Source organism: Pleuronectes platessa, chromosome 5 (assembly GCF_947347685.1).
Source record: "Pleuronectes platessa chromosome 5, fPlePla1.1, whole genome shotgun sequence".
Classification (NCBI taxonomy): Eukaryota; Metazoa; Chordata; class Actinopteri; order Pleuronectiformes; family Pleuronectidae; genus Pleuronectes; species Pleuronectes platessa.
Genome location: NC_070630.1, coordinates 12,151,570 through 12,386,814, shown reverse-complemented (window position 1 = coordinate 12,386,814; position 235,245 = coordinate 12,151,570). Strand labels below are relative to the sequence as shown.

At 42.4% G+C, this 235,245-nt stretch overlaps 5 protein-coding genes across 5 annotated transcripts; 2 read left to right on the top strand and 3 right to left on the bottom strand.

Moving 5' to 3' along the window:
- Nucleotides 1-4,162: 4,162 nt before the first annotated feature.
- On the bottom strand, nucleotides 4,163-15,264 carry ppp2r1bb (protein phosphatase 2, regulatory subunit A, beta b). Its single transcript, XM_053422363.1, has 15 exons — nucleotides 15,107-15,264; nucleotides 14,377-14,467; nucleotides 14,076-14,176; nucleotides 13,434-13,666; nucleotides 13,109-13,256; nucleotides 12,839-12,994; nucleotides 11,604-11,718; nucleotides 11,395-11,465; nucleotides 9,843-9,977; nucleotides 8,370-8,543; nucleotides 8,131-8,191; nucleotides 6,704-6,858; nucleotides 6,382-6,524; nucleotides 5,785-5,876; nucleotides 4,163-5,697 (listed from the first exon to the last, which is right to left on the bottom strand). The coding sequence occupies exons 1-15, from the start codon at nucleotides 15,182-15,184 to the stop codon at nucleotides 5,681-5,683; spliced, it is 1,770 nt and encodes a 589-aa protein (XP_053278338.1). The 5' UTR covers nucleotides 15,185-15,264; the 3' UTR covers nucleotides 4,163-5,680.
- A 1,515-nt stretch (nucleotides 15,265-16,779) lies between these two features.
- On the top strand, nucleotides 16,780-20,061 carry med29 (mediator complex subunit 29). Its single transcript, XM_053422362.1, has 4 exons — nucleotides 16,780-16,981; nucleotides 17,131-17,189; nucleotides 18,624-18,708; nucleotides 19,366-20,061. Exons 1-4 carry the CDS (start codon nucleotides 16,814-16,816, stop codon nucleotides 19,591-19,593), a joined length of 540 nt encoding a protein of 179 aa, XP_053278337.1. The 5' UTR covers nucleotides 16,780-16,813; the 3' UTR covers nucleotides 19,594-20,061.
- Nucleotides 20,062-20,673: 612 nt separating this feature from the next.
- mlf1 (myeloid leukemia factor 1) lies at nucleotides 20,674-29,016 on the bottom strand. Its single transcript, XM_053422360.1, has 7 exons — nucleotides 28,857-29,016; nucleotides 27,887-28,049; nucleotides 23,592-23,675; nucleotides 23,344-23,472; nucleotides 22,941-23,100; nucleotides 22,317-22,455; nucleotides 20,674-22,153 (listed from the first exon to the last, which is right to left on the bottom strand). The coding sequence occupies exons 1-7, from the start codon at nucleotides 28,901-28,903 to the stop codon at nucleotides 22,087-22,089; spliced, it is 789 nt and encodes a 262-aa protein (XP_053278335.1). The 5' UTR covers nucleotides 28,904-29,016; the 3' UTR covers nucleotides 20,674-22,086.
- A 2,895-nt stretch (nucleotides 29,017-31,911) lies between these two features.
- rsrc1 (arginine/serine-rich coiled-coil 1) lies at nucleotides 31,912-148,607 on the bottom strand. Its single transcript, XM_053423605.1, has 10 exons — nucleotides 148,523-148,607; nucleotides 147,833-148,024; nucleotides 144,231-144,353; nucleotides 127,781-128,005; nucleotides 107,277-107,313; nucleotides 94,210-94,261; nucleotides 53,265-53,336; nucleotides 37,544-37,650; nucleotides 34,475-34,582; nucleotides 31,912-32,583 (listed from the first exon to the last, which is right to left on the bottom strand). The coding sequence occupies exons 2-10, from the start codon at nucleotides 148,018-148,020 to the stop codon at nucleotides 32,491-32,493; spliced, it is 1,005 nt and encodes a 334-aa protein (XP_053279580.1). The 5' UTR covers nucleotides 148,021-148,024; nucleotides 148,523-148,607; the 3' UTR covers nucleotides 31,912-32,490.
- Nucleotides 148,608-151,244: 2,637 nt separating this feature from the next.
- shox2 (short stature homeobox 2) lies at nucleotides 151,245-157,505 on the top strand. Its single transcript, XM_053423392.1, has 5 exons — nucleotides 151,245-151,591; nucleotides 153,194-153,402; nucleotides 155,943-156,000; nucleotides 156,316-156,404; nucleotides 157,212-157,505. Exons 1-5 carry the CDS (start codon nucleotides 151,336-151,338, stop codon nucleotides 157,503-157,505), a joined length of 906 nt encoding a protein of 301 aa, XP_053279367.1. The 5' UTR covers nucleotides 151,245-151,335.
- Nucleotides 157,506-235,245: the final 77,740 nt, after the last annotated feature.

The window sequence follows — 235,245 nt, the reverse complement described above, 5'->3', positions numbered from 1 at the left end:
GGGGAGAGAGACAAGAGATAAGAAAGCTGATAGGAGGACAGCCAGACGTAATCTTCTCCTCTCTTTGTCAGCTTTTCTTTTTTTTTCTCAGTAAAATATCACAATATCAGAGGCCCATTCTCTCATCAGGCCAAAGTATACTGTAATGACATCAATGGTTTCCATGGCAACGGAGGGAGGGTAGATGACAACATCCTACTGCGTCTTTTCGAGCAGGAGATCACAGCGCTGCTCCGGATGAGAGACGCACACACACACACTCACACACTCACACACGCACACTCACACACGCACACTCACACACGCTCACACACGGACACACCTATAAAAGACAAACTTTTATGACAAGATGCACCTTTTCTGTGATATTTATTGTGTCTCACACACACACACGCACACACACACACACCCACACAAAAAGAAGTCCAGCAGTACAGGCTTTGAAGCAAGTGAGTCTGACGTAAATACTGACGTGTGTCTGTGCTGCAAGTGTTTTTTTTTGAACACACACACACACACACATTATTCAGCTCTGGCCCCTCGTCTCTAAATCACACGCTGGCCAGCAGATGGACAGAATCAGAAATCCAAGTTGACCCAATAGTGACTGGAAAAAGAACCAGCTCCTGCAGGCTCAGGGCTGGATGATAGAGCCAGGAGGTCATACACACACACGCACGCGCACACGCACGCACACGCACACACACACACACACACACACAAACACACACATACACACACACAACCATCTTGAGGAATCTTAACATCAGCTCATCTTGCAGTTTATAAACCATCACTGAGGAGGGGGGGGGGGGGGGGGGGGGCTGAGGGTGAAATAAAGAAAGCGAGTGGGCCTCCTTCTCTTCTCCATCACTGATGATTGTCATTCGTCACCCTGAGAGCGACTGACCTCACGTGTGTCTGTGTGCGTGCGTGCGTTCGCGCGTGTGTGCGTGCCATGCTGTGCGTGTGTGTGTGGGGGGGGGGGGGGGGGGGGGCTTTGCTTGACTCCTTTCATTATAAATGACACAGTCCTGGGAGGCAGCTGCATTGACGTCATGGCTCTCAGCATCGTCAAGGGCTCTGGCTGCTGAACGAGCCCCCCCACCCGCCACCCAAATAACAGGATCTTAATAGAAAGAAATAAGCTTGGTGCCGTTTTCTCACTGCCTCGTGAACTCGAGCGGATTTAGGAAGTGATCCCGTTTAAATAAGGTTTTCTTGGTTGTAGGAACGTTGGAGTTTCTGTTTAGATCTCCTGCTTTTAAAATATGGCTCTTTTTTTATCATCTTTAACCGACTGCGGTCAAGCCAGCCGACCCCCGCGTCTCTGTTGTCAAATCAGCCGACACAGAAATCATACTGCGCGCATATATTGACATTTATGGTAAACGCATCCCAAGCGTTTTTTCAAAATAAACTGTTGACATTGAGCATATACAAAATGCATAATGAAAAGGGAATGGATTGGATTATATTCACAAGAAGTATATATCGTCTCACGTGTCATTTTTATGAATAGCATTTTGACTGTATCAATTTAGAGATTTTACATAATAAAAGACACCTTTTTTGTTTCAAGTAGCTAATTTCTGGAAATTTCAAACTACTGTAAAAATACTTCAATAAATAAATTCAGAGTGAGACTGATATGCCTGTGTTCAGGACCTCTCTGACTACCTACATAGTATACTGAATATCAAACATAGTTACCGTATAGATCAAGAGATTCTTCAAAGTAAAGTCCAACATGTGTACAATCAATTCAGTGTGTAGACAGTCAGAGAGGTCATGAACACAGGCATATCAGTTTCTCTCTGAACTTATTGAGCAAAGTGTTTTTATAGAACTTTTAAGTATCCTAAAATGATCTACTAATGTTGGACTTTACTTTGAAAAATCTCCAAATCTATACAGTAAATATGTTTGATATTCATGTATGTAGGTAGTCAGAGAGGTCCTGAACATAGACATATTAGTCTCTCTCTGAACTTATTGAGCAAAGTGTTTTTAAAGTTTTTTTTTTACCATAAGTGTCAGTATATGAGTGCAGTAGAATTTCTGTGTCGGCTAGTTTGACCGCAGTTTTATTCGACACGTGAGGAAAAGTCCAAACTGTGGGTTCTGGTCCCGAAGGTTCCACCTCCTCCTGCTTCACACCCTGCCTCGGAGCAGGGTGTGAAGCTCAAATAGCTCTGCTGAGGTCCCTCAGCGGCAGAATCTGCTGACACGCAGCAGCTACATCTTCCCGTGCATCCCAGTAGAAGTGCATAATGTGCTCGAAGCCGCGAGCTGCCCAGTTCAAAGGGCTGGTCGGAGGATTGGGAGAGGGCCTCTGCCCAGAGGAGGGCTGATGGGAGATTTGAGGAGATTAAAAAGAGGAAGGTTGAGATTCTCATAAAGAACTCTGCCATGTGATTTACGGCCCCTAATCCTCGCTTCTAAATTACTCATTTGGGAATTAACAAAAAACTAGAGTGCTTAAAAGACCGGCTGCTTGGTGCTAAAAACAACAACTAAGTATAGCAGTGTTGAGTTGATACTGTGACCTTGGGAACTTGGGTCAAGGTGATAAAGTTGTAAACATGTTTCTCATGCATTCCAGCACAAATATCCGTCCTGGACCGAGCCCTCCTCCTGCAGCGCTCCTCTGTTCCCCGCAGCAGTAGCAGTCAGGGTGCGGGGCAGGTGTCAGCTGCGGGTCCTGCCCCCGCGCCGCATGCTTCCCCCGCGGCCAAAACAACCCGCAGCACCCGCACTTTCATCTCGGCAGCCGCTTCCTACCAGATCAGAGCTGACCAAACATGACTCCAGGAACATGTGGGATTCATTCCGAGCCCTACTTTGTGTACTTGAGCATATTGTTACAAAGCTCACAAAGAGAACTAGGGCTACGTTGCATAGGCATTTTGAAAGGGGAATAATAATAATAGTAAAAATCCCTACAATTTCAATAGGGCCTCCCACTACTCGGTGCCCAGACCCTGATAGGTTTCACATCGCTCAGTCCCAGAGGACGTTGTTTAGGCCTTTTTTTTTATTATACTGAATAACTTCACAATACTCAGGGGTCCAAAGAAGCAGAGTTCTAGCTCTTCTTGCATTTGCGTAAACACACTGTCTTCTGAAGACACACCGTCCCCGTGGTGAAGCTCAGAGTGCCATCGTCCTGCTTTGGGAGCTCCTCGCTGCAGCAGGTCCTGGAAGCCCTGAGGAGACCGAGGAGAACAGAGAACCCCTCCTGGAGCACACGACTGTGACCGGGTACATTTGTTTTCCAGCAACAAACATGAAGAGAAGGGTTCACAGGAAAGATTCAAAGATGGGTCAAGTCCAGACATCAAGACGGATCTTTGACAGAATCTCACAGTGCAGCTCGGCCCACATGGAGCAGCTTCTACAAATCTTTCTGGTTTTATTTTTCATCTGTTATTGATCACACTTCAACTTGTTTTGGCTCAACCATAGGAACCTTCAATTTATTTACTTGTCACCCTTCAGTGAACATATGGGAAATTCAATTTCAGTTACTAGCTGTATTTTGACTTGTTTCAGTATTTAAATATTTTTGAGTTATTTCTACTACAAAATGTTCAACAGCAGGTACCTCAGATAATTTACCCTTAAGTTGTATGTTTGCATGTAGTTTTTATACATTTTTCAGCATAACCATATCTTTAGGTGTTCGTTGACTATACAGTATGACTGCATCGTCCCCTATAGATTCAACTAAACATCAAGACCCGAATACAAATAAGTGTACTTAAAAATGCCTAATTCTTTTCGGCAAGATCCATCTTATTCTTAGAAATAGGTGACAATGTAAAAAAAAAGTTTGTAACTTCTTTGAGCCAAGTTTCTTCCTTTCACAGTGGACGTCAGACACACGGTCTCCTTAAGGAAGATAACGATCTGTAAATTATCCTGTAACAATGTGATTCAATTTCACTTTGATATTATAGTAATTGTTTCTGTCAAAAACTGTGATTATCAAATTTAGTGTAAAGTGTATTTCAATGGCAATTCACTATGATTCATTATGGATTCTAATAAAGTGGCTGTTTAATGGGATTGTTTCCTGTTGTAGAAAATTGGCCATTACAGTAACAAGAGGCCTTCATGTGCTTAAGCAGTAACTCATTATAAAAGCAGGCAGCACTCGGTCTGTTGAGTTACTTTATTCAGATCAAGATACAGTAGTACAGCAGCCCAACTGTGGAGAGAATTCAAAATAAAAGCAGTTTTTGCAATACAGGACAATCAACGATCAAAGTTTATTCAATAACAAAATGTAGAGGGGAGCAGCGGGAGGAGTTCAGGGAAAAGACAAAGTTTATTTTGTCAACCCAGGCGATAGATTTATCCAACCCACCCATAACCAGCCCAGGACCCATCCCATATTAAAACATAACGCAGCCTTACGTACACATGCTCCATGTCCCCGATCCCCCTTTCAAAGCATAAACTCATTCTCCACCGTGTAGAGATTTGTAAGCTACGTCCTTTGTGTTCTCTGATCTGATGATTTAAAATCTCATGTACAGGAGGACTTGGCCTGGACTGCAGGGAGGCTCCAGGACACAGTGCCTCGCCTTCTTAATCCAGCTCCCCCTGATAGCTGTGGTCAATTGACGTTTTACCATTCCATTAACGTCAGAGGGATTAATTGTCCCTCACAGAAAACAACGTAGTCTTCTTTACAGGACAAGTGAAAACTGTTTCCCCACGCATACTAAAAGAGGACACCACTGCTTTTTAAAGTAATTGACACAAAGATTTAAGAACCTATCGCAGAAAAAGCACGACTATGACTTTCCACCCGTGCACATCAACGAAATCACTGAGGAGGAAGAGGAGGGATAATTATAAGCGACACTTTCTGACCGAGCTGGTCCCTGTTACACTGGGCCGAGGTAAGTCACGTGTCTCACCGATTCAATCTGTGTTGCTGTAGAGAACAAACAGTGCAGAGGGGCAGACAGACTTGGGCGAGGACACTATTTCAGATTGATTAGTACATGAAATCATTGAGAGTTCATCAGATTACATGCAGTAATTGATGCTCCCATCATTTTCCCCCAAGCTTTGTACATAACAATCTTGCGTGGCATTTAGGAGACAACAGGTTTTAGTCAGGTGGTAGAAAAACCCACTAGTCCTGCAGAGAGCGTTCAGTCAGGACTGTGGGAGAATCTGACAGCTGATTTCTAAACAGGCAGTTTGTTTCTCAATCTCTTTTTTTTGTATTAGTTAGCATCTAGCACAGGGAGGAAAGCGCAGCAGCAAGGTGCTGGCCGGCGAACATGGACATGTGGTGCGCTGCAGTGACTGTGGCTTAAGGACAACAGTGGCAGAAGATGGAAAAGGGTAGGAATGTGAGAGGGGTTGTGGTTAGCGCTGCCTAGCTAGTACAGTAGCACATTGGTCAGCATGCACCACTCGTTTTCATCATCAGTGCCTTGTTAAAGCCCATGTACAGCTAAGAAGGTTAAAGAAGAAGCCTGTGCTACACCTGGACATGGACGACCATTTGACAGTTAAAACAAAAGAGGAAAGGAGAAATAATTGTTAACAGCTTTTCTATACATTTATCAGTTGTTCCTGAACATCAATAAATATCTTGTAAAAGTGTTTGCGTTGTTGTTTCGGGTGGTTGTCTGGTGTCGCCACGTTGGGTTGGTTATGCTAGGACCAGAACTGCGGGAAAAGAAGAATATGTTGTCATGTCAGATATGAGTCATGGTATTTACGGTTTGTAAACAATGATGGAAGAAGAATACTTACCACTGATAGCCTCCTGGGCAAAGTACTTGACATCCATGTCTGTGTCTGTGGCCAGCTTCTCCAGCACTGGCTTCACCTCCGTCTGAAGGGCACTTGGGGACAAAGATGGAGGAAGAGAAAAATTGAACAAAATGTCCTCTTTACTGTCAACAACTCCGATCAATATTGAGATCAATTATTCATTCAGTCCAGGGACCAAACATTTGATATTGTTTGTTATTTAAATTTACAGATGGTAATGATGCAAAAGCTAGCAAGTGCAGCAGGCACTTTAAAAAAATTAAAAAGGGTTGGATGTATAGGTTGCATATTTTTTAAACAAGAACAGGTCTACTTGAACTAACATGATGGCTCTGCAGAAGTGGAGCCAAAACATCTCTACCGCCCCCTGCTGGCTGGCTGTGAGTGTATAAATCGCTTCACGTCATTTGCCATGTTGCCTTTGATGAGTATACATTTTAATCGTCAATGCCAGAGCCCATCATGTTCATTTAACTGTGGGAAGCCAAAGTCTTGATCAAGCTAATTATTCAATAAATGTTAAAGTCCTTGTGTGAGGTCAGAAAACATGATGCTGAAATTACAAAAACAACATACTTGCTGTCAAGGACTGGCCCGATCTTCTGAAGGGACTTTGCCACATTGAAGCGAACGTTGGCAACCTGGTCGTTGGACATCTTGAGCACCACTGGCAACATCTGCTTAGTGGTGATGTCCTGGCCACAAGCCTCTGACAGAGCCTGAAACACCACACAGGCAGGTTAGTGAACGACAGTTAACTTCTTTTACAAAAGGGAACTGATGTAGTTTCAGACAAAGTATATTTAGAAAACGTCTCATCCTATCGGAACATTAAACCCTTAAAAATAACTTTGAGGAACCAACTGTGAGAGCGAGCTGATGACGCAGTTTGACTCACGTTGATGCAGAACAGAGTGGTCATCCTGTGGAGGTAATTGGGGTCGTTGGCCATGCCCAGCACTTTGGGTACGATGGTGTTCTTAGCCCATTCAGCTCCAAACTTCTCCACCAGCTTCATGAGATTACAGGTGGCCGCCTCACGGATGGCATACACTGGAAAATCACAGTGACAACATTCAACATCTAAAATTGGCAAAGCGGGGAGATACCTGCGGTTTATTAATACATCTAAGCATTACAAATAAATCTATTAAACTTATGGCGTATGACATTAACGATGGTGGACAAAGAGGCTGAGGGGGAAAGATTTGGGGTTAATTTCTTTAGTTTAGTCTCTTTGAATTGCTTATGTAAGGGTGGCACAGCCTTAACCCCAGCAACACACTCAGCAACACTCACAGAAACACACACACACTGACAGAAACTCGCACCAGCAGCATTCCAATGATGTAACCCAGCTGGTCCTTTGTCCTCAATGGCGAGTGCATTTCTCTAATTGGAAAACATTGTGATGAGAACACTACACACAATGGGTGCAAACTGGATGTTAAAGACAATGTTGAAGATGACAAATGGAGCAGGGTGTGTTTTGTAGCTCGATAGCTCTTCGAGGATTTGAAAATGGATTTGGAGTCTTGTCTCACAAAACAGTTGTGGGTGGACAGAAGACCATAAATCGACAAATGAACAGAATAACTTGCAGGGTGTTGCCTTCAAGAATCGAGTTAAACTTGGTGAAGTAATGATGTGAAGGAAGTATGACATAAATTGAACAGAGCAGTTTAACTATCACGATGTGACACTAATCCAGACTGGTGACGAATTCTGACGAGAACTTGTCAAATCATTGTACTACAGGAATAGTCGTATTTCACATGAATCTGGCTCCACTCACAGCACTGTGTACTAAGACCTGTTCACGTCCTTCTAGCATGTATGGGACAGCAGCGATCTGCAGATTGCCACATCTCAGCCTCAGCCCCCTATTTTCTCACTCCCACCGCCTCTGCCGATCAATCTCTTCCCTTCTACGTCTGCTTCTCTTTGTTCTGGTAATAACACAGTATCAGAGTGGGGATAGAAGACCCCCCTGTTAACTGGCTGAGCTGCGATGTTCTAATACGACCTTCCTTAAGTGTGTAATGGAAAATGAGGAGACGTAACAGGAGTTGAATGTGAGATCCTTCCAGAAAAGGCTTGTGCATCATTAAGGTGTAAGAAGCTGCTGCAGGGCACCAAGAGCCAAAGTAAATAAAAACAGAGGACAAGTGGGACGTAGGGAATAGTATGGTTGCCGAGGGAGTTGTTCTGGGCATTTATTGGTTTGTGGGGCATGAAAAGAGCATAAATGAAGCTCTAAAATAAGGATAATATTTCAACTGAACTAACACTTTGGGAAACTTGACAATATAAATAGTTCCTTACCATGATCAATGAGCCAGGCCATGCAAAGGGTGTTGAGCTTCTCATCAAAGAACTCCACTCCCTGAGGAAACAAGCACACTGTGATTGGAGCGATTTCCTGGAAGTCTACAGAACTGATAAACCTCCGTTAGTCTGCATGCGAGCAATAATTCCAGGGTGTTTGCATGGCCCTTATTAGAAGGCCCTTTAAAACACATTTTATAAGAGTTTCGGCTGTCTTCCTCTACTCCATGACTCACCAGTTGTCCTGCCAACAGGGGCATGTACTCGATGATGGCGAGGCGGACCCTCCACTTGGCATCCTCGGCCAGCTCCACTATGGCCGGCAGCAGTGACTGGGAGAGCTGACGGATTCCAATCACTTCGTTCACACAGTCGAGATTAGAGATGATGTTGAGACGCACCTCGGGGCACTGCGACAAAAGAAAGAAGAGGAAAAAGTTAACATTACGACTCAATCAAAACTAAGAAAAACATTTCTCATAAAACTTTAATCTAAAATTAAAATAAACTTTTTCATGCTTTATATGAAATAAAATTTTTACTGTGTGCAAATTTTAACTACGCAATTTTTTCTAGAAAAATAAAGCCTTGGTTTGTATCCAGATGCCTTACATGGAGATCAGCTTTAGCTTGAATTAAGACAGGATATTAACTGGAATAGCTAAACAAGCCTTTTAATCCACATAATCCAAAAAAACAGAGGAAGCAGCCCTAAACTACAAAATGATTAAAAGTCAGGTTTATAAACCAGGTGGGAGGAGAGCAGCAGCCAGAACCAGGCAGTGTGACAATGTGACATCTTTAGCCTCTTGTATAAATGACATGCCTGCGAGCTTCAGAGAACACTGTCCTCTGACAGATTAACCTTGAATTACTGATATTTGCAAGTCAAACTGAAGTGTCGGTTTGGACTGTAATCTCATTAGACTCTCCTGGTCTAGTATGTGTGTTGTGAGGAATTGGGTCAGTTTTTAATAGGACGAAGAAGCAAATGACAGCCTGAAGCCTTCAAAAACATTGATATACCTTTGTGTGTAACCTGCCAATCTCATGTGAAGGGAATCAATTTCACGGAAAACGTAGTCATTGGACAGGAAGTGACAGAGCCACTGTTTTACTAGATAAAAAATTAAGTCAGGTGCTCAGCCCATTGTGATACAGTGAAAAGTCATTAAAACACATTGGTTAACAGGAATAAATCATTTCATAAGTATGTCTAATACTGACAGTCACGGAAATAACTGAAATGCAATGCAGACAGACTGATGACAGGATGAATCTAATTTTATTACGAGACCATTCTTTGTGCAACGGGACCAGCTGAAACCGCAGCCTTGCTAAACCCAATATAACCAGTAAATACCTTCAATTACCTCTGTGCATACAAATCAATGAGGCAAGTAATCACTAATATAGTTTTGCAGCGTCCAGCTGTCAGTTATGATTCCCTCTCGACTCAGCTTTTCACTTCTAATTCTATGGGCTCCGTCTGGTTGCCAACAGTGTGCATCATACTGCTATGCAAAGGGGCTTTACCTAGGGGAAGATATGATGATCACTAAAGACGATGGTCAAAGTCAGATGCTTCACAGGAAGCTTTTTCTGTGAATGTTACCAAACCAAATAGTGTCCAGAGTTTTTAAAGCCAGATGTGTAAAATATAAAAAGAGAAAACAGGGTCCATGAAGTCAAGTGTGCATTTCCTTTACCTCGTCCTTGAGCTGAGCCAGGAAGAGAGGCAGTAAGTGCTCTATTGTGTTGTCCTTGCCCAGAATGGTTGAAAGGCCCATAATGACTGAGGCCAAGGCTGACTTCACATGCTGGTTGGTGTCTGACACAAGCTCCTGGTAAGAGAAGGGACATACAGGAGACAGAGATCAGCACAAACAAAAGTTAAGACTGAAGGTACGTAAACAAACATGAGGAACACTGCTATACCTCCTATTCACAACACAGTACAGAGAGAGAGGCTATAATTGACTAGTGTTTAAATACACAGCAAAGTGGACTTAATACTAGTGCAGACAAATAGTCATTGCAGTTAACTACTGTATGTGGAATAACTTCAGATATGATGCAGATAGAAACAGAGATATGGCATCGTGTAAATAAAGGACAGACATTTCTCAATACTCTGTAATGTTCAAACATAACTGATCACAACAATATGACACAGAAGATTTAGTCACATTGGGTAGAAACTCTGTAAATATTAATTCATAGTAGCAATGTAGAAGCTGTTATGAGTCACATATATTCTTACATGTTACTAGTGATCATTTTATTGTTTTCTATGGTTGTGTGACAGTTGTGTTTCTGCTTGTACAGTGTGGACATTATAAGCTAAACGACTGACATTGATTTGAACCTTTTTAACAAAAAAATATTCTCTAGATTCAGTAATGTGTTCTGACACTACCATGATTTTTTTTAACTGGAAATGATGTCAGAATTTTAAAATCAGAAGCTTCTCAAATAAACTTATTGTTAAACAAAATACAGCAGTGCCACCTGCTGTTCAGCATCTGAACAACATAGTCACAGTATCAACCACGGTCTTTTGCACACACGCCACAAATTAAGCCCCCTGAATAGCCATTGTTCAGGGGGCATAATTTGTATTATGCCCCCTGAACACTGTTTGTATCTAAATAACTTTTATGAAGTTGAAAGAGAAAAAAACCTTTAAAGCTTTTAATATATTCAACTTTACATGTGCTCCCTGGTTAAATGTTGACCTATACTGTCATGAACAGACCTGCATCTTACTTTTAGAAAAAAAAACTCTTTTTTTTTTTTTTTTACCAATGGCTGTGCAACAAAAAAAAGACAAGCTAAACTTTATTTCAACCAGCCATTAAACTTTATAAGTCAGTGTTTCCTGTAGAACAATAGACATAGGATAGGAATTTAAGGAATACTAAATGATTCAAGAAAAATTATTTAAATTACTTTTGTATTAGAAGTATAATCAAAGCCTGAATTTTAGAATTTTGAGCCAAATACGGTCCCAACAAAACTTTCATTGCTACAAATATGCTCTGTTTTAATGACCAGCAATAAAAAAAACACACAAGGTTGTTAAAAGAAAAATAAACTGCCTTCATTTAAGTGGATGTCACAACGTCACATATCTACATCAATGCATTGATGTAAATTATATAAAGATTAGCCTGTGGTTCTTTTCCATGTTTAGTAACTCAAACAAAAATCTAAGAGATACACCAGAGAGAACTTAGGCTGTTAGAAAAAATGTTGTACCTTGACACAGGGCAGAATGTGAGTCATGATGATTTGCTCACGGTTGTCCTCTGGGAGGTTTTCGCAGAATTCTAACCAAAAGTAAAAAGAGTACAGTCAATAAAACACAAAACACATTGGACAAGAAGCTGAAACAGCTCACTGAATTTAGATAATGAATATTAATCTCCTTCAGACATTAGGGCTCTGGTTAATTTAAGTGTACTGACCTTTGACTTTGTTGGCTGCAGCAGCGCGAACCTCAGCTTCACAGTCCTTCAGGAGATTCTGGAAGGCCGGGACCAGATCGTTCTTGGTGATCTCCGGTCCCACTGCTTTCTGGAGCTAAGTTCACAAATCAAAATATCAAATTAAATCATGTGTGGAAAACAACAGTAGAAGACCTTTTGGGAGTTATAGCTCTGAATTGACAATAAAAGGTGGCAATGAAAGACAAAATAGGAGACATAACTTTGAGGATTGAAACAATGTCTGAATTAATTGAAGTACTGAAAGTTCTTAATGGGGTTGTGGTCACCGTGTAAAGTTGTAAAGCTTTGATGCCGTAAAACTTGCAATTATCCAACTTCCAACGCTAGACATGAATGCACTGCAACAGCTTACTTATTATTGGTCAGATTCACAAACCCTATTCAAACACCATAACCCGGTCAGTACTTGTGTCAGCACAGTCGACAAAAAATTGTTTTGTCACCATGAAAGCTAAACACAGATGACACGCTCACTACCCCTGCAGGGACTGTAAACAGGGCAGCTTATCACACACTGCAGCAAGTCGAAACTCAAAGAATACATGTTGTTAAACACTGTCAAACTGATCAAATGTGATACTGTGGTCCCTTTAGTAACAGTTTACCATGTAACACTATGCTGAGCACAGCATCATTTAACTGCGTCATCCTCCTCAGAGTTAAGCGGCACTTTTTGAAAAATTTATATCCATTGTCTGATGAGTTTCATTGACTATTTCACTTCAGATAGAGACTGAGACATGTCTGCCAGTGAAATTAGTAAGCCTAACTATCAAATGTTAAAACAACTGCAGGTAGATGCTGCAGCTTGACACTGACGTCGTCATTATCCTAGTGTATACCTAATTGCTATAAAGCGTATATTCAAAATAAGTCTTAGTAGATAAAAATATACCTTGTGATTAATTTTGATCTCAGGACACACACCTCATTCACGAATCGTATTGAAGCACATGTTCATGAACCAGTATGGTATTGTACTTTGCCCTCATCATCCTGGTTAGCAGTACATGCCCACACATTAAAACATAATGACCTCTGAATCCTGCCATTAAACTCTGTTTTCAATTCGCAGGGGGGAAAGTTGGTAGCTAAGTGAAAGAGAAAAACTGGGAGGGGCAGTTAAATAGGACTTGCTGCTCCACTCTAACAGCAAGAAAGTAAGGCAAAAATGAAATAAGTCAGCTACTTACTTCAGAGAACTTGTCAGCCACCATGTAGCGAACCCTCCAGGACTTATCCTCCGCAGCCTGGCGCAGAGTTGGCATCACCAACGTCTCCAGGTCCTCTTGGGGCAGCAGCGTGGCGATGCTCACACATGCTTCCACTGCAAGCAGGCGCACTGAGTCCTAATGGAAAAAAGAAATGGGATCAGTTTGGTCACATCTGATTTAAAAAAGGGACAGTAAAGCCCATAGTGCAACAACAGTTAAGAATCTATGGTGGAAATAAAGGGTTCATACCTGCTCGTCAGATGCCAGAGCAGTGAAGAGGGAAATAATGTCGCTTTTTACATAATCAAGCTCGAGGACTTTGGCAAACTCCCCCAGTTTAGATGCTGCAGCACGACGCACCATAGGAGTGTCATCTGAACACAAGGTGCGGAAATGCCTAGAGAGAAAAAAACGAATTTGATCAGAGAAATTCTTTGGAGGAAACAAATCTTACTGCAGAAACAAACCAGGTTAGAGATAAATATAATATGCAATAATTTATTTAGGCAATTATGAAGCATACAGAATATAAAATATATCTTAAAATGTGTTATTTAGTTAGGAAGCCACTTACTGACGAATCTCAGCCTTGACAGTGCTGGAGACACGAGGATAACACACACTAAAGAGGCCACACGCAGATGTACGAGAAGTGAACCAGTCACCACTGGCCAGACGCTTCACCAAAGGCTCAAAGTGGACCTCCAGGTCACCTGGAGAGTGCTCCTGAGAGATCTTTCGCAGTGACTCTACAGCTTTGTCTCTTACTACCGTTTCTTCCACTGTAGCTAGACTCTCCAGAGGAGGCTGAAAGAGAATGAACGATGGTATTAGGTTACATAGGGACACAATTCTTTAAGTACTCACACATACATGATAATATGGCCATGTCTATATAGCTATGAACCCTTAATATTTATCTCGAGTTGGTTGAGTTACAGTATTTATGTATAATAATTAATTAAAACCCCCACAAAAAAGTGTTACTGTGGACCTCACACGTTATCAAAAGAAACAATCAGCTAAAAACGTTTTCAAAAGCTGTGTCCTTGCCATAAATAAATTCAATGGAATAAAACTTGGCACTGTGCTGCGTTGGCAACATGAACTTCTCAAAGGATTAAAATGTGATGTTTCTGCCTAAAAGCAGGTGGAAATATGTTCCCATTAAGCATATATTGACAAACTCCAGTGCGGTAGATGCCACTTAACTTACCAGGAGACAGTGGACATACTCTGGCCCTCCCACCAACATAGTGAAATTGCCAAGCTGCTCAGCCAAGGCCAGCAGAACTTCATCTTCATCATAGATGGTATCTGAGGGATGACAGAGCGTAGATTCAATTAGAAAATGCAACACCATGGCTACCTGCCATTGCAACACCTTGGACTGCTGTAAAATATATTGTTGTAAAATGTACACCCCCCCCCCCTCTCTCGTTATGACAATTACACTCAGGTCCCAGTTGGATGTGACACTCATCAATGTTTATGGGTAAGATGATTGACTTTATTACCTGTGAGGAAGGGAAGGAGTTCAGTGCGAGTCCTCTCGACTCCAAGCGCCAGAGCAATAGTGGACAGCTTCTTGATGCTGTTCAGTCGTAACTGTAAACAAAGCATGAATTACGTTAACTTCGGTTTAGCACATTTGGCAGCAGGAGTGAGGGAATCAATGCGGCTCATCGCACTCTGCCGACCCGGTAAGAAATCACTGGAAGGCACTTCTGTTGCCATCTTGGCTGCGATCCACATATACGCCAAAAGTAGCTAGCTAACATCAAACAACGTTTCAAATGGAGATTAATTGTTGGAGCTTATGCAGAATACAACATTTGAATCAGGTGACAATGATCAAACAGGCGTAGAACAGTGAAATCGACCCGCTGCGGCCTTGAACGTATTGTTATTGTGATTGCTAACTTTAGCGCTCAGCTGGCGTAAACGCTAGCGGCTAAACCAATGACCCGGTTGTCTTAGCTAACTCAATTCATTAGATTTCACTTCATTAAGACACCAAAAGAATAAAACATATATAAACGATACTATGGATTAACGACGCACATCGTGAATCAGCTACACTTGTGAACCAGGGTGCGCCCCGGCCGAACATTTCTGCAAGGCCTTGGCGGTTCAGGGTAGCTAGCTTATTAACTAGCAAGATGCCAGACTTGGGAAATACGTCAAAATGGCTTCATTTCGCCGTCAAACATAAACAGCGACCTCCGCAGTAACCAGTGTTCCTACCTGAACATCCTCGTTCCGCAGTTCATCGATGAGAACGGCGATGGGGTACAGGGAGTCGTCTCCATCAGCTCCTGCCATTTTGGATTCTGCTGCAGTTTCCGAATGGCGCTGCTGTGCTGGGCTACGGGGTTTCTGCCAGAGAACCGCGGCTGCAGGGCCCTCCCTCCTCCGCTGCTGCCTTCACGGACCCTCCGACATCCGCCACTTATCAGACCACGACACATTTAGGCATGAAACTAAATACATACTGTCCGATAACAAACTCACTCAGACAGTTCGGTGATATGAGAACATCTGAAAGGTGTAAATCGATCTGTGACAAACATTTTTATTATAATTATTATTGTTGTTTTTATTGGTATTATACCTGTGCTGTAGTTGATGGGACCAAAATTAATTTTATGTTATCACCATTTACATATAAACTGGAATATTTTTGATTGATGATCAGTATCTTATCACATAATATTTGACAACAATTCGCCTTCAGGATAAAGACAATTGTTTATGCTTTGAGAGTAGTGTGCGGAAACCCATTTTGACTTTCGGGAACTTCATTTATATAAGAACAAAGGATCTTAAAATTATTTCTGTGTTTCACTTATATATTATGTCTAACATATTTTGACTTTTTCTTCTTTGCTTCTTTACTTTATTCAGTGACTTTGTGTATATATACACTGTACTTGCATAGGAGTGGCCCTCAGGTGGCCATGTGCTGAGTCACAAGCTCTGACTTATATAACTGAATTTCTGTTCTACTTGTGGACAAAACAACTCAGATTCTATTTTAAGGATTAACATTTATGATCAAGCTGAGGGTTGGCACAGTAACAGCAACACTTTTTCTCCAGACAGTGGAGCCAGCTCTTATTGACCTGCTAAGGACATGGATCATTATGGGGCATCGGTGACTCAGTGTTATTGTTATTCTACAAAATATAGAAAATGTAATAGAGTAAAAATATTAATTATAGCTAGAGGTAAAATAAAAATAAAAGTAAAACAAGGTAGAATTGGCCTGAAGAAAAAAGCTGCATTGCATTCACAAAGGAAATTCACACAAAAGTAAAATCACATATTATATTAATATTTATAACAACAATAGTAAAAATTAGATGTGGAAGTGCGCAGTCCGCTTCTGCGCAGTTGACCTCTGTGCAGGATTAATTTTATTTAATTTTTTGTATATATTTATTTTATTTATCTAGTTTTTGTTTTTAAATTGACATAGTGTAAGATAGTGTGCATTGAATAGGTGACTGAAGTCCTGGCTACATTTTCCGACAGAAAGTTGCTGCCGTGACCCGGATTCGAAACTGGGATTGCTGGGGCCACATCATAGAACACTAACCACTTCACAAACATGGTTGACCACTTGGGATGAAGCTCGTCACTCACACAAATATAAGTCTCTGTCCCCCTCGCCATTCACTCCCTGGAAGTTATTTTCTTCAGACTTCTGTCTTCATGCTTTTTGGAGTTGTAAGTGGGAAAAACACAATCAATGTGTATGTGAAAGCCCTCAAAAAGCCAATTCATTTGCCTGAATAATAATAGCCCTTACAATTTCACTGTCTGTCATTGCCTGGCAGCGCTCAAGCTCTAATAAACGCCGTGTCGTTGAAGGAATACTTTTATTTTGAAAAACTACGCACCGGGTGTTTTCTTCTTCTTCTTCCGGCGCTTGACTGGGTCTCAGTCAAGATGGCGTCCCAGCAGCAGCAGCAGCCCGGAGGACCGATGTCTCAGGCCGGGCTTCAACAACAAGCCGCTCTGCAACAACAACAGCAGCAACAACAAAGTCAACAGCAGGACTTCGACCCGGTCCACAGGTTCAAGATGCTCATTCCACAGCTGAAGGAGAGTCTGCAGGTAACTGAGCCACACACACACACACTCACAATGAGATGTGTGGACACTGTAGTTCCAGTCGCTCTGTCAACGACATCACTGTAGTTTCACAACTACATAAAAGAAAAATCAGCATTTTCAATATATTGACACGTTGCTTTCATTTCCAGAATTTGATGAAGATCGCGTCCCTGAATCTGGCTCATAACACATCGATAGACAACGGCATGTGAGTAACTTTACACAGTTTACACAGTGTCCTGCTTCAGGGTTCACTGGGAAGTTGAGTGAGTTAATCCTGAGATAAGGGAAGCTGTGGATTTCATGATCGATCGGTGATCAATGTCAGGACGGAGACATCTTCATCCTCAACTCAGATTCAAATCTATCCTCTTTAGAACACCGGAACTGTGTGAGCATGGAAACAGCTGACAGGTCGTCATCAAGTCCCCCTGCTCTGAAACATCTACTCTACATTCCCAGCAGTGAAAGAAAACACAATCAATGCAACACTTTCGCCACATAACACCGATCTATGGATAATCACTTCTAATGGTGTGATGGTTGTTTCAGCTACATGTTGAAATATACTCTTAACATGTGAAACTAAACACATATCAGCTGTAAATCACCCGAATCGTGAGTCTGTGTCAGGGTCAGACTTCATAGTTACAATCAGATCTATAAACGTATCTAGGCTATTATCCTTTTGATGATTTTATCATTATCTGCTGCTGCCAGCATCACTCACTCCCCACCAGGTCACATCTGATTCCAACTTATATACACATCTATCTATCCTCCATGAAGGAAAGTCCGTTAAATAATGTGGACATCACTGGGTAAAACCTCATGGTGTTAGTAGCTCAGTGAGACGCAGCTTAATGTGCATTGACCATAGATTTTATATAAAGATGAACGACATGTCTTCACTTCCTCCCATAATACAAAAAAGAAGCCAAAATATCCCGGATTCAGACGTCGCCATCTTGTGCTTTGGAATCTTTAGGAACCAGAGTCTGTTCTGTTTTAATCGGGTGAGGAGCCGCAGTATTGAGGTCTTGCCATCACATGCACCGGCCAATAGCGAGTCAGTCTCAGCCCGTCAATCGTGATGTTTCACCCTGATTCCACATCAACCAACTAGTTAAAACCAAACTCACCGGGAAAATGACCAGTTGGACAAACATGGTTGTGATAAGAACTACCTGAAAGGACAGAAACCAACTTTGAGAAAAAAAATTCTAGCGTGTACTCTGATTATTTCAATCTGGTCCATGTCCCATCCTTTAACAGAGAAGGTGGGATTTATCACCTATACTGCAGACGGCCACCAGGTGGAGATCAAGACACTTACTGTAGGCTTTCTCCTCTTTCTTACTCCTCTGGGTTATAATGGAAGCTCTGCTCTTTATATACTGGTTGCCATGGTAAATCGTAGTACCACAGATCTTTTGACGATGGCTTTTTTCCCCTTTCACCACACATGTGCTTTACGATGGAACTGACTCTGATCAGCTGTTCTAGTTTGACCATTTTAGGTTTCATCTACTCAGAATTCAGTGTTAGACTTTGAGTTTCCTAAACCTGCTTCCTGAAACAGATTTCTGAAGAAAAGATGTTTCCGATTTCTTAACAAGTCTATTGTTTCTTTATGTTTCAGTAAAACCAGCGACACCTCTGTTCAGCGCTTTGACAAAAGCCTCGAGGAGTTTTATGCCCTCTGCGATCAACTGGAGCTGTGTTTGGTGAGACTTTAGACAGACAGAGGACTTAATGATCCCAGTGGAAATCAGCCACTTCACATTAATCACAAAAACAGCAGAAAGGATTAAAAAACCACAAACACAATCTGAGACTGAATTAAGTACAATAACATAATAATAATAATAATAATTAAAAAGAAAAAAATACCAAACATAACTAGTGTGCAATATGTGCTACATACACACTGTACAATGATAGTAACAGACTGTATTAGACTTTATGACATTAGTTTAAGTTGAAACACTTGTTCTGGAAGTAGGATATAAAGTTGACATAAAGGACTTTTCCTAATTCATTTGCTTATTGAATTTTGTATTCATTCAGTTATATTTATTTTCTGTACACAATTAAAACCTTTCTTGCTGTATGTTTAACCTGATGTGTTTTACAAAGTCTAAGACTTTAAAATTAACAAACGATGAATGTTAATGAATGTAGTGAAGTCAATGAACATATAACACATCAAGCATAAAGACGAGGCTTAGAAAGAGGGAAGCATTCATTTTATAGAATCTAACATTCCCACGTTCAACAAACAAACGTTTTCAGACACATGTTGCTCAGATCTGTGCAGCACACCTACCACCCACTGCTCCTACAGCTCCAATAAAAACTCAGATCTTGTCTCCTCTGTGCAGCGGCTGGCTTACGAGTGCCTTTCCCAGAGCATCGACAGCGCCAAACATTCACCCAACCTGGTCCCAACAGCCACCAAGCCGGACACGGTGCAGACGGAGTCCATGTCCTACGCCCAGTACCTCGGCATGATCAAGTCTCAGATCTCCTGCGCCAAAGATATCCACAACGCTCTGCTGGAGTGCTCCAAGAAGATCGCAGGGAAGGGACCTGCTCAGGGAATCATGTGAACTCGGACTGACAGTTCCCACTCGTTCTGCAGCAGCTGACCTTTTGTTTGTTTTTTTGAGAAGGACAATGGATTTCGTATTCTGGGCTGTTTCAAACACAGATCTCATCGTTGAAGACGCTGTTTAATTTCCCCCCAATTTCTTCTGTCTAAAAATAACTTATGTTTTTCTGTCAACTCTGTGTAAATATTCCTGTTGAAGTCACGTCCTGAGATGACCAGCAGGTGGTGGCAGAGGCGTACCTTTATGGACTTTTGTAGATGATTTGTACTGAACATTAAAAACTTTCTAGAGATGCTGATAATTTTTTCTCACTATCTACGAAAGGAAGAATTGTCTATAAATGAAACATAAACCCATGAAGAAGGTGTAATGTTAAATATCCAAAAGTGCAAGTATAGTATAAGTTACTTTAAGTAAATTGAAAACCAAGTTATTACTTTTACTCTAATAAAAAAATAAAATCAATGTCTCTACTTTGATGTACTTAGAGATTGAAAAGTAAAAGTATTTGCAGAGTGTAGCCTATTCTCTACTGCAACAGTATACTACATAATTACAGCTGAGTAGTTAGACCACAGTTTACCACCCTGAGACGTTTATTCTAATCTTATCTTCAATGTTACATAAACGTACCAAAGAGGCAGGAAACACAACACTAATCACCCCTTGTCCCTTGGGCTTTGTGTTCCTGGACTGAATTAAGACGCAGTTCAAACACGATGCCATGTTCAGCCATATATTTGTCAGAGGCTCCTCGATTCCCTCTGATCATATGTTGAAGCCGAGGGATTAATGAAGTCCGATACAGGAGCACGTGAGAGGGGAACATGTTGGGCTCGCAGCTGTGTAACATCTCAGACCAATCTGAGCTACTGACAAGTGCTTAGAGCCCAAAATACTACCCTGGGTTACTGACAGGCAGCACAGCGCGGGCTCACACTCTCATGAACCTCGAGACCTACAGTAACATACAGAGTTGAAGAGCAGTTATTATGTTTTTTTGCTTCCTTATCAGTGAATCTCAACCTGAACCAAGAACCAGGTTCGGTGCTGATTAAAAACAAAACACCAGATTAATCTCAGTGTTTTCACATGTTTTAATATCAGACGATAGTCTGTGTTGACACAGGACTTTGGTTTGAAAACCTTGAAAACAAATATACAAGAACAAAGCTTGAATTATTGAAAATAATCCAGATGTTGCTACGCTGCACAGTTCATCAGATGAAAAAGTAGAGAAACCAAAGTAACAATATATAAAAAGGGACGATTATTATTTTTCTTTTTACAAAGATTACAGCAGATAAAATACATCTATCGAGAACATCAGGTACTAGACAATATAATTACAAAAAGACAATTGAGATATTGTCTAAGTGCTTTAGTGAATTTCAAAAACTTGATATTACTTAATTTATGTCTTGTTTCAGTATGAAAATGACAATGTGAGAAACAGATGACCTCATACGATTATCTCACCTACAGCAAGTTATATTCATCTGATCCACAATGATAATTATACATTGCTGTTTGACTGTTTATGTCTAATGGTATACACAGGGCCCATGGCCTCACATTTATGATCTTATGAGTCTATTAAAATGTGTTTCAAAATCACTAGAACCTCAGAAATACTAATGAGCCTTTAACTTGTTGCCAACATACTATGTCACATATATTTCAAGTTAGTATTGTCCAAAGCCTTTCATAGGACTTTAGATAATTTTAGTACCTTACCAAACTCCTTAAGCTATTTCTATGAATTAAAGAAATTTTAAGTGTGAAAGGTGCTAAGGCTCGAAATATTAAAGGAGACATATTCAGGTTCATCTTTTTTCTCTGGATTATTACTTATAGAAAGTTTACAGGCTGTTTAGAATGTTCAGCTCCCACATCACCTTCCTCGTACTTTCCATTGCGGCAGCTTCTCTTTTCAGCAAACGCCTGGTAAAGCCCAGTTTGCTCTGATTGGCCAGCTCGGTCACTCTATTGTGATAAGTCAACTGCTTCCAGCACATGCAGGAAAAGTCGGCCCCTACTCTCGCTCTACCTGGCTTTGTTAGGGGGGGCGTGCTACACAAGCCGCTAGCCATGCATTATGTCAGGAAGGTATTGGTAGGGCAAAACGGACAAAGCATCATATGTCTCCTTTAACAGTGAGAGAGGAGAAATGTGATCCCTGAAAGATCTGAATTAATGTCCAGTGTAAGGGGGCAGCCATCTACAGCAGGTCTTAATCAGCAGCAGGAGGATTTTCATATTGTGCATGAGGATTCGGAAAAATGAGCAGCAGCAATACACAATGTACAGTCAGTTAAATATTTCAGATTCTAGGTCAGTGCCTTCTGATCCTGTTTACCTTGTTGATGAACCTGTGTGTGTGTGTGTGTGTGTCTGAGTGTGTGTGTGTGTGTGTGTGTGTGTACACAGAGCACCAGTGTGTACTGCATGATGCCTGAAAGACTTTAATGAGCACAGAAACAGATGGTTTCACTGCTTTGTCGAGCCCGAGCCTTTCATGTTGCGTCTACCCTCAGCTTTGCCCTTTGACTGGTCTCTGAGGAAGATGAAAACAATCGCAGTTCATTAACAGCAGTATCATAACACGAGAACACTATACTCAGCAAAATGTACTGCATATGTTTGCTATTAGTCGCTTGCCAATGGTTTGTCATGTGATCCTGATCTGCAGATTCCTGACCTGTCGTCAGCACACTGACCTGTGGGCGTCCTCGGGACCTGTGAGGGCGGCCGGGTGAACCACACGGGGCCGAGCTTCTTCCAGACGAGACACGGGGACAGACGGCTTGAACTTGGTCAACTCCTCCTGCCACTCATCGTCAAAAGACTGTGCTTCAGCTGCGGGTGGAGAAACAGGATCAAATGACACAGTAGATGTTTTTATAATGGGACAGTGCTGGGTTCAAGGGCTGGATTATTGGACTGTATATATAGATCGATGACATGACAGCTCCTCAAAAGAGAAGCCAAGTCATCTTGATAGCCCCCTGGTGGCTTGCTGCAGTATAGGTTATAAACCCCACCTCCTCTGGGTTAGTGGACGGAACATGGACCAAACTAACTAAGTACATGTTAAATTAATTTTTTCCCAAAAATCGTTTCTCTCAATTATGTAGTTCCTATCACTCGGTTTATTGTTTCTGGTAGGTTTGATTTTTATACCGAAGTTGTACCCGTGTCCTGGATACTTTCGCTTAATTTTTGTACAAAGGCAGGAAGTGTAGAAGCATCTTTCATCTATGTATAGATGTATGTGCTGGACCCTCTACAATTATAAATCAACCGTGCCTAGCAACTGCAACAACTCTACCACGTCAACGTACATTCATCCAAGTTCTGAAAGTCCTGGTTGAGTTCCTTCTCTCCTGTTTTCTTGTTGTATTTCTTTTCAACAACATGGCCCCTGTCTTGGATGTGGTGGCCGATGGACATCTTCTCCAGACCGCTCTCAGAGTCTTTAACCGCTTGCCGGGTCTCCTTGATCTGGTGATTGAAACATTAACAAACCAATCAGAGACCTCAGTGGATCCAAGAAGAATCTCTAAAATGATTTATAGTACACTTTGATGGAACAGGGGGAACTGATCACCACGAGCACTCAAGAGGGATACAGAGAGATAAGTGAGCCTTCAACATATTTACTTCTCCAAGCTCAGTGTATTGACCTGTGCTCTAATGGACAATGATACTGGAGTAATACTGAAACATATCTGATGGAGGACTCACCCCTCCAGGGGCACGGCGTGTCGACGAGGTTGCCTGAAAGACTTTGGGCGGCTCATTTCCAACCTTGGAGTATGTCATGACTGACGAGGAGCTGAACGAGTGAGTGTTTGAACCTTTGGACATGTTCTCCTGAAACACGCACAAACACACAGATAAACACATTGTTAAGAAACTACAGTTCATGTGTCACAACAGGCTGGGAAAGCAACAAAAACGAGAGTAGGAACAAATCCTAAGAATAAACTGACAGAGTTTAGCTGAGTGTCCTGCATCCTGTTCCTCATGTTGGTCCTCACGTTGTCGAACACGCTAAAAGGGTTCCTCATCATGTCCTGCACCAACACAAAAGAAGAAGTTTGGTCAAATGCCGGTAGAATTTAATGCCTGTGTCACCGGGGACCCGTTTCAGAAGAGGATTTAGTGAGTTAACATATAGCAGGACCTCGATACCACGGCTCCACCCCTTTATCCCCCAGAATCTGTCCCAAAATGTCAACATCAGAGCAGTAATAAAAAGTAATCATGTTAATAACGTATTGACCTTTTTCCTGCTGCAGCTGTTGCAATTTTTAAAACACGAATGCGACACATTCATCTCTGTAGCTCCACTGGGTTAAAAGCTCTGCTCTTTACGGGCTGCCACGGTGAATCACCATTTCAGAGCTCCATTGATGATGCCTTTTTTTCCGTTCAACAATCACATGCTTGGAGGTGATTGGAGTGACTGTGATCAGCTGTTCTGGTTTACCATCTGAGGTTGCAGTGTTAGCCTCAGAGTTTGTTAAACCCGTGTTTGAAGCAGGCCCTGGGCCATCGGGCATTATCAGCTCGTGAACCACTCTCTCATGTGTATAAACACACGGTGCATGCAGAGGGCAGCATGCTAAATGTGTCTTACATGTGTGCTGTCTGGGACATTGTAACGACATTCACATTTTATCACTTCATACATATGTGACCCAGTGACGTGTATCACCAGAAAGTAGAGACCAAGTGCGGCACACAAATACACACAGTGTTAATGGAGCTGCAGCAAGCCTTCATAGAGAATTCAAAGATGGCTGTTTTATTCTTTAGAAACCTGACCGTGTTGTCAATGATAAACCTTGTTTTAAAAGTATTTTGTTATGTGAATGAAATTGACAACGATGTGTATTAGATTGTGCAAATCTCAGAAAACAAGCGACTGGTTATTCCACACTCTGGTCACCGTGTGGGAGCCGTGTGAGTAGCTTGTTCAGGGTGTATTGACAGGTTACAGGCAAACTACATGTCACTCTCATAGCAAGTTTTATATTTAAATGTGATGCGTCTATATGGATCAGATGTCCTGGACCCTGGACAACACTAACATTGAACCACAAATATATCTTAACCTGCCTTGAGGTCACACATATTAACACGTCCGACTTGTTTCCAGTGAAATCACCAGAGATAAAATGAGAAATAACAGAATATTGTGTACATATTGTCCTGATAGTGTAGGTTTGGAGTAAATGTAGAGGAAACCCTGTGTCACCACATCACAGGCTGAGTCATTATTATAGTTATTGAATTAGAGCGTGCACATGGTCAGTACATTTGTAAATGAGAAACTCATGACAGCTGACTCTACTGACCGTGCTGTCAGTACTGCCAAACGGCATCAATGACCGGCTCATGTCCTGAGGAATCAAACCATATCAGTTTAGCAACACGACACAGCATTGTGTTTGTACAGCATGGATCTCTCTCTCTCTCTCTCTCTCTCTCTCTCTCTCTCTCTCTCTCTCTCTCTCTCATCTCTCTCTCTCTCTCTCTCTCTCTCTCTCTCTCTCTCTCTCTCTCTCTCTCTCTCTCTCTCTCTCTCTCTCTCTCTCTCTCTCTCTCTCTCTCTCAAGCATACTTTTGTTAAGGTTGTTGCCAATAAGTTGTTAGGTTGTCTTACATCGGCCACTAAGCCCTCCACATGACCTTAAGCGAAACCCTTCAAGGCCATGAACCCCACCGCCACTGAGGAGTGACAGGCCGGTGAGGGGGGGGAGCAGCCTGCAGCCTTTAGTCACACTCCGTATTCTCTGAGCCAAAAGCTGCAGGTGTTTATGACCCTGCGGCCCTGGATAAGCATCCCAGCAGCCGACGCCGTGTGTGTTTTGTGGGGGCGTGATTAGTAAGGGGTATTGTGCATAATCAGTGGGGTGTTGAATGACTTGTGTTCCATGCGTAATTGGGTCGCATTGCCAGAGATTAGCGCGGGTTTAACACTGAAACTGAGCTTCATTCTAGGAAGGCTGTGGTGGGCTGGGCGGACCTGACGGGGGGTCGAGGAGTCCAAAGCTGCTCTCTCAGCTCCTTTCAAAGGTCAAACTGATGTAAAACGCTCCTGACCAGCATGTATGAAGCCGCGCAGCCTATTTTATCTCAGAGTGGCATCTATGAACTAATAAATGTCAGTTACATATCTGCTGGCATATATTTAGACTGGGTCTGTGCAGAGGAGCGTTTGAGGCTGCAAAATACATTATTTGAGTCTGTCTGGATTACTGCAGGTCTCTCTCCCAGTCTGATACTGACCCTGCCACTGTGCTGTCTGAAGCAGGCTGCTCCTGCTCCTTAGGGAGCTGTGGGTTAGGGCACATGTACTTTAGACATGATTCATACTTGAAAAGGAAAAGTGAGGTCGTGCTTCAAATGCACAGATCCTGGAAAGTGATGCATCAACAAGGAGTTAGCGTGAATTTAGGTTTCAGAATTTCAAGCTGCATCCAGAGCAGCAGGAAACGCTGACATAAATATACAACAAAATCTGATATCACCTCCACCTAGAGCCACCAGTCCTGCTCATTTGAACAGAATCAACGAAAATATATGTAACTCATAATGATTGGCATTTGACAGCTCTTAAATAAACAAGGGCCCAGATGAATGAGTGCACTGGAAGGTGATATGAACCCGATAGTGGGTATTGGCAAGAGACTGGGAAATGTGAGCACTCACAACAGGCTTGGGATGTAAGAAGGGGCTTATTTTCCACTGGGAACTGAATGCTAATGGCTGCCAGCATTATATGGCCAATGTGTGTGTGTCAGTGTGCATGTACCCGCATGCCAGCGTGTGTGTAATTGTTCTTGCAAGTATACTGAATGTGTGTGTACGTGGTTTTTTATTTGTGTGTAACATCTGTGCCTGTGATATAGGAGAGCAGTCTGATGAGCCCGGGCTGTCTGTCATGTAGCTGCTAATGCACCGGCACTGCCAAGGCACATTCTGCCAGACAGATGGACCGAGAGAGCAACAATGAGAAAACAAGAGTGTCCATGACATCCGCACACACGTCTTTACAACGCAAACACAGCTCCAGAGCCTCACCCCCCCCCCCCCCCCGAGCACTGCTGGGCACCACAAGACTGATCCTGTTAAATGTGCCTGATTTCTGTGATACAAACTGTAAACACACAACTAAAACGTCTCCTGATATTAGATGAAACAACTTGTTTAGATGGAAGTTTTACAGTGTCGCTCCATTTCACCGACTGTCAATGAGGTCATTAGTCAAACCACTCGGAGCCCCTCCTCAGCCGGTATTAGCAAGATAGCGGCATGATGCTAATAAAGAGAAAGCGGGCTATTGGCAGTCAAGGGCAGGCTTCTGATGTAAGTCATAATTAAGGATAAATATACAGGCTCCCATGAGGTAGAGGGATCACAGCAGGTGACAGGGACAAAGTTTGACTTAGCAGGGATAAATAAGAAGTGGAGGGGGGGGGGGGGGATCTGCGAAAGGTTAACGGGTGCACTCCGGGAGAAAAGAGCTACCTGACTTAACCTCACATCGGTAAACAACCTCTCCAGAGGAACTTTCTAACCATGAGATCTATATCCAAAATAGCAAGTCGAGCCTTTAGGCCTTTAGAGTCGTATTCTTATACCGTTTAACATCATTCAAAGACTCAGGGGGGAGCAGCTATATTTAAACTATCTTTTTAAACGACTTGGGCCAGCAAGAATAATATTAAAGTAAACAGTTATTTTCAGCAGCAGCTCCTCTCAGCTGAGCCGAGCACAATTCTCCGGGGTCCTATTGGTGCGGGTGTTGAAGAAGTCTGCATGTGTACGCGCAAGAAAGCAGTGTGTCAGTGGAACAATGCACTATATATAGGGCTCCTCTGGGCCAGATATAACTGTCCAGAGAGGCCAAGGGGGTTGCCCTTCTACTAAACTAGAAAATCACATGATCCCCATACCTCAGTGAGTGGTGCTCCAGTTACGCGGCCAGTGGCCAGAATCCACTATAACCTCAGTAAACTTAGCGCTTCCTCTAAACACTAATCATCGGTGGTTAAAAGCCCACGAGCAGAGGACAGAGAGGGACCTAAGATGTAGAGGTGAACTGTTGACGCATGGGCTTCATCCTTTATCCCAGATAGACCCGAATGATAAGCATGTCGATTTGTCAGTCGTGGATACACACACACATGTATCCTGTCACACACTCCGTGTAGAGCGTTAATGGTCATCACTTGAGTCCACAAGTACACAAACAAGTCAAATGAGTGTTTCTCACCCTGTGATCATCCCTCAGTGCCAGGGACGAGCCAGCATGCTCCGCCATGTCGTGACCCCGACTCCTCCCATCAGTCAGGCTGGGCATTAAGGACCCGCCGAACGGCTCAGAGAAGCTCCGCATCATGTGCCTCATGTGTTCCCGGTGAGCCCGGAACGGATCCCTATTGGAGAAGAGGAGGAAGTACAGTCTTTATTATGGGATACCAGTTTTTACTCATGAAGAAGATGTTGCGAGATGTGTAAATCATGAAAACGTCTGAACACTGAGCACTAAGTTTTTGTATTTGAGAAAAGCTCCTGACTTCTACAGCAGCTCTTCATTGAGAACAACACACTGAAATAAGAAGCAAGCCCAAAATAATATCAGCCAGCCTCACACAGGCCTGGGGTCAGGTGGCCCATCAGCAGGAGTTCACTCATGCAGCAAGTTCAGTACAGTCAGTACAGTTATTCAGAAAGATCAATTACAAATAACTCTCTATTTTATTGATACTGCATTTTTTTAACTTATTTTCTAAAATGTAAAAATAAAAACACGAATCAAGCGTTTAGTACAAACACATGCATGAACATGAAGTTACACAGGTTAATTCAACTTTTAAGCTTAGTATTGAATATATGACAAAAACCAGTGTATGAATGATAATAAAACCACGAAGGCTAATTCAATGTGGTGGAAACAGATGATCAATGTGATGGGATCTCTACTTCAATGTAGGTGGAAGTGTATGTTATCATTACTTCACAAGTTACAGCAGTTGGTGCCAAAGAAAACACAACAAACTGGGATTTACACGAAACTTTCTGGTTTATCTTCAAACTAAAATTTATAAATTGATTTTTTCAGCTTCAACATTATTATAACTTTTCTTTGGACTGTTTGGCTAATTATGGCTCTGTGGCTCCGCACTGAGTCAAACTGACGCTCTGTGCAAACCAGACGTTAATAAACCAGTTCAGACACTCACGAGAAGAACGGGTCATCGTCAAAGTCCCGGAAGTTACTGTTGAACATCTCCACCTGATCTGAGGCTGTGAACTAAAAGACGGGTTTCAAAAGTTTTAAAAGGTTTTTAAAAGAAATAGTCCGTGAGCGCCACAGGTGCTGCGGCTCCGCTGCTCCGTGCCGTTACTATGGAGGAGGAGGAGGAGGAGAGGAGGAGGAGCTCGTCTACTGCCTCTCCGACGGACACCACGTGGTTAAGAATGCGGGTCTCCGATTGGCTGGTTATTCGCAGCTTCGAACAGGATCTGTCCGCGCGCTGTATGTTGTGGATGGCTGCCACGGCAACGACAGTGTAGAAGTGTGCATGCAGTGAGAAGCAGAGAAGAAACATCTTTAAAAAGATGAGCTCACTGAGGTAATGAGAGAACAAGAGCCCAGTCCGACTCATTAGGGTCCAACTCATGTTGAGCTGCCACTGGTTTGACCCATAGACTGGTTTGACCATGTTAAGTCCCTTTGTGGAACATTTTAAAAGCGCTAAACAAAACAAATGTATTATTATTAAATGTATCATTGTCCTTCTTCCATAGAAACACAAAGAGAGATTTGTATTCTACTAAAAGACTGTATCCTCCATCATTTACACTGACAGTACTTTAAAAGGAAAGGTCACCCAAGAATGAAAATTCACTCATTCACCACTATGCCAATGGAGCCCCTAGGGTGAAGTGGAACACTTTTTGAGTTTCAGGGGTAAACAGCGTTGAGGCCAAATCCAAGCCAGTTGAAGTAAATGATGACCACTTGCCAATGCCTCTATACTGCTCGTGTGCTGTCATCCAAATGTCCGTAAAGCCCAACATTCAAATTCGACTAGACCCGAGATGTTGTCACGAGGCTCGAGCTTCACGAACGTGAGGACATTTAGGCTTCAAATACAATGTAAATGACCTCGTTTGAGTAGAATTTGAATGTCGGGGCTTACTGACATTTGGATGACACCACAGGAGCAGTAAGCATACATTTTCTGTTTTTTTTTCTGTTGTTTTTGTCTTAATAAGTGGTCGTCATCTACTTCAATTGTATTGGATTTGGCTGCAAAGCTGTTTACCGATGAAACTCCATAGGTGTTTTGAGGACTCAATCCCACCCCTCCAGCGGCATAGTGGTGAGTAGATAATTAGTGAATTTTCAATTTTGGGTGAACTATCCCTTTAAGAGATCTTCTAATAGCAATAGGACAATGATTTCATATCAGTTGTCAATAGGACAATGATTTCATATCAGATTTCATATTAGACAAAGCAAATCAGAGAAAACTGTCCACCTATAAAACATGACTTAAAACCTACCTCTTCACAACGGTTTGTAATATGTGATTAAAGGTTTCTATCTTGCAACTTTTACTCATATGCTTTTATTTGCTTTCTGTGTTTTTCAACCTATGTAATGTAACTTGTAGCGTTGGTAAACGCGCTATATAAATAAAAACACAGCTGCACCCTCTGTGAGGCAGCACGCATGTGTGGACTTCCTTATGAAACATGGACATAGCTGTGACAGGATCACTTCTCAGAATGTCTCACTTTGCTGACCATGTCGAGACCTTCGAAACTGACATGTGTTAGAGTAATGGCCTTAGTGGCACACAAAACAAGGCTGAAAATAAACAGGATATTGACATGCTGTCAGATCTCTTAACTATTATAGCTATAGTATTATTCTTTAATTACTTATATCAAACTATAAAAACTAAGACATGAATAAGTGAAAGTACGTCTTTTATACATCATTGATTTTTTTTAAATAGTATTTTTCTCTTCTCTTTTTTTCTTTTAATATGTGTTCTGATCACTATATCATTTGTTAAATCGACAAAAAGAGACGTCTGACTTACAGCTGAAAAAAGAAAACATACATATGTGTTTTAAAAAAGTGCTAAACAGACAAATTGAGGACGAATGAACCTGGACTCCAGAGTGATTTGAGGTTAAAAGTGTGGGTTAATGTCTAATGGGACATTTAGTTTAATTTTCTCTTAATTTATTTTTTCTTTCTCATCCAAGTATTTCAAAGAATGTTACACTCTGTGTGTCCCTGAACACATCGCGCTTGGGCCCCAAACATGTAAAATCAGATCTATGCCTTTGTGATTCCTTACATTCCTTTAAAGTTTTCTTTTAGCGCGTTATTTTTCATTTCTTTTTACGTGACATTAGGTTTGAAGGCTTCACCTCACGGACAGAAAGAACATGATCACAACAATTAACATCATCAATCACAAATAATAGAGAGAAAAACTAATTAAAGTCTGAGTGTGAGAGTCTGGGCTCAGGGTCAGACTGGAGGCTGATCTGGATCATACTGGTTTCACTTGGGCAGAGCTCTGAGGATGGTGTTGACTTCCTCTGTGAGTGAGAAACAGTGACTCTGAACACAAACTGGTTGAAGTTAGAAAGGAAACAAGGTTCAGAGACAGATGAGTTTCCTCAGTTTTCAGATATTTAGCAAAGTCAAATGCTGCATATGCCTGCAACCTAGTGGACTAATGTGGTACTACAATAGAATGCATATATGCATGTGTACTAGATTGTGTATGTATCTGCATATGCTCCTAAAAAATCTAAATGGAACTCTTGTACTTGTCTTTATTTCATGTTATGGATGAAAAATTAAGGCATCTGTGGTCTAGCTGCAGTGCACGATGATGGGGGCAAGGCCGTCCTTAAATTGTGCAAAAAACCCTCTTGAAATGGGTTGATATACATCACCTGTATGTTAACATTTTCTTTGCTTTCACTTATAGTTATAGATAAAGATACAGATAGATGGTAGGTATATGGTGGTCGAAAGATGTTGCCCATGAAGGGAGCTGTTGAGTCGGCTTTTCCTTGGACTGGTGTATGAGTCTTAGACTGGTTTTAGACATTTTTACCAACATAGGTAAATGACAAGTTAACCTAATGTAAGCTATTTATTTTTTTGAAATACAAATCACCTAATACATTTAACAACAAAACATTGTACTTTTTACTTTTATCTGACTACTATGTAATTAAAGCCTGAATGGATCAAACCACAACTTGTAGTTATTTATTAAAGCCTCAATACATTTAAGAATGGACTTATAGAGCAGGTGAGAAGATATTTAACTCCAATCAGAGTCTGTCCAGAGAGATATGGTCAGACTAGTGACTCATTTATCTGTATCTAAAGATAAAATTGAAATCTTACTTTATCTCCACAATTCTCCTCATAAAGCACAAGACATTTTCCATTCAAAAATCTAAGCAAGCTTTATTCACTGAGTTGATTACAAAAGACAAAAATGTACCAAATGCTACATCTACACAGTAAAACATCATTTCATCTGACCGTAGCAACAAAATGAAGCCAAATGAAGAACTTTCACTAAATTACATTAACATTAATAAAATAAAAAACACATCAGGACCAAAGGTTTTTCTTAACTTCTTAAAAAGGTGAGAGAAATTAGTGGAAGGGTGAAAAAATAAGTTTTTAATGTCCTTATAAAATGTATTAAGAAATAGTCAGTGGTTGAGCTATGATGGAAGCCAACTCGACTGAGCGAATGTAGATGTGGATTGAACGTTTCCAGGAAGTGGGAAGGTTTCTTCTGGATTGTCTCGTGTCTTTCAGGTCACAGGACTTCCCATGAGCCTCTCCTGTCGCAATGAGACCAGTCGGTTGAGCCACAGCTCCTCTGCCTTCTCTTTGTCCATGAATAACTACAGGAGAGCGTAGAGAAGATTAATTAGTGTCTGTCAGACAGAGGTACAGAAAAACCCAGGGACTACAGGACACCTTCACCATTGATGTGTGTGTGTGTGTGTGAACATCAGCTCGGAAACAAACAATGGCTCGGGCCCATTATTCAACTCTGTGAAGTTTTATTTGATAAGAATTTAATGGAAAAGTATATGACAAAAAACAGTTGTGGATATATATATAAATGTGTGTAGGACAAACCAAAAATATATTAATAACTTCTAGATTTCGTTCTTTAAACTTAAAAAATTATGAAAAACCTAAAGGTTGATTCAAAAGCAGCTATATCACATTGTCACATACATGAGACAACGTGGAATCAAACAATAGCTGGTGATTTTACTTGAAAAATGACCTAAGCTATTAGAAAGATAGATGGAGAGACTTTATTGATCCCAAACTGGGAAATGATTGTGCGACCGCATGTCGACTAATCACCGATCGAATTAATACAGCAAACTATTTTAACAGTCTCTTACAAACTTGAATGAGCCATGTTTCCCCCCGAGTCCATGAACCTGACACAGGGCTGTGAGTGCATTGACCCTCACATGACTTCAGTGTGGAGTCACACATCGGACACAGTGAAGTCCGTCGTGTCCTCCATGTCATCCTGGTATTTTCTTATCTTCTCACAAACTCACTGAACTGAAAACCCTTCAGTTCAAACCTATGGAGCCTTGGAGTGCGTCAGCGTGGTGAGCGCTCAGCTCTGCACGTGACTGGTGTTCACATCAGTACATCAGCAGCAGTGATGATATTGATTGTAAGAGGGCTATAAAACTGCTGCAGCAAGTGTTTCTGATGAATGAAGGCATCTGTTTATTGGGAAGTAACATAATGACTATGAGAGTGAGAAGCAAGGCTCCGAGAAATATGGGGGAAATTGGAAGATCGTTGCTGTATTCACTGTGTGTGCGTTTGTGTGAGGCTGAGAGATAATGTTGACATGCTGGCTGTGTGTATACACTGTACATCTATGCGACGAAATGTGTATTACTATGCAGATTGCAGAGCCGCGTCAATCCCTCATTCCTAACCTATGCTGCTTACAGCGGCACCGCATGTTATCTGTGTGTTAGATTCTACACCAGTGAGTTTTTGTCTGTCGGCCGTGCGCTGGTGTCACGGTGCTAATGAGGCTGTGTGTGGGATGACAGTATCTGGGCTGGGCTAATGGGACTCATCTGTTCTAATTGGAAGTGGAGCTGGAGCTGGAGCCGGTGGCGGGGCCCGCCTGGGGCATATTGCTGCCATACATCAGCCTGTCTGAGGATGTGTAAGTGTGTGTGGATGCGAGAGTGTGTGTGTGTATATGTAAGAGTGTGGGTGTGTGTGAGTGTGTGTGAGGAGGTTATCTGCATACGTCAGGACATAACTTAGTTTCCCAGTGGAGACAGATGACTGGGAAGCCCCAGGGAGCGTTATTAGAGTTTAAAGTTTTCCTTCTCGTTTTTCATCATTGGTCTGCGGGCACGGGAGGTGGTGATGTTAGGAGGCTATAATCTGCCACACTGCAGTATCCTTTACGATACGACGCACAGTATCAGAATGTGAAGGAGTGGGGTATACAGTGGTGGTGTCGGTAGATGCAGCGGCATCTTTAAACAGAAAAAGTTTAGAAAGTTTATTCACCGATCAATAAAAGCAAGCGCCATGCTCTGAAGAAAGAGAAAATGACGAGAAGCGAGATAAACTTTCAGCTGCACCTGAGGCTTGGAGGGTTCTGATTGGCTCCGAGAGTTTTAGAGCTTGTGTGTCATGGAGCTTCAGGACAGCCTGGTGGGATGTCGAAGTAAACAGAGAAATCTAAAGCTCACAATAAAAGAGTTGACGGGCGGGAGAACTTACACTGGGATGGGCGAGTGCGTCACTGTCGTCATATACTATGGACATGGGAAGAGTGATGTCCCTGGGATCTGCACTCAGTGACTCCTGCTTCACCTCAACTGGCTCCGTCTGCACTCACAAAACACAGAACACTCAATCATTAAAATGAGCACATTCGAGTTAATGTTCAAGTCTTTAAATAGGTTTTAAAAAAAGGAATCGGACCTGGGGGTTGCACATCAGAGACTCAGCCGACCTGCCTACTTTCTAATCCCTACTCAGAACTCACCTATTCAGAACTGCTTTCAGTGTATGATAATGTTTTAGTGTCTTTCTGCTAAATTCTATGTAGTGTCTGAGTTCCTTGAAAAAGGTTATACAAATAAAATGTATTATTATTATTATTATTGTAAAAAAAAGAAAGAAACATGATTAAAATGAGCATTTAAATGGTTAAAAAAAGAACAAAAAAGTTGTTAGTCTTTTAGCAGAAGCAACAATAGTTTTAATATGGAGAAATGATCACATAACTTATATGTGCAGAGGAAGATGATATAACTTCTAGAATGACACTCAGTAGATCTGGATTTGTATTTTGATCCTCAACAAATTACTCACACTCATAAACTTGAGTCCCTGAATTATTCACTATGAAAATGTTGAAAAACTTTTTTATAATATCAAACCTAAGAGGAAATTCCTGGATAAGCCCCCTCATCTGGATCCACTCGTAAATTAAATGGGTTTAATGGGTTGGTCCTTGGGGTTTTGAGTAGTTTTTGTGTAAACCTACTTAATAAAAGACGCAGATCAAAACATAAGCGCATAGTCAGAGGTAATAAAGCTCAGTTTTTTCAGTATGTAGCATGTCCATGTTAAAAAAATAATAAGACGATTACAGTAAAGACCCAAAATAGTGAACAGCTATTGAAAGATGTTAGTGTACAAAAGTAGCTTAGTAAAATATTTTGCTTCCCCAATCTGCAGCTTTATTGCAATTACCGAAAGAAACACATATTTGTACAAATAGTATGAGTATCAAATGGGACACGGGAAGAATGCAATATGACATTTGTCCAGGAGATGGCAGTGAAAGAATAAAACTTGAGAAAGTTGGGACTTGCTGTATGTCATGCACCTTATAATTTGTGCAAGTGAGTCGACTTTGGCAAAAGCAGCACCTGCGGTATGACAGGCCTGGCTCCAGATGAGTTAAAGTGTATTGGGTCTTCTTCATGTTGGTAATTTCTGAAGCTGTAACGTGTAACTATTCAAATATTCAAACCCTTGGCAGAATCCACTTTGTGACAGGTTAGCTCAGGTGGGCAGCGACGTTCTCCACATTATTTTGTTACAGTTGCAGCCAGGGAGATTCTTCTGAAAAGGACTCTAAGTAAAGATGAAGGCTGCCTGCCCCCCCCATTTCACCATCTGTAGAGTCGACGCTAACGCTGGGGAACATGAGAACGGTTCCTCCTCCATCCCTGGGGGTATGACTTAAAGCTATATTTGGAAGGATGGCCTGTTCTCCTTGTTGTACTTGATGAAGAAGAAGTAACTAAATTAATACTTTGCCAAGTCCATTCATGTTTCAAACACTACCAATACCAGCCCCAGAGCAAATGTTTACTCGGTTGGAAAGATCTATTTAAAATTCATTTGGCAGCAGCAGAAAGTGAGCGCGATATAAAACACACTGGCTAATTAAGTATGGGGATGTGCCAAGTATCAGACAGCATAAGTGGTCATTGCAATTCTTGGGAATGATATGCTGAGTATACATTTCTAATGAATTCAACTCGCTTGAAATATAAACAAATCTTAGAAGAAGCACTGAGGCGGATTTTAACAGTTTTACTGATTTCTCCTCATTAAAAGCTGCTTAAAATTCATTCAGTCATCAACTCATACCTGAATGGCTATTAACGCTAAAACCAAACAAACTTTATAATCATATATTGTCAAACAATAACATCTTAAAATTTGCAAAATACAGTATATTCTGTTATTGGGGCTGATATATTCGATTAAACCAAGTCAGTAACAGATTACATGAAGTCATTAGAGTATGTTATGTTTCTTTTTAGCTATTCAGCTTCAGATGTGATTTAACACTAAATCCTCCTAAAAGAACCCATCCTATGGATTTCTTAAGAAATCTGCGACTATGATACAGATGAAAAACCACAGCTTCCTTAAAAAACGTAGTAAAGTTGAAATGATGAACAATTGAAGCAATTTTGTTTAAAGAAACTGATTAGAATAAAGCACAACTCTTCCTTTTTTGAACTTCACATTATAATTTATTTTGATTTCAAGGGATAATTAAATTTTTCTCTTTATCTCTGCTATGTTTTATTGGGTTATTTTACAGTATAAATCTTACTTTATACACATGTGAGAACACACTTGACATTTTCCAATACAGGAGATCTGCTCTAGGTGAGAACAATGAAAGCTACAACCCGACTACATGATTGAATCTAGTAAAGTTTGGGGATCAATGCGGCTTCACACTCGGAGGCCCAGTAAACTGCCTGTGTGCAATCTGTACAGTGAGTCCAGGACAGGACAGATTGACTTTGTCCCGTCCAAGCCGCAGCCACTCGGGTGCTGACCTTTGTCAGACTCTCCCACGGCGTGTCCCAGCGGTCTGCAGGTTTGCTGTCACATGTTGTCACCTATCTTTTCAAAACAGCCATGAGCCGCAGCAAATCTAATTCCTGCTCCTTCAGAGACAGCAGCAACATTTCAATAACGACTTCTGTGTTTTGTCTGCATCTGCACAACCAGAGGGGGGGGGGACACACACACACACAGAGAGACTGAGTGAGAGAAAGAAAGAGAGAGATGGCTGTTGCCTGCTGTGGCTTTTGTGTGGGTGCTGCCGCTTTGGAGGCGGCGAACAGTGGAGCGTCTGATGAAACCGTCTCAGGTTGGAACAAACGGCGCTGAATGGGAATGTTTGATTTGGTCTGGGCGGTCTCTGGACAGACGGCAGAGTATTGCAGAGGGGGAAATCCAATAAGAGACGGAGTGAAAAGATGGAGAGAGTGAGGGGCACGCGGAGAAAGGAGAGACAGAACGCACCTTTATATCATCCCTGGATGATTTGAAAGCCTGAGGAACAAAGGAATCACTCTCGATGGCCTCGATGTCCTTTATCCTTCGCACTTGCTCCTCCAGCGAAGTTCCCCCTGAAACACATGTCACACAGACGGGGAGCCGTGAACAAAAGCACGCACACACACATGAACACAGGATGCACAGAGGGTCAGCTGCCCCTCGTCCTGTCCTGAAAAGCAGCAGATTTCATTTGGACAGGGCTGAGCCGATTGTACCCTCTCCCTCTTTATAATGCTCTTTGACACTTACAACATGAAATATCGGATATTCCCCTATTTTAATCTTGGTCTCCATGAAAAGGACTCTTGTTTAGCCAAGGGCATAGAGTTAGTACTAAAGGTAAGTGGAAAAAATACTAACAAGATAATAGCCAGACAGTGAATTACACTCAGATAATGCATTCTAAGATAATCAAAATATGAACTGCAATGGAATTTCATTACAGAGACGAAATGTGATTAGGTTTCATACAGTTTTCATGTATCAGAAAGTATTTTGCTCTGGCTCGGCCACTCAAACAAAAAGACAGAAAGGGTTTCCAGTAAATTACTCTCGGATATAAACACATCAGGATTCTGCATATCAGATAATAACTCATTTCAAGAATTCAAGAGCAGTCTTCGTAGCGTAGGAGGGCAAAAATAGGTGTGCCAGGAAAGTTAGCAACAAGAAGAAAGAAAAAAAAAGACAGAGTCTGAATGCTTCCATTATTCTCCGGCTGTCAATCTTTCCACTGATCAGTCAATATTCATCCCTCTCTCCCCCATCCAACCGTCCTCTCCTGCACTCTCCCATCTCTCTATCTGTCAATCTAGCAGACATCCATGTTTCTCTGCTCCGCCGATGTAGGCTGTGTCATGAAAACAAGTACACAAATGGGCATGCATGCACGCACACACACGCACACACGCGCACACACACAAGCGCGCACACACACACACATATATACACAAAGAACAGTGGTGTACAAGTACTCCCACATGTACATGTGTTTTCAAACTTACATACTTAACACTCACACTGATGGCTCCCATAAATCTGTATATGCAGATAGTTTACTTTGGAATGCATGTGTGCACGCACACAGACATATATACATGTGCACACACACACAAACCTGCTTGCGACTGGTGCTAATAGCAGGAATTAATTCAATCCATTAGCAGCTACAGAAAGGGTGTCATAACAGATCTTCATGGCCTTGGTGTTTAATGAATAAATGAATATTTGTTCCGGCTTTTACAACAAAGCATCACGTGCACGCGCACATATGCGTGCATGTACACACACACAAACCCTATTATAGCTCATAATAGCACTCAAACAAACTCGCCTTTGATTTAAATGCACTGCAGAATTGGACAACTGAGTGACAAGTGGAATTAAGCCTTCCTATATGACAGACTCTCAGCTTGTCATCCTGTGCAGGCGGGAAGATGTGAGGAGAGCAGAGCGGAGACTCAGACGTTGCTGAGCGGCTCCAAAAATAGTCATTACCTTCACTGGGCTGGTAGATGAAGTCTGAACACTGGCCTAATATCCTCCTGGAGACTGTGGCCTGTCCTTCACACACACATGCACACACACACACACACTATCACCTCCACCCGCTGCACAGCTGCACGCAAGTGTTTGAGTGAAAACTAACGCAGGCTGTGACTGGCGGACAATTAATTCAGCACAATTAATTCACTTTTTCAATTACCCCTTCTCTGCTGTCCTTTAAGCGTGAATGCCCCGCATTAAAAACTACCACACAAACTGCACCACCGAAACATGTACACACACATACACACACACACAGAGGGAGAGGAAGAGAGAGAGAGAGAGAGAGAGAGAGACTATCTTCTAGCATCTCCCGGGCAGGCCCGTTTGTTACTGGGCTGTCCGTGCACGCTGCAGGAATCCATTAAGACCTCAGACTTTTTGACAAACACATTATTGGTAGATAAAATGACTTCCATATGCTGTTTGTCAGATGTCAGCAGGAAAAGATATGTATTTCATGAGAAAATCAAAAATAATGGACTTTGAGTGCGGGCCTAGCGAGCTCAGAAGCAGACAAAAATCAATACTCTAGCTGAGCGAGCGCACTCTGCAGCTCGGAGAGGTCAAAGTTGATATTTAATATTGACACATTATCTGGCAAATTAATTTAACAGGTCGACTAAATTGTCACCGCATTAGGAACACTTCTCTGTCAGCGATGAGGAGGAGGATAAAGTGAAAGCTGAGATAGAAGACACAGAGAGGGGGAGACAGAAAGGAAGAGAAACTAATTTAAGACAATTATACACAGCTCTAAATGTGGTTATTTTTTGTCTCTGTGGTGTTTGTGTGTGGATGTTGCGATGCTCTAACACGATTGAGGAAACAGGATCAAACTCGATCAATAAACTTTTGTTTTGTAACAAGAATAATGGATTTTGACGGAGCAATGTGAACGTTTGTGTCCTTGAATGTTCGCACCGGCGCGCGTGTGTGGGAGTCACTTGCTCTGTCATTACTGAAATTAGTTGGACAGACAGCGGTGCTGATGAGTGGCTCGGAATCAATAGGCTATTGTTCTTTCTAAATGGCTGTTTGTCCACTTCATTGATTAAGACCATAAGACGGGGAGAGAAAATCCAACCAGCCAATGGAAACAGATTTCAGCTCATCTCCTTCGGCCTCGAGGACGAGGGCCTGTTGCACCTCCCCGGCAGAAGAGGGAGCTGTTCAACAACACATGCGAGCCCAGGCCGCGGACTGTGGCAGTGTCGTCTTTGTAAACTTGACTTTGGTCTCCTGTTTGTCAATCAGGAGCAGCCGAGCTGAATATATTGCTGCTGCTGATTAATTCCAGTAATTGAGTGCACCAGCGTGCCAACTAAATTACTGCAGCACTTGTGTGGAGAAAAATAAATAAAAGAAAAACAAACTGCTTGTTTTATTGAGGTCTCGCAAATTTTGGCAAATCGTTGACAGTGTTTTAGAATTATATGGCAAACGGGGATTTAATGAATGTATTAAAAAACGAACAGGAAAGAAAAGGCAAAGTGTGCAGCTGTATAAATGGGGGATAGTTTTACTTCAGCTCAGTGAGTACAGGAAATATATCATGACAGAGCAAAGGTGACTCCCATTTTAAATTAAAATGCTGAATCCTTTTTGTACAATTTGACATAGAAAAAGATGGACAGTCTTACAGATGTATTTTTATATCATTTTTTTTTTTTTTAAGCCACATACCACTGACCCACGTCCAAATCACAACAATGATCCCACTTCTTAGAAAACATGGGTATAAACACTGAGCAGAGTTTTCTGTCCCGTGCCGAGCTTTCACATGGGCTCAGTTTCCCAGGTTTCAATAATGTGTTCCCCCCCTCTGTCCCCCCCACCCGCCTCCCTCCCTGCACCGCAGTAAAGACGTGTAATTCAATGCTCAATTTAGGCCCGTCTCTGTGGAGATTTTTTTTGCCTGCTAATTGATAGAAATTAAGCCATTAATCAAGCCACTAGCCATCATTCAACCCGGGGAAGATGAATACAAACTTTCATAATAACCACCTTCCCGATTTTAGCCCTCATTAGCATTAATTTTTAATGTAATTATGCTATTCTTTTACACTGAGCTCATAAATTACTGCTCTTTTGTTGCTGGCTGGCCTTGTAAAATCCAAAGTAATGCTTTGTAGTCTGATCTTTAAGGCAATTACTGGCTTCTTCACTCTTTTATCTCCCTGCATTTCCAATAACCTGCTCTCTAATGATTTATCTCCGCTGTACACCCCCCCACCCCCCCACCAAGCACTCTCTCTACACCAGCGGCCAACTGCCCCGCTGCCAGCCTCCGCCTCCAATCACCCCCCCCCCCCCCACACACACACACACATCCGCCCACATTCTCCCCATCATCTTACAGTAGCCCCAGATACATCAGGGATGCACACAAACACATGCATGAATGTTTGCCTTCAGTAACTTAACTGTATGAGCACAAGCAATTCTGTGTGTATGTGTGTGTGTGTATGTGGTAACTTTGTTTACAATCTCCTTTGGTCATTTTTCTGCTCGTCCTTCACTAGCGAACATCCAGCTCCAGCGGTGGTGACAACACCTGGGGAAACCAAGGTAATAGACTGGCACTCCACCCCCCCACCCCAACCCCCACCCTCTCTCTGCCTCTCCTGCATGGTCTCCTGTGGGTCTTACCTGTAGGCTAGCTGCTCTTGTTTATGTAACCCCTTAGCTGGATAAATACACACACGCATGCACACACAAACACTCGCAGAGCTTGGCATCAAACAGCTAAGTTAAGCTTCGCAAGGGCTGTGTGCTGCTAGGGGCGATAGAGGGGCTCCGGTCTGGCCCTGTTCTCAGCAGCAGCATCCTGGCTGCATCAAAGTCTTCACTCTACGATTCTCCAGGTCCAAACAACAGGCTGCTCCAACGCATGCCTGGGAATTGGACTAAACAAACCCCAGAAAAATAATAATAGCGATATGAAACAATAGGTTACTTATTAAAAGCAAACTGATGAGATTTCATTAACGGCGGCGGACGACTCCGAGGGACATTTTGTGATGCAGATGAGGATTTCCATTACACCACAACAAATAAATGAAGAGACCTGATGTGTCCACTGGGACGCTGCTGCTAATGACATATTTGTTGATTCGACAGAGATGTTCCAGCCCAGAAACATCGAGTCAGACCTGCTCCTCCACTCCAACAGTAAACCACATGGCTAACTTACATTATTTAAAAGGTGTCTGGTGTGGACCTTGGTGAGGTAATACTTTTAGACTGTATTGATTAAGGGCTGCTGACAGGTTCTGATGTTAGCCCTGGAAATGCATCAAGTGGTTAATGAGCAGCTATTAGGCCCATCGATTTGCTGATTTCAATTGATAGCTAGCAGGCCAAAGCAGCACGTCAATATTTGCATAACTAATACCCTGCAGCTTTAGGCATTGAGAAATAAGCCCTCAACGAGTAAGGGAGACAGGAAAGAGAGGGATACATAGAGAGGGATACATAGAGAAAAGGAAATGAGGACAATGACAGCAGATAAAGGCAGATCAGCCACCCAGAAGTATGAGTCAGGAAGTAGCAGAGAAACACCTGGACAAATCAAAACCATCCAAACCTCCAAGAAAAGCTAAACTACCATGTGTTTCCTGCCTCTCTCTGTCTGTCTCTCTCTCTCTCTCTCTCTTTCTCTATGTGTGGGCCGTCTGTAAGGAAGCAAACCACCAATCGTAGCGCCGCAACAATGAGATGTGACGCTGACGCTTGCCTGACGCCTGTGGCAGTCTGGGTCAACAGGTCACACAAAATGAAGGAGAATTCTGACAGGCGGAGCCAGATGTCCCACGCGTGTATCCCTGAGGACAGTGTGTATATGTACGCATATGTTTGTAAGTGCGCTTGTGGAGCAAGGAGATGTCTGGTGACTGAGCAGGTGGCTAAGCCAGTCTAATGTGCATTCCCACAAGATATCCCCACCCCCCTACCCCACACACACAACACACACATTTATATACATTACCCCACCCCCCCCTCCAGAAAAGCCACATGTCTCTATAAACCCATGTTTTCTAACAATGCACCTTCCACCACAACACAAGTGATCCCCTGTGGTGCTCACCTTGTTATCTCTGTGTCAACTGCTCTCTGTGGACTTCGCCATCCAGTCGACTCCTGTCACTGACATCAGCGACCTGTCACACAATACTAATGCTCGGCTGTTCCCCTTAACCAGGAGATCTGTAGTTTAAGTTCTGTGCAACTTGTGGAGAACGACGTATGATTTGTATGTATGATCACAAATAAATTGTCTGTGCAGTATTTTGTATGTTTTTTTTAACTTAGCAGATATGGCATGTGATATGTTTATGTGATATCTTATGTGATATCTATTTGGCGTCAGGAAATGAAGAGCAGCTGGTGGCTGAGTGTCACACACACACATTCACAGACACACACACACACAGACGCTCTGCGAGTGTCTCCTAGTGATAGCGATCTCTTACTCTCCAGTCAATAAAGCCTGAATGATGAATTAAAGACCCAAACAACTCGCTAATGACAGGATGACATGGCAGCCACGCGCCGTACTATCTCCTTCCACATCTCCCCTCGTCGCTGCCTACTCACCACTCCTCTCTCTTCTGCCATACAACTCCATCTCTCCTCAACTGACCCTGGTTCAGCTACTCTGCAGTATGTTCTCCTCATCTATACACACACAAAGCCTGCTACTACAATTAAATGCATGTGTTTAGCCTCTTTCCATCTCGGCCCATAATGAAGTCATGGTGAGGAACAGCAGATTGGCCCCAGTCTGTCATCCATCACACAGAGTATCTGAAGCTCGCATTGTATTTAGAGGAAATGACGATGCATGTAATTGTTGGATTCTTCTATCAAACATACACTGACTGATATTAAATACAATTGTAGTCATGCAACCTCAGGCAACATAAAAAAAACCACTTGCATACTGTATCTACTTGAAATAGGCTCATATGGAGAGTTGACCATTCATCAGGGGACGGCATGTTTATTGTTGCCTTGTTGACACTGTACTTATCATGGATATAAATAATGCATTCATTTCCAAAAAACAGGGGGTCTACCTTTCAGGAGAATAGTGCATCTACTGTATATTTACTGCATATAAATCGACTATTTATCAGAAACTCTAGCTCAGACCTGACTGCACGGTGCTAACTGCAAACATAGAGGGCTAAATAAAACCAGGTGCTTCTCTCTGTATGTGTGTGTTTGTGTGTGTGAGGGAGAGAACGAGAGCAGTATGAGTGTTTGCCGATGTCCTGGGCCTGGCCAGTGTCACAGAATCTCATTAAATAGTGAAGCTTTCACAGGCTGAGTGGTGAGATCTTCAAGATCACAGCCACTTTCTCTGTCTGATGGCTCCAAAGGGGGCTTGTGGCATTTCTGAGTTTGCATTAAGTTTTTTTTCCCTTCTATTTTTATTAAATTATGTATTAAGTACTGGGCCAGTCTTACTCTTTCAGGACATGTCATCATGCTGCAAGAACACCAAGCCCCTCCAATGTCACTAGGAAAGAGGACAAGATTTTGCCTTTTGATCTTTTTAGTAGATACTTATTGGTAAGTGCCTGTTCAGTAATAACATTTTGTTATGGAGCTTTCTACACATAGAATATGTAAGACGAGCTTTTATGTACAAAAAAAGGAGACAGAAGTTTTTAAAGATAGTGTAAAACAGCATGAAGTCATTTCTCATATATTAAACTCAGTAACCTACAGGATGATAACAGAATGGCTGTCTGTGAAAGAGTCTGTCAGACTCAAGGAGCTCTTTATTAAGCACAGTGCTGTTTTAGTGTGATTAGAACAGAGTCCTGCCCTGCCCTTTACCAGAAATAACAAGCGTTTGACAGAATTAACTTGAAGTTGAACTACGCTGTGCGCATATGTGTGCGCATATGTGTGTGTGTGTGTGTGTGTGTGTGTGTGTGTTTGTGTGGAGGAGAAAAAGTGCAGTGGTCTCCATTTTTCGATCGCAGGCTGGTCAGCAGCTCTTTTATGAACAACTCCGTAACTAGAGAAAACACCAAGCAACTAATTACTTAATTGGAGCAAGGTCTTTAAATTGAAAATGATGTAATCGGAATCCAGGAAATGGTCTTATTTTTCACATACACAACACTTGAACGTCAACACACAAACAGGCACGCACACACACATCAGGAACGCATGAGCGCACACACACACAATGACAGACTCGTGACCTACAGTCTTCTTGACATGTAGCCATCAAGAAACCAACTCTTTCTCCTTAGTTGGGTCGTAATTGATTCTCTCTTTCACTCTGCTGGCTCCTGACAGGGTGGTTGTGTGTGTGTGTGTGTGTGTGTGTGTGTGTGTGTGTGTGTGTTGAAGGAAAGGGGGAGAGAGAGAGCAAGGGAGACTCCTTTTTGTGTGGTCTGCTCCCAACTATATTAGTAAAGGTCATGGCCGTCTGTGTGTATGTGTGTGAGTGTATCTGAGTAGTAATTAATAAGGCAAATGCCCCACCCCACCACCCCCTCCCCCTTTTCTGACCTCAGTTGTCGACTAATAAGCTCGGCAGCGAGTAATATATTATCCTCCTTTTTTCTACTGCATTCGGCCTTATTGGAGGAAATCGTGCCAAAAGTAACAAAACAAGGGTGACATTATCATTTGCATGTAAATCCACAAACTCCTCAGTGTAAATTATTTTTCCTTCGTGGCCTAAATTGCAGGGAGGAAATGCATGAATATTTGTGTGACTGTGATGTCCAGTCAGTGCTGCTATGTTTGATTTCTTTCAGCTGTACTGATGTGTGAGGAGAAAGGGGGTTAGTACCTCTCACTGCACGCTGGTTCCATGTGTGTACAGGTCTGTGTATTGTACTGACTGAGTGGACACAAGTATTAGTGTACTATATGCACTGAGTAAGCACAGTAAAGAGGTATAACACATAATTGTACTACCTCAGATTTGTTACACATTTTTGCTTTTTATCAAGGGTCATTCCCTGCTCACAAAGAAGAAGAAAACTACAACCTTCACTTAGGAGGAAACAAGGTGACATTCATCGGGATAATCATCAATATCAATTTCTTGTAATAATCTTTGGCCATATCGTCCAGTCGTATTATAATCAAAGGTTTTTGAATCAAACCTAAGTGGCTAAAACATGATGGAACAACTGATGAAAACATATCACATTCTTATTATTAGGCCCAGAATTGGTAAACTAGCTAATCTTAAAAGTTGAGCGCCAGCAATTTTATGCAGATTTAGTAAATCTTTAGTAAATTCCAGACAGTTGTTATATGACCTCCTTTTCCTGTAGGCACATATACAATTATTGTAAGTATGTACTAATACCCTCATGACACATTATAGTGTCACTTAATCCCAAAATACACAGATGCAACTCTCCCCAAAAAATAAGAATAAAGGACTCCCCTGCAATCTCATTTTTGGCATTCCAACAACACAACCGTCACACAAGTGAAAAAGAAAAAAAAGAAAAAAAAGATGGGCGACTCTTCTGTGACCTCTGATGTCTAATGACAAACCACCACATGGCCGGAGCCACCCAGGACGCCAGCACTTTGACCTGCTCCAGTTGGAGGAGCGTGTCGCATCACAGCAATCTGACCACCCTGTTAGACCACAGCATCCACACTACCGCTGTGTCTGATCAGATGCAGACATAAAGTGAGAGTCCATAAGTCTGAGACCACTTTCCCATTGAGACTTCTTTCACACACTGGGAATGTTTTTTGTCGAAGAGGAAAACTACTGCTCAGCATCAAACTCCAGGTGGTAAGTCTACAATACTATGGTTGCAATGATCATCATATTAAGGAAAATCTAGAAAATAACACCTGTAAAAAACATTAAGCCAAAAAGTAAATGGAAAACATACAGGCACTAACATTAATAGGCACTAACGTTTATTCAATTAGAGTTTACCATTCATTATCAAATTTTCAACAAATCTGCCTTAGACTTTCCTTAACCTAAATGTAATGGACAGGACAATATATCAGCCTGGTGACTCAATGCAGGGCTGCTGAACGTATCAGTCTAAAGGCAGCAGGTTAATTGATAAGGGGGACCCAAGAAACGATTACCAATCGCAGAGGCTAAAAGGGGACTGTCAATCATGTGTCCACTTGACCTGAATGGACACAGGTTGAAATTGCGTGCTCGATTTTGGTGTAATCTAGCCTATGGCAGGGACAGCTTAGCTGCGATCGAGTCAAACATGTCATTCCAAAGATATCCTTACAGAAATTATTAAGCTATAGGCCCCATAGCCTCTGCAGTGACAGCCCCAACAGGCAGCATCAGCATCCCATTACCCCGGCACAACAAAGGGTCACACAGGGTTAGCAGCATTCGGCATTCGCCTCCACTCAATCCACGGGACCGGCAGCGCTTAGGACAGGAGGTCACCTACTCACCCTGCCGAGCCATTTCCAAGGGAGAAAGGGGGAAGCGAGAGGTGGGGGGTAAAAAAAAAAAAAAATCAACTTTAAATTTGCGGTGATGAAAAATCAATAAAGCAGTAATTGCTTGGCTTATCACCGTGCAATGAAACAAATTGGGAGGAGAAGGAAGGCAAGGGAGAGGGCTGGCGTCCATGTTGCACGCCAGGTTTTTTTTGGCTGCAGCATGTGGAGCTGAGCAAAGCATGAGCGAGAGAGGAGAGGAGTTTGGGCTTCAGTGGGCCAAGGCAAGGAAAAAAGGTCTCCTCGTGATAATTAAATCTTCTCACACTGATTTTCTGCCAAATTTATTTCCCCAGGGACCATAACTCTGATTCAGTGCTTACAAGCCTCGCATAACTAATCATTTCAACGTGGGGGGAACCACAAACCTGAATGAATAGGGAGGGGAGAGAAGAAAATAAGAAGAGAGATGGCTAGACCAAATTTGTGGCACTATTCATGTCAGAATCAATCATTATTTGGGCAGGACAAACAATTCGGAAATAAGTCTGGAGAGCTCTTCTGTAAATTTAGTTTGAAACAGACCTTAAAAATGAAGGTGTAATTAACTGTCATTGTACTCGCTTTTACACTTTCTCTGCAAAAAAAAGAAAAAGAAGAAGCTTTAATTCCTGGAACAAATAGAAGCCATGAAGCCAATGAAGTGTCGGTTCAATATTCCTCTGACTGTTCCTGGCATGATTGTGTTGAACATAATAACACAACAAATAAGGCCATTTATCTGAAGTAACGACAGGAGATGGGGCTAACTCCGCTAATCAATACGCAATCAATACAAACCAGATTTTCTTACATCAAAATCACTGAGACAGATCTTCCTTCAGCGCAGAGTGCACAAGAGCAATACAGTGCCTCCCTGGAGTCCTAGGGTGGATCATATAGCCGCTGGAAAGAACACAGTTTAAAAAAAATAAGTATTATGGTCTACCCTGGGCGAGGATGCTGGGAACTATAATTATAGCTTGGTATAACTCAGACACTCTCCTTATTGCATCTCCACGTTTTAGTTAATGTGATGAGATCATGGACACCAGATCACTCGTGTTTACCAGCGGATGAATTTCACCGCTTGTCCTTCAAGTGGCAGCCGGAGCGGTGCAGACGCCGCGTGGCGAGGTAGCGTGGCATGCCACACCATGGCCCCGGTAATTAAAACATTTAAAGCAGAGCCAGCCCCCCTGTGCTCCCAGGGTGTGATATGGGGGTCACGCGCCTGTAGATTCTAATTTGCGCACCATTTGTATTCATGACAGGCGCGTGCTAAATATTTAACAGCAGCCCGGCAGGAGTTTTGTATTGTTAGGCTTTCCAGGTCAAATAATTTGATTTCAAGGCAGATTACATTAAGCGTCAATGTCCAAGCCACCACTCTCACTTGCCTCTCATTTCCTGTCTTTTATTACAACCGAGATAGGCCAGAACTGAAGGGATATGGCTTTGGATTATACAAGAGCTTGTTATCCCTGGATTAGTTATTATTTTCAATTAGAAAAGGGATCACATCATTTATTACAGAAGCAACCCCCCACAAAAGGTATTGCACGCTGACTCCTGCAAGCAGAGCGGAAATTTTAGCTGACTGACAAATCGTTCAGCAGAGCACGTAATGACACCTAACAAGAGAAATATTATTTCAGACAAATGATGGTGCAGCCACAGGCCCCATTAATGATATTTCACTTATATTGATTGTCCTTGGCTGTTGAGGATGTGTCCTCTCACTCCTCTATATGTTGAACAATTTGGGCAAGAAACCGAATCCAGACATTTTTGTTTCAGCCGAGGACCTGCGGTGATTGACAACAGGGCTAGTTAAACGGTGATGAGGCGTTAATGGATGCTAGGTCCAGGAAGTGAAGGGAGGGAAGGGGGGAGAGTGAGATGGAGGGGGCATGCGGCTGAATATTTAATGGTTATATAATTCCTGAACACAGACACACACACAGACAGGTACACACCCAACCCGTGACCTGTCCTACACACTGCGTAATTAGGGAAACAGTTCTTTCGTTTAGCTGCCAAAAGAGCAAACCGTAGGTATATATCCCCCTAATGATATGGGTTAAAGAGCTATTATACGTCTCATTAAAATATATGATCTCCCAATCTGGTGGTGGTTTGAGGTAATGGGGACACAGCAGCACCGGGGCTAAAATACCATCTGCAGGCAATAGACGAGTGTCCAATCCATATCTACATAATTCTGCATGTCAGAGAGGGGCTGCATGAATGGAAAGATGATTCTGTCAGTGAATCATGAACGAGGCCCAGCTCAATACATTTTAGTATAGTGTTTGTTTAGAGAGTATGTAGTGTATAAAGCAGAATGTGAGATAGGGAGCATACAACACACAGATTTAAGCCCATGTTTCTCTTTAAGTATTTTAACCCTGTTCACTACAGGGTTTTATCGTAGCAGCACCACAGGGTTAACATTCTCAATCGTGATGTTTTTGCCAAAATCTCTCGGATCTTGTTGTCCTTCCAAGTTGACATCTTTGTTGGTCACATCTACGCATCTGCCTCCTATAGAAAATGTATTTTTGTTCTTTTAAGTTTTGCATCCTTCGCGTGTTAGAAATGTCATCGACTCCCTCTTGCCCGTGGTAAATTCTCAGGATATACTGATTTCTCGCTTGGGCTCATTCAGACATTATCTAGAGTTTTTACTGGGGCTGGCAGGATAACTCCAGAAAAGGCCCCGCAGCAACTCCCTCGAACATTTCTATTCTCGCATACAGCCCCTGAACTCCAGATAATCTGAAATTATCCAGAGTTCAGTGCATGTCTGACAGCAGCTTTATTGTACATGTACAGTTGGGGCTGTGTCTCAATGGCTCTGCCGATCCAATAGTATTGTAACTGATATGCATTTGTGGAAAAAACTACCAGTTATTATGTAACTAAAATATATAGTAAACATAATACTTGGGATGAATGTAAATCTGCATTAAAATAAATAAACAGATTTACTTTGACACACAAAACGATCTGTGACTTTAAAAAGGTTGAATGATTAATAAGGGTAATAACAGAAGATTAATTGGAAATTATTCTGAAAATCAATTCTGTGAGGATTTGATTCTTTTTCCTTTTTATTGGCGTTGAGCTATATAATGTCGGCAATTTGATATATTTGGTTAATTGTCCGGACCTACATACAGAATAACCACACACTGTGACCCTATATTTTTCCCTCAGTAAAGTGCCAGCTGACACTATAGAGCACACAAACAGACTGTGTTACACTGGCAGTCAGTTCTTCTTATTATAGCTGGACATACTAGGTTAGCTAAAAGCCTCCTGGGCACGCAAACAACATTTCTCAGCTTTAATAGCCTAAACAAGGCCTGCAACTGACAAAGGAATCATCCTCCCCTCTCATTCTCACACCCTTTCATATCACATTTCCTTTTTCAACCACTAGCATCATCTGGCTGCCCTTAACCAGAGAGCCAAACACTACTTTAATGTGGAGACTACTTTGTTAACTGATGACCACGGGGCCAGTTATTGATCCTCTCCTTTCTCTATCTCAGTAGAACCTGCTGATAAAAATCCCTCTCTTCTTGCAGGGCTCCGCAGTAAGCAGCCACAGTTCGCTACAATAATAGCTTGCATATCATAGCATCCACATGAATCAGATCTCGGTGGTTTCGATTAGGGTTGAACTAACTCAAAAACATTGCCAGTCTAGGATGGGAATCTATTTATGAACGGAGAGTGTAGGTGGTAGTGTTCTTCACTTTTCCCCTCCGTTCTCTTTAAAGGTTTTCTCATTTCACTTGACTTAACGGTTCAAGTGTAAACTTTCTAGTTGTGTTGACCTCTAAGAGGCCCTGCAGGGAATAAGAAGACTCCTGGTGATCTGATGTTTAGCAGCAACAGTGGCCCACCTCCTCCATTTTAGCAGTGCTGGGAGGATGGAGCTGGCTGACTCTGCTGGTGTGTGTGTGTGTGTGTGTGTGCGCGTGGTAGCTATTATGTATTTGCGACAGTGCCACTGGCGTCTCTCACTACCGAGGTAAGGGCAAGTCATCTGGACCACTTTGTCAAGCCCCTCTGATCTCACTTCATGTATCTCTGTGTCGGGAAAGGAATAAAATGATCGTCCTTGAAGGCAGAGCCCGCCCAGCGTGCAGCGCTTCCACCGCACAATTAAGCACAACACCTCATTTCACACAGAAGAAACAGCTGGAGTGAGGCTTCGAGCAAAGGGGAGAAAGAGTCAACTGCTTCCAAAGTGTGAACTTTGTTAAAAAATAAGCTATTTGACTGGGAGCTTTGCTCTGTTGCTCCAAGCGAGGCACTTAGTCACCACTTTGGCAATGCTTCCACACAGAGAAGAGGTTAGGAGAGAGGTGGAAACGGTTGATGAGGACAAATGGAGGTGGGAGGAAAGCGAGTATATAAGACAGAAAGTAGGAGGAAAAAAACTGAAAGGAAAAGGAGGAAGAGACTGAGCAGTAAGGCAGAGAAACATGTATATTATTAATGTTAGAGCGGCAGAGATGCTGAAAGAAACGAGAAAACAAAACAGGGTGCAATGAAGTGAAGCAGGGAAGGAACTGGAAGACCAAAGCAAAAGTGCAGGGGCTAATTAGTTTCTGATGGCTGGACTTTCATTTGGCTAAAAGGTCAGCTAACTTTAAAGGTCACGCTGACGTGCCTGCTCGATACAAACACAAAAAAATGACACAAAAAGAGGGGAGACCGAGAGAAACAGAGTCCAGCTATATAAAAACACCCACACTAGAACAAATTAAACTACTACACATCATCTGCATTCGTGTGCACACATACGCACGTGCACACATACACACGCACAGTAGTTGACAGCACATTTGATATTCTCATTTGTATCATGCTCTGGTCAGAGGAGGGACCAGGGTCATTACTCCATCTGAGGACATTTATTACTGCCACTGCAAATTACTCATGACTTTATTTGAATGTGTATCCGGATCATGTGTGTGTGTGTGCAGTATGCCTGTGTCTGCATGTCCCTTGATGATGGTGGTGGTGTTGTTGTTGGAGGGGGTGGGGGTCACGTTGGCAGGATAAATTTACTACCTGCAATGCTAAGCATATTTCTGCCTTACACATATACGGTGCATCTTTATGTAGATTACAGCCGTCTTAATAAAAACTACCAGCATCTCCGAGTCCATGTTCTTCAAATTGGAAATCAACTGTTAAACTGTTCCATAAAATTGTTAATCTGTGGATGTAAAGATATCAGATTTCAAATGTGTAAAACCACTGACGTCGCAGATAGCGTATTGATTAACTGATTTAAGAAAGCGAAGTGCCGTATAGATTTTCTGAAATGCTTATTCTGTGTTCTTGGAATTGTTGTTGCTGCGTTACAGCCTAAAACATTTCTTTGTATTCCGTGTTCCCCAATTCCTCAATCATAATATCAACAGCCATTTGATGGGAGGAGGAAACATAACACACAGCTAGCTTGAATTATTTCAGCTGCTATCATGCCAACAACTTTAATGCTACAATTTGTGTTAAACGTTATGGTTCATGCTTTTCTGCTTGATTTGCTTTGCAACTGTGTTGTCAGTGTAGCACTACTAGATTCCCTATGTTGGATCGATGACAGAAACACAAGCGCAGACACACACGCACATATATAACTCACCTTCTTCTAATTTCTTTCGGGCCTCCTCCTCTCTCTTGGCTACTTTGGCCCTCAGCACCTCATCCGTCTTGGCTGGAAAAGAAAGACAACAGACGACAGCGTTAGGAGCAAAGTAGAACTTGAGGAACCACTCATAATGCTTTCAATATAGAAAAAAGTTGCAGCATTAAAATTGCAGTGTGGGATTTGATTTTGAATGATTATTCTAGATACTATATATATATATCATTAAATATATGTACTGCAAATCCTTTTTATCTATGCATTTTTCTTGGACAAGGCAGAAAAAAACTATTTCTGGGCAAGATGCAGACGTTGGTTACAACTTGATATTCGTCAACGATAACGCAGAAAGTTACCAGAGGACAAGTTACCAGATCAACACTTTGGGCACAAATCAATAACAGTATGACTCATGCCTTCTCCCTTGCCTGCCTGCCAGGCAGTGCCAGGCTCCGATTTTCCCTCACACCCCTGTAAAAGTCAGAGCGTCTTCCTGAGAGGTGTATATCGTCTCGGCATAATGAAAAGCTTAAGAGAAAGTGAGGCGGCGGGAGTAAACACTCGTCAGGACATTTTAAGCATCTCTCATCATCAGCGGCGTCGTCTCCGCTCGCTCATCCTCCACCTTTCCCCCCGAATAATCAAGATGTTAAGCCACATTAAAAAATATAATGCCGTGTATGGCAGGACTATCAATACTGCCTCTAAATTAATTACATTTCCGTTGCGGCGCATCATTTATTTTGCAGCGTTAGGGCCTCAGTGGAGCCATTCGCCTTTATTGCTATCTCACTTGGTTGATGAGTGAGCTATGTAAAATTGAGTCTCCAATATCATTATACTTAATGAGTTTTAACTTTGAGGGAAAAAAAGTAAGAGAGAGAAAGAGAAGAAGAGAGCGCGTAGACAAGACAGAAGAAAGGAGGAGGGGGTGAGAGCTCTGTGCTGTTTTAGGGAAGTTAATACAATATACGAGTGGGTGTAAGTGTTTGTGAGCACTTAGAGAATGTTTGTGTTAGGGCACAGCTGTGGGTGTCCGAATGTGGTTTATTGCACCACTTGAGATTCTTGTGAGTTTTGTGTGCGCCCATGATTTTGCGTCTGATTGTGTGTTACATTTGCTCTGCAAGCGTGTTCCATAAAAATACAACACATAGATATTTGTGCGTGCGTGCGTGTGTTTGGATGCAGGAGGCCATGGGTTGTGTTAGTCTCTCTGTGACTGCGCTGCTGTTTTTGTTCAGTAATTGGCGTAGACAAAGAACCCGTCACACTGCTGTTACGGCTGGTTAAGTCTGGAGGTTCCGCATCTTTACTAACAATGACTCTACATGGATGACTGAACCCTCCTCTACCTCCCTCAGCTAGAGAGAGAGAGAGTGTGTGTGTGTGTGTGTATGTGTGTGTGTGTTTGTGTGTGTGTGTGTGTGTGTGGGAGCATGCTTAACCAAACCCACAAAAAACAATCTCAGTCTGCTCGCTAAAACAGCAATAATTTTGTAAGTTTGTGTGTCTGTGCCAAAAACCAAACCATGGGCTGCACTAGCCTGCATCTCTACTACAAACGAGTTTTCTTGTTTGTATGCACATGTGTGGTTTGTATGAGTGCGTGTACTCTTCTCTATGTTCTACAGTTTGCTCTTTGCTCGGGGCTACCGAGAGGCAGGTAGGAGACGGAGCGATACTGGTGGTGCGATGGAGCGGGAGGTAGACGGTGAAAGGGAGATAGGCAGATAGATAAGGGCCGTGTCGGAAGAAAGAAGAACTGACAGTGAGGGGAAATAGACAATGCAGGAGTCAGAGAAAAAAGCCTTGCCTGCGTAAACACAAACATGCGCACACAAACAACAGGAGTGATTTGTCGCCTCTTTTTGTTTGCATGTTTATCCTCCACCTCTATCCCTTCATCCCTCCCCCAGCAGGTTCGCCTATCCTCTCGTCTCCCCCTCTGCTTTGCCTTCTCCCATCCCACCCCGTTTTTATGCTTTCTCTTCCGTCTCTTGCTCATCTCTCTAGTACACTGTGCCTGGGGGCAATAGCAGCAAATCAAACTGTTTATCCATCTCTCATCAGTGCACTGCCTCACGGGGCTCCTGCCCCCTCAAAACAATGAATGTAGGCCTGTGTGCTGAGCCAGGGATACAATTTAATTGCATCAATAAGGAGTTCTGCTTTAAAAACGATAAAATACAACAACAACATTGCAGCGATACACTTTGCTGTACCATCATGAAAAGCCTGATAAAGTGAAGGATTAAGTATCACAGCTGCACCTGTCAACAAATGAAGGCTTGTCTGTGTGCAGAGGCCGTGCAGTGGAAGTGTATTTCTTGGCAACTTTGTGGCTCCAGTACATTGTCGGATAATTCTGTGATGGACTTTTATTAAAGCACGTAATAAACGGCTGAGTGTTGGGGAGAGGAGAGTTCTTTCACTTCATTTAGACTTCGTTCAGTCTTGGCTGCAGGGGCGGAGGGAAAGAGGAGGGATGGCGGTGGGAAGGGGCGGAGAACGTCAGTAAAATCGCATTGTGATTATGAGTATAATTGCAGCTCAGGGGCCCAGGGGCCATGTAGCTCTGATGGCGCTGGAAGATGTTTTATGCACAGAAACAGAGAGGAAGAAAGTGAGAAAAGAGAGAAAGAGCTAGAGTGGGAGGGAGAGGCAGGCTGCCAGGATGTTCGCATTTTTCTCTCTCTTCACCGAATTTCCTCTTCTCCCTTTTTCTCCTCCCTTCTTTTTCCTCCTTTCTTCTCCTCCTCCCGTAAAATGTCCTCCCTCACTCGGCTCTACTCCTCTCCTATTCTCTTCTGTCCTCCTCTCTCTTCTCTTCTGTCCTCCTCCCTTGGCAGGATTAGCTGGGTCTCGTTAGAGGGGAAATGTAATAATGCTCCTACCAGGTGGAATCGGGCCCGCTCCATTATCAGCCGGGAGATGGATGGGCCATGTAGGGCCGGCGGGGGCCACGCGCGCACGCAATTTAGATTCAATAAACTGGCAAAGCAAGACCCCCAATCTGATTTATCTCTTACACGCCGCCAATGCTTGCTGCTACGATGCTGATTCCCTATTACCGCTCAGAGAAGGACTATTCATTGGATGTAAGGCACGGCAGTGAGAGAGGCTTGTCGGGCCCCCGGGACAGCAGCAAAACAGATACAGCAGAGGGTTAATACGTTTACACACAGATAAGCAATTAAATCTAAGGCTGAGGTGAGTTATAGAGTTATTAAGGAGGGATTGGGGTGGAGGGGGAGAGAAGGGAGGGACAGAGGGTGAGAAAAAGAAGAAGAGAGATGTGGTTCAGCTAAAGACTGTAGTAGCTCAGGCCTGAGGCCTGGTAAAGTAAGTATCAAAAGTGGAAAAGGTGATCATATTATACAGTTCATGAGGTGAGAGAAGAACAGAAGAGCATCAATCTGCCCACGTTGTTCAATAAACTCTACACAGCACGAGATAGAACAGTTATCCACTTAGTCTGTGTGCGTTTTTGTGAGCTTATGACCGAGGACATGTAAGCTGGAGCACGTCTTCATTTCTAAATGTAAGTGGGCATGTGTTGGCGTAACAAGCATATTCATATCCACTGTATATCTGACTGTAAGTATGCATAGCATCACACGCCATCGTGAGTCTGTGCATGTGTGTGTGTGTGTGTGAGCTGCAGTGATGTTTGCGTTGTCGGTAGCGGTGGGTGTCATTCGGTCCAGCCGCCAATCAAAGTGAATCTGAATGTCAGCGGGAGAGGAGGCGTGATAAATCAGCCTCACACCCAACGACAAACAAAATATTAGAGGCAGCGCGGCGCCATTGGAAAAACGTCCCTTCCAATCAGCCGAGCACTTTGCGGTGAAGCTCGGGAGCTGCATGGCCCTGCAAGCGACGCTGAATACCAGAGAGACAGATAAGACAATAAACAGATAAGTGAGAGACAGACAGGTTGGAAGGCAAGCAGAAAGACAAACAGACATAAAGACACACAGAAAAATAACGAGAAGAAAGATGAGTAATAATTAAATGGGGCTGCAGGAGAGACAGGTGGGCACACTAACTGATGTACAATAAGGCTGACAGGCAGACAGACAGGTGGAAAGACAGAAAACTGCTGGAGCGACAGACTGGATAGTCGAGCAGAGCGACGTATAGCTGTGGAAATATTAATATCAAAATGTATACAAGTGTCACAGTCCCTTCTTTTGAAATGTAGTAAGTCTCATCAGGGCCATTCAGATTTGTGAATTAATCAAATTTAAGATAGGTGATTAAACTATCGTAATTACGTTGATTTATAGTAATTTATTGTAACACGTCAAGGTGCTAATAAATCTGAGCATTAATATAATACTTTTAATATCTTAAGTTGCTTTTATTTATTATGTATAACTTCAAAATAAGTATTATTCTAATAATCTACTGCTGGTTGCAAGTCTGTGCATTTCTTTCCCAGGTGGAAACTAAACTTAACATTAAGTGTAAGTCAAAAAGGGATTTATGGATAACATGTTAAGTGTCAGGATGAACAGAACAGATGATGAACAGCTGCAATAGTGTCTCCTCAAAATCCACCCTGATCATTACTTCAGCAATTAATGATTTTCAACAGGCAAAACCATCTCAATGCTATTGTTCTAAGAATGTGAAATGGAAGACAAAAACATCGTGCAATGATGGTGAACATATGACTCTGCTCTATGATTTTTTCCCACTGTAATAAGACAGTTTAGTGTAGAAGGCACAGTTTACCATGAAGCGATACCAAGGCTGAGCCTCGACTGTGGGATGCAAGAAAGAAAAGGATACAGTTTCCACACAGTGTTGAGTGGGAGAGGCCTACTAATCTTTCTGGGTATCACAAAGAAATCTGTGATCACATGATGTGTAGATACATTTGAGATGAAACAATGAGCAAGAGAACGGTAGCACAAAGGCATGAGATAAAGGTGTAGTTTAACATTTTCTTAACAAGCTGTGGCCGTCCTCTCAGTTTATTTATGCTTTATTTACATGTTCCTGACCAGACCAGGGTGTTTAAAGACTGCTGTAACATGAGCTGTCAAAGAAATTATACTGTATCTTCTTATACAGAAACCTTCAGCAGGTGAGGATGTTAAAGCAGCAACATCTGAAGTAACCACTAGGTGGCACAGCACACAGGGAACACAAGTGGGAGGCTTTAGACAGGCCTTGATTTTATGTGTGCTTAAATGCAGGTGTGTGTGTGTGTGCGAGTGTGTGCGTGTGTGTGTTTGTGTGTTAGTGTTTGTGTGTGTGTGTGTGTGTGCTCCTGTACAGCTGTCTTTTTGAGGACCAGTTTGAATCTTCAACCTACGGAGTGAGGACATTTTGGGAAAGTGAGGACATTTTGGCCGGTCCTCACTTTCTGACCCCACTTTATAGGACAGTTTGGGGGTTTTCTGGGTTGTAATTAGGTTTAGGTTAGGGTTAGGCATTAAGTTGTGGTTGTTAAGGTCAGAGGATAGGGAATGCATTATGCCAATGAGTGTCTTCACTAAGATATAAGTACAAACGTGTGTGTGTGTGTGTGTGCGTATGTGTGTGTGCAGGACCCTCTATCAAAACCAGCTTCTGTAGACTTTGTAGCTGTGGAGTCTAATTTGACACGGGGACATATCACAAATGTACGGGCATCCTGATCGCACAGGCAGACATGAGAAGATAAAACAGGAAGTGATTTAAATATTTAGCAGCAGCATGCATAAAATCACTCAAAGGCAAGCTTATGTTACATTAGTAGCAGACACCGTGTGACATGAAAAAAGTCTCCAGACAACAAAAAAAGGTTCGCAAAAGTACTGTATATGAATCAGCATTTTAGCCACAACCTTACAACTCTGTGTGAAAATGGTAGAGAGTAAAATCCTCCAGGCAGGAGACAGGAGAGATGAACTTGAATGAGCTTTCGCGGAGGATGCCCTCTGCATCTGTCATCAGGCTGATTTAACGACACCCAATGAAATATTTACAAACCAAACAATTAGAGAGAGATATCTTACAAAATCAATCAATTATTCATCGGCAATCGTCTGAAGAGCTTTTTTTTTTGTTTCAAGGCTATATTCTGATGCTGGGGAGTGCATCAATTAGGGCTCATGCTCCCGTGGTGTTATGGATGCTTAAGAGGGGAATGATCGTCTCAATGTAGCAGCCAGATGTAAGATGCCAGGACTGGATGCTGACACTGTGTTGTGGCAGATGAGTTTGATAAAGCCCTAAAGTGACACGCTAATCTGATATGCTGATATGGGACGAGTGAAGTCAGAGGGACAACTCGGATCATTCAGCTGAATGTGTGAATAAATGAAAACTTGTGCAACATTTGTTCTATTAATATTTAAAAACTGCCTCTTAACACGAGACACCTGGGCTCCGCCTTTGTATTTTTCTGTTTGATGATCGTGCTGAGATAGCATCTGTCAAATTCAGAGAGGTGAGGAATTAAGAATAGATTTATCAACGAGGAGAAATAAAAAACATGAGGTAACTCAGACCAGAGTTCATTTCTTCTGCATAACAACAAACACAATTCCTACAGTTCAAACTACCAACACGTCTTTGCAAAGGCATTTTATACATATAGCGGATATATGTGGACGTTTCATGGAAACCTCAACATTGTGAAGCAGAGACACAAATCCTCTGCTAATCTCTTTCAATTATAATGTGGTTAAATCAGTTTCTCAAGTGACTTAAGTCTAAAGAGTGATATGCTGCCATACAGACAACTCTGTTTAAAGGGTGAAACAATTATTTTATTAAATCAAGAATTAATTATTTTTCAAGTGAAAATGCCAATACTTTGCTGGTTTCAGCCTCTGAAATGCAAAGATTATGGAAACTGCTGATCTCACTCATTAGTCCATTTATCAACATATTTGACCACTTGTGAATTAATATAATTATTAAGTTAAGCACATGTTATTAAGTGTTTAGCATTTTCTAAATATTTTTGTGACACCAGATACGTGACTCTACAGCTTCTTGTATTGAGCAGTAGCTAAAACCTTATTCCTATAAAGCCGTGTAAAAACCAACAGGCTAAGATCCCAATCACAGACTCTTGACTTGACTGTCAAACTGTCCTGTGTGGCAGTTTAACTTGATTTTGAATCAGTTTTAAGAGACCAGTACAATAAACCTCAGCCCCACACTACGCTTGGCTCCTGACAAACACACTGGGTCTGCGTTTTATTTCCTTTGGGCCTAACCTTGTACAAGAGGTCTAGGGTTGAGCACAGGTTACAAATAAGCTGCTGAGCAGCGTGGCCTTCGCGATGCATGTGAATGGCACGGAATCAGCATCCCATCCTTTACACCTAAGGGCGATAGAGTATCCCATGACACTGCAGGTGCACCAGCGCGCTTAGAAAGACGTAGGCCCCAGACCCTGGGCCAGCGAGGAGAGCTGCTGCAAATGAGGGGGGAGCAGAGGCCTCCAGCGGTCAGAGAGATCACAGAGAGAGGTTACTCTGAGGACTGCACACTGCCATGGGGTGCATGCACTTGCATGCACTTATAACCACACCTGAAGAACTCACACTGACGTGCAGATACTCACATAAGAGCAGCGCACACACACGCACACGCGCACACGCACACACACACACACACACACACACACACACACACACGCCGGAGGGGGGGAAATCTAACAACAAAGCCTCGACAGTACAACATGTAGGTCAGACAAAGTTCAACCTTGAAACAGTATTGAAATATCATATGTTTAATGTTAATGTTTCTGCCTTATAGGATGTACAGTAGATGTTAAAACATTACATTACATCATGTGTGTATATTTTAATGGTTTGGTGGGAGGTAGAGATGCCTAAGCCTCTTAGATAAATATAAAAGTTCTGTCATGAGAACTTGACTGAGATGAGCGTGTAAGGGTATAACAGAGGTCTTGAGAGGGCAATCAGACCAAATCCATAATGCAGCGATCACATGGTGAAATATTAAGCATCCCGGGGCCTCTGAATGACATCTCACCCTCAACTTCAACCTTGTCTTGTCTCCACATGTCACTGTCTCTTTCGTATGCCTCCCTATATTTTACTTGTACCCCCTTTATGTGCTTTACTTCACCTCTTTCTCTTTGAACACTCTTCTGCTTCTTTGCATACTTTTTCCATCATTTAAGCTTTCAACACATTCATGTGTTAGGTGCCAGTGATACTGCGTTTGCTCACACATCCGTTGTAGGATGCTGAGGTTCAAAATCCTCATACCATCTTGAAATAATACAGAGTCAGCATGTTTCTAGCCATGCAGCTTCAGTGTGAAAGGAGCATCAAGTCAGTTTAGGGTTTAGATTTTTGTCTATTTAAATAATAACCTCCCATAACCATGTGCTTAGGCTGGCAGCATGTGTGTTGTGTCACCCAATCAGGAAGTAGCTGCCTCTTGTGGCCAGAGAGCCTACTCTCATGTTGAGGAGGTTCAAACCAGAGCCAGTTGTTGTAAAAAATAAACTGTAAACATCTGGAGACATTCATTTTGTCTAGATTATTTTTTCTGTGATATTATTTACTGTGTTGGGGGTGAAAATACTATTGTAACCGCTTTTTGAAAAACATCAAGATATAGAGAGACGGGGACAGAGAGACAATTAAACAAGAGCAACTTTTCTTACATTTCTGTCCAAAAGGAACAGATGGATATAAACTGAAGCCTGCAGAAATTTTACAACAGAGGAACATAAGGTCAGACTTACACCCTTCACTTGGCCTTTGCTTCACCAAATCTGAGATCTCTCTGCCAGCTGTTGCTCTGCTCTGTGATGATTCACTCTCTGTTGATTCTTGTCTCACAGGGCTCATTTGAAAATAAAGAATGGGCGGCCTTTTTTATTGTGTACACAAATAAGCTGGATTCATGCTCCGCTATCAAGGTCATCATTCATGCAGATCCACCATCATCATATCTCCCCTACAGTGACTGCAATATATGAGGTCAGTGTGGGATTTCACTACGTTATCCAGTCATTACCAATGTTTAGTGACAAAGTGCCCCAATTCCAAAGGGAATTTAGTTTGCCCATGCACATTCTTTCCCAGAGCACATGACAAACAAAAACTGTCCAAGTCACAATGGCCTTTTTATATGATATAACGATCTACACCCCTATAGTTTGGATGCTTGGCTATACTGCTGCAAACAGAGAACTCAGTGTAACTCAGTACTAGAAAACAGACTTTACAGACATGTTCCTATACAAATTTGTGATGTGAAATTGGGAGTTTGAAAATTCAGACTCCTCCTGCAAGTTTGTCACATTCTTACATAGCAAAGGTCAAATAGGACGATTACAGTCCAACTCCCTTTCTTACATAAAATAATACAAGCCCCTATTAGTCTAATGAAAAATAAGGCTGAATGTTTCACAAATTAGACAAGGTTAATTATCACTATATTATATTTTCTGATTAATAACTCACCCTAACCCTTATACTCATAAACAAGTCTTAAAACCTTTTTGACCTACTGACATTTTATCTTCATTTATTGCAACTGATGACATTTTATATTCATTGTTGAGATATTTGAGTATTTTCAACTGATTGGATTTACTGCAAAAAAAAATGTTTTCCATAACTTCGGTCAATTTTAGCCACAATCAGCATAACTAGTTATAATGTGTAGCATGTGTATTGCTATTTCACAGCAAATAAATGCTTTCTGTGTGTGTGTGTGTGCTCTTTTTTTATCCCAGTGTGAATGCACTTGAGCGTGCTGTCGAATGGTGAAGAATAGCCTCTGGTTCCCCTGCTGAAAGCCTGTTGGGTGCCATTGTGATGGCACACCACTGAGTGTGTGTGTGTGTGTCTCGTCTGTGTAGCAGTGGATGCGGTCGTGGGGGAGATGGGACTAAGTCTATCGGGACCCCCGCACATGAAAGGTAAACTGGAGCCGCTAATCGCAGTGCTGACACAAGGAGGTTCAGAAGGGCGCCCACTTAGAAAAGAAAGGCAGGAGAGCCGGGACCCTGGCAGTTTCAATAGGGCTCAGCACAACTGACCACATTACAGGAACAAACACACACTGCAGAATAGACACACAAACTTGGTGGTCTCGGCCGGCTCTGGCCTGCTCTTTGGACTTCATGGAGGGTGAGACGAGCTTATCAGCGTTTGTGTGTGTGTGTGTGTGTGTGTGTGTGTGTGTGTGTGTGTGTGTGTGTGTGTGTGTGTGTGTGTCATACTTCTACAAGAGTATTCCTATTCAACACAGCCAGCAGTAAAAAAGTTGCAAGTATTTTCTTTCTGATGGAAAAAAACTAATAAGTGATTAAAACACAAAATCCTACACACGAGGTGACGACCAACAAAAATGAAGCTGAGCATGAAGAAATATCTAAAGAAAAGTTATATAAAAATTAAAGCAAGTTCCGGGACATATTTGGAAATTAATGCTAAAATGTCAGTTCATAAAAAACGATGGAGGAAAGAATGAACCACAGCAGGAGAGGGCAGGCAGCGAGTGGCACCAGGGAGATGGTGGAGATGTGGGAGAAGGTGGGGGAGACAGCCTGGCCCCAGGAGGAGTAGAAGCACAGAGGAGTGAAAGAGCGAGGGAGACCGGACGAATGACAGCCCCCCTTGAAGGCAGCGTAGTGCACTCCCTTCCCTCTTTCTCATCTCTTAATGCTTATTTTCATCACTTTGCTTAAAATATTGATAATCAATTAGCACTACGTCTGTTTTGCTACAGAATCTGTGTCACGGTCTATCACTCTGTCAGAGCCAATTCGCCGCTCATTCAAAGTTCATTTTTCCTTGGCGGCTCTGTGCCTTTGGAGGAGTCATTACACGGGGAACATAGCCCGGGGTGCAATCACCTATTCTCTTTCATTACTGGGGAGATGGAGAAGGTGAGAGAGATTATTAGAACTTTGGAATGATCACAAAGCTCCACGCCGCCTGTCAGATCCCCCCTACGTGTAATTCATCTGGCCTCACTGCCTGCCTCCCTCCCCTCCCCTCCCCTCGCCCCCTCCCTCATCCCTCCTCCCCCCAGCCTCAGCCAGGGGTTTGGCCACAGACATTATTCATGAACATCTGCAGCGCGCTGAATATTCCACAGCCTCCGCCGTGATGAAAAGGGAGCTGCCCCTTTGACTTGAAAATTAACATGCCGGCACAGAGATTATGGACGTGCCGTTTCATTCCAAGCCGAGCTGGGCCACGCCGAGACCGGCCCGAGCTGACGTCCCAGGCTGGGCTGAGCGATATAAAATAAACGAAGCAGGTGGCGAATTCGCTCATTTTACAGCGCCTGCTTCAAATCGGTAACTGGGACATAATCAAGTTATTAAAATCCTTTTGGTGCTCCAACATTAACCGTCACAGACACAAACACATATCAAACAGTGGCAGTAGTGTTTAAACCCTAAACTGAGAAGGGCTATAACAGTCTGCCTGTGTATGATATAACAATAATACTATTGTATGTCAAAGTAGGGCTGTAGTAATGTTTTTTTAAATTATTGATTAAGCTGACACTTATTTTATTGATTAAATGATTAACACTTTTCAATATAAAATGTCTTAGAGCTCATAGAGCCTGGGGTGTCGTCTTATTTATTTTATCCACCCAACCGTCTCAAATTTATTGATAATTTGTTGTCAATCATATTAAACCGAGAAAAGCTTCCAATTCTCTCTGCTTAAGCAAATATTTGAATTTTTTTATAAAAAAAATTACAGAAACGATCATTTGTCTTGTTGCTGAATCTCCCGATCAGACTCGATTAATCGCATGGAGCTGCAGCTCTGTTTTAAGGACAGCTGTTGCATCTGAAGCCAAGCAAAAATTTGTCCTGGTAAACAGCTCATTGCACCCTCTCACCTCTGTGTATCGCTCTTCCACTCCCTCCTGGGTGTTTCTACATGAAAGCTCAGCCGGAGAACGGAGACTCTTCCTCTCTCACACCAGGAGCACCACTGCTGGAGAGAAGCCAAGCATCGTCCCTCTCCCCCTCATGTGTGCTGTCCCTCATTCAGCCTGTGGCCTCACAGACATTAAGCTCCAGCTTCTGTGACTGGACTCATACAGTGATAATAATAAAAAATAAGAGGAGATGCCACTAGTCCATCATATACACTGGCCTTAGTATTGAACTTTTTAAAGAGTTTGACAACCTTATTGTTAACTTGAAATGAATTATTTTAAAAGGACGATTAGGCTTCTTATGTGTTTTAACTCAACAGTGTGTAAATAGCTATTCATATTTAAAATGACAAGTATTCCTGACATTCTGTTAGAAATCACTTGAATGCGTCTTTACTTTATCACAAGGTACTTTATGTCTGCAGGCTGACTAAACCATGAGTGATATGTCACACATAAGAAAACATGAAAATATGATGAAACAAACAATACACAGATCAAAACTCTGTGTATTTACAGTTTGAGTACATAAGTGTTTGATGTACATATCTTTATGTGGATTCTAAACACCTCTAACTAAACTCGGCAGTGTTTCCCGCAGAGTAAATGGAGACTGGGAGAAGGAAGAACAAAAAAGGATCAAGAAATATAAGTAGCCAGACAGAATGGAGAGAGAGAGATAGAGAGATAGAATGGGAGAAAATACAGATCAATGCTTCTGAAAAGGGGAGAAGTTGGATGGTTCTGACATGGACTGGAGCGGGACTTGTTGCTTCCTCTTGTTGATTGTAAATGGCAGAGCAAGTTTACTCTGGCAGTTGGAGCCAAAATGGAGTCTGACAGCGTTGTCAGGGAGTTTGAGCGGCTCAGTGGCGGGGCAGGAATCGGGATGATTTCATTGCTTTCATCTCCAAATCGCCGGCGTACGCTCGTGAAACCTCCATGGTAATAAAAAAAAACGGATGGAGGGTGGGGATGATAGAAAACCAGTCTGGCATAGTTTTGAGGATGACAAGCGATTTTTCGAAGGTACTTGTCAAAAAAGAACAGAGGAAAAGGAAAGGGGAGCAGAAGAGTGAGAAAAATGGCACACCAAAGTCAGAAAAGAACTGGACGCAGAACAAACATGTCAGGAGACGTTAGTGCTCACTCCAAAATACAACAATATTAATAATCCCATCTTTCATCCTCACTTTCTCTCTCTTCGTGAATTATTCCACCAAAGATCGGTGCATTACAACCCACTCAACATCTTGCCCTTTGTGATTCCTAACTGCAACCTCAATATTATTCTGGTCATCTTTGCAACCTTGAGGTTCTACAAGAGCCCGGGCAGCAACTTTACATGCACTCCTGGCCTGTTTATCCTCTCTGCTCGTTTCATAAACAGTCGTCCGTCCAAACTCTTTACCTTTCTTAGGGAGAGTCTGAGAAGAGACAGCGAGTGCCGTATAGACAAGTCTATAGGGTTTTGTTTGAGAGGAGGGATTGACAGAATAAAAGACGCCTTACTATAACGGCTTTGTTCCGTTACTCTCCAATAGCTTTATCCCTCTGATCCCTTCTACCTCAATCTGCTTGCCGCGTTTTTTTCTTTTTCAATTTACAGGATTTGTTTCTGTGAGTACAGCGAGGAGGATGAGGTATGAAATTCATCTTTATCCTGTTTTTTGTTGTGTTTCCTCCTCCTTGACAATGCATGTCAGTAATTAGCCGGCCAGTTTGGTTCCAGGCTTTTCGATGGGTGCCTCCGTTTGCCAACTTTCGCCTTTTGTTCTTGCCACACAATACCGCCCACTCGCCCTCGGTGTCTCTCTCCCTCTCTCTCCTCTGTGCTCCCCGCCTCACACCCACACAGGGCGTTACACAATCTATCCAAATGTGCTTCACTTTAAAACCCCATTACTCAGCCCCTGTTGTTTTGTTCAACACAATTAAAAGAACAGGCCCTTCATGAGAATTCAGAGAGCCCTGCTCAATCGCTCGCTCCCTCCCTCCTCTTCTTCTTCACTCGCTCCTCTTCTGTGGTTCAACATTGGCCGAGGAGTTACTGTGAACAGGCCAGCTTACGTACCCTAATTCCCTGGGTTTTGTTTGCATATAGGCTTAGTTTAGTTTCATTTGAAACTACTCAATGCCAAGCCTCATCCATGGCTGTAACCAGACCAGTGAGCAACTTTAAAAGACTGTCAGCCAAATGGAGATGGGGGAAATCCACACGTTCATGCGTGCACGCACGCACACACACACACACACACTGAGCTGAAGAGCCCCACAAGGTTAAAGGCTGAGCATTGTTATCTCTTTAAGTACTGACACACTTCAAAAGGGTGAAAAAACTTGTAATGACTACCTAGTCAGGCTTTGGCAGAGGGTCTGGTGCTAATTTCAGGCTCTGGCCTTCCATACAAGTGTGTGAGCCCTGGAGGAAGGGGTTTATAGTTCAAAGCAAAGCCAGGTAAATGAGAGAGAAGGCTACTGGTCAGTAATGACCACAATGTCACTGACAGGAAAGTGGCTCGAAATAGAAACATTGAATCAAAGGCACTGTCGGATTCTAGAGTCTAAAATAAATGTATATCTCTCATGAGGAACTATTTCATGCAAACTTGGAATGAGGAATCACTCACACAAAACATTGACAGCTTTTGAAACTAGAAGATGAATCATCAATCAATCAACAGAAATGTATCACCAACTATCTTTATGCTCCTTCAACGTCAGGATTTGTTGTTTGTTTTTCATTACACTAAACTTGGAAAATTCTTACTAAAAATAATCAATAAATTAATGATATTGAAATGAATGGTAAACTGGATTCTTAATCCTGCCAGAAAAGGGTAATTTCAGGTGTAAGATCTGAATGAAATGTGTGAATCTGATTGTAAATGGTTGTCTCTGTATGTTGGCCCTGTGATACACTGGCGACCTGTCCGCGGGTCCCACACCTCTCGCCCAATGTCAGCTGGGATGGACTCCAGCTCCCCCAATGACCCTCAAAACAGTAGAGATAATGGATGGATCTTAGTTGAGCTAAACACTGTGTGGCATCAATTAAAATAAAATAAATGATCTTTCAATCCACCGCCATGAAATCTGAAGGCCAGCAAATTCATCTTCAAATTGTCAACAGCTGCTGATGTTTTTCCAGCAATGATGCAAACTAATTAAAAAACAGTGAACAGAATAACTGGTACATGCTGCACAGTTTTCACACCAAGAAGAGCTCATTTGATTATGTTGAACATTTACCCAGAACAACACGCCAGCACATATTAAAGCAATCAGCTTAATGCGAGGTCATTGGGCCCCTAGTTTAACGTCTTAATGGAATTATGTCATGATGTTAACCCACACCATCTGAGACACCGTGTGCCTAGAATACAGCAGACACACACTTTGTTGCAGAGTGGAGAATAGGTCGACTCTGCCGGACAAATGACAGGTGCAAAGCTCTGGGAGTTGTCTCAAACAGACAGCTCTATAATTCACGCTGGACAAGACTTTTAAGAACAAACACACGCATAATGGTTTACAAGAGCCCCCGGGAAACTGTAAAATCATGTGCACGTGTGTCTGACAGCGAGCCCGGCAAACAGCAGCCAAAAGGAAATGCTACAATTTAAATAGCACTCGATGCAATGCTCAGAATAATAAGCTAAATTCAGACTCAATATTAACATTTCTAATCAGACATTTGAGCCGTGTTTTCCCCTGTTGCATCACAAACCAAATTAATTAACTCAACCTCTGACACCAGCCACTATCAGTGCTACTACTGTGTGTTCAACAGCCAAAATGAGATCCAGTGATGCGTCATGCAACACGACCGGGCTGTAGTTCTCCTCACTAGCTGAGGAGTATGTGATGTGGTCATAAAAAATAAGGTTTGACTCATCAGTCCTGAAGAGGAGGATGGCAGTCCAGGCTGACCAGTACATGCGTTTTCACACCCGGAAGGTCTGCCCCTTGGGCCGAACCAAGGTTCATGTATCTGTTAACTGTTTGTTAAGTTAGGAAGCAGACTAAAGACTTTTGTGCGACATGTGATGTCCTATTTGTGCTGAGTCTAATTTAGCTCATTATTGATTGGTTCATAAATAGGAGTGCATCTAACGTTGGCATGTTGTCAATTCAGCTATTGCGTCAACTTTTCTGAAGTAGACTGTTTGAGTGGGGGAAATTAATTATTGTTAATTTCATTGAAACCGTTATACCATGTGGCAGCACTACCACCAAACGGAAGTCCTCATCACCTTTTCTGTCTTCTATCATTTAATGCTATCTCTTCTTCTTGCAGTTGTTCTTAGCGTTAGCATTATCGAAACAAGTGTTTTCACAACGCAAACTATTAGAGACATGGTTCATTTGACCGTACAAAGGTCTGGACCAAACAAGGTAGGTGTAAGAGAGCCCTCAACAGGGAAATACCAGATCTATATACAGTGCCTTGCATAAGTATTCACCCCCCTTGGACTTTTTCCCATTATGTACTGTTACTAACTGGAATTCAAATAGACTTAAATAAACTTTTTCCCGTTTGATCAACAAAACATGCATAGTACTTTGGAGGTGCAAAATAAATTTTATTGTGACACAAACAATAATGAGAACAAAAAAGTTGACATCTGTTGGGTGCATAAGTATTCACCCCCCTGTGTCAATACTTGGTAGAACCCACTTTCGCTGCAATTACAGCTGCAAGTCTTTTGGGGTATGTCTCTACCAGCTTTACACATCTAGAGATGGAAAGGTTTGTCCATTCTTCTTGGCAAAAAAGATGAAGCTCAGTCAGATTAGATGGAGACCGTCTGTGAACTGCAATCTTCAAGTCTTGCCATAGATTCTCTATTGGATTGAGGTCTGGGCTTTGACTGGGCCATTTTAAGACATTAACATTCTTCAATCCAAACCATTCCTTTGTAGCTCTGGCTGTATGTTTAGGGTCATTGTCCTGCTGGTAGATGAACCTCCGCCCCAGTCTCAAGTCTTTTGCAGACTGCATCAGATTTTCTTCAAGGATTTCCCTGTATTTGGCTCCATCCATCTTTCCCTCTATTCTGACCAGTTTCCCTGTACCTGCTGAAGAGAAGCATCCCCACAGCATGATGCTACCACCACCATGTTTCACTGTTGGGATGGTGTGCTCAGGGTGATGGGCAGTGTTGGGTTTTCGCCACACATAGCGTTTTGCATTGAGGCCAAAAAGTTCAATTTTGGTCTCATCTGACCAGAGCACCTTCTTCCACATGTTTGCTGTGTCTCCCACATGGCTTCTGGCAAACTCCAAACGGGATTTTTTATGGATCCCTTTCAACAATGGCTTTCTTCTTGCCACTCTTCCATAAAGGCCAGATTTGTGGAGTAGACGACTAATAGTTGTCCTGTGGACAGATTCTCCCACCTCAGCTGTGGATCTCTGCAACTCCTCCAGAGTAACCATGGGCCTCCTGGTTGCTTCTCTGATTAATTTTCTCCTTGTCCGACTCTTCAGTTTGGGTGGACGGCCTCCTCTTGGTAGGTTTGCGGTTGTGCCATATTCTTTCCATTTTCTTATGATGGATTTTATGGTGCTCAGAGAGATGTTCAAAGCTCTGGATATTTTTTTATAACCTAACCCTGCTTCATATTTCTCCACAACTTTATCCCTGACCTGTTTGGTGAGCTCCTTGGTCTTCATGATGCTGTTTGTTCAGTAATGATCTCCAACAAACTCTGAGTCCGTCACAGAACAGGTGTATTTATACTGAGATTAAATTGCAGACAGGTGGACCCTATTTACTAATTATGTGACTTGCAAATGTGACTTGTGAATGCAATTGGTCGCACCAGATCTTTGTTAGGGGTTTCACAGTAAAGGGGGTGAATACATATGCACTCAACACTTTTCAGATTTTTATTTGTAAATAATTGTGAAATCCATGTAATATTTCCCCCCACTTCCAAATGATGCACTATTTTGTGTTGGTCCATTACATAAACTCACGATGAAATAAATTTTAATCTGTGGTTATACCATGACAAAATGTAGAAAAGTCCAAAGGGGGTGAATACTTATGCAAGGCACTGTACGTTGTTAATTGTTGTGATAGTTCATTTTCATTATAAACAGTTCCAACTGCTTCAAGATAAAAATAATAAATGTTAATGGCTAAGATTTCTGTTTCCCAATAAATACTGCCCGAGCGCACACACATTAGCGCCCATGCACCTCCCTGTTTGTGTGCATATGTTCATGTAACCCTCTGTGTGAGCTGATATTGATCTTTCTCTATGGCTCCTGAATAATACCCCCCACCCCACCCCCTGCAAACACAGACACATTGGAGCACAAAACGGGAGCACTGGTTTAAAACCACTAATGACATCAGCGCTGAAAGGAAATCATTGATCAGTGGCATTATGGGAAATTAAACTGCCCCCCCAAAACTGGATCAAAGTAAATGAAGTGGCTTAGTGAGGTTTCACTGGGACTCTGCAAAGGGATTATAACCCGCAACATACACACACACCTCATTAATACAATACAGTAGAGTGTTACCGAGCTTGTATGAGGCAATGGCTGTTCACAGCTGCATACAAACAGTATCTGCTGACAAGTAGTCAAAGCCAAACCATTCAAATGCTTAACGTTGTGTGTTTCACTTGCACTATTATAACAATACATTTTTTGTTCTACTTAATAATAACCATTTTATAATGCAGCCCTGGACTAATGTGGGCAGTCCTCATGTCCCCAACCTGTGGAGGGGTCCACCGGGGGAATGAATAAAAGAAAGGGGCCCCTGCTGGTTCATCTGGCCATCTATTGGTGCCCCGAGACCGACATAATCTGTTACCCCCCGTCCCACTAGCCCCACCACTGGCCCTTTAGGGCTCCGAGCCTGCTGCTAGGGGAGCCCTTCATCTATAATAGACAGCTCCAGAGATGTAACACACACACAAATATACCAAAGAAAAACTGTGTTGCTTTTCATATTAGTGATTAAATTACGTCGCCTCTAATTTTTGCAATATTAACTTGACTGAGACAATTAAGTAAATTTGCGATGTACTGAGATCGTTCTGACAGCTTACTACAGCTATCCTGCGCTTTCCAAAAGTAATTTACTTAAAATAAAATTCAATGTGCCTAGTTTGTAGATTCCCTATCACAGCGATTAAAAAGACCAATGTCAGGGGTCATTAGAGCTTGAAACATAAACTAGATGAGCTGACAGGACAATAGCTTTTGGATTAAGGCTCGTCAGTGGAGAGGCCAACAACCAGCTTTAACAAGACCATATTCTCATGTTGTTGTTGCGGTCAAGTTTTGTTTTGAGCTTGCTACTGGCTGCAAAGCTAAAACCTCATTCAGAAGGAGAATATCTGCAGACGCCTTGTTGGGGAGGCAGAACTAAGGGAACGTGAAATTGTCAAATTGTTCCAAAGTCAGATTGTAACAATAACCCATTGCAGAGCTGATATGACACGAGATATTGTAAAAACAATGAAAAACACTGCAATAAAGAGTTTTTTTCCTTCTGGCCTGCGATGAAATAAAAGAGGTAACAAATATGACCCAACCAACCATTTGAGTGTGTGGGATCACTGCCAATTTGATAGATGATAGAATTGCTCCCTTCGCAAGTAAAGCACAATGCTACCAAAGGTTACGATTGGTTTGTTCAAGTTTTTCTTTTGGCTAGAACCAGCTGCAAGTAGCATCATCATCATCATTGCCATTTGACATCAGAAAAGAGAAGCAGTTCCAGCATTTGCATTAGAGTTTAGTGAGATGTGTGTAATAATTTTGATTGGCCGTTGAAGGATGTTTATTTTAAATGGCTCTTGATATGAGAAAGGTTCCCTACCCGTGTCATGGAAAAAACAACAACACATTTATGTACACAGCAACTACAATAAATTTAGATCACAATTAGACATGAAACCATATTTACCAAAGTAATATAATATAGGTCATGAGCTATAATATCTTAAATTTAGTTATCCCAGTATTTGTTAGTGTTAGTCTGAAAAACATCCTGTGGGAAGCCTCAGAGCCTGGCACCTGGAAGATAGACCAACCAGCTAATTACAAGAAAACTAACTTTATTTTCAAATGGAAATTATTCTTTATGGTTATGATCAAATATAAACCAGTCAGGCAAAGTAATTAGAAATGACACCCACTGGCCACACACAAAGTAAAACTAAAAGTAAGTTGTAGTTAGGGCCTGTTGCCCCTTAGTAGACCCCAATGAGGCAAATGCAATTTGGTGGGTGGTTCACTGGCATCGTCTCTTGGATACAGTGGTTGCACTATTATTTTCAAGAAGCATAACAAAAAAAGTTTTTAACCGAAAGAAGGACTGTTTGTATCTCAAACGTAGCCACCGGGTTCAGAATTATTTGTGGCTGTAGCCAGTTGTCTCTTTAGCTCCAAACCAGAACTCGCTACGACACAGGAAGCCAACACTAAGTTAGCTACATCAACTCCACTTGTACTTATATTGTGCCCCAATCTACTTACACTGGCAAATCCAGGGCTTACATTACACTGATATAAGCAGAGGATATTGGCAGAATGGGTTTACCCAGTCATTGTTCTAACTGGGCTTTTCTGAGGGAATTTTTCTGGCCCACTGTTCAAGAAAGAAAATATTGAGGACAAGAAGAAAGTAGTTGTTGTTGGCCAGCGTCTTCAGGAGAAGAAGTTCACGGGATTCAGGGGGGTGTTAAGATGATTTGGAGGCCTTTTCTCCTATCAGATCATCTCAAATGTGAGTGATTACACCGGTAATCAGCTGCAAGCCGACACTGGCACAGTCTGCGTTTAAGAGATAAAGGGCGAGACACCGAGCTAAGAATGAGAGAGAGGAGCGAGAGAGAGAGACCTGTGAGAGAGACAACAGAAAAAGGAAGCAGAGGAGGAGGAAGGTGGCAGATTATTTCTCAATATTATCAGATGCCAAGATGGCCATTCTCCCTCTCCTTCAGATTTTTCTTTCTCTCTCTTGCGCTCCCTCTCATACACTGTTTCTATTCAGAGATCCGTTTGTGCTCGGCCAAACAAATAGCTGACACTGCTTCATCAAAGCTTTGGATTGGCAGCCCGGGCCAAGTGGGGCTGTTGACAAGCGAGGGCAGTGAAAGCAGCGGAGGAGAGGAAAGAGCAAGGCAGAAAGAGAGACAACAGAAATCCCTGCTGTAATTCCCCAAGCTGTAATCCACTGGGTTTAATGCTGTGTGCGTGTGTGTATGTGTGTGTGGGGATTATACATTTATCATCAATACTCATCCGTGCTCTCACACGGTTGGTGTGTGTGTATGTGTGTGTATGTATGTGTGCGGAGTAAAGCCAGCTTGTATAGAAGGCCCAACAATGCCGGCTGAGGGATTTAAACCCTCGCTCTCTATCATATAACCACATATCGTGGCCAATTCAGAATAACGACTAGCCTATTCACTGCGGCTGATCCCACCGATTAGGCCTGATCTGGAGGACCCACTCACCCCTCCCCGAAAAGACAGGGGAACAAACCACACTTTCCCTCTCCCCCTCGTCAAACTATATATTTTTTCAAATTTTACCGTTCCCCCTTGTTACAGTGTGTCTGTGACTCTCTTCTTACAGTAGGTGAAATGGTCCCAGCAGGAGTAATCAGGACTCCCATAAGCCTTTGTGAGTGAGTAAACTCTATCAATCCATGGTCAAAGGTCAGACACCTGGTTCTGTCTGGTTTTAGCGCAGAATGGGGATTTGAAGGTTTGTCACTATTAGAAACAAGATTACACATCTAATTCACTACTGCAGCTCAACTAATCTTAGATATATAGATCGCACATAGATCATACATGTCCTTCCTCTCTCTCTTACACACACACACACACACACAGTGAAGGGGATCCAGCGAACAAGAGGTTGAGCGTACATGTCCTGTTGTGAGTGGCAATTTATGAGGAGCCAGGTTAACTCACATCTGTCACAAGACATATCTTCTACTGGTGTACATGTTGACATACGGAACATTGTCAGAGCACACAACTCAACTTGCATCTTATGATACTGAGCAACCACATTAGGCTAGTTGTGATCGTGATGTAAACTATTGCTGTATAATACTTCATTAGCTTTACATTTACTTTTATATCTAGTTTGGCCCCTGATGAGCCCCCACTCTCTCTATCTATCACTCAAAATTGATGTCATAAATTATTAGTATTATAAAGTATTTGATTTTCTAACTGCTGCCTGAAACGATATGCCCCCACCAAGTTTCCTTTTACATAGACACACATCAGGGGAGGCTGTGCCTCAGGGGGTAGAGCGGATCATCCTTTAACCAGAAGGCAGTTTGATCTCAGTCTTCCACACTGCATGTCGTAGTGTCATTGGGCAAATAACTGAACCCCTGATGGCTTCATAGAAAACTGTGAAGCCCATGTGTGTATGGGTAAATGGAGAAAACTGAACTTTAAAGTGCTTTAAGTGGTCGTCAAGACTAGAACACTGCTATATACATTTACCATTGAAAATTTACCATATAGGGCAGGGACATTCTCAGTTTGAATCCTCATGTATAATTTCTGAAAGGGGTCACAATACGTTTTACTGTAAAATGTTATCAAATTATATCTCTGACTGCTGAGTGTTTACTGACAACATTTTAACTTGAATCAAAGTAAAAGGTTGTTTAAGGCTGTACTCAATTATTTTTTGCCGAAATGTAAAGAAAAAAAAAAGACACTGTGCAATTACATTAGCTTGAACTTCTCTTCTTGCCATTTTAGAAAAGCAACTTGGTAAGAGTTAAGCCCAAAAAAGTTCAACCTGTGTGCAAGCCTGGTTGTCGTGACTTTGCAGGTGTGTAACTGTAAAGCTCATCCATCCTGAATCAAGATCATTTTATTCGGAGTATCAATCTCTGCACTACAGTCTGCAGCTTTGATTGGCTTTAACTTTGTCCATTAGTTCTAAAGAGAAATTAATCAAACTGAGAAATAATTATTAGTCTTGGGTAACAAGGGATAATGTTCAAGACTTCAGAAAAACATCCTTTCACCATCAGCAGATAAAGGCATAGACATCTTTCTTTTAAGCTGACTCACTAATTCACAGTGCACTGACTTTCACACAAATCTACATTTTCCGAACATGTGTCCTGCAGATGTCGTAGCTATGAAAAAGGCCCTGTTCTGTGAGTGTACATGAGTGAGGGAGAAAGAGAGTGATGGAAACATGGAGAGACAAGAAATACCTGAAGAATGCAAATATTGGAGCAGAAGAAAGAAGGGAAATTAAATGAACATTAATTATCCTGCAGTAATTCCCTCTTCTCAGCACGAGGAGATGAAAGAGGAGCAATGTACTTTCTGATATTTATTTCTCCTTAAACACACGGCTGGAGTTCTGCTCTGGGAGACGGGGCCCTGGCTGGGAGGAGACGGGTACCCAGGGGCCCCTTATTGCCTGGTTTACTAATTAGGCAGAAATATGCAAGACTGAGCCAATGGAGGATTAATTAACTATTTATTTTTCTTCACTCCTCTATTGGAAGCACCAGTTTTGGACTGAGGGATGAAGACAGGAAGAGGAGAAAAGTGTTGGATGCGGTATCTTGATATGAAGAATTTAGATGGGTGTAAATGTGTGTGTGCATGTGTGCGTGTAGCCTACTGTAAATAACGTGGAAGTGCAGCCCTTTTTAATGAGCGTGGGTGGATGTTTCTGTCATCAGCCCCCTGCGCTACACAGAGGAGAGCTGTTTAAGTTGTTATGACTGAGAGAGGACAGTAAGCCCAACGCCAACAGCGAATGCAAAAGACATGCAGGAACAGTGCGGGAAGAAGGGAGGTGGAGATGCCAAAATTTGAAGACAAGGGACATAAGCATGTTGAGAAAACAGTATGTTCTGGGAAGAAACTGGAATTACAGCTAATAGAGATAAATCCACCTGGTGATTTTCTGTTAAGAAAATGTTCAGACAGGAACTCTGGAAAATGTCCAGAGAATTGGGTCTGAGATGCCTTTCCCATATAAGGAGCACAGCAGGGGAAATTCTGGGTTAGACGTGATCAATACAACAGGTAAATATTCAGAACATTAATTGGTAGAGCATGCAGGAGGCAGGACACTTCATAAATTCAGTTTTTTTTGTATATCGACACTGGCGTCCTATCACGAAAAGCTCTCAAATCTCTGCAAGCATCTTCTGTACGGCAAATCTGTTTTAATCCTGAGATATTTGTATCCATTTTGGTATCTTTTCAGTTTTGCACCCTTCACATGTTAAAAAAAGTCCACACGTCTGGTCCACTCCTTCGCTGTGAACTTTCCGGACCTTTTCCAGATGTATTCTTACACTGGGCTCACTCACGGATACTTGGGGGCTGACAGGAAAAGTTTTGCAAATGGCTTGGACATTGGCGTTCTAGCATACAGCCACTTTCCAAAAATGTCAGGGAAAATGCCATGTTTATGTCTGAAGGAATTTATTGTCCTTAGCAGCAATCTTGGAAGAAATCACCACCTAAAACTGCTTCAAAGTCAGTGTGAGTGTGGAAGATATTTAGTCTCAAAGCATGAATGTTAGACGGGTTATTACACCGATTTTTGGAAAAGTGTTTAAACAACCAACTTCAACAGTCACAAAGTGGAGAAAGACTACAAGAAAGAGAACAGGACACTGAGTGGGAGATAGGGGAGACAGAAACATGTAACAGAAGAGAGAACAGAGAAACAATACGCTGAGTGTGTGTGTGTGTGTGTGTGTGTGTGTGTGTGTGTGTGTGTGTGTGTGTGTGTGTGTGTGTGTGTGTGTGTGTGTGTGTGTGTGTGTGTGTGTGTGTGTGTGTGCGCGCGTGTGTGTGTGTTTGTGTGTCCTAGTCTGGGCAGGGTAACAGGGCAATCTGTATGAAATTAAGACTTCATTAGAAGTTTGAAACAACTCATGACTTCCATCTGTTCCTGAGCGCTGCCACGTGAGATTGGAGACGACAGGTGTCTAAATGTTTATAAGCCGCGCTGCGTTTATTCCTGTGTCTGAGTTAGGAGGAAAAATGACCCACACTAATCTAATTCAAACTAACATTCACTTTGAAACGGTTGCTGGTGTGGCAGGAATGAAACACATGCTGTTCAAAACCACTGTACTCAGTACAGTATGTGCCTTGGCATATACATGTAGAATTGAACTCTTCAGGCCCCAGGAGTATAAACACAAGCACATGCATCAATCCAACAGAAGGTCATAATATGTAGCTAACGCTTAAATAATCAAGGTGTTGAAAATATGTTGAAGTCCACATCATTCGAAATTTGAATTCATGAGCCCCCCCCAGTAAAAATAAGGTTTTTAACATGTTAACATGTCCCCTTTCTGTCTTTTTATGATAAGACATATTTTGAGTGAAATAAACAGTCAGTGCCATAACTCAGTGTGTCCACCATAACACTGCAGTAAACAAATGCCAGTCTGAGAAACACAGATTCAAACAGCAAGGGTTTGTGATGTCACATACCTAAGAAACCAATCTTGTCAACATGTGGGCGGGGCTCAGTTGCTGGAGCAGGCTCCTTCACTGCAGGTGAGCTGTGAGGGAGGGGAGACTGGGAGCTGGGTCGGGGTCTTTTTAGCATAACAGAGCAGCGTTTTAGGGACTGTAATAAGCTGCTAGAGTGGGACTTTGAAATAGGTCTTTAGAAGAATGAGTTATTCCAGTTAAAAGTCTTTGGTCACGAGCAATATTTAATTGCATTTCCAGAATAAATTAAGGTACACCTTGATACAGGTGGGTCAGTATTATTCACCAGTTATGTTAATCAAGTTGATATATATTTGTTGCTATTCACTACCTGGTTTTGAAAGGCACAATAGAGAACAAGAGGTTAACCTACTTTCAAAACACATCACAGAGTGAAACAGGCACAAGCCCAAAGATGTTCTTATGAAATAGTGCCGTCACATAACTAATAACATGCTGCAGCGGTCAGTCTTGTAATTCCTCCTGATGCATGCAGCCTCTCTATCCTCATTTACCGTGCAAGCATCTACAGATCACTAACAGAACCACTTCAGGTCTGTGCCCATATATACAAATATTGGTGTGGACAGAATCATTGTTTTTAACTGTCTGTGCAGCCTCTTTGTAACCCTGTGGCAAAGTGCCAGTCATTCACACATACTATCAAGACACATCATGTATATATAAAGAGTATCCTCACATGTTGGAATGTGTTTGTAAAAGAGCAGTTCATGATTAATTCTACATGAAAAAATACATGTAAATTGTCAGTATGACACTTAAAATAGTATGCAGTCATACCCTTTCGAGCTGTAATATAATATCAGTCTGTGCATTCAAATCTACAGGCGTTATCATGATCTTCATGTGACGCACCAATGTTTTAACCCCCAATATCTCCTAACCTGTAAATCAGTCCCTTTCCCAGATCCGCCTCCATATTTCACCTCCTGAGGGAAGCAATCGCTCACCGTTGAGGCGTTTTACACTGATCTGTTGCCAATTTGTTGCTTTCCAGTGGAAAAAGTAAATGTAATAATGAGGGGGGAGAAATTCATTAAACATGTGTATGAAATACTTTTCAAGTGAGAGAGGAAGATTCATGGGGATGTTCACACGGCGCATAATCATGCCTCCGTCTGCTCAGCCGGCAATGGCATGAAACATTTAATCTGGGATGAACACTTTCTGTCGCTTCCTCTCTCTCTCTCTATTTCTCTCTCTCCCTCTCAGGACCCTCTAAACACACCCCCCCCCCCCCCCGCGACCGTCCTTTCTCTCCCTCTCTCGATCTCTCTCTGTGACTGCCAGAAACCACAATCATAAAATTATTAAAATGCTGTTTGGCTGCCATTAATCAGTGGTGGTGATAAATTCTCGTGTGGGAAGTGACAGAACATTAGTCACATACCTCTTGGCCTCAACAGACAGAGAGTAATGAGCCACGAGCCAGACCGGGTCAATCATAAACTCATCAAATGCGTCATTTAATTTCTTCATTTAGACAAACACAATTTGTTTATGGGAAAGATATCAGGTGTTGTGGAATGAGAAACGGCGCTGAAACGCCGGTACATTAATCAGGGCTTGATTACACGCGACTCTGCGGTTGTTTATCCTAATTTCATTCATTTCCATCAACAAAGCAAACACAGACGAACACAGCCATTAGCGATGGTTGGGGATGGCACAATTACAGACTCGTATTAAATAAAGTGATGATGAATGGTCCAATACAAACTAAAACAAAGGGGTTTTTATTACTTCAATTCTATCCTCGCCCTCGCCCTCTTGTGTGTGTCTGTGGAGCCTCGCTGGTGTGAAAGGAGAGAGGAAGAAAATAAAAAACTTTGAGGAGCGTAGCCTCCCTTTGAAATGGCAGCTGGTTATAGACAACAGCAAAATACAACCTTGTACAGGAAAACTTTTCTTATAGTTACATTTCAAATTGAAACCAGTGGGTGAGCTTGTTATAGAGGCAGCTGAACCCATGACAGTAACACACAGAAACAGACATATCCATTAACCTACAGGCACAAGCAAACACAAACACTGGAGTGCACCGGCACCCTCACACACACCCCACAGAAGCTGATGAAGAGGAAAAAAGGCAGCAAAGTCAGATATTCGTCTTGATCATGTGGAGCTTTAAGAATCTAACCCGTGTGTTTGCAGTTAGTTGATGCAGTCCAGCACGAAGGCTACAGAACTGCACAGGGTGTCCGTGTTTTTCACACCACTGTCCGTTAGCCATGACAACACCCGACAAATTAAATTAAATTAATCGTGTTGAATAGCGTAACGTGACATTCGCTCGCAAAACATTATAATTGTTATCATTTGTAGTTTGATATTTTGAATAATCATATTACGATGAACTAACAAATACATTGTGCACCATTTCCTCTGCCACTTCTTGCCAGTCGCTGACAACACTCAAAAGCTGACTCATTAGCAAAAAGTGTAAATAAACAACCTGAAAACGAACCCAGAAAGTACCAAAAAAAAGTCCACTGCAGATTAACACAAGTCTTACTGTCCCACCGTTGCATTTCTTTTATGTTTTGAGTATGTTGGCATTGCCACAAGCTCAATTGCACCCTCATTTGCATAACGTTTACATGTATTATTTTTGAACTCCTTCTCTTCCCTTCTCTCCTATAGATAACGTATAATATAATTTTAATACATATATTATATGATATATATATCATTTAATAAGTTTATCCTTGCTCCATCTAGAAACGACCATGTTAGGCCTTAAAGACCTTTAAACTTTGAATTATTTAGATCCCAGTAAACATACATTCATAGATTGCACCTTAATATATCTCTCACACAAACAATCATGTATGAGCGGTTGCAAAGCTTCCACACAAAGCCCTGACCTGCTCAGTATTCTGCTTCCAGGCATTCTGTGATTTTAGATGTAATCTAATCAACAACGCTCTACGACCTGAACAAGTGTCACCTGTGACCAGCTACAATTACAGATCCTCTGCTATTCAGGAGAAGCTCCGCTCTGCCACATCATTCATCCCATTTGTCAGGACTTACATCTGCCATTCCCCGAGGCTCAATCACACAAGGATGTAGCACAACTGATAATATTAATATCAGCTGCTGATAAAAAAAAAAGAAGATTAACTCTGAATTATTTCAGTGTATGTAACAAGTAAATATTTTATATGGAGTCTTAAGTGACATCAAACAAGCCTCAGAGTTGATGTTGTCCCTTAAAGCAATGCTACCAATCAGTTCAAATCGCCTAAAGAGCCATTGAAGGAATCCAGAGTGATGTGTGCAAAGGCCAAGGTTACTGCAGCAACCCATCCTTGTCCAGAGTAACAGGAACGCTGAACATCCATCCAGCCATCCATTTTCTATATCTCCTTATTCGGTGTTCGTATTCAGGGTCACGGGTGGGGGTGGGGTTGGGGTTGGAGAAGCTGTTAGTCTATCACAGCACACAGATACACATTCACACCAATAAACCATTTAAAGTTTGAAATGCACCCGACCAGCATGATTCTGGGTCGCAAGAGGACACCAGAGCACAGTGCGGTGCAGATAGGTGAAATATTAACTACTGAAAATTATTTCGGTGATTTTAATAAAAATTAATGAGCACAGATGAAGTTTTTTTGCTTTTTTTTTTAATGCAACAATTAAGTCGTTTTTCCTGGTGGCAAGTGTAAAAAAACACATTTAATTTGGTGCAATACAATGAAATATGAAGCAAAGGATCTTCTTGCTGTGCCACACTGTAAAGTCACTCTGAATTCCCATCTAAAACTGACAGACCAACAGTCATGATTAACAACCATGACCACAGTATTAGGGAAAATGCGATTGCAGTTTTGGCATAATTGTGCAGCCCTGGCCTTAACATGAAGAATAGTGTGTCAGAGGGCAGAAATTATTACAACTCATGAAGGCAGGAATGCACAGGTCTACACTTTGCTGCAATCCATTTATGTCTACTCCAGGGCCAATTGGACAGCTACATCTATTAAAGCCCCACAGAAACATTTACAAACACACAAACTTGAGATAGTCCGACGCTAAAAAACCACAAGATGTGACAAGACAACTTGTTAAAAGATTCACATCTTTTCCGTGCCTTTCTCTTAAAAAGGTGCCCGTAGAAAAGAAAAGTTTTAGCACTGCCTTATACATGGTTGGAATTCAGTAATAATTTTATTACCAGTATATACTGTCCTTACTCTTTTCTACTCATCTCTCTCTCACTCTGCCTTCCACCCCCCTTTCCCCTACCAAAAAGCCCTGAGCGCCTGCCAGCGGTCCAAGGTAATTAAATTACTTAGCAAAGTTTACTTAACAGTAAATGGTTAGCAAAATTTAAGGTGATTGCAAATTTGCTTTCATTTCACTTCAATGGCTGGCCTGTTTAAGGCTCGTCTGCAAATAATTAGCAGATACATTTGCATCAAAATCGTTTATACCATATGTTGCAAAATTATGGAAAGCAGCAAATTAAAAATATTCTTTTTCTGTTATGGAAATGTCGACAAGTTAAGAGGGAGAGAAAGAGAGAAACAGAAACAGAGGGAGGGAGGGGGGAGGAGAAAACATCACCATGTGTCTCCAAACACCGACAACAAGGAGGAGAGAAAAAAGGGAGGGAGGAGGAAGGAGGGCACAAAAACGTTTCAGTTTGGATTTGAACATACTCATAATGGTCTTTTTCAAGAGCTCACCAGATGCTGTTTGAAATTTGCCCACAGATGAAAAACAAAGCCTTCTCAATCTCGCTCTCTCCCACACACACACACACACACACACACACACACACACACACACACACACACACACACACACACACACACACACACACACACACACACACACACACACACACACACACACACACACACACACACGATCGCGGAATTTCCTCTAAGTGGTTGACATTCTCTCTCTAATACTGTTTATATTGTTCCTCAAAAGCTGGTCAGAGAAATTGTACCCTAATTTGATGAGTACTTTCAGACCTAAGACTTGAGCAAAACTGGCAACTATTAAGAAACAAGGATAATTGAAAACAAAATGAGGACAGAAACAGCACCTACTCGTACATCAAATAGAGCTTGGTTGAAGAGCAGCCACTAATGAGTGTTTTCTCAACTAATCGATTATTTGTTTGTTCTATGAAATTTAAGACTACGGTGATGAATACAAAAGCAAATGTTTTCAAATGTATTGTTTTGTCTCATAGAATTTTCGAAACATGAACATGTACAATTTACAATCATATAAAAACTGAGCAAAGCTGTAAATACTCACAGAAGCTAAACCTGAAACACAATGTGGCATTAGTGTTTAAAAAAATTACTTAAATGATCATTGTATGATCAAACTAATGGTTGAATATGTACTTGCCGACCTTCTCTTTTAATCACAGTTATTTCAAATCTAATTGATTCCCTTGGTTTAATTAATGCTGCAACTATAAACTCTCATCTATTTTTCTGTTTTCTTGATTAATTGTAAGGTCACAAAGTTCAAGAAAATAGTTGAACATTTCAATTTGCACCGTTTGTCTTGTCCAACCATCCCCAAAGCAGAATGTTTATTATCACAGAAAAGTCAAAAAGAAATCCAATATTCAAAGAGAAACTGAACGTAGAATATTTTCATTATTCTTGTATAAAGCCTTGATATAAACTCAAACAATTAATCACTTATCAAATAATCAAGTAATTTTTTCCTAACTATTACTTTGTTATGTTTTATTGAAGCTCTATTGTTACACAGTTAGTAGAGCTGAGAGTAACGAAAAAAATAGTAAATCAGATGCATGAAAAGTTTGGGCACCTCTCGTTACGTATAGAAGATGAACTGATCTCCAAAAAGGGCAAGAAGTAAAAGATGAAATATTCTTTCAACATGTTATGCTAATTTAATGAGGAAAAAAAAAATCAAGGTGGAGAATAATTTGAGCTCTTTTTTCCAAAGTCTCAGACCTGAATTAGCTCGTTCTGTATATGGATTGCACACAATCGTTGTTAGGAGAGGGTAAGTGAAGGACATTTAAAGCTTCCTACTGTTTAAAGGTAGCTGTTTCCTCAGTTTATAATGTAATTAAGAAGTTATGGTTAAGAGAAAGAGCAGAGGTGAAGTTGAGATCTTGAAGCCTGAGAAAAAAAAAACGCTCATAAGATTGCTGGAAAGGCAAATAAAAACGTATGCACTATTCAACTGTTCAACTTCGTGGAAGAGTCATTAGATGAAAACCTTGCATCCCCAGCTTTAAATTCAGCATCAGATGTTTGCAAAGAAACATCAAAACAAACCTGAAGCATTTTGGAAACAAGTCCTGGAGATTGATGAAGTTAAAACAGAACTTTTTGGCTGCGATGAGCAAAGGTATGTTTTAAAAAGAAAATGAATTTAATAAGAAGAACACCTCTCTGACTGTTAAGTAGGGGGTTGGAGCGATCATGCTTCAAGTTTGCGCTGTAGCCAGTGTCACTGTGAAAACTTAACTGGTGAGGGGAAGAATGGATTCAATCAGATACCAGCGTTATGCTGACTGGAAAAATAGACAGTGATTAAATGGAGATATTGATCCCAAACATACCTCAGTATAAACGATGACCTACCTTAAGAGGCAAAAGTTGGAGATTTTGCCAGGGCCCTCACAGTACCTCAATCAAAGCATCATCTCACAGAACTAGATACCTGTTGCAAGGACTCCTGCGGGAAAGTCCAATCGAATTTAATAACTCTTAGCTGCTTTAAGGGTTTAAAAGCCGTTATACCTTCCAAATGGGGTAAGACTGTCCATGCAGGGTGCCCACACTTTTTGTTGGAAATATCTTACATCTCTTACTCACAGCGGTGGCCTTGGTGTCACTGGTCTACAGAGGATTTCCTATTTTCATCACCAGCTTGTCTGTACCATTGCATCATTAGCTAAATGAGCCGCTGCACTTATTGCAGCTCGGCCAACCCATGGCTAGCTAGCTAGCTTCGTCACTACTGCAATGAATCTGGGGGACACCTTGGCCCAAGAATGATCCAATCATTGGGTCCTTTGTTGCTCAGGGTTTATGAAGGACGCACTTCTCAGACACATTTGTAGGAGCCTTCAAAATGGAAAAGCCTTGTTACACCACACTGACGCAATCTGTCCTTCAATTCAGCCTCTGAAAAACACAGCCCTATAATTGGGGGGGCCACAAGCTTACTACAGCAGAGAAAGAAAAAAAACAGGACGCAGCAGGACCTGTTTTTATTATACCCATAAAACAAACCAAAAATCAATTGACCGTAAACCTCTGATCCATGCAGTCCTTCTGTCAATCAGGCTGTCCCACCATTGACAGAGACCTTTGAACCGAAAGACTTACTTCTTACCCACACAGATCAAATCTGAACGGAGACACCTGTCCCAAACTCATATTTCCACATTAAAGCATAAAAATACCTATTTTCAGATGGTCGGAGCAAAAGCTTCTTACTATGAGGTATGACTCTCTAACCAAGCTCGTCATACCCTTCCATCTATCCATCTCTTCTGGAGGTCAGTGTGTCTGCCACCACTGTCAATCTGCTACTTAGTGAGCGGTAGAGGCTTTTTGATAAAAGCTTATTCAGGTATTTGGATCCTATATTACTGGAGGCTCCGCTCCCCGTCTCCTTCTCTGTGAGACATAATTATAACTGTTGACTAGAACAGTGAGGTAATGGCACATAAATCCAGATGATCAATGGTTACAGAGAGTTAATTACAGGACACCCCTCTGTGCCATTATCTTTCCAAAAAACAACAGCAGACACATTCCTGCACAGATGAAAAGTAGATTTCTGCTGTTTATGTGTCATTGTTTCAGTTATTTGAATATGGTGGAAGCTATCAAGATACATTTTTAGCTTGAATATTTCACACATAAAAAAGTCACATTAAGTAACGAACCGATTGAAATCCCTAAAATGCATCAAGGCTGGGAGCATCTCTGTTGACGTCTTAAGTGGAAGCTTTTAAAACTGGTGTTTAAAAGTGCTGCAGGATAAATATTTGTAAATCTCCTCTAAGGAGCAGGCTGTTCTAATCATTAAACTATGTGAGTCGTGATAAGCCAATTTATTCTTCCCATGCTGATCTTTGACTGAGCCTTTTCAAATAAACCAGAAAATTGTGATTCAAAAGCAGTAATATAGGAAGAAAACCAGTCTATTAAAAATAAGAACCCCTGACCCTCACAACAACGAGAATCACATTTAAAAGAAAAAAGGTGTCAAGTTGTTTACCGTCTTTTGGCTCAAAAACACTTAATTATTTTAACAACAAAAGTCCACACTTCAGTTCAAACTGCTCCCAGTAAAGCAGCACGCCACTGCTGCTGTTACAATCACACATTCAGCAAAGAGAACAGGTAGTTACAAGTTATTACTGGGTAATCCCCTCGAGAAAATCCCCTTTGAGATGAAGGTCACCACTGGCTGGTGTTTGTGACAATCACCGTAGTCCTGTCACAAAAAAAGCAGCACTACGACCACAGTGATGGTGATGGGAAAAAGACGGATAATGTGTGATAACTGTAATTCACTGCCTAAAAAGTCTTGCGTCGCATTCCAATGATGTCTGTTACATCTTAGGGCGATGACGATCAAAGCGCGTAGGGTTCGGAGAGAAAATAAGGTATGAATGAGAAAGGGAGGAAACAAATTTATGGTGAAAAATATGTGGAGGGAAGCAATGAAAGAGACTGGGGACATGTAAAAAAAATATATACTAGATCCCGTCTCAGTCTCCTGTCGCCGTCACCTCTTACCCTGGCAGAACAAAGGGCGGCAGCCTCCTAAATGTGGTGCATTAGCCCTTTAGTTCCAAAGGGGGTAAGGTGACACCCTCCATGTATGTGGTCTGTTCAGCACACATCTGTCAGAGCCTAAGGGGGTGGGCTGGGGCGGAGGGAGGGGCAACAGGAATTGGAAGCACAAGGAATACGGAGGAAAGAAGCGGCGAGCAAGAGAGAGAAAGGCATTGTGTGTGTATGTGTGTGTCTTCAAGACCCCTGCTGCGACAGAGAAGCCTAACACCCCGTATTTACTGTGGAAGAATTAGTCTTCGAATGATGCTGCTATAAGCTCGGCTGGTCACGCCCCTGTTTGCCTGTTTACGTCTGTCACTCAATCAGAGAGCAGATTTAAAGAGATACATGTAAACACAAACAGGAGAGACTTGATCGTAACCCAACATGTACCATCAGCCTTGCAGACGTATCTATCTATGTATCTTGCATCTTTAAAAAATTTAGTTACATTTGGTTTCCACACTTCCAATTAAATTATTGTCGTTCCCACTTCTCATCTATATTTACCAAGGTGTATTCGTTCAGCAAACATTTCTGGAGTGGTGAGACCTAGTTCTTTTGCTTTATGTGTTCTCTGATTACATTTAAGTTTAAGATGAATATATAATATTGTTGCGTTTGCATCTACATGCATTAAAACAACTTTGGCAACAGACAGGCCTATTTCGAGGTGATAAAAAGTAAAGAAACACTAATTAAATAATATTTGATAACATGACCCTTGTTTGCAATAATTGGCATGTGCGCAGACTTGAAGTTGTCCATACTGTCTGCTTGAGTTTAATCTAGATATGTGATTGTCGCAGCTTCTGCCGTAGGGCTGGAGGCTCAGCAGGACTGGGTGGGCTGGGCTCTTTTCACCAGCGGCACAGACAAGCAGCCCTTCCTCACCGACAGGCTGCGCCTCTGGTGGTCAACCCTGGGAGCCAACCCGTGTACTCGCAGTCCCCCTCTGCCCAGGCCTTCTACCGATGCTGGTTCTTCCTGTGGGCGCCCTACATGATGTGGGCCTACAGGCTCACGTGCCCCAACTGTGGGCGCAGACTAACCGGTGCTGGCTTCTACAGGACTGTATGTACTTCATGGGCACGAAGTACTTGGAATGCACAGCTTGTAAGAGGAAGTATGCGGCGTGGGCACAGGACATCTTGGGACAGCTGGACCTGGTGCACAAGGAGCTGTTTCCAGCCGTTCTCACTTACAAGTAAGCAGAGACACGAAAGCCTTTGTTTCATTTATTGTTTTGACTTTGTGCCCCACAAGACAAGAGGGTGGTTGGCCCTATGAAGGTTAATGAAGGACGCAAATTGCGCAACAGTGCGTCTCGCCTCCACTCTGGTAGAGTAGCACACCAGAGACTTGCTGGTACCGTCGATGTACTACCTTTCGACCAAGTTTCAGGTAAGGGGCATGTGTGGCAGGAAGGTAGGAAGGTGTCCATACTGTCAATGCAGTGGCTAACACTCTACGCCACAGAGAGGTCATGCTAATCTTCTCTGTATCGTATTCAAAATAGTATATGTACTGCCGGAGCAACTACAGTAGTTCCACATGCATTTTAACACCCCTTCAGGTGAGCAGACCCTTTGCTGCAGTGAAGAATTAAGGAGGCTAAACTTTGGTCACACCCAATGTAGGAAGCACATTTTAGCATCACTGGCATCTCTCTGTCACCAATATATTTGTAATGTCTACATTTTTCCAGTTTGTACTCTGAGTATAAAAAAAGGGGACGGTGCCGCATTGTTCTTTCCCTGTGACAGCTACATTCTTTGGCCCTACATACAAGACCAAAACACTTGACGCTAAGGTGCACAGGGATCAAACTAAACCCAAAGTTCGCAGGACATCGGTCCCCCTGTATCTGAGGAAATTATCTCAAGCACAGAGGCTATAGAGCCCAGGAAAACCAAAAAGGGAGAAGAAACCTTTACAAACAGACCAAAGGTAAGCTGGCCTGGAGCATCAGAAAAAGCTAAATGGGAATCCATCAATGAAGACCTAAGCACTATCCTGGAAAAGATAAAGGGCACAGTTGAGACAAAACTTGAGAGGGTGGGTAACTTCATCTATGACCACGGAGTGGACTTTTTTGAAGTGACACTGAAAGAGCGGATAACACCAACAATGGAAACCCAAGTCCAGAAGGAAGCTGGAAAGAGCCTGCCTGGAACAAGAGAGGAGGCAGCTTAAAAAGCAGTGGAAGAAAGCATCAGAGGAGCAGAAGGGTATTAACATACTGCAGAAGAACATCAAGAGCCGACTGACGATCTTAAGGCGTGCAGAGCACCTAAGAACAGCTCGGAAAAGAAAAGAACGAGCTTGTTCTATTTGTTACCAATACTTCGGACCAAATTGTGAAAAATCATGAACACCCAAGTGTTGTAACCACTCTCTAATTGGCTACTGTGCTCCTGTCGGTCATTAAGGGAGAACTGTTGAACTACACAAGAGAGATGCGAGTAACTCACATTTAATGTGCAAGTTGTTTACTCTGGTTAGTTGGGTCTTTCTCTTTTGTGCCGGAGCCCGACTGCATGACTAATAATAATAATGATGATAAAATAGTATCAGGGTGCATTTTTCTGCAATAATTACTTTTACCTTTAGAAAACGTAGTATTTTTACAGTGTGGTATGAGTAGATTTACTTATTTTTCTTTTATTGTTGATCACTTAAACCATGGCTGACATCAAACAAAAGGTCTTATCTTTTGATCCTGAATCCAAATCCAAAACTATTAACTAAACAGTATATAATACTCACAACTGCATTTTTAATTGTGTAGTTTAAGATGTAAAGCATATGCATAGCAGCTCAACATACTCAACAAAAATCTTCCTACCAACTCTAGCAAGGTGTCAAAATGGCAAACCACCAGGAAAAGTTAATTCACACCAGTGGGCACCTGCCAAGTTCAAGCCACTGATGAGATCTTAAGGACTGTTTGTTTTGCTGCTGTCAAAGGTTCAAATGGGGAGAAGCCGGTTTTGATGACCCCTGGCCCTCAGGTCCTTAGTGGGTGTTCTGCAAACACTCCCTATTGATGTGTGGATAAGGAGAGGCCCACTCGCACAGCGATCATGCTCATTTGAGTGGAAAGGGACACCGCTATGAAAAGAGCCAAGAACCTAGCAAGTGGCAGGAAAGAAAAGAGTATTATATACACTTACGGGTGTCATGGCTGTGGTGTGTGTGCATGGAACTAAGTAGTTCTGAGGGTTTTATATCTGAGGAGGACTAATACGGTACATGTACATTTCTGATATATTTTAGTATCCAGGGTGTCAAGGATATGAAGACAAGAAACAACAAGGAACATGTCCTACTGACAACCTGACAGGTGTCTTGTCTGAAGGTGCTCACTCTTCAGTTTAGGAGACAACAGAGAAACAGAACAAGACTAAATAAATGAGGGTGCTACATAGTAGGGGAATACAGTATGTGGCCAACAAATACAGCCAAGTGTGCAGGAGATCTCCTTGCAATCTGGCCATTGCATGATGGGACAAGTTCCCTGATCAAGGACATGCAGAAAAACTAAATGATCTAATCGAAAAAAATGGAAAAATCTATATAGCAGTAGATCTAATATTTGATGCTGTATATCAAATTCAGAAACATAGCTTTTTTTGACAGTAGCAGACACATTTGAGAATCAAATATTCCAGAATGGAGGATAAATACTGTGATCAATACCTTAATTTAAAATGTGTGTGTTTAATGCTTATATTTCATTGATATTATGATAATATAGCTTGTTATAATTTATATAAAAGTATGTGCATACAAATTATTTACATTACAAATAAATCAATGATTGTATCTTATTACCGATGAAATTAATAAATGAGTTTGTCATGGAAATATGGTGTGTAGTGTGTGTATGTGTTTAATATGTAGGCCAAGCAGGAAGTGACCCATAAACATATCCATCCAGCTCTTTCATTGGGGGCCAGTGTTGCGCTCCTCCTCATCCCACTCCTCACACACACATCCACACTCACTCAAAAGCCCCTGTGAGCACAAAGCAAGCCAGCGGGCCAGCCGAGGGGGCTCATTACAGGTCCACAGAGCCCCCCAACACAAAGGCCTGAGCCGCTTTAGCCATGGGATGATCTGCTCTCTACTGACTAGAGAGAGTCCATAGACGGACAAAAGGAGGGAGAGAGGGAGGGGATGGGAGAGAAAGAGGTAGAGGAGAGCGGAGAAGAGGAGAGCCGCGGGCTTTAAGGATGTCAGGAGACCCCGAGAGAGAAAGCCTGGCGGGCGCTCAGAGAAGAACGCGGGAAAGGAGGAGGAGGAGGAGGCTTAAGCTCCACGGCTACGTCAGGACATTAACATTCACACAACCTCCCAACATCTGCTGCTTCCTTTTCGCCCTCCATCCCTCCCTCTTTCCATCCCTATCTCACTCGGGCCGCTAACAACCCTGGAACAAAGACAGTTAGACAGACAGTGAGAGGACGGATAGACGGAGAGGGACAGGAGAAAGGAAAATACAAAATAATATGTGAGAAGAATGAATTTATAAGATTTGGCAGCAAGGCACTTTGCAGCCATGGGGTCAGCAAAAACCCTAATATTTTGAATAATGCAACCACGATTGAAATTAGTGAGGGTTACTCACTAAACAGAGAAGGCAGCGAGAACAAGAGAGAAATTGAAGAGTCCCAAATATAAACTGCTTTATCAAGTCAACAACTGTTCTCCGTTGTATTATACCGTGGGTCATTATTAGTGATATGATGACAGGCCCCCTGAAGGCCTTATAGAGACAGGCCTGGGCTCTCTGGTAAAGAGACGATATTTGACTGAGCCATAAACCTGTTCTTTTAGAAGCCTTCGGGAGAGAGAGGAAAACCAGAGATGTGTCCGACACATTAAACCTTCTCCTGTAGCCCTGGCTCTGGGCCTGTGTCTGCACCAGTCTGGCCCACTGCACTCAAAGCCACATGCTCAATTTTATGATGCCTCGCTAATATAAGTATAACATTGACCTTGAGGTGGCAGGAAAGGGATGTTCAACATTCATAAGAAAACATATTCGAGCAAAAGAAAACTTAGATTTTCCAAAGTAAAATAATCCCCACATCAGAATAACAAATTCACATATGTAAACGAGTGTATAAAAAAGTATGTAAAAAAAAATCTTTCACAGAGTTAAAATCAGTGGAATCACAGCAGGGGACCGGAGTGTTGTTTGTTGACCTACAGTAAGACTGAACAAGTCTTATGTGAGGTAAGTGTGTGGCTGCTGGGTGCTTTATAGATGATGTATAGATGCCTGGTTCTTTCATATATTTCCAGTGGTGAAATTAGAGCTCTGTCCTGAAGTGCTGGGCTGCATATGTGTGCGTGTGTCCTTTGTGTGTCCTGTGTGTGTGTGTGTGTGTGTGTGTGTGCGTGCGTGCGTGACTGTAAACATGAAGACATCTTTCTCCACAGTCAATCTCTGCCTGTCACATCTGGCTCGCAACTCTACCCCTCGAATACACACTGGAATATATACACCGCGTGCATGGTGACATCTATGACTTATGTACTGGGAGGAGTGTTTGAAATTAAGCTGCAGTGAATATGAGCCCAGAAGCACTCAAAGCCAAGGGTGAGTGTGCGTGTGTGTGTGTGTGTGTGAGTGAGTGAGTGTGTGTGAGGTTGTGGTAGCGAGTGCAGGGAGGGGTGCTGAGACTTGGAAAACAACCATGAAGACCATCAGAACCACAATGGAGATCCCAACACACCAATCAGCCACAATATTAAAACAGGTAACTGGTTTTAATGTTGTAGCTGATCTGTGAATGAGACTGTGGCCTGGTTCACGTGTTATTTTGTACCCACTTTGGAGAGATGTGTGTAAATTATATATTATATGTACATTTTTAGGGAACAAATATACAAATCTACGATTCGGTTATATCTGCTTTTTATATTTACTTTTTTGAACGATGGGAATAAACCAAAGTTTTCCCTCATTGCTGACTTGAATGTGCATGTGGGGGTCTCTGGAATACTAGTCATCTTAGGCTAACTTTAAATGAGGACAGGATAACTTTATTTAGATCAGACCAAAATAAACATGAGACACAGATATTAAAGGCCAATTTGCGTCTTTGTTTTGGTTTCAGAATCCTTATGCTAGGAAACTGGAAGGATTGATGCAAAAATTATCATTGGAAGATTGTATAGTGCTCAAGCTGTACCGTTTCCCTGGTGACAGATTAGACTTTGATGATGGTCTGCACCTTCACGTCTAAGGCCATGGCTCTACTGGTGCCACTAATGCTTGCACTATAAGAGTACAGGGTTAGGGGGGGTTAGGTGCATGCTTCCTGTCATTGAATGTTACAAGTTAGAGGTTGTACTGGATTTCTCAATATACTTTTATTATAAATACTTGCTACACTTCACATTCTACGGGGGTATGTTTGTGTCAGAAAGCAAATGTAGCTGAGGAACCTTAAATACAATGAGGGGTAAGCGGAGGATCAACTTCCAAAAGGCATGTATCTACACTGAAAAGAAGCGACGCAGCACAGTACAGTACAGACTACACATGGAGGACTCTCTAAACAGTATCACACACTGCCTACATGTTAGCATCCCTGATGTGTGAGTGACAAGACTGTGCCTCTTTCTGAACCACAATGACAAAAAGAGAAACTGAGTCATCATCCACTTACCTGCGGCCTCAAGGACCATGTGCATTCGAACTTTGGCCTGTTCTGCTGGAGTCTGCAGGAGAATGACAGAGAAACAAAGAATAAGCCAAGGTTCATATTATTCTTGGTAAGCCAGAGAAAATAGGCTAGAGCCAGTACGGGCTCAGTGTGTTGCTCGAGGGCACACCAAGCAGGGTAGACACAACTCAAACATTTTCCAATTCACCCTCTTAAAAGGATGATGCAGCTGTTTGCATTCCCACCCTGCAGCTCTGAGATATCACAGAGCTCGGTTCATGACAGGACAAACAGCCTCCACACTTAACTGCATCTATGTAATCTCGCTCTCAAACTGTTGCGTCCTTTAGGGCTGAAATATATTTTACCCATGATAATCTTTAACAGCAACCATTAGAGTGAATGTTCTCTTAAACTGTCCTCGTGGAGCACCGGGGGAACACTTCGCCGAGCTGCTGTAGTCTAGTCGTTTGTAGAAAAAAAAAAAAACCCGGCTCGTGAAAAACAGAAAGCAACAACATCTCTGACACACCAGGGAGAATCAATGAGGAAGAGATGAAGAGAAATTTAGAGACAAAAGGAGACAGAGAGGGAAGGGAGAGGAGAAGAGAGAAACAAAAGCTGCTGTAACAAGTCTTTGGAGAGTTGGATAAGAGGGCACAGAGAGCACATTTTAAAAAGATCACAGCCAAAGACTCAACACATTCCCCTTCCCATCATGTGTGTGTCTGTGTGTGTGTTATATGTGTGCATCAGAAGTGCTTAGCGGGCATCAACCGGGGGGAGGGCCTTGTGCTTTGACAGCTGTATTGGGAGGTGAAGCCCTTTTTTCCCTGACATGCCCTCAAAAGGGCCTTGCAGTAATTCCAATATCACCGCTATTAGATTTGAGGGTCTTAATTGTCAAGGAAGAATGATGGCTACAACAGGGCGTGGAGCTATAAAAGGCCAGTGCCCGGCAGATTGCTCTCTGAGGTTTCTCCTGCCGCTGCCCTGGCCCAGCGGCCCTCGTTACCATGCAGCGGCGGAGACTGTGTAGGATTAGAGAGAAATTAAATGCTAATGGGGATGGGATCTGAATCCGCTGCCTGGGAGCATCATTTAGGCGACAGGGCCGGGGTGTCGCTGACAGGCAGTGCTTCCTCCCTCCCTCCCTCCCCCTCCTCTTCCACATATAACCCGACTCTTCCTACCACCATTCCTTCTCCAGGCTCCCCCACCCCACCCACAGCAAAAAAATCTGATTTATCAAACTGTAAACTTGTCACTTTGTAAAAATGTCACTTTTCGATGGCAGTCAGGGAAATATAATGACCCCCTTTAATGTAGCGATGTCAGGGTGCTGTATCCTAGATGGAAGGCACATCAAGGCACTGCACAGACACAGACTGACACGCACTTAATGCAACATAGATGGGTGTGTGTGTATGTGTGTGTGAGCGTGTGCGTGTGTTGTGCGTATCCCCTGTAGCAGGTGACACGGTGGATCACGCTCACACTGACTCGCAGTGCTCGACAGCTGAAATTACCAATCACTATTATGCAGAAGAAGAGGAAGAACACTTGAGGCCTTCACCCACACAGAAGCATATACACGCACGCGCGCGCTTTCCATTCCCTTTTATGAAGACGTGATTAGAGCACATTTCTAGTCTATTTTGTTTCTTGCTTCTTGGCATCTATCCTTTACATGGGTTAATGACTTTATTTTAGAGCAAATGGACGGATTACATACTACAAAATAAAAGTCCTGGGTCGGATTCGAACCCTTTTATATGGTACGGGACTTAGCCTGGTGAACAATTACAACGACACAGACATCAGTCTTGGAACAACCAGCCATTTAAAGCAATAACACACATCACAGCTTAACTAACCTGTGTGTGCCGTGCAATCATCTTAGTTACAGTTTATTACGACGCCCCCCCTCAGTAATTACATTAGCATTTGTTTACATTGGCCTTGAGGCATGTGCAAGTCCATGCATCTTAAATGCAGGAATACAAACGCACACACACACGCACATGCACACACATACATTGTGCTCCCAGTTCTTTTCAATCACACAGGACAGGACACTGCTGCTTTCAAACCACTTGCAATTCTTACAACACTAATCTGCGATGTCAAAGCAATTATTTATTATTACCTGTAAAAGGATAAACACCTTAATGCCAATATGAGTTATGTGCAGTGGAGATTATTATATTTTTGCCGTGTGTGACTCTGCATTGATTAATTTTTTTTTTTTACTGCAAGTACATTTTTTTTTTATTATCGAATCATCTTTGGATATCTTTTCATAAAAATGTGAAAAAAAGTATGCAAGAATATGAATCTTCTTCAACCGTTTAAATTCCAAACATATTCAGTTAACTATACTGAATATTTGGCATTTTTGCTTGAATAAAGACTAACACAATTATTTGATTATCAGATTAGTTACTGTGAGACTCCTGAGTCCTCTATTCTTTGTCAGAGCTTGAGTTAGACATATATAAACATACCATCAAATAATTATTGATAGTTATCAGTTCGGTTAACAATTTGCATCCAGACAAAGTCAAATTTTACTAAACAGCTTTCTGAATGTTGACATTTTGTTCCTTATCCTATTTTATTTTTGAAATGGTGCTCCTTGTGTGTCTTCAGCTTTATTTCCTGTCTTCGTCCTGTTCCCGCGCTTGTGATTGTCTTCACATGTTCCTCATGTGTTTCACCTGTGTCCACTCATCCTTCCTCCCTGTGTATTTACGTCTCGGTTTCCCTCTGTCAGTTTTTCTTGTTCCTCTCGTCCCTCTCAGTTCTGCTCCGTAGTTTTTTCTCTGTTCCTTGTGTTTCTCTGCATGTTTAATATTGGATATTGTTTTAGTCAGCCTTCATTAACAGATATTTTAGTTTTTCACCTTAACCTGGCTCCTGAGTCAAATCTGTCTTTGTTAAATTCACCATTTACTTTTGGTGTAAATGATGTTGAAAAACGAGATTCATGAGTATCTATGAATTTATAGTTTTAATTAGTGGTTACACAATCTGCCAAAAGTTAATGTAAATCAAAAATTATGAGTTAAATAAACGCTAAAAAGGAGAAAATAGAACTTTTAAACAATATGTTTCCACTGCCTATTCCAACTAATAAATTTGAGCATTCAGGTTTACAGTGTAATGATACAGAAACCACACAAGTGCACACATGGCATTTCATGTTTCTTTCTTCCCAACGTACTCTTTATTTTTCACTCTAATTCACACGTGCACGCCTGCCTCCGCTGTGTGTAATTCATTAGTAAACAATAAAAAGGCGTTAATTGTGCTCCCCAGAGACAGATCAGTGTCCCCCCCCCACTGGGAGAGAGGCACCCGCTGCATCTGATGTGGCTTCGCCTCACAATTAGAACTGTGCCTTTTCGACACACACAAACAAACATGAGACACGGGGAGAGGGACTCTGTGTGTGTGTGTGTGTGTGTGTGTGTGTGTGTGTGTGTGTGTGTTGGAGATAAGCAGCATTTAAATACACTATGTGGAAAGAGGGGAACAAGAGCGAGACAAAAGACGAACCAGGGAGTTGCTTTTGTTTTTCTTCAGAGCTTCAGGAAGATTTGTAGACAAAAACGGAGAGTGAAGAAAAGAATATGGACATGTGATCAGACAACATCTGATATCAAGAGAGATGATAAAAATGTTGTGGCTTTTATTTTTTCCAGAGCCATTTATGTAGTTAACGGACTGTACTTACTGTGAATCACAGTAATTTACCTACACACGCACACCAACGCTATCTAAGCTCCTGCGCACTGACCTATCCTGCTCCGTTGGAGTAGATTAGGGATCGGTGTCTCTCTCAAGGACACAACAACATGAAGACCAGAAGAGTTTCACATGTTTCCCATGGTTTTCCTCAAGAAAAGCTTTCACCAGAAGAGCCTGGTAAAGAAGTTAAAAACCTATACTTTCCTTTCCTCTGCAGACCTGGGTGATCGCTGTCCCTACTCGACCAGCACTTCAGCTGGAGCACACAAGTCCTTAACATGTTGCCTCCCTGTTGGAGCATCTGAGTGTTTTAGCTTCATGACCCCAGGCCTTGAGATACTTATTCCGAAACTGTTGATAATAACAGGAAACATTTTCATGAAATCTGGTCATGAATGGTGTGGATGAAGTTCTTTTTTCTTTTCCACTCACTTTCCTCCTGTTCGAGTAGCTGTCATAAAGGAATCTACTATTACTGGGCTCCTTTTGCTAAGCACTGATACCCACACCCACTTGACTCAGTCTAACTCTTGCCTTAAATGTGACAGGAAGTCCAGCAGGCTCGCAGTCGGCCTCCAGCTTGTTCTCTTACCTCACCACAGCGACGACAGACACACTGAGACGTGCTTCACTGAGCCTGAGTGCCCAGCGTCTGTCCCATTAGTCAAAAATAAACACATCCCATTAGGAAAATAAATAACCCTCACTCCACTTGGTAAAAACAATGCCACACTGTGTATAATGAGGCGCTGCTAGCAGAAACTTGAATATACTTGTAGTCATGCTCCGCTCCAAGGGACTGTTATTATTATTGTTATTATTGGACTTGAGGCTGAGCAGATAAAGCAAAGTGTGGTGGGTTGACAGATGAATAAATGCCTGATAGTGCAGACAAGGAGAAGTCGAACAAAGGTCAGATGGGCTATCTCCGGCCAGATTGTGGTCAGCAGGTCAAACTGTCTCACTAAGTAGTTTAGTCTCTCTATCAGAGCAGTCGATTTATGACCGACAGGAGAAAAACAGATGAGGATAAAACGCCACTGCTGCAAAGACTTTATAAGAAAAAATAACAAAAGCAACGCATGCAAACACTTCTCTGCTTCAACTCCCTGTTACTTTTAGTCACCCTGTCCTGACTTAATCTAGTCCATCCATTTGTTTTGTGTCAGCATCACAACCATGTTCAGTTCGAGTCACCGTGCCGGGTCAAGTGAGGAATGAACAAGAAACTGAGAAAAGTGTGGGAAGAGACACGAGGGGAGAGGGCGGGACGAGGAAGCGATGAAGAGGTTGACAGAGTCTGTGGGTCAGAGGGAGAGTGTAAAGCACTGCTGGTCTGCCTGATGATTAGTTGAGCTCTGGAATCAACAGACACGGTGAACTGGAAGCTCCGAGGAGCAGCAGCCTGTGCAGCTCATCTCATCTCTACTGTGACTCCACAACTTAGAGCATCACACGTGGTAAACAGATTCACACTGACAGCGACTAAGTGAGACCAAAAAAAACTAGTTTAAGGTGAACAGGCAGGGATTGATACAAGTTTTAAGTAATAACTGATTTACAAGTCAAGTTGTATTACAGTATAATATACTTGTCATTAATTATTAAATATTATTGACCACAATTAGCAAGAATATCTTTTTACTTTTGAACGTGAACCATACAGCAACCACAAATCCCTCCTCTGCAACTGGTCTTATTTTTTATTGTACATTTTAACTCAGTAATGCAAAAATTATGATTATATAATTATAACTTATGTACCTAATGTTATTTTCTTGCGCATACCAGTTGAGCAACGGCATATGCATCCTCTTTTATTTATACCCCTCCAATTGTAGAACTTTGTCCTAGGTTCTTAATAACAGTAATTATTTTGGCAATCTTAGCCACTTGTCACTTTTACCATTAGTTTTAAAACTACTACAAGCTTCAATTTCCTTATTGAAGAGATAAGACAAATCACTTAAATCTTGGGAATGTGGAAATGTTTGCACCAGGAACCAAAACATGTAGACTGGTGCGTTTGTCTATGTCTTCTTCTCTAAGAGTCCATGCCCACAGTGTCAAGTAAAAGACAAAGGTTAACCCCCAAAAAGTGCATTTGTTAATTTTTATACAAACCAAATGACCCCTCAATGATCTTTCAGTTGTAAAACAGGTATTTAAATATCAACTGTAAAAAATTCTTCAGTATCGTCACAGTTTCAGTCGGATTCTGAGTCTTATCTCTATATCACAATTATCCTGTTTCACATATCCAACTGGAAAAGTAAAGAATCCAAATAAACAGTTTCAAACATCCTAAAAAAACAAACCTTGAAAAACGATGGGGTATCAGGGAAATCATTAGTCCATCTACTGTGACATAAATCTAAATTACACCACTGTAACCATCATTATCTGTCAATAAACAGTTTCAATATACACATACGCAGACGCCCACCTCAGCAAACTCTCTTTATGCTGGAGTTGATATGCTCAATATTCATCTCATTATATTTTTAAAGTATTCATCTGTTTCCATTTTCTTTCATTTGTTGCATTTCGCTCAGGCTTCCTCTGCATCTCCTCCTCTTCCTACCACACACCCCAGCCGCCCCACCGCACCCAAACAAACACACTGATATATCCCATACCCAAAAGAGGACAGGGGAAAACAGAGCCCCTGGAAAATGCAATATTTCTGTTTTTAATATCGAAGTCTATAAGATCAGGGCAGAGATGGGCTCCATGGCAATATGTTTATTTATATATTTTATAAGGAGGCAGAAAAAAATCTGCCTATCAGTGTATGTATTTGGGGGGCCTGGGCCACTGTATCTAAGCTCATCTTATATGAAAAATAATGTTGTGTATGGCGATACTTTTATATATATAATGGCAATATGGGATCAGGGCTCTTTTACAATGTGCCATACTTCAGGCTAGGGCTAACAGCATTTTATGGCCCGCCAGCAGTTCATCTTCATGTCTCAGGCAGGCAGGAGCACTGCATAATAATGTCGTTTCCTGCCCCCAAATGCTATTTCACAGGCCGGGGCTCATTTCTCAAACTTCACCACTTTTACAATTTCCCAAACTTTTATTCCCGTCATTATTACCAACAAGATTTCATTACGTATTTAGAATGTAAACAAGTCTGAGTAATGACACTCCCCCGTCTCCCTGGAATCATTCCCGCTGATGGCTCTGCCACTATCTCGGGGCGCGTGTATTCATACAGACACACAAAGTACAAACACACATGCACATGCGTACAAACACAAAAAAAAAAACACCCACATGCACTGCAGATTGCCCACATACGACCACACTAACATAAACTGCCCCGGCTGAGATACAAACTCAAAAGGCAGTAATTTACTACCCAATGTGCATATGCGTGTGTGTTTGTGTGGGTGCGCATGCATGTATGTGTTTCCGATAAAGGGGGATTTGGTGGGGGGGGGGGGGTTAAGGGGAGGGGGGAGACGGAGAGAGTTTTATACTCAACTCACATAAATCATGTAGAAGAAAAATGAGCAAATGTGCAGGCTAACTCATCTTCCCCCCATCCGGAGAAAATGAAATTCACTGGAATACCTATCAAAACTGCAATCATCCAGAGATAATATCTTCTTTGGTCTATCTGCACTTTCCGATTTAATTTCCTCCATGCCCTTGACATCCAGCGATACCATTAAGATGAAGCACATACAGTAAGGGAGTAGTTCTCACGTTTTGATATATGAGATCGCTGCGCTTAATGTAATATCATCATTTGAAAATTAATGCAATCTTTTTCTTTTGTTTGGGGGGTCGATTTTTTTTCTTTTTTGGGGGGAAACACTCGAGGAGTGAGCCGCAGCGAGAGAGCCAACAAGATGGAGAGCGAGACAGTGATGGGGTCACATGAAAAGCAAGTGATATGCGTGAAAGGAGAGACACTTTGTATTTTGTGAGGCCCCCCCCCCCCTCGCACCCTGCACGCCGCACCCCGTGCCAGAATGACATGCAATTACGTCTGGGCCTGCCCCGTGTCAGAGGTCACTCAAATTACTCCATCATTTAGCCGCGCCGTCGAGATTACAGAAAAAGAGAAAGAGAGACCCCCCCTCCTCCCCTCCACCTATGCTCCCACGTCCTCCCATCCCCCACCGCCACATCAAATATCATGAAATCATTAGTGTAATAAGCATGGAAATCTGTTTGCCGATTATCAGCACCCCCCACATCTTCCATTATCTGTCCAGAATATCTCTCTCTCTCTCTCTCTCTCTCTCTCTTTCTGGGCTGTTTTCACCTCTTTATCCTCTACAATCATATTAGAGACGAAGAAATACAAAGGAGGAGAAAGAGACACACAAAGAGATAAATAGAAAGTGTTTGATGAGACAATTACAGTTTGACAGCAAAGACAGAGGCACAATAAATTAAAGAAACAATTACAAATAATTATATTTCTGAGCTGTGAACTCGTCTCAGCGTCTTTTCACCGAGACAGCTCTGGGTCATTTCAGTGTCATGCTCGGTGATGCTGCGTTTGTGTGTGTGTGCCGTCCTCCTGACTACAGCTGTTGGTCCCTGTCTGTCAGTGAAGGCCCACCGAGCTATTTGCCTCAGTAAACTCTTCAACCCTCTGAGGGACATGCGGGAGACACCAGTGGTCCCTGAAGCGATCCATGTGCACAACTGTCTGGTGACATGTCAAAACACAACAACTCCCAAGTTGTCTTTTGCTGCTCTACACTTTTGGAAAAGACACAAACTTCCAATGATGCAAAGAATCTTGTTTCATAAATAAAATGTTGATGCAATATTTCTTAGACAAATATAGGAGTCGAGGGACGATCAACCAAGAGTAAAATCCAAGAGAGAAAGTTAATGTACAGGCTCATCTTCTTTTATGGTTTTGAACCCACTTGTTTACACCTGTGTAAATAATAACTGAGAAATCTCCAATATTAATTATTTAGCTTTCATCATTTTACTATTTTATGTTGAGACTATTAGAACAATACGAAAAAGTTTTGAGGGGAAGCTGGCAGATGTGTTCGTGTATTACTTTATAAAACCAATATATTATTTTTATCATCAATATGTTTACATCCTGAAGATATTATTTGTCTGCTTAACATTTTAATAGAGCATATTTGTATATAGCTTTTTAGAAGATCTAAAATCAAGGATTATCTCTGACACCAGGCTCGACAATGACCAAACAATTGGGCTGATTTTGTAAAACAAATATCCTGTGCTGGAGAAGAAAAAGTGTTGAGAAAATAAATCTGTCCCGACAAAACTTGAGAAACTGCCCCTCTCCCCCACTGAGAGTTGAATTCCAGCTTTTAAAGGAGGCAGAAATACTTCACTTTGTGGTGTCACAAAAATAACTATATAAGCATTAGTTATCCTGCTCTGCCGATGTGCATTTGAATTTTACTAGATTAATTCTGAGGTCTCTTTTCAAATAGATCCATGACTAAGTAAGGTCCTATTGAACATTTATAAACAATCTAATTCAAACAATGTGGCTGTTTGATTGAAAATGGGAATTGAAGCTGAATTATACCCAAAATCGAAGTTTCAATTGACCTTATTATTGGATTTAAAGAAACTGTCCAATGGAGCAAAAAAGACAAGAAATTGTGACTCCTACATGACAATTTAAATTCTGTTTAGTCTAAGTCATCATCTTAACTAAACTAGCAACACTAGATGAACCTGTAAACCAGCCTCTCCTGCCTTCTAACATCATGTCTTATTCAAACTAATGAAACATCTCCCTCTCTCTTCTTCTACCCTACAGTGTGTGAGGGTGTGTGTGTGTGTGCTGGTTGAGCCAATAATCCTGATGAGGCTGATTCCCCGTGTATTGATTGAGCTGCTGGCTTTCTTCTACTTCGCTGTGTGAAGCTGTGCATCTGGACTGATTGGCTGCTGTAGGCCACCTCTTTTACTTTTTCGCTCCATTTCGCCTCCCAGAGCGAGGAATCGTTCAATTCAAACTCAGGTACTTGTGTACGTGTGTTCATGTGCGTGCGCGCCTGGATGCATAAGTGTGTGCGTGTACAAAAGCCGAACTATCGCAGAGCACTGGGAGCAATTAACTTCAGTCTTTTTTCTCTGCATCGCTACAGATCGTGAGATTCAGTCAATCTGCTGAAAAACAAAAAAACAAACGTGAACAATAAAACAAACCTCAGACCACATACATCTTAATTGCCTACCTAATTAGCGCTCCAGTCAATCACTCATACGGTTACTTTAACAGGAGGAGGTAATGTTAGCATTCATCATGAAAAATCAAGCGCCGGAATAATTTGAACAGAAGCTTGATTGTCACATCAATGTGTAGTCTTAGCAGATATTTAGTTTGTTATGAATAAACAGTGGAGCACTTACTGAAAAACCATTGCAAAGGGTTCAAATGAATATAAGGAAGTGATTGTCATATTCATTTAAACTTTGACAGAGAGCGGGTGCAGCCTGGCGACACTAATCTCAAGAGCGGAACATCAACGAAAAAGTCATAAATGCCTGTTTAGTAATCAACAGAAATATGTGAGAAGTAGAGACGGATGCAACATTATGAACAGCCCTGCAAACTCTACCTCAGAGGGGGACGAGCTCCACTATTTACAGTTCTCTGTCCCGAATAGTAATCAGGGTCTTGCGCTCCCCAGGCGAGCTGACGACTGGGGTGCAATCTCCCCATAAGCACAAACACACCCGTAAATTCAAACTGTCCGTATTCAGGTTGGCTATTTAAAATTCACTATACACCAAAAAATGCACTGGTAAACATACCAGTGTGTGTGTGTGTGTGTGTCTCCCCGAGTGTGCAAATGTGTAATGTTCAACTCCGGAGCTATCCTGATGAGTATAAAGACACAGCGGCAACTAAAAAAAATCTAACACAAACATGCTGTAATCTGTCCCTATAGGTCCACTTAGTGCAAAAACAACAAAAACAATACACGGAGATGCAAACTGGCTGCACTAACCCCTGCCAAGAAACCTACCGTTAACACAAACATACTTGTGTCTGCAAAAGCAAACCTTGGTAGACCATGACTGAGTGAAAGACAATCTGGTGTAAATCCCTCAGTACTGTGATGCTATGTAACCTCAGTGAATTAGTATGAAATGATATATTTATATACAAGGTGGATTTGGCCAATTATGCGTGAAGTATTGAGACACACACAGTGATATTGGTCTGTACTCTCACTTATTGAAATGAGTTCACATTCCTCCATTTGCCTTTAACAGGAGCACTCACGTCAACACGAGACAGAGGCGTCCTAATGTTTCCCAAGATATAACTGCCCATACACATATTGATTAACGCCGTTTATGTACGTAACCCTCTCCTGAATTATTTACACCACCTTTTATGGAGCAAAACATCCATCACACTGACATACCCAGGCCATAGACATCTCCTAAACTGGAGCGTTACATCATGCACTATATTTAACATCAGTCGCTGCATCCCAGTGTCCGAATTCTGGCACAAAAATCCAAGGATCCAGTAGTGACTTCGAAAATGTGCACAGCGGGGGGGGCAACATAATGAACATACAATAGACTGTGTTGGCATTTCTCTAACACAGAGCAAAACGATGATGTGTTAACCAATCACGTTAGAACGGGGATATTCAATTACAATTCAGGAAAAATGACAACTAACGTGATTCAGTGTAAAATATATTGATAAATAAGTTGTATCGTTGTCTGTGTGTGTTCAACCCATGACTGTTGAAAGTATAATATTTATTTATCTGTCAATATCATCTGTCCGGGTATGTCCACCAGCTCTGATCGGAATGGTCATTGGAATCAAAGTTTTGTTTGGCTGAGTGTCGTCATGTGAGATGAATTACAACGTATGCAGTTGGTCTCAGAGTTTCCTGGGCTGCTAAACCATTTCCCTTATAGGCTAGAAAAGTAAAATTTGGACAATTCTTAATAATTGATCCATCATAGGTCCAGGTGCTGATAGGATGGTGTTTGAATCCAGACCTGGACCACAGTCTCCCTATCAGAGACCTCTACTACAGAGGATCTGTGTTTTTTATAACAGAGAATAGCAAAGCAAGGATTGGTTTTAACAAACAAAAAAACTAAAAGAAAAAACATGTACCCAGATGATGCTTCTCTATCTCACATTGTAAATTCTCAGACCAGACCACAAATGCTTTAGATAAATTATTAAATGTGTGGTAACTGTAACATCTGTGGAATGAATGCACTTTGGGTGAAACTTGAAATGGTATTGATCTAAAAAATGAGCAGAAAGCTGTGAAAACTGAGTCTGCACAGACACAATTCGACTCCCACTTCAATCACTGGTCTGAATACACACAATAATATCATAAAGGAATAATTCTGCGTCTTAACGTTGAAATCTGAGGTCAACTGTGTCTGATCTGCCGCTTGCTGTAGTGGAGCGTTAACGTTTAGCTGCTTGAATTCCGGGGTCACTCATTTGTGTGGCATATTCAGGGTCATTTGCGTAGCACGTGGTGGGGCGGGGGGTCATTTGCGTAGGGTGCTGGGACCTGAGGTTTTAGTATGCAGCGAGGCGAGGGAGGGGAGGGCATGTGACATCCACAGAGAGCCGGGACCCTCGCTGACCCCTGTCTATAATTCATCCCCTGGAATATGGGGCACATCAAACCTTGGTTCTTTCCCACCCAAAAAGAGAAGAGAGAACCTCTTCACTGTGTTGCACGGCACTATGACCCCGCATTAAAGCAAGTAGCAAGAGAAACCTGGGAAACGTTGGCTATTAAATTTTCAGGGCTGTCCCAGGAGAGCGTTTCCAGCAGAACCTCAATTCATGGATGGGAGACGACTGAAGAAAGGCCCCATGCTGACAGGAGGAGGGAGAGGAAGAGAGAAGGTGTGTGTGTGTGTGTGTGTGTGTGTGTGTGTGTGTGCTTGTCCAATAGTTAGTCTTTCATATGTGTGCAAACAGGTAAACATGCAAGTAAAACTCCCGCAAATATCCACAATTAAACAACAAAACAGAGAGGATAACCCGTGTGTGTGTGTGTGTGTGTTTTAGAAGGACTGGGGATAAATGAAACACTGATATAAAAGCCGGACCAGGCCCTAGGGGAGACGCCACCCTCCCTCTATTCCTGTTTGCTCAGTTTTCTGTGTCTCTCTCTCTCTCCCTGCCTGTTAGCTGCAGGTATTCAGCTCCAATTCCGGAGGTTTCATTAGGAATGCAGATATCAAAGTGCGTGAGTGAGCGTGTGTTAGTGTGTGTGTGTGTGTGTGTGCGTATGGCGGATAAAAGGGGGGTGTCGAATGGAACTTACCAGATGTTCTAATCTCGCTTTGATGTTCGCGGCATCCCTGCAACACAACAACACATTTCCCGCACTGTAAATAAAGTGCCGACAAAAAACGTCATTTAATGAAAAGAGCACTTTTTGCAGACACACACAAACACACAAGAAAACCTGAGAGACAGAAGAACAAACTCTATTCAAGTGTGTTTTATGCAAATTTGCATCTGAATATTTTAAGACATATAACTGGAACATTACCTGTGGCTAATTCTGACATTGGGGCAACAGCAAACAATAATTTTCCTCATTATTATTCTATATTTTCCAGATCACTCAATGCATTTTTTCGTCTATTGAATGGCAAGAAAGTAGCATCACAAGTTATGAAGAACAAGACAAGGTGATGTGTCCATGTGTGTGTGTGTGTGCGCGCGCATGTGTGTCAGAAGCTGAAACCAGTGACTTTCTGGTAATTTCCCCTCACTAAATGAACCAATTATCATAATGGTTGCAGAGTAATCTTCTGCAGCCGAATAATCGATTTAAGCATTTGAGCTCTAGCTGAAGTAAAGTCAGCAATGGTTTAACAATCAAACCCTTACATTGTTTAAGTCTAAGTTCAGTTAAGTGGGCTGGATCGAAATGGTTGTGTGAAAAAAGTGACATCAAAAAGAATTTGGTTAATTAAAAGAAGAAGAAAAAACATAATAAGGAATTATCATAATTGTTAACCCCTCAGACCCTTGTGCTGTGTGTGTGTGTGTGTGTGTGTGTGTGTGTGTGTGTGTGTGTGTGCGTGTTTGCATCACTGCCAGACAGAGATGGACTAATATTGTCGCCCCACTGCTGGCAGCCATAATAATAATTTCCAACTACAGAGAAGAAAGTGGGGGTTTATTATCTGTGAATTAATAAAAAATGTGCGTATGATTATGAGGGAAGCAACAGCAGAATGGCGAGCTGAGGAAGTGGTGGAGCAGGAGGAGGAGGTGGAGGAGGAGGGGAGCAGTCGGTTTTAAAAAGAGCAAATTGGCAGTAAATAATAGATGCAATTTTGGCACATTTCAAATTTGCAGCAGTGGAAATCAAAAGATCAAGAGAACACAAACAGCCCCCGTCCCCGATCCCAGCAGCCCCCCCCCCCCATCCAACTCTGGCCCCCATTACTGACAACTCCACCCTGGCCGTGGCGTATCACTGTGTGTGTGTGTGATTGTGTGTGTGTGTGTGTGTGTTTGCGTGAACACACTGAGAGGAAGGAAAGCTTATCGACAGGCAGTTGCTAATGCAGCCAGCAGCATCACAGTGTAAATCTACACCATCTCTAAAATTACATACTGTCTAATCCATCCCATCCTCCACCCGCCTCCATTCCTCCCTACATCCATCCATCCATCCATCAGGCCATACCCCGTGTGACCACAAAGTTAAGCCTTTACCACATCTTTACCATTTCTAAATAACGGTATGCCGGAGAAATGGGAGCAAAAGAAACGATAAAAGCAGAATGTGGTGAATGAGGGATGTTTGCTTGTTTATTCTGTGCTCCGTCAATGAGCCACATGCAGACAAGTCAACCACTTAAGGCAAACTTCATCTAGCTGTAATTACATTACATTCTGACAAACACCCCGCCACATTCATTATACATGATGGGCGCCCGGCAACCAGACAGCAAGACATTTGTTACCGTGGTGACAGTGTGTGTAATCCGCTAATGAAGCGCAATTAGTGAGAAACAATCTAACACAGGGGAGACGCAGCGCTCCATCCCTCCTCCTCCTCCTCCACTCATTTCCCTCTTGCTTTTTTCTTCCACCTCTCTCTCCCCTCGTACTCCTTTTTACAACCACATCTTATTTCCCCCCCCTCTATCTTTTATTTCTGTGATTCAACCTTTATTAAGCTCCTCACTTGCATTTAATCTCCCTCTCTTTCATCCGTTGTCCTGACTTCATCAAGGGCAAGCTGTCCAGTGCTCTCCGCACCAGGGCCGAAGGGATCACTCAATCCATTAGACACATTCGGCGCACACAAGCACAGGAACAAACACACACACATTTTACATCCTCATCTCTTTTCCAAACATCATATAATCTGCTGAGGTCTTCAGGGACAGAGCTTTCCTTTTCTCCTTATCTCCCTCATCCCCCTCCCTCCCTCCGTACTCTGGGCCTTCAACGCAGAGGCAGCATCGATTTCTGAATTACGCCACAATATTAAATAATTAATATACTTGCCATGATTGATGTTTTGCATTAGGCCAATATTAGGTTATCAATCAAAATCCACTTGGTTTAATGTAATAATATTGAAAATGTGTCAGTGCCTGTTCATCCAATTTGTAGTGGAGGCAGGCCAGATAGTAATGGTGGTGTAGCACAAGGCCTCAGAAGACACTGTGGCCTGCTTATGACAACCATAGGAGAACATTATAGACTTGGCAAAGGGAGGGGAGAGACGGAAGGAGTGATGAAGAGATGAAGCAGACTGACTGGTTCACAATATGCTGCCACAGGCTCTGCCACAGTCACATCCCGCAGCTTAGTTTGTCCTCAATCAAGAAATGTAACTTGTGGCACATTAAAAACTTATATTTATTTTACCTTTAGTAAGTCAAGTAAGTCAAGTTATATTAAAGCCTTACAACCTAAAAATGTTCCTATGAGCGGCGTCATCTTGAGCATTTGGAGCCTGAACCTGCAGAGTAGTATCTGAAGGATGGGGCTGTGACAGGGCAGTCTCCATTATACATGCAATTGACCAATCAGGAGTCAGTCTCAGCTGGCATTTCACCTATTATCATGTCATCAAATATCAAATAAAAAACCAAACTTATCAGGAAAATTGACCTTGAACACTTGTGTTTGGTTCATGTCCAATTCAGAAACATGGATGAGGCTTGTGTACAATACTGTGACCAACCACCAGGTGGCAATCGAGATGATCTGGCTTCACTTTTCTTATCTTTATATGCAGTCTACAGGGTCATTCTGTTTAAATGTCAGGGGATATTCAAGGATTATTTATTTTTTACCTTAAATCTTTATCAAATTTCCAAATGTCTGTCAGATAAATGTCACGTTTGACCATTCAGTCATTCGCTTCAAGCTGGAAGTTACTGCTGCAACAGGGCAGCTGAGGCTCAGGAGGTAGAGCAGGTTGTCCACTACACAAAAGGTCAGTGGTTCAATCCCCCTGAAGTTATAGCAGACAGAGACAAAACCACAGCTAAAGCAGATATGTTGCAATTAGGTGACCGCCTTGAATAAAATTGGGGATTTTCTGGGTTTGAACATTGTGGGAAACATTTTGGATAACGTAAATACACAGACGAAATGTAAAACCTAGATCAAGTCCTTATTAGACACTTTAATGAAAAATTGTTATTTACATATTTTATCTTTAAATAGTCCTATTTGTGTGGACTACATCTCTTCTCCGTTTGAAATAGTTAAAAGCCATAAGGACAGACAGCCTGACTGAGAAAGGCAAGCGGAGGGGGGGGGAGGCTGAGACAGAGAGAGAGTAATGTACTGTTTTTCCAAGAAGCGGCAATTAGTTATGTGGGGTCAATTAAGTAAAACTGGACAAACAAGTATGAGTGTTAAACGGAGCACTGGCAAGGTCAATACCGACCAATCCAACACTGGATCCATCACACTGACGGCACTTTTCTGCGTTATCGTTCCAGCTCTCTTTTTTTTCTTCTCCTCTCCTTCTTTTATCCACTTCAATCGCCTACTTTTCCTCCCGTCGTCTCTTCCGTGGATACGTTCTGCCTCTCTCGCTCGCTCGCTCATTGTGCGTCTTCTGTGTGTCCGAGCCCGATTCCGTCTCCTGCACTCTAACAAGGATCTTTAAGCTGTTGCCTCGTCTTACCTCATCTCCCTCCCTCTGTCTCTCCTCACCTGTCATTTTGCCCTCTCCCAATCACCCACTGGCTCCTTTCTCTCCCCTCTCTCCCTCACCCCAGCACACCCCACCCTCCCCACCACAGACCCTTACAAAACCCCTGCGCTCTTGCTAGCAGACAATTAATTACAGCGCCGGCACCAGATGAGTTGTCATTTGTGGTCAAGTTTCTGATAATTGCATTAGGTCTTCAGGTTCTTCCAATATGCCCTGCCCTTCTTTTCCATCACCCCCTCTCTTCTTCTTTCTCTTCCGCTCTTGACTTGAACCCCCCCCCCCCCCCCCCCCTCCTTTCTCTTCCTTTCCCTCCACCCCTTGACACGGCCAAGATGAATATCTTTAGTCAGTCAATGGAGGCGACAGAGGGACTTAAAATGCAGAGGCAGTCATTTGATTTCCAGCTGACAGAGCGGCCCATTAGCCCAGCACTCATCAGCCATGCATTACCTCTCAGGCCCGCTGTCCTGTGTGGGGAAGCTTTAACCCTTTCACTGTCCACTAGTGGCCATGTTTACCACATCATATCGGACTTCATGTAACAGGCTCTCATCCACAGGCCATATTAACTTCTTTACTGTCCGTACATGTAAAGGCAAATACTTGACTGTCCTGCTGGTAGCAGACGTATATTGGTCAATAAGAATTAATTTGCTCCTATAGTGTGCAAGTATTGTAGAGGAATTAACACTTTTGAAATAGTTTTGCATTGATTTAACAACAGCTAAAAACCAGAATGGCCCTCAGTGCTCAGTCTGCTAAAATTAAATCAAGCTGGACTAAATTTCAAACACTCTGATATCAGTTGCAGAAATGTCAAATGTTTGTCATAAAGATCCATGAATTATTCCCTTAGAAATCTGTAACAATTTTGAAAATGTCCCATTTCACAATGTTAAAGTAAGTGAAAAGAAGAAAATGTGGATCTGCCCGTTTGTTCGAATCCGCACCAAAATGGAATGGATTTTTTACTGACCCACACAACATTCTTTCATTTTAATGATAAACCGTCAAGTTTGTCTAATTTACAGACAAACGCAGATGAAAACTTAGCTCTCTTGGCAAAGGTAACAAAGCACAAATGCCAAATTAATGAGGTTACTAGTTTGCTAAAAGTCATAGCGTTTTAGCGAACTGATAAAAATGGCAACTATTTTCCATGGGTCCAAAATTAAGCTGCGCTAGATCACATGACCTTTTTTACACTCTCTGCTTTTTTCTAAACCCTAAGAAGTCCTGAGCTGTTTTGGCTGTTTTTTAAATACCACATTCAAAATGTTAAACATGCTGATTTGGTATCTTTGGTAACTTGACATAGTAAGACATCGTGAATTGATCATGCTGCCCTGATTGTTGATTCCAGAGAGCCACCGTGTATCTTTCTCCTTTACTTGGCATACAAAACATTCAGACCTTCGGCAGCCACTCACACATCCAACTGATATCCGTCACAGATACTGGGGAGAGGAGCAGAAGCGGGAAGCATCAGGGGGGAGACAGGACACTGTAATACTGTGAAAGAGACATTCATAAGAGAGAGTGAGTGTGAGAGAGTGTGAGTGTGTGTGTTTATCCCCATTTGCCACAGTTGCAGGCCTTGTCAAGCGTGTCATTGAGCATTCATATGTTGTTTGATAGAATGGCAGGCGTATTTATTAAAGAGTCGATGTGATGGTGACACCAGAGCAAGCATACCCACACTCACACAGATAAAACACACACTGCACTAACACACAGTCCACATCAGTGACATCTGCCTGTTCAACTAATAGAAGGCAAAAGCAAGATATTAAGCAGTCGAGGGACAGGAATACACACTCGCACACACACACAATAACACAGGGAGCTCAGCTTTCCTGCAGGCCTGATTGCCATCTCTATGGCTCCTTTTTAACAGGGCTGCCAATTGAAATTGAAATTGTATTTTTTTGTGTGTCTACTATCAGAGCTACCTCTCAGGGTTTTATAGAGCTATGAGGAGGGTGAGAGTCACACATACACACACACACATTCACATGCACGCGCACACAGGAAGGGATAATGGAGGGGTAAGTCACGGGCTGTCACTCTTCCATGCACAACACACAAGAGGGAACAAAACACAGACTTATGCTTCTATGCTTTCTATGTAATTCAGCATGTACGCACCCGCGCACACACGGGTACGCAAGCTGCCCCTATTCCCAGTGGAGGGGGGCTGTACTTTAGCATAATCCCAAAATGGTAGAGAAAAGCAGTCCATTAAAAGTAGGGCTAACAAATTCTGCATTTTATGTTTCTCTGAGGGAGGGTTAAGTGCAGTCAATAAAAAAGTCAGAAAAAGGAGGAATAAGAAAGGATGAAGTTGATTTATGTCAGGCCTCTTTGACACACACACACACGCACACGCACACACACACACACACGCACGTTCATATGTGGCCCATATCTGACACCTGGACAAGGACGAGTGGACAGACACACTTGGAGAAATGTCTTAGATCTTTGCGGGGCTTGTAACAGAGGAGAGTTTGTCGCACGATTACTTAGCATCACTATCACCCTGGAACAGACCATCCTTTGACTCATAAGCACTAAGTACGTCTGACTAAAAACTGAGATTTAGGGACACTTACACTATGTACCCACTTCAGCACAACATGACGACAACAAACGGAACAATTATAAAATGTATCGTCAGCTGTAATGACTGAATCACAAAAAGTGCCCTCCTGTGTGAAAAACACACGTAGAGGGAGGACAATTAGCGCTCTACGTTAAACGCGGAATTAAATTTTAGACGTGGTAAATTTGTAATCACAACTGAGAATTAGGAAGGGAAGCGTTATAGAGTCAAAGTGTCACAAATCAGATAATTAAGTATATGGCCTGAAAGTGTTGTTTGTCGGGGTGGCAGATCTTTAAAACAGAACAAAACAACTTTACCAGAGAAAAAGGTACAACTGTATGATTGTGTTAAAACTCCCATGTCTTCAAAAAAATGTGTTCAGTGTCATTTTGAATAAGGAAACAAATTTATTGTGCATCTGTATAAGATGAAGCTGGTGAACCATCTTCAAGTCACTCTGACCCAAGAGAATCTGAAGCAACGCACAGACACTCATACAGGTATTTTAAACACATATAAAACATCACAGGCCGAGTGTGTGTCCCTACAGACTGCCCGTATCTCCCTGTTCTCGGCCTATACACACCGACTCAGTGCTGAAAGGAATTGAATCCTGGGGCCAAGTTTTGAAGAAAATTGACTTCTTTTTAGTGTGTTACAGAGGGAGAGCGGGACAAAGACAGAGAGAGAAAGAGCCAAAGAGAGACATGGGGAGCAATCAATTTCCCCGCGGTTTCCTCAATAGCCAGCGGTCCTTTTCATACCTCCCAATTAGAACCTTTCCTAATCAGAGAAATACCTCTCCATTATTGAGACGGAGACAATGACACTCCTCAACATTTCCGCCTGCTTCAAAACTCTGTAGATTGCAGTACTGGTACACAAAGAATAAAGCGCCGGGCTGTACGGCAGGGAGGGAGGTGGTGGGGGCCGCGATGCTTGTGTTAAAATCACATGTGGAAATCTTTTGGCTCTCCTCGCGGCCCCAGAAAAACTGATGGGGAACAATGGCAGCCCGGCACAGCATCTGTCATGGCACAATATAAAAAGATGATCTTGGCACCGAATGGACAAAAAAAAAAAAGGGAAAAGAATGAGGGAGGGTAGGGGAGGGGAAGGGGAGGGCCGGGCGAGAGGTAATTCATTTGCAAATCAGGCCCTGGCGCTCAGGTCTATTTCAAGCTGCCAGTGGGTGCCAGGAGTTAACAAGGTAATCAGTTTCAATCCTGCCCTTCAATTGTACATCACACCCTCATCCAGAGAATACCCAGGCCTTTCTATAGGGGCAGAGGGGGGAAATAGCAATCTGGCTGCCGGCTGGCTGCACACACAATACGCACAAACCATACACACACACAATATACACACACACTCACACACACCTGAAGATAAGTGTGTACACATACAGGAACCTGTGAATTCACACACACACACACACACACACACACAGACAGACAGGTTAATAATAGACATGCAGACATACCACATACCAATTAGTTGGTTAATCGTTTAAGTTGGTAGTTTCAAGTGAAAGGGGGATTTAATGCTGTTAAATCTAATTCTAATGTTGTATATGATTTTATGTGGATAAATGTGAAGTTAGTAAGGACTGTGGAGAGTCCAGAGTCACTCAAGTTATTACGCTGATTGATACCGAAAAATAAACACATTGACAATGAAAATAATTCTTACTTAATTTAAATCCAAATTACTGAGAAATGGTAATTAATCACAGTCCTACTCTTTCTATATTACATTTTTTTAGTATGGTATGATTTTGAGGAGACTACAGCTTGTTAACTAAGTTTCAGAAGTCTTCCTTCCCCAAAAAGCTCTCCCCTAACAAGCGAGGACAATGCTGGTTTCAACCTAGAAGTGGTACATGCAAAATGTTAGAAAGAAAACAGGGAGCTGAACCTGTTCTAATCCTTTCTTCCTCTCTCTGTATCCCCCTCTTCAGCCTGTGTCAGCTGTAACCGGCTGGCCAGGAGGCAGTTAGCCCCAGTTAGCGTCTCATCTGCATAATCAATATGACAAGCTTATTTTCTGATGCAAACAGGATTTCGCTGCTGAGCTGTGTTTGTTGAAGTGCGCACATGTGTGTGTGTGTGCCCGGTCTGCTTCTGGCCAGCCTCAGTCATGGCCCTCTTTAGCCTTAATTAGATTAGGTGCGATTATCCCGGCTCTGCCTTGCAAGTGTACAGGCGGGATAAAATGGCCACAAAGGCCAGCCTGTCACAGGGACTGGGCTCTGGTCTGCAGGTTATCGGGGTCCAGGGAGACACACAACATACATTGTTATTCATATCATCTACACGCTGTTTTCCACTGTGCCATTTTCACTTCCCTCCGTACACAGAACACCCCCCCTCCACCCCCTCCACCATGTCTGTGGTGTCAAACTGGCGTAATCACCCGCCAGGGTAAGTCGCTCTCTCTTTTTTTTCTCTCGCTCTCTTTCTGCCTGTCCGTCAGAAGACAAAACAACATGGCCCCAAGCGCTCTGCAATCTGGCCTACAAGGAAAGATAGCACAACTCTGTGTGTGTGTGTGTGTGTGTGTGTGTGTGTGCTTGTATGTGCATGCATGATTGTGTGTGTATGTGTGAGTGACTGCGCCTGAGTTTCTGTAAGACTTCAAGGAAAAGTGGTACAAAGAAAAGTTAAGCCAAGTCTCACACTAATACAAATAGCCACAAAACACACACACACACACACACACACACACACACACACACACACACACACACACACACACACACACACACACACACACACACACACACACACACACACACACACACACGTTGACACCCTGCAAACAAAATCCCATTCGACTGACGACTTGGATCTAATCCCTTCAACTCAATGAACCTCAACACTTTTCTGGTCTTGACCACATGTGTGTCAGAAGCAGCGACACCATCACACAAGTTGCCTTCAGTGTTCAGTCAGATTCATAATTGTGTTTATGACAAATTACGTGCAGATTCAAATAACATTCGAGAACTTGGGCTACTTTTACTTTGAACGAAAGGATTGTGATCAACAAAAAAAGAGCTTAAGTCAATGCATTCATGTGTTGCCAACATATAGAATGACCACATAGAAACCTCTCCTCTCAGTATACAGTAATTGCACCGTATGTGTACCTGCATAAACACGCATGCCAAAACATTGGTTCCTATGGCACTATTCACTCTGATTAATGTGTTTGGAAAATAAATGAGATGATTTGTTCTATTTTTCATTTTCTGAAAAATAATTTCCCCCAAAATGCATTTTCCAAACAGAGCGGAGCACTGACAGATTTCAGTCGGTCTGCGTGGATGAGTGTGTACATGGAGGAAAGAAAGTGACTTATTTCACTGTGCTGATTAGACAGCCGTGCCCGGGATATGTATACACAACTGTACATAGTTTCCATGCAGTCAGATCTGGGCACAGAAAGCTGCAGACATTGAGAGGAAGGGGAACATAAAGGAGAAAAAGAAACAACGACAGAGAGACACTGAGAGGACAGAGTGAAAACCTGTGGGAGCAAGACCTAATCTGGGTTTCTTTTGGGATCTTTCAAATCTATCTAATTTTGAAACATAAGGAAATTGTCAAACGTCAGAGTTATTGTGAGACTTTAAATGTATAATTGAACCCAGAGTAAAGTTGTGGCTTGTCCTCACAATTTCAAACTCCTTTTTGAGGGTTGAAACCTTGGTTTTTAGGTTTAGGTGTTGAATTGTGTTTAGGTTAGGGAATTATGTGTGTAATGAATGAGATAACTATCAGTGAACTGTACGGACCTGTGCTGGTTAGAGAGCAAGACAGAGCAAATTAAATTTAATTAAACAACGATACTGATCAAAACTTCTGCTAAAACAGAGTGGCAGACTGAACGGAGAAGAGAGGAGAGTGAGAGGAAAGGGAGAAGAGGAGAGGAGAGGGAGAGGAAAGGGAGAAGAGGAGAGGAGACTGAGAGGAAAGGGGGAGGAGAAGAGGGGAGCTCCATAGCTTTAAAACTTTCCTATATATGTTCAATATGAGCAGTGTGCTAAATCTATCAGACACAAATAAGTACTTCAGTCATTACATTTAAGTGTATTTGTGTGTGTGTGTGTGTGTGTGTGTGTGTGTGTGTGTGTGTGTGTGTGTGTGTGTGTTTGCTTGTGAACTCATAACTCTATTGTTTCAGCTCATTTCTGTGTGAAAGAAAAAAAATGGCTGCCGATTTGAACCCTCCATGGAGAACGGTTATTATTTGCTCCTCTCAGTCAATATTTCCTTCCCCAGCTGAGTCATGGTACTTAACTGTACGTCTGGAATGCTGCTCGCCCTGTCTGAAGGAGGTAATCTTGTAATGATCAATGCCATTAGGCACGACCTGCAGAGCTGTATATCTGTCTCAGAGCAGCAGAAGCCAAATGTATGACAAAAGGTGCCGTCTGCCAACTGGGAACTGTCCTCTTCTCTTTCTTCCTCTCCTCCGTGTCACTTTGTCGACTGTCTCCGACTAAAAGGAACATCTCTTTCTCTATAATGTATTCTCACTCTCAGCCGTTCTCATAAAGACTTCAGTCAACACTTTTCCTTGCCCCTGGTGCGGCACCGGAGTCTGGAGAAAATTAAACATTAATGGTGTGTCTCTTTTACACATCATTCTCCATAACAATCTTCTCTTTTAGCCCCCCCTCACTGCCTTCAACACCGCTCAGTTCCCCCCCCCCCCCACCAAACTGCCCGGCTTTTTCCAGCGAGGCAGAAAATACTGAGGGGAGAAAAACATATTTTGCCGACAAGCGCATTTACATAACCCTCCTAAATCGGAGCTGGCCTGTCATGTTTGATGCTCATAACCTGCTGCTTATAATCCTTCCTGCATACTCTTCTGATCCATAAAGCAGAGCAGCCAGCCACTTCAACAGCAGCCAGCACTGCCATCAGTAGCTCCTCCTAAGACAGGTCCGTAAAAAAGGGGAGAGGAGAAGGGGAGGGGACGGGGAGGAGAGAATAAAAGAGAGGAACAGGGTAATTGGATTGGGGGATCTTCTATTTGGCTGGGTCCGGTCTCTGTCATCGCGCTCCAGGCCTGGCTTCTCTCCGCGCCTACAGCAGCCCTCGAACACATCAACACAACCACAACTCAACTGTGTTAGCACTGAATTGCTACCCAGTTTAAGAAGACACACTGTCCTGTGCGCCGCTAAAGCCTGCGGAGCGTCTGGTGTGTTTGCATACTCCCTTTACAACTCACTAAATGGTTAAACAGATTACAGAGCGCACTAAGTGGATTGTCACAGCTCTCTATCGCTCGCTCGGGGTGTCTCTCCTGCGATTAAAAGTGGCCAGTTTCTTTCTCTCTCTCTCTCTCTCTCTCTCTCTCTCTCTCTCTCTCTCTCTCTCTCTCTCTCTCTCTCTCTCTCTCTCTCTGCTCACACGCAAATTTTGCACTGAGCACAGGAACAGAGGTCGTTCTCAGCCACGGACACGATTTACTCCAGTGACTAACTGTCAAGACAACAAAGAAGTTTTTTCGCGAATTGTATGTCAGTGTGAATTCATATATTCTAAAGAGAATTTTCAATTACATTTCTTTGTCTCATTTCTCTGCGTGCATGCTCACCTTTTGTTAGTTTCTACTTGATTGTGAAAGCATTGATGCTGATCAGTTTCCAGACCAACACGGCTCAATGCTCCTTAATCTCCATGACAAAACTGGAATTTCCGCAGGTGACTTTAATCCAGCAAACACGGATTATAACCTGGATTATGTGGCAGATTTACACCCCTGTGCCTCAGTTTCCTATTCTCCAGTCAGCGTTACATCATTCAGGGTTTAATTAAGGTTTTGTCAATGGCCAAGAGAGAGGTTAGCATTTCTCTCTCCGGTTAGTTCGTCATTACTTTTGGTGCATGTCTCTCAAATAAATACATAAATGAGGGATTCTCCCCAAAAAAACTGAGACAACCAGAAAATCCATAGTTTTTACCATTGAGGTCCCAGAACTAGTTTCTCATGGTGAAACCCAAATTATCTTCATTTCCAATAACCATATGCACCTTCACAGCACATGTGTGAACACGCTGGCATATAATGAAGACTATGCATAAAATTGTGCAAGTTTGCTGTCTGCATCCAAGACCACTTTCCAATGCATCTGCCTATCTCTACCTAACTCTCAGGAGTCGCAGCCTGTAGCGCCAGCGTGAACAATCACATGATTGGTTTGAGATATCACAGCATGAAAAATGTATTCTGGCCTTATGAGCAATGTTTAAAAAAAAAATTAAAAAAGATAACAAGCATTTACATTGTACAAATGTTTATGTCATATATAAAGACAAAATCAAAGACAAAGTCAAAAACACTCCAAATAGGCCAAGACTCTTAAAGGTTAAGAGTCACATATAGAGGATGCCAGACCCCTTGGCATCACTAGGAATTTGTTTGTTTGAATTTGTTTGTTTGAGTCCTGAAATTAACATGGATGGAACTGGTCTAGGGATAGAAGCTGCTACAGCTTGGTACATATGAATTCTTTAAGATTAAAGCAATTCAAGTATAACGCTATTGTAACATTATAATAATTACACAGTTATATAAGAGAACTGCTTGTCCTGGCCCTGCAGACAGGTTTGGAGCAGGGTCATGGAGTCAGAGCAGATAACGCATATTAACTGGCATCAGGTAGCAGTAGTTGGTCCTGCATCACTGTATAGATCCTACCAGGGCATTGTGTATGCGTGTGCTTGTTGTGTGTGTGTGTGTATGTGATTGTACATGAATTTCCATCTAGTGGAAATAAAGTTTATATGGTCAGGCTATTCTCTATCCAATCCCAGCTCATTATCTGCGTGGAAAAAAGGCAGCTAATGACTACACACAGCCACGGGCCAAGAAACACTACAGCTGCACCGCTCTGTGTGTCCATGTGTCTGTCTACTGGGACCTTTGTGCGTATGTGTGTGCGCTGTCCACCCTTTACATGCAGGCATCACTACTAGTTCACCCACCACCAACCAACAACCCAGCCCCCAACAAAACTAAACAGACATACACATGCACACATGCCTACTTCTCTTCGGCTTCACCCATGTCTGGTCTTGCTCCTGGCCATTAGGCTACCCCCCTTGATGCACACACAAATAAAACACACACTTACAGCTCATTGATTTTAGTCAATGTGAGTGTATCCTAACCTTCCGAGGACACTGTTTGAAGTCTCTCTTACCTCCACAGACCCGCTCCCAGAGCCAGACACAGCCTAAAGTCCTGCAAGAGGGCAGACCAACACTAACCCGCACGCACACGCACACACACACCAGCAGCAGCAATGGTCCCATCCTCACCACCCATACACACACTCCCAACAGGCTGAGAGGATGCTGCAGGCGGGGGCTACTTATGTACATGCACGCTCACAAACAAACACACTTACTTTCTCTGTGTATTATCACCACTAATGAGCTGATAGATGTTCAACAGAGGCAAAGAAGCAGACAATCATCTCCTCAGACTGAGGCAAAGAGGGAGAGAAAATCAACACTGGTGAACATGAGTGTGTGTGTGAGTGTGAGTGTGTGTGCGCATCTCAGGTCTTGTTTTATTTTCTCTCTGCCTCACAGCGTCTAAGCTTCCAGAGGTTAAGGCTGAGCGGTGGAACCTAGCGAGCCAAACTGAGGCCTGTGGGTCCTGCCGGGACCCCTGTGGTGAGGCTGGGTCAGGGGAAAACACACTAATGAGAGGAATTACTAAACAATCGCATTCATAAAAATTGATGGGGATGGCTCTTCGGATAAAAATGTCCGGAGAAAGTCATTTTTATTAAAGGCTATAAAAAACTAATTCCACCATCATATACTAAGGTGTTTTACAAGTGAGAATAATGGACGGTGCTGAAGTGCTGCCCTTCGCTAGCAGAAAAAAAAATATTTTTTCACAGACAAAGACATCAAAAAAAGGCTTTAATGAAAGGTAGGTATTCATTTCACTTCTTTAACCCTAAGCTCATTATACCAACTTCAGATTTACATGCACAGGGAAAAGATGGCTCTCTGCTGCCATGAGAGGTCTCCACTCCGCTCCCCGTGCCTCCGCTCCCCAGCCTCTGCCCGTTTCTCACTCAAACGACATAAAATTGAGTCAGATGGACCAACACACGGGCACAGTGATCGGGCGCAGACAAGGAGTTCATCCTAATTGGACAGGCCTCTCTGATTGAGGATGAGGAGTACGGCAGCCAGCCCACGTTCTCCCACTACCTCAGCAATTGTCTACAAAGGAAAGTACAGAGGTCGACGCCGGGCAGAGAGAAGGGTGTGGACTTTTTATGAAAGCAGAAAGATTCTTTGACGAAGGTGTCGAGTTGGAGGAGGGTGACAAAGGCAAGAGTAAAGTGTAAGAGTATGCTCAGTGTAGTGTTTGTGTGTATGTGCACATTAATATTATCCGCAAACCCAAACAAAAACTAGGTCCTGATTGTACCTTATCCATACCCTATCTAAATCCATTCAAGCCTGATCAAAGCCTGAAGCACTATAGCACTTAATGCCTTTTCAAACATTGACTTGTGATTAAAGATATTTGTTTAAAAAGCCTGTCACTTTGTGTGGAGCGAGAGCCATCTGTTATATGTAGATTCTGCATTTCTGCTCATTAATTACAGGTGGGATTTAGGTCGGAGCATCAGGTGAAAAAATGATGTTTCATCCAAATTATACTTCTGTCAGTTATCTGCCTGGGGGCAGACGAGCACAACACATTGTTTGTTTCTCCTGCTCTGATTTAGAGAGAGAGAAAACACAGACCAATAACGTATAATATTAGCAAAATCGAACCTAACCTGGATAGATCTGTGAGGAATTCACAGAAAGTACTGAGACTAATTGAATGCAGAGAGAGAATAAAAGGCAAATCAGGTCTTTGTGCATTTATTGACGACACAATACTAATTTGAGGGCATCTTTGATATCTGTCCATATTACAGTAAATCACAGACAATAGCTGAGCGAACCTGAAATTTGAATTTGGTTTAAAGGAATCACATATTTGTATTAAGTAGCAATATATACACAAATCTAAAATTACAATATAAGTTATTATATTTAATGTCACGGTACACATTGGACTGCCAGCATATGACAGTAGACCACCGGCAGGAGTCAGCTGTATCACTATGTACAAGCCCTCTCAAAACAACAGCTAAGAGAGAACAACTTCAGTTTATTGCGTCTTGCATCAAAAATATTGTAATTATTTATAGTTTTACATGATTAATAGTAGTAGTGTAACGGACTACAGTTAATAAGTGATCCATACGTTCCCCCCCCCCACCCAAGGTACAGAACAGAGACTGAGTCACAGGTAAGAGAGTGAAACTGAGAAGTTTCACTCTTAGTGTTTGCTGACTTTCTCTTCCTGGCCTCCTAGTAAACAGTCGGGGGGGGGGGAATGACGTTTCTAACACGCGACAGTAAAAGAAAGAAAAAACTTGTGAATGTTGCAAAGTTCCTTGATATGATTATTCTTCAAGTCCCTAAAAAATCAAAAGCAAATTCATATTTGTCTCCCTATATTAAAATGATCAGATCCATCAATAAAAAACGTGATCTGATCTGTTGCACTGCTATCTAATAACCTACAGGTTCAAATAGATTTCTATAAAAACATTTGAAGCATGGCAGGAGGTGTTAATGCAGGGGTGCTTGAGCACATGGTATGGACTGGGAAGGCGGCACAAACAACAAAAAAGGTTGGGAATCACTAGTGTATTTGACTTGAGTTGAATAAACAACAATAAACAAATTACCTTTTTTATTGACTAAAATATCAACAAAGAGAATAACACAAAAAAATGTAAAGCTGGTTAAATGCTTAAAAGGAGTGCTTTAACTATGTTTGTAAATAAGAACCCAGAGGATTACACAGAGCAAAGCTGACCTACTGACCTTGTACACTAGTCATGACACACACACACACACACACACACACACACACACACACACACACACACACACACACACACACACACACACACACACACACACACACACACACACACACACACACACACACACACACACACACACACACACACACACACACAACCCAACAATCAGCCACTTACCCTTTGCCACTGTTGAAAGGCAACAAGATCTCTTAACAGCAGCTCGTCTTTTTCAATAAATTTTGCATGAAAACATGCCGCTGGAGCACCAAGTTGCCTGCTGTCATACTAGAGGAGTGTTAAATGTTTAATGACGACAACACCACACACATGCACGTGCACGCAAACACAGAGTCAGTGTCAGGGTGCCGCTCTGAGGAGCCCCTCTTTCATCCTGACAGACACTATAAAGCCTCTCACCCTCCTCACCACCCCACCCCACCCCACCATCAACCCTGCGCTGCTCTGCTACGCTCCCACCACCCGGCAAGGAAACCTGGATGTAAATGAGGTTGGAGTGTAATGGTGTGTTTGTGTGTAAGTAGTGAGAACGGGGGGGGTGTTCTCTAAAGACCCTACCCCCATCACCATTAAGAGCAGAAGAAAAATAATAGAAGAGAAGGAGGAAAAATAAGAAGTTTGACGTAGACAGGATATACAGCAGAAAATGCAGCGTTTTACATATTCCTGAAACGTCTCACTGCTTCTGCTTTTCTACTAGTGAAGCAGAACTTGTTACCAGAAGTCTCGAGGGAGAATCTGGGGAAGAACAGGAACTTCCATGTCGGGATCGTTTTGGACAGTGATAACATGATATCAAGGTCCAGAGATAGACCAGCTTTATTTAAAGGTGTTTATGAACATTCAACCTTATCTAACTTCTATGTTATTCTTTCTGTATCTGATAAACTGTGAATTCTGAAGGCAAGAAAATTACATCTTAGAGTTAAGTGACAAAATTAACACAAGCTTATATATTGGAGCACTGATAATTAAACCAGCCGATATGAGCCTTTCACAGACATACAGCGTTCATGTCTGCAGATGTGCATTGATATGATAATTTCTATTTTACGGAATAACAATGCAGAAAATATATGTTTTTTGTTTATATCAAAAGTTGGAAAAAAAGTGTATTTTTAAAAGTTCTATATATTTGGTTTTATTTTTGTTTTCTTGTTATTTATAGTTATTTAAAGTAAAATTACTAGTTAAAAGGTAAAAGATCAAGCCTCAATTATATTTCTTTGTCATCCCTAATATCCGTATCTGCCACCGAAAAGCCATTTCAGTCAAACTCATATATATATATATATATATATAAAAACACACATTTATGGTGGTATTTTAGCGCCATATGATTTAGTCAAAATTATTCCAACATCACACCTCCAACTGGTTTAAGTCATTTGGAAGGATAAACAGTCGGAAATATAATAATGCTGCCACAGGTGGAAATGCATACACACACCAACGCAAATCAACAAACTTGCGTATTTGAGCACACACACCTCCACAGAGACAAGCTAAAGCGGGGTCAGAGATAAAGGAAGAGATTCCTATCAATGCTGAAGGATATTGAAGCCTTAATAAGAAAATAGATATAGTCTGCTGGCCTTATATTTCACTGTTAGCTTTATTTGTTTTCCTGATATGGATCTAAGAAAGGCAATATGTAATGGCTTCAAATAAATGGAGCACTTTTCCTTTAAAAGCAAAGCTCCTTGTTCTGTTCACAAGGAAAAATCTGAGCCCTCTGGTTCTGGTGATGACCAATGGGATCCTCCACAAGTATGTAAAACGGTAAAGTTTGGGCTTTTTATTATTTATAAGTTAATCTGTTGACTGTTTTCTATTAACCAATACATTGAATCATTAGTTTGAAAGACCATGAACACATTTTGTAATTATAAATAAACAAAAAAACTTTACGAAATACAAAATCCATAACCCTTATTTCTAGTTGTCAAATGATCTGTGTTTCCAGGTTTAGCATTTCCTCCACTTTTACTTCTCTTCACGTGACAACCTAGAAAAAGTTGTTTAAGTCCTATTAGGTCGAAAGTAGGGCAAAAGTTTTTTGTGTTTTTCTTTTTTTAACACTCTTCAGTACACTTGTCTCTTACTGCTACAGAGATGGGTTTCATCACCTGATTGCAATGTTGTATCATCAATACATCTGAGGTTTGAAGATCGTTTTTCAACCAGATCAAATGGTCGTGAAATTCTAAATTGCCATTTGGCTGTTACGACATATTTCTGTTCAGAGAAAACACTTTGAGGTGGTATTTTCTCAGCCTTCCGTTGGCTTTACTGTTTTCTCTCTGACAAGTTCATGTGTGGTCAAATTTTACTTTAACATGGTTTAAGTATCACTTTGTTTGAAAAGAGCTAAAAGAAAGAGCTAATTCAATGTCTGAAATAACATTTGGATGTGAATAATATATTTAAATCTAGAACTTCACAACTTGATCTTTACATATGGACTCAGGCCGCTAGGGTTGTCACGATCCAAACTATAACAAAGGGTTGAGATTGATGACGTTGTGAAGCAGCGTGGGATCATGACAGTTGTCTTCACCACCATTGCTAATTAAAATCTACCTGACTCAGGCGCAAACCATGTTGTGGTCCATTTGGAGTCTAAGTCATCCAGGTCATGGTATCTTCAAAGGTTTTACAAGTGCATGTAGGCAACTGGACTTGCTTGTGTTTTTTTAAAGAAATGTAACCTCTCATCCAAGAAGCTTCTTCTCTTGGATGAAATATCTGCAAGAAACACATACCTATTTCGCCCATGTATGCCACTAGTACAACCTCTGAAGATGTGACCCATTACGAGTGTCTAACATTGGAAGAATAATAATCTTAAACTGACTGACTAATTGGCGAGCAGTGTGTTCTTCCCCCGTCAACGTGGTTCGCCCCAGAAGTTACATGAGACGTAACCATTGGTAAAAAAAGATGATGTAACGCATTTAAAAGGCTTAAAAATTGAAACATCCTGCTACTTTGAATAAAATGGTGGCTTTCTCTGTGTTTGAAAATTGTTGAAAACATTTTGAATATTCCAAGTAAATATTTGTCAATAAACCTATAATATAGGTCTAGTTGTTTTTTTCGAAATTTAAATAAAAAATTGTCAGATATTATATCTAAATTGTTGAGTTACCTGCTTAATAACTTTAGCAACCTAAGCCATAAGTTTAGATACAGTTTACCACTGGGACAAAATCAATGTGCAGCACAGCGGTTGGTCTGCATCGCTCCTGGGATCCGTACACACATCTGTGCTATCACTATGACAGACAAAAAGTGGGCACCAGTCATATTACAATGGCCTCCAATCACGTTAGAGCATGAAGTGCTGGGGAGGGATCGATGGTGCCGCTCCGGCTGAGACAGCGAGAGGCCTCTAAGGTGGTTAGAACCATATTTGAAGGGCAATACTGCTAAAATCTGCACCAACACTGATTCACTGCTGTGATTTCTGGTGTGTATAAGCTTGCAAGTAAAGATGTCATTTGCCAACTTTTCTCACCTTAATAAGGGGCTCTCATTTATTGCTTTTTTTTTCTGGCATGAGCACCAGTGACTTTGGAGATGCATATGATCCTGTTATATCTCTAGACTTATTGCAGTTGGGTCCAAAGGGTGGAAAGCCAACTTAAGGACATCAGAAATCATCTGGTGACCAAAACATCCTCTGAAAACCGAACCTGTGCAGCACTCCCACCCACCATCTATTCCTATATCAACATCTTCTCCTGCATGAGGGAATTATATCACATTACAAGTCCAGCGTAGCCCAATGCTTGATTACAGGTGGAAATAGAGAAAGAAGGGTACTGATGGATTGATGGATGGAAGGATGGAGTGATGGATGCACAGATGGAGGAGCTGAGACTGAGCTCCATATTTAAGCCTGCATTATACTGACCAAAATAGTCTGTTCTCCTGTGGAGGCAGTGGTTTAGATTGAGCTGGGCCGGCGCAACACTTGTTTGGTGCGTTCCTGTCTCCCTGTGCATGTACTGTGTGCTTCCATGTACAGAGCCATTCATCACTTACTCCTTTTTTTTGTCAGCCTTCTCTTTACTCTTGTCCTTGTCTCTGTCCTTGTCTCTGTCTCTTCCTCTGTCCCGTTCCTTCTCCTTCTCCCTCTCCCGGTCCCGGCCCTTGCGTCGGTTCCGGTCCCGCTCTCTGCTGTGGCTGCGACTCTTCCGGCGACTGTGGCTTTCTCGTTGGCTGCGGCTGCCACTCTTACTGCGAGACTTTCGGCGGCGAGAATGAGACCTGGAAGACAGTATGACAAGAAATTACAATTGCAGCTCATAAACTACTGATAGTGTGACATACTTGTGTGTTTTCTTAAAAAGAACAAGAAGTTAAACTATGGTAGACTATCACCCATCACTGTCAGTTGTGCATCTTCAGCAACAGTGAAACAGAAATGGGAAAAGTAAGAGCAATGTGATTCACTTCATTGCTCATTTAGAAAAAGATAATGATTCAATGATAAAATCTTTTATGATGGACTTCGCTCTGTAAAACAGTCACAACATAAAACAATGTACGCACATACAACTCTAAAAGTGTGACATGGATTTGGAAAATAGATGGTAATGAGTGGAACTGGAATCAAAACCAGAAACGAAAGTTTAATTTGAAATCCGAAATGACGAGAGACCAACTTCAATAAGTAGCTTCACATCAACACATAAATATATATATATATATATATATAATCACGTTCACTGTGACAGACACACATACACACACCAAACCACAGATACACAACAAACACTGCAGAAATGGAGCCAATTAGAGGAGGGCTCAGAGGAAGGCCTGTCCTCAGTATTGATCCTGACACTGGCCTTCTGGTCTAAAAAAGATTTACAGTGAGAGATTCACTCTGTTAGTTATGACACAGAAACATGAGCACACACCGAGTTACACACACAACCGGAAAATAGAGAATTGAAAGTGTAACTCATATCTCAATATGGTGCCATACAGGCAAGGAAACAAATAACCAAAATATAACCACTTATTTATGTGACACTGCACATGCCTCTATTAATGCAGCAAAACCCCTTTGACATATTCTGCTCAAGTGTGTGTTCGTGCACAAGTGAGTGTGTGTGTTTGTGCGTGCGTAAGTGTGAGTGTGTGTGAAGGACCATTTATTGAAACCCCAGTAGAAATCGGCAGCTAAGATGCCGTTATTTTCCATCATCTATCATTTTATTGATTTGTCTATAAAAACAGTCAAACCTGCTGTCCACGAGCTTTATTGCTTTCCCCCCTTTATTAGTTTGCAGTTTGGGACATCCAGAGCTGTCTCTCTCCCGACAGAAAACTAATCATTTTCTTCAGACGCCTGTCACCATCCTAACAGACAACACTCTGACAACTGTTTCAATCAATTAGGCCGGGGCGATCCCCATCTCTGGAGAGCAAGCTGCGCTATTTCAGTGTCTGAAATCTGTTTGAAAAAGAAAACAAAAGCACTGTTTGAAGTTCAGTATTCCAGGAGTCCGACTTGCATTGAAATTAAACTATTTCCCAAGCAGGTATTATACTAACTATATGTTAAGCACATTATTTTCCTTGTTGAACAAAAAGCTTAAACCTGCGTCAAAACTGATCTGCCACTTTATCACCATATTGCATATACAAGTATTGCATCAGACACATATTAACCATGTACACAGCAATTTGCTGCAAACTGCTCACATTAAACACTTATTTTGAATCACAAAATCTGGCTCAATATCCAGATATGAAAAACAAATGTCACCTTTTCATAAATATTATCACTTTACCTATGTCTGAATTGTTTTGATAAAGATTTCTGCAATATTTTTTGAGAGATTCACAGAAAATGGAAATACTCCTGATCTGAACCTGAATGTAACAAGTTCTTGCACATTTGTCCAACAGGTTTTGTGGAAGTCTGTTCAGTTGTTTTTGTGTAATGCTGCTAACAAACAAACAAACAAACTCCAATGAAAACATAACCTTAGACATGCGTAGATTAAACAAGCAGTAAATACTTATTAGATACTTATTTTCAGACAAAAAGAAAAGATTTAATAAAGTTGAACATTTGAGAAAGTTAACAATTAGCTTTCAATGCTTCATTAGGTAGCCAAAGAGCTGCAGATATACTTTCTAATGGTTCCAGCTCTGGTTACAGCACTGTTATCTGAGCAGCTACATCTGCCCCTCTATTGGATATTTTCCCCCGCACAGTAAATCCTGTCTTATTGCATTCTGCAGAACAGACACGAAAGCAGCCACCCTGCAGTGCTAATCAGAAATAATTATCATGAAACATGTGATTCAGGCAGAGGTGGAAGCCGCCATCAGTCACAAGACATCTGATTTAACATGTTTAATACAGTATTTACTGCAGCTACAATTACCCTGGTCAGGAAATCACAGCTAATGCAGAAAAAAAGGAGAAGAAAAACATTGGCATTTTTGGGTTGTGGAGTCTCCAGGCGAGATAATCCATCAATGGCACAAACAGACCTTGGAATGAGTGAATCTATGTGTTGACAATGCCTGCGTATGTTTGTAATCAGCAGTACATGAGGGAAAATACAACAGAGTTGCACTGTTCCAAGTTTAAGTCTTATATTTACAGCCAAGCAAATTGTGGCCAGAAGCAGCAGATGCAATAAACACAATCTCTCTCTCTCTCTCTCTTTCTGTCCCTCTGTCTCTGCCTCCCTCTCGCTTTCTCCCTCTGATGGTGTCCCTCTGTCTCTGCCTCCCTCTCTCCCTCTGATGGCAAAGAAAGCAGCCCACTTCTGGGGTGTGCAGCAAATTAAATTTACTGTAGTTAATAGAGTGAGCCTATGCTGCTAAATGTCAATTTCCTGACCAAGTCCTTCCCCTTGGAGAATGATTAGCTAATTTGAGGCTGGGGATAAATAGGCTAATGCAGGACACACAGATAAACAGCCACAGTTGGACCCCATGCCAAGTCCTTCCCCTGCTTTACATTTTATTGGCCTTATTATCTCCAGGGAAAATGGGTCCCCCTATGGCCTTAACATATTTTCATTTCTAATAAAAGGTCCTTGCTGGTCGCTCCCATGAACAGACCCACATACACACACATACGCTGCACCCTCACAGCCGCCTTCCTCCATTCCTTCTTCGTTTCAGCGTCCAGTCCATTAAATCGGAGCTCTGCAATTGGCTGGGAACATTTTCCTGGTGAATTATCAATAGAGTAATTATGCTGCATGTTGGGAGCCGGGCTGAAGCTTATCGCCGCTGACCCCCCGGTGCGCGCCAGGATATGATCCCTCACCACAGCCCATTGGGGTAATTATGTGACTGGGTGTGAAGCTGGATGGTGTGTTACCCTTATCAGTCTGTATTCTATTTCTGTTTTCATTGAAAATTGGACATTAATGGCAGCTACACCGTGCCTCTAGTGTCAGATACAGGTGAACGTCTCCAATGGAATCTGACCTTAGTTAAATCATTATTCATACTTTGCGGTGCAGGGACGGGGAACACATGCACACACACACAAATATACACACACCAATCATCCTCACTGTTTCTTTAAACCTATCTTTGCCATATTCGAGCGGCAGAGACACACGTTCAGATTGTTTTTTTTTCCTTTTCCCCGAAACACCCTCCTGTGTAAGAAAACAAAACAGAGGTAATGTCCATATTGTTTTTATTCCGAGGCTAAAATGAACACTGACATAACCACTGACCTAACAAGTGATGTTCTCAGCTTTGCCCCGAGCAGCGTCCCCGTCCATTAGGCCACTGCGCCGCAGCAATGAATAATGACCATGTAACTTTAACCCTATTGTATTTCAGTAAATGCTGGCGACCCCAGTTTGACCAGTTGTTCTTCCCAACAATACGATACAAGCTAGAGAGGAGTAATTAAGGGACCAAGACAAACAGTTGTACTAAATATTTCAAAATTGCAATTTCCTGGCTCGAGATTGTCTTTGTAATAGAGTATAAATAATCGACTATAATAACATGAGCGTTAAATTGGAGAGTTTAACATCTTTTTGTTCATTTACCGTGTCAATGTAGGGAGCTGGAACCCGGAGTTAGTGTCCAGGTCAGCCTCAGTGCCGCTACAATCCAGATTCACAGTGTATTTATGCTTTTTTCATTAATCTTTCTGAAAAGCTGTAACCTGACTCTAGAGTTATCTGTGTATATTCTATTTTAAGCTAAACACCTATCTACTACTACACGTGCTATTAAAATTCAAGCGCTCAGTCATTTTGACACAGATATAACTGAATGATTTTTAACGACTACAGCTTTTGTAAGGCATAGGTGCGCTAATGCACTATCGTTATTTAATATTTGTAAAATGATGAGGTAGTCAGATTCCACAAATGTTACAGAGTTAGACTACCATTAAGCTTGAAATACATCCAATAAAAATCACAGTATTGGGTTCCAAGATTTCCCAAAGATTGGAAGGAGCAGAAATAAAGAAAAAAAGAAGCGAGTGGAACAAAGGCCGTCACAGAGGTGGCACAGCACGATTTATTCAGAATGAAAATAACAACGTGCCTTTAAACAATATAAATAGTAAAAATATTGGATAGACTGGACTGAAATTGTGATTTTTGTTCAATTCATTAAAAAGGAAAAGGTGTTTCTATCTGGCCTAAAAAAATGAAGATGCAAAAACATAGTTTTCTTATTAACTTGTTCCAGTTTAAGTGTTTTTGTCACTACTGAGGAGGCATTTTGAAACCTTTAAATTTGTTTCAAATCACTGGGATTTATTCTTTGAATCTAAAACAACACACACACACACACACACACACACACAGACGCGCTCACATGCACACACTACAAAAAAATCTTGCCTGTCGACTTTTCCAAGCGACAGACAGATTGAAAACTGGCCTATTGAAAGTATGAAGATCCATATTTGAAGAACTTCATTAATGCGCTGTTCCCTGCCGAGTTATTTCCAGTGACAGAGCACACAGCAGCAGCTTCATGTTCAAGTTAAAAGTCCTTCTTTCTTTTTTTCTCCCATTTCAATGTGTTTAAAAGCACCTTGAGTGAGAAACCGGCATTTCCTGCTGCCAAAAGACGTGGAAAACAGCTGTTCCTGCCTGACGCTGCCTGCTGAATGGAATGCAAATATGTTAACCATCCAGAATTTATTACTTTTGAGTGCTCTTCAAACGCTACGGCAGACACAAGTTTAATTTATGATATTCCTCTAATTATGAGAGCTGTTGAAATCATTTCCCAAGCTGCTTCCTCCTTCCAAGCAGCCACATTATCTGTTCCCTCAGTTCACAGCACACACACACACACACACACACCGATTCAGGCACGCACGCCCACACAGACAGATAAATATATGCACACACACTCAATAACACGCGAGGAATCCCCGCAAAGAAGCTGATTGTGAGCACGATTAACACAGCAAAGACCGAGCATGAAATATTCACAGAAATGTTTTTTTCTCTGTCCCCCCTCTGCTTCATAAAAGCAATGTTTAGATTTGCCATAATCGTCAGTTTGCTTTTAATTCAGCAGTCATCAACACAAACGTCTGCGATACCCTGCTATGCTGGGAAGCAGAAATGAGACCCCATGCAGGCCACCCACTCACTGCACCCCCCTACCCACCCCAACACACACTCACACGGTTACAGCCACAAGCCACAAGGTCAAGCCATTTAGCAGAGTTCAAAGGCCTTCAAAGACCCCTCAGATCTATATGAACCTACGATGGCCTGCCAACGCTGAGGGAAAAGATAACTTTCCGCAGCAAGATGTGGTTTCCACGAGCGTGCATGTTTGCATATCATGTGCATGGCTCTGTGTGTGCACATCACTCTGCGTTCGCCGATTAGCCGGCGTCTTCATTGGCACATATGCCCAGTGTCACTCAGCCTCCTCATCGCAATCCTAAACTTGGCCGTCTGGTGTGCACCCGCGACCCTTGACCTGTGTGCAGCCGCAGCTCGACATGACACCCATTAGCAGCTGGAGCTGAGGAGGGTGGGGGGGCTGGCCTGGCCACTCAGCCCAGACACAAGGTCAATTGGGGGTCACATTAAGACTAGGTGCTAACTTGCCAACTCGCTCACAGCGACTCAGGTAATTGAAACCCACTCTTTCCATCCATCACGACCCGGAACAATTAGTTACACTGAGTTAGGGGAGAGTTGTTTTGATTGTCATTGCCTCCATCTGTAGGAGGGTGGGAAGCAGGGAGGTAGAAAAAGTTGAAGGACAGACGAGGAGGAGGAGGAGGAGGAGAAAGAATGGATTGAAGGACAAGACGAGGAGAGACAATGGGTGAAGGACGGCAGGAAGCTGTGGAGAAAAAGAACAATATGAAAAGGGTTTTAAAAGTTCGGGAGCAAAAGAACAACCAGGCTAACTAAAAAGGAGGAGAGAGTGAAAAAGAAAAAAAAAGTGGGACTTATGAAGACGGAGCAGACAGCAGAGCTTCACATAAAGCTGGCTCCAATTAGCAGGTGTGCTCTTAGACGCTTGCTCTCCCTCTTTCTCTGGTCAGGGAAGATGTATTTTTCTGCCTTTATACCCATGTATTTATGAAGTGGTGGGAGATCTGAGGGCCCTTAGCATAACAGTCCTTTATTGTTTAAATGTGGACCGCGCAGCCCTGAGCGCTTAGGTGATTTAGGAACCTCACAACTCCGGTATAAGAAAAATCATAAACGCTGAGACAAACCATGTGGGTGGACTGTAAAAGGCACAGAGGAACGGGCCGACAAAAAGCAGACACACATTCCTCTACTAAAGGCAAACTACACTTAATTAAACACCCAAGACACAACTGGTATAGCGCCCTGTAAAAAAACACAGTGCTGTTAGTTTCTCCCTCTTCAGTGGAGTAACATAAAGTTGTCTTCTGACAGAACAGAGGCTCGTCTCAAAGAAGTTTATAAAAATCTTTTTTTTATGAACCGCTGTCAAGACTGAACAAGGGGAAGGAGGGAGACAGGGACGAACGCAGAAAGAGAGATCAAGAAATGGATAGAGAGAAAACACTCCTCCCTTAGGAAAAAAAAGACTCCCCCTCCACTACATCTGTCACCTCTCACAGTCTACATGGCCTGCACACAGAACTATAGGTTCCGATTAAGCATTTCTGTAGTGTGACACAGACGTATGCATTTGAAGAAAAACATTCAGCAAAAAAAAATGTATATATTTTATTTTTTTCTGGCACAATTTCTGTATAGATTAAGTATTCTATGTCAAGTGGGAAGAATTTTTAAGCTTTTACACACCCACACTGCTAAATTGACAGCTTCCACAAATTCTTCTATTCAAGGTCTATAGACTATGAAATGACGATTGAACCGAGGTCTATTCTTTATCCAACTTTTTTAAATTTCTTGCCAACTAATTTGAATCTTTAGTTTTTTCTGTTTAATATATTCATCTTCCCTATAAAACTCAACATTCAGGCATAAGAGGACTGATTCACTATGCACTGTTGTTACAAATGTTACAGCAATGGCATTAGAGTCATTTATTCATTACACATCTGCAGTAGCACATGAGAAAAAAAGGACAGGGCTCACTAATCTCACTTTTTCTGAGCGTCAATATTCCACAGAGGGAAATCTGGCAAAGTTCCACCGCAACAAAACTGTTGACTGCATTTAAAATAATTACAATTTTCCCTGCTTTGATTTGGAGCCAACAAATCACAACATGCGAGTTCTCTGTTCAGCCAGTCACAGGAGTGATCTGCTCTTTGTTCAGCCAATCATGTGACAGTTGGCCACGTATCCTCTGGGCGATCCATCTCTCTGCACTTCCTCCTCATGTGCTCGACTCTGCCAGAACCCGAGCGGATAGACAGAACAATAGAGGAAGACAAATTTCAAATAGAAAACCTCATGCGCGCGCTGAGAAAGTGTTTCATTACTTTCAAAAAGATTGTCAAGGTTTCAGTCAAGACGCACATGATCCTTGTTTCATTCCTCTGCCATTCTCCCTCATTTTTCTCCTCTTTTTCCACAAATAAATTACTGAACGCGTGAGTGAAACCACATGCTTGTGTGTCAGGGTGTGTGTGCGTGGGTCCTTTGCTTGGCTAAAGTGAACTGACAAGTGCAGGCAGTGGTTCCATTAGCTGGCAATTTGCTCTCAAGTTGTCCAGGGGGGAGAAGAGGAACGACGGAGGTGGGATTTTTTTGGCAGGACAACGCACATGGCTCTGCTTAGAGGACAAGTTAAGTGAGGTGCTCACACACATAATCCCAGGCCATCATTCAAACACTCTCATAACACATGCACACTCAGACATGCTGATGGATATCAATTCCTCAAATAATAATGAAAATGTAAATTTATTGGAAACTTGCACATAAAAAAAAGTAAAGTTGACACTAATTTAGAATAGGACTGTGGCTACACTCAAGACAAACAATACATGTCTTTATCTATATGTGTCCACTGAGAATGATGGTATCCATATGGTTTGAGCGAGAGCATAACTAGAGTACAAGTAAACACGGCTGACTGAGGTTCGTCCATGCATGCTCTCTTAGCAGGGGTCTCTATGGACTGGCTCAAAACCTGGCCACTGAATCACACACGACACATAAACATACCTCCCTCCTTCCCTGTGTTTGTGTGTGTGTGTGTAGGGGGGGGGGGGGGGTTGTCTTTTCTCTATTTTTAAGAGAAAAGACGAACTGTGGACAGACGGTGGCATGTATCTGTGAATAAATTAAAGAGCAGAAGCTGATAATTAAAAGGGGGGAAAATAAGCACGGATAAAATAAAACTTTGCTAATCGGCTACTTGGCAAGGTGACCTCTCGGTGCACCTGCCGCCATTCTCAGACCTGCTGTCCTGCTGGGTGAGTGACACGGGGGGCCAATATGCAGGTCCGGCTATAAGCAGCAGGCAACTAGTAAAGACCCCCTCCTCCTCTTTACCCCCTCTCTCTGTGTGTGTATCAGTGTCTCTCTATCACTCTCCCTCCCTGTGCTTCTCCACCCAGAGCGTTATTAGACCCAGGGCTGCGCTGCGGCTCCAAACAGCTCAATGACAACACACAGGGCCTGCCAATTAGAAATAATTAGACAGTCATTTCAGTGGCAAGTCTTTTTAAGTGCATATATAACGATGCAATGATGCTTATTAGCCGGCCTGAGCCAGCGAGGACCAGGGCCTCAAACGCTTTGGCGCTGGAGAAAATAATTATGCCAGTGATCACAAAGCGAGCTGCACATCTCTGTACTTCACCTCCACACGTTTCAAAAATCCACTTCATTAGCTTCTGTAATTAATCCTCCATTAATTGCAGGAAAAGCCCAGTTTACCTCCCTTCGTTTCTAATTATCATCTTATAAATAGTTATGGTTATAATTAATGTGTTCATTAGGCAGGATATTTCTCTCAAAGCCTCGCTGGGAGCCAAAGGTCCGGCTCGGCTCTCTCTGAAGCCTAACCAGCCAGAAGGTGAGGCCATCCTGCCTGCATTTGCTTTTATTTTACTACATTCAACCTCCTAATTGGCATTTAAAACCCAATTTGGAAGAACTTCAAGAAGCTTAAATAGGAAAGAGAGACAGAGAGAAGGCAGGAAGGAGAGGGAGAGAGGGAGAGAGAGAGAGATACACTTGGTGTTCATTTTCCTATGCCAGAGCTAAAAGCAATTCTGTCTCTGTCTTTCTCTTGGTCTGGCCAGACGGACGAGGCTCGAGTGAAAACAATGAAGGCTGGTTACATGATTTTAGACTTTGGCATTATCTAGGGTTTTTTAATACGCAAAGAGGTGCAAGTGTTTCACTACCAAAAAAATAACAGAGGACGTGTTGGGTGTTGGGTTTCGCTCATCAAACAGACGAAATTTGTCTTTGGTTTACAGATTTAAAGTAACTTGTTTCTATGATACTTAAATTAATCACAAAGATTATCATTCATTCACACACACTTTTCAAAAAGAAAAGTGAAATTCAAAAGCTTATGTTAAATTCCAAAACATATCAATTTGAAGTAACATCATAATAAGCATTTATTATTGTCATTTTGGGCTAACTGAATTGTGTATTTTGGAATACACTTGAGCTCTGTATAGAAATGATGTCCAATGTAATATCTGAAGAATCATATAGATTGTATTATCTGTTACAATCACTTTGTTGTGTCTGTTTTGATAGGGAGTAAGTGGTATTTTTATGCTAATGTATCCAGCACATAACTGTGAGAGGCCATCAAATATAATGTATCCCATATGACATGTCGTAAAGAAAGAGAGCTCTGGTTGAACAACTACAAAAAATATGCAAGACTGAATCTAACTTCATATGACAATGGCTGCATAAAAAGCTTTTATGAACATAGTTACACAAACGTTTTTGTAAATTATAATGATTTCCCTACAATTATAACATTTGACAATAATGTAATTACAGTATTAACTCACTTTCACAACCTTAATAATGCAGATGATGTTGTTTTCTATCAAACCTTTGAGCGTCACACACCCAAACATAAAAAAACAGATTTTTTTTTATCCAGGGTTGTAACATATCAGACTTTGTGTGTCATCGCTCCCAGATGAGAGGGGGGGGGGACAACTGTTTGATGTTAAACTAGTAGAGGTTTGGGACCGTCAGACTTGTGTGTGTGCAAGGACTGGTGCGCTGCCTTTTGTGAGGTGAATTCTGTACATTAGCTTTTGTGTTTGTTACTCGGTGTAGCCTCTACAGCTAGGTTGCTACCCAGGGGAGTGGGCTAGTGCGTTTTGAGCCTGCAGGATGGAGGGGTGCGGTGGAGGTGGGGGTGTGGGGTGGGGGTGTGGGGTGGGACCGGCTTGGCAGGAGTGAGGGGTGGGGGGGTGGGGAGGTGGGAGGTTCCTCTGGCGGTAGAGGGGAACACTGCTTGCGGTGAGGCGGGGATGAAAGAGGCTGTCTATGTCAGTCACTTATTCCTCCCTTTGGTAAATAAAGGTTTCTGACAACAAAGCCGAGCAGCGCTTGACTGGCCTTTACAGCGGATAAATAAAAAAGACAACAGAGAGAGAGAGAGAGAGAGTCAGAGAGAGAAAGAGAGAGAGAGAGAGGAACACAACAACAAACACGTTCAGATCTCTAGACTGGAAGCATGTTGATTTTTATGGAGTAGAGAAGACACAGCTGAACTAAACCAGGTCATCTTTCAGTTTAAATCAACACTTTGTAAGTCCAGTAATCGGGGAAGAAGGAAGAAAGGGCTAAACGTCATCCTGCGGAAGGGGGGGGGAGAAAAGATGGAATAACAGACAGTTGAAATGCAGCAAGGAGCTGGCTCTTAAATTTCACTTTAGCACCAGTCTAGACTCACCTAAAACCACAGCAGAACTGCAATAACACTACGTGAGATAGTGCAGGAGAAAGGATTTAAAGGTTGTTTGCATTCTTTCTTAACTTATTTTCTATCCATTAGTGCCATAATTCATGCCTTATGGTTCTCTCATATGGCAACATCTCAGCAGTTTGTTGAGGAAACCAGATTTTCACCTGTCATGTCCTCAAAACACACTCAGGCCTGTTTCCCTTATGAAGCCTGCAACACCCTAAACCACCTGCTACATCGCGCACACACTTACTTGAAACTTTGCGAATCAATTTATGTTTCCCACCTCGCTACCTGACAGGGGAATTGCTGACCCAGGTGCAGTGAAAAAGCTGTGCGGCCACACTGCTCACCCACAATAAACTCGCTGGTTTTCCTCACCCCACCTCTGTCCTCATGCATTTAACTTACCCTACAGTCCTTCTTTCCTCCCTATACAGTTGCTGACCTCAGCCCGTCCCACTCCCAAGCTGGATGACATTGTGCACGCTCTGTCTTGGTGCTACGTCAGATAAGCTATCTAGCAGATGTACGACACTTCATCTCACACATTCGGAAAATTGCTTATGAAACAAATACCAGGTCATCGCTCACCCCTGCACAGTGCACACACACATATGCCGGGAGTCAGTGATCTCCAGTCCTGAGTGCAGAGCTTGTGGAGCTGTAACATCCAGAACGCAGAGCTTCAGCAGCCACAGACATGGCAGGGTGGCAGAGCGGGTGGAGGAGAGTCACACAGCCAGTCGCCTTTAAGTCAGCTATTAAGGTACAAGGCATTGTACCTAGTTAAATGTCCTCTACCCAGGAACTGAAACTGGCTGCTCTGGGCTCTGCCCTTTACTCAGTCCTGACCTCCGACCTCTCTGAAGGAGACAGGAGAATGTCCCTAAGGGGATCACTTAAGTGTCTCATTATCATTATTATTATTACATCCTATGTTTCATGTCAGCCTTAAAGGAATAGTTTGACATTTGGAAAATACACTTATTCCTTTCCTGATAATTGCTAATAGAAATGACTGATACCGCTCTAATATCTGAATAGTAAATATGAAGCTACCGCTGGCAGTCGAGCGGCTTAAAGTTAGCGTCGCTCTGTCAAAAGGTAACAAAACCCACCTACCAGCATGTCTGAAGCCCCTTAATTGCTTCATATGTGTAAAAATAACATTAGCAGTGTTCTGGGAAGTTCCCTGCCAAAATAATTCAGCAAAGAAACAAAAAAAAATTTAGAATATTCCAGGTTTACACTCTTAGTGATGTGAAAGAATAACACAAGAGAAAAGTGTTAGACTGTATGTTAGACATGTATTAAAGCTATATTTCAACACTGAATACCAACATTTTACCATTTCAATGGATGAACGCCTAAGCAGTTAGCAACAGACTCACTGGGTCCGCAGATCCCATTTGAGAACCACTGATTTAAATGATTAAGGCTGGAAACTTGTTTATAAACTTAAAGTGGAATTACAACTGACGACATACACAATTACAACATAACATTCATGTTACCATTTTCTCTTGTACTTGAGCATAATCTCATTTGATTAATATTGACAGATCTTTCTTGGACTAAAACCACGTCCCACCCACGGCTCTGACTGCTCCGGACTCATCCGGCCTTTGTGGCTGAGATAATCCTGACTCTGGTCAGCTATCCTCACATGCTGTGTGGTGGGTTTAGCTTCCCATCAGGCCCTCTAGGGTTAAAGACGGATAATTAGAGGTCTCGTCTCGCTCTCCTCGGAGTCATGACAGCATCCCAGTGATGAAGGCGTTAGCAAGGGCTAAACCCTGACGCTAGCACTCTGCCATGCTAACTCAACACCACACCCGTGAAATATTAATGAGGAAAATGTAAGCGTTTGTGTAGCCTGCAGTATACGCTGACTTATGTGTGGCGAGCGAACAGTGGGTTTAATGCTCCGCTGCTGCTCTTTGAAGGGTCAAGTGGTGGATTTGTCGCACCTGCCAGTCCTCCGCCATGTCTTCCACCAGTGCCTTTAAAGCAAACTGTTAAGTCAGTGAATGACTGACAGAGCCACACACATTTAACCCCTGCTGTGGCTGCCCATAAAAGCCCAGCGCTACACCGCTCTGCCGAGCTCACCTAAAGACGTGCCTGTGATCCAACTGTGATGAGAGGCCGTGTCGTCTTTGTTGGACTGGGTACGCATCAGATCACTGTACGCTGCTGCCACCATGCTCCACTCTGCTCTTCCCCAGTGGACTAGGCCGTGACATACACACACACACACACGCACCATGAACATGTGCACATACATTCATCAACCTCACACATTTTCTGTTGTGTGTGTGCACACACACATACACACACACACAGCCTGATATGCCTGCTCACATCAAAGAGAATAAACATTAATGGCAAATAGGTAATCTGCTCCTCTTGTCTGTTTTACATTTCAGGGCAAGATTGACTGCCTCTGGGGGACCTGGCCCTTCTCTGATTGAGGGCAGGGGAAAAAGGGCAAAGAGAGGAGAGATGGAGGAAGCAACGATAGATGGTAAACACATGATGGAGCATTACTCTTATTTCATGCATCTTATTTTTTATTTAGATATGATAGATTGAAAATAAGGTAATAATATTCTAGCTTCGACTCACAATGGCCCTAATCTTCTAGCCTGCAATATTCTGATGCAGACGTTATTATTCTCCAGTTCTTCTGAATAATTTCCCTCTTTCAAGCTGAATATTTTCTCTACAACGACCCTCGCGTTTGTCTTTCCCCTTCATTTGGTTCTTTAAGGATCTTCTGCACTCCCTGTCCTGCACTAACTCAACTTATTCTCTCCTGACTTTTCCCATTCTGTTGGAACTTCTCGTCCCCCTTCTCTCTCTCATCTGTGCACTCGGTTTCTTTCCTTCCGTTCTTATTCTGATGGTGGTGCCGAGTTGGTTTGGCTGGGGTGGGGGTGGCAGGCAGCACCTCATATCCTATCTGCGTATCAATCATGAGGTCCTGTCCACTCAATCCTCCTATGATCCATCAGCCAGCCAGCTCGGGCAACCCCACACACACACACACACACACACACACACACACACACACACACACACACACACACACACACACACACACACACACACACACACACACACACACACACACACACACACACACACACACACACACACACACACACACACACACACACACACACAACTGAGTGATGGCACTCAGGGCACCTGTGCACACCAACCTGCTTTCATTCCAGTACTGCAGCGGGTGTAGAATATGCAGCATTCACCCACAAGAGAGCAAAGTACAAGATTACAATACTGCAATTGCTCCCCGTGCTGCACCGTGCAAAACGGAAAAATCGAAAAGCTTTTCATCACACAATTATATTAAGATGAATCATTAGCGCCATAAAATGTCACAAAACTCCAACGGCAATATTTTCAAATTGCTCTGGAACCCAAAGAGATTCAGTTTATTAATAAACGAGACAAATAAAAGCTGCTAATTTTCACTGAGATGCCACGACAACAACAATTTTTTAAATGTATTTGTGGTTATTATTCTGTTGATCAACTAACCAATTAGCTGAATAATCCTTTCAGTGCTTGTGCCATTTATTAGATGACAGCACAGAATTTCCGCTGGATTGTTCTAATACTGAGACAGGGGTGCACATGTGGCCACAAACAGCTCAGTTTTGCAGACCCAAATTGCAGCTGCCAACACAAACTGCATACATTTTTCATCGACGTCTCCACCTTTTAAACACCCCACCGCACAAACCCTCCGCCAGCCCATCCCACCTGCTCCTCGCTTGCCGCTAAGCCGATTACGCATCGCAACCCTGCTAATCACAGCGCATTGTTTGTAAACACCGATGTCATCGACTGCAGATCTAAATCTCCCAAATCCCAACCACCTTTCATCTCACACCCACAACGGTAATGCCATTTCCGACTGATGCTTTAATCACCGCTGCCGCTGTGAGTGACTGCCACAGTACCGCAGAGAGTAGAGAGGGGATTGTGTGAAAATATATGTCAATAAATTGTTTCAGTGCAACATTGAAATTTGTTGCCTGTTCTGAAGCCACAAAATGTTCAGTGATTAGAGAGTTGAAGTGTGGTGACACCATTAGCCACAATTGTGTCGGCACATCTCTGTTGCATCATCCTGTCACCTCTGTAATAAAAACATTCAAACACTTTTTTTTCTCTTTGTGATTAAAATGATCTCTGCTCTAACCCGCAGCCACACACAAGCAAACAAAGGGCCTCGCTCATGCATATATTTTGATAACCTTTTCTTCAATTATGCGTCTGTGTGTGTTTCTAAGTGACTGTTGGTCCATGTGTGTGAGTGTGAGGGAATTAAAAACAGCAGTTTACTGGTTCATTAGCACCAGATTAGCTATGCTAATGACATGGACCACCACACAGAGAGACTTTGCCTTTATGTTCTTGAAAGCGATACTCGGCTGACTATGGCGTGGTGTGTGCGGTGCAGGTGTGTACACATTGGTCTTGCATGCATAAGTTAGTCTCTTGCTACATCAATAATAATCATCATTCAACATAGTGTGCGTGGGTAATGATGTTTTAATTGCATTAATGAGTGAGAGAAGAGCTGCTGCCAGAAGAGATTTGGGAAGGATTGGACTGGTGTTGCATGTGACCTGCTGTTTCATTAATACTCACACAGCAAAAACCCATAGTCTGGGTTAACTGAGACATGAGTACGTGCAAACGCAAAATGTTAATCCAGAACTGAGATGCAAGTTTCCATGTGGCTCCTTCTGATGACATGAGACATAAATACCAAATGATGTGTTTGTTTATGCAACAGTAAACTTTCCAAAATTCTTATTGCAGCTTTAATAAGAAAAGTCTGCACAAAGCATGGCATATCCTGGCTTGTAATACAAACAGTGTTTCAAGTAGTGTTGTCATTCCTTAATGACGCAGCCATCACTCTTTGCTCTTTTGCCTCACATATTTTACGCTTCATCTCAGAATATATTAAAAAAATATCTCTAAATTAATGTTGAATACTATTGATATCTTTATTACTTGCTATTATTATCAAGAAAGTCATGATTAAAAGTGTTCATTCCAACAAGGGGGAAAACACAACATAGTAATGGGATGGCGTTACCTTCTGTCTCGGCTGCGGGACCTGTGAGAGCGGTGGCTCCTCCCCTTGTCTCTCCCTGCACTGCGACTCGTCCTCTTGCGAGATGGGCTATGGGACGAGCTGCTGCTGGAACGCCGTCTTCTCCTGGAGCACAGAGACGGAAACAGACAAACATCAATTTTACATCGGCAGGATTCTTAATCAAGGGGGATTCTTATCTATACCATTAAACATTATGTGGTCAGCAACAGCAAAACATTTAAATAGGTTCTGAAGTTGCAGTGTGGGTACAGAAAACCTGAGTTTCCCAAAATTGATGTCTGAGAAACTTTCCCATTATTAGCAATTATAATATTGCCATGTTCATTCGATTAAATTTTAATTGGCTCTCAATAGAACAAGCTTACAAAACCAGAGTCAAGGTCTCGCCTTGTCAGCGCCCTCCTCATTCCACTGCTATGACTTTCCTCTGATACTCTGTTCATCCACCAGTTTACAGCAGCTCAGACATCAACTGGAATTCTTCCTTCTTCTCCGTAAGTCAATGCTGTATTCCTAATTTGTTGTGCTGTTCATTTCAAGAGCAAATATGTCCTCACGTCCCGAGCAACCTCACCTATCAGCAGCGCCGATGGCTACTTTGCATTAGTGAACACGTCTGTCTGTGGCCCAGAGCAGCAGAGCCACCCTACAGTTCCTCCACGGGGGCCCTTTGGAGCTCTGCTCTTTAATGTGGCTGCAGAAGTGTGTGTGTGTGTGTGTGTGTGTGTGTGTGTGTGTGTGTGTGTGTGTTTGTGTGTGTGTGTGTGTGTGTGTGTGGGGCATCAATTTTCAAAACACCACTCACACCGTGTTTCTATTGATATCATGTAGCAGGAGGTATTTATAGGGGTGAATGTGAATGCAGAAACCCCCGCTCTCTATTCAAACAGTTTGAGCAAAATTCATTATTTAAAATCTTTTCTTTTGTTTCACCCAAAATCTTTTTAGCATACACACACACAGTCACTAAAAAGAAACCACATACTCGGTCCTATGGGAGTACTGCAAGATGGAAGAGAAGAAAAAGGAAAGCAAATAATACAGAGACTGAACTATCAAACCGAATTTGTACCGCAAAGAACCATTAGTATGCTAAAGGATAGATCCCATGAGCGGAGCCTTATGAAATCATTTCCACAGCCCGCATAGATCCACTTCACACATTAAACAGAAGAAACACACAGTAGTGAGCTGAGGATTTTTTAGGAAGGTGGTGTTAACTCACAAATGTTCACAGAAGCCTGTGTAAATGTACTGTAATAAAACATAATGGCTCAAACACATGTGAGCGGGAGCTGGTTAACACAGAAGTCTTTCACATGAACTCACCTAACAAGCTAGATTTCATGTCTTCTCATATCTCTCACACATTTCCATGGACTCGATCACTCTCTTTGCGCTTACACGTTAAATATGTGGTCATTATGTCACTGGCCAAGAGCATAAGCACTCTTCTGTTTTTCTACATGGGAGGTCTCTCTACACCGTTTGTATGAATGCAGGTTGAAAATCCTGCACAGTGTCGAATTTCATATGAGCCTATTAAAGGAACTAGTCTCTCTCACTCACTGAGTGTGACACACACACACACACACACACACACACACACACACACACACACACACACACACACACACACACACACACACACACACACACACACACACACACACACACACACACACACACACACACACACACACACACACACACACACACACACACACACGGTCTTGGTTAATTGATCAAAACGTTTGGCTAATAGATGAGAGGCTGTGGTCCCAGGGTTTACATTGCCCACCCGGCCCCACCCTGTACAGACAGGCAATGACTTCCCATCAACAGTAATGGACCTTGACTGGGCTTCATAAATAATTACCATCAAGTGGCCTTGTCTGAACAGCTACACACAGCCAGTGGCAGGTACGGATGGATGGTGGATGGAAGAGGCCACGTCCAGCCACATAGCCACTTGAAAGGATGTGTGATTAGTATTGAGCCTCCCCTTTCCCGAGCAGCTACTATGTGTGATACCTTATAAAAGGAGCTTTTAAAACCAGTGGCACCTTGTTAAGTTTGTATGTCTCAGCTTTGCCTTGATTTTCTATTTCATGTATCTTGAGAAAGACTAGACACAAAATAACACATATAAAACCACCCAAGTCAAAATTTCTAGATATTCAAGATATAACTACCTTCCATGCAATAACAAGCAGCTCACTTTGACTTAAGTGAGCTCTAGACGTTTCAGCTGCAAAATATCCTCCCACCTAAACACACGACTCATAGTGCCAGAGTCATTTATTGAGGTGCTCAATCATGAACATTGTTTTTGGGGAAATTATATGAGCAACTGAAATGGTTGAGGCTTGATTAAAATCCCAGTTAGATTTCATATCTAACAGATTTCATATCCAAGCAAATTCCTTAGTTGGTATTTGTTTTAAAAAGCATGGGGGTATTTCAGTGACCACTGTTCTATGTAAATAATAATCCTGAACAGGAGCACAACTATAAAACAGACTACAATTTAACTTGGGCAACAAATTCAAAACTAAAATCAAAAAAACTCCTTTCCACATATTGATATGTCACAATATGAAAAGCACATCAGAAATGGGAGCTTAAAATTGCCTGTTTCAGGGTTGTGTGATTATTCGTGCAGATTCACTGTCACTCAGTTATCTTAGCAGGACACTTGAGCAGAACGGGGGCATCGGCCTTTTTAACAACTGACACTGCGACTTGTCAGAGCCAGAAAAGCACTTCAGCTTAAGTTCCCCAGTAAGACGTTACCATGTGATAGCCATGTAGCAAGGAAAATACCAGAACGCTGAAAGTGAAGCAGCTAAATGGAATTCAGGCATAATGTATTGTATTATTTACACTTGTGTTTTACACCCTGTGACCTGTTCTGTGGGGCATATTTGTTCAGGCCTATTATTCATGTAACACGTTACATCACGACAGCTCAGACTGTCTGCTAACAAAAAGTCATATCAGTAAAACTTCTGGATTTTTACTGAGACCCTTTAACGTGTATATTGACCTATTATGGGGTAGAGATTTGTATAAATGTTCCAGTGTTAGCCCAGAAGCTGTTTGTGATGTGTAGTCCTCGGTCAGATGTTATGAAGTTACCCTAAAACTAAGTTATTGAGATTAAGGAGAGCAGCCTACATCGAGACAGTAGGTACGATGGCGAGAACTCAACTATAACTTTGTATGTTCAAATAAGGAATAAATACTTCATAGTCCTAAAAGTTCTGTTGCACTGACTTTAAGAGTGTTGGTCTCAACAGGGGAGCAATAAGTAACCATAAAAAAAGCTGTAAAATAAGTTTTGTTTTGTAACCACAGAGAAGATTTGCCATTTAAAGTAGGAGCCGGGCTGTTAGAAAACCTATTTTGCTATAACTTTAGAAGCCACCAATGAAACGTGTTGACTCTTTCCTCTACAACAAGCCAATGCTCCAGCAGATCACAAACCCAACCTGTCTCATTCAAGGACAGTCGCCTACTCACAGTGCTCACCCCTGCCACCTCCACGTAGGAAAGAAGAGCCCTCTGTGTACTCTCACCTTCTGTCTCTGTCCCTGTCCCTGGAGCGAGATCGGCTCCGTCGATTGGACCTGCGAACCCTGCCGCTGGTCACCTTGCTTTCGGAGGATGAGGAGGAAGAGGAGGAAGAGGAGGATGAGCGACGTCGCTGCTTTTTCTTCTTCTTGCTGCGACTGTCATCATCACTGTCGGAGTTTCGACGGCCCATGATGCTGGTTGACAGAAACACACACAAGTAGGGTTAATGAGACATTATATCTCTGGGTTTGAGACAACGGTGAAACAACGAGTTTCATGTCAACACAAAACACTTGTACAAAGCAAACAGAACATGCTTCTACACCCCCATGTTCAAAATACTACACTGGGGAGCTAGCTAATACAACATGTAGCTTAGCTTATCGGCTACATATAGGGCTGTAACATGTGTGTGTATTAAGGCACAACAACAGCTAATAACAACGCTGCTGCCTCATGTGTTGTCAATATAACGGAGGTAAATAAAAAGCAGCGTGTTTCTGAGGAGGCTAGCTAGCAGGCTAGCTGCGCTAACTCCACTAACGTCTAGCTTTAGCTCTCGTTTTCACTGGGACGTACTAGCTTTTCGACCGTAAACACGCATCACGTTGTCGTAGATAAACGTAGCGTGAAAGACGAGATGCGGAGGAAAAGAGAAGCAGTCGCCTGTGAATGAAAATCCCGCTTCTCACCTTTAAATCGCAGCGAAGCTCCACAACTCAAACATGCACTGCCCTGCAAGACGCTGCTTGTGGAGCCGGAGAGCATCGATGGAGAGCAGACAAGGAGAATCCCACACAGAGCAATCGATAGATCTCATCGGTGCCGAGTTAGTTTTCATGAATGAAAAAATAATAAAGTTTTAAAAGCATAATCAAGTTTAAAAAATAATAATATTCTGGATTCATATACTTCCAATGAACCTACAGCTAAATATTGTATTCATACAACTGCAGGTCAGATTTAGGTTATTTGAGGAAAAGATAATTAAAGTCAAAATTGGAGATATTTTGAAAAAATTAAAATTTGATAGGATATATCGACCTTGACCCAAATCGTGTTTCATAAATTCAGAAAACAATAATTAGGCTAAATTAGAATAAATCAACAACAAATCCTCTCGTGTTCATTTTAAATGCTGTTACTCTCTGGTCTCATCATCTCCTGCAGTCAATTGGAAATATTCCAAATGAATACGCTCATAATATTAATATTTATTCTCGTCCATTAAACGTGTGGGCTGCTCCTATTTCGTTTGGATCCGACAATACCCACCCACCACAAGCGATAACACCAGGAACTGAGAGTTGGAACTCGCCTGTGATGATTTGCATGAGGTTATCATCCTCGTATTATACATTATTTATTTATTATTATTTAGGCTCCACGCATAGAGCTGCGAGAGCATCTAGACACATCCTCAACAAAGTGGGATAATTAATAACTTCATGAAATTAAAAAAAAAACACAGAGAGAAGGTAAGCGGGGGTGAAAGGACCATTGAACTGTTGCGAGTAAATGAATCGATAACGCGAGTATTACAGATGGCTGAAGAGAATAAAGGTTTTAATGGGGCTCGGTGGGGAATTCGTCCTGCTTATAAGGATGCAGCAGGAATAATAGTAATTAATGCCTAAGGTTGGAGCTGAAACGTGATAAATATTTAATTAGGGGGAATTGTTGGAGCGCTTGTGTGGAATTAGGGTTTTACATAGATTATCAATAAACACGCTTAATTTTGCATCAGATTCATCCCGACGTTTTTAAAATCCCGCTGTATCCGGTTACATCCCTGGATATTGTATACGTTACTTCCTCTTACTCTTTAATTGTTGCCCCTCTCTCTCTCTCGCTCCCTCTCTCCCTCTCACTCTCTCCCTCTCACTCTCTCCGCTGCATTCACTTACACCTTCGCCGCACGTGCAGCCATTGTTTATTTATTCTGGCAAATAACTTGCGATCATTTCAGCGGCAGGAAAAAAACAAACCCAGCGTTAATTAGTGAGCCCAATGGCGATGGCATCGCGAGAGGCAGCGTGTAATTAAACGTTTAGCTGCTATTTAACATCCTAATGGCGTAAAGAAGAAGAGGAAGAAAAAAAGTCCACTGAGAATTAATATTAAGCGATATAGTCTCACTAATGATGACAATTTAAAATACATAATTTGCTGATTAGAAACATAAACCGACGCACTGAATAATTTGTTTCACTGGGTTCACAAAATTTATTAATTTTAATACATTGTAATAGCCGGATGTGCGTGCCCCATATTATTATTAATGCTATTATTAATGTTAGAATTATGGTTGTTTTTTATTTTATTATTACTAATAATAATGCTGATCATAATAATAACAGCAATAATAATAATTTTGATTATTATACATTTTGTTATCATTCGAATGCAAAATCTAGTTAGTGCTTCATTCTTATTTATTGTATGCATATTTTCATTATATTATTTGATTTGATTTCGAATATTTTGCATTGAAATTACGTTTTAAATACAAAAATACTTCTGCGTAAATTTACCATGGGCCTAAAGCCATGTGTATATATCAGTGCAACTGGTGAAGCCAAATACTCAGTCGAGCCTCCTCACTCTCTGTGAAAAGCTCTCTGTGCGTGCACGTCGCCGCTGCACGCTCCTCTCTGCATCCCAGCTGGTCCGCTTTTTACCTCTTTTCTCTCCATGTCATCGCTGTCTTTATCCCCCCCTCCATCCCATCCCACCATCACCACAGATCAGAGGGAGACAGAGTGAGGAAGGACTCCTCATCCATGTGCTTCCCTCTCTCGTGTCATTTTCAGGGTCTTTTTAAGCCACACCCCTGCAGAGAGAGAGGGAGGAAGAGAGATGGAGGGAGAGAGAGAGAGAGAGAGGGACATCCTCATCTCCCGAGTGTTTAAAAAACTAACTCAGGACAATAGCAGCGAATGAGCGCTTAATTAAATTAATTAGTCCATCTTGTCAATCTCGGATTAATGGCCAATAGCGACGGTGCTGCTTAATGATTTTTTTTTTCCAAACTCCTCTTTCTCTCTCTCTCTCTCTCCCATATCAGTGAAGGAGGGAGGGAGGGAGGGAGGGAGGGGAGAGAGGGAGGTGGGTGGGGGGGCTCATCCCGGCATCCTGAGGGGAGGTAATTTGCACGGATCAAGGGGGCAAGGCGCCGCAAAGTATAAATACTGTGACTTCAATAGAGGATCACCAGCAGGTTCCTCTAACTCCGCAACCAAAGGAGGAGGAATTGGCTGAGAAGACACATCGTTAGAGCTTCTATATAAATATATATGTTGTGCTTTTTTTATTTAAACCAGAGTTGGCAGCATCACCTCGTATCGTTTTCAATGGGTCGACTTTAAAACGAGCCCCACCATTGATGTCTCTAAGCGGCCGTGGAGCAGAAGGGATCGAGTGCATGAGTGTGTGTGGTGGTGGTGTGTGATTTTTTTTTTTCCTCCTCCTCTTCTTCCTCTTCTTCCTCCGGTGAAGGAGAGTGATGGAAGAGCTCACCGCTTTCGTTTCGAAGTCCTTCGATCACAAAGTGAAGGAGAAGAAGGAAGTGATCACCTACCGGGAGGTTTTAGAGACCGGCTCGACGCGAGCGCCGGGCAGGGAGCCTTTATCCGCGGAGCCCGGCAGCCGAGAGGAGGCAGCCGCCGTCACCCGGAACGTCGCGCTCTCGCCGGGCAGGGACACGGACATGCTCGGCCCGGAGAGGATTAGGGACGCCGGGAGCCCCAAACTCATTGACGGTAGGCGGCTGCATGTTTGGCTGTTGTGCGTCCCTGCAGGAGTTCTAGTAAGAGGGGAGGGAGTCTGTAGAGTGATCGAACATCATGTACAGCATAGAAACGATTTTATCTACGAAAACACAGTTAAAAGATGTGATCCGATACTCTGATCACTGCAGGTTTTAGCGTGGGTCTCCATGAAGTTACAGCTTGATCACTGGAGGATAATTAACTCGTGAACTGTTGCTTTCTCTTATCGTGCACAGTTCAAATCGCCTTTTTACAGCTCATAATATTCTCCATTTCAATCAAAAGCCTGGAGCTCGCTTCTGTCTTGCTGTTGTGCATTTTAAAAAACTTTCAAATCATAGATTCAGAGTATCAGAAAAGACTCGTTATATGCACATAATATAATAAGGCCTCCTGGTGAAAGAACAAGTTTTATTCTGTAATATAACAATATCTAAATTCAATGTTTACACTACCAATACATTTTTATCACAAGCAGGCTATAGTAGCAATTGTGGCTCTTGGTCTAAAAAAACCCTGGAATTTTCCGATTGATTATAGTTTATCTTTATTGATTATTAGAGACCCTAACTCATATATATTTATCTCATATATTATATACACGAAAGGCTTTAATTTCACCGGGTTCACACACAGATGTCTGTTCCCAGGTGTGGGAGCAGCTCAGGTGCGACAGGAGGCTTGATCACAAATCGGATATATCAAATGGAAACAATAGATGAAACGCTTCCCTAAATTATTTATTGTTTTTCTTTATCGCCACTGGCAAAACGTTGATAATAATAAATAATCAAAATCAGAGAGTATAAAATTAGACTCTTAGATATATTTAGTGTTTTTGTGCTTAATGCTTCCAAATAAACCAGAATCCATGTGCTTGAGTTTCACGTTTGAAGAGTCAGTTGTTCTGAAAGCTGGACAATATGTGACAGCACACTGGGAACAGGGTTTATCGACAGCGTTTATCTAAGAGTTGAGTTGGATGGCTTGTAAAAAAATAATCTGACATCTGTTCGTCATGGGCATCGTGGTTAAAAGCGGGGCTGCGACAAGCGTGTATCAGACATCCAACAGTGGGCACAGCGTTGCATATTTATAAGCAGTTAATAATTAAAGAGCTTTATGTAGCTCTACAAAACATCCGAGGTCTGATAGCTGTGTGATATCTGATGGCTGAGAGGGCATGCTTCTTCCTCTCTTTCTTTCGATCTTTCTTTCTGTGTTTCTTTCTTTATTTCTTTCTGTGTTTCTTATCCATAAACGATTATGTTAAGAGCCTTTATTCAATAAGTGTGGGTGGATACACATTACTTGCTATATTGTGTTGCCTCTATCTAATTGCAATAAGTCGCTGGTTTGGTGCATGTGTATTATGATGAAGAACAACCATGTTTTTTTTAGTATAAGCTATAAAACACAAAGAATAGATGCAGCCAAATCTCCGTGAGGCCTAATTTTCTGAGTAGCAAACTCCTATTGAAATATGACATAAACCTAAACATGTGACCATGGAGGCCAAGGATGACCGCAGACATGGAGGTCAAGGTGCAGCCGATGTTGATGTCCTCCCCCTCCTCCGTCTCTTCTCGTCAGGCACCACGGACGTGAAGGAGAGGAAGGAGGACTCGAAGCCCATCGAGGACGAGGCACAGACTAAAATCAAACAGAGGAGAAGTCGGACTAACTTCACGCTAGAGCAGCTCAACGAGCTGGAGCGACTCTTCGACGAGACCCACTACCCGGACGCCTTCATGCGGGAGGAGCTGAGCCAGCGACTGGGACTGTCGGAGGCCCGAGTACAGGTAGGACCAGTACATATACTCAACTGTAAATAATGTGAAAAAAAATAGGAAGGAAAAGAAGAAAACACAGTGTTGAAAAAGATGTATAATAATAGCAATCATTTCAGGCAGCATTTGAGACTTTGTTGCAATGACACTGACCCCATTTTAAATATAAAAGTACAATAAATCATACCCTGAATTATAATCAAAAATTGATAATAATTATTATGATTATCTTCTACAACACAATATCATGGTAGAATTTGTAAATATTTCCCCAAAAAAGGATCAGTCTAAAGGGTGAGCCTTGTGCTTAAACAAATATAAAGTAGTTATAACTATTGTAAATCAAACAAATAGTAATAATACTACTACTACTAAAAATAATAGTTATACTAATATACTAATAATAATAATAATTTTATTTTGGAGGAAACAATAGGAAATAATGTCATGACGCCCACGTGTTCACTATTTTGTTCTCCTTAAACATAAACAGGTTTGGAGAAGAAATCGATTAGTTTTTATTATATGGATGATTTGTGTGCACAGACACACACTTGCTCCACAATGTAGACATGAAATGTGAGGTGGCGTTTGCTCGTTTCAGGGTTTTTTTTAAAAACAATTTCCAAATGTTATAAGCTCATCATGATTGTTTTATTGATTAGAACATATTTTCTCTCTGCATGTTTTGGCTGCTTAATTTGCATCAGTTCTCTCAATGAGGCCTCGCTTTGCATCACGAGACTCGATCTAATCTTCATCGTCCAAATCAGGGGAAACAAACGAGCCTTCACATATTTCCCTTCGGTTTTTTTTTTTTTTTGCGTGTATGTTACCGAGCGAGGTCCTGCATGTTTGTCAGAGCTGCTGCTGTCGTTTTTCATGGGGACCCACCATCTGCGCAGAAACCCAGTAAGACCTCAGCCAGTCAGGGGAGGGGGCTGAGAGGGGAGGGGGTTTCAGATATGTCTTGTGTAAAAGGAGCAGTGAAGAGGAGGAGGGAGGGATGGGGGGGGGTATGAACATATAGACAACTCCTCTCATCTGATTTATCAAAAAAGAAAAAAGAAAAAACTCTGAAATATCTTATTCCAGACTCCCCCCTTTTAATCCAGTATGTGCCCCGGCTCAGGGGAGTTTACTGGGCATTTGTCTCCATGTTGAATATGACAAAAAGGAAATCATAAAAAATGGGCCCAGCAGATCCTAAACTTACCCCCCCTCCCCACCCAACTAAAGTTAAAGCCAGCTTTTTCGCAGGGCTCCCCCGGCCTGAACTGGAATCTCACCAATAAGGCGCATTGTGTCCCGAACAAGGAGCCACAGCTCGGGGATTTACATAAATTATGTATTATTTTCTACCCAAATCAAGAACAGATCTCTCCCTCTTCCCCTCTCTGTCTCCTTCTCTTCTATTAAAGTATTATATATTTCTTTTTTTTACCAGTTGCATGCAGGGACCACACATTTATGTCTTTATCCTCTTTAGAAATTCATACCTCGATCAATATCAGCAGTTTGCTTCTTTTTTTTTTTTAATCATCGCAATGAATTAACCTGAAGCGTGCACGAGGACTTCCGATTGACACACACACATACACACACACGCCATGTTGGTCAATACGAAGCAATGCTGACAGCCAAATCAATATGATATTTCAATCATGCTCTCGCTGTATATTATGTGAGGGGAGATTGCAGAGTGACACGTTGTATTGTGGGCTAATTTGGCTTTGTGTGTGGAGATACAAAGCAGATTATCATAGTAATAAATCGTTTAATCTGTGTTCCAAGGCTTGTTTTTAACTCCCTCTCTGAAATCGTTGGTGGATTTCAGCAGAAGGAAAGAGAGAGAGTGAGATGTCTTTGAAGCGTGTCTGTGTTTTCTTCCTCTTTTTGTGCGTGTTATGGCGGTGATTAGACAAATCTGCGAGGCATTTTTAAGCGTTTCTCTCTGACACGGTTTTCTCTGCAGATAAGGGTAATTAATTTCAGCGGTCATTTAATGAGAGGGAGATGAGGAGGGGGAGAGAGATGGAGATAGTCTCAGATCGCAGCTCGCTCTGATGTCCCCAAAACTGTAACAGCATCGCTGCTATTCGATATCTGAGGGTCCGGGGGGGGGGGGGGGGTGCGCACAAACACACAGACACACACACACACACACAAACACTCATCTGTATAGGAAGATGAAACCAACCGTCCACAAGGTTATTTATTATGGTGCAAAACCCCTGCACATGCACTCCCAACAAGGGTCTCTCTGCACCTACGATTTTTAAATATCCAATTTCTTCCCTTTCTTGCACCACTGTTTCGGGCTCTCTGCTCCTTTTATCCCTCCCCCCTCCCATCCCCTCTATCTCTCTCTCGTTGTAGGGCTAAATGTAATAATTAAAATCCGGGGTTAAGCAGTGTCATTAATATTTCAGCGCTCCCCGGGGATATTGTTTTTCTGCGGTTGTTGTCACTTTTGAGAGGAATTACACGTGGCCTCACAAGCAGCTGCCAATCAGTATATATAGGCCTCTAATTAATTTGTGTCCCTGCAGGTTTGGTTCCAGAACAGAAGAGCCAAATGCAGAAAGCAGGAGAATCAGCTACATAAAGGTATGTTGTTGTTTTCTTTCTTTTAATCCATGCATGCTCCAAAAAAGACACTACTGCAGACTTCCATTCTATTGTATTGCATTACAAGGCATCTGCATGCGCAACAATCCGAACCCTTTACGCACGAGTTTCATTTCCCAGCGAATTGTGCCATCAGAAGATTTTTCTCTTAGAGTGTTTATCTGTTAAAGTTCACTTATCAGCCCCCTGCTTATTGTTGTGCAGCCCGTTTGTTTCCTACATTTTTTGGTGGGTTTGCATATTTCCCCCCCACTCGCAATTAAGGCATGCCTGTCGTCTGTGCTTTTCTTGCAGGAGTGCTGATTGGAGCAGCGAGTCAGTTCGAAGCTTGTCGTGTAGCGCCATATGTCAACGTGGGGGCTTTACGGATGCCATTCCAACAGGCAAGTTACTTTGAAGCGTCTAGTCTTAAAAAGCAGACCAATCCCCGGACTGCTGTCCTGGCACGGGCTCTGCCCGAGTGCTATGCAGAGACTCCGGTCCCAATGAAGGGGGTAACCAGACTCTTATTAGCACACTGACAAAAATAAAAATACTGTGCCAGGTCCCTCTATTGTTTCATGGACCACTTAGTTTACTGGGGCAAACAAACATTTTAACAGGCCTTTATTAGCGCTAAAGGAGGGATAGATAGACGGTTAGTCAGGAGGCAGTGGCCAAACAAAGACCAGGATATCCTCAATGTTTCCTAACCACAAACGAAATGAAGGTTTGTGTCTAATATACGTGCATCAGTGATGGGAGTTACTGTTTTTTGATAAAGCTTGAACTTCAGCCTCTGTGTGTGGATTGTGGTGAGATTCTAGACAGAATTGTAAAATGAGTTTTATTACATGCTACATTTAACTTAGTCCAGGCCTCACCTTTAGCACCACTGGCCTGGTTTGGGTGTATTATCTTGTGTAGAAGGCCCAGGACGCCCCGAGGCAGTGAAGCTTTGAACTGATTTGATTAGATTTCATGTTATTGATGTTCAAATAAATAAACTCTCAAGTTGACCTTTAAATCACAAGAGTTGCACCAGTCAACACTCAGGGGCCGAATGATGGCCCGTAGCACGCGCACTCCACACATCTGAGTCACATGTGCTGCAGTCACACACAAGTCAAATGAGCCTTCACGCTTCCCGCTGCAAAGTTAACGCATGTTCTCCCCCTTCTCTCCCCCTATCCGTGCGTCCCGTCCCGTAGGATAGTCATTGCAACGTGCCGCCCTTCTCCTTTCAGGTGCAGGCGCAGCTGCAGCTGGACAGCGCCGTGGCCCACGCGCAGCACCACCTGCACTCTCACCTGGCGGCGCACGCGCCCTACATGATGTTCCCCGCGCCGCCGTTCGGCCTGCCACTGGCGACGCTGGCGGCCGAGTCCGCGTCCGCCGCGTCGGTCGTGGCCGCCGCCGCCGCCGCCAAGAACACCAGCAAGAACTCGAGCATCGCGGACCTGCGGCTGAAGGCCAAGAAGCACGCGGCCGCGCTGGGACTGTGACGCAATGGGGAGGCTAGGCGCGGACACGGGGCGTGCTCGCACTGGCCGACACGTCCCCGCGAAGGAACGAACGCTCGCAGAGTGACGCAACCCGAGGAAAAGAATTATCCAAGGACGATATTTATGTTTCCTTTTTTTTCAAATGAAGGACGATGAGTTATATAAAAAAATTATAGGCTATTTATGTGATAAGAAAAAGAGACTGTTGATAGCCTACACAGACGTGATTTCTTGACACGAGAAAAAGAAAGAAAAAGTGGCGGCAGGGATAGAGGGATGGAGAGATGGAGAGCCCCCTGCAGCGGGACACCCTGAGGAAGAGGAGGAGGAGGAGGAAGAGGATGCAGCTGGGACGCTCCACACTTTGCCAAAACCATGAGGCGCACCATCCTGCAGCTGTTCTTGTTCCGTTTCAATATGATGATATTATTATTATTATTGTTCTGATTTTAATTTTGAACTTATATAGAGGCTGGCCTCGTTATATTTCAACAACCACAAACAAAAACACTTACTCTGTGGAGACAGAGCGGGAATTCCTGGACAAAAGCAGAGGAGACGGGGAAAAAGAAAAGAGAGACAATAATACCGATCGAAGTGTTTCTGGTCCGAATTCAGAAATGGCCCCAGCAGTGTTTGCATGGATGATGTGATGTGAGCCCCCCCCCCCACCCCCCCACCCCCCCCCCCCTTCCGCTCTCTTGAATGTCTGGCCCTGTATGTTTGACCTTGTGTGGACCTCCTCTGGTGTAAACGGTGAAACTGGGCGACACCGGCCACTAATGTGAGATTATAATATATGTGTAGGCTCTGCTGAACTTTCAGTGTCCATATTTAAGGTGGCGATGTGCTCCCTCCTTCTAAAGGAGAATGCTATGTCATGAACACCACCTTTACAACACAGTCAACAAACGAACAAACACGAGGACTGGACCGGTACGGGCACGTGATGTAAAATATGTTTATACACAAAAAAAACACATGCATTATTTTCTATGATTTCGTGGCTTTATGGATGCCTTGTGGGGAAGTTGTTCATTTTGTATTTTACTTTATTTCCGTGTATTAAAAATCACGTGCTTTCTGTATGTAATTTTGATGTTTTTATAACAGTGGAAGTGAAATTAACCTGAGGCACGGGTTTCTAAGAAAAAAAAAATGAAGGAAAAAAAAAGAAGAGTATTCATGAGAATTGTTTTACTTTTTTCCATCACATGTGAAACGTGAATCCACCGAAACAAAAATGTTATTTCGTTCCTAAATAAATTAACTAAAGTTTCTATAACGACTTGACATTATTCTTACAATTTGAATTGGCCTTTATCACATTATCATTATTATAATTATTGTTATTATTATGGGCGCTAAACCTTTGAGGGCACTAGATTTTTAATAATTCATGCCTGTAGCTGTAGGTCTTTTGATAACGTCACAGTTGTGACAGGCCCGTTTAGTCAGGAACATGGTGTCTGTTGCTGCCGCCATGTTTAAACCATGCATTATTCATAGTTTGGTTATGGAGTGTTTGGAGTGGAGGACTGGTTATTTCCAGTAGAAGGGAAAAAAAAGAGAAAAGGAGTCAGATAAAGAATGAATGAGGACGGGGATCGTTCAGTGACTCAAAGTTTTGCAGCATTGATGCACACATTCTATTTTTTTTGTTTTCAAATAACATGATACTCATTCAGATTTGAAACGACTGTGTTGTTCTTGCAGTAATTACATCCTGCTGGACCCTTGAGATAATCCCCAACGGCCTAATAATTATAAGGAACAAAGATGCTTTTAAATGTAATTATATCCACTGTTTGTTTCTTAGATGCATCAATAATGCATTCTACATCTCGCCATACTTAAGGAGCACTTAAGATTTGATGAACAGTTTGAGTGAGAAACAAATGTTTAAGAAATAAACATTTTGACACAGAGTAAAATATAGGTTAATGGTATTCAGTGGAATTCCAGTTGTGAGAACTCGTGCCTCGCTTGGCCTCGTGCCCATCTCAGAATGCAAACTTTGCGCCGTGACCATGGTTATGGCCTGAAGTTTAGCGCATGGAAACATACACATGCTCACCAAGTAAAACAAAACCAAGGTCTTTGTGTGCAAAGAGAAAAAAAGAAACAGATTTATCATCGCCTGCCTCACTTGACTTACAAATTTGCCCGATTCATTTCCTGACATCTTAACCGCCTCTTATTGAACATTTAATAAACACCCGACACGGGAGCCTGTAATTATAGGAATCCAGATCGCGTTATCCTTCCGATATCTCCACACAAAACACAATGGCTTTGGCTATTAATTAATACCGGTCTCACAGAGTCTGCACATGGAGTCTGCTCAGTGGTTGTGGAGCTCGACGTTCGGGGCAGGACAGACGCCAAAACTATTGAATTATTGATCCGGAGCCTCGCCAGTAATGGAGGAGACGGAACTGGGAAACTGCTGAGTCGGGAGCGCGCACCGCTGTCGATGTGAGATGTACCAGGAAAGCTGGGGTCGCGGGGGCGCGCATTGTCCTGTGACTGTCCCACGTTATGAAAAACTTTGTATTGTGTGTGTGTGTGAGTGCCATTTCCTATTGGAGAGGTTAACTTCATTATGTCAGATTAAATATATTATTCACTGCAGATTAAATCGTTTAATGTAGAGAAGTTTGTCCTAAGGCGTCTCATTTTGTTTCAAGACCTGAACAACTCTCCTTCAGAATTAAAAAAGAGCAGCTATTCAAAGGTTAAGGAAAACATATTAGCGATATGAGACTGAACAAAAATGCCATAAACCACAAGTGTCACTGGGCTCATTATTGAGTACACCACAAGGACGTTCCTGTACATTTTAATGAAAACCACAGCAGTGAATTTGTGAAGGGATCATTAATTTCCAGTAATATTCAGCATCCCCCGCAGGACTCATCATCAGCCGGAATGGCGCCCGTGCATTCACACTCATCCTCCCTGCACACCTCCTCGGTCCAAAGTCTTGTGTGTGTGACTTGTATGTGAACTGTTGTCCGGCAGCTATCAGCATGTCCTGCCTGAGGTGCAGATGCTGGGGGTGGGGGGGTGGGGGCTCCGCTCAGAAGGGGCCCAAGAGACAATGAGACGGGGACACACAAGTGTTCTTCTGATTAGACAGGGAGACGACCAGCGCCCTCGTTCTCCTCTCAACACACACTTAAGACACATGCAACCCCCCCCACACACGCAGCCAGCCGGGAGCCAGCCACACAGGCTCTTTCTCATCGTCTTCACCCCCCCCGCCTGCTCTCCCCTGCTCTCTCTTCACATCGTCCACTTGGGCACACTCTCACTTTTTTGCCCTTTGCAGTGGATTCTTACGCACACCGAGTTAGTCCGTGACAAATGATTTTCACGTCCATCGAATATATGTGATTAACACAATGAATGAAGCCAAATGCATGTGGGCAAACATGCACACCTACATGCACACACACACGCACTCTCACACTCACACACATCAAAGCTTGGTGAGTCACAACAGCACTCCACACCATGGAATCCTTCATATCAACTGGTGCTGTCTTGTTGCTATATTTACCTCCACTACAACCCCTGAGACAAATACACTACTCTCTCATTTCCCGCACTCGGGCCTTTATCAAATTAGGGCACGTTAAACAATCGCACAGAGCAGTTTTTTACTGACAGCAGTCTTTGAAAGAAAAAGAAAAACAAGTGACTGGCTGTGGCTAAATGTGATTATATATCCTGTTTGTTGTCGTGCGCGTGCACATATGAATTTATGTGAGGAAAGTTATGTGAGAGGAGCAGCCTCTCTCCTCTCCTCTCCTCTCTCTAGGGCTCGCAATTGTTACATGTTAGAAAACGCTCAAAGAGCAGGACGCACACAGCACTACACCAAAGACAACAGCCATCAGGAGCAGCAGCGGATAAAAGAGCAGCTTCAAAGACATCAAATGGAGCGAAAGTGAAAAAGAAACCTGCTGAAAACTCCCTCCAATAGCACTCAGGCTAGCAATTAGGACGCCATACCGCCGCTGCCTGTTATCACATGCCGTGCACCGCGCAGGCCTGGGTGGCTTGACTGCAGCACTCGGTGTGGGTTGCAGTCAGCAGAGAATTACAGCATTCATGGAGCTCGACTGCAACGCTGTATTTAATTTCACTGTAGGATGAAAAGTGGGTGTTCACGCAGATTTGACCCCTGCTATGACCAGGGAGGCTTAACGGTGGTGATTACAGACACAGAGAAACAACAGTCTCTATCTACGTGCTCCTTCTATTCAGCAGCGAAGTAGAACAAAACAAAAGAGAGGTCAGGACAAAACAAGAAGTCTAATTGTTTCACTGCTTCCTGTTTAGGTGCCCCAGGCTAATCTACACATTTTTATGTACTGGGCGCATTTTATTTGTTATTAATTCATTTCCAGTTGCAGCTGGTTTGCAGATTAGGGAGATAACATAATGTATAACTCCCTGCCCTGGGAAGAAGACATAACAAGGGTGTATGTGTTGGGACCTGTGGGCATTAGGCAGCTACGTGGGGGTTTTATTGTTTCCATTTAAGAAAAGGTGGTATTTGGAGTATTGTGGATGCACCAGGGAGTGTGTTTGTGTGCATTTATGTGTGTATGGGTTTATGCGCGCTTTGTGGTCTCAGAGAGGAAGAGTGTGAGAACAAAATGAAATGCTAAGACAGAGCAGGCTCCCAGTAAATGTTGTACATTTGGCCCACACCGCTCTGTATTTACAAGCTGGTAAGATCCAATCATCTGTAAGCGAGTATAATCGAGTATTTGCTGTTCAATCATCAGATGTTTGTACACAGACTCTTAAATTTCCAAAAGCCTCTTGGAAACACAGGCTTAACTCATCTCCTATTGATTGTATTCACGCCGTCTGAAGTTTACAGAATGTCATCTGAAAATGTCATGAAATGACAAAGAGGCCGACAAATCACCCAATATTTGTATGGGGATGCTCGAGTGTCTTTTTATTGTGGGTAAATCCGGGGAGGTCCCGGATCATTCATTCTGGGGTTAAACGCTCTCTCAACATTCTGTCTGAGGGACCATTTATAAGCATTTATATATCTGTCAACAACATTCAAATGCTCTCTGAACTTGTGACAGACATGTGTGGTCATGGCAAAGTTTGGATGAGATGGAAAATAGCCCCTGGTTTTCAGTAAGCATCAATCACCTGCGTCGTGTAAATGTTATTCTCATAAGGCTGTTAGTTGATTTCTCATAGCCATAAATCTACGAATGTTCGCTGCAAAAATCAGTAGGAAACATACAGATCCATTATGGATATGCTGGTTGCAATAGTTACAGTTTTTCACTCAGTAGTTGCATATAAAACACATCATAATGTTATGATTAATACATTGTGATTGCATCAGAATGGGACCTAAACATTAGAAATATGTTATTTCGGTTGTATTATTGCTCTGAACTACTGGCAAATGTTTCTACAGGCAAAGTTTATTATGAGGACCATCCAAAGGAGTCGCAAAACATTATGTTGTATGATTTATGTTAAAAAAGAAAATCGAGATTTGGGCAAATGGAAACATTGAGCTCATTTAGTAAGTGAAGGATTTTGTATCCATCTATTCAGCACTGGATCTAGATGCATGGAGATCATTTGAGCCATGTAGATCAGTCAAACATCATTTGTAGTTTTTCTCTGTCTTTTAAAGATATTTTGGGGTATTTTGTGTTTAATGACTGGGTAGTGAGCACAAAATGGGGATCGAGAAAGGGGAAGGCAAAGGGCCAGGTCGGAAAACAAATCCGTGGCTACTGTAGGAGGACTCACACCTCAGGGGCTACGTTTGTATTTCCCTCAGTCACCTGAATAAAGAATAAGAAGTAAAAGAAAAAGTCAAAAGTAGTAGAGAAAGAAAAAGAAGATAGTTGAATGTGTTGAATGTCATCCTCTCTTTCCTCATTTCATGTCAACTCTGTTGGCCGGAAAGGGAAAACTCACATCTATAAATACTGTTATCCAATGTTTAATTCCATCAGTGGCGGAGGAAGCATTCGGATACTACATTATAAAGGTACTCTGGCACTTGGGGTCCTTAAAGGAAAGGAACTGTAATGTATGAAAATAGCTCCCTTGGGTGTTATTCTTGGATTAGTTTTTTACTGATCCACTCATATGTAATCAGTATTTCAATTTTATAGTCTCGGTGGAGCTAATTACCTCCACCAAGGAGGTTATGATTTCATCTGTGTTTGTTTGTCTGTTAGTCAGCACTATTATGCAAAATATACAGAAGCCGTTTCCATCATATTTTGTGGAAATTAATTATGTTTTAAATGTAATAATTGGTTGTCACGGTGATGTGTACAACATTAAAAACCTTCATTTTTTCACATACCTGCTTCTCAACTGTATAAAATTTGGTCAAAAATGCATCAAATAAACTTAAGGGCCAACCTTGAAATTAAATGTCCATTTTAATTTCTACATAAATAACTATGGTATCTTTTTTTACAATGTCATGAAATCATACTATTATTACATTTGATTGCATCATTATGGAAACACTGAGGCCCCTTTTCCACAGGTCAAAAAATCCTCTAACACCCCCCCCCCCCACACACACACACACACATCTGCCTTTTATCTACAATGGGGTTGGACACAATCTGCATTTACTCAGTGATCAAATGAGTCATTAGACACAGTTTAGTTATTGGCTCCAGCCACCGTGCTAATTTCTCCTTGTTCTTCTTTATTTTGGCTGTCTAGATGCTGATGCGGCACCTTTTCCAGTTCAATGGTATGATGCACATTGAACTTCTGGGCGTTGGCGGACAGAAAGGCAAACTCCTCTACTGGTAATGGGACATTAGTAAATCTGCAAATTTTTAAGCTGGTTCACAGATGTTAAAAAAAAAATGCGTATATCAAGTAAGTTGGGTGTAGCCCTCCTTAATTCACTGCTAAAGCCCCATGCATAAAAAGTGTAAGTTTACCTATAAGAACCCTCCTGTATATTAATAAGTGTTTGGGGCGGTACAATATGGGAGCAAGAGGTCAAGTGCTTTAGAAGTAATAGAATTTTAAAGCAGGAGAGCGTCTGTCATCCAGGGCGTCTTATTCAGATCTTTTCATCGATCCTGCCACTCGTGTCCCCTCATTGATACAGCAGTATTGACAGCTGTATTGCTATGGTAATTTACTCCTTGGGCGAGTGCATGTAAGTCACTGTCCCTGGGCGGCAAGATAAATGCATATACGAGAACCGCACACAAACACATGCGCACATTTCGGCGTGTCGTATTATAGGCTAATAAGATGAGCGTGAACGGTAATGCACGATGTTTGCTCGCCCATGTCAAGTTCAACAAGGAGCAGTAGGTTGAGTGGGCTGCGTGAGTCACCGCTGGGAAGAATGCATCTTGTTTTAATGCGGGCTAATGAAAATTGATGTCACAAGCTGAGAGAAGGGCAGAACAAAACGCGAAGAGCTGACTGAGCTGCATTACGGGGCCAGGGAGGCATCGGAGGAGGCGGGGCCCTGTAGTGGTGCGGCGTTCTATTGGATTACAGTGTTGGCTCAACAATCTGCCAACGTCTAATTAAATAGGCCTGCATTAGCTTCCTGCACGCGGGGGGTGTGAGAGACGGACACTATCTCATTCTGAAATGGGATGTAAAAATAGATCTCGCAAGTTAGCCCTCACTCACGCTCCCTCTCCCCCCCCCCCCCCCCCCGTGATATCACTACTTCTCAGTGTTTGATAGTCTCGCTCTATCTCTCTGACTTTCTCACAGTGTTGTTTTTCAGACTCTATCATTCTCCTTGATACAAACTAAATAAAGGAACTGACGGTTAGAATTGGTCTGCGCAAGTTTGAGCCGTGTTTATTTTTAATGGTTTCCTCAGTTATTCGAATTTGCAGAGACGACGCTGGAGGAATGAGAAAGCGTTTTAATTTTTACAAGAGTGAATCTTAAGAAGTTTAACACCCAAAACTCTGGGATGAAGTTTGTCCCTTTTTTTCTTTGCAGTGGAAATAAATTCAAGGAAGTGACACACGCATTGAGAATGAATATCGCAAGCGTCCTAAAATAGCTGCCACTTGCTGTGGCAGACAACTGGTTGTGTTATAGAGAGGAAGGAAGCGAGCTGATTGAAAACAACTATATCTCCCAACTGGCAGTGAATTTCATAAACTAGATTTAGCATTGTGAGCTGAATCGTTTTAGAAAACTACAGTGGCTCAGCCGACTGCTTGACAGACATTGAATTTGGACTTCGCTGAACTTAAGACAGTGGAATGTGGAGGGGGGGGGGGGGTGGAGAGAAAGTCCTACAGAAAGCAGACTTGGTGGACAAGGGCAGTGATATGAGCTGAACAGATAGAGAGAGAAGAGTATGTTAGAGGAGCTTGACAGAGGTGCCAAAGACATGAGTGTGCCAAAGAGGAAGCACTTTGTTGAACTAAAGCATGCTTGAGAGACTGCCTCTTATCTTAATGATGACAGGGACCCTTTTAAAGGGTCACATGCAACCCACTGTGTGCTGGAAGTGCTCTTGCAGGACCATCTACAACAAACTTGGGACAGGAGTAGGCTGCAGTTAAATCCATAGCAGCAAATCGTAATGTACAACACACTGCAGTGACTTGCATGCGTTCATAACAATGAAAAGTCAACCTTCTCTAAACCTGTGATATGATACTTCAACCATCGTAAAAGCATTGCTAAAAAATACCTATTTTTACATATCTATCTTTATCAGTGTAATTAAGACTGTGAGCAAGATGTTGACTAAAGGCTAATTTATGCTCAACGTTACATAGGTATACGGAAACCGAAGCCATCTGTCCACACTGTACGTTTATATTCAGGGCCGGGTCTAGACAGGCATGTATGAGGGGGCAGCCACAAATCTTGAGGGGGCATTGTGCCTAACCCTAACCCTAACCCTATTTAGTTTGAGGGGGCACAACATTTATTTGAGGGGGCCAGGCCCCCTCTTGCCCCTGCCTAGACCCGGCCCTGTTTATATTGTCTGTGTTTGTGCATGTCCTCTGAAAGCTATATGGACACGGACAAAACAGACAAAACTGAGCAGTACCAAGAGATATTGTCGGGGGGGCAGTATCGCCAATAGTTCAAGCGAGACAAGTTACGAGCAATGAAATTTCAATAATGGCTGAACTTTTCAGACATTTTAGTGAAATAGTCTTGTATGTATTCTTGTGGAGAGTTAGACGAGAAGATTGATACAACTCTCATGTCTATGAGGTCAAACTAAGGCTTCTTTCAGCAGCTAGTTAGCTTAGCTTAGCAAAGTGCCTGGAAATGGGCGAACAACTAACCTGGCTATGTCCACATATAAGTACTATATAAAGTAGTATGTGTCTCTGAAGGGAAAAGAACAAATAACAAAATAGTATTTGGCTAAAAAAAGTATTTTCCTGTCTTTTAGTTGAAAAAAATGTGTGATCATTGAGCAAATTTAATCAGTTATCATGAAAATAATATTTCCATAATGTAGACAGAATTTTATGATAAAAATGCAAGGGTTTTCACTAGAATGTGTTGTTTGCAATTATAAAAAGAAAACAAAAGTACAGTTAAGATTTGTTGCTCTGTATTGCAGTGATATGGATTTAACAGATTTGTACGACACTACGACTACAGACCAATGTTTTGTTCAAGCCAGTGATCATTTTCCGAGAACAGGATTAGGTTAGTTGTCTCTGTTGGTTGAGATAATTGGTGACCATAGACAAATACACAGCTGTCTCCACACTCTTGAAAACAGTACTAATAAAAAACCATGGCGAGAGGTTATATGGAAAAACATAAGAAATATGACATTCTGGGCTCAGTACATATAGAGCTGCACCACTGCTAATAAAAGCGTCACTATAATCTTTTTTGCTGTAACTTGGTTTGAGACTTGTTTAGCATGTTATATGTACAAAATTGGAAATTCGAAATGACAAAGATTATATTGTGATTCCTTTTCTGTTGAGCCTTCCATGTACAGAAAAAAACCAGTAACACACTTACAGGGGTTTTTTCCAGTAACACCCAGCATTTCTCACTCATATTAGACTCTACAAGGTGTAATTGTAAGCTTTGCGTTGCTGCTAACGTCAACACTTCTTCATATTAGTCACATTTGTTTAATTTATTCCGTAAAAGCCATTTTTCTTTTTGTGAGTGGGTAGGTTAAATATAGCACTGCCTCTCTGGGAGTGGATTTAGAAGCCTGTGATGGAGCAAATATAAACTAGCTTTATCATATTTCCTATGGGTGATATTTACAATCCCAACACTCATATCACAGTGATTTACCCTCTAAATACCATTAGAAATAATTTGGGGAAACAGCAACACGCTGGAGTAAGTGAACTTCTCATAACTGCTCACTCAATTGGCTCCATGACCAAAATGTGAAATGAAAACCTGAGTGGAGAGCCTGCGGACCGGAGAGACGGTGTAGTGTGGTCTGGAGGGGGGGTGTGGACACCGAAGAGATCCGAGCTCTGTAAAAACACATCCCTCCGGCACCATTATATAAGCATACATATGGGACAGTAAAAATGGAAGACGACACTTTAAATGACATTATTATAAAATGCAATACTCCTGGAATGATCCCTTATTAAATTAGGCCCTATGATCCAAGATGAATTTCCCGCTTCCCTAATCCATCAAGAGGGGAATATTAAAAGATAGGCCTCAACTGGCATTAGAAGCTCACTCCGTCTTGACTTTCATTATTCTGCATTAGGGTGCTGCTGGGGGAGAGCCTCTTAATGAGAATTACAATGATTCACTGGCCCCGGCCCCACTTCTGACAAGTCAAATATTAACTCCTCAGTCACAGCTGTCGGAATTAAAATACTTTGTAGCCGCGGACGTGCTAAATTAAATTGGCCTTTTATGTTCCTTACATGGCTGACCCCCGTGGGGCTCCACCACCTCAGTCACCACTGAGACGCCTATGACAGAACAAGAGGAAGGGAGCATATGAGACAGTGGGGCGCGCGCATACACTGCACACACAGGCAGGCTCACACAAAAACAAACATGTCTGTCCCTCGTGTGTCATTCTGTCATCCTCTCCCGCTCTGTTCTCCCCCGTTTTCCTTCATTCACTGCTTCTCACCAGAGGCTGTTTCCTTGGCAGACATCTTGCCCGCGCTGTTTGTTTGATAGTCAGTGTCAGCTACTGTCGACTACTGTCTGTGCTTCACTGCGGTCTCTCTCTATTAGCAGGGCCACAGACGCACATAAAGGCTGCTCACCTGTTGCTTGCCCTTCATGTTGAACAGCCAAATAGATTAACATAAAACAGTAGCCCTCTCAGAGAGCATGGGAACTTTGTTCAAATGTGATTAGGGTTTGAGTGTGTGGACAAAAAATAAATGTATATTGACATATTTAAAAGTTTTATTTCAGTTAATTTGCACTCACTTAAGCAGAGGGCGAGGGCTCGCGGACCCGAGCTCCACTCTGCCTTTCAAATTCCTCTGTGTGTGCACCAGTGTTTGCTGGGCGGTTCCTCCGCCCGCCCGCTCGCTAGCTCGCTCTGGCCCCAAGGTCATGTGCAGTGACGGTGAGAGTAGGGAGGCTTTCTGCCTTTTGCCTTTTGACTGCCTTCCCCAGCAGCATTTCTGTTTTGCTTGCGTTCCCAGCCGAGCCCTGAATCCTTCTCCCGCTCCGTTTGAGCTGCTTACAAACAAACGATCGATTTCACAAGGAGAGAGAGAGAGAGAGAGAGAGAGAGAGAGAGAGAGAGAGAGAGAGAGAGAGAGAGAGAGAGGGTGAGAGAGAGAAACGGGAGAAAGACAGAGAAACGGGAGAGGGAAAATATAACTGCCAGTGACCCTGCAGTCTGCAAATGTTGCTGGATTTTCTTTCTTTTTTTGAAAACACATAGATGCCCCAGGACATGTCACCTCTCCCCTTTCAAAAGTCAACTGAATGAATAAAGAAATGGATAGAGCTGATAAAGAAAACAAAAAACGGCCAAATGGAAGAGAGTGGAAGATTAATTCAGTGGGCAGATGGGTCTTGGTGTCAATTTGAGCTATTCTGATCCACTGAATTGAAACCGGAGCTTCAACCAAGCCCCAAACACATCACCTTTGACCCTCATGACAGACATAATACTCATACTCTATATTCATTCAGTTCTTCAGCATGCTTTGTTTCAACTAAACCCACTTTTCTTTTTACTGCTCTGCCCTTACTTTAAAACTCTGCACCTTCGGTCAAATCATTAGCATAAGGCAGTATGAAATGGACTGTAATAGACAGCTTGTCAATCGCTCAGTGTTAAATTCCCTGCTGCTATAGTGGAATTGCTTTGTGCTACTTTGTAGCACTTTAAATAACTTTTAACTTATAAATTAAAAGTATCAATACAATCTTGACCCATGGTTACAATTAAGGTTATTAATTACCACCCAGAAAGTAATTACCTCTTGTTGAAAGCATATTTCTTTTAGTATCGAGTTTCTCAGTGCCTTTGGGAAAATGTATCCTCTCTTATGGAAGCTATTAGAATTAAAAACTCTTCTGACCTTAAGATTGAATATCGAACATTTCCATGGTTCTCATTATCTGGCTATAATTAGCTTCAAGTGCGAGTAGTAACATTCACACACAGAGAGAAGAGCAGAGAAAGGTTGTACTAAAATCCACCGAATCAATGTTTCCTGAAGGGATGTGCATAAAAGGCCCCATTACTGTGCTCAGAGACTTCAGCAGGGAGTGATTTAGACGACACCCCTGCTGTGGACCATCAGTCACTCTTTTAGAGTTAAATAAGCCATGTGAAGGACTGTTATCCTTACTGGATTAAGCCTCCATTAATCAGTCCACTTCACCTGTCAATACAGACACTGGCCTCCAATCAAACAACCATTACAGCAGAGAGCATCCCAATAAAGGAGATCTTTGTTTCTTATTGAGTTAATCACCCAGTGTACACACTCTGCTCTCGTCGGATCAGCACTGGCAGTGTATATTCCTCTCCTCATGAGTGTAGGAGTGCAGGGGTCAAGCTTAACACGGGTTGTGATCGTGGAGGAGGCGTAGGACGATATAATGAAATCACTTTGTGAGTGTCATTATCTCTAAAGTTAGCATTTACACTAGCGGTGTGATAGTAGCGAACAGAGCGATGTGATGGACGGATGTGTCATCGGCAGCCTGAGTCGGAGGATATAGCTCCGAGCAGGTGGGAGTGGACGACCCTCTGACAGCCCTTTTCAAAATGACAAAATCCATCCCTCCGTATTGATCAGTTATTCCTCTTGTCTTTCAGTGGGCATCTTCAGACACTCCCCTCCTCTCTTCATCCCTCCATCCACCCCGCAACCTGCCCAGCCGCTCCCTATTGATCCTCGCTGGTGATTGGTTGAGCTGTAATTTGAGATGGACATTGACTGATGAGTGCAAACTGTTTTTCTTTCCCTTTCTTCCTCTCCTCTCAGGGGTGATGAAGTCATAATGCTAGTGACAGAGCCAGACAGGGACCAATTGCAATGGAGTTCTTGCCTGAGTAACCTTTAGAGCCAGTGCAGGATGTCTCCTGGTCTGTGGCACGTGACCCTGGTCACAGGACTCATACAGTACATGGTCACATACAGACAGCAGGGGTGAACTGAATGAAGGGAGAGAAGAGAGGCTCTGTATTAGAACTATTGGATTGGATCATTTTGCTTCATGTAGCACGCACCCACATTAGGGTAACTTTAACCAGTAGCTGTTGGTAGAAAACATAAATGTTGATTTTTTACCAAATGTTTGTGCTTGTTTCCTTTTTTTTCTTTTATATCACTGTTAGATCATTTACGAAAGTAATGGTAGTGATGGGAACTGTTAAAATGTACTTTTCCATTTAATAAATACGTCACTATTTGGTTCAGACTAACAATAATTGACATTTGCTAATACCTATACCAGCATCGGAAATGCCTCTGATACTGCCAAAACTACAGAGTCGGACATCGTGAGAACGGGAATGTTCTCTTCTTTGATGCTCAAAAACAGCAGTTCTGCCATTAGCGAGTCCTATTTTAAGAGATGTGCGGAATTGATTTAAGGTTAGCGGGAGCTAGCTAAAATGTCAGCTATCAGGCAAAATTTCACGGAGGGTGACATGTATCGTATTAAAGACTTCAGCTTCAGTTGTATAAACTGTAGTTGTTGTATAATTTTCTAGCTTTAACAAATGTCAGTGATAACTTTCTACAATCGTGCAGAGGCACTGGTAGAAAAGATGTAAACCAGAATGGCACCCAGTAGAGCACATACCTCTGCCAAGGGCACCTCTTGCAATGTTAAACTGAAAAAAACTTAGATCCAGCCCTTTGTCCATATCCGAGGCAAAATGTTATTGGTTCTTCATTGGTCCCTGTCACGTCCTACCTCCAAGTTTCGTGGAAATCCATTCAGAAGTTTTTGAGTAGTTTTGCTTATAATCAAACTAACCAACCGACCGACCAACCACCGTAACCAAAGGACAGAGGTTAAAATATAACTTCCTTGGCAGAGGAAATAACAAAAACACAATTTTCCAGTTCAAAAGCTCCACATCCTCCAAAATTATAAAGTTGAGTAAAGACATTATAACCTTCACGATGACACATTACTTTATTTGCAGGGCTATTTAGAATTCAGTTTATACTACATTAGATGTACCTCATAAACTGGCAGCTGAGTTTAAAGCACAGCAGTGACCCTATACCCTCGACATATCAAGAAGATATGGACGAGAAACGTGAGATTGGGAGGCTGAGAAGAAAGAGCTGTAAGAATAAAAAAGCCATTTGTTCTCGTCTTGACCGGCTCTCTCTACTCTCTCTCGACTTCGCTTGAAAGAGAAGGGTTACTCTTGATCAGCACTTGTGGTAAATAACCAGCCAATTAGGAGCAGACACGCAGACGGAGAATCATGCCAGAAGCGAGATCTCAGAGAGCAGCGCAGAAAACCGACGTGTAAGAATAACTTGTGAAAAATGACAAAGATCAGGAAGATAATAAGATAAAGGAAAAAAAGAAAATGGAGCAGTCAGAATCTGCCCACAATAGTATACCCTCTAGTTTTTACTTGAAATTTTTTTGTTTTATAGTCTTAACCTGTTTATTGCTGTAATAGAATAAGTATCCAAAATGCAGGGTGCAAGCGATTTTCAGAGATTTCTTAAAGCGGCCTGACTTAAAATCGCCACTTCCCTTTCCCTGATTGCACCCAGACGTCCCGTTTGAACAGCAACCCTGTCTCTGTAATTGCATGCATATTGGATTTTAATAATGGTGTAGAATATTATCAGACAGTGAACATGCTGATAACGAGCCTTGTGCTTTGACTGTTTGACAAGTCAATCTTTCACTGCCGTTTACTCTGCCTAATGCCATTACACGCACCGAGCAGGGAGGAGGAGTGATGGCTGTATTTAGAAAAGAAAACATTGTTTGTCTGCACGTTGGCCCTTCTATTTCTTATTTCCTCCATTTTTCAACGGCCTTTTTTCATTTCACTCAACCCATGTGACCACGCGGCCGCCGAGCGATCACTCTTCCGTAAAGAAATGCTTGTGCCAGTGGTTAAGCGGAAGACATTTTGATTAATATTTTCCATTTGTTTAGCAAGCTTTGAGCTAAAATTAGATGGCCACCTCTTCCCTCGACAGGACAGCGGTGACTTTGGTTTTCCCCGCCAGGCCAGTCCACGGCGCGCACACACTCCAGTTCCAGGGAGGGGAGGGGGGGAGGGGAGGAAGGGACAGGGGGGGGGGGGGGGGGGGGGGCTGGTGCGGGAGTAATTTCAGTGGATTGTGAGCGGACAGTAGCTCCGCTGGGAGAGCTGGCAATCATGGGGGAAACAATGTTTACATCGATCAGCTGTCAGGAAGATTTATGGCCTCATTTTGCTGTAATGGAGAATTAGTGGGGAGATTATCAGCGACTCAACACCACCGCTTGTTACCCGTGTCCAGGCCTGGCAATTTGTCTCTCCCTAGGAGCAGTCCAAACACTTGTGACAGCACCAGCACTTGCCCTAATTCAATCAAGAGAAAATGTTGGAATTAATTTGTTACAAGAAAATTTAAATATGTTCCAGCTGAGCAGTGGCCTATAGTCACTTGAAGAAGCAAAGGGGAGAAGAGAGAAAGGGAGCGTCTGATTTATTGTGGTGGGCAAGATATTGATCCGGTTCGATCCTGGCCTGCGCGCAGAGGGTTTAATGTGTAATATTTTCCAATTTAAAGCTCCTTCTCAAGATCATGGCTGTAAGGAGAGGAGAGGAGAAGGCAGGCTGGGGCTGCACAGCCAGCCCACTGATTAAGGAGCCTGTTGCTAAGGCTTTGTCAAAAGCTCCGTTTGAATGTAAATGTGGGGTTATCTGTCCGAGCATCTCCAGTGCCGATCACACGCGTTATTTATCTGTCGAGCAGACGGCCAGGAGGACGGGGTGTGTTTAGGCCACACAATAACACACACACATGCACAAGAATAATATGAGGTAGTGTGACTGGGTCTAGTAATAAAACAATGTATGTTTAATGGTATAAAGTCTTGCTTTTAAATCACACTTAGAGAGTGCACGTCCACGAAAGCCAAACAGTCCCCTGATGAAACCACATCTAAATTCACTAGATCCAGATCTTTATTTGGATTTGCACCAAATAGCACACACTCATAAACATCAGTCCCCTTAACATGCCTGATTCATTTATTCATCAAGAATTATTGTCTGAGAAATCAAGGAAAATTTTGAAAACCGAGCCATCACGCAATCTGAAAGAAAATTTAAATCTACCCTCCGATTTGAATCCTCTCCAACATTTAATGGGTTCTTTATTGACACATTCCACATCCATCCACCAAGTTTTGTGGTAATCCATTGGGTAGTTTTTGCCGTAATCGTGCATAAAAACACACAAACCAACCAACCAAAACATGGACGGGGTGAAAACATAACCAGCCGTGCAATATGCTGCCAACCTGCCCAGGGTGTGCCCCGTCTCCCGGCCAGTTTCAGCTGGGAATTGCTCCAGCCCCCCTGCGACCATCAAAGCACAAGTGGTATAGATAATGGATGTATAGACTGACAAAAATAACCATTTATACACAGTATGGTGATTGTCACTGTGTTGTTGATGAGGATGAATTTAATAAACAGAAGAGAAAGCAGAAAAACATAGAATCTCCTGTAATTTCCCTGTGACCTTTTGTGAGTCCACTGGCTCAGGGTTTGGCATCAGGCTTGGCGAGCAGTGAGCATGAGTTCAGAGTAGGAGGTTGGGGTTAGGGTCCATTGTTAAGTGAGTGTTTTGTGGCCTCTGTCCATGGGATACATGATCACCCTTAACTACCCCCTTTCCTCACCCACCCAGTCTCTTCCTCCACCAGCACCCTGAGGACTCATGTCAGCACGCTGACCTATTGATCAAGCTGTCTGTGTGCTGCTAAGAGTCCTCAATTGGAGCAGGCTAAGGTTAACAGAACACAGCAAGATAGCTAGATAACCATCACATATATCAGCAGTCAGATGACACGGGGCATGTTACTCGATGCTGGATGTGGAATTTTATTTCACATAACATTTTGCTCTGCTCTGTGCTCGTCTTTATTTTTCAGCCCTTTTCCATCTGCAATGAGCCAAACTAGGACATGGCTGTGCACATTCTGAAGAGTATGTGAACAAATGCATGAAGTGGTACATTCTGTTCAACTCTGTCCTTATCTCTCTATATTTTACAGGTTGCATGACCCCCTGAATTTTCTCTATAAACCAGACAACCAAGGTTCTTTGCTGTTGAAGCAGCTATACAGCCCACTATTAACACAAGAGCTGGTGGAAACCTCCTGGCAAAAGAGAGCACTGGGATGGAAGGCTCAAAATACACGCACACACACGCGTGCACACACACACAAACACACACACACAGACACACAGGCACACACAGGCACATACACACACACACACACACTTTCTCTGAACTCTACCTTTGGGGGTTCCCTGCTGAACTAGCAGCCTGTTAAGAGTGAAACAACAAATAAACGCCCCACTTCCCTTTCCTCTCTCTCCATCTCACTCTTTCACTCTCTCAGTCTTTCTATGAATGCTTGTGTATCTGTGTGTGTTTATGTGTGTGCGTGTGCGCATGTTTGTGTATATGTACATGTGTAGCTTGCAGGCCATTCGTGGCCAGGGACATAGTTAAATGAAGTGGAGAAGCCGGCTCCAGCGCTGTGACCTCTGCGGGCCACACTCTCCTCCTCCTCCAGCTTTGTTTATTAACATCTCAAGGCTTTTCTCTATTCCACTCTGATTTCATATTTTTCTCTGTGTATAAGAAAATAGCCTACAAGACACTGTCTGTTCCCGACTGTTGACGTTTCTGTGAAACAGTTTTTACAAATTAGTTAACAGGCGGGCTCTTAAAAAAATTCAATGCATACACATTAGCATGAGTTAATTGATGCCTAATTAATTTCTGCTGCCATGCATAAATTTGGGCTGCTTTCCCTCGCTGCCACAGGAGACCAAGACAAGGGCGATGATTTCCAGGCTTCCCATAAATAAATGAATAAACATCGAGACGGGCCAGAGAGAAGCTGGTACCGCAGACTAGCCAGGTGTGCAAGGTTAAAGACCAACTATGTGGGCGTACACAGTCTCACACATTCACATACACACACAAAGCACAGCAGGAGCAGGTGCAAATACAAATGATCTTTGAATCTCGCTAGAGGTGCCAGAATAAAGCACCGAGGCTCAGCACTAAGTGCACGGCAAAGCAACACATACACAATGTTAACAGCATCCTCTCTGAACATCGCACCTCCAGAAATCCAAAATGCACGTCACTGTCACCAATTTTTTTTTTTTATACTCCTGCCTCGTTACTTATTCTACCCGAGCAACCCACTACATCCAAATCCCACGGAAGAGTCGAGAAGAGTGTGTGGAGTGGATGATAGCAGTGGCCTCTCTCTCGCCTAATTTGTAGTAATTGGTAGCTCATTAGGTGAAGCAGGTCAGTGTCACAGGGAGCAGGCTGTCAGGGCGTGAGGTTAATGACAGAGAGGAGACACAGACAGACAGATTAAAAACTCTGTTGCCTGCCATGCCTCTCCACTGCCGGCTTGTCTCTAGCCAAAGGTCCAGCTGTCCACCATATGCGGAGCTCTGAATGTATCTATCCCAGCACTAAATGGAAAAGTTCACTGTGGAGTGGCTGCTTTATGAGGAGATGAGGGTAACAGTCCTTTCAGCATCGTTTGAGGGGGCAAGCCTCTTTTACAGCAAGACTACAACACTTTTAGAAAGTAGTACATACTACGAACTTAAGCGACAATTACACGTCAAATTTTCCTTTAATTCCCCACATTCCCCTTGACCCCCTTCAGAGAGAAACAATCATATAAGTCGATCTGCTTCAACGAGCGATGTGAATAGGTCAACGTGCGCCAACCAAACTTCCTCAACCCACATCCCGACCAGGGCTAAACACAGGTTGGAGGCTGTCCGGCTCAAACCAATGCTTTTATCAAAGATGGAAATGGAGAGAGGGAAACTGAGAACGACTCTGTGATTCAACAGCGAACTGTCAGACAACCTGTGACAAGTGTTTCAAGTTCATCCGTCCGACGTGGGTCAGATGGATGTAGCATAGACCACAACTTTGGATATTTTAATCACAGGCTTTAAATAAATCATTAGTTGACATGAAAACAATAGGTGTGTGAGTTTGAAGGTGATTAACCCATTGAAAGGTTTTTCTGTGACATGCTAACAGGGAGGTGCAAGTAAAGAAGAGCCATTGTAGATGTAGATAAACATCTTGGAATAATGTGTGAAAGCTTATGCTTATTTGTAGATCCTTCTTGAGCAAATCTGTCCCAAGAATCATTTCGAGCCGCTGACAAAGTTAACAAGCTAGCTTTGCTGGTGACAAGGGACAAGGTGGTGATGCAGTTAGAAAATCCTCAGAGTAGCAATCAGGGATTGAGCCACGGTATTGAGGCCCCATCAAAACACTCACTCGGCCAACTAGGAGTAAGTCACAGCTGTCAATCATGTTTCATTGTGTTTTTATAGCATCAAATAAACCAAGCAAAATGTAATTGACGTGTACTTTGACTTTTTAGTTTGGCCCATGTCCCATCTACTAACATGGAGGAGACCGAGGTTTACTGCAGCCAGTCACCAGGGGATGATCATGACACTTTGGGGACGTTTCACAGCTATTATGTCCGCTCTGTGTGTGACTCAGTGGTTCACATTCACCTAACGCATCAGAAAATAACATTCACTTACAGGAAGAGCGATGTCAAATTGAGTCACCACACGCCCCGTGCACTGTGTGCTCACATTTGATTATGTGAGACAGTGTGAGTGGGTTTTTGAGCGGCTATTTATTTCTGCAGAAATGACCACAGGATGCATTAAGTAAGATCTATTAGGACAAGGCAGAGCTAACCCGATAGCGATACGACAGTGAGATGTGCAGACCTGAGGCTGCACTTAGCAGGTGGCCTGAGAGGACAGCGGGCGGCACTTCCACATCCACACGATTTGAACCTGAGACAGAATCCTGTCGGCCCAACTGGAGCACGCATATAAGTTTGTGTGTGGGGTCACTCTCTGGTGGAAAACCGCTCCTAATGGACCACGTAAAGAGAGCGACTGTGTAACTTAAGAGTGACGGCTAAATGAACGAAACTGAGATTGTAAGAGCTCTTACGGTTCTGTAAATCTAACCCAAGAATCTTTTGCATTTATCCACCTTACATAGGCCTTTTCCCATCATAACTTGGAATGGATTACTGTACCCAATTTAGATTGTGTTTCATCAATTCTCTTTCGCAAAGATTCAAACCTCTGCCTTGAATTGTGGGTAATTATCAGCTGCCAGTTTCCCAGACATAATCGCGTACTTTTGACAGGTGAGTTATTAAAATGTCCTCTGTACCTGATAAACATATTAATTTATTTCAAGATAGATAATTTCATCAATGCAGCAGTCACATCATATATGGGCTGGATGATACCCTCTCCTTTTTAATTATACAAATATCACAGTCGTCAAAATGACAGACTTTCAGACATTTAGATCCTTCAACGCCTTTTCTTCTCCTCTGGTGAAGTTTTGATTAAAATAGAGCAACACTGCTCTCACAACCGTATTGTTTGATCGCACAATCATTTAAAAGCTGTTATTGTTGTATTTGCTTGTGTATTTTATTCACATTTTCCAATCATTATAATCCAGCTTCCCATTTTCAGGGTGATTTGTTCACATGAATCATTGAGCCTTCAGCCAGCCCTCACTTATACCAGCGCTTATAGGATAATCAATAGTGTTCTCAAACATGAGTCTAGTCTGCATCAATTGTAGGTTCATATGGCTGGTAATGGCTCACAATGTGCTGGATGACACATCTCATATATTTAAGTAAGTGGATTCTTACATATTACAAAGAATAAGTACACAATATGTCAAAATATGTTCATATTTTCATTTTGTTCTGGTTAATAAAACAATAAGTGTAAGTGTAAGATTAAAATGCTATTGAGATGTAAACTGTACTTTTAAAAAGATATGGATAAACCTGGATAATAATGTTACAGATCATGCTTGTTAAATCTAATACAGTATTTACATTTTTACTTATGCCTAAATTATAAAGCACCTCATTGATTAATTGATTTGCCCTTTCATTGACTAATATTGTGACAATATTTAGTTGATTGACATGATATTAGGTGTCAACTAGTTTGATTATTTAATTTATTAAGCAAAAGCAACAATATGTACTGGTACCAATCTCACAAACATGAATAAGTCTTTGTTTTTAATATTATAAATTAAATATTTTTGGTCTTTCATTTGACAGATGCGATCTCAGGTTATCAACTTAGGCTTTTGGAACAGAATGTTTGGTATTTTTCAATATTTTTGAGTATTTTGTTGACTACAAAATAAAAACATTTTGTTGCTGCTTTAATTTTAATACATCTTACACATGATTTCCTCTGGTGTGATATACAGGTTTTATCTGAATGTTCAAGTCAGACATTTTCTATATGTGATGGAAGTGGTCAACCAATCACAACAGAGTGGGCCAGCTGGCCAATTAGAGCAGACAGGGCTCTATCAGAAGAAAGATGTTCTTAAAGAGACAGGAGCTAAAACCAAGTGTTTTAAACAGAGGCTGAAAAGAGGAGCTGCAGCAATGAACAGTTAGAGGAGAGTGATGTTTTTTCTGAACATTGAGCATCTAAATCTTTTCAAGTAATAAACCAAAATAAAATGATGATCCTGAATAGGAGCATAATGTGTCTCCTTTAACTTACTGGGTCCTGTAGGGTTATAGAAACTTGTCAGACTCATGTCAAAAATGCATTATCAAGCTAAATACATTTTTTTTTGCAACATACGTAGATACAAAAGTCATGGTGTGTATAAGGTATTGTTTTTAAGAAGTTTATAGGACAGCTCTAATGCTTATCTGTTCGACAAGAGAGCGAATGAGCTTCAGAGAGTAGAAAGACTAGCCCCTCCCGCTGGATCCAAATCTAAATGGTTCAAGTTGTCGAACAGCTAGCCCATTACAACTGAATGTGTATTTGTGTTTGGTTGTGCAGCCTATTTTATGCACAGCACACAAGCATATTAGAAACATACAGCCTTTGTACATCCAATCCACAATTTGCATCTTTAGTCTTGACTCAGAACTCACGATCACAGATGGGCTGCTTTACACTCGCGATTTTGCATTATGTAGCATTGTAATCAGCACTGACACACACACACACACACACACACCTACATACAAACACACACACACACACACACATACAAATTACAACATACTCTGCTTTTATCTCCCTGAGAGAAGAACAAGACAACTGCAGTCATTCACTGAGCATGCCGGGTTTGTACAGTGTTGTCGTAATAAGAAGAGAAGTCCAAGTAGGAACATTAACATGTCCCTGGTGTGGAGCTACTGTGTTCTGTCTTCCTATTGTATGGTGTTTCTGGCCATTGTGAAGCAGGTTGACCCTGCAGCTATGGACCTCCGTGTGTGTGTACACACAGCTGTGTAGCCTCTGCACAGGCATTGTCCGACTGGCTCAAATGTTGTTCCTGGACAGAACGATATCTAGGATCAGCTCAAATGTTTTTACAGGACATCAGTTGTGTTAATCTAGGAGACACACACACACATATATTTTACTTTGTGTAGGCGAGTCACAGTAGATGAGAAAATCAATACCTCTCTCATATTTGTCTGTTAAATATAACTGGCTACAGCTAGCGGAAGCCAGTTATCTTCATCCTAACACTGGAAACCGTAGACTGACCTGACAGACATGACCCCTGCCCAAAAGTGAAGCCAAAGCTTCTTGATCGCCACCTGGTGGTTGTCTTCAGTGCTGGACATAAAGCCACCTCCTCCAAGGTAATGCACATGGAAAAAGTCAAAGTACATATTGATAATTTTTTCTCAAAAAGGTTTTCTGTCATTTTAGGTAATTCTCGTCACAGTGATATATGTTTGAGTTCTACTACTTTTGGGGGATTTGGTCCATGGTTTGGTTATTTATTGTCAGTCCATCACAGTGCTCTGTGGAATATCCTTAAAGATAAGTTAAAAGCTTCATAGAATAATTGGTCAATTTGTTTGCTAACACGATGCAGCGCTTGGCCAAAATCCTTACTTAAGGTTCTTTTCATCCAAAAGTATTTCCAATTTAGAGGTCTGGGGGTTTGGGATTCCCTGCTTGAGGTGACCCCAGCAGACCAGGTCCACAGTGATTGACAGGTAAGGCTGACCTCATCTAGGGGAGGTGGGTCCCTGAAGACTGATCACTATCACACGACATGGAACAGATGGGATGAAACCCTCACTAACAACACCAGTGCTGAGATGCCACAACATCTCAAGGGTTCCTGTTTCTCTCCTTTACTTTCGTTCTTTCTCTGCATTTTATTCTTGTTTTGGTTTACTGTCGCCACTCTACTTTCATTTTCTCAAGATATAAATCAAAACACCACTTTGTATCAAGCATCTGCATCAGACTCCTTTACATGCTGATTTAAGGTAAACCGCTTCAGATCAAACATCTGATGGCTGCAGAAATCTCACCGGAACACTTCACAACACTTTCGGCCGCGCACACATGCAAGTTGCAGGTAATAACTATATAATAAATTGTCAAGTTTGAAATGAAAGTCGAACATAAGGTCCGTGCTGATCATTAGGTATTAATTAATCACTCAATTATCTAAATGGCTCAGTGTGTGCGCTGAGGCAGCCGCGATCTAAGACAGCAACATCAGTTAAAACAGTCTAATGAACTGAGCTGAATTCATCATGAAACGCCGAATGATTAGCAACCGTGTCTTAGGGGAATACTTCAAAAGGAACCTCAAAGTGGTTCGGTTTAGTGATGCTTCCCCTTCAAACGCCGAACATAAACACACCGCTTAGGACTACACAGGCAGGGAAAGCTGTCCCCCATGCCTTTCATTTACGGCAATAAATAATGATTCATCACCAAAAAAGTTTAGAGAGGGTGTATTTGTTTGCATCAGAAGACGGTGACCTTTGTGGTGTTGTTCGCAGATGAAAGTGACACAGCAGCCAAACATGCTCAGCATCAACAAATGAACACACACCCCCGGCCTGTCATAGCTTTGGTCGACAGGAAGGAGAGTTCAGTTTGTTGTTTGTTTGTTTTTTTACGGGAAGGCTCATCTGCTGGGAACCTGGTGAGGCGGCATGCACGGCAGCCGAGCTAAGAGAATGGAGGATCACACTGGTGGCTCCACTGCTGGGGACCACAACGTAATTAAAATGACACAAACAAAGTGAATCTAATTAGGAATCCCCGCGCTCTCGCTCGTTAGCGCCCGACGCTGCTAAATTATTTCCTCCATGGAAATAAATGAGGCCACTTGTCTTTGCAGATTTGGGGGCTGCGAGGTGCTCGGGGATGAAGCGAGCGCGCTGAAAGTAATTATTGAAGTGTAACTAGCGGAGCCCGAGTGCCTCAACGTAAAGTCTTATTCACTCACATACTGTATGCTAATGGGTCTATCGGTCAGCGGACGCACACAACAGCACGAGCGCACACAAGAGAACACATGCGTGCGGATGGTTATTGTGGGTCGTCCGCCCTTAAGTGAGCTTGATGAGTAGGTGGCTGTGAGAATGTGAGATTTTCCAGGTCTCCCATCCACTGCCTGCATGCAATTACACAGAAAACACATAGCTCATCAGAAACAGTTGAACCTCCTCAGTGTTTCTGTGCTTCTGTCTGGCTGTGGTCTCACACATACACACACACACACACACACACACATTTATGCCCCGTCCACACCTCTCAGACCCCCCACACACACCCGGCTTGGTGTAGCGAGGTAAGTGAATCCAGTGGCTGATAGTTTGGAGGGAGCCAGGGGAGCCATTGAGAGCCCATTAGGAGGTTAAGTGGAGGAAGCTCTCCATTGTTCTGCTGTTTGATTCCTGCCCTGTGACCCACACTCTCCTGGCCAGAGCCTGGGAAACCCTGTTAGTGATGATGAGGGGGGATAAAGGACGATCGCACATGCATCAGTACACACACGGACACACACACGTACACACTGGAAAAGCTCACACTCACAGCAGACGCGCACGTGGTTGGAACAGTACCGAGCACTGACAGTTGGATGACTCTCTGTGGACCACTGGCTGTCTGTAAGGGCGGAGAGGTTTCCGGCCAGACGACAGTAGCGGTGCATAAGGCCACCAAAAGGGCAAACACAGAACTCAGCGTTTACAGTAAATCTAGGAACACTTCCTAATGAAGCATCCTTTGTCAAGTTGTTATACATTTTAAACGTATTTCTTGTTTTTTCCTTCACAAATCATTTACGGATACTCTCCAGATCAGTTCTTACCCAATAGTGAGACCAATTTGTGGGTCGGTCATGTGGCAAATCCCTCTGACTCATGTGTATTCTCATCTGCTATGAGTTGCTTAGCCAACATGTTCACATTTCACATTTAGAATGTTTACCCTGTTATCCATCTTAGTTGCATTTGCTAATTGACAGTAAATGCAAAATGAAGCTAGAGCTGATGGTTAGGTTATAACTTTTCATAGCATTTAGTTATAAGCCAATGTGACGTTTTTATTATATTAAATAGGGACAACCCTTGAGAATCTACATAATTTAAGACTAAATACGAATCTACCCAACCTTGTGGTGGCTAAAAGAGTTAACCAAAGTCATTAAGTGACATCATCTGGGAACTATCTGTCAAAATCGTTTTCTCAAACCATTTGGTAGATCTCAAACAATATTCACAAAAAAGATTAGGTGATAACCAAAATCATGACGATATACACTTTACTTAAATACGGTTTAAATTTCATGACAATCTATCCAATAGTTTATAAGCTCAGTCGTAACTATGTTATAACAAACCTGCATAACCCTTTTTTGTTTACTTGCTCCAGAAAATACATGTGAGTAGTTCACATTTTCACGAGTCTTCATATCTGAAGTTATAAATACAGAGTTCCGGGAAAGAGGATAAACAGCAGCCTGCGAGATTTTTCACAACACGGCAACTGAAGAGGTTCTTCTTAATCACTTATAACTGCTATTTAAACTAGTATTCGTGTATCAACCAGTAGTAAACGATAGATTACTAATTCAAATGCCTGTACAAAGGGTCCCTAATTTGAAGAAGGGTTACCAAATAAATAAGCAGCCATTCAAATTACTCAAAAATCTATTTTACTCTGGTGCACAAATAAGAAGATCAAACAACATGAGAGAAAACTCAAAAGCTTTGTCTTGTTTTATGAAGAGGGAACATGGATACGCAGAGCTAATGATAACATTCCTTCAGCTCATCAGGCTCTGTATTTACATTCTCTGCTTAAGCTACATTCTGAGTTTTTGGTCTTTAAAGCCTCTTTTGTCCTCTCGCAGTTATGGTCCCTCGCTTGCACTAAGGTAGTGGAGGTGGGAGATATAGCAACCAAAGGGTGGAGGAACACGGGAGGTGGTGTTACCGATCCGGGGCGAGAAGGGAATGCAACACGGGGAGGAAGAGGACGTCTGCAGGGTAATGTTGTGGAAGATGGTAGTGGTGTGGGTGGAGTGGTGTGAGGGGGGAGAAAAGGGGAGGAGGGGAGGCTGGATGTCTTGTTTGGCTGATAGTAATCTGACAGCTATTAGAGGAGGGGGGGAGTTAGAGACCTGCTGGCTTGGGGTGGAGGCGGCGGCGGCTGGCGGTGGTGTTTGGGGTGATGTGATGTATGCTCTTCTTCACACTGGAGCTGAGCCTGCTTGTGTGTGTGTGTGTGTTTCTGTGTGTGTGTGTGTGTGTGTGTGTGTGTGTTTCTGTGTGTGCGTGTGTGTGTGCTTCTATATCACTTCATTCTTCTACATTCAATTCTCTCTTAGCCTCAATGGCCTCTCTCTCATCTCTTACGTCCCCTCCCTCCATTTCTCTCTCTCTCTCTCTCTCTCTCTCTCTCTCTCTCTCTCTCTCTCTCTCTCTTACCTCCCTCGATTTCCGTCTTCACGCTCCCACCCCCCACCCCTTCCTCCGGTGTAGCGGGTGCCACTGTACATTTCAGTGTCCCTCTACGTTACAAGGCTTGCCCTTAATTTGACAGTGTCACAGGGATCCATCTTCATTCTCTCACTCTTTTCATAATCTGATCCTCTTCCTCTAGCATGCAATTAGTGCCCCTCCCCTTCCCTCCCTCCTCCCAGCGCTCCGTCCTCGGTCCCCTCGCGGCCCCCGAGCAGCGTGCCGCTGCCCCCGCCGAGCGGCCTGGATGATTGCTACAGCTTTCCCTGTGCAATCCATTTAGAGCCGGGGCCCTGTAATGAATATGTACATTGAGAGGGACCTCGGCAGGGGGGAGGGTCACGAGCAATCAACCTTGAATTCAATTATGCCAGTGAAGGTTAATGACTGTGCTCAGTGGTCAGAGGCACGCGCCACATCGCCCATTAAAGCAGCTTGTCAGAACTGACAACGTGGGGGCAGGGATGCACTGTCTTGGAGGGAGAGAGTGGGTGGGAGAGTGAGAGAGGTGGGGGAAAGACGGAGGTGGAGGGTTGGCGGTGCAAGGGGAGTATGGGGAACACAAGGGAGAGGAAGGGATGAGAAAGAGTTGGGAGAGCGGGGTGGTGAGCAGGGAGGGGGGGGGGAGCTGGGGTCATGTGACGCACGCAGCCAGTTAGATGGACAGATAGATAAAACGGTGTCAGTCGGAGGTGCTAGATTACATTGAGTTCTCCCGGACAAATCAGATTGTAAAGTTCTTCAACCTCCACCGCCGCTGCCCCCCCCCCCCAACTCCTCCTCCTCCCTCTGTCTCCCCGTGGGGTGAAGCTGAGCGCGCTAGCTGTAATATGATTAGTCTACATAAAGACGTGTCTGGAGTGTAATTCACTGCTCACTAATGAGGCCCTGTCTGAACCCAGGACAGATGAATCCCCCTCAGTGGCACGCACTCACCTGCTGCCTGACTCACCCCCTCCCACCCGGGCTCAGACCCATCATGCCTCTGTATGCCTACCGACTGCACCCGCGCCAGGTACCCCCCCCCCCCCCCCCTTCACCTTTCCACTGTCTCATATATCTGCTTTGGTCTAACTTGAACTGTCTCTTATTCTTATCTCATCTGTAATTCCATCAGAACTTTTGTCTTTTTGGACACATCCGATGCAAATCAATCGAGAAAAGACCTTGAAATTAAGTCACAGGTCTTCGTAACCAAACTGGATTGTTGAATTTGCACACTTGTCTATTTACTACGTGTGTTACGCCTGTTGGACAACCCAGTCGAGATGAAGGAGGACACGCTCAACAGTCTCTCAGCTGCGATTCCACAGAAATTGTGGAATCTGTGATCGGGCTTCATCAGATGGTTGCGCATGTTTGTGTGATGTTTTGTTTCAAATGACAAGACAAGACACGTTAAACATGGACTCATACTTTTGGCAAAATTCATAAGTTTGTCCCTCTTCCCCAAAAGGACTATAATGCCTCTGTGAAGGTATTTCCTCCACTAAGTCCCATTCTATTATGAAAAACTGGTTCCAAAAAGAATAGCGTTTAATAAATGCAGTCCATTTACCATTTTACTACGGTTGTGCTCACCTGTCACGCCTCCATTTTGCCCTGACTGTTCATATTGCAGAAAAGGAGTTTCTGAGGCAGCATCGTGAGCACGTAACCATCAAGCTAGTTCATCTTCAGCCAATGTGTGAGTGAGTATTTCTAAAGCTCTAGATTGTTTTCTAACATTGTTGAGACCAAGTACCTTTGATGCATAGACCCATACATTGAATATTCAAGGCAATGCAACACCTAGTGATTTGTTTCAGGTCTTTACTTGATATTTCCATCATGCATTAAGGGAAGTGCTGTATATTAACTGGAGCCAAGTCTCAGTCAAGTCCTAGTCGTGTCTTCACTCCTCATTTCAAGCTCTGCGTCATCTTCGATTATTTCCTCCTTACTCATCCACACCTCACTCATTTGTCAAGTCAAATTGATTCCACCGCACATTTTCTCAATGACTCAGCGACCTACTACCTTATCCAGTTTACCACACACTCTCCTGTTGTAGCTCATCATCTTCATCAAGGAGATAATGTCATAAAAGCTGTTAAAACATAAATCTGTATTCAAGTGAAAGGTATAATCTGTGTTCCAAGGTGGTCAAACACTCCCCCTAAAGCAGATTTGTCCATTAAAAAAAGATTTTCCAGAATGACATATTTTTAGCAAATTTGTAATTCAACAAAGCTGAACATCTCAACTGATCAATAGAATAATGAAGAAGAAATAAAACATACAGATAAAATGACAATTTTCAAAACAAACTTTTAGAAGTAATTTAATTCCTGATGCTAATTTGTCCTGCAGAAACTTTGCACGCTTTTTAAAAGTTTAGGTCATACAGTAAAAACCCTCACCTTTTGTCCTTTGGCCCAAAACTGGGAGCAGCCAAGTCAGCCCTGCCTGAGGATCTATAGCTGAGCTCCGGCTCATACGTGGTGAAAGTGTCAGAGAGGTAGCCAGGAGCAGGGCCTTGATGACCCTTGAAAGTTTGCATTAAAATCCTAAAATAAATTTCAAATCGGACCAAGTGTGAAGATGCCAAACTGGGTGCAGCGTGTTCCCTGAACGTTCTCCTAGCGCAGGTCAAAATCATGTGCAGCAACGGACATGTCTGCAAACGTGTAACTTGTTGACTTCTGTATCACAGGGAGGTGAACTAGTTTTCTCTGTTTTCGGATGGTGGTACACTTTTACTGGATTTGTTCATTTAACTTTTTACGTATATATATATAAATCAAATGAACTTTTTATCAGTAAAATATTAAAAATCTTGCACAAGCAACTTGGTCAAAAAATTAAAAAAAAGCAACAGAATGAAACTCAACTGTAAACGTTTTAATGCTGTATAACAATAGCATAACTGTGTAATATGAGAGCTCAGTTTAAACATGAAATCAAAATTAAGCCAATTTTTTATAATAGTTCACACTAGTTGGATAAATGAGAAACTTGTTAAGAACAAAAAATGAGAAAAAAAAGCAAGGATCACAATTCTTCAGTCGTAGTTCATGCTATGCTAGCTCTCCTTCAAAGACGACATACGTGTTTACCACTGCACTACTGACACATGACATAGTTTGCACGTGTACCTAAACATAGAAAAACATGGTACTGAGTTAAATAGATGGGCCCTTTTGCTACTGACACCCGATCCAGCTATTTGAGTCCGTATCAGACTTACATCCCATATCAGTATCGGATCAGTGCATCCGTAATGCATACACGAGCCTATACAGTGAGACCAAGCCTCAACACAAACACAGGCTGCTGTGGTGGTGGTAGCAGCAGGTTGTGGGCCATCTGGACACAGTTGCATGTAGAGAGATAATGACATTCCCTGGAACTGAGGTCTTTGATGGCGATGCGATACAGTGCTGCTCCCTTCATACTGCGCTGATGGCGTTTCTATCTGCAACTGTCCAGTCGTGCTTAATGCAGCTATCGTTTGCAAACATCAATGTAACATGCTTGGAAATAATGCAAACTGGTTTTGGGAGGAGACTTGTTATCAGGAAAATGTTATTTAGACCAAAAGCAGTCAGTTTTCCTGACTTGAGACGTAAACGTTGCCCCCCCCCCCCCCGCTGTGCCAGTGAAGTGGGTTCATCGAATTAAATGAAGGAGCTGCACTTTCCCATGCAATTCTGTTGCCTTTTTGAAGAGGAGAAATAAACTGAAGCGGTTGAGGTCTTTGACATGGATACAACGGTTCAGGTCCAATCAATAGTTAATGCTGGTTTCTTTCAACCATGACCACAATTTGTCGCTGGCACCCCTGCAAAGTACTTTCAGTTCCCTCAACATAAACCTGCAGTTATTGATTTTCTTTTGGTCAACTGGCCAAGTGGAAACAAGTTGTGAACACAACCTAGAGATATTAACATATAACTGATAGGTTACATTGCACATCTGAAATACATGGAAGATCCGAGGTATGTTTCTTGCAGTCTACTTCATGTTCTGTTTTTGGTCTCCACCATCTCCCGAGGGGAATACTTGTCTCTTTAGCAGCTAAATCCATCCACTGGGCAAACCACGACCACAATCCTTCCCCAGCTTCTCCAGTTCAACGTTGCTGAATCTGACTCAGGTCAAGGTGTAGGCCATGGGACACTGGCCCCAGCTGAATTCTGATTGGCCCCTGAAGTGCCCATGTACTGTCAGTATTGTCTTTACTTTTATTTAAGTAAATTAGTCATTAACAATATTAAAAAGAGATCTACATTTTTTTAAGACTCTTTATAATCTAGGCTTTTTAGAAGTACACAATGTGCTTAATTTTTTAAATATATTGAATGTGAGGCTTTGCTCAAAGGAGGTTTCAATAAACAAGGAGTGACTTAAATGTGCACCTCACTGAATCGGGAATTGTGCACGGATGTTGGACATATAATTGGCCCCTCTGTGTAAATTGTGGCCCTTGATTTGGAAAATCCTAGATCCAGCACTGCGGAAACATCTATATCAGTATCTATATCTGAGGAATGGATTCATGAACAGTAAGATTGAAACTGGAAAATCTCATGTTATGACTACCTACTGTAAGATGTGTGTGTGTTTGTGTGTGTGTGTGTGTGTGTGTGTATGAAATATAGACACAACAGCAGGTTACAGAGGTCATACAGATAACTTATGCACTTTAAAAAATAAACTGTGTGTTTATCAGTTCCATTAAATGAATAGGTTGTTAGTCTTTGAGGAGAGTTGGACCTGACAGTGGATCTAAATGATTTATGAGTCAGGGTCATGGATGTAGTGATGAAGCTGACTCCATCTGTAGTGTGTGTTTGTGTTTGTGTGTGTGTGTCCCTGTGAATGCCACACTCGCTGTCCAATATGTGAATCCCTCCTATGCATGATGGTATCCATCACAAAGGAAATTTAAGGACGGGAGGAAAAGTTTGCCACACCGGCATCCTCTTTAAATAGTTTATGTTGTTCACCGATGAAGAAAATATCAAATTCACGATGAAAATTTATGGAAATTAGATAAATGCTATTACAGCAGCGACTTTTTAAAGCAATATATTCTTCCCAGCGACAGTCTATGTGCGGATGATAAATAGAGGGTAGTCAGAGAGAGTTGGGAGGGTCTTTCCTCCTGTGGAGCGGACCTCTGAATCTGTTATTGCATTTCAGCCTAACAGGATCAACATGCATACTAAAAAATTCAGCTTCCCAAGAACCCCCCCCTCCATCCCAACATTCCCATCATCCTCCACCTCTCTTCCTCACGCTTTTTATTTGTCATCAAGAATCTAATACCATCTTCGCCAAAGTGAGGTGTCAGGTTATTGCAAATAAGGTGATATTTTCCTGTGGAGTGTGTGTGTGTGTGTGTGTGTATTCGGACAAGGAAACAGTAGAGCTTTATAATGTTGATTTATCAGCTTGTCAAAATCAAGTTACTTCAGCCACTTATGTATATCTGCATGTGCATGTGTGTGTGTGTGTGGTTGAGTGACAGCATCTCACGCGCACGTCTTGTGCACTTGCTCAGGATCCTGTCACAGCCCCTCAATCTGTCGCCCGGCTTTTTCTCGGCTTGTGTCGATTGGTTCCCTCACATCAAACCTGGCTGAGTTCTGATCGCTCATTGGTCACTCTCTCATCACTCAGCTTCATCTGCCAGCTGAGTGACATGTTAGTTTTCCAATCAATGTGCTGATTGTTAAAGGTTTAACACTTTTTCTGTCCGTACAACCTCCTTTGACGGCACATGATATTGGTTTTGTTTTGTTCCTCTCAAGCAGCCATCAAGATACCATCAACGAGGGTGAGGCATCCACACAAAGATGGTATCATCAAAAAGTGGTGGCGTGTGTGTGTGTGTGTGTGTGTGTGTGTGTGTGTACTGCCTTATGCTGACTGCACAGCTGGCTGGGAAAAAGACCAGAACTTTATTTTTCTCTGTCTAAATAATGCATTAAGACAACATTTTAAGTTTTAAAACTTTCTACTGAAAAGTAATGTGATGGATTACAAATTCAAATTAAGTTTATTTATTTTCTTTTTCTCACTTTGTTTTTCTCTTGTTAAAGATGCACCGCAGCACATGTGGTTGCTGTTGGAAACTTGTGCAACAAACGTATGTTCTTGCCATTTCCATGTAAAGTAAAATAGTGGCAAAATATTTAAATCCTAAAGTAAATGTTTTGTTTAATTTGGGAAATGCATTGTAATGCACAAAGGATGAATAAACAAAACTTTGTGAACAAAACCATGAAAAACCTGGGATATGATATCTTATTATTGTCCAAGTTTACATGGAGGGGATCAGAATTATGTGGGACATTATAATATGAGGGGTTTCTCTTTCTATCAAAATCTTTGTTGTATTTTCTTAGTTTTCTCTTTACACTGTATACAACATATAATGCAGAGAATTACAAATTTCTTGTCCAAATCCTGGGTTTAAGGACAGAGGAAAAGACAGTTGTTCGTAACAGTACTCATTTGAACATATACCGATGCCTATAGGCCCAGCAGTCCCCTTAAATGTAATCAAGGGACAAATTTATACATACCCAATGCTATCAGCTTCCTAAACAGGCCTAGCTCTTTCCAATTAGATGCAAAACCGCCAGTTTTTGTGTAATGCTGCTCACAGGCAAACAAATAAACATTGTTAACTTATATATAGGAGGTTATCAATTAATAACTTTAATTTGAAAAAAGGTTAATTTATTTGTTTTCAAAGTTGGTAAAGTTGAACAATTTGCAAAGCCCTTTTGTGATTTCAAGCCATGCACATTATACGAATTACACATTTTATTAGTGTCCTGTTACTACAGTTACAAATTATCTGTCAAATTTAGAATCCATAGTTACCAACATGAATTAAAAGTCAATTTCTGTGAGTAATAAAACAGTCAACCTTAAGCTGCTCTGATGTTTAAAATTAAAAATGTGTGTTTGTGTAGAGCGTCAGTATTTGAATACTCCAAAGTGTTATGCTCTCAAACATAGACCTGTAAAATGGCTTTTCTTACATATTAACAATACGACAAAGCAACATTTAGGTTTTTTTCTGTGGTGCCTGCCGGTCAGCTGCCGGGACAATGAGGTCCTCCCATGAATGCAGGGAAGTGTGATAATTACTGCTATTCTGAGAAGCAGACAGAGAGAGCAGGAGAAGGAGGGAATTATTGTTCTGCAGCGAGGGAGGGGAAATGCTTGTTTCCTTTCCTGGACCTAAATATTTACCCTCCTCTACGGCCAGCTGACTCACGCTCAGACGACAGCGCACACAGACCCGGGAAAGGCCCCTCGCTGGGTCCAAGTGATGCCTGAAACTCTGCGTGCCGTCCACCGCCTCCTGAAACACGGCTCCCATTAGTGTGCTGCTGAGTTTACACACACACAAAGGCTTTCTCTCTCCGAGGGACGCACACACACACACACTGCTTCCTGAACTGATTAGTGGACTGCAGCTCCCTGTTAGCCTGATGATAGCCCGTTTCCCATTTTCCCATCAGGCCACTGTCCAGCCCTCGTCCTGCATGGGACATTTGCAGTCGCAGGTGACAAAAGATTGTAGGAAGTGAGACAGCGTGTGTGTGCCATGTGTGTTATGAACTTGTGGCGACGGGGGGGAGCAACAACGTTTGGCATACAAATGCCTACCAGAAATACAGAATATTGGTCGTTTTATTTTATTATTCTTAATTTTTTAGCAAAAAGCTAAGACAGAAAAAGAAACGTTTTTTTTTTTACGACAACTTATTGTTTAACTCACTAAATAAAAGTCTGCATGGGAAAAGTTTTCACATTTAACACTTCTATTGTACTGTAGATTCCTGCTAACCTTTTTCAATATGGACCATCGAGGGAACAGGTGGCCAGATATTTTCCTCACACTACATGGAAACCTTATATAGAGTTTGCATTGCAATATTAGTAGGTGGTGAGTGATACAGACAATAGAAGAAGGGCTTTGTGAGCAGGGTTTCATGCTGACCGTAGTGACCTGAAAGCTGGAGTCCTTCTGTCACCTATGTTTGGGTTTTTCTTGTTGTTTTTCTTGTTCTTTTCCCCAGCGTGTGGTCAATCTGTCTTCATGACCCTACACACACACACACATATGCTTTTCTGTACGATAATGCAGGACCTACCGCCTCCTCTGCACAAGCCTCTATCTCGGATGTCAGAAAGTTTGCAAAGAAAAAGCTGGGATCCAAAAGTAATGCTATAGAAACGAGATCTTCTGAGGGTTAAAAAACATTTGTGCACTGAATGAAAACAATGGAGCCTCTATGCTCATAATTCAGAGAATAAAAAGAAAATTACAAGATTACATTTCATGAGGTCAATGATTACCGGCCTTAATAGTTCATTTAAATATAAGAAGAACTCCTGTTCCTATTGGCTCTATAGCTTGTCCTTGTCATTTCTATTCTGAAGCATAGATTTTATCCTCATGAACTTTCCTCTGCACAGAACATTTTAAGGGAACTGATACATTTTGCCTGACAAGTTTCACAAAGGACAGCTAGCAAGTGAAGAGTGGTCCTGTGACTGCAAAACTGAATTTTACTGTACATAGCAAAGCAGAGATAAGTACCTATGAACACAGGATGTAAAGTTTGGAGATTTGCATTTTCTGCCTCATCCACCTGTGCACGTCTGCTTTTTCATTCATTTATTCATTACACTCAACTCCAACATATACAGCAGCTCCTTTGTTCCGCTGTTCCTGGAAGTTCTTGGTGGTAAAAGCAAAACAAGATTTCAAACCGACGCAGAGTGCAGAATGTTTGTTTTGTTCGAGGTGTAGTTCAGGTTTTCGCATGTTGTAGTTTTGTCGTTCAACGAAAACGTCTTTCTCCAGTTCTTCCCCGATGCCGTGACCTCTGTCCTGTGTGCCGTGTATGTGAAAAAGGATAAGAAAGATAAAATCAGTCTGGGCCTTCATCAGTAAGTTTATATCACCCGATTGAAAGTGCTGCTGTTTTGAAGACTTACGGTGGAGCTCCCACCACTAAATGCTGTATTCACTTCTTGCGATCCCCAGCGAAAACAAGGGGAGACAATGAATAATAAATGGTGCTCTTTAAGCTGTGTTCCCAACATAAAAAAGTAATGCCTCTAATATGCATCTAATATCCCATAATTTGTCCTCAGTGGAATCTAATGAATAACAGAGCTATACCAATTAGGTGCAGGGATCTACTGTTAATTACATTTCTAAGTTCTATTATGTAGTTAGCATGCATTAATCACAATGTTATCTTTCCAAATCCTATTTGTGGTTAAAGCAGAGTCAAAGTGTATTTGGAGACGATTGTGACTCAACTACAGGAAGTAAAAGTTCTCATATAAACAGCAATGGACCTCGACACATTAGGGCTGCAAGTTATTAAATGAGAAATAAAAAATAAATACACATTCCCACAGCAGCATAATTCAATAATGTGTATTGAGATTCATATTGTGGAATTAATGTGGAATCATAAAAGCAAAACCAGGCGAGGCAGAGTCCATTTGAATTTGAGACAGAGTGAACCACTTTAACTTTTCTGGTTTTGTGTTCAAGGATGCAAATTTACAAGAGGCCCACTAACAAGGCTGAGAGTGTGAAGACTGAGCTTCTGCCAACATCAGCATCAGAGCTGCAAAAAAATTTAGTTTTCTTTATCAGTTATTCTGCAGATTATTTTAACAATTGAATGATTAATCGATATTAATAAGTCATGAAATGTTCAACCTGACTCATCTCTTAATCGACTAATTGTTTCAGCTTCTGCATCTCAATGTGCTCATGATGGCAGTGCTAACATTCTGATGTAGGAAGGTATAAGGTGCTGTTTTCACCTCTGTCCTCTTGTTAATTTGGGAGCAAGATTACACAGAAATAACGGAACTGATTTCACGAGACTTGGTGGGGGGGTGCAGTATGAGTCAGAGAAGACCTCATCAAATTGTGGTGCAGATCAGGAACAGGGGATGGATCCAGGTAGAATGTCTTTTTAAAAGTAGCTTTAACATTGTTTTTCATCAATTTCCCTGTTGTCCCAGGGAGTAATTCATGGATATTGATTAAACAAATCTGACATGTTGAGGGAACTAATATTTACGTGTGTGAAATTGTGCGCAACTTAATAGGGGGACTAGTTTGCTGTTGGTGTAGGTATGCGCTCTACTATCATTCTTATTTAGTACGTTAATATGTTATTCAGGTTGGTGACAAACCAAAGCACTGAACAAATAAAAAATGTGACCTTATGGTGAGGGGAGTAAAAAAGATTGCCAAATTGATTTTAAAGGTTCAGTGACTAAGAATTAGTGGCATCTAGTGGTCAAGTTGCACATTGCAACAAACTGAATACGACCCCTCACCCTCCACTTGCAAAGCATGTGGGAGAAACATGGCAGAGCAACGTGGCAGGCTCCATGGATTTAGCTACGAGGGAGCTTTCATTCAGATGTAACACAATAACAATGATTCTTAAATCCAGGGTTTATACGCTAATGAAAACATGTAATTACTAATATTATGTTCGATTTCTGTAATCATAGATCAAGTCCTCCGTATAAGACTGGTTCCTTAGGGGAAAATTTATGTTTGTAACGTATTTCATGGAAATCCATCCAATAATTGTTGGGCGGTTTCACTGAAAACCCAAAATGTAATGGCACAAGATTAATGGTCCTGGAATCACATGTTCATGAATCATCAGGGAGGAATTTCAATTCAGTGATAATAACTAATAATAACTGTGTATAAGGTTGACCGCACTGAGGAAAGTGACGGGGGAGGTGAGCGCTGCACAAAGACAATAACTGTTTTCTGAGGTCAAAGACAGAGTGTATAAAGACACACTTCCTCCTAATCAAAACCAGTACAACAATCTCCAGTTTCCTCCTCTTCACTCCGTGCACTCGAGCTGGAGGAAACACTGAGCTAAACAGGAAATGTCAGATTATAAAACCAGGAAGCGAGGGTTCGATTATCAAATCACAGAGGAAGAGAAAGTTTTAAACTCTGAGATATTCTGAAAGTCCTGCACACCCAACTGCGTGGGATCAGATACTAGATTTGTTAAAAAACAATGTAGACTCTGCATCCACCCACCCATCCTTCCATCGAGTCTATTAAAGTTCGCCCAACTTTCACCTGTCAATTAAAAGAACTCCTCTCAGTCTGACTGGGTAATACTCAGACATCTGCAGAGAGAACAAACCAACAAACATGCCCTCGACAAAGTAAACGCTGAAGACAGACAGGGGCTCTTTCAATTGTGATGCACAATAGAGCTTGTCAACATTTGGCCTGTTTAGCCGGACAGCACCTATAAATAGACGAAGGCATTCTTACAAGGAGGAGAGAAACGAGGAGCAGTAAGTGGTAAAAGACGAAGAAGACTACTGCAGTGTAACCACCTCCACTGACCCTAATCCACTATTCGAGAACCAAGACAACCTATTGGCATCCATTAATCCTGAATTGGCTTACAATCAATGGGCTCCTCAATAACTCCTTATTCATCCATTCATCAATAGCTATTGGCCGCTCCTGATCCCCACTGTGTCCCACTTGTTCCACATGTCTGTCCCCGGTTCCCAAGGTGCCACCTCTTTGCCATCAAGCGTTTTATGTTGCGCTAGCGCTGTGACTCTGCTGACGTCGGTCCGTCTGTTGGTGAACTACTGTCGTTGGGACTGAATTATCTCAAGACTTATGTAAATGGTTGCTGGGAAATGTTGTAAGGACATTCATGATCCCCAGAGGAGGCATCATAATGACTTGATTATCCCATGATCTTTAATGCAGGGCCACCAGCAAAATCTTACGTTTTACTTTTACCAGTTCTTGTTTTACGACCTAATATCAACTACCAAACCAAAGTCACCCATGCTTTGTGAACTGCTGCTTTGAAGCCTTGGGTTAGGTGGAATGAGCCTGACTGAGAGCTTGAAGACAATGAACGCCCACCTACTACAGCCATCGGAGGGTACTAGCTTTCAACTCACAGTATCTAAAACAGAAGAAGAAACACTATTGAAAGAAAATAAACATGAGAATAGCTGCTTAAAATCAGATTAAAGCTCAACAGTGTGTTTCCAGAAGTAAAAATCACATTCATTTTCTGAACAGCCGTAATATTTTTACCATCCGAGGTAACCATACAACAGTCTACGAGATTATGAAACAATGTTATGTGCTTATGTAGAAGCCACAAGTCTGTATGACATCAACTGCGTTCCGAAAAAACAAGTTTTATTCTCAATGTCCAGGAGAAGTACACCTCCTGCAGTCCTCAGGTGCAACAGTGACATCTGCGATTGCTGGAGCTTGTTGTTGCCATGAAAACATTTACCACAGCCTTTTTTATTATATTTTATAATACCTTGTAACATGGTTAAAACTCTTTCTAAAAAGAGGTTTTCTAAAACTTCAATGGAGAAAATGAATAGAAAATGTACTTCTAGAACCAGAACCTTCCTTAAAGTGGGCGGTCCCTGATACGCTCCATGTTAGCGTTGTCGTTGTGTGTATGTTACCACATAGGATGGCCAAACAGAGCTAGCATGATCTTAACACTCTTTGTTTGGTAAAAAGAAAAAAAAAATCTTCTTTGTGATAAAACCATTATGGCCTCATCATCCACCTGAAGATCTTTTCATGTCAAAGCTGATGACCCATTTGTATTGGTAGGGTTAGATACGGATCCCAGCACGTGCCGCTGGCACTTGATTAGATGGACGCGTGGATGGGTGTGTCAGTGTGCACAAAGTAAATCAATTAGGCAGAGGGAATCTCGAGGGAGAGGTGCTGCTTCTTGTCCTCAACTCCCCAAAGACCCTTTAAATGAAAATATAATTTAAAGAATAATCAGTGTTTCCATTACAAAGGCCGTAATGGGACTGTTGCCGCATGTCTGGTCATCATGGTCGCAGCTGTTGAATCCCACAATGCTGCAACACAACATCAGCTCTGATTATATATCCTTGTTTTTCTCATACCTGAGTATTAAACTAATGTTATGTTGCAACTCCATCTGTTATCAAATTATCATGAAGCATAACGTGTAATGCAGTCTGCTGGTACCTCAGCAGAAACAATGGAAACATTTAAGTTTATTTCGGTATTCATACGACGGTGCTGAAGATCTGGACGGCCGCTGTTCTCGTTGTCTCCAGAGTTATTTACCTGCTTATTTGACGTCTGTAAACAAAGAGGAATACCTAAGCGATGCTGTGCAGCCTTGTGGTGTTGGGCTGAGGTTGTGAGGCTAAACCCCGCAGGTTTAAGGTTGAACTGTCCCGAGGGGAGCGGGGAGCAGAGAGGGGTGGGGAAGGGTGATGTGAGGGTTCATGTGGTGTGAACGGGGTGGGGCGAGCATCTAGCGCACACTTAGCCTTTTCAAGAGGAATAGCTAAACCCTGCCCCTAACGGAGATGGGGGGCTGTCCACAGGGACGGAACTCACCTCTTTTTATTAGAAATTCATGAATGAATCTTAGAGCTCGTGTTTTCAACCTGCGTTTTCTCTGCTCACACATGGCATAAATCTTTAGAGCGATGGGGCTGTGATTGGATTCTTACATCTGACGCAAATTACTTTAGCTTTAGGAAAAGATCCTGAAGCAACACAGCCCCACCCCCCATCCCTGTCCACTGGTCTCTCCCAACTCAACCTTAGCTCCCGAGAGGTTTTCGAGGGGGTGTAGGAGGAGAACACAGGCAATAGATGAGGGCAGTGAAAAAGAGCAGCATTTTAATTGACACCCTTTAAAGTTACCTGCAAGATAATTATGGCCAACAGCTGTAGACGGTGCAACATGCAACAACAATGGGACATATTAGCATTCTGGTAGAGGCCTGTCAGGAAGTGCCAGGCCAAATGAATGACAAGGTTGACATGTAGCATATCTACACATACATACATACACCTTTACACACAGCAGATATATTTGTACACACAAGTTAAATCTTTAAATTACGATTGACGATATGCGAGTGGAAGCGATACCTCTCTTTACATCTGATGTCCCCTGAACAGCGCTGTGTCTCATAAACAATCTGATGTTGCCTGTTTGCAATATTTGTTCATTTACACCCTCTTGTGGCAGCAGCGGGTTATTGTCTCGGGGAAGCTAGCTCGACTTCCAGCCGCTCCATCTATCTTTTCCGTAATGTCCGTGGGTGGGACCGTGTCCCGTCGCTGAGGACTGGAGCAGGAGACCAGCTGGTTCTGTAGTTTTTATTGAGTGCTTGTTAGGCTGAGGCCTGAACTGTTATGAGATGAGTGCAAAGTCACGGTCACATTTACACAAATGTTGCAGTGGCGAACCTTTGCCCTCCGTTCACTTCCAATCTGTGCGAGCGACGGGTTGGATAAAACATTAGCTTCCTGTGGCGAGACAAATGTACAGCCTGGCTTCGCTTGAAGTTCAATAAGTGTGAATGCACTGAGCACACATTATTATTCGCAATGGGCAGTATGGAAACGACTCCCACTGATATGGTTAACCCCTCTACACTTTGCATACCCATGTGTAAAAGTCACTGCACGTCACTGATGTGTGGACGTACAAACGCCGCGGCTGCAGACGTGTGTCATCTTGTTTCCACTGAACGGTCAAAGGTCTTTCAAATCCACGCTCTCCGCTCTGCCTCGAAGCAACAGCAGACCCCACTGAGCTGGAGAATATTTCCTCCACCACTCTAGTCCTAATGCGAGAATTCATTATGAACTAATTAACATTGCACTTAAGAGTGGCTACTTTTAAACCTCTGTTTCTGTGTAGTCAGGAATAATACATCTCCGAGCTGGAGCGAGACAAAGAGGAGGGATGGAGCCTGCATGTATTGTGTTCTCATGCCTAAGACTATCTCCAGGTTATGAATTAGACAATGTGTGTAGAGTTTGTTTCTCCAGGCCAGCCATTAAATATTTCATGGAGGGGGATAAATGCTGGGAGAATGCCATCCCCTCCCAACCTGATCCACACTGCAATTAGAGGCCCATTATCCCTCTCTCAACCCTCACACTCTACAAACTGGGCCTCAAACGCAGCAATAAAGAGCCCTGTGATGAGATATGATAACAGAAATGATGAATAGAATACTTATCTTTAGGATTTTGCAATTAAAGTACGTTGTTTTCTTAACCCATGTATTTTTATAGGTCGTTTCCCCGTTAAACAGCATCACAAAAAAAAAAGAGAGAGAGAGGAAACCCTCCAGCTTCACACTATTGGGTTTCATTCATTCCATTTGATTTGACATATCATGCTTCTGTGCCTTGGCAATAAGGACACAACATTGCAGCATATTGGCAAGCTCATTTGCTTTTCATAGGGAGCGTTGTGTCCAAAAAAAAAAAAAAGGTGCCCCCTGGGATAAACACGTGTATGGGGACTGCGGGCTCGCCGCCCCAGCAGCAGGTGGCCCATTGCTGCCTAATGAACACCGCAATCTGTTACGATCGCAGCGGTGCTTTTCACCAGACAATTAGGCGACTAAGCATGTCATTATTCCAGGCCAACAAGAAGAGCCTCTTCTCTAATTTCATCTTTTCATTCCTGTTTACTCACCCACACTCCCCTCATTAACGAGAGATTTTCCAGTCCTTGCTAATTGGTTTCAATAACATTCATTTTAGTTGAAAGGAAACGATTCTGTTAATTGAGGAGCGCAGAGAGAGGAGAGAGGGAGCGAGGAGGGAGAGGAGAAGAGAAGGGGGCTTCTTTTCATTTTCAAGTGCGTCCATGAGATGACGCTTTTGAAAAAGGGCTCCACAGGTTCAGAGCTAATGAAATTAAGTGATGCCGGCCGTGGCAAAAAGGGAAGCCCAAATTAAAAGCAATTTATTTTCATTGAGGCATGTGGCACTGTTCTGGCACAATTAATGGGCTGAGCATAGACACACATATGGAAATAGAGAACAAAAAAAAAGGGACACACATACAAAGAAATGACTCGTGGCACAGACGAGTCAAGAAAGAGCAAAGTCTAGACCTGAACGGAATAACTGTGATGATTTCTATTGTTGTATTTCTATTTCTTTTTTCTCATTTTGTTAAGTTTCAGTTAGAAATACAGGCAGTGACTGTTCAAATATTTAAAAGGGTCCCAAACACAGCAGATATTTGTCTGTAGTCTGGCACAGGGTATAAGACTGTGTGGCTCACGACCAGAATAACTACAGGACTGATTCATATTGAAAATGAAATGTTTTGCTGGGGGAAGACGATATGGTCTTTTTATGATGTTTAATGGTTGAAAAACATCCCGACATTCCCAGCATGTTGGCTTCTTCTACACAAACAGTGCATTAACAAATTACACATCTTCTTACTCAAATCTGCTGATGGCTATTACAAAATTCCCCAGTAATTAAATATTTCTATTATAGAATTAAGATTATTATTAATATGAATTAAAAAACATCTCCACACAACATTGACTTAGAAGCTGTTCTGGAGCTTTGGATCTTCTACATCAGTAGAATTTCTCCAGTTGTCAATGAATTAAATGTTATGTTTTTTTTTTGCAATGAAAATATTAATTGATTATATTAAAAGTAATTTTTTCGGCAAATTCAATTCGATTCATACTTTAATCATTCCCAAATATATTTTGACACCTAAAATGCAATGACAACAGGGCAAACTCCATCCGCTAAAGAATACCATATTATATTATTGAGAGATGATGAAGTTACACTAATTGGACTACATGGGAACAAGTCATAATTAGTAGTTTTGAAAACAAGACTTAATTCGTTTTCATTAAATAAATGTTTCAAACACTATGACAATCTACAATTTCATCACAACTGGACAAACTCCATCTGCTGATAAAGATCATTTGTTGTGATCATATATATATATATAAATGTACTGTTTATATATGCAGTATATTCAGTACATGCAGTAGACTGTTAAATGAATTTACATTGCCACAGATTATGCATAGAGATTTGCAATGATATTCTGACTCCTTTCAACCAGCGTGACCAAAGCTTGGGAAACGCCTCTGTCACTGCCACCAGCAGAGCCACGGTTAAGGCCATAACCTCCCAGATACGGTCAGTCAGATGCCTAACCAGCCGTTGTATGGCTGTTTAGTGACGGCAGAGCGAGCGTGCTAATGGGATGTCTAAACAGCCTTCGCTGGGGGCCGGAGTGAAGGAGGGGGGAGGATAGCCGGTCCTCGGGTCGCTCTGCAGGCTGGAGGCGTGGCAGGTTGTAGCCTGTGAAGGCATGTGGAGGCCACAGGAAGAAGAGACAGAGAGGACGACTCCAGCAGCTCACATCACTGCTGATCAATACTTTGACAAGTGGAAAGAAGAGGAGGAGGAGGAGGCTTGAGATGGAAAACAATTAAAATAATTATTTGGAGGCTACAGCGCTGTCTCTTTCCTATCGGAAGCATCCGTCTATATATCCGTCTCTGCCTGTGTTTCTGCCTGCGAGAAACCAAACTCGTATAAAGTATGACTAAATGCCCTGCTAGTCTCCGAGGAGCTCGGAGTGTGGAGCTAGCAAGAGATCAGTGCAGTTAATTTACATAGCATTTGCATTATGTCAGGACATGAGCTACAAATAGGTATGAGTGTGTGGCTTAATTAGAAATGAGCCAGGCTTTTCAAAAACAGCCTTTTGCATCATAATTGAGTCAGCGCAGCGCTGGAGTAAACGGCTGTGAGTGGGGGAAAGGACGCCTGCTTCTGCACACGCTCACAGATGATTGGTAATTATGATATACACCTACCTGGGCTCGCAGCGACTTGTATTATTTTTTAATAAAACATTTGTGCAAGCTTTGAACAGCAGCAGATGAAAACTGCCCTGTAATATCTGGGTCAAAACAATTAAATATATGATAAATACTGTTTATAAGCGGTTTGGACCCAGAGGTGGTGTTGAGGTGGAGGTTCTCTGTGTTTCACTGGTGATCAAGGACGTGCAGGCGTGTCTCGGACTTTTTTTTAACCCACGGAGGTGGAAACAAAGTGCACATTGTAATACAAAGTTTTAAGAGGGTGAAAAGTTAACCGTAAAAAATACAGTTTGATTGTTTGACTAATTGTTTAATCCATACCTACGTCTAGATTTGAATCCAGAAGGGCATCATAACTGTCTGCAAGCGCTCATTCACCAACAAAGGAAGATTATTCAGATGAAAAGAAGAAGAAAGAAAGAAAGACTATGGAGTGAACCTTTGGATATCTGAAGAAATAGAACAGGGTATTGTCTGTATACTAACTGCATATTTCCTTCTAACAATGAGGTGTATTAGTTTCGAAAAAACCAACAGTGATGAAACATTTCTGGGGGTCACAGGAAGATTTTTCGAGTAGGGAAAATATTCAAATGACTCATATTTACCTTTCTTTTTTTTATCCTTTAAAAAGTCTTGCACACTAGAAATTAATTTTTTTTAATAAATGAAACATGATATGAAAAGTGAAAGCATCACTTCCCCATTGTGGGACAAACAAAGGATTATCTTATCTTAAACAAAGGTAAAACAAGATAGGATGAAACTAAAATGCTAAAAACGTTTTAGTTTCTGTCCTTTAAACTTTCTTACTACTTTACTTTACTGGCTAAAAAGTACATTTGTTGGGTACTAATTTAACCTGTGGATTAATACATATTTGGTGCATTAGTGAGCACTGGGATGGTCTGGGATGTTTCTTCTAATGAAGGAACATGTCGCCATTTGCAAACATGTTGCTCAATTATGTATTTTCATTAAACTATCGAGCTCTAAAAGGAACAAACTTTATTGTCACAATATCTTTATTTTCACACAATCTGCTCATGCGTAGAATATCTTCGGTTGTTTGTGTTTCCGGATTTGAACTTGTGTTGTGGAGCTGGTGTGTTCAGAGTACCTGGGGTTACCAAGGTTACCAAATTGAATCGTCCCCTCAGACACGGCTGATCTACATAATTTGGTGGTATCATTCACAGCGTCTCACGGCCGGGGTGATGAATGGCACCCGCAGAAGATAATATTTCTGCTTGGAGGTAATAAATCTTATGTAAAGTGCTCCACAGCTTATATATCAATGGCAAATGTGTTAAAAAAAGAAAACACCTCTTCTTTTTTTACTCTCACCATTTCTCTTTTCTTGTTTTCCATCCGCACGTCTTTCCCATGAAAACTAGGCCTTTTCCAACAGGAAGTCTAAGCTGCATGGAGCCAAACTGAGCCTCATCTGCAACACGAGTCGATGAGCTTTACCTTTGCATTAGAATCTCTGGTCCACTGAAGTTGTTGTGCGTTTCTTTGTATACAGTAAATGTACTTGTTTTCAACGAAGTGTAGATTCTGATAATCTCCCCGGAGTCATCATCTCTCTGCTTCCCTCTCTGCCGCTCCTGTACCTGTTGTATTGATCGCAGCCCCAGCCATCCCCGCACACAGCCTGCAGTATCCTGCTATTACTAAACCCGCCCCTGGGTCGTGAACCCGTGACCTCCTGCTGCTCGGCGCCGCTCAGTGAGGGGGCGTGACCCTGGACTGGGAGGCCAGGGACACTCTGGATAGATGTTCGCGTTATTCATAGCTCCCCCGATCGCGATGCGTCTGCATGTGTTTATCATGCATTAACACTCATTAACATGTGATAAACACAGAGAGCGGCTCTGTGATAGCGATCCAGACAAAGCCAGATTCTTATTGAGAGGCTTGCAGTGAAGGGAAATAAGACGCGGAGTGGTTTGTGAGAATATAAACATCGGCACGGTTAGTTTGTCTAGAACCTGGAGCACATGCAAATTAAATGCAAACGGCGTGTGGTGCTTGTAGTTTAATTTGATGTATGATAACACGGCTCTAAAAGTCAAAATGTCTATTTATTCCAAAGGTAACTGATCACAATTGTTTACTAATTAAGTTTTTCGGTCTCCTTCCTCCTATTATGCCTGTTTTTAATAAGCTGAGAGTCATGTGTACTTGACAGTAATGAATGACTGATTTTAGCTGATCGTTATTGCTGCCCTCCTCTTGTCTGCAATCCACTGTGTGTGTGTGTCTGTGTGTGTGTTTGTGTGTGTGTGTGCGTGCGTGCGCGCTGCGGCTGCCTAATAAAAGGGATAATTGTTCCATCTTTGCTCGCAGACACATAAAGCAGTGTGTATTGACTTCTTGACAGGCTGTGATTCCAGTAAAGCTAATGGCTTTCTCAATTCTCCTGCTCCATCCATCAGGCCCCCGAAAGCCCCCCGTCATGTTTTCAATTAATGAAGAGAAAACCATAAAAAGTTAAAAGGCAGCGCGACGCGGCGGTGGACTGCGAGTGCACACGCTCAGACAAGAGCACAATTTGCAGCATGCAATACATACACACATGCGCCTACAGACACACGAGTTGTTGCATGACTAAAAACAAACTTGAGACGCATAGCTTTTTTTCCCCGTGGCACACACTGACAGCAAAACAATCCTATCTTTTGTTTGCTGTGGCTTTGAAGCTTCCCTGTGTCTCAACTTAACCCGCTCAGCTTGTAATCATAATGTACAATATATGTGTCCCTGTGCCAGGCGCGCTCAGTTTGGGTGCAGCTCGCCGGCTTCATGCCGGAGATAAAAGGGAAACTTCCGATCTGCCTGGGTGAGCGATAGCAAAGCCCTCCAATTCAGGCAGGAAATTGTGGAGTAAGTGGCTCGGTGGCCGATAGTCAAATGAAGCCGGGGCGGCTGGTTGCCTGCTCTAATTAAGCGGCTGGCAGGTTTGGGCGATATCAGGGATCCTACTGGCCAAACTGATGACAAGACCAGGGTGCAACACGGGAGAACAAACAGGCAGATGCCAGGAAATGTGCTGGATAATGCACATCCTCGCTGACATGCACACAAACCCACACAAATGGTTTTCTTAACTCGCTCCGTGTTTACTTTGCTAAATCGAACCTGCTAAACCTGTTTTTTAGACCTTTGACCTTGAGTTGTTTGTGCGCATTGATACAATATGAATGTCCTCAGATTAAGTACACCCACAAGGGAGGTTATGTTTTCAACGGCACGTGTTTATTTGATTGTTTATTTTTTTTCAGGATTACGCAAAGTCTGATTAAGTGAATTCCACCAAACTTAGTGATGGGAACTGGGCCCGGGAAGAACTCATGACATTTGTGGTGCAGATGCAAATGAATGGGGAATTCCTGTGTTTTTCAACCTGGGCTCCTAACTTTATAAACGTAGGCGTGTAAATGAAAGGTATTTACAAAACCTTTGAAATCAACATTGAGGCGACTGCTGTCATGTAGCGACAGCCGGCAGAAGGAGATCTACTGGACAAGATTGTGCGAGTACCATTTACAAAAATACAACATTTTCTTTAACTATGTCTTCTCACAAATAAATACTTTAGCTTATAAGCCCACTTCCTGTTTTTCTTTATAAGACCTAGACAATGATGTGTAGGATTGTTTGCCCTTGGCCGAGGCATGCGCTCTACCAACCGCCATTCTTGTTTGCAGAATGTAAAGACCGAGATATTGAAGAATGAGAAATGCTACAATCATACTCGCCCATAATCAGTTTCCAAATAACATCAGGAGAGAAAATGGAAAAACAAGCAGTTTTGTTCTCAAGATGGAGTCAGAAGTCAAAGGCGTTTTCGATAAACAGTTTACAATCGTCTGTTGCCTGATGACGACTCGTATCTGAGGATCAGCAGTCAAAGAATCACATCATCAGATGCTTTACAGAACTAATTTAAAGTAATTGACAGTCTTTTATATGCATATCACTTTTCTCTGTAATTCTCCATTACCTCACTGGATGGAAAGAGGAACAGAAAATGGGGAAATACCATACGGAGTAAAAATCCACAAACTGCAACAAAAAAAAACGCAAATTCAAAATGTGCTGAATTCACTGATAAATTATACATGAAAGCTGAAGTGTGTTTAGGGGACCTACTGCAATATCAAGGCACTCAGGTCAATTCATTTGTACACAGTTACAATATTGTCAAAAATGAGACTGTAAAAGTGGTTGGCGGACGTGAACATTGGCCGGCACGGAGGAGATTTATGCCCCTTCTTGTGTTTAATTTGCTGGACTAACTCACCGCTGGAGGTAGGCTGAAAAATAAATGTCACAGTGACGAGGGCGGCTGCTGGGAAATGTTCAACATGACTGCCACATTCCTGAAGTCCGCTGGCAGTGTTTACCACGCACAGGCACATAAAACATTCATCTCCACCGCTGAAGTTAATCAGGAGAAATACTTATCTCCTATTACATCATCCATTGAAAATTCATATTTCTAGATTTCTCTCGTATTGACTATGTTTTTGACATTCACGTCTGAGTGTGTGGTGGGTATTTCTGGCTTGCCGCTGTGGGAGTTCATCCCTCCCCCTCCAGGCCCTTCTGCTTCCTGACCAGTTATACGCTTAATAAGACGAGAATTTAACGCCAGAAAACGAGAAGTTAACTTGGTGAGAAAGACTTGATAGGAATCACACGAGCGCCTTGTGCAGCGCCTGCACGCCTCTCCTCACTTTAACCAAACAGAGCTGAAGGTGAGAGAGCTACTGGAGGAGAGATGAAGACGGCGTAATCATGCGTGGGAGTGAGATACAACCGATGCCTGTCAATCATCATCAGGCGCCCTTCTTGATGCTTCGCAGTTTGACTTTCCTCATCGCTCAACGATAGGTTCCCACTCGACACACTGGAGGCTTTTCGGATTTCTGATGGAGTTATCCTCCGCTTTGCTTGTGCATGTCGAATGTGACACATGCCTTATCCCGTCTCACTTAACACACATGCGTTCTCGCTCCAGTGTTTTTTCATCGGGGGAGAAGAGAAGGAATGGCAGCTGAGGATAAATGCATTTTTCATTATTATAGATTCTCTGCACTTCTCCGCTGGCAGTGAGAGCAACCTCCGCTTAAACATCTCTTCTCTGCCCCTCGGCGCTTTCCCAGCGTTTGGACGCCGGCCAAGCGAAAAGTAATTTAAACATTACAGGAAATTAAATCTCACATTTCCAATTTTTACCCTAAAGTTTAGGTACAATGAAAATGTCAGCCATGAATTATGGAATCAAGCTGAATTTCTCCTCTAAACTTTAAACTGTAAATGTAAATGTCCTTGACAACAAGGTGGGCACTCGGGGGAGCCGCCGTTCCCTCCCCCTGATGCCGTGCTACAGCCAATCAGAAGCAGACAAAGGGCCGTGTTTGCTCGAAGAAGAACTGTCGACTACATTTTCATCTGATTTGCTTTTTGGCAACAGTGAGAATCCCGTTCTCTGACCTGTGGATTAACATATACTTTGTCTGGATAAACTGTTGAACCTCTTGCAGAGACATCATCTGCTCGGCATCATTTATCACAGTATCGAAAATGTTATATCTTATATTAAGACATTACACCCGTCTCCAGTATGCAGAGGATCACCTGTTAAACCATGTCTGTGTGATATTTCATTGCCTAAGCGCAACATTACTGCAAAGATAATACATCCACTTGATATGTCTCATACCAAGACCAAATTATATTTACTGCTAAATCACATTTCTGATGGCGCGGCGTTATTAGAAAATTGCATGTTGTGCGTTTGATTTATGTCCCAGCGTATCTAGAGGAAGAAAAGAGAGAGAGCGAGTGAACACCCACCCTTTGCACGCCCGTAGGTGAGATGAGTTCCCGCAGATTGCTGTTAGTGTCATCCTCCGGGCTAAGTGTTGTATATTAAAGAGACACCGCAGTGGATTGTCACCCTGGCGCCCCACCACCTAGCAATGGGCCATCTTTAATTATGGTCTAACGGAGGTGAATGCATCAGAAAAGGCCTGACAGAGCGGCCGGTGTGTAGATTATTTTAATTTGCGCCCCGCCCCTAGGTGAGCGATGCGGCCGGCCTTGACCCTCCTCTGACTGCATGGATTAATGCCGGGTAATGACTGCTGAGGCTATCATTGCGGCGGGCATCATTAATTATCCTCATTGATTGTTGCTCTCAGAGATAAAGCGTTCTGCTGACTGGAAAATACCCTCCACACGCAAGGTCAAGGTAAAAAAAAAGGAAAAAAAGAAAAGAGGAACTTAGATAATCGCATTCGCCACCACAACCACAATAGAAAATAAATATGGCGGCTGCCCAGTGCACCCCACACACCACCAATGTCCCACTGTATTTCTCCTGTCCTTCGATCTCGTCCCCTGTTTCTTCCTCAATCTGTCTGTCTCACTATTTCCCATCCCCCCCCCCCCCCCCCCCAACAGGGACTTCCAGACGGCCCAACAGGAAACCTAAGCAGGTTACTGTAGGTGTGCAGCTTGTGCGTATGTGTGCAAAGACTAATGACATGACAGAGGCAGCGCCGAGGAATGAAGGAGTGTAAGTGACGGAAGATGCCAGGAGAGAAGGAGAGAAGACAGTTGGAGGACGGCAGTAGAGAAGCGACGGGGAGCGAGGGAAGACAGGAGTGAGCGAGGCCGGCGGGCAGCTGTGGTGCTCGGGCAGATTGAGTTTCCGCGGCTGCCATAATGGAGTAGACGGCAGGAAGTCAGGGTTTTATATTTACACTGGTCGACATCACCCTGCCCTCATATACACAGAAACACACACACACACTTTTTTTTTCACGAATATTCAGCTCGCCATCTCAAGTGAGAGGTAAGAAATCACCCAAAACAACTAATTCCACCGACAAATTTCAACCCTATCGACACACAAGGACATCAAGATTGAGCATGAGAGAGTTAGCTTAGCTTAGCCAAAAGACTGGAAGACAGGAGGAGATGGTAATCACATGATCCACAATGAGTTGTTTTTAATCTGGAACAAGTTGATGTTTTTAATATAAACAAGATAGAATGGGTTCATTTGCGAGCCGTTTCCCCATTTCTATTTTTTATGCTAAGCTAAGCTAACCCGTTGCAAGCTGTAGCGTAAAGGCATGAGTGGTATGAATATTCTTATCTAGCAAACAAATGGCCACTGAATGTTGGTATACATTTTAAATTGTGAGGTGGAAACTCATCGAAAGAAGGCAAATCATATTAGTACATGATTTCTTCCATTTTGCCATCCTGCTTGTTGTGAGCCTGCACCACCTTCATGAGCCGCCAAGTTTGTGTGTGAGAGTGCTCCATGTGTCTGTGTGCGCCTCCTATCGCAGACTCAGACTGGCTGATCCAGCAGACGGGAAGTGAGTGTGACAGAAATGTATTCTCCTTTCAAACGCCGGTTGAAGAGGCTGCCGTAGCACCTCTCTTGTCCTCTCGCCGGCTTCTCTGGAAGCCTGTGATTGGCATGTCTTCATATGTGGATCCTGTTCTCTCTGCGACTCGCTCCTTTGTACAACTAGCCGGTGTCAAGCAACAAATAAGTTAAAAAATAAATAACTCCTGGAGCTGGGGATGGGGGATAAAGCCGGCGTACGAGGAGAGAGGAGAGCTGGATTAAGACGCACTGAGGAAGTGGAATATGCAGATAGGAAGTCATCAAGGCTGACACGGTCCTACAAAGGAACCTTCAGGTTTTCATGTTCCTAAAAAATTACATGAAGAATACATTTAGGCGCAAGCCATTGGGTTTGGTGGTCTTGATCCATAAATGCACTTGGTCTGGGTTTCATGAGGCGATAGAGACGCAGACGGTGGAGGTAGGGCAAGATGAAGGACTAGTCTGTCTTTTTCTGTTAGTACCTGTTTGAAGTGTATCAGAAGGAGCTTTCCAAGGTCTGGAAATTCATTACTGGACAGGAGCTTTGAAAGAGGGCTGTTGGATGTGTATAGCTCTCTCTCTGTCTGTGTGTGTGTGTGTCTGTGTGTGTGTGTGTTTGTGTGTGCGCACCTGCCTGCAGCCCATTGTATTCAGAGTGGAATTGCTAAGCAGTTGCCTGAGGCAATGAGAAGGCAGCTATGGCCAGGTATGGCTAGCCATTACTGCAGGGCATCAGACTCTATCAGACTCTCTGGAGAAAAGATCATACGGACCATACACGCCCATATAGGTAGTGTGTGTCTGCGTGTGTGTGTGTGCATATGTGCGACAGAGACAGAAAAAAGAAAAGACACAATCCACGTTAACATTGTAACGCTTTTATTGGATCTGGAGCATTTGAAGTCAGATTGTGATCTCATTCACAGTTAAAATGACTTGCTAGATCCAGATCAGATGACTCCGCCATGTGTGAATGTGTGTGTGTGTGTGTGTGTGTGTGTATGTGTGTGTGTGTGTATGCGGACAGAACAGAGGCGCATAGAAAACCGAGAAAGAGAAGTCAGACTGTGTTGTTGAACAACTGTCGGCAAATCAATACATGACCACAACACTGATAGGAGAACCCAACCAGAGGCCAAAGGCTGGAGGTGTTAGTGATTCAGAGCTTAAATGCACACACGTTTACATCGAGGCATTAAACTGCTGTGGTGTCGTGTTCTTCTCTTCTCTTTGATCAAACATTGAATTACAGCTGGAAGTGCCTTTAGTTTTCATCAGGAGAGGACATCCTTGGGGCAAACAGACGGACTCTCCTCCAGGACAGAGATCAGCGCGACGGGCTGGACAGCTACTGGAGTCCCAGGATGCATCAATCATCCAGGCCGGCCTGGGAGAAGAAGTCACCGACCTGAGTGAGTAGCGCGGCATGCGATGTTGGTTAGTGCAGGTGGTGTGACAAGGACTAATCTTGCATATCACAGTATGTGTATGATCGTTTCATTAGATTGTAACTTCAATCTAATCGAATGGAATTTATTTTATGAGAAAGATCTGACGGGACAATCATGTTTCTATTTTTTTCTTCTTTTGTGTCGTAAAACACATACGACCTGTAAAATGTTTTGGATCCATGTATAGGTGGATGTGTTATGTGAGCACATACATGTATGATAAACACACACACACACACACACACACATGCACGCAAAACAATTTGAGGGGTCTAGGGGGGCTGGGGTGTTGTAGCATGATGCCCATCTATCTTTCTGACATCTCCTAACCCAATCCCACTGGGGCTAACTGAATTCAATCCTCAGCATTAGATAAGCACATACCCCCTCCCCTCTACACGTGTGTGTGTGTCTGTGTTTGTGTGTGTGTGTGTGTGTGTGTGTGTGTGTGTGTGTGTGTGTGTGTGTGTGTGTGTGTGTGTGTGTCTCTATGAACATATCACACACATAGCAGCAGGTTTAGATTGTTTCTACAGTCAAGTGTTGGTGTGCAGGTCACATACCGAGAGGGGGGAATGAAGCAAGAAAGAGGGAAAAAGCCAACAGGCCCAACAGACAAAGGCCGACCCCGGCAGAGACGGCTAGAGAGAAACAGAGGCTTGACGTTGTCTGTCCGATGGGAGTCCATCCTCTGTTTCTCCCCTTTTTCTCCACCACCTCCATCTCTCGCTCCCTCTCCAACTCACACCTCGCGACCACACACCTCCGGTTCTCCCCTCTCGGCAGCTCTCTGCAGATTGTTTGGTCTTCTTGGTGCCGATCAGGTCCATCGCTCCATGTTCCCGTCAAACGCAGCATTTATCTTATCATTGCCTTGACAACTGCCTATTAGTCCAAAAGAGTCGGCAAGCTCCGTGTTCCCATGGCGATGACACGGTGACATTGCCAGGCAGCTCTGAACCGCCTGCCGAGATAGTGGACCCCGTTTCCTCTCCTCCTCGCACCCTGCTCTCCCCTGGGTTTTCCTCTTCGCCCATCTTTTTGCCTCCCTTTTGTCCCCCCCCCTCCTAACAACTCTTTCAAGGAGCGTGCATGTGTGCCCGTGTCTGCAAACACGCACAATTATGCACAACAGATGGGTAATCCAGCAGTGTATCTCCCTGACTTTGTGTCTATTTGCCGGTCTGTGTGTGTATTGTGTCGTTCCACGTGTTGTGTTCAGTATCACTGTTTAGGGTGGTATATGACCTCATTATTGAGAGTCTGGGGACTGTGAAACAAACATCTGAAAGAGATTCACACTTCTACACTCACATTAAGATGAGTTAAACACAAAGAGAAATGGAAGGGAGAAAGTATGTGCTGACTTTGCCTCAAGTTTGATAGAGGTAAGAGCAGCTCAGCTCACTGACCCTGTCCCGGAGCCTCTGGTACTCCTGGTGCTTATCGGCTGAGTGGCAGCATGTGTAATTACCAGGACTCCCAAGTTTGACAGAAATAGATGCAGCAGTCTGAAAAGCAGAGTACAAGAGGACACACAGGAGAAAAAAGGAGAAACTAGAATGACACACTTCTGTCAAGGCCCAACAGTCTTAAATTCCACACCAGATCCATCATGTTTGTTTTGGAAAAGCTCTAAAACTATTGTAGATGCATATAAGCTGTTATCTCAACATGTCGGATGTTATTGGTTTGTAGCCGTTTTTCCCGTAAACTGACTTTTTATTTGGATCACACTGTAAAGTATAACAAGTTGGCAGGGCTTGTATGGAATCTCATTGCCTCCAAAAAGTTAAGTAAAGTCAACTTTAAATATATTCAGGTTAGTCATTTTTATTTACTATCCTATACTTAATCTTTCTTCGGCAATGACAGCCCATATCAATATAATTTTTTTTTAATTAAACTTTACAAATTATTTTCCAAAATTGTGCACACTCATAGTTTTTAATTCTTTTTCAAGAGCAATGGCCTTTTTCCTGGGAAATTAGTAAAAATGTAAAGTTACAAAAAAGACCCTTTGTTGCACTGTTAAATTAAGTTATTGAAAAAAATCCTGGATCTGCCTGTTTGTCCAGATCCAGGCCAACATTTGTTGCACTCTTTCTTGGCCCATGTCCTGCCCTTACACCAAGTTCCGAGGAAATCCATTCTGCTGTTTTTATGTGATCCTACAAACACACAAATAGCACCAAATACCAAAGAGCGATGAAGGTCAAGATCTCAACCTCCTAATAGTCTGTATGATTTAGTTCAGAAATGTTGGTGATTAGATGCTAACCTGTGGAGTATTTTTCATATTGAGCTCAGACACAAGTGGGTAATGAGAAGGAGGATTATAAATGACAGTGTTGGAGCAGTGTGGTGAGTTACTCCTCCTCCCTCACCACTCTTTACTCTCCTCTTGTCCGGTTACTCAGTTGCCAGCAGTGTTATTACAGCAGTTTATGGGTGTATCATGCAGACTGGGTCACCTCTATATCTCTGCACACTCGCACGTGGTCTCTTATGAGAAGCAGCATGGACAATATTTTTCATGTTACATCTTGTAATCTGTTGTTTTACTTTGTGCTGCTTATAAGCAAGTGAGCGATAAAAACACAGCGACCCACTAACGCTATAATTTCCCATCTAATCAGCATGTCATCCTGTGGTTGGTGATTCAGAGCATTAGCTGTGCGTCCTCCCTCTGGCTGGATCTGGATGAGAGAGGGAAGAGCCTCGGAGGGCAGGTCGCAGGGGCCCGGCTCTAATAATAGAGTGTGAATCTCAGTCATTACTGTTCTGACAGGACACTGTGTCACAATTGTCTGGTGCCCAACTCCACTTGAGCGGAGAGGCCTCAAATTAACTACTGTTTTTATTGCGGGCAGCCCTGAACCCCTTGTAGTCTGGCAAATGACAGAGTATGAAGGGATTTGAGAGTCACTATACAAGAAGCTTGATTCGAACAGCAGCAGATAGCGAACTCTGACCGGCTGTCTGTCAATTCAGACAACTACCGTGAGACCACAAGACTTCTGCACTATTGAAAGATTTTCTTGTAAACAAATGTCAAACGCAGTTATCCTAGCAAATCTGAAAACTGCAGCTGCACTCTGCCAGATCTTTATAACACGGCTTTCCGCCGTTAAAACAGCGCACCAGTGGGACTGACATTCGACATCCTCTTAAGCAGGAAATCATCATTGGTCTCAATAACGGCCGGCCATAAAATCACATTTCAGCAGCCATCGATTTTTATATCATAGTAAATGGCAGGTAACAAACTGCGGGGCCGCGGAGCAGTGCAGTGTAAATGTTCCTCTGATAAACAGTTAAAGAAGTTCATCCACTCTGCTGAACTGCGGCTTGGCGGCAGAAAAATCAACACTAATCTGATGAGAGGCAGCAGAACAAATTCTACTGTTGTGCTCTCAACACAGAAACTCCAGGGAGAGGGAGAGGAGAGGAGAGGAGAGGAGAGGAGAGGAGAGGAGGAGAGGAGAGGAGGAGAGGAGAAAGAGGAAGGGGAGATGAAAAAGGAGAGTAGAGGACAGGGAAGAGGAGAGGAAGAGGAAAAGGAGAGGAGAGGGGAGGAGACAAGAGGAAGGACGAGAGTTAGAAGAGAAGGAGAGGAATAAGAAGAGGGAGAGGAAGATGAGAGGGAGGAGGAGAGAATGAGGAGAAGGAGAAGAGAGGAGAAGAAATGGAGTCACAGGAGAGGGGCAAAGGGAAAAGGGGAGCAGGTGAAAAAAGACAAAGACAGGAGAAAAGCAAAGATAGGTCGGTGGACGGCAGTGAAAAGCACATATAGCAACGTCTTCATAAAGGCAGAACAACCACATCCCTTATTGTGAGCGCATGCATAACCATGTGATGATTATGTACATTTATTTGGAAAGTCAAATGCCAGTATACTGTCAAATAAATCTGATGTATTACCAGTTTTAAGGAGACTGTATTTATACTCCACTACAGCATGAACTCAAACAAGGTTGGAAATCTTCCCAAAACGTAATGTATTGTTTGGTTAGTAAGTGGTTTGTATAATACAATAATGTGTTAAACCCCAAATTTAACCACACAAAAATCTAGTATAGGTTCTTTAAACCCCTTTCCGAAGCTCCCTGCACCCCCCCCCCCGTACCTGTCTCCCTTTCCTCTCTCTCCATTTCCTTTCTTCCTTTAGCCTCTCTCGTCTCTCTCTGCTCTTTTTGGAGAAAAATGCCGGATCAACAGAAATGTCACATCCAGGATAACAGGCGCACTTTTGTATCTTCTAATTGAAGTGCCTTCCTACCTTAGCGTCTGACAGCTCCTTTTGACAAGTGATGTGTTTTTTGAAAGTGAATCGGCCTTCTTTAGTTCTCAGTGCTATAGACAGCAAAGATCCGTGAGGGTCAAGCTGAATGCTGGTCTCTTCACTGAGTTACTGCTGCCTCCTGCCATCACAAAGCTTGTCATTCATCTCATCGTTAATCCTGCTGTCTTCTTTCAGTGGATACCATCTCTTAAAGTGGCAAACAATCCAAGCAGACATGTTCTTCAACAGCCTGGGTCGCTGTAGCAAATGTTTCAACCTGCACTAATCGATTACTATATATATTTAATATAGATCAAATGTGTGAAAGAAGTTCATCGTGACCAACGCCCAGTATCTTGTCAGAAGTCTGCATGTACAGCTGCTCTCAACATACGTGACCTTCATGTAGCGTTATTTGTATCGTTTACTTTTGTCAAACTGAATCTTTACTATTTTGATTCATTATCAAGACTAGCAACTGTTGTTTTTGTTATTAATAAGATCTATATTTTATATATCCATCCCAAAGCCGTATACCGAAGGTTAGTAGCTAGCTGCTGAACATGATGTAGCATTAAGGAGATAGATAATAAAAGTATTTCCCTCATGGGTAGTGGTGGAGACCAAACAGAGACAAAAAGAAAGTGCATATTGGTCCTATATGTCTCAGGTTGACATAAACAAAACGTCATAGCTAACATGCCTTCCACAAGTTTGTAAGGTGATAAAGATTCCTATGTTGTGTTTGCAGTTTGTATCATGTTCTTTTTTAATGCTCTAACAATTACCGAGGTTCATGTTTCCTTCTCTCAGAAGTAATGACGGAAGTTGTGTGACATATGGTTATTGTGGAATAAAATGTTTTTAAGGGGGAATTCTGATCAAATACATGGGACGTAACATCCTGTCTCCTACAATTTGCAAACATTGGTTTGTTTTAACCATGACCACTAGAGTCCGTTAACCAGGAGGTTTGAATTGCCTCGACTAAACCATGCAGACCACAGAAGTAACAGATCAGAAAGTGCTTTGAAGAATCACCTCTGAGTCACTCACATGAGTGGCTGTGGAGGATGTGAAATTGATGGAAGATGGATAGAACACCCATTTTGTCGTTTAGGTATATGTCAATTACATGTATTCAGTCACAGAGAACAGCCCAGTATTGTCTCTATCTTATTATAGAAACCCAACTCTACACAGAATTCCACAGTACTGTAATGATTTGTATTTTCAGTCTTGTCATGTAAAATATGATCCTTCAACTTGTTAAGGATACTTGAGGCATTCATTCTTCTTTGGTCTATACATCGTGGATCTGGTGGCGCGGATCATCTATTATCTGCAGATGCTGTACACATAATCCAATCTTTGCCTGCACAGTTTAATATCGCCCCATCAACAGGCAGCGAACCCTCATTTATATCTCTGACCACCACACACAGCCCTGTCCGCGTCACTGGAAGTGAGCCACATCCACATGGAATGGAAACATGGTGGGAATCAAATCTTTTCGTCTGGAAGATTTCCTACGTTTTTACTCCCTCTGCCTTTCTCTGGCATCCTCCCACTTTCCCACTCCCAGCTCTGTGTGTGTGATATTATGAAGAACAGATTTTCCAGAAAGGAAATGAAAGGGCTTGTTAGCAGCAGAGAGAGAGGGGGAGAGAGAGAGGGGGAGAGAGAGAGAGAGAGAGAGAGAGAGAGAGAGAGAGAGATCAGAGGGCAACAGCCCCATCTCCCCGCACCAGCAGCCGACCCAGCAGTCTTTACAGGGCCGCATAAATCCACATGCAGGTCACATTACTGCTCGCCTTCATCAGTGTTTACTGGCATGTTAAAGATTGTAATAACACTGGTCAGGACAGAGATTTTTAATTTAGATGGTTTTTTTAGGGGTTTGTAAGCCAGCTGTGGCGAAGGGGAGAGACAGATGCTGGCACAGAGCAACAGAGGTGTAACCACATTTGGACCGAGATGAGAAAGGGACGCGCGAGGTCGCGTTCTATAAACACGCTTCAAATCAGGATGCTAGACTTTTGTTATACATCGGTTCAGTCAACAATTTGTGCATGTCTTCATGTTTTCAGTGGTCATTTGAGGTAAAAAATACAAGTGGTTTGAGTCATGACGGTAAACATACGGCTACAGCGAGAGAATAACCCACAAACTGTGCAGGGGCGAATCAGAAATCCCCCCCCCCCCCCCCCCCCCTCGTTCCCACTCGCATGCTTGAACGTCTGTGTCGAGGACCGAAGCTGAAACACGGTTTGTTAGTGTATTTTCTTTGGGTAGCAGGCCATACCTCTGCTTTCCTTAGATATACTGGATTTTGATCAAATACGTGAAAAAGTGGCACAAGAACCTCTGTGCTTATTTAAACTGTAATGTTGAATACACAAATCAGAGTGGTGCACACACACACACACACACACACACACACACACATACACACACACACACACTCCCCTCTGCCCTATAGATGGTTGCCGGGCAGACGCATGAAGAGTCTTGCCTTGTTCAAGGTTATACACCCACTGTTCCCTTCTACCGAGCTGTGTAACCATAACAGTTTAATGGCATGCTATTACAGGGCTATCACACTTAGAGCATCATGTTCACACCACAGCAGACCTCAGTCCCACACAGACAGTAGGCTGGATCAGATTTGGGCCCTAATCCTGCTCATTTGGCCCAATGTTTTATACTTTTACTCAGTCTTTGTTTCTTCCTTTTTTTCATTGTTGCTCTTTCTTTTCTGCATCCTCTAATTTTCTGGACTTATACACAAAATATTTCAGGTTGTATTTTACTTGAAAATTCCCATTTTGTGATACTTCTATATCATCTTATGGCAAAAATAGTTTTGTCTTTTACTCCCCCTGCATTTATTTAACGACTACACTTATATGCTTACCATATTAATAATTTAAACCACCTACATAAGGGCCATATATAATAGTGTACATTATTACACAGCACATTTAAGTGCCCAACAGTATATGCTAGGGTTAAGTTCATTACACCATGCCCAGCTGCATTAGAAATATCAGTATTAATAATCAAATTATAGAATACTGAATAAAAATAATAAAGATAGTAATAATGTGTTGTGTATATATTATTTAATTATATTATTACACCTTATAAAATTCTAAAACATATCATAAAATAATGCTGACATGACATGGTTCATTCTGCACGATGACAATTTTTGCTAGTTAAACATTTTGGTGCTACAGAAGTTTGACAATATGATTTTTATGTAGTATTTGTATATTGTGGTATTGCTACTCTTACGTAAGTAAAGTAACTGAATACTTTTCCCACCGCTGCCTCCTCCCCTTCCTCAGCTCAGCTCCATCATCAAAACAGCGAAAGCCAAAAAAATGTTTCTTGTGTAGTCTGCTGCTCTCAACAAACAAAGCGGCTCTGACTTGTTTATTTTGATGCATTAAACCTGACCCTCAGATTTGGCCACAACAACGAGCCCGTGCCAGTCCTCGAAGCCGAGCTAATCACTTGTGATTTATTTCATATTTCCATTTGATTGGGGGCTGTATTCAGGGTAATCAGGCCCTGACAGTGTGCCCTGTGCTGTGGCTGGTCTGTTTACATAGCTCTGCTGGAGACATGTTGACACTGAGACGAGGAGCCGAGACGCTCTCAAGGTCTGCGCAGTATTTGGATCTGGGTCGGGTTGGCTTGTTGCGGGCAGGGAGAGGTCGGCCAGGGCAGAGAGAGGAGGTAAACAGGTTTGATAAAGTACAGGAAGGAGGACCAAATGACGGTGAAGTGGAATATTAAGTAGTCTCAGGGAAAAATCCACCGTAAAACAACTTGATTTCAGCTACTAAGCGCTTTTCTATTTCTTGACCCATTTTGTCATTTGGTGGGTTTCTTTAACTCCTAACACCAATATTTTAGATAGTGTTTGTTTAGTCGTTTTCAAACATTAATATCACATGTCAGAATTATCAGAGATATCAACTTCCTTTTTCTTTCACTCAAAAGACCCGAATGTGGCACATTTCTGACTTTAAAATCCTCTCAAATTAAAAAACTGCACCACTTTGTACATTAAATGTTCTTTTCACTTCGGTTCCCACCATCATTCACATACACTACAACTGAATGTAGCGAGCTCATACACCTATACTGGCTGCTTTCAGAGGGCATTTTAGAAATAGTAGGAGACAAGTGACTGAAGCCAGGAGACAGAAGGTGGTTGAATGACAGTGAGCACAATAACAGAATGAAATGCTGCCAAATGAGGGACCACAACAACTTGCAAACAAATAAAAAGTTTAACTTCTGAGAGGGAGCAAACAGCCGGAGCTGTCACACAAGCATCTCCCGTTTTCCTCAAAAGTGAAAGTCAGCGGCCCCCTGTGCACCTGCAGAAGGCCCCGGGTCAGCGACAGGAGTAAAGATAGATCGGAAAAAAAGTCCTGTTTGTGAACTTTCCAGCGCGAGCGGGTTGCAATATTGAACTTTTCACATCGAGTTGCATCAAAAAACCTGAAAAGTTTGGAAGGCCTAATCAATTTACCAAAAGGTTTTTGTTTGACTCCGGAGCAGGAGTCAAATCTTTGAATAGCAGAGGCTGACATCCTTGAGAGGGAAAAAAAAAGAGGCATGCACTGAACCCACGCCTTTTGTGTTCTTTTGGTCTTTGTTTGTAGAAGGTTCATACATGGAGGAGGAGGTAGTTGGCTCCGAGTGCCAACCTCAAATAATATCTCGCGCACACATGCACGCACGCACATTTGTTCGGTCTTTAAAAGAAATGTATAATGCTGTTAGATATTATTTTAAGTCGAGGTACTGATTTCAATGCCAAATGTCAAATCAGATGTAGATGACTGGGAGGGTTTTTTATGCTAATGAGGTGGTTAATATTCTGATGATATGTCTACACGAAGCCTGAGTGTGTTTCAATATCCCAGAGAAGGTGTGTGTGTGTGTGTGTGTGTGTGTGTGTGTGTGTGTGTGTGTGTCTACCTTCACATAGAGACGGGGATGGTGCACCCAGGGGCGAGCCAACGCACTAGCCAGCTTGTGTCAGCTCGACTGGAGCGCCTTGCTGTTTTACCGCAGGAAGTAACACAAAAGAGCAGCAGGAATGTTTATGAACACCTCCAATCCCAGAGGACCTGCGGGCTGACCTGATTATTGCCTGTGTGTAATTCCACAGTCGGCAAGGTGCTGCTTCTCCTGGAGGGGTTTGAAAGGTGTGTGTGTGTGTGTGTGTGTGTGTGTGTGTTCCGTCACTGATGGGTATCATTAAGCATCATTAGAGGGTTGGAAGAGTCTCAAGCTGCTTTGGTTTCGTGTGTAAGTCTGTTTCTGTCAGACGCACTCGAGGAAGATCACTAACAGCACAGCCCTGAAGACACTAACACTAACATACACACACAGAGAGACATACACACACACACACACTGAAAAGAAGGTATTTATCAGTCAAGCTTGTTTTGTTATTGCATGCATTCTTTTGACATGAGCTCTGACTGTGGCCTTTGTAAAAGAGGAAATCAAATAACAGGGCCAACAGGAGCAAAGCTACAACCCCCTCCAGCATATACAAACAAAAATAAACCTCGGCTGTTTATATCCAACAATAGGACAGCAACTTTTTACTTCAAGGCTATTGCGAAGTTTGAGCAGTCATTTAAAAGGTTTATGTATATTTGTCTACTTGTGTATTCGGAGACGGCTGGCGTCTTCTCATTCATTTCCCCAGATAGCTATTTGTTAAGTTATGTTTAGTATTCACTGCCAGGATGTGTCACGAGCGATTTTGTTGATAAGCTGCTGATTTGTGGGCCGATCCAGGAACGCTGCGGCTAACTGGTTCAGCGTGTCTAAAACGTCGAGAGCAGCAAAGAGGACCAGGGCTGCCGCCGCCCCCCCCCACTCCAATCAGCCCAATGACCTACACTGTGTAGTGAGCGCAGCCATGAAACATCTCTATCCATCATTGGAAACAGCACATCCATGAGCCCACCGCTGGACACAATGGAGATCAGAGGGGGCCAAACCGTAGCTGCGTGCTGCCATCTTCTGGCCAGGCGCCACATGAGGAGAGAATATTCATGTTCCAGAGAGAGAAAGTATCATGTATTATTTTCCCTGCCCCATTAAACTTCATACCAATTTTGCTATTAAACAACCGCTAATCAATTACAGTGAGTTTGAGGCTACAGAACCTTCAGCCATGTAACAGCATTCATCAAATCTCATATTTGTTGCAGCTTATAAAAACTAATTTCACTTTCTTTTCTCCCCTCTTCTGCTTCAAACAGAAAACACCTTCAGTATGTGAGCGGACTCCGATTCTTTAATCTCTGAGTTACAAGCGATCCATGATGAGCAAGTTACGAAACTTCAAAGCCTCACTAACCTGTGTTTCTTTACAGCAGAGTACGCTGTATCTCCTCAGGTGATTTTGTACAGTACTACTGAGCAGCAGTAAAAAAAGCTCCTGGCTACTTCTCCTCCGCCGCGGTTGAACGCATCAAGCTAATGCGTGGTGACACGTGGTGAGTTATTGCACCGAGCACCAGGCCGCTGGTTCTGCTCACAGGCCTGGTTTGATCTTTTATTTACACTCCTTTTTGCTCAGGATTTCAGGACAATTTTCCCTGCTCTTTACAGTCAACAAACTACAAAGCAAGGCCCCGGTCTCCGGGAGGCATGTTGAATAGTGAAAAAGACCACGGGTTCGGCTGCCTGCTTCAGAAACAAAAAAGTACATTGGTTCAGCCACTTTGGTCTGTGTGTCGGCCCGGTAAAGAGGTTGATCCGAGCGTGAAGGCCTTGGGAGAGAGAGAGAGGCGGGTGTGTGTGGATGGAGCGGCAGCGGCGAAGATGGACAGACGGAAAGACAGCCAGACCATTAATAGCCGCGGTGGAGGACAAACCATTTTGACTGCGAGTATGGTTGCATATATTCACTCAAGTGGCTGTCTCCATCAGAGGAATAGAGCCAGTACCTAAAACTATTATTCCGCCATTAGTTTTCTGCAGGTCACGATTGAGGCATAATGCAATAGCATTCATCTATTTCATTCATTTTAGTTCTAAGAGAGCGACACACAATTTAATTACCCATCCTCCTTTTTGGCTGTCGGAGCGGGAGCGAGCGCCTCGCCCCCCTCCCTCCGCTCACTCACTTCTCGTAAAGGATCGAGGGTGCCGAAACAATGATGGATAGAGTCTGAAAAGTGCATTATTTCTGATGCATTTTTGATTATTTCTACCCTTTCCCTTTTTTCCCAGGTAATGCAATAAGCCTGATACGCCCTGAGTTCTGTCAGAGACATGGATATTGCAACAGCTCAGGCATCACTTTCTATCAGCAGGAAACTCATTGTTTCTGAAACAAGGAGTTCTCTGTTTTTTTTATAGCTCTTTTACTCTTCTTCTCCCTCTTTTCATTCGTCCGTTCGTCTGTCCTTGTTTTTTTTCTTTGAGGCCTTTGTGATTTTTGTCCGTCCGTCTGTCTCCAGCTCGGAGACATTCTCATTTGGACCGGTGCCGTGGATGCCCCAGTAGACTGACACGATAGTTCCTCATCGAAAACAATTTCAAGGACCTCTTCAAAGTGAATGAATCAATAGTGCTCATATGTGGGGTTAAAGCAGAGGTTACGCTGATATCGTTCAACTCCAGACACTCCCTTAGCCCCCAACATGCTACCCAGAGCCAGTGACCTCTTGTTTGGTTAATAGAATTCATTCTGGAAATAGAGAATATCACTTTCTCCAAATATAACCCCACTTTGACCTGAACCAAAAAAAAAAAAAAAATATTAAAAAAAACACAAAGCGCGGGGCGAACCTCAGGGCTAATACTCTCATGTCTAAACTTGATTTATCCACAATCAAACAATGCAAATGTTTCTGATGTCTGAAATGTAGGTGCTGCCAGCGAGCATTGATCCACACTCCTCAGAGGTGTTCTCAACCACACCAATTGTGAGCGCGGTTCTCTTTATACAGATTATTTAACAACATATTGTATATTGCACTTTCCTCACTGTGGGCTTCATATTATATTTAACACTATATACTTAATTATTCTAGGTACCGTATATCATATGGTATTCTTAATGATGTTTTCTTTAATGTTATGATTATTGGACAGGTTTGTCAACTGTATTTAAAAGAATAGATACAAGAATAATATCATCAAAAGCGATAAAAATGTAAACATCCAGAAATCCCTCGTCTTTCTGTCCTTCGATTTTGCAACCACTTATCTGATTGACTTTAAACCTGGTGGATTTATTTCTGGGGAACCAAGAATTTTGAATGATGAAGATTCTCCAGACCCCAACCCTGTTTCTCCCATTTCTTTTAAACTGGACTTGCTCTGAGCTGCCACTCTGTCGCTCTCACAAGCACATTATGAACAGGCACTGAACTGATGACTAATCTTCACATCTATTTACTCCACAAAATGTATGTTGTGACAACCAGCCAATGGACTGTAATGATTGTGGCGATCACCTGATTTCCCTTTGGTTGCATAAAACAAAATGATGTAATGTCATATGCACCAACAACACCACAAGGCTACAATGTACTAAATGGAAAACTGCCGAAAACTAGTTTTTAGCTTTTGACAGCTGGTTTTGTGATCAGGTCCTTGTCCACTTGACGACTCATCTGACTGATTCTCCCTATATATCTTACCTTGTTGACTGCTATCAGAGTATTCCTCCTATTTCTTCATAGGATTCTCTATTATACCGGTCATTCAAAGTTTGTTTTACATATTTCTTTATCTGAATCAAGGATCTGAGTACACATGATTCCATTGGACAGATTGTAAAGCCATCTGAGAAAAATTATCAATTGAATACTACGGATAATACTTTTTTTCCTATCAAGCTAATTTATGTATTTCCATTGACTGTATTGCATAGCCTAACATTATAAAACTTTCCCTTTTTAAAGGTCTAAACCGAATTATCTATGGAATCAATGAGCGTCAACAGAAAATGTGCCTGTTCTCCTGTCAGATCACAAATTCCTTCAGATACTAACAACAAAGACTAATTTATATCAGTGACATTGCTCTGTAGTGATCATTATTGTGCTATACATGTCATTACAAGAAAGAGGTTTGCTTGCACCGACACCTCGCCAGAGAGCCACCGCTTGGCACCGTCGGGCTTCTCTCGTTCTGTGGAGTGTATGTCCCGCACCTCGCTAACCTTTCTCTTACACACAAGTGTTACGCACCACTTGTCTTTGATTCAGCCAAAAGCTGTACACATGCTGAGGTGCACTGCACCACTGGGTCACCAGCACAGGTGAAGGAGTCCAGGTGAGCTTGGCAGGAGAACGCAGGCGGCTGTCTGTAGGACGTGAGACTCAGATGGGCTCTGAAGCCTCGTCTTGGCAGCCCACTTCACACGGGAACACAATGTAACCCAGGTAAGCAATAATATACAGTACACAGCATTGGCCAGGCTCCATGATGCAGCATATTTGATTGGCCGCAGTCCTTTTTTAAGTATACAGTGAAGATAGATGACTAATTGTTTAATCAGAGTATTGGAGGCATTATCATGCAGGGTCAGACCCGAGCGTGAAGGCTGGAAATTCATTTCATCATGACCTAACCCTAACCCTTAATCAAAGTATATTACAGTTTGATTGTGTTGTTGCTGTTATTTGAGCGTCTCTTTACCACACTATCAACTGCTGCCCTTTTAGTGAAGTGTGACATGATGGTGTTATGATGTCAACAGACTCAGAAGTTGCTAAAATACCAGCTGATGAAAAGGTAACTCCATCATATGTAGGTAAAGGTCACAGGTCAGATGAGTGAATCACAGAACTGAACTTTCTTGAAGTAAGTAAAAACCTAAATATTTCTCTGTTCACCTGCAACTAGAATCTTCTACATCCTCTCCCTCTCATTTTCAGACACACAGACACACACACACAACCACACACACTCTCAGGTACTCAACAGGCCCAAGTTCCCCTGACATAGCCTCTCCAGTGACATTTCGTCAGAGCGTGAGCGTGGCATCCAAGCCATGTTGATGTGATTGGCTTTGTGCTTTGCTGTCGTAGTGACCAGGGGAAGATTGATCGTGGGGATATTGTGTGTGTGTGTGTGTGTGTGTGTGTGTGTGTGTACGTGTGTGTGTGTGTGTGTGTGTGTGTGTGTGTGTGTGTGTAGGGGGGGTGGATTTTAGAGAGGGGACAGGCTAGAAAGGTCAGGCTCTGAGGTGAAGCCTCTGATATTGACTCTACAGAGGTTCGCCATGATGAGACTCGAATACCCTGTGATCCCCACAGCTCCACGGTGCAGTCACACACACACACACACACACACACACACACATACTGAGAATACAATCATAGTGCTGCTCTGTGGATTACTTTGAAATGATTACAGAAATAGCATCATGGCCTGGAATAAACAGCTGATTGATTTCCTCTTGTGTATATTCAGTTACGACAATTCAAACTGCTCGGGGCATTTCACATTTTAACTCACACTAAACACTGAAGACACTTCTGTCCCCATTCTGAAACCTAGCTGATGTTTGCCCTACTGTCCTGTGCACGTTGACGGCGTCTTATATCGCTTTGATTTTTCTTTCATGCCAGCAAAATATCTGATTTAAAACTCTCTAACCTGGTGTCTTTACCCCCAAAAAAGAGTCCAGCCGAGGAAGAAGTGAGATATTTAAAAAAAAACCTCAAAATTGTGATCAACAAAACAGAAGAAGGCAGCACACAAGCTAGCTATGTTGGAGCTAATTTCACCTGTTTTACATTGGCCAACGCAGTATCTAAAAAAAGCAGGAAACAAACATTTACTTTCAAACTATTAAATTAAGACTGTTCATCCAAAGACAACGTTTTATCAAATCTGCATCTTTCCACCAAGTTTCCTGGTGATCGGTGTGGTTGTGTTTACATTAACACAGTTCATCCAAAACACTTGTTTGTACACCTGACTCCTGCCTGTGCTTCTGGGAGGCACTTCATACTCCAGAGGATCAAATTAAATATATAAAGTAGCTCACTGCCTTTGAAATCCTTGACTCCCTCAAAATGTGTGAGCAAATCTGTGAGCAAGCAACCTTTCTGAAATGAACTGATTCTGTTGTGAAATGTTACAGTGTTAAATGAGGGTGTGATTTTTTTATCTGTAAAATAACAAGTTCCAGAATCCTTCTGATAAACATAACGGAGTAGAAATATGAAGCAAGGTTAGTACAAGTACCTCAAAGTTATTCTCACGTGCAGTTACGTACGTACCACTACTTTCTCCACCTTCTCCTCTACATTCTTTCCTTTTTAACTCTTGACTTTCTTTTGTCTCAGTTTGCCGTTCCTTTCCTTTCCGTACTGCTCGTCTTCCCCCCCTCCCTCCTCTTCCCTCCCCTCCTTCTTTCCAGCCGTCTGTCACCACTGGCTCGGTGTGTTTTCTCCAGGACGTTTCCTCTCATTGTTCTTCAGTCCGCAGCACCGTGCCTCTCTGTTTCCTGCCCCGTCTCAGTCTGTGCCCGCACCCATTCGTCTTGCGGCCACCTGGCAGCGCGGGGCCGCCTCTCAGCCTTTCCTCTTCTGACGCGGCTCCCCGGGCCTGGGCCCTCTCGCTCCCTCTCTCTCAGCCCCGTGCCCGAGGAACCTGCCCGGCTAATTAAAGGAAAACAAACTGTGCGCTTTCCAGCCGCTCTGTGTGCAAAACACTGCTTATTGAGGAGTAAAAGTCAAACTTCATGATTCATTAAGGAGAGGAAGTCTGAGCAGACTGGACAGATCAGTGAGGCCGGAGAGCAGTGGAGAGATGGAGCAGGGGAGGAAATGGAGGAGGGTGGACGTGTCTCTGAGTGTGTGTGTGTGTGTGTGTGTGTGTGTGTGTGTGTGTGTGTGTGTGTGTGTGTGTGTGCGTGTGTGTGTTTCATACATTATTTAAGTATGTGAGGTGGCAGAACCCACATTCACTCATTGACTAGGATTTGCCAGATGTGCTTTTGATAATAGATCCCTGTACTTATGCGTTCTTTATTTGTTTTAGTGTATATATTAATAGTTTCTTACTTTGTGTTGGCAGACATTCCTGTATCTTCACTAACCTTTCTCAGGTCTGTTGTAACTTATGTCCTCTTGGTCCCAATGTGAGTCTTGTAATTTCCTCTAGAAAACGTGTTGAATGAAATATTGAAGTTGGTGCTGAGAAGCTGTCCACACCTGCTTTGCTTTAACAGTACGTAATATATACAGTTTGGCCAAGTCAGCGGAGCACAAGATATTATTGTAGCAGATCAGACTTTTTTTGCGTTCAAAGTTAAGGTCCCATAGTATTTCTTTATATAAACTCTATTTATTTTTATATTTTTATACTATTCTATATACTCACATAAGTTTAGCACAGTATCGGATGAGTATTTGAGTACAGAGAACAACACAGCTTTGAATAATTAACTCTAAATGGGTAAAATATTAACAATTCGCCACTTTGTTGGAGGATTTTACATCCAACTTAGACACACAATTGAAAAGGTGTTACTTAGGCATCTCCAACTGGAAAGAGATTTACTCAAACTATTCTGAGACTCTTACAGAAAAACAAACTAAAGGACAGAGAAGAAAAACCTGCAGAAGTCGTTATGATATTATCACCAATCCAGCAACATTTAGCCAAATACGTGAAGGAACGTGTTCACTACAGTTTAAAGGGGGGGATGCATATTGTAGATGTTGAATGCACTAATTGTAAGTCGCTTTAGATAAAACCGTAATTGGTTAGTTCAAATCACAATATCAAATTAAATTCACAAAAATCCAATTTACTTGCCTGAAAAATAATAACCAGGATAGCTCAACCCTTGACCAACTATAGGACAATGCACAGTGGAGTTATGAATATGTAAATTTTCACCACTCTAAAATTTTCTGCAAATTTTGGTACGAATTTGGAGCATGTTAAAGCCCTCAAAAAGACAATTTACCTTACAATTTCAATAGGGCCTAACTGTCAGTCAGTGCCTGTCAGTGCTCGGGCCCTAATAAATAGAATAAATAAAAAGATTTAATAGGGACCACTGACACAGGACACATGTATTTGTGTGTGTTTGTATAAAGTCTCCTTGAAATGGTGAAGCCTCTCTCTGACGTCTTTATATGATGTTTCTGGAGATGGATGCAGGACAGTGATTACAGACGTAGTTTGTGTATAAATGTATGAATCTGAGTTAATGTATCCCTCTGTTATAGACGCCATCACAGGCTGAGAGCTGGGATCACTAACATGGCTTTGAGCTGAGGTTATTGTATTGTATATCTTCATATACTGATTGTAGTACATGTTCACATGTAGTGCTTGTGTCTCTGTGTATATATGCACTTGAATGCATGTTTAGATGTGTCATCAACATTTTGGAATAAGTTATGTAGACGTGTCAGCTAGTATGAGTCGTTCACTGTATACTGTATGTAATGTGTGTGTGTGGGTGTGTGTTTGTGTGAGCGCTCCCCCATTCCTTCTTTCTCTCCTCCCCTTCAGCTTTCCTCAGTGTGATGTTTTCCTTTGGCTCTAATGAGTTCTAAGTGGCCAATACTTTCTTCTGCAGGAAACTCGTGTCAAACTAATTAACTTTTAATGAGAGGAAACCCACTGATTAGAGTGTTTTTCTTGGCAAACGAGCCTATTAATTCTGTTGGTTTGAGCAGCAGGGCCGAGGAGTTGGGTGAGGAGAGGGCCTTTCTTCGGCAGGCAGCACCACTCCTCCTCCTCCTTCTCCTCTCTCTCTCTCTCCTCCACACGCACACAGTCTGTGGTTCACCCCGATCATGGCTGCCCAATACTGCCCTCTAGTGGCTGCTAAACAAAATTTAATCTGTCTGGTCAATTCTTTTTGTATATCTTTGAAAAACTGGTCTAAAGAAACAATTTATTTCACGGATGTTTGTGAAATACATTTCATATTAAGTCATCAAACAAAAAAAACACTTCAGTTGCTATCCTTTCACATTTATTGTAATATAGTGTATAGGGGTGAAACTCAATGAGTTCTTCAATTAATTGATTGACAGATGATGTTTTATCATTTCAATAATGTTGAACAAAAATGTAATTAATTTAATGTGACAATTTTCTTCTTTTCTTTATCATTTTAAATACCTTTGGGTCGATGATCAGATTAAACAGGGGATTTTAATGTGACGGGGGGAAATAATAGGACAAAATAATGAGTAAATAATAGATTGTTTTCTATTGTTTCATTTGTTTTGTGGCCAATCCGTATTTATGGGAACTTAATTTATAGATTGTGTTTCTCATTACGGATGCAGGCAACATAATCAAACATGGATGAGAGTGAATGTGACCCAGAACGGGGTCATTCCCGACTGGAGAAGACCTCCAATCAGCCAAGAGCAGCAACAATCTGAAAGCAAACTTCTGCATGGTAAGAAAAGTCTTACGGACCAGAAAGCTGTACTGCTGCAGGCTGGTTCTCACATCAGACTCCACCGACCCGAACCTCTCTCACCACCTACACAAGAAACATGTCAAACATTATGGAAAGAATCTGCGGATGAGAGGAGCCACTTTAGCCCCCGACACACAATACGGCGAAGAACCATGAAGGAGGCAACAGCTGTTGTGGCTGCAAGGCCCACAACAACTGCATGAATTTAATGTAAAGTACATCATTTGTCATCTTTAAGTGCATCTCACAAACGGATGTCTATGCAAAAGAATTGGAACTGTTGTAATGAGTTAAAGACGCGATACACCGACGTTGTATCAAAGAAAAAATTAACTTTTTTGACAGATATGACGCTGAAAATGAGCGATTCATTAATAATCTGTGTAATGTTACAGTGTCGAACACGAGGGCCACACATTAGGGGGCAATATTTCAGACAGGCACTTTCTCATGGTGGTAGCAGCCATTCTCGAGCATGTCTACATGTGTGTGCTTCACCGTGATCTGACTTGTGCTTTCATATCAGAGTGCATTTAACTGTCAATAGACCCCATTAGAAAGTACTAACCGCTTATTACGGCGCAGTTTAAATCCAGTGGGAGCGGAGCACCACTCTCTGCCATTCCCTGAAATCCCGAGTGGGAGCGTTTGATGTGTCGATCGGAGCGGGCCTCTCAGAACCTGCAAAATGTGTCTGTTTCATCTCTCAATTACTGTCAGGGTTTGAAGTGCTGGTGCTTTACCTTTATCTGTCACAATATGGCTCAAGTTTGTTGAAGTATCTGGAGAAAAAAAGGAGGCACAGCCAGCGAGTCCAAAAGAGAAAGAAAGAGAAACAAGCAGGCCCGGCAGCTGGTGCTGTTTCAAAGCCTGCCCGAGCCCTTAAAGATTAAATCCATTTTGTTTCAAGTTCCGCACCCAGCCCGCCTGATGAGGGCTCAGGGGGTGAAGAGGGAGAGAGAGTCGGAGAGAACGAGAGGGAGCGATAGAGAGAGAAATCTGTTTGATTTGTCAGAACTTCTTTAATTTAATCTACAGCTGTCAGGATGCTGAGAATCCAGACCCCATCACTGGCTTTTATCTGCCTGATTTCACCCGAGGCACCAGACACTCTGCTCTAACTAACACACACACACACACACACACACACACACACACACACACACACACACACACACACACACACACACAGCGAGAGAATGAGAAAGGGATGAGAGAGGATGATAAAACTATTCATTTATTAAAGAACACAAAGAAAAACTAGAAAGTGCAAGCACGAAACAGAAAGAAGGGGCACCTCGTCTCGTGTGTGAGAGTTTATGTTCAACTCAGAGTGACACTGCACTGATCTGCTTGACTTTGAGAAGCTCCAGACTGCAGAAAGAAACAGAAGAAACAACTCGCACGGTGCTCAGTAGAGGGCAAATCTCCACCGAGGCCCAACAGTCCCATTACATGCAGCTGCACCACATTTCACACAGTCACATTTATCATTCCTTGATAAAATGCCTGACTTTCCCCCCCCCCATCTAGACCCATGCATGACTCTCTGAGAAATTGGCCTCCTGATCCAGATCCGTGAGATCTTCCCTGACCCATACGGCATCTTCTTACCAAGTTTCGTGGAAATCTGAGGAGTGGTTTGAGCGTAACCAAGCTTACAATGGAACAAACAAACCACGTGGCATCAAGGTCGTGCTGAGTCATGGGCTCGACCGATGGTGAGTCAGTCTCAGCTGTCATTTCCCCAGAATTTACAGCATCAACAAAGTAACTGAAACCGAACTTACTGGAAAAATAAATTAAAGGGACATCCGTGAGATTAGAACTACCTAAAATGACAAAAACCATCTTTGGGAAAAATTTGACCTTCACTCTGACTTTATAGTTTGGCCCATGTCCAATGCGCTAACATGGAGGAGGCAGAATTTATGACCTATACAGCAGCCAGACATCAGGGGGCAGAGCAGACATGTTGTCCATCTTTATATACAACAGCAGAGAAACCTATAGTTCGACATTATAGTTATAGTTTCGCAACTAAGTACATTTCATTAAAGTATATCCAGGCTTTGTCTCTCTAAAGTTTCTGACTACAGCGTCCGTCCTCTGGTCTTTACCTTTGGAGCGGGGTTGTTCAGGTTCATGTCTATTGATTTAACAGCCTGACATGTTCAGCTCTACTGTGGATTTCCCCCTTGACGTCCACTTGTCCTCCACACTTGGACCCTCATATGTTTAAAACTGCCCTACTTTAACTTTAATATCACTGACTTTCTCCCTCCATCTCTCTCTGTGGTTGTATATCCTCCATCAGCTCGTCCTCTCCTGGCAAACGCTCCCATTTCCCGGACCCCCTCAATCTTACACAAGTCTAGTCGCTTAACTCTTAATGCACACACACACATACACACACACTTACACACAATCACAAGTATCAGACACCTACGCACAGCATTCATCTTTCTCTCCTTGAGTCCAGAGGCTTATTGCAGATGTTTGTCCGCTCCCGTAGTGTGAGTTTGTGACAGAGGGAATTAGAATTAGACACAGGCCTGCAGAAATATGACCCCCTTTCTCTGCCCCCCCTCTGAAGATTTCGTTTTTTTCTGTCTTTTTCTCTCCTCTGTCCTCAAGATAAGTGTTGAATTGAGGAATCTGTGGATAGAGGGCTATCTTGTTATTGAATCTGAGGACTTGACAAGAAAAGTAGGCTGCCTAGAGCCGCCCTGTGTCCAACCCCTTCCTGAAGAACCCTCTTCGCTCTCTCTTTTCTTTCTGTCCTGGCTGCTCCCCTTTTCTCTTTTCCATACCTCACATTTCCCTTTCACCTCTGCGTTAACCTTTACTGTCAGCCATACCGAGCTGGGATTAGCATGGAGCTCACAGTGCATTCATAACTGCCTGGTGAACACATTATGAGATTAATTTATCATTTATGAACACACCAGCCTTTCTTTTCTTGGCTCCTTCACTTGTCTTTGTCAGTTCGGTTTCTTTTGCCTCTGGTCCCTCTTTTTTATCTCCACCCCTCCACATCTGGCTGCCTCTGTCCACAGGAGGTGAGTCTAGACGTCTGTCAGGCCGCACAAGACTTTGTCACGTGTCCAAACTGTATATCCTTATTCTGTGGCAACTTTATTTGTTGGCTGATTTATCCTCAGCAACCATGTTGGGCCAGTTCCTTGGAAAATCCAATCACTCATAATATTTTACTAACATCTAAAAAGTTATTTTTTATAAATTAAAAAAGTACTTGTAGAGTTTTACTGTCTTTGACCTTAATCCAATAACTTTGTCGGGATGTCTGCAAACATTTGACGCGGAATGACCCTAAGGTGAATGCACCGAAACAAAAGTGATGTGAAAAAAATGTCTGTGACGCATCACAATATGTTACTTGAGTAAGAATTTTGATCTTGACAACAGGGTTCAGGATTTCAGATATAAGCTCAGCTGAGGTTCACATCTTGAAATGTCTGAAAGTGCGGGGTTTCATGAATGAATGTCAAACTGTAATGTCAAACTGTAATGTCTCTGTCATCTCTTACAATACAAATAAAGCCATTTATTGAAAAATACTCCAGAGTGATGTTCAATGCCCAACACCACAATGGAATCTATTCTTCGAGGCATTGATTCAACTCAATTTCCCAGGAACGTGGTTCATGAGTTTAAGAGCTTGTACAGTTAATCTGTCAATGGATCAATTCATTCAGACTGTTAACTTATAAATACAGGTTATATACAGTTATATGTTTAGAAGCTTTTTAACTTATAGATGATGTTCAATATGAATATAACAGACTGGTTTTGGCAGTGCTTAGTTAGTCGACATGAACATTGGAGCAGAGATATTTCTGTTCGTCTTAACCACAGAAATACAATAATTTCACAGATAGGAACGCACATGCACTAAAATGAAAATGTGGCCAGACCAGACTGACTCAGATCACAACCCATTAGGAGAGAGTGTGACGTCATTCTCTGCTCAGGATGCCATTACTTTTTTACAGAGAAAATATTTGTATTTAAAATCTCACACGTTTAACCTCTAAATTTGTTTTAACTTTAGTCAAAAAGTAAGGGAACCTCAAAATCTTATTTTGGCACTTAAACTGCTAATTTACTGAGCTCAGATTATAATAGCAGGAAATACACCTAAAATGACCATTCAAATGTACATAGATACAGAATACATTTAATATATATTCCATAAGACAAGAGAAAGTTGTTTAAGTCTTCATCATGGGGAACTTGCTGGCATATTTAATAGTTATTGTTACTTATGTCAACCTCACATGGTTCCATAGGTCAAAATTAACATATACAAGCTGATCTAAGTCGATACCTGATGTGCTACTGCCACCCAGAGCCTAAAGCTGGAATATTATATTAATCTTATAATGACTCAGGCCATTAAATGCATGATCATCTTCTGAAAACCATTAAGTATCTTTTATAAGTATGATCTGTGTAAAGAGACTGTACTGTCACATTGGGGTGTAAAGCAACACAAACCTATAATGGATCAAACCTTGTATAACACAGCCTCTAAAGTCAACAGTATACCAGTTAAATAAATAACACAAACAATAGGCCCAGATTTGTAAAATATGTCTCTGTTTGTAAAGTGTTTTCTGCTCATAAAGAAGAGTTTAAAACCACAACCTTCACTCAGGAGCAAATAACAGTCTTTTAACATAATAAAAAAGAAAACA

What these genes read in the sequence shown, in the direction of transcription:
- rsrc1 (XM_053423605.1), bottom strand. Translation starts at nt 148,020, where the DNA reads ATGGGCCGTCGAAACTCCGACAGTGATGATGACAGTCGCAGCAAGAAG. An exon ending in AAGGCTGACAAAAAAAAGGA is followed by an intron (nt 107,314 to 127,780) that starts GTAAGTGATGAA and finishes GTTGTGTTGCAG; the next exon opens with GGATGCCGCGAACATCAAAG. An exon ending in AAGCGAGATTAGAACATCTG is followed by an intron (nt 94,262 to 107,276) that starts GTAAGTTCCATT and finishes ATTCTCCTGCAG; the next exon opens with ACTCCAGCAGAACAGGCCAA.
- mlf1 (XM_053422360.1), bottom strand. Translation starts at nt 28,903, where the DNA reads ATGTTCAACAGTAACTTCCGGGACTTTGACGATGACCCGTTCTTCTC. An exon ending in GACGATGACCCGTTCTTCTC is followed by an intron (nt 28,050 to 28,856) that starts GTGAGTGTCTGA and finishes CTTCTCCAATAG; the next exon opens with GGATCCGTTCCGGGCTCACC. An exon ending in CACGCCGTGCCCCTGGAGGG is followed by an intron (nt 23,101 to 23,343) that starts GTGAGTCCTCCA and finishes TTCAATCACCAG; the next exon opens with ATCAAGGAGACCCGGCAAGC.
- ppp2r1bb (XM_053422363.1), bottom strand. Translation starts at nt 15,184, where the DNA reads ATGGCAGGAGCTGATGGAGACGACTCCCTGTACCCCATCGCCGTTCTC. An exon ending in TGCAGCCAACAAAGTCAAAG is followed by an intron (nt 11,466 to 11,603) that starts GTCAGTACACTT and finishes ACTTTTGGTTAG; the next exon opens with AATTCTGCGAAAACCTCCCA. An exon ending in CCCTGTTGGCAGGACAACTG is followed by an intron (nt 8,192 to 8,369) that starts GTGAGTCATGGA and finishes TTGTTTCCTCAG; the next exon opens with GGAGTGGAGTTCTTTGATGA.
- med29 (XM_053422362.1), top strand. Translation starts at nt 16,814, where the DNA reads ATGGCGTCCCAGCAGCAGCAGCAGCCCGGAGGACCGATGTCTCAGGCC. An exon ending in AGCTGAAGGAGAGTCTGCAG is followed by an intron (nt 16,982 to 17,130) that starts GTAACTGAGCCA and finishes TTTCATTTCCAG; the next exon opens with AATTTGATGAAGATCGCGTC. An exon ending in ACATCGATAGACAACGGCAT is followed by an intron (nt 17,190 to 18,623) that starts GTGAGTAACTTT and finishes TTTATGTTTCAG; the next exon opens with TAAAACCAGCGACACCTCTG.
- shox2 (XM_053423392.1), top strand. Translation starts at nt 151,336, where the DNA reads ATGGAAGAGCTCACCGCTTTCGTTTCGAAGTCCTTCGATCACAAAGTG. An exon ending in TGTCGGAGGCCCGAGTACAG is followed by an intron (nt 153,403 to 155,942) that starts GTAGGACCAGTA and finishes GTGTCCCTGCAG; the next exon opens with GTTTGGTTCCAGAACAGAAG. An exon ending in GGAGAATCAGCTACATAAAG is followed by an intron (nt 156,001 to 156,315) that starts GTATGTTGTTGT and finishes CTTTTCTTGCAG; the next exon opens with GAGTGCTGATTGGAGCAGCG.